This window comes from Cupressus sempervirens, chromosome 1 (genome assembly GCF_028749045.1).
Source record: "Cupressus sempervirens isolate cs-2001-9-10 chromosome 1, ASM2874904v1, whole genome shotgun sequence".
Classification (NCBI taxonomy): Eukaryota; Viridiplantae; Streptophyta; class Pinopsida; order Cupressales; family Cupressaceae; genus Cupressus; species Cupressus sempervirens.
The window spans coordinates 540,769,884-541,057,426 of NC_143118.1; the positions used below are offsets into that span (position 1 = coordinate 540,769,884).

A 287,543-nucleotide genomic window follows, 5' to 3' on the forward strand; every position below is an offset into this window, starting at 1 on the left:
AAAAATCAAAAAAAAAAAAAATTGATTAAATTATGGTGTTCATACATGAGAGGTTTTAGAAATTAGCTTAATCATCAATTAAAAAATAATTAAAAAATATTCATTAAAAAATTCAAGAAAAATATTCTCATCAATCTTTAGTGTGTCAAGTAACTTCGTTTAAAAGGATTCACAAAAATTCATTTATTTGTGTCAAATTATGGTGTCGGTACATGAGCGTGGTATGGTCCTAAAACAAACATTTTTGAAAAGTGGTTTTTAAAGATCCATACCAAAAAAAAAAATTCTATCATATGGGTATAGAAAAAAATTACATATTCAAAAAGAAGATCTCAGGCACTACAATTTTTATTTTAGAAGTTATTTATATTTAATCTTTAAATGGCTCAAATTTTGGCATCAATTGACAATATATTTCAAAAATAGGAAAAACACTTCCACTTTTTGGCCAAAAGTGAAACCCAACTTCTTGCACTAGCCCCTAACTCAAACTCTAATGTAATCCTAGAACTGAAAACTCAAAACCTAATCTAATTCAAACCCTAATTTACATGAAATCATAATCAAACCCTAATCTAATTGTATCCTTATAAATCAAACCCTAAGCAAACCCTAATCTAATTGTATCCTTATAAATCAAACCCTAAGCAAACACTAATCATACCCTAATATTTAACTCAAACCTTAATCTACATCAAACTGTAATCAAACCCTTTATCTTATCATAACTGTAAACTCACCCTAATATAACTCAAACCCTAATCTTTAAATCAAAACCTAATCATGAACCCTAATCAAATTATAACCCTAGAAATCAAACCCTAACCAAACCAGGTAATCTAACTCAAACCCTAATCTAAATCAAACCCAAGTTAAATCAAACACTAACTCAAACCTTAAGTAATGTACAACCATAACCCTAACCAAACCCTTTAATCTAGAACTCAAACCCTAATCTAAATCATTTGAACCCTAATCAAACCCTAATCTTTAACTCAAATCCTAATCTAATTGTAACCCTAATCTAACTAGATAACCCTAACCTAACCCTAGAACCATAATTAAAACCCTAATCTAACCCTTTAGAACTCAAATTGAAACCCTAATATAATCCTAACTTCAAACTCATATCCTAATCTAACTCAAACCCTAATATAATCGTAACTAAAAATTGAAACCCTAGAATCAAACTCAAAGTCTAATGTAATCCTAGAACTAAAAACTCAAAACCTAATCTATTTCAAACCCTAATTTAAATAAAATCTTAATCAAACCCTAATATAACACAAACCCTAATCTAATCATAAGGTCCTATAAATCAAACCCTCACCAAACTCTAACCTATTTATCAAACCCTAATCATACCCTAATCTTTAATTCGAACCCTAATCTAAATCTAAATGTAATCAAACCCTTAATCTAATCCTAACTAAAAACTCAAACCCTAATCTAACTCAAACTGTAATGTAATCCTAACTAAAAACTCAAACCCTTAGATCCAAAAATGAAACCCTAATCAAACCCTTTAATCTAACTCAAAATCTAATGTAATCAAGTAACTAAAAACTCAAACCCTATTCTTTAACTCAAACCCTAATCTAACTCAAACCCTAGAAATCAAACCCTAATCAAATGAGCTTTAATCTAAATCAAACCCTAATCAAACTCAAACCCTAAGTCAAACCCTAATCTAATCCTAACTAAAAACTCAAACCCTAACTCTAACTCTAACTCTCATGTATGATCATATAATTATTGATGTGTAACAGATTATCTAGACATGATGTATGTGATTACATATCTTTTAAATAAAAAAATTTGTACTAGACTAGACACATGTACATATACATTATATGTGTATTTACAATATATATTAGCTCCATCATTGTAGATATGACTTCACATGATCAACTTGATCATCATCCTGAGGGCATTGATGAGGCTCCTACTATGACTCCTCCTGTTGTGGCTCTTGAGGTAGCTCCTGATGCAGTTCCTATTGCGGCTCTTGATGTGGTTCCTACTGTAGCTCCTAGTGTAGTTCGTCTTGTTGCTCATGGTGGGCTCGTGCTGGGGATCGTGCTAGGGCTTGTGTTGTGGCTTTTCATAGGGATCATGGTGGGGCTCATGTTGTGGCTCTTGGTGTGGCTATTGGTGTGGCTCCTTGTGCAGGTGCTAGTGTGGCTCCTATTGGAGGTCTTGGTGCAGCTCCTGTTGGAGGTCCTACTGCAACTCCTACTATTTCACCTCCACACATCGATATCGATGCATTATTTTCATTTGCAGAGTAGGAGTTTGTTAGATTAGAGTATTCTATATTGTCCTCCAATGATGGTCTATATAAAGACATATGTGCGACTATATGTAGAAGTTTACAAGATCTCACTACTAGATTTAGAGCTCATCATTCATGTACCCCTAATGTATTAGCTGCCATATCTAGGGAGCTTAGAGCTAAGATTTTAGGAGATGCATCTTTTGATAATGTCAAGAGGGAAGCTCCCAAAGACATCATCAAATGAGGTCTCTTTCCATCATATGAGGGTACACAGGACAAGGTGAGAGGCTATCAAGTGAAACAATGCAAAGATCTTGTTATCGCTAGTATGATCTATCCTCATTTTTTAGCCACACATGGTCGTTATCCTAATAATGATAAGATACCTCTTTATTTTGCACAATATTTGTATGCTAAGTTTTGCATGGGGCTCAACATCAACTACTTAGACATACCAGATTATTGTAGATAGGGGCGTGGTTGAATCACAGATTGTGACCAATATCACAGTGCACAACATCTACCACCTTTAGATGTGAGACAATTTTTTGGACAGAGTATTCCTCTAGTGACTCCAACACTAGCACCTATTTCAAATAGAGCTTTCATTTCTTCCCAAAGGGGAGCAATTGATAGTATTGGACACATTGCATTTGCAGTTGCTAGTATCACATCTAACTCTCTTGGTTGTTATATTCACACTCGACAGAGTCATCTAGGTCGACCATCTTAAGAGGCATCCAGTAGCACTTTAGGAACCTCCCCTGATGAGGCATATGGAGCTACTAGACTACCAATACCAGGTAATGTTTGTGCTCTTTCAGGACAACACACACGTATGGATTTAGCTTTGTATTTTTTGGAGGATCTATTGTAGAGTATTAGTTATATTTCTAATACATAGGGGATGCCAGTTCACTTAGTGATGAATGCCATTAGACATCATTAGAGCCCCATAGTTCCACAGGCACAAACCACACTAGTGATAGTCACCACACAGCATAGCTCACAACATTCTACACCAAACTCATGACACTCTATAGATGGCTCAGGCATACGAGTTGGAGATGTTAGGATCACAGCTAAGGGCCATGATGATTTTGGTGAGCAGTTATGAGGGTTATCTGAGATTGATACTAGTCCAAGCATGGGATTTTCATCGTACATAGACATGTTATTCCAACCCAGTACTAATTCTAGACCATTACCCAGCTAGTTACACACTCCACTTCACTCAACATTACTAGCAGTTGGAGATTGTGGCATTGAGGGTGGTTCAGTAGGTGTTGGAGTTTCACAAAATGATGCTGGAGTATTAGGACATGATGTTGATAGTAGAGGTGCATCGATAGATGATATGATGGAGTCTAAGGATCATCCTCCACCTCTTGAGACCTGGGTACATATATATATATACACACATATATATATACATACATATATATATACATACATATATATATACATATACATACATATATATATATATATATACATACATATATATATATATATATATATATATATATATATATATATATATATATATATATATATATATATATATATATATATATATATATATATATATATATATATATATATATATATATATATATATATATATATATATATATATATATATATATATATATATATAATTTAAAATTTTAGTTCAAATAGATATTTAATTTAAGTTATAATAAATCATGCAAGCATAGGTCGTCGAGCATATGATTACATCTAGTGTTGGGTCAGGGCATGTACGTCAAAGAGATGATTTTATTGAGACACCCAGTAGAGCTCAACTACAAGTTTTAAATAGTTTGTAAAGTTATTTATGCTTCAAACTAGATATGCACTCATATAATTCATGTACACACACACACATGTGTGTGTGTGTGTGTGTGTGTGTGTGTGTGTGTGTGTGTGTGTGTGTGTGTGTGTGTTTAGATAGTTCTAATGTATGTATGTATATATATAGGGCTCAGTTGATGTGCCCCGGCCACGAGATGTACAACAGACTCGATCAGAGGGTCATTTTGTTCATATGCGTCTTGAGGGGTCCCTCTAGTAGTAGTAGTAGTATGTATGTATGTATATATGTATGTATGTATGTATGTATGCATTTATATATTGGAGACTTTGTATATTCTGGAGACTCCCATACACATGTATTTTAAGTACCTTAATGACATATACATTTCACTATTTATTTGACTATTTAGTACTTTATTAGTTGGATGGTCATATGTATATGAATTTTTATATTTTTCTACATGCATGTTTATTCGAGACTTATAGTTTGCATATGTATGCATTTTAGTAGAGATATTAGATGTAGATGTTTATTCTTGAGACGTATGTATGTATGTGTATTTTTTTGTATTTTAGTAGAATGTTCTTCTTGAATTAGCTTATAGATTTCAAACTTTATATTTTTTTGTGATCATTATAAAATAATCAAACTAACTTCTCTTTACCTACTTCAATAGTTAAATATTCAAAGAAGTTCCAAATTGATCTATGAACCTAATTTATAATTTTGAAAAATAATAATAATTTATAAGGTGATTGAATTGAATTAGTATAGGTGCTTAAAACTACTAAATTAAACCAAATGATTTAGATTACAAATTTAAAACATTATATTTATTTGTAATTATTATAAAATAAACAATTAGTAGGACTAACTTGTATTGCCTATTTAGATCAAGTTGTTATTATTAAATTCATCCATGGTAATTAATATTATTAATTTATATAGTACTTTAATAAACTAATGATAACCAAGAGTGTGATCGTACAATTAAAAACACATTTAATTCAAGATGAAATTCAATAATTTGAAAAGAAGATGATAAAAGAATTTAGATATAACATATTAAATTATCTTTGATACATATCTATCTCTAAATGATTGTGTAAGTTCCAACTAACTTGTATTGCCTATTTAGATCAAGTTGTTATTATTAAATTCATCTATGGTAATTAATATTATTAATTTATATAATTTTTTAATAAACTAATGATAACTAAGAGTATGATCGTACAATTGAAAACACATTTAATTCAAGGTGAAATTCAATAGTTTCAAAAGAAGTTGATAAAATAATTTAGATAACATATTACATTATCTTTGATGCATATCTATCTAATGATTGTAAGTTCCAACTAACTTGTATTGCCCATTTAGATCAAGTTGTTATTATTAAATTCATCCATGGTAATTAATATTATTAACTTATATAGTTTTTTAATAAACTAATGATAACTAAGAGTATGATCATACAATTAAAAACACATTTAATTCAACATGAAATTCAATAGTTTGAAAAGAAGTTGATAAAAGAATTCTAACATATCAAATTATCTTTGATACATATGTATGTAATGATTTTGTAAGTTCCAACTAACTTGTATTGCCTATTTAGATCAAGTTGTTATTATTAAATTCATCCGTGGTAATTAATATTATTAAAATGTGTACATATAAAAACACATTAATAAACTAATAAACTAAGAGTTATGACTCTACAATAAACTAACATTCATATATAGTTTTTAATAAACTAATGATAACATAATCTTTAGTTTAGGATGGTAATTAATATTATTAAAATGACACATTTATAAATTCTAGTTATTCATTACTAGGACTAAAGATACATATTTGTTTTATGTAAATAAAAATATGCTAGTAGGTAAGACAATACACTATTTTAAAAAAAAATTACAAAATATAATATTCTTAATAACCTTCATCCATGGTAATTAATATTATTAAAATGTATACATTTAAAGGTCCTGAAATTTGATATATCAAGGCAAACAACTTTAAATTAATTCAAATTATTATAAAATAAATCTCAAAGGTCAGTTCAACCATGATGTACACTTATAACATGTAATATCTTCTCATGATCTTCACTATCTAGTCTCCACTTGCGATGTACATGCTTAAATTTGACTGGATGTAGACAAAGCCTGGTAGCAACAACCAGGTGGTTGTATTGTAAAACTTTGTTGTCAGGTTGATAATCAACAAAGTGTATTCCATGTTGGACTATTTTGTCTTGCTTCAAATATGTTCCTTGTATCACAACAAAACCTACACCACAAATTTAAATATTTTAAAATTTTGATAGATATAAAGTTACCTAGATATATATAAATTCATATATGTACGTGCACACATGTATGTATAATACCTATTGGGGATAATATTTCATCACTTTCTTCAGGATCATATAATTTTGTCCTCTTTGCAGTACATTGCAATAAATAATAACTGACACCTTCATGATTTCTAGGCTTAGCAATCATCACAACAACATCTCCTATAAAAACAAGTATACATACATGTGTACAGTATATATAAGACAGTCTATTGATAATTAAATAACAAGTTGAGATTAACTAACAATTTGAGATTAATTTTTATGATACTTACCCACTTTTACCAATCCAAAGATATGATTATAATCATCAAAAATCAATGGAATATCATCAAAATTTTCATCATCTTTATCAAATGTATTAGTAACATCAAGTGGTACCAAAATCCATGCACCTGTATATCCACGTGTTTGATTGATGTATTCTTGATAGTCTTCATCAATGCACCTATCACAAAAACATGAGTATTCTCTTGTCTTCAATCTCCAATTGCAATTATCTATACTCATGACTGAATGTAAGGAACATATCTTTTCTATCCTCTTGCAACCATGCATTTTTTTAATGCTTGAAAGTTCATTCAATATAAAATATGGACAAATTAAATTTAAACTTCAACGAATTGAAAGATAAAACTTTAAAATAAAATTTTAAAACTTAATTGCATAAAATTTAAACAAATGTACACATCCATACCTATTATCTCCCAAAAGACTCTAGATATGGTACCTATCAACTTATTGTTGATGATGTCCTAACCTCGTCTGATGCAAAATGTGTCTTACACCATTCAACAACATCATGTACATCATTTATATGAACTCCCTGATAATTCATTTGATACTTTTGCAAAGCACGTTTGATGCAAGCTCTAGCACCATCATATTCACCTTTCCATGGCCACTCTCAAAGAAATTTCATGTGTTTTATATTCTTATTGCAATGATATCTACATAATACACAAAATGGTCTAAATGATTTGAACTGTGTAGCACATGATTTGAACTGTGTGGCACATCCATTAGACCAAACATAATGTTTATCAACATTTATGTCTCTTTCTTTCAAATAAGAAAAAAATATATTGAAGAAATGTTCTACATAGTGAATGTCATGTTCTTTATCATCACTTATATAAAAGTGATATTCATTTTTAATTACTTGTGCTTTGTCATCACTTATATAAAAGTGATATTCATTTTTAATTACTTGTGCTTGAACTATACTCTAAACATCATTGAAATCTAATTGTGAATGTCTATAACAAACATGTACCAATATAGTGACCTACTTAGAAAAGAAATAATCTGATTGAATTGCTTTCTGATGAACAAAGGAATAGTTCTCTACAAAATCAACAACTGATACAATCATTCCAAGTGGGAAATTATCTCTCAAAATTTGAAACTGTTGTGCTTTCCACTTTGCAAAAAATGTGTAACAAATATAAGGTTGAATCAAATTCTTAAATCTATCCATAAATGTTACAATAGGTAACTCCTCTTCAACATATTCCAACTTTTTTGTCTCTTTCCCCAATTTTGTTTCATTCTTCACATACTTGTAACTTTTGCAATTCAATTTTTGTGTTACATCAATATTTTCAATTTCCAAAGGAAATAAAGCCAATTCACCACATGTTTCACATAATCTTTTGATGCAATTTATTTGACTAGCCAGATCATCTATTTTGCAACATAGAATGGATGATATAAACTCACTTCTCCTACTAGGAGCAGTAGCATGAAAACCATATGTATCTTCTAAAAACTTTTAAAATACCTGATTGTGGAGATCAAACTCAATATAATGACAACAAAAACATGTTTCAAACACTTTGTTTGATCTCACAAATTATGGCTTCAATTTTTTAAACAATGCTTGCCCAACTTTTACATTAGGATGTTCACTACAAAATGACACATATAACTCATGTTGTGTTGTGTCCAACCAATGTTTTGTATGATGTTCATATTGACCATATGAAATCCTATTCCTAATAACATCTCTACTATTTGATGAAGTACAAGTGTTATCAATCCAAAATGATATGATTACATTTTTTAATCCCTCTTCAATCCTATCAGAACGAGGTGCTCTACACATGATTTCCCAATTGCCTTCCATAGTATTATCATTCAGAATTAATCTTCTCTTAACATATTCTCTCATTATTTTCCTACTAAAACCCATTTCAAATGAAATTGAAGATATTTGTCTATTTTGGGTCATTCTTATTTACAACAGACTTCAACATCACTTTTCTTGCCATGGACTTATCTTTAGTTCTAGACTATTTTCCTATGTTTCTCAAACTTTGTTTAATATTTTCAATCATATCAATTTGCATGTTAGAAAATCTTCTCTTCTTCGATGTTGTGTCTACATTTTACAATTACAATGCCTCTTGCAACTTCTTTTGTGTAAGAAAAAGTGAAAGCAATTGAGCTTGTTCAAGTGTTTCAGTGCTATCAAATTTAGTCATAATTTATCTTATCTTCTTATTCATTGACCTTTTCTTAGACAAACTTAAGGGTTGAACAGTAGCTGCAAGTCTTCTCAATTTATCCACATCCATTTTAAGTAAATGATCTAAATTTTTATGATAAATACCATTCTTTACAAATTCGGCAATATTTATGAGTTCGTCCATACTAGTTCCTACACCAAATCTCGACCTTTCTTTCACTTCTATTATTGGAATTTCTATAGGGAGTGATGTTGAGCCTTCTCCAACATTCATTATTTGAGATTCTATAGGGAAAGATTCTAACCCTTCTCTGACTTCTATTATTTGAACCTCTCTAGGGAGTGATCTTGAACCTTCTTCAACATTAATTGTTTGAGATTCCGTAGGGAGTGTTCCTAACCCTTCTCCCATATGCACTTCTACTTTTGTTAAGCCTTCTTCAACATTTACTTCACCTTTTTAATTGTCTGCAACAAAATTTATAAATAAATCAAATTAGATAAAAAAATAAGATTGAAACATAATTAAATTCAAGACCATAAAAATAAATAAATTTAATATATATAATTATAGACCTTGTTTAATTCAATGATAATGTGCCATGGTCTTCTAAAGATTTCTTTGTTCTGCTTCATCAAATCTCTTCCTTGCATATTTTTTTTCCTTTCTTTCTTGTTTCCCATCAAAAAATCATAAAAATAAAAAATTTACCCTTGCCTTAATAAATTTTCACGATAACTTTATAAAAATGTTGTAGTAACTTTAAAACATTCGACTTCACTATCAATTTTTTCTCCTATCTGTAGGTGATGTGACGATTTTTTTTTATTTGATATGTTCACGCAAACATAGATTATTTTACATGTTCACCTGAACATGTCAAATTGATGCAGGGAGTTCGGAGAGTCGTAACTTTTGACTCAAATCTAGGTTTTCTTAGATTTTTGTGGGTTTTTTTCAAAATTTATAGTTGAGGTGGATTCCAACTCAACTAGCTTTTTTGGGGCTATTTTGATTATTTTTTCAAGAGCCATAAATTCCATCTTGACCTCCGAATTTCAATTTTAAAATATCTTAGATTTTTATTTTATTTTTTTGCTTTATAATAACTTTGAAATTTCTTTCTAAATTTTAGAGATTAGTTGGCAATTCACCTTTATGGTTTAAAGGGTAGATTTAGGAAACTTTGAAATTGCTTTTGGAGGTTTTTTAGAAGTTACCAAAAATGGCATGTTCTCCTGTTGTCAAAAATTGCCAAATTTGGAAATTTCCTATTTTTTGTGGTGGTTGTTATTTAATGGAGTTAGGGATCCATGTGGAACAGTTTTTAGGAATGAAGAATTGAGAGAGTTTGACTCTATATTGTGTTTTGTTATGAATTTATTAATTTCTCTGTGAGTTGAGATTGACACCCTACTTCATTTGGTATCAGAGCCACAAGATGGCTAGGAGAGGAAGAGGAAGAGGAGGCATTGCCCAATTTCAAAGGATCATACTGGACTTGCAAAGACAAATTGAGGAGCTTAATGAAAGAGTTGATAATCAAAGAGCAATAAATGATAATGTATTGAAGGAAGAAATAGATGAAGGAGACAATGATCAAATGGAAAGAAATGTAGAAAATGAAGCTGAGGAGTTAGTAAAAATGAGCTACGAAGACAGAGTCCTAAGGGTTTTAGAAGGAAAGAATGATGGCATCAAAATTGAAGTCTCAGACTATGCTAGTAGCCTTAAAGCCAAATAATTGATAGATTGGTTAAACAAAATGAGTAAATTCTTTGACTAGAAGCCTATGACAGAGGAAAAGAAAATGAAGTTTGCATGCACAAAATTAAAAAGTCATGCCATGATCTGATAGGATCATCTCCAAAAGGAGAGGGTGAATAAAAATAAGGACAAGATCAAGACATGGAGTAAGATGGAAAAGAAATTGAGGGAAAAATTCTTGCCTATAGATTATTCTCAAACTCTCTTTTGTAGATTCCAAAATTTGAAGTAGAACTTATCTTCTATGCAAGAATACGCAAATGAATTCTATAAGCTATCCATGCATATAGAACATCAAGAAGATGATGAGAAGATGGAAACTAGGTATATAAATGGTTTAAAATTCACCATGCAAGATGAGTTGAGCATGCATTGTGTCAATAATATGGAAGAGGCCTATTAGTTGGCTCTAAAGGCTGAAGAGAAATAGAATAAATAGTATAACCAGAGGAACAGAGGAGGACGAAGAGGCACATCAAACCCTTTTCAAGGAAGTTGTAGTTATGGCCGAGGAGATTCATCCTTGGGATTTGATAAAGCAATAGATACCCGACAAGAACCTCAAAACCCAAAAAGAGGAAAGGGATTTCAAAGAGGATGAGGCTATGGTAGCGGAAGAGGATGGGAAAATCAAAGAAGGCCTTTTGTTTGCTTCAGATGCAAAGAGGAAGGACACAGGGATTTCAAATGCTCAAATTATAACTTGCTAGAAAGAATACATGATGGTGAGAAGAATACATATACATGATCCACCTCAACTATAGATTTTGAAAAAAACCTAGAAAAATCTAAGAAAACTGAAATTCGAGTCAAAAGTTATGACTCTGAACTCCCTACATCACAAATTAAGTTTCTAGTGGATTAAAAACTTAGGCACGTATGTTCGCTCGAACATACGTTCACATGAACAAGTTTTGCATGTTCGCACAAACATCATGTTCATGCGAACATGTTAATTTATAATACTTTCACCCTCTTTTCTAAGAAAAAATGAAATTGGCTCTTTTGACAACCAAAATTGAGAATGAATGATCTCCTACTATAAAATTTAAAATGCCAATTTATGCTACTCAAAGCAAGTTTTCGAATGACTATAATTGTAATACATATTATATTCATTAAGACTTTCAAATATGAGTTTAACTCATTATAGGTTCATTACCAATTCAACATCAACTAACTTCGACACTTTGGGAAAATTAGTAAATTAGGTCAAAAAAAAATTTTAAAATATCTAGGAAATAGGTTATTGAGATAGCTTTCTACTATAAAAAATTTAGATTTATGATAAATTGAGTTCAAGTTATCTGTGTCAAAATGAACATATGTCTGAATTATGATTGATGTCACTTCAAAACTTCATAAACTATACAATATTCAACCAAATTGAATCAAACCAAATGCATCCTCTAGATATTGATGTTACAAATCTAACGCCAAAAGAATTACCTCATTATCATTTTTAGAAAAAAAAAGTTGTGTGTCAAGTGGATTGTCACTCTTTAAAAATATTGATTTTTAATATGTACCACTTTTCAGAGGAGAAGAAAAAATTGACTTTAAAAAAAAAATTAAAATTAAAAAATATGGTTACAAAGTAGGAACAGAGTACTAGAAATCACTAGTTTATGTCATCTTGAAATTATTCATAGTTTTAGAGATATAGTCACTTGAAAGTAAGGTTTGTTTCAAAAATATTGATTTCAGTGTCAAAATTGGTGAAAAAGTGGAACCCACTATTGTGGGATCACCCATCAATAACAAAGGAATCACCATGTCAATCTGCTACAATAATATCTTCATCAAGCTCAAGTGGCCAAAGACATTGTTAAATTCCAACTAGCAAGGGTCCTCCATCACTCAGCTCAAACACATATACTCCCTCATAGACAAAGCATCAACATTCAGTCCAGATAAACAATAGTGCTTTATACCACTAGACTAATGCAATCTTTGCATCATCTACTCAGAAGTAGGTAGGGGCATAACCTCAAGCATACCTCTCAAATACTCCAATGCAACCTTTGAAAAAAGCTTTGTAAATATGTCTTCTATTTTTTTCTTTGTGTTGATATACTCTAGTATGATTTCTTTCTTTACAATTTTTTTTCTCAGAACATGATACTTAATAATTATGTGCTTTGTCTTAAAATGTAACACAAGATTCTTAAACATACTCATTGTACTAGTGCTATCATAATGTATGACAACAATCTTTGTAAACTCAACTCCAATGTCCTTCAACATCTTATTCATCTACATAATCTAATTGTAATTATTTGTTGCTACTACATATTGTGCTTCTGATGTGCTTTGTGAAATGTAATCTTGTTTCTTGCTTAGCCAAGATACCAATCTTCCTCCTAAGAAAAATGCTCCACCACTTGTACTCTTTATTTCATCCATACTATCTACCCAATCTACATTAATATATGCACATAAGGTAAATTCATTTGATCTTTCATACCATAATCCAAAATTAGGTCTTCCCTTCAAATATTTAAAATCCTCTTTACTACTACATAATGTAATTCTTTAGGATCTGCTTGAAATATTGCATCAATGTCAATTGCATTAGCTATATCTAGTCTTGTATGAGTCAAATATTTCAAACCTCCAATTATAGATTTGTACTTCTTTTTCTCAATAGTAGGTGTCTCATCTTTTCTAGATAACCTATGACTACTTACTATAGGTGTACCAATGGGTTTACAACTTTCCAAACCAAATCTTTTCAACAAGTCTTTCAAGTACTTAGTTTTTCATAACAAGATAGCTTCACTATTGTGCACAATCTGCAAACCCAAGAAATATGTCATCTCACCAACCATGCCCATCTCAAATTCCTTCTTCATTTCACCAGCAAATTTCTCACTTGCTTTTTCATCACCTCAAAAGATTATGTCATCCACTAATATTTTTAATAATTAGTAAACCATTTTCAATTTCCTTCAAATATAGGTTACTATCTGCAATACCTTTAGCAAATCCCAATTTTGTCAAATACGTATCCAACCTTGCATACCAAGCTCTAGGTTCTTGTTTCAATCCATAGAGTTCTTTCTTCAACTTGTAGATAGTATCTCTTTTTTTTGTCAAAGGAAAACCGTCAAGATGCTCAATGTAAACTTCTTCAAGTTCTTTATTCAAAAATTTTGACTTCACATCCATCTGATACACTTTGAGCTTCTTGTTAGCTACATATGCCAAAAACATTCCAACTGCTTCTATTCTAGCAACATGTGCAAATATTTCATCATAATCAAGACATTATTTTTGTGAATAGCCTTTATATACTAGAGTCTTGTTTTATTTATCACAACCTCACTGTGTTCATTCATTGCATTTCTGAAAACCCACTTAGTTCCTATAACATTCTTGACCTTATGTCTAGGAACCAATTCCCATGTATCATTCGGATCTAGCTCCTCTCATAGCTTGAGTCCAAAAATCATCTTTACTAGCTTCATCTATACTTTTAGGCTCTACCAAAAAAATCAATTCTTCTCTTTATACCTTGTTTCTTGTCATTACTCCTCTATCCTTGCTACCAATAATTTGATCAGCATGATTTTTCTTTATCAATTTCTTATTAGGTGTCATTGTCTCGACTCTTACTTCAGCTCTAGGTTCACTCATTGGTTCTTCTCTCTATTCTGCAATTTCTATAGCATTATGCAATTTTGCGTCAGGTTCATAAAATAGCTCAACAATTTCTCAGTTAGCCTTTAGGCTAGTCTCTTCATCAGAATCATAATCAAGTATTCTTTCTTGAATTCCAAACTTCTCATCAACTCTAACATTTGTGCTCTCAATAGTAGTATTAGTTCTTTGATTACAACATTTGTATGCTTTACTCTTTAATGAATAGAAAAGAAACATATCTTCATCACTTCTTTCATCAAACTTACCAATGTCATCTTCTCTCTTAATGTAACGCTTGCTTCCAAAAAATTTAAAATAATTAACTGAGGGTGCACGTCCAAACCAATACCTTGTTTGATCTGAACTCTATTCATTGTATATACTGTTGTGTTAACCGCTTCTCTCCAAAATACCTTTGAGACATCATTCTTGAATATCATATCTCTTGTTGCCTCTATTACTGATTTGTTTCTCCTTTCTATTATACCATTCTTCTCAAGTGTCTTTAGTGCTAAAAGCTATCTTTTAATGTCATTTACTTCATAAAAACTATTAAAATCATTCGAGGTAAATTCTCCACCTCTATCAGATCTTAAAAACTTAATCTTTAATCCATATTCATTTTCAACTCTATTCTTAAACACTTTAAACTTCTCAAATGCTTCATATTTCTCTCTAAAAAATGCTACCCACATCATCCTGGGAAAATCATCAACAAGAATCATGAAGTACCTTTCACCATAGAATGCTCATCTTGGTATGACCACTCAAGACTATGTGTACTATCTCCAACTTCGTTGATGTAGTAAACTTCTTACTTGGAAAGGACCTTTTCTTTTTCTTTTCCATAACATGTTCCTTACATACCATATCAGTAAGCTTCACTAATTTAGGAAAATCTCTAACAAGCATACTACTTACTTTCACAATGCTATCAAAATTAGTATGACAAAACCTCTTGTTCCATAACCAACTATTATCAACTTTAGCAATCAAGCATGTCATTTTTGTAGGGTTCAACTTAAAAACATTACCTCTTAAATTTGTGCATGTACCAATAAGCTTACCATTTTTATCTTTGATGATACATATCCTTTCTATGAACAGTAATGGATATCCTTTTTCAACCGACTATCCAACACTCTAAAGATTATGTTTTAGGTCATCAACAAAATAAACATCATTAGTGTTAGTTTTATCATCAAGAGTAATAGATCATAATCCTTTTATAGGACAAGTTACATTTTTTCCAACTCTGATAATTCCTCCATCATAAGTGTTAAACTCAAAAAAAATATTCATATCACTAGCCACATTATGTAAACAACCATTGTTTATGATCTGATCATATTTATTATTTTCAACTTGTGACACTAATGCCTTTTCTTCTCTAACTTCTTTTTTTTCATGACTTTCTTCCTTAATTGCAACAAATCCTAGTTCATCACTTTCATTGTCACTTTCACTCAAGAATCTTACCATACTAGCTTCTAGATCTTCGTCACTTGCATAAAGACATTCTTGAGGCCTCCTAGGCTTGAAATTCCTCTTATACATCTTTACTCTCTTAGGGAATTTAGAAGAAAATTGAACATATTCATTACAAGTCCAACATTTAAATATTTCCTTACCTTTAGGTTCTCTTTTTATAAGTAGGGAAATTCCGTCTTCAATCTTTCTGTCTTATTCAGTTCTTCCTCTACTACTGCTAGGTTAATGTCCACTAGTTCTTGCACTCCTTGTCAATATAGGTCTAACACTCAATCCATTGAATGTTGTCTCAATTCTAGGAAAATCTTCGCTTTTTCTTAGACTTATCTTTGTTACTTACAATCTTCCAAGCAAGGTCTCTCTTGCGAACTTCTCTATGTAAGGTATAACTTGTTCAATCATCTACACTATCTGCTTATATATAGGTGTCAAGGTTTTCAAGATCTTCCATTCAATTTCATCTTCATCCTTATTTCCATCATATGCTTTAATTCTTGCAAAAAAATTTGATATCCTACAAAAATAACTTCTTACAAATTTGTCTTCCTTCATTTTAGCTTCTTGAAAAAAACATATCCAATTCTGTAATCTAACTTTCTTAGCATGCTCATCACCTTCATAAGTAGATTCCAAGGGTTACCAAATTTCATTTGATAATCTACAAGATTTTACCTAACTATATTCATTTTCAAGAAGGGCTAACAAGAGTTCTTCACTGGAAAGAATATTACACATAAACAATTATGTTTGTCTTTCAATACAGTCTTCAAGATTTTCTTCTTCAATCACTTCTTTCTTACCCTTAGTAATCAACCAAGATTCTAGACCTATGCATAGAAAATGTGTCTTTGTCTTTTTTTTCAACTTTCATATTGGTTTCCATCAAACTTCAAACTATCCTTTGTGAAATGACTCGCCATAGATCTCCTTAAGCTATTAAGCTTTTTCTTCAAGGATCTAATGCTCTGATACCAATTGCTAGAAAGTAAAGTACACCAAGATAACTAAGAGGGGGGTGAATCAATTATCCAATCAAAACAAGTTTATTAACCTTATTAAATTTGAAACATGTAATCAGCAAGTTCAATAACCACAAGAAGACAACTATACACAATAACACCAGATTTGTTAACTAGGGAAACCCTTGATCAAAGAGAAAATCCCAGTGGGAATGGCACCCACAAAATGATGTACTAATATATAAGTTCCTCGCAAAAGGATGGACTCTATTAAGAGCCAATGAAATACATTCAATACATATCAGTCCCTATTAGGAGACTTTGAATCCCTATGAGGAGATTTCAACTATGTTAGGAGTTGTTGAAGGTATGAGGACCCACTATCCAAACAACTTCAAGGGTAAGACCATCAAACTCACTGTCCAATTGGCCTTTGTACTATTCCTTTCATAACAATACAAAAGATCAAGCATCCACTAGCACTCTCTTCCAAATACAATCACTTCTCTCTTTTATTGTGCCTCTACTACACCAAATACTTCTCAGATCTCAATACCATATCCATAAACTAGCATCACACAAATCCTTTAGATCACTTACTTGCATGTACTAACAATTCACTTACATTCACTTTCTTGTTTCACACATTACACACTTAATCATAAGGAAAATAAATTTCATTTATACCAAGTCCTCAAATTAATTTATTGAATTAGCCTTGAGGCTTTCTCAATTTATAATTACAATAGGACCACATTTAGATAAAACAATACATTCTACATTATATCTTTTCAAAATTATATAACATTGTTGGCTCACAGTCTTCACAAATCTTCACATGTGCAATCTCAAACTTTGTACGCTCAACCAGGTCATCAACGTGATGTCTTCTACCTCTATCTAATTGTTCTTAACCAAATTCTATTCATGTTAGGAGATATAATCCAATTACCATAAACCACTCCTCAAGAATTGTGTTTGTATATTTTCTTCTATAAATCTTGAATAACTATTATCACTCTTCGACTTTCAGCATGCGCACTTAACCATGGAATTAGGACACTCTATAGAACATGTCCCCAAATTACACTTGACCTCATCTCCAATCCTCTAACCTCACAATCTCAAACATTATTTTCTTCATTGTTAGTCTATATTGACATCAATGACAAACATTGTCATCAATGCAATATATGATGATACTAACAATCTCCCAAATGCTCCAGCAATGCTAGAATACTCCCCCATAGGAATATCATCATCATTCATGCTAACATCTTTAACTATTAAGGAAATAATAAATGTTATGCAATAAAACCATACAATATCCCACACAAAAGAATACATTAATGATAGATTTTTTTTGTGGAAACCCCTAATCTGAGGGTGAAAACCACGGTGGGAGTAATATACCTACCAGTCTTTTCTTGCAAGAAAAAAGGTGACTTGTTAAAGGCTTACATTTGTTCCTTTTGAGAATGCATCCTGTTAGGAATGTTAATGACCTATTAGAACTAAAATCATCTTTTAAGGGTACCTTGTTAGAGGATTTAGATATCTTACTGAGAGACACCTTGTTAGAGGATTTCAAAGACACTTTACAAGCATGTAATGTCAAAGTCTTACAGTAGATATTATGGTTAGAAAGCAAACAAAAGTATTAGATCTAAATATCTAGCACACCTTTCCTGGTAGATCCTCTATTATGGCTTCTTGGAGATGCTTTGATCTTACAGTCCTATTCTAGCTTGGTTGAGCTTCCTCTTCTCTCTGCTCTTCTTCTTCTCATGCACTTCATACCTATTTGGTGTCTTACACTATTCACAATTGTCCTTATTTGTTTGTAATCTTTGATCCATACAGTTGTAGTAGTAGTGATGTTCTTGGCTCTTCCTCTGAATATCAGTCTTCTATTTATTTCTTTTTGGCCAACAACTATGCTAAAATGAGTTTAAAATAATCCTTAAATCACATCCTCTATTTATGGATGGAAACCCTAAAGTTATCTCACTCAAACTGTAATTTAAATTTTGAAAATGCACAGTGAGAATAGTCACAAGACACCCATGACTACCTATTTGTAGATGTTCATGATTATAGGCCAACTTGTCCATCTGCAAGTCTACAGCTAGACCCGGGCCCTTGTGTACTTAAGTCATATTTTGCCACTTTTCTCTATCACTTGTCTTGTTGCATTCAGACCTTCTTTTGTATCATCACATCAATGGCAAGTCTACCAATGATTGCACTTGCAATACTTTATTACTTCTTGTTAACTGGTTGTCAATCAATGACAACACATCCTACCAACTCAATGCTTGATTTCTTAACTCACCACTAGCCTGGTTGATGTAACTTAGTCCAACAAATACCATGTAAATGTTACTTTGTTGCAGTAAACAATTTTTTCCTTCAATGATAAATAAACATATTAACTCTAAATGCCCACAAAGAAGAACAAAATGTACTAACAGTTTGATGGGTCATCATTTATTGATAACCCTCCTCTGAATTGAGAGGTACAACTCCCTCTTCAGATCTGCAATAAATAAAGAACTTGATATATCTTTAACCAGAAGACATTAAGGCATATTGATGTCCATCCATAAACATGGAATGAATGTGATTGATATATTTATCAACTAAATATAAAGAGAAAGATGAACAAACGGCCTCAAGATTGCCTATCCAGTCCTTTACATTATAGAGGAAATAAGAGAAGTTAAACATCTCATTCTGCAAGACATGTGTATGTGAACCACATGATTACATACAACACATGCTCAATACAATAATGGAGGAAGGTATTCAAAAGCGTAAAAAACACAATCACATGATTAATCCTAATCGAAAAATATAAATATACAAACCACGTGATATTTGACATAAACTCATCCTTCTGTCAAAAAATGACCACATGATTATTATGTGTCCTACCATTACAATCTAAATGCAGAAAACAATTTTCCCTCCTTCCCTCTATTACAATCAGAATATTCTATTCCCCCTGTAGCCACAAGACTCCCGAAAAAAGAACCCCTTCTCCTATCAGTTTACAATATGTAGTGCCTCCAAAACATTGTTTTGTTGCCCTAACTGATTCTTGGAAATTAAAATCTTTCTCCAAATTTATTAAAACTTTACCAATATTTTATAATATCTATTCATGAGAACTAAATATTATATTAGTGTCCTCAACCCCCCTTTTCAGACTTTGAATGGAATTCTATTATAATATAATTTAACAATTGTCAGGTGACATTTTTCTTCTGAAATGTCTTCTATATCTCGACCCACGTCCTTGGATTTCTATGCACACTCTTGCCTAATCTCTCAAGTTCTAGACTGATGACTTCTCATTATTCCCTGGATTCAAGCCTTCTTTTCACTACCTTATGCGGAATTAGATTGCAGGGCCTGATTGTCCCATTTTCTTGTGATCTTACTAATGCAATTAAAACTAAATTTCAACATGGTTCAATTTTTTAATGATTTGGGAACTATTACATTGCTTGAGATTATTGTTTCAAGTATTTAGTCGCACTTCTAGCCAAGGGTCACCAATATGCACATTTCTTGCCAATTTAACTACATGTCTTTTGGTGGTTTGTATGAATTGGGACCGACCTATTATCATGATCACACCCAAGTATTAGATGCTTGACGCATGGTATTGTATGATTAGGATAAGAATGCATTCAGTGGTTTTCATGACACAACAAATGGCCTTTGATGTAGATGGTAATACTTGTTGGGTAATGCGATGCGCTCCCCTGCCCACAGGTGGTTAATTACGTGGTGTTCCATGTTCACTAACAGTCATGGCTTTTGGTGCAACGGCAAATGGACCCTACAATTGGTATCAGAGCTTGGTTTTGGCCTGGTCATGGGTTCCAATCTCCCCGGTGCCTTCCCGACCCGCGTAAGCACCTGGTATGCGCGTCGAGGGGGAGATTGTTGGGTGATGCGATGCGCTCCCCTGCCCACAAGTGGTTAATTACGTGGTGTTCCATGTTCACTAACAGTCATGGCTTTTGGTGCAACGGCAAATGGACCCTACAATACTAAGATGACCTTATTAGGCTTATCGGTTTGAACTGCATGGCATAATTGTGCCTTCAAAACTTCACCAGAGCTTTAGTTTATGTGGGCTTCATCACTTTGTGCAAAACTTTTAAGTGCTTTAAGAACTTTGATTTAAGAAGATAGTTGTTTTTGTGCCAACTCGTTATTATTATTAATTCCTGCCAAGGCAAAAACTATTGCCAAGGCTTCTAGTTAAACAGTGATAAATATTATCGTCCACAGCCAATTAAAATGCTCCATTACCCTCTACCAATGTTGAATTTCAATATTTCTTCTTTTATAATTGAGCAAGATGATCGATAGTAACCCTGCCATTATGCAAAATCAATACTTTCCACATATTTCAATGCGAGAGAAGACGCAAAAATCAAGGTAAAAGTTTTGAAGTCATCGTTGTTGCAGACTGTTGGCATTCCGAAGTCTTGGGCCTCGAAGACCAGCAGCTGGCAGTTCAAGCTTATTTCCCTTCATGCAAGGGATACGTGTGGCCTGTGTGTCCACATTTTGGTCTATTTGATAATTATCATACACAACATCCCTCTTCGTTGTTCCAGAGCAACCATTATGCCCGTCTCTTTCTTTGAATTATTCAAGAAGTTGCAGGAATAGCAGGGTACTCATTTCTTTGCTCTTGTGAACGGAACCATGAACATGACCAGTATAAGATTAAACATTGCTGCTCTCTCCTGCTAACTTCGATAATATATACTTTTTCTCTTATTTCCGTGCAAGATTAAAAAAATTAGGCAATTGCAGCTGGTGCTTAATAACGTGCTACGGAGACTCGGGCGACCTTTTTGGCGCTTCAGAAATGGTACCCTAATCTGTATGTCAATGTTTTTGATCCCGTGTCAAGTAATTATTTGCATTATTTTAGGGCTAGGTTGAGCAACTCTGTACACAGCTCGATCATGAATTGAATTATGAGGTTGCTCGGGAAAAAACCTGAACCTCACCATCTTTTGCCATCTCCAAATCTGTTCATAAATGGCGGTGGGAAAAAGGAGTTAAGATTTTCGGGTATAGAGGTGAAAACAAAACATTATAATCTAGATGTGCCAGAATTTGTGGATCGTGTGAACCAATTTGTAAAAGTTGCAGGTAAGTTTGAAATTGTGTGTGCAGAAATTATTGTTTGGATGTCGTTGTGTTGTAAATTTTATTTTTGAATGTTTCATGGGAATATTGAGTTTCTTTTTATCGTGTTTATTTTCTACCTGACCTTTTTATGCAGATTCAGGCTTGAGCTATCTATACACATTTGGTTTTGTATTTTGTTATTGATTTGGCTTTATACATATTTATTTGGGTTTGCAATGATGTTTATTAATTAATTTTTCAAAATCCCATTTGGCATCACATGACTTCATAATGAATTAATCTAACAGTCTTTATATTTAAAAAAACCATTTTCATGATGGATTGTACAATGTGATTAAGAATGTTCTTTAATTTAGAAAGAGAAATCTACCGAGAAGGTATGTCATTTAAATCTCATCAACTGTTAAACCTTCACATGTATAAATATATGACACAATCCTATTATATTGATAGATAATCATTCCTTGTAGTAGGTAATCAATTAATAGGCCTGGTTTAAGTGCTCTTCTTCATCAGTCTGCTGCCAATAGATGCTTTCCTTTCACTGTCATAGTATTAAGTTGTATTATTCTTTCTACAGTTTATTGACTAACAATGCACTTATTTCATCTGTTCGACACCATTACTCTGTGAGAAATAAATCATGACTTTAAAATTTTGCTTAGCACATAAAGGTGTCAAGTGACGGTTTGTGCTCGGCTCGTGAAGGAGCCAAGTGGCAGGAGGGTGCCGAGTGAGCTCAGCACATGAAGGAGCTGAGTGAACTCAGCACTCAAAGGGAAACTCGGCAAGAGTATATGCTGAGTGAGCTCGGCAATGTGGATGCTGAGTGAGCTCGGTCACCACTGCAGGGTGATGCTCGACAGAAGTAGATGTCGAGTGAGCTTGGCAATAACTGTAGAGTTAAAACTCAAACAAAGACCAAACCGAGTGACAGACTTCCAACGTAAATAATGTTACCACCATTAAAACTAGAGAGCCAAAGCTTGAAGCTTTCAACAATGAACTTCTTAAATGCAATAAATAGAGGAAGAGCAATGGATTCAAGTATGCCTGCTTACTTACTATTCAACTTTGATAAAAAACATTACGAAATTTGGGAGCATTCGGCTACAACTAGAAAACCCTAAAATAACCTTAAAACTTCAAATAGGTAAAACTTCAAACTTTAAACTTTAAACTTGCAGCTCTAATGGCTACATACAATAATGCCTGGAGCAATCATTGCTTCACAGGACTAATCCAACAAACACAAATTTACAAAATGACCAGAAAAGAAACACGTGCAATTGCAGGCACAAAACAAGCTTCCTTCTATCCTCTGCACAATTGGATCTGCTAATCACTTTCTTTCTTCTTCCTTCTCTGCTCTTCTTTGCAATTTTCTTCTTCAACTCTCACTAGTCGAATGAATGTGAGACATTCCTTTTGTCTTACTGGCAAAATGTTTTCCCTCTCATTTTCAACTTTGAAAAACTCACCTACCACATTAAAGTTTCTAAACGTTCTGCAATCCGTGAGGTGTTAGGTGGGCATTTGGCTCCAGGGACAAACCAGCTATGCATATGCAATTAATAGTCAAGCATACTCTCATTTCTTCAATTGAACACTAAGTTGTGCTCTCATATCAATTTCAGTGGCTTAGTACTAAGCATTTTTAAGTATTGCTTTCCTTTTGGCAATCCTATGCTATGCCTCTTCTTTCCACAGTTTAGTATTGTTGGTTCTCTCCTTTTGATTCTAGTACTAAGTGATTATCATTCCTTGTTCTTGTAAGTGATTCTGTCCTTTCAGGATTCTAGTGCAGTGTTATCCCTTGAGCGGCTCAATGCTTTATTCTCCTTCAAGTTCAAGAATATTCTAAGGGAAGCTTTGGGAAGAAGAAAACTTTTAAGGAGAAAGGTGTATATAGCTCATTCTAGATTGTTCTCAAATTACACATACAATGTAGAGTATCTCATTGTTTGACAATGTCTTATCAAGATTTTTTTTTAAATTCTTTAGGTTTTGGATTGCCCATTATTATTCTAGACTTAGTGCACATTATTTCTCTGAAACTATTTAATTTTTTCCTGGCTAATGCTGATATACTATTTGAGCAATGGAGACTATCTAGCATAGTTACCAAGTTCAAAAAATTCAATGTGTTTAGAAGACCAGGCCAAAATAATGCAGAAATCCAGATTAAAATTGGTTAGATTTCTATACAAATTACAAAATCAGGATGGTGCATCAAATTTGTACCAAACCGGATTTGATAACAATTTTACTTAGCCACATGTAGCATTCCCAAGTGCAAGCTAGGGATTATTCAATTCAAGGGCAATATGGGCTCAAATAATTTCTTTTTTCTTTTCTTTTCATAGCGAAGGAGGAGATAGAATCGAAAACTCTTGTAACATCTGAGGCAACATCTCCCTTACTATCTAAAGCAAATGACTCCTCCACCATTGACGATAACTGTTGTTTCATACAAGGTCGCATTCAAGCTCTTTGGAGTCAAATAGTTGGTAATTCAAGATATGTCAACCCAAGAGTGGAATCAGAAGTGATGGATCAGCAAGTATTCTTTTGTAAAAAAATTGCAATTGTTTGTCTTTAGGAGCTAGTGATTCATTAAGCTTCTTGAGGCATATCTAACTACGTGAAGTTGGGAGCAAAAATCCTCCTACACTCGTTGAGGGTATCATCATTCTTTATCTAGCTATTTCAATTGTAAGTATTTAAAGCTATTCAGTTCTGCAAATGTTGTGCTTTCATGATAGAAATGTATACAGTCACATGCTGCTATGTTTGGTTGTTGTCGTAAAACTCTTACATATATGAGGTTTTAATATTCTTACATATATGAGGTTATTGCTCTTGTTATATAATTGTAAATTTTGATAAGAGTATTGTTCCAATTGATTGTTGTCTTATTATTTCTGCCATTAATGTTTGTATATTAACAATTGATATAGATATTGATCAGGTGCCATAGCTGACGAGGATATTTCCTAGACATCAGGCAGTATTTAACTCAATTTACTCAAAATAATTCAATCTATTCATTGAATGTTCTGACACCAGTGAGCTACTTGGGGCCAGCTAGGCTAGTTGTAAACTATATAGAAGGTACAGTAAATTTATTTTACCTGTTCTACTTAGCATTACTTAGTTGTGTTCGAGCTTAACAGTACAAAATGTTACATCATCTAATCAAAATTTGTTTTGGAGCATTCTACTTGAGCAATTACTGCTAATATCCTTTCGAGGAATTGGATTTAACAAATTTGACAACTATCCAAAGATCGCCTGAATGACTTGATCATTGAATTGCCTTGAAGGTTTTGATATTATATCAATGAGATAAAATGAAGGAAATTGTCTGAGCAGGTATGTGAGCTCCAATTCTTTGTGTATATGTGGTGGCAAATTTTTGAATAATTTTCCAGAACTATTTGGCCAATTCGGTTGTTTGGAGCTCTTGATCTTTTCAAGTTACAAGAAATTAAAAATATTGTCCTCTAGTTTTGAGCAACACTTTGGATTAAAGTGGTAAGTGGAAATTAGACCAAAACTATCTAGTATTACAGGCAATGGCCCTGCAGTAAGGCTAGACAATCGTGTTTGATCCAAAACTAATCCTAATGTTGAATGGAACATTTTTAATAGACTTTTGCCTTGGATATACAATATCTCCAAGTTCATTGAATCTATTAATTTAGATTGCTTAATAAAAATAAAATCAATATTTTTATATGATTTAGCTTCTCAGAAATAACCTAATTAGATGAGGAACATGATTTTTATAAATTTTCAATTATTGGTAATGTGTGACAAAAGTGTCCTTTCATTATGTTTTAATGGATGTCCGCGCCATTTTCATAGACTCCTAGTTTGGCACTGATTGGAAGGATGCTGGCAAATGTCATCTAACTGCAGAGATGCTGAAAAAGAGGATAATGGTTCCATTTTCTCATACTATCAAATGAACACTGTAGAAATTTAGGGAAATTATGGTCCTTCTATTACATTTTTTAAAAATGTCTCTTTTCTCTTTCTATTTGATAGTAAGAAACTTTGGTCCTTCTGTTACAGTTTTATTTTATTTTTAAAAAAATTAAAATTGTACAAAAGCTAAAAAAAAAAAAAAACCAAAATCGCAGTAATTCTAATTCTTCTAATTTTTGGTATGAACTTGGCTGCCCTATAGCTCTGGTTGAAAGTGTTTATTTTTTGTTGTCTTATGCAAGTGAAATTTGACAAACTAAACAAGTTTTGGTGAATATTGTAAGTTGTGTATTGTAGTCTTCAATAAAGTGGTTATTGTAATTTTGTAAATAATTTATTCTATTCAATTAATTGAATTTTGCATTCAATCATTGTTTGTTCTCATCATTTTTTCGCGTCTCTTCTTTTAGGCAAACGGTTTAATATTTTTTTAGCTATCAAGGATTGTGATTGATCAAATAACATCAAAAAAATCCATGTCATGCAAAAGAGTTGTAATTATATTCTCATACTTAAAAACAAAAATATAATATTCTCATACTTAAAAACAAAAATATAAATATTTACTTGCATTGCATACTAATAACCTTAAATTTATCTTGTGAATTGTATATAAATTTAAAACCCATTCCCATAAATTCAAAGGCTTTTTTTTTGTTTCCAGCTACAAAGAGCTTCCCCTTAACTTGAAGAAATGTTTTACATGCCTACCTTCTATTATCTAAAAAGAACAAAATGAAATTCCAGTTGTATAGATTATTGACTTGGACCCAAAGTGCCACTTTCTTTATTTCAAAAGTTAGCTATCCAAACACTAAATTGCACAAAACAAGTTCCCTTGCAACAAGGCTTGGAATTCCACATTCAACCTTATCTATCATGTGATTATTTTATGAATGTTTGACCATTTTGATGCTTTTCATTTTACATTCTAGAAGATAAGTATTGAGTGTAAATTTTTTTAGTTTACAAATAAATTAAAAAGCTATTTAAATTTAAAAAATTTATTAATAACTAATGTTATATACAAAAATATTACATATAATATATATTCTACTCTTTATATATATATATAAAGATACAAGACCTATAATATGCTTATATAGATTTGCAAGAGTTTCATACAAAAATTGTTAATAATTTTATATATATATATATATAAGTAAAAGATACAAGACCTATAATATGCTTATGTAGATTTGCAAGAGTTTCATACAAAAATTGTTAACTCTTGCACCCTGGTAATAATTCTTAGAACTGGCTCATATTAAACTTTAGATGACATGATATGCATAAAATAGAACCCCCATCTTCCATATGGATGAAAAATTGAGATTGAAAAGACTTCAACAAAAATGCAACCTGATAGATCATTACAAAATAGTCCTCTTTGGCCTTATATATATATATATATATATATATATATATAGAGAGAGAGAGAGAGAGAGAGAGAGAGAGAGAGATTTTACTAAACCAACATTTATACGACTACTGACTATAAACTGATCTATACTATTAATATTCAACCTTATTGTAGATAATGTGTGTATACCCTATTTTACCAAGGAATGAAGATTCAGCCAATCCATAAGAAAATCTATGATATGGAGAAGTAGAGCACCCAACCAATTTAGTTTACTTAGAAACCAACCCAAACATTCTTGGGTGAATGGACATTGGAGGAACATGTGATTTTAAGGCTTGTTACTATGACAACATAAAACACATCTAAACTTCTATGTTATTCCTAACTTCTGTACCTTGTTATGAATAACAAATCATGAAAGTGCACTTTCCTTAGGGAGAATTGCATCATGCCAACAGAAGATAAACTCTCTAGCTGAAGCCTAGGGTAGTGAGGATTTAATAAGGTTGTAGCCTTGTTGCACATTGTAGTTACCATCATTATTCTTGGTCTTAAAAAAATTGCCTTTGTTGGAATTGATGTAAATTGATCTAATTTTAAGAATACATTGAAATAAGCTTTCTTGGTTAGAAGGAAGGTCAAAATCTGGGAAATATTTCCATTCATATGTGTTTTACTTATTATTTTGGTTTATTAGTATGTACTCGCTTACTTTTGATCCCCAAGCTTGTTGAAGGGTTTGCTTAGTTTCTTGCAATTGTGAAATCCTAACCAAGGTCTCATGACCATTCTAGGAGTCTTCCCAAAACATGGACGTCTTACCATCATTGAGAATCTAGGAAAGATGGGAAACTAAAATATCCCTAGACTTAACAAAAAAGCTCCATGTCAGAGATCCCTTTTGGGGAATTTCTTAGAGTGAATATTATGTCTTGTTGGTAAGAGTCTAGATATTTGTCTTTAATAATATTAGCCCATATAGAATCAAATTTGGCATACAATTTCTAAACCAATATTGCACCTGGGCTTATGTTTCTCTCTTTTAAACTATGTGGGCATGTGTAATATCCCCACTATTAGGGTTTGTTTGGGACAAGAAATACCTATGAAATATATGTTAGAATCATAGTAATAATAAACCTAACTACACTATTCTACCCTCTATCTTAAACCCCAAGTTGAAAGGCATCTTCGGATTGGGTTTCCAAACCCTTAGTTATTCAATTGTCTTCTCTAAAGCACAACCCTTAAGATTATTCTTAAACAAGACATCCTCTCTCCAAGGTCAATCACATTTGCATATATTGACATCATCAAATATCTTGGCACATGGAAATCATCCATTAATCTTAGTCATGGTGGTCAGATCAAGACCTTAACACCTCACATACTCCATGATAGAGATTCATTTAATATCCATGGTGTCAGTGGACTAACACAATATTTTACATTTCTCATTAGCCAATCATACAAGGTTACTCATCTTGACACAATAGCCATTTATATGAGGATCACACATCATGTACTAGCCTTGTGAAAGTTTTATTCCATTACTTATATCCATAAAGAATTCTACTAATATTTTGCAACATATCAATTGATTCTTTCTATTTAACAAACTAATATCAAATTATTAAATATCATTTTGAAATGAATATATATTTGAAATACAAATATATAGATAAATAGATAGAGAGATAGATTAGTAATATAAAGTAAAGACTCTATAATAAATATCCTTACCTAAGGATAATAATAATAAGAGCTTTCCTTATTAACAAACATACTTTTTATTTACTCATCCCTATATTTTTGGGATTCTTATTTTCCTTGCTCCATATTCAATGGATCTCTTCTTATGCATGCTCTTCCTTGTAAAATTGAATTCCCCATTATATATTTGGTTGAATTCAAGACCGTTGTCGTTAGTTAGTACTTTTAACTTATAGTTATTCATTTAGTTATGGGTTTGTGTAGGGATTACTTTAGTTAGTTTATTTATATTTTTGCATTTGATTGTTTGATATTGATTATTATGTATTCTTTTATTATTTTATTGAACATTAATGTATATTAATTTAATAATTATTTATTTAATAATTATATTATTAATATATTTTTTTGATAATATATAATTGATATTTACTAATCTTGATTATATTAATTATTTATTTCATTCTATTATGACTTAGTATTAAATTTTCTTAGTAGAGGGTGATGTTACAACCTACTCCTCGCTTCTTAACACCATTTTCTTCTTCCTATCCATATTAATTTTCCACAAGAATCCCCTCATTAATCTCTTGATTATCTAATACAATAGGTAGTTCTTGAATTATAGATAGTACATAGTTCGGGATTTAACTAAGGATTGACTTAATCAACATTATTAGTGTTACAATTGATAACCATTAGGCTCTCCAAGTAGAGATTATTTCTTTAATGTAAGATATAATATCAGCTCATTATGAAATCTTATTTACTAAATTTAAGAATAGAACACCCAAATATTTGCATGGCAATTTGTTGATTGAGAAGTTGAGTAGATTATGAATGACAGAGATTATGTTCTCAGGGGTATTCAAGAAGAATATTTTGGACTTTTTTGTCTTTGGCCTAAGGCCAAGAAGTATCTATTAATAATCTAATTGATAACCTTAGCCTCTTGGATAGATGATTGACAGAAAAATAATTTATCATCTGCAAATAAGTTGTGTAGCATGTATTTTCTATTGAGCAATTGCAATGCCTTTCCATAAGCCTTGAGAATGTCTTAGACTACTTAAAGTCTATGTGAGGATAATGAAGAGAAACTGAGGTAGAGATTCACCTTGGAAAACACCTTGGTTAGAAGAGAAGAAGCCACATGTAGTACCATTAAATAATACTAAGAATTTTTCTCCCTTAATGCAAGACATGACCTGTTTGCAATATTTGTAGTTGAATGTCTAGTTTGAGGACAATGCCTAAAATTTCCTCCTCCTTAATTAAATGTAGTACCTCATGTACAATTAGGGCCATTCATACCATGTACCTACTTGGAATGAAGCCTCCCTATTGAGGTGAAATTATGTGAGGAATCAAGCAAACCAATTTAGTTGAAATGCATTAGTGAAAATCTTGTATATTGTGTTACAAAGAGAGATAGGTTTGAAATTAGAGAAGGATGAGAAATCAAGACATTAGGGATCAATGTGATGAATGTGGTATTGAATTGCTTAAGCATGACATCATTTGTATGAGATTCATCTAGATCCAGTAAGATATATGTACCAACAAATTCCCAACATTTCTGGTAAAGCATAGGAATAAAGCCATCTGGTCTTGATGACTTATCTACCGACATCAAAAATGTTGCCCTTCTAGCTTCCTCTGATAAGAAGTGGTTCATTAAGAATTCATTATCTAAGGAAGAAACCATATAGGGTATGTTGTCTAACACTTCTTTTGTGAATGCAGTATTAAGAGAGTTCTAATCAATCAAGAGGGAAGAAAAGAAATTGACTGCTTCTCCTTGGATGTCCTTTTCATTATCAAGAATATCATCTTTAGAATTTTGTTATTTGGAATATAGTGTGTCTTTATTTATTGATTTGAGTTGAGGTGTGGAAGAGCTTAGTATTCTTGTCGCCCTCTTTAAGCCATAGCTCTCTAGATCTAAGTTAATTTTGAGAATTAAAAAGATCCATCGTGAGACTCATTTAACTTATATATAGTAACTGTTGAGCGGTCATCTTGCATGATGCTTAACGACAGGAATTCTTTTGAACTTCTCTCTTGAAAATTTAATCTGACAATCAACTCCAAGGTTTTTAGTGATCTTGTGACCTACTGGAATCTGCTCAGTTGAAGATAAATGTGAATGTTCATAAGGAGGCCTTTGTTGTTTCTAATAACTTCAGATAAGATGTTGAATCTGTTCGTTGCTTCAAAATAAAACACGCAAAAGGAAACTATGTTTTTTGTATTTTTTGTTTTTATAATGAATGCAATCTAACAATGCAACTAATATGAAATCCTAATTTAAAAAAGGGGTCAGTAAAGCAAACAACAAAGATAAGGTAACGAGAAAAATAAAGCAAATAACATGGAAATAAAATCCTAATAGACATAAACTACAGAAATAACACATCTGCAAGTTAAGCCTTTGATGAAATTGATGGGTAACCAATGAAAGTAGGAGCAGTGCTTCCTTGATTCCACTGATGCAATTGTCGATGGGAATTTAGCAACCGTATGATGTTTCACTTTTCATCAAATTGTGAGGCCATAGAAAGTGCACTTAGGTGAGACAAAAAGTTATGTAGGAACAAAATGGGTGATCTCTTCTTGAATTAGGTACATCAGTAGAATTCATAAAACTATAGGAAACACCAGAATTAAAAGATCACACAACCAGAAATAATGCAATTAAATTTTGGCTCAATTACATCCCATGAACATACATTCACAAAATATAACACACTGAGGCAAGAATCACTACACTCCAAATGCGAGCACCAAAAACATATATTATTGCAAAATAACGCCGGCTTGGAATACATATTACAATCTTGTATTTATAAGAAATCATCTCCTCCATTTATGTTGAGAGTGAGAGATATCGTTATGCAAACACATGCTTCTAATTTAATAAAACAAACTAATTATATACAAACTGACTATCTAACTGGTAATTAGTAGGACTCCATCCATTTTTATATCATTAATTGGATGCATGAGCCTTTACATGTCATAAAATAAATAAATCATGAAAGAATAAAAAGAAGAGAGCCTTCAATTGATGTAGAAGTGTCTGGAAGTGTTAAAAATAGAAGTTCAACCTTCATTGGGTGTTTGTTAGAGTTAAACTACCATCAGAATGTGTTTCCAATGCATGGAAAGCTCTAATTTTTGAACTAGCAGTTAACTGTCGGTGCACCTCTGGAAAAGCACGCCTTGGAAGAAGTGCACCTATGCACCTCTAACTTCTCCAAAATTCTTCCAACACATTATTGCAAAATCACACCAGTGCATCTAACACACCAACGCAAAAACACACCTGAAGGGTCCAAAAATGCAATATTTTATTGTGTCAAAAATGAAATTTTGGCTTCTGGGTTCTGTTCCCCTTCATATGAGAGCTATGTTTGGGTGCTTGCCCTTGAATTTCTCTATTATTTTAGTGACCTTTGCCACATCTATTAAATATAAGGCATTATATTTATCTTTGACCTTCTACCTAAAATTATCTACCTCTATGCAGGTTTTAGCAAAATCTCTTAGTTTTGTATCTAGCTCCAAAAGTGCTTCTTCTGTCCTAAATGCTTGTCAAATATCTTCATCATTAAAAACTTCATCAAAAATCTTCCTGAGTCTCTGAACTACTATCTCTATAGGTATCAACTTCTCATGTGTATCGTCTTCAAAAATGTCTAGACATGCATCACTATAGTGTTTCTCAGCTTCCAAAATTTTCTCTCAGGCTTGGTCCTTGAGCTGGTGGATCTTTGCATGTAAGGATTCCATTACTTTATTTATATCCACTATCTTCTCTATCCAATCATCAATTAAATCTAACTCGTCTACAGTATATACATCCATAAGCATGTGATACCTTTGGCCTTTTATTGCCTACAATACCTATAAATCCTTTCCCCATATATGTACCTCGTCCATAAGACCAAAATCTTGATTCAAAATTGCTACCATTTTATCTACATTCTCCTACATAACATGCAGTAGCTTAAGATTCCCTTGGATGATAAGCACACCTTTCTCCTCAAAACATTCCCACCATTGCTGACAAGCATTCAAAAATGGATCCAATCTCACCGAACCCTATCTCTTCGTTCTATTGTCGAATTGAGAGTCTCTTCGGGGTTGATGTGGTCCAATGGGCCAAAAAATTCACTGAAATATCCTTTAAGGATTTCATTCTAGTGCTGAAGTGTTACCAACTTTTCCCCATCTTGTTCTAGGCTCCTGAAAACTTTCTTCATCCCTATTATGACCATCATCTTTGTTGTTTCCAAGGTGGGTTTCCTGAGCACAAATTCTCGGATCTGGTAATCTTGTGGACTTAGTTCTTCAACATTTGACTGCATAGGAGGAAGAGCTACATGAGAAAAAAGGTCCTAATTCGAATCACTCATAATGAAGGCCAATAGTTGCGCTTCTTTAGGAGGTGAATTAGGTTTCCTTAGCATTTCTATTAGTTCCATTATGTCCTCCCCTTCAGTAGTGAATTGTTGTTTCTTGCCCCTGATTACTTCTTTTCAAAGTCACCTTGGAACATGTTGAGTTAAGGACTTTCCTTTTAAGGATGAAGGAGTTTTCTCTACTAGGCTCTTGCCCTTATCACTCCTCTTTGAGGTCTTTTCCCTTTGTGATGGTTCCTCATTTGTAGTTCCTGTATCAGTGGAGCCCACAATTCTCACCTTGGTGTCCTGGGTGTAAGGAAACTCAGGTGCGGAAATAGCTTCCTAGACTAATCTCATAAGGAAACTATGGTGCAAATCCTTTTAAAATCTTCTACACTTACAGATTCAATATCATGTAAACAACATTATTGCAGCCAACCATGAATACAGAAAATAGATAGAGAAAGAAACACATAACACAAAGATTTGTTGGTGGGGAAAAACCTTTCGGTAAAATAACCCCACCCCTCCAGAACCTACACAATTTATTATCTTCAACACAAGATTACAATATACTTGCAATGCAAGTTCAACATCAACAATAGAAGACTCCAGCAGCACCTCAGTACCTGCAAACTTTCATCTATCACACTATTGCATTTCAACATGCAATACCAATTTTTATGAACATCTTAAGACCCAACAAAATGCCCATAATGGAGTTGGGCATTTTTCATGGCTCAACCACCAAGAAACATGCACAATGCCACATGTACATCCAATACCAAGAAAAGGGTGTCCATCCCTTGAATAGACGATGATAGCTTGTCATAGAATTTGCCAAAAATAGCGATCACAAGAGAAGTGTAAGGGAATCCGTCATACCAACCTATTTTTGGTATATTCTCTTACACACACCAACCACTCATTCTTGGGCGCCCAAATAGGCCTCATTTCATAAGATGCTCTTACACCTATCATAGCTCATTCCTTAAATAGCTCTTACATGTCATAGGAATCCGTCATAATCACTTCAGCCATGATCTCCTTCACACACTTCAAGATGCCAACACATGTAAGTGATCAACATGCCAACTAGACATGTACACTCACATTTACATATTATTTGCAAAAATACATTTTACAAAACAAATAATAATAAGAATAGGAATTATACAAGGTTGAGACACCTTATTCCTAACACTAGGAAGCTTGCTAAGGATATTCAACCATTTGTCTTTCTTTAGACACTTCATCGGTTGATACTTGTTGTGGCTCTTCCTCCTCTTCTTCTCGAAGTTGTTCTTTTTTCATGTTTGGTGGTAGAGGAATAGCATAACCTTTATCTACAAAGACTGTGACTTATACTGGGGATGAAGGAGTAATTTTAGGACATTGTGACTCTGGTGGCATCTTATTCCAATCCTCTTGTTGAGGTTGATTAGTTGGGGTATCTCTGATCTTATCTCCCACCAATTTAGTACCAACAAGCATGAAATCAAAATCTGTCATCTTAAAGACATCTCTCCCTTCAACATCTTGCTCATCAATCCATTTTTGCATTTCATCCTCAGATGTTGTGCATTGAATAACCCACTCAAGAATGGGTGGCCATGTGATTGTCGAACTTCTTCTTTATTCTTCTTCTATGGCTCTAGCAAGCCAAGTCCTCCTACTAAAAGGTACATCATCTTCTTCTTCATCTTCTTTAGGAATAGGTTCAGGGATTGATGGGATAGGAACTACTTTCCTTATCACCCTTTGCCTCTTTTTGACTGGAGTCTTGATCTTTCTTCCCTTTTTAGGTGCAGAAGGGGATGCTTGTTCTACTTTATGGGGAGGGGAGACCTCTTGAACCTCAACTCCTATCTCTTTCTGACTTGATGCTGCTGGTGGCACTTGAGGATCAACCTAGACTTGTGGAGTTCCACTATCTTCCAACCCTTGTACATTTCCTTCCCCTTGTTGAGGAGGTGTTGGGATCTCACCTCTTCTAGCTCAACTCTTGGAGGAGAAGTTATTTCCTCTTACCCCCTCCTCTACCCTTCTAAGCTTGATAGTATCCAACTAATTTGTTAAGTTGGTGTACTATTTTTGGTCTTACTGGTGACTGAGCTGCAAAGGTAGGGATGGTGACTTTCTTCCCTCTACCTTTGGCTAGGCAGGCTTGTGCATGAAAGATCACTATTTCAAGAATTAGATCAAGCTTAAATGGTTTCTTAATCCAATCCTATATCATTTTAATGACATACCTTGCCCTATGGTTGATATCAAAATTCTCCTCCCTATCAACTTCAACATTCACAATGGGCCTATCACCAATCTTGTCCCTATTGAACAGAGGATCAAGCAACTCCTATGAGTCTTGTTGTAATATCTTCAATGGAATATTTATTTTTAGGGCCTTCTCTACCAAGTACAAAATCATCCTACAATAATCCCTTATTTGGATATCATAGTCATTTGTTGCATTCATCCAATGATCCTCAATACCCTCTTCGTGTTGGAATGTTTTGCCAACCAAATATTGTACTCTCTCGATGTTATCAAAACATGGTCATGGAAAATTGTATTCTTCCAAGGGATATTGATCCCATTCACATTCAAAAGAGGGGATATCTTGCCTTTGATCTACCCGAAAAGGTCCTATAGTCAATGGCTAGGTCCAACATTTTTTATGTTGCCTTCTAACTCTATCATAAGCAGACAAGATTTGTCAAGAAATCTCTAGGAGAACAAGTTTGTCACAAGGATACATCAAGAGCTTTTTCGGGTTAACGGTTGTACCTGCTACCCTTAGATATGTAAATGTCATGAACTAGATATAGTGTGCTCTAAGTATTGATATATGTGCCACTACATCATCTAATAATCTCTTCGCATAATCCCCTTCTATGAATCGGATTATAGAAAATATGAAGGCATCATTAACAATTCTATATTCTTTGCTCTGCTCAAAGAGCCTTTTCTTCACCAACTGAGGATAGATGATATATGGCCATGCATTTGGATCCTACATGTTGCCCTTCCTATATAGCCTTGGATAGTCTTTCGCTCTTACAACCAGCAAGTACATACCAAATATGAAGTCATAAAATTGCATGTTGTTCTTAGCTGCTACCAACTGTCCACACAAATTTTGACTGAGAGTAGAATCCCAATCTAGTGGCATCTTTGCTTTCTTTATTGTTTCGATGAAGTACACCATGAAGATACTCAGGTGTCTAGTTGTAGGTAAACCCATGACTATACTCAAAAGTATAATGGAGTATTTGATGTCTTCTATCATATATCCTCTAGTCGTATCAACTTGCCAGTCTTCTTTCCCAAGGGAGTCTTCTCTATGAGGTAGGATGATTGAATGATCTTAGAGGCCTCCTCAATATGTTCCCTATACCACCTTTCTGTCTACTCATAGGTGAGCTTGATGAACTGATCTACCCATGGGAGATTAAATACTTTCTCAATATTCTTTGGTTGTAGACCAAGAACAATTTCTCCTATGATGCTCTTCACAACCCTCTTCTTAGGGACAAAGTGTCCTACAAGTGTCACAATGAGTTCTGAAGATTGTACTGATACTAAGTGTGAAGCTGCATTGACAAGTCCTAATCTGATGAGTGCAGAAATCATTTGTGAACTCTTAGTGGGTTTGTTACATATCTTTAGAAATTCTCCCAAATTAGTGTGTCCTAAATCTATGTCTCTAATCTTCGAGTTGTCATCTTGAAAGTGTGATTTTGTTGGAATGTCTTGGAACTTAAATACCATTAGTTTCAGTACCATTTTCTTGACCAAGGAAGATGCTGAGGATGTCATTATATTTGCACAAAAAAGGATGCCCATTAGTTCAAAATTGAAGAAAATTGGATAAAATAAACCCTAGAATTGAGTCAAACAAAAAACCAAATGTCTGATTGCTTGGAAACCCAAAAAAATATTTAAAACCCTATGAGTACAAAATCGGCGCACTAGGTGCACCTGATGCATAATTCTCTTTAGTCTTATTTATGTCTTTTAGGTGCGCAACAATGCACCTCACAAGGTGTGCTACTACACACCAAAAGAAATGAGTTTTTTAAGTTTAAGTTGCATTTTGAAGTTCATTTTGTGGATATGGGTGTGCATCAGTGCACTCAGATAGGTGTGTTGATGTGTACCCATCTTTGAAGGTGTTTTTGAATTGTTTTCTAAGAGTTTCAAGTTTTGCGTAGGAAAATTGTTCCGCATCAGCACACTTGGGGAGATGTATTGATGTGCACCATCCTTACTAATGCTTTGTGTTTTATGTGTTGCAAGCAAAGCAAGGAGGGAGTAGAGCTAACTTAGCACATAGGTGCAGACAAGGACTCAGAGATATGGTGGAAGCTAGTGTGAGGGAGACGAAGGCCAAAGCAAAAATGAAGCAAAAAGACAAGGTGAGGTGGAAGGGGACCTCCCCCCCTTTAAATAGATTTTGATGAAACTTGGCACAGTTGTGCATCAATTAATGTGCAAAATGTCTATCTCCAATTTTTTCGGCACACTAGGTGCATCAAGTAGGTGTGCCTGATGTGCAGTTTTTTGTAATTTTTGGCTTATTACTTGTTAGAACTTTGATTTCCAAACATCCATGCTTCTTAGTTGGGACTTGAACGAGACTAAGGAGATTAAGTAAGACCCTAAAATGAATCGAACCCTGGATTAGGGTCCTGAAAAGTTAAAAGATAAAGTAGGGGGTCCCCATTTTTTATTGAAATGGGGCATGCATTGTGTAACCACAACATTAATCTCTTCTAGTCTTTAAATGAGATGTCCTTTTTGAAAAAGATATTTTTTTAAAAACCCTTTTCTTCCAACTAATTATATTTTTTAATAAAAGAAATCTTGTTAGATAATGGAAGCATAGAAGTTCCTTTAACAAATGGTTCATAGTTTCACCATGAAGATTGCATATTCATAAAACTCAGATGTCTAAACCACATCCTTTCAATTTCAAACAATTATTTCTTGCACCTAAATGACCTTTTATCCTAAATTTTCGATTCACAGGCATAATGATATGACCTCGTCCAAGGCAGGATATATAATTGAAAGTAACCAATTTAAGATCAATTTTCTATTAGTTTATTTGTTTATAAAAAATAATTAAAATTAGAAATTAAATATAAATAAGTAGTTCATACAAAATTTTTAAATTTTCTAAGAAAGTTTGTAAACATATATGTTTTATTTGAAAAAGAATCTTAATCAATAATATTATATGATAAATCATATAGAAAATTTTATGATACAAAAGAATACAAAATTAGAAAATAATTATAAGCTAGTAAAATGTGCAAAAATATCAATTTAATTAAGAAAGTTTCTTAGCTTATATGTTTTATTTTTAAAAGATTCTAAATTAGTATAAATACCTTATATATATATATAATCTATGTAGTTAATATTTTATATTAGTAAAAAATATTTCTAAGATTCATATATTTTGTTTTAAGAAAATTCTAAATTAATATAATAAACAAAGTCAAAACATATTATATATGTATGTATGTATGTATGTATGTATGTGCATGTAGTATGAAATAAATTATTATATTACCTAGAATAAATTTTGATGGTTTACCAATAAATTGAAGTGTTATATTAATAGTTTATAAAAATTCAACCCACATCAATCTATACAATCTACTACATTTTCAGGCAGTCATATACGAGTCAAAAGTAGAAAATAACCAATAAAGCTACCAAATTTTAAGCATGTTTACAACTCATGTCATCCATGTTGACTTCCTTATTTTGTTGTTATATCCTACAATCACGCAATGTAATTAATAATCATGTTTGACATTTTGAATCACTTGAATATTGGTCTTCTATGAAGAACATGACACTTTTTTACTTAGATGACACTATCAATTTTTGGCTTTGGTCTTTCAGAATTGTGGGATCACAAGAAAGTTTAAAATAAAAACTATTATTTCATACGATATCATGTTTAGTGAAGTGGGAGCTACACCTATCGAGGCTCTTTTTGTAGTTTGCCTCATTAGTTATTTTAAAAGAATTGAACATATATATGCAATTGAATGGCCTAAACTAGTCTTGATGATATTTTGTGCAAACGCAAAAAAACATGGATGCAAAAAAGAAAGTAAGTTGATGAACAAATGGATGTCCATTTCAATTTGTGTCCTGTAAAAAATTAAGGAATTAATGTTTTTGTTAGAAATTCTATAAGATAAATTGAGGAAATGAGATTGGAAGGAAAAAGACTTATCACTTTAGCAAGTTCAACCCTACTATGATCAACTCAAAAAGGTGTACATAGATGCCAATATTTCTTGGAGAGCTAAAACTCATATTGAATAGCTTAGAACCAACTCTCACTAGCTATGATGTAAGATTGGGTTGTGGAAGAGGCCAACGGAGTATTGGGACAAGAGAGTTTATGTGTTTTGCAATTATGGGAAGGTGGAAATCAAGCAACGCTTTATTCTAGAATTGGGTGCATATAGAGACAACATGGTCAATTTCACAGATATTATATCTAATAGATCATGGTACAACTTATTCAACAAGAAGAACATTGAGCAGTTAGGTGGGCTTGGGTAAAAGCACAAACCTATGTCACCTTTTTTAAAGAAAAGGATCACAGAACATAAATTGTTCAACTTTAATGACATAAATATAGTATTTGTGCTTAGAATTTGAAGATGCAAACTGATGAAATGTGTGAAACTGGATGAATTTTATGCCTTTATTATTTAAATTTTTTAGAAAGAATTCTTTTTTTTTAAGTACTTTTTTAACTATGAAAAATATAGTGTAGTTCTCGTCAAAAAAGTATATGCAAATCATATTTTTTGCTCTGATTTGAAAATATGTTATAGATGACATGTATAGTTGGGGCACAAAAAAATAAATATTAGTTTTTATGTATATTTTATTTCTTATAAGTACTCAAAGTTGACCTTAACAAAAACCAACTATTTTTTTCTCCTATCAAAACTTCCCTATCAAATCCACACCTCTTTGAAAAGAAATACATATTTTTGAAGAGGACTATTGTGAAAAATTAACACTATTGTAGTCATTGATTATTAATCTCCTATGGTAAATGATTATTAAACTATTGTAAATAAATTCATAGCTAATATTGAAAAATAACGCAACTGCAAATTTGCTAATAAAATACGAAAAAAAATTCACAACACAATGAACACAATATTTTCAAATAAATTGTCTGCGGAAAAACCCCCAAGGGAAAACCAGTTCTGTAGATAGAAAATATATTAACTTCAGCAAATCAAGAGATAGAAAATTCCTTGCCTCTCACTGGCAAAATTCAGACAACCTCGTAATTTCTCTTGCTAATATTCTCCACTGCTATCCCAAACACTGTCACTATGCCCTTGCTAACACTGCAAGACTATTTGCTATCATTGCAAACTCATTTTATAACACTACAAATGCTACTACAACTCCTTGTGTTCCTCTATTATGCTATGTTCTCCAAATGCCTCCCTTGACTCCTTTTTATACTACTTAACCAAGAGGTTTCTAGTTGCTTCCTAACCAAGAAGTTTCTAGATGCTTCTCAATTAAAAAAACCTAACCAATAGGTTACTAGTAGTTTCTAGGAGTCAATTAATTAACAAATATTTGTCATAACTTTAACAATAATTATCTAATTAATCACATATAGATGAATAGTTGTCCAAGCTACCTAAAACTAACAACTCTCTCCTCTAGTGATAAATATATATTTTAAACTTTTTGATAAAATTTACTATTATTTTTCCTATTTTATGGGAGCATCTTCTCAAATGTTAATATACATAATTATAATATTTTGAATTTATAATACATTATAACTAATCAAAACACTATAAAAATGGTATAATGATGATATTGACTCTGAGATCTACAAAAGGTTATTTTTTCAGTTTGATAGAGGAATGAGATTTGACCAAAATAGGGTTAGAGGTCCTAAAAGGTTACACAAGTTTTTTCTTTTACTTGATCATCATCATCTTGCATGTGAAAGAATTGGATTACTAAAAAATATTTAGTGGGAAGGTTGTCCCATAGGCTATGTTTAGCCTCGTGGATGTTAAAATTCATCTATCTATCTAATATCCTAATCATGCAATTCACACATGTGTGGCTCATGACATCTCCTAAAAGTTGTGAACTTGGCATGCAATGGTGCAAGACTCAATCATCTACTACTAGTAATTTTCTTACAATAGTCAATTAGGCATTTAATTTAATGACACACAACTCTATCATATGCACTACTTTTTACAATTTAATTAAAGCATATAAGGTTTCTTTTAGGTTTTATTCCACTTAGTCAAATCATCTCTATTCGAGCTCTTATTTTCACCTAATTAGCATCCCAAAGAGCTCTTGACATTGGCAATAGCCATGAGACCATAAATTTAGTAAATCATATCACAAAGACAGTTTTGTTTCTAAAAAGTTGTGTCCACTTACTAGATTTATTGAATTTATGATTGCATAGAACTATTACCATTGACATTGGCCATAAGATGAAATTTATTAAATTTCAAGACTAGCCAAAAAAAAAAGCATGATGCATGACAATATGAAATAATATGATGAATAGGAAATAACAATCCTCACCACATAAAAATGTAACTCAATACAAAAAAAGATAATATGTGAAACACAACAAAATTTAGTCTTTCATAAGATAAGGACTCGATACAATGGGGTTAATATTATAAATATCAATGACATCAATGATAAATCATGTAATGCATATATAATACAAATTGGTTATGATGTACTTTTTTCATTAAAAATGGTTATGGTGCACTTTTTTTATATTATAATAAATATAATATAAGGTAGTTCAGTATTTTCTTTAAGCAATATTTATAATATGTGTATATAGATCACTATTATTCCTTAGTGTTTGAGTTGAGCTTAATTTTTGGTCTTGGGAATGAGAACATAAGAGATATTAAACTAAATATACTAGAGAGGCAACAAGTTTTCTCCTTGAATGTTTTCCCGAATTAGCCATGACAAATTTGTATTATCATGAAGATCCTTAGTTTCTATTTTAGACTTGAAAAAGGAAAGAAAAATAAAGGGATATGAAATCCCACATTTAAATTAGATGGAAGAAAGAGAATTCAAAGGGTAAAGAGTATGTAGAGAACTTTGGTAGAAGAAAAATGAAAATAAATCCGAAAGAGTTCAAGATAAAATTACAAACCAAAGGTAGCATGGTTATCGAGTGTCATTAGATTAGAAAATTTCTTACAAAAACTTGACTTCAACATATCTCTAAGAATTACAAGACTAACAAAATAATTTTAGTACAATATTCGAACTAAGGTTTTTATATTCTTCATTTTTTAGTAGTACAATTCACAAAACCTCATGACACATTTACACTTTATTTGGCTGTCCATTGCATCCATATTATCAATAGTTGTTTCTCGTACCCTTGTGTTGTGTTTGATTCCCAAACACTACCCATTTCTAGTATGCATTTCTCATGCAAGTAATTAGGATTGATTACATGCCACTTGACTAGATCAATGGTACTTTAAAGTGTTGAGTTTTTACCTTTTAGAACACTCCAAATACATACATTTGTGTACTTGGGAAATGATCAATTTGTTTGCTTCTATTACTTCAAATTTTTGTTTTTTTTTAGAAAAAAAAAGGCATTGAAAGGGACCCAAAACCCCTTACAAGACTTCCAATCATAAGATTAAACATTAACCATCCCAAGAGCTATAGGATAGCAAAAAAAAAGGCAAGCTGACAAAAAGAGCTAAAAAATAAAGCAAGTAGACAACAACATAGGCAACAATGACCTGAATAACAAGACATAAAAAAAAAAAAGAGAAACAATCTTAAGCAAGATTGTTGAGGGTATTTGTCACCTTTTATTCTATTTGGCTCATCCTTTGAGCCATCTTCATAAGGTCTTCAATGTTCGAGGGTAGAAAGACAAAAAAATTATCCATGCTAACTTTGGTGCACTTCACTGGATCTTGAACTTTAACATCTGACACATCTTTTTCCTACTCAACATTTATAGTATCCCTCTCAATGTAGTTAGACTTTATCCTAGAAACAGGAGTCCTCATGTTCTCTATAGAAGAATTCACAACCTTTAGGTTATGCTCCATGATCTTCTTGACGGTCTCCTTAGTCTGGTCCACTCTATAAAGAAGCGAAACTACTTTCTTCGTAATCATTTCTCAACCTCCACTAAGTCCAAGGTAAGATTATTCTCATCAATTGTCCATTGAGCATACTTGGAAGGATCTAGAATCTACATTCCTCTTGAGGCACCAATGTTTTATTGTATGTCTTCAAGTTTGGCTAGGAGGGCATGATACTTTAGGTTCAGACTCTTTATCTCATGTAAAGCCTTCTTTATAGCCTAAAAGAGTAGAGGGTCTAAGATTCTATAATATATAGAACATTATCGATAACTTCCCTTTTATCTTCAAAATCCTCAAATACAAAACTTGCTAGGATTATCCTAATTTGAATTATCAAACTCTTCAAACTTACTGGGAGATATAGGAACACCATTAATAATTGAGCTAGTAAAGTCCTTCAACATTGGCATCTTAGATTTTCCCTTATATTTCATCTTACTACTTTCAAAAATAGGAAGGGAGGACTTACTAGTAGAGGAAATCATGCATTGAGTAGTAGCAACTAAAGGAACCCCAATATAAATGTCTCTATGCATCATAATAGCACTTCTCTTCCTTTTTGACATGGTAGGAGAACCTAACCCCATCAACTCCTTCCCAATATTCCTAATCACCTCAAAGGATGTAGGTCTGAGAAATGTGACCTCATAAGGGGATAAAAACTTTAACTTATTGCTAGTAAGATGAGGGGAAACATCAACGTCACTATCTTCAGTTTATATCCCTTTATCCCCTTCAAAAATAATTCAATTAGGCATAGGTATTTCTTGGGGAAAACCTTAGGTTTTTTTGGAAACGGGGAATTATTATTATCATCATCATCTTTTTCCCCTCCATCTTTTTCAAACACTTGCAACTCCACTTTTTCACCATCGTCTCTACTCGAAATCTATCTCATATGGATCTTTGACACCTTGACCCTAAGATTCTCAAAGAGAAGCAAAATAAGTCCTTGGTGGAGAACTAACTTCTTAAGTTTCTACTTATGCTCAATAATTTTGGCATAAAGAGATGAGTATAGAAAAAAAAATGAAACTATGATTATTTTTTAGGATTAGTTTATAAAAACAAATTGGTAATTATGCATAGGGGTAAATCTACAATCAATGGTATTGTACTCCATAATAACCTATGATATCTTCATCCAAAATTTTCTAAGATGAGTAGGATCAAAGTAGGACTTCTTTACTTTAACTAGAACTTCTCGTTCATCCTTTACTTTGGGAAATTTCTTGATATCTTTTCCAAAAGTCTTGTAGTCATTAAAAAATTTCATTCCCTTTTAGGGTATATGAGTGACCTCTACAATGACCTTCTCATCAATGGTTAGGTCCTTGTAGAAAAAAGAAATGACACCATTATCCTAGTCTTGAACAAAAAATTGTATGAATTTCCTATCATACCCATGTAATTTCTCAAAATAAGGAGCAATGCCTCCCTTTCTGTGAGGCCTCGCCCCGACCCATCCTAGCATCGATGATACATTATTATTTTGATACTCATGACTCAATATGTCAGAACATTATTTGATGCACTGAACATTATTATGCTATTTTATGATGTGTGATGCTTTACTTCAGTTATTTGATTTCATCATTTAATGCTTTATGAACATGTATTGTGATAAAATAAATGAATGCAAAACTAACACATTGATTATGCAATTCTAAAGGTTGGAAATATGAGTAGAATTAGATAAACAAATTGATTATTAGAAAATGGGTGCCTTAATTTATATGATTTTTCTGATAAGTAATTTACATAATGCATGTGATTTCTTGATCTACTGATGTGTACAATGAGTGTGCAAGAAATTTAGCCGAAAAAGCTCAATGGAAAGACGGAACTAAACCACTTGTTAATTTTGTGCTATCTTTGTATTGTAATTCTTTAAAGGTTGTTATTTGGTCATACTATTTTCCTTAGCTTTTTTTTGTTCTTATTAAGTCTTTAAGTCTTAAAAACATCAAATTTAAGTACCCTAGGGGTAAGGGTATGGGTTGGGAGAACTTTCCAACCCCTTAATCTCCTTGGTTGACTTTTAGGGTCACTCAAAAACCCTACTTTTGGTTGATTGCAAAAATGGGTTGTCTCTTTTCTTGAGTTGGTGACTCAAACTCCATCTTGAGTTTACTTGAAGTCTAGTTGAGTTAAGGGTCATACTTAGAGGCATTTTTGGAGTAGTTTTGGTTTTTATTACCCAATCTCTAGTTTTGGAGAAGTTTGAAGATTGAAGGAAGAAAAGGGAAAAGCTCTTCTCAAACCACCATTTTCCATAACTCTTTTATGAAGGTAGGAGTTCTTCACTCCTTGAAACTATTTTTTCATGTGTTCATGTTTGAATCTTGCTTCAATCATGCATAAGGCATTGTGTAGTCTTGTATTTTTTTCTTGTGTGTTGGGGTTGATTTGGGAGGGATCTTAACTTGTCTTTCTTTTGATGTCATTCTCATGCTTGCTTTGATGTTTTTTGTTTTGAGGAGATTTCATGGGGATTGTTTTGGCATCACTCACCCTTGGATGGGGAAGAAGTGGCCATGTTTGGGGGAAGGGCCTTAGTTGGACCTCAATAGTGTAGAGTCTCCTCTCATGGTGAGAGGAGGGAAAAAGGGTAGGGTTTATGGGCCCCTACTTGTCATCCCATACCTTGTTGTTATTGAGAATTCTTGAATATGAAAAGGAATGAAAATCCTTGTGGAAATAGCCTCAAAAGGGCCTTGTAAAAGAATGGAAGTTCTTGAAGTTTTAGCCTCGAAAGGGCTATGTTATGGTATGGTGATTGGCATCTCCTATTGAGAAAATCCACCTCCCCCCTATTTTGGTTCATTGTTGAACCTATTGTGCAAAACTGAGTTGAGAATGCATGCTTGAATTGTTCATCTTATTGTGTTGTCTTACCTCCATGTTGGTTCTTGTCTCTCCCATGGTTCCCTTGTTGCATTGAAGACTTTGAAAAAATTCTCTTGTGAAAGCCTTGAAGAAAATTTAATTGAATTGTAATATTATGTAAATTGTATTTGAATTTTGATGTACTGGCAAAGACATTGAGTTTTCTTACTGGTTCTTTCCTGATGGAGCCTTGAACCAGGATGAATAATAGAGAAAGAAAAGGATTATGAAAACCTCCTTGCACTGCTTTATGTGGTTTCAAACTTTGCATACGTATGTGAGAAAACAAAATGATAGATAATGTCTTCAATTATGAATGTTCAAGTTTTCAATTATGTTAAGAGAAACTATTTGATATGTTGAAGTTTCAAGTTCGTTGTTTAAGCATTAAGATGAAATAAAATCCTTACATTGCAATCACAAAGTTATCTCTCTCATTGTTAAAATTCATAATTGACTCAATCATATTTTATTAAGAAATGTGCATCACTTGAATTCTGGATAAATGGGTCACACACCTTGTTATGATGATTAATAAAACATGAATTGTAAGATGAAGACAAAAGAAAATATAACCTTATGCACTTCCTTGGACTAGTATGCTTGCTAATGGAAATCAATGTTGTCATTGGGTTAAAAATCACTCCTTGTATAAATATGTATATAGCAATGAGAAGCATGCCAACACTTAGACAAAATTGGCTTCAAAATAAAAAAATGTACATCTCCAGGAGTGAAAAACCTCTCTAGAAAATGTATGGAAAAAAATTTTAATTCCCCTTTGGTCACAGAGAACATTCTTTGAATTATTCCTTTGGCTTTCAACTAAAAATCATTATTATATATATATGTATGTATGTATGTATGTATGTATGCATATATATATATATATATATATACACATATATATATATATATATATATATGTAAATATATATGTATATATACATATATGTATGTATATATATATATGTATGTATATATACATATATGTATGTATATACATATATGTATGTATGTATATATACATATGTATGTATATATACATATATGTATGTATGTATATATACATATATGTATGTATGTATATATAAATATATGTATGTATGTATATATAAATATATGTATGTATATGTATATATATATATATATATATGTATATATATATGTATATATATATATGTATATATATATGTATATATATATATGTATATGTATGTGTATATATATGTATATATATATGTATATATATGTGTATATATATGTATATATATGTGTATATATATGTATATGTATATATATATATGTATATGTATATATATATATGTATATGTATATGTATATATATATATATATATGTATATATATATATATATATATATATATTGAATACATTTAAAATTAACGAATTCTAATGCATGTCTTGTTAACATATTCACCCATAAAACTTTTGCATTTAATTTCCTTGTGACTAGGGAGGCAAGGTACTTGCCTAGGTTACTATACCTATACATTTAATTAATCAAGAAAATTTAAAATGCACCCACTTAATACTTTTTCTCACTTATTCTCTTACCTTGTTTTACCTTGCCAAAAAGGTAGGCGTGGATACCCATTCACTGCCAGCATGAATTCCTCATGCCACTTATGGTATGTCACGTCATTTAAAGGGAGGGGGGGCAAAGTAATGTTGTAAAGTCTAAACATACCTTTTCACCAACCCCCTTTTTCCAACCTCTTACCAAGCGCATGCCTTTGGTTGAAGGTCATGCAAGATGGAGGTGACGTGGGGAAACAAGTCTGCAATGTGCAGACTTGGGCAGCGCGCTATCCTTGAGTATGGCCCACAGTTGGGACTAGCATGGGTCTAGGTTGAGTTGAGTTGAGGGGCTTAGGTTAGTATGTTATGTTGTGTAGTGTAGGGGTAGGTATTAGATTTAGGAGGGGGGGAAGGGGGTAATTGAGTATTATAATTGTCATTTTTTTAAAAAAAAATTGTTTATGTTATGTGGTGTTAGTTGCTAGTTAGTAGGTATTAGGTTAGTAGTTTAGTAATATTCTTTTGTTAGTATAGTTAAATATATTAGTTAGTATGTGCAGTTTAATAATGTTAGTTAGAAATTATATTTATGTTTAATTGTAAATAAGAGTGGCATTATATTGTTAGTGTAGTATTTAGTTAGTGGTTTTGTTTTAGTTAATGTATTAATATTTTAAAATTAATAGATTCTTATTTTAGTTTGGTATTATGATAATCTTAAATTTAAGTTAGTTTAGATTTAGTTGAAACTTAAATTAGTATAAGATTTGTTTAATTTGAGTTATTAGAAAATTAATGTTAGATAAATTGATAATTGTTTTGAAAGCTTTCAAATTTTGAAATATAATTAGTAGTTTTAGTTTAAGTCAGTAAAGTTTTTAATAATGAAATATAGTTTAATTTTGATTTATTCAATTTTAGATATATTATGAATGTTATTGTTAATTTAAAATAAATCTTAAACCTTAGATGTATTCAGTTAGTAAGTAAAGTTAGTTTTGGTTTAGCTATGATTTATTAGTATTAAGTATGTAGTTAATTTAGAATTTAATTAAATCAATTTGAATTAAGTATAACTATGTGTATGTCTAGATTTGACATTTCGTAAAGTTGGTTCTCGATTAATAAATTTCTATTTAATTAGACTCGTACTCATTCAAAAAAAATTGTGTGTGTGTGTGTGTGTGTTTTGCCCCTTATATTTTTGGGCATGACACTTTCTCATCTTTCTCCAAAGCTCTTCATGTCTCACCCAACCCTCCTTGTTCACTAGTTCAAACCATTTCAATCCCCCCCATTCTTATCTTAACAGAGCAATGGGTTTATTGGATCAACATATAACTATCAAAAATGATGATGTTGAATAAGGAAATAGGCAAATAAAAAATACCCATAATACATGTGAGGTGTATAGCATTATTATGGAGATCAAATCTAAAGGAAAGTCACTACAAATATCACAAATTTCAAAGTCTATAATTGTCATTTCCATTTTTAAGCTCCACATTTCTAGTTCTACCATGGATACGATCACAATGAATGAGGGTTTTGATGTCATCATTAAAAGTACCTTCTCCCTTCCATGTGATAATATCATTTGAATATGCCCCAAGGTTTGTAATCCTGACTACCACCTTGTTAGACTCGCTATAGGATGATGCATCATAAGGTTTATCAAAACCCTTTATAATGTCTATTGACTCATTTATAATATGTTTTATACTCCAAGAAGTAGACACCTCCCCCCTTGAGTATCCTATCATAGTATTTGAGTTCCCTTCTATCTAAACTTTCTTGTAGTTAAGGTGTCTCACAAAAATTGGAGTTTGGTAGACACCTATGGATTTTGCAAAGTGGTTGTATTGAATTTCCAAACGAAGTGCCACCACAACCAGACCTATGTTATTTTCATCTCTAACCACTCCTCCACACCCAATCAACCTATGATTTCCCTTAATTTCCCGATCAAAGTTAATTTTAATCCATCTTAACAAAGATAACAACCAAACTAGACCTTCTCTACATTATCAACTTTTCAAAGGCTTTTAGAGATGTCTAAACCAAATTTCCACTGAAGGGAAATATTGAGATCTTTGTGATTACAGGGAATACTTAGTTTTTTCTCGATGAAGGGGTGAAGGATATTTGTATTCTCTCCCAAATCCATACAATTTTTCTCCACGAGACTATAGGAGGATGATTGCAATCCCAAAAAATAATAGTGTTCTTTTCCTTCCAAAGACCTTGAATCACATGAGGGGCTACCAAGATCAAAGACTCTTGAGAATTTGGTTTGAGATGGAAAATACCACTGAGTACATAAGTCTTTAATGGTGGTATAAAACCTTCCATCAAGCTTCCACTTGTTGAAGATAGTGGCCCAAACTTTGACATAGAAGGAGCAACACATGATTAAATGAAGAGTTAGGTCCTTTGTTAAGAATATTAACCAAGATAAACCTACAGGTCTAATAGTACAGACCATACTTCTTGTTAATAGCAATATATCTCTAATGTTGGCATTTAATGATATATATAACTTGGCACCTATATATATATATATATATATATATATATATATATATATATATATATATATATATATATATATATATATATATATATATATGTATACATATATATGTATATACATATATATGTATACATATATATGTATATACATATATATGTATATATGTATATATGTATGTGTATATATATATATATATATATGTGTATATACATATATATATGTATATACATATATATATATATGTATATACATATATATATATATATATGTATATACATATATATATGTATATACACATATATATACATATATATATACATACATATATACATATATATATATACATACATATACATATATATATACATACATATACATATATATATATACATATATATATATACATACATATACATATATATATACATATATACATATATATATATATACATACATATACATACATACATACATACATACATACATACATACATACATACATATATATATATATATATATATACACATACATACATACATACATACATACATATATACCAAGTTTGGAAGGGTTATGTCCCTTGAGGGACATACCCTTTAGAAAGGATGTATAAGTAGGTTGTAAATGCAGATTATAGGACACATAGTTACAGCAGTTTGCTCCTATAAGCATTTTATATCCTGCAATTTATATCTGAGATTCTCTATCACAATAAAAGGTTAAATATTCAGTATTGTATTTGCATTATAATAAGCACTAATTTCATCAATATTCATACTACTTAGAAGATCATTCTCAGCATATAAGAATGGATTAAAAGTTTGATTAAGAGATAAGGATTTAGTAGACAATTTACTGTTAGAGTAAATAATTAATTATTAATTATTTATTCTATTGCTTAAGCTTACTTAGGTCATGCATTTATTTAATATTTTATATTTAATGCATGTTGTGGTTAGTTGGTGACAACACGGGAGTTTGTTCCCTTCTTGTTGTCATCCTTATCTTCTACCACCTTCCAGCTTGTTCTACAAGCTTCCATGAGCTCTTTATATTCGGGCTCTCTCTCATTGTATCATATAGAACAATATCATAACAACATCATTTCTTATTGAAAATACATTTCTCATTGTGTTTGCATTTATGATGGCTCTCATGTCCGTTTAGGGTTTTTGCCCGTGCTCCATGCTCTTCCCTTCTATGGCTTCTCTTTGACAGGTTTCGCATGCAGGTGATCTTGGCGTCTTCGGAGTTGGCTTTCCTCAACTCCAACATGGTATCAGAGCCTTCCTGCTGCAGCTTCGTTGAAGAAATTTTGAAGCTGTGATTTGAAGTCACAAATCCTAGTTTGTTTGTGCAATTTTTCTTCAAATCAGGGGATCAGCGAATTTTCGGAGCATTTTCAGCCCAAACGGACATCACCAATGGATCCGAAAGGTTGTTTGCAGTCAGGATTCATATAAAACTTTTCGATTTCGGACACAGGGCAATTTTGGCAATTTTTTGAGGCCTCCAAGAGTCTGCCGTACGGTCGTACGGACGCAGCGACAGTTTTTAAAAATATATATATATATTCTCGGCAATGCCACCTGCGCGTAGCCCGCAGCGGCCGCAGCAGGCAGCGCCACCCGCGCTCCGCCGCGGCCCGGCCTCCTCCTGGCCGCCGCCCTCCATCGGCGGCTCCTCGATCTTCGCCGCCCTGCGGCCTCCTCCTCCCGGCTCCGCCGCCCTGCGGCCCCCTCCGCCCGCCAGCGCCGCTCAGACAACTCTGCAGCCTGTCAGCAATCTGTAGCCACTGCGGGGGTGACACGTGGCATGGGCGCCATGTGGCACCTTGCCACGTGGACCCGCCACGTGGCTATGCCACGTCAGCTGCCACGTGGCTATGCCACGTGGCACTCTTTTTTTTTGCTGCGACGGCTGACGAGCCGTCAATTTAAATCTCAGGGTCTGCTGACGTCAGCATGACGTCATCCCTATGTCATCATCCTTGCTTGCACCTCTCCTGATTTGGTTTTGGACCTACTTGTGGTTTTTTGGCCATAACTTTTGCATACGGAGGTATTTTTCCAATCTGAAAGAAGCACCGAAAAGCTGGTTCCGAGACAGAGATTTTGGTGCAGGTATTTTTTGGTTTTGATGCTTTTTTATTGCCTATTTTTTCTGTTGAAGTCCGAAGTCCTATTTTTGACTCCGGCATGCATATCTTTTGCGTCCCATGCCTGTTTTTTAAAAACTTTATATTTCTGGAAAGCTGGTTCTGTGTACTTTTCAGAACTGTAGTCTTTTTTCTTCTTTTTTGGCCTTTTCTCTTTCTATCATAGTTTTGGCATTTTTTCTCTATGGTGGATATTTTGAGTGTTTTAGGCCCGAGGATCATTTTCCTGGCATGATTTGCTTTCATTTTTTATCATTGTAGCTATCTTTTTGAAGCACTTTTTTGTTTCGCACTGAGATAAAGTGTCACTTTTGCATTCTAGGAGTCATGAACGTTGTTTTGAGTCAGTTGTACTTGCACTATTTCATAAAGCACCATGGGGGGGATTATTGTTTGTTGTTTTAGGCATTCTCCCTTTGTCAAGTGAGTGTCCCTTCCACGACATTAGCCCCATGCAGAGTTAGTTAGACCGTGTCTTTATCGGTGTCTGTACCTCTTTCCCTCTCTCCTCGTTCTTGGTTCGTTTGCAGGAGATTTTGGCTCACCTTCTCAGTTGCCTGTCATCACACCCCGTCTGCATTAAGGGGGGGTTATGCTGTGTTCTAATGCATCCATGGTTCGATGGTTCGATAGTGTGAACTATGTATTCAGTGGTTGATCCTATATACAAGGCGATTGTAGTGGCTGGCTACCTATGCATTTCGGTGAGATGGATCATCTACCATATAGACATGCTCAGTTCGTGCCTTCTTCTTCCATGGAGGTTTTTTCAGATCAGCAGTTTGGCAGATTTGCGGCTTCTTCATGCTTCAGTGATGCTGCTTCTTCATGATCACTCTTTGTTCCTGTTTTAGGGGACAATTTCCCTAGTTGGAGACTTCTTCAGCTAGGTTCTTACCTCTTTTTGGGGGAGGGTTTTTCCCATGTGGTTTTCTCTCTTTCCTCGCTTACAGAGGTTGCATTCTTCTTGCATTGTACTTGGGTACCTAACATGGTCTCGTTGCCGAGACCCATTATGCATTCATCTTAGTTTTGTGAGCTTAAGGCATTTCCCTAAGTTGCACTTAAGGGGGGGTGTTAGAGTAAATAATTAATTATTAATTATTTATTCTATTGCTTAAGCTTACTTAGGTCATGCATTTATTTAATATTTTATATTTAATGCATGTTGTGGTTAGTTGGTGACAACATGGGAGTTTGTTCCCTTCTTGTTGTCATCCTTATCTTCTACCACCTTCCAGCTTGTTCTACAAGCTTCCATGAGCTCTTTATATTCAGGCTCTCTCTCATTGTATCATATAGAACATCATAACAACATCATTTCTTATTGAAAATACATTTCTCATTGTGTTTGCATTTATGATGGCTCTCATGTCCGTTTAGGGTTTTTGCCCGTGCTCCATGCTCTTCCCTTCTATGGCTTCTCTTTGACAGGTTTCGCATGCAGGTGATCTTGGCGTCTTCGGAGTTGGCTTTCCTCAACTCCAACATTTACATGGTATCAAAGCTCTAGTAATCAGACCTAGGCTCTGCTAAATTTCAATAATCAGACTTTGTACACATCAAGCAACAATCTTCTATCTTCCATGGCTTACACAATCAAACCTGAGGATAGGTTTGATGGGAAAGAGCACTTTGAAGCTTGGAAGTTCAGAATCATGATGATTCTTGAAGAGAACAATGTAAAACAATTCATTGATGGAGCATCCAAACAACCCACAACTGAACCTCACAAATCTATCTGGAGTAGATGAAATAGAAAAGCTATTCAAATCATTTTGGATGGAGTTAAAAATGATATTGTACCTAAGCTTACAAAACATCAAACTACCTTTGATATGATGAATGCATTACGAAATGCCCATGAAGTAAACAATGCAACTAGGGTTCTTGCACTAAAAAGGCAACTAAATCACATTCAGATAAAGAAAGGAGAATCAATAAGTTCTTAATTCTTAAGAGTTGCTGGCATTAGAGATGAACTATCAAGCATAGGAACCATCATTAGTGACATAGAATTAACACTTATGGCTATAGATGGATTGTCAAATTCATGGGAGACATTCGCACAAGGAACAAGTGCAAGAGATTAGCTCACAGACTTTAACAGACTCAAGAATGATTGTCTTCAAGAGGAATCCAAAAAACTAAAGAAAGGAGGGAAACCAAAAGTAGAAGATGAAGAACTTCACATTCTTAATACAAACTCCTATAAAGGCAAGAAGAAGAATTTCAAGAAGAAAAAGGGAAATCAAAAGAATGGAAAGCCCAAGAAAGATCTATCTAAAATAAAGTGTTTCAAATGTGAAAAAATTGGACACTATAGATCTAATTGTCTTAAAAATTCCAACCAACAAGAAAATTGTACAAATGGCATTAGAGAAGAAGATACTTATGATCTTGAGAACCATGTTTTGTATTCCTCTCTATCAAATGAAATTTCAAATAAAGAACGAGTTATTGATAGTGGATCTTCTAGACATATAACGAGATACAAAGAAACTCTAGATTCTTTATCAGAGAAGGTTAACAATGAAGTTACCATTGGTGATAACTCAGCACACTCCATTGAAGGAATTGGAAATTATACTTTGAAACTAAAATTTGGAAATACTCTTCTTCTTAAAGGTGTACTCTATGTACCAGGGATTAAAAGAAACCTAATCTCAATTATAGCACTTGAAGATGATGGACACAATGTTGCATTTGTGGATGGCAAAGTATTAACTTGGGCTAAGAACTCTTCTATCAAGAAAACAAAGTTAATTGGTCAAAGAAAGGATATTTCTATGAATTGAATACAAAATCTAGTCAATCCATTCAAGCCCTAGTCCACAAAGCTGAAGATTCAAATGAAATATGGCACAGAAGATTAGGGCATCTAATTTTTAAACTTTATCAACTATGGAAAAGATGGTTACTGGATTACCCAAATTAAATAAAGACCACCCTAGTATTTGCAAAGGGTGTGCTATAGGTAAAAGCACCAAAAGTCCCTTGCATGATAGTACTAGGAAAAAAAATAATGTACTAGAATTAATTCATTCAAATTTATGTGGATCTATGTTTGTTCCTTCTCTTGGAGGATTCTGGTATTATATCTTGTTCAAAGATGACTTCTCTTGGAAAACGTGGATTTACTTTTTACAATGCAAGGAATCAAAAGAAATCCTACAAAGATTTAAAGAATTCAAAGCATTAACTGAAAAAAAATTAGGACATAAAATTAAAGCCCTTAAAACTGATAACAAAGGAGAATATACCTCAGACTTGTTTTAAAAATTTTGTAAAGAATCAGGGATTAAGAGGGAGTACACTATTCCTTATAACCCAAAGAAAAACGAGGTAGTAGAAAGAAAGAACAAGACAATTATAGAAGCTGCTAGGGCTATGATTTTTGATCAAAACCTAGAATATTATCTTTGGGTAGAAGCCTCTTGTACTGTTGTATATATTCAAAACAAAAGTCCTCACTCCTATCTTAAAGATAAAACACCTGAAGAAGTATTTACTAAAATAAAACCCAATATAAGTCATCTTAGAATTTTTGGATGTCCTATATATATCCATGTTCCAAAAGAAAACAGAACCAAGTTAGAACCCTCTAGGAGGAAATGTATTTTTGTAGGGTATAGTGAAACTTCTAAAGCATATAGGATTTTCATACCTAGATAGAAAACTATTGAACTTAGCAGAGATGTAATCTTTAAAGAAGATCTTGCATTCATAAGAGCCATAAGTTCTGATGAACATTCTCCTTCATCTAGTTCTAAAAGAAATAGTGAAGTTGGGTCCCAGAGGGAGAACTTAGAAGAAATCAAAGATGAAATTCAAAATATGAACCTTGAAGAAAATTCAAAGAAAACACCACTTTGGGCCATTAAAATAGTTGAGGCAACTCAAGACTTTGTTGCACCTTCTAGAACAATCAGAGAAAGCAAAAGACCTAAAAGATTCTCTGGTTATACAACTAACATAAGTGATTTATCCAAAATAGAGCCAACCAATCGCTCTGATGCTATTAAACATATACCTTGGAAAGAAGCTATGACAGAAGAATACCAATCTATCATGAAAAATGATGTTTGAAATTGTTCCAAGACCTAAAGGAAAATCTGTTGTTCTTCCAAGTGGATATTTAAAATAAAGCATGTTGTTGACGATAGTATTAAGAAGTATAAATCCAAATTTTTAGCCAGAGGATTTTCTAAGAAAAAAGGGATTGATTATGAAGAAACCTTTGCTCTTGTTGCCTGATATACCTCCATAAGAGCAGTTCTACCAATTGTCGCATCAAAGGGATGGAAGGTACATCAGATGGATGTGAACGCAACATTCCTAAATGGAAAGATTTTAAAAGAAGTATATCTAGAGCAACCTGAAGGATTTGAAACTCATGATCTTAATGCTTTTGTTTGCAGGCACAAGAAAGCTCTCTATGGGCTTAAACAAGCTCCCAGGGCCTGGTACGAAAGAGTTGATAAGTATCTCACCAGCTTAGGATTCTCCAAAAATGAAGCTAATCCAAATTTATATTATAAAAGAGATAAAGATGATATAGTAATTTTGATGATGTGTGTTGATGATCTACTAATAACAAGTGATGATCATCTCATAAATCAGTGTCAGAAAGATCTAACTAGAGAATTTGAGATGAAAGATTTGGGACTCCTTCATTAATTCCTAGGATTGGAAGGATAGCAGAGCTCTAACAATATCATACTAAATCAAGGGAAGTATACATCAGATATTTTAAAGAAATTTGGAATGTGGAATTGCAAACCTATGTCTTCTCTAGTGGAGACTAATCTACATAAACTTAAGGAAGCAGCTGCAGAATCACTATCCATAGATTCTATTCTCTACAGACAGATGATTGGGTCTCTTATGTACTTAGTAAATACAAGACCAGATATGCAGTTAATGCCTTAAGTCAGTTTATGTGTGAACCAAAGTAGATTCACCTAGTCACAGTTAAACACATTATGAGATACTTACAAGGAACTCTTAATCTTGGACTCAAATATAAGAAAGTTGCTTTAGACTTACATGGATTCACCGATTCAGATTGGGGTGGAAGTGTTAAAGATAGGAAAAGTACTTCAAGATGTTGTTTCGGTTTGGGATCAGCATTATGGCTGAGGAAGTTACTTGTGGGATTATTTGGGCAAGCTATGAATCCCACGATTATTCATTGTGATAATCAGAGCTCCATCAAACTCTCAGTGAATCTAGTTTTCCATGACAGGTCCAAGCATATTAAAATTCCTTACCATTATGTAAGAGATATGGTAGACAGGAATTTTGTAAAATTAGATTACATTTGCACTGCAGATCATACATCAGACATACTCACCAAACCTCTATCTAGAGTGAAGATAGAACACTTTAGGAGGAGACTTGGTATGGTTGAGTTGTAATCCATTTGTAATCTCTTGATTATTAATAAAATAATTTTATTTTGTCAGGCTATTGACTATTATGGGCTCCACCATTTATATTCATTTGTATTCATTATTTTAAGAGATGACGATGTCTAAAAATAATGAACACTTGTATAAAACATTATGACAGGTGATGATCTCTTAGATAATGTGGTAAATAGTAGAGTTCTACTATAAGATTTAGATGAGTTCAAGATCATATTGTGATGTTGACATTGCTATGTTCATGGGTCAAAAATTGGATAAAGGAAGAATCTTAGTATTCTTCGGGTTTATCTTGTATTTTGGTAGATCTTAAAACTCGAGACCATGTTGTGATATAGAAATACCAGTTTCTATGAAATCAGAACTTGGATAAATGAAGAGATTACTCTTCAGATTTATCTTGTATAATATCACTAGTGGCAGTGATTTGTCATATCATAGGTTTAGTAATATGACTTTGTATCATGTGTTCTATGATACCACATACTAAGAAGAGACGAATAGATATAGAGAATTAATTCTTGCTTGTTCATCTATATTGGTGTTGCTAGATATAATATCTCTTTGTAGGATTATCAGGTTAAGAGGGAGTTTTAAGAATATTAACCAAGACAAACCTATAGGTCTGATAGTACAGATCGTACTTTCTCTTAATAGTAATATATCTCTAATGTTGGCATTTAATGATATATATATCTCTCCTATAGGTGCCAAGTTAGGAAGGGTTATGTCCCTTGAGGGACATACCCTTTAGAAAGGATATATAAGTAGGTTGTAAATGCAGATTATAAGACACATAGTTACAGTAGTCTGCTCCTATAAGCATTTTATATCCTACAATTTATATCTAAGATTCTCTATCAAAATAAAAGGTTAAATATTCAGTATTGTATCTGCATTATAATAAGCACTAATTTCATCAATATTCATACTACTTAGAAGATCATTCTCAGCATATAAGAATGGATTAAAAGTTTGATTAAGAGATAAGGATTTAGCAAAAACTTTACATAGATACCATCTATTTGGAAATAAAAACCCCTTTTACATATGTTATTTGCTGTTAGGGCCTTATTTAAATGAAGATCCAATAAAAGATATTAATTTATCCTATAGGCTATTTGTGAGAACTTTGTTCATAGAAATTGAATTGTTGATGAAAAAGTTGTCTGTTGACCGAAAAAGTTGTCAATTAGCTGAAAAAGTTGTCAATTTGGCTAGAAAATTCTAAATCCTTCCCATTAATTATTTACCAGTCAGTTTTTATCTCACTCCACTTTTAACTCTTGTTTTGATATTTATTAGTTGTTATCTCCACTTTTAACTATTATTTTTCTTTTTTGTTTATTTAAAAAAATTTACTCCACATTAACTTATGTTGTGATCTCTATTTATTTTACTTTTAATTTTTAAAATTGCTTTAGATTTTAGTTTTTAATTTATTTTAATTTATTTTAATTCATTTTAATTTATTTTAATTTATTTTAATTTATTTTAATTTATTTTTTATATTACTTTAGTTTTTTCTTTAAATATTATTTTTTAGTTTCTATAATTTATTTAGTCAATGGAATATATATTTGTTAAAGACGTTGCTATTTTTTTCATATTATATTTTTGTATTTCTCTTATTGATTTTTCATAATAGATTTTTTGATGGGGCTTTTGTAAATGATTTTTTTTATAGTTTAGTTCATTCTTTAAATATTGTTTTTTAGTTTCTATAATTTATTTAGTCAATAGAATATATATTTGTTAGAGATGCTACTATTTTTTTCATATTATGTTTTTATATTTCTCTTATTGATTTTTCATAATAGATTTTTTGATGGGTTTTTATAAATGATTTTTTTTTAAATATTTGATAAATTGAATTTAAATGAATAATATTTATTGATCTATTTAAAATATTTTAGTAAATATTATGTTATTTAAATTGAAAATTATTAATAATCTATTTTGTTCACATAAGATTATATTTTAAATCTCTACTTTTAACTATTATTTTTCTTTTCTTATTTATTTAAAAAATAATTACGTGTGATCTCCACATTAGCTCATGTTGTGATCTCTATATATTTAATTTTTTATTTTTAAAATTGATTTAGATTTTAGTTTTTAAATTATTTAAATTTTTTTTATATTATGTTAGTTTTTTCTTTGAATATTTTTTATTTTCTATAATTTATTTAATCAATGTAATATTTGTTAGAGACTTTTTTTTCATATTATTTTTCTATATTTGTCTGATTAATTTTTCATAATAGATTTTTGATGGAGTTTTTTATTTTTTATTTTTCATATTTGATTAATTAAATTTAAATAAAAAGTATTTATTAATCTATTTAAAAGATTTTAGTAAATATTATGTTATTTAAATTAAAAATTATTAATAATCTAATTTATTCACATAAGACTATATTTTTAAAAATAATTTTATTATCAAGCACTTATCGACTTATCGTTGCCAAAAGCATGCAACTGCTAGTTTTAGGAATGTGAAGGATAATCCACACCTTAGACTAACAGGATCAGGCAGGCAAGGTTTTGATTAGCCAACATAGAGAAGTAGGATGATGAAATAGAATAATTGCTAGAAGGATAATTCTTCTCCTCCACACCTACCCAAAGAATTTCTTTTGAAGATAATTCTTCTTCTCCACACTTTCCCAAAAAAAGTGCTTTGAATTCTATCAAGGCTCATTTGGTTGCTAGAATATGATTTGCGAATTGGCATTCAAAATACTAAATTTGGCATTCTGGAACTTGAAATCTAGATTACGATTTTGGGGATTTCATTAGGGACTATTTAGAACAAATTGAAAAATATTTGATATTCAAAATTTATTATTCAGGACCTGTTTGGTCAAACCAAAAAATATGGCATTGCATAACAATTGAATCCTATGAAAGACTTGCAAAAATATAAACTTCAAAAATGAAATGGAGATATACATATATTTTATCCAATTTGAAGACTATCATCAAGAATGGTCATTTGGAATGGTAGAGCAGACTAACATATTGTTACTATATATTTATTCCTCAGTCTCTCATATTTCTATCATTGGAAAGTTATTAGAATCTGTAAATAAGAAAGGGGCATTGATCTGAGAATAAGTTTGCTTATGTTTGATACTGCAAAGATCTTATCATAAGCTTCATTTTTTGTTGCATATCGTAAACATGCCATCGTAGACAAAGTAAGTGTAGCAAGCCTACAAGGGAGAAGTTGGAATTTCAAACAATGTCAAGCCAATGTGGTTACACAACTAGAAGGTATGTGGGCACTGCAAAACACCACTTGAATCTCTAGTATGAGATCATGCTTGAGAGATGTGAGTGGGTATACGATGTTGTTGATCTAGGCAAGTCTTTCAAGCCACTTGAGACAACCTACTCCAAATCCATACCAAAGAGGAAAATGTCTGCTAAACAGGATTTCAACTAAACCCTTGAATGTCGGCTCTCCATAAGCTTAATGCTTTCTTTCTACATTTTCCTTATCTCATTTGATCGATACAGAGGGCGGATCATTGTGTCATCAAATGTGAAAATTGTCATGCCCCTTGTGTGATCATCCTCCATCGCCAAACTCAAAATTGAAATATAAATTTATTGTTTGGAAATCAAATTCAATTAGATTTCACTTTATTTGGAATCCACATTGGGATATAAAATGAGGTTTAAAACATGGATTCCAAATAACATGCATTTTGATGGGAGATGGAATTCTTGTTTTGGGGGTCAAATGGAGATATCGGATTCTAATTTTTCCCAATTCCAATTCCAACTGTGAGGACCCAAACAATGTATTAGAAATTTTTAGAATTTCGAATGCCAATTCCATTCTATTTCTAGCTACCAAATGGGCCCTCAATAATCTTAGCATACTTAGAGGGGATCTTGAAAAGACTGTGCACAAATTTAGGCAAAATTTGAAGGGAGACCTTCAAAAGATAAAGTTTTCTAGGTTGGCTTAATAGTGATCCCTTCTAGCCATAAATATTTTTATTAAATTTATTAACAATATAATTCCAAAAGAATCATACAGCTTTAGAAAAAGAGGAAGATCTATGTAAGTTGAAGGAAGAGTGAAAACAAAGCAACCTATGGATTTAGATATTTTTTGTTGCCTATGTTCAAGAGCATTTAAGAAATAAAGAAATCACTTATTCCAGCTAATAAGTTGGCTTGTATCCTTGTTGTAAATATCTAAATAATTCTTAATAATTCAACCCTTCTTAATTATAGAAGAACCCAACTTGATGATATCATCCACAAATTATTCTTGGGAACATGTAAGACTTCAAGAGGAAGGCCTGAGATGGTCAATTTCTCCTTGATGCACAACTTTATGAACATACCTTCTAAAAAAATAAATCATAATAGAAAAGATAATAGGATAAATGGTATCTCCTTACCTTATAACCCTAGAAAGTCTAAATAAATGTGTAGGGGATCCATTTATAATCACCATTGTAAAAGAAGTTGAAAAAGAAGTCAAAATGAGTTGATAAATAAGCTTCCAAAATCTATCCCCAAAGCCAAAAGAAAATAGAATTATATCAACAAAATACCAAACCACCCTATCATAATCTTTACAAAGATTCAATTTCAATAAAAAAACATTTTTTCTTAGCACTCTCCAAGGAGTGAATAGTTCGATACACAAAGATAATAGAATATAGAATCTATGTGCCAAGGTAAAATCCATTGTGTTGAGGAGAAATTAGAGATTGCAATAGGGAAAGGATCCTGACAATAAGAACTTTATAAATAATCTTATAGAAAGACTTACATATGATGATTGTTCTAAAGCTATCCATCAAGGAACCTCCTAGATTTTTGGCATTTAGAACAATAAAAGTGGCACCAATATCTTTGAGTAATAATTTAGTTCCAAAGAAATCCTTCAACATATTTGAAATGTCCTTTTTTTCGTAATGTGCCAAAAATTCTTTAAAAGGAAGTAGAAAACCCATTAGGTCAAAGAGCTTTCTCACCTTTGAAAGACAATATTGTATCTTTGGTTTACTTTGTAGAGGGGATAAAAGCCAAAAAAGTGTCTCAAAAATGTCCTAAAACTAAATGGATTGTTGATAACTAACTATCATAACCATCCAAACTTAATTGAGGGTCCATAATGAGAAGATAGGAGAAGAAACAGACTACTTCCTCTTGAATTTCCTCATCGTTAACCATTGTGCTCTATTATATTGAATATAAGGAATTCTAATGGCATCCTTATCCTTCATTGTAGTCATGTGGAAGAATTTAGTATGCATGCCTCTAGATCTAAGCTATGGTGCTTGAGGATGTGGATTCCCAAAAAAAAATCCTTAGCAATTTTATCATGGTATTTGACCAATATTTATTTGTCCTTTGGCATGGTTTATGGACTATACCCTTCTAATTGGATTCTCTCTTGGATATTTGTAGATCCATCTTAGTAGTATTTTTAGCTTCAAAAATATCACCAAAGACATCTTTATTCCACCTCTTAACCTTATATTTAACATGTATTATTTTTTCATCCACTTAAACATAACAAACCCCTATACATCAGTATTTCAACAACCCCTAATACACTATTCCATCTTGGTATGAACCAACCACATTTTTTTCAAATCTAAAGGGGAAATTTATTTCCCCTTTAACAACATCTACCAAAAAGAAGATATCAAAATGGTGTGATCCAATTTTAGAGGTGACATTAATAGAGTAGTGGTACTTGGTCATATAGTCATTAGATGTGATAGCCATATCCAATCTAACTTGGATAATCACCTCACCAATTGTTTTGTTGATCCATATGAAGTTAACCCCTTGATAATCCAAATTAATAAGAGTGTGTTAATTAATAAAATCCATCAATTCCAACCTACTATCTACCTAGGATTGGAATCCACCATATTTTTAAGATTCTTTCAAAGGAGTAATAAAATTCCCTTTAATTAACCAACATTCAGTGGGATGCACATAAGTATATAGTTGGTCAACCTATTCCAAAATCTACGCTTAGCATTCTTAGTATTGAGAGCATAGATATCAGAAAGGATCTAGATAAAACCATCCCTAATATTATTAAATCTAATGTTGATAATATTATCCTCAATATTCATAATTTCTCTAGTGATCTATCTAGGGTCCCAAAAAACAACAATCCTTCCTAAATCCTCATCTAAGTTATTATCAACAACATAATTATCCTTTTAAAAAAAAATTGTAACCTTCTAAGTACTCATTTTAGTTTCTATGCTCACTAGGATACCTGATTTGTTCTCCCTAATAATATTCCTAAGCACATATTCTTTGTGGTGGCCATTAAGACTCTTAATATTCTATGGTATATCTATATTTCTTGACTAGAGAACAAACAACCTTGATGGTTAACTTCTTACCATCCATAGTATTTTTGTACTCTCTTGTTCTCTTTTCATTTTCTTTGATGGCCACCCCATCAATCCCTTCATAAATACAACATCATATCTTTATTTATTTTTGGTTTCCATACCTCTTCAAGTTGAGGGGTTGGCTTATAGTGATCCCCTCCCTTAATACCTAATGATAATGTAGAGATATTACCCTTACCTACATTTTTTCCTAATGGGATAGAGGAACTTTAACTATCCTTTCTCCCTCCCCCTCATTCTTTTTTATTTCCTTCAATTCGTGTCCAAGGCCATCCTCTATTAATCTTCGAATGTGCAACTTCAAAGATTCCATTGTTATCAAGGGTACTTTCATCCCTACCTTTTCTAGGTTGGGATAGGTGGACTTGCCACACTTGACCAAATTATCAAGCAAGATAAAAGAGTTATCACCTCCTAGAACATTACAAGGTTGAGGCCCTTGAATCTAATTCAAGGGATAGTTTTTACTTTTCCCTTGGAGAGATTATGTTGTGTTGGTTCCCAAAACTATATATTAGAAATCTAAGAGTATTGTCACTTCTCTTATGGACTTCTCAATAAGCTCTAGCAAACAGACAAGAATTATTTAATTCCCCTGCACTTCAGGTTTTGCTAGACCTAGGCGGGTGAACCTTCACCCCTATCTCAATCTATCTTTTAGAAGATTTTATATAGAGAATTTAATTTTTTAGTGATGTCTTCAAGATGGTAATTATTCTCAAAGTTTGATCAATTATGAACACTTATAAAATTTAGAACTAACAAAATGGAGAATGCTTTGAAAATATTGATTTGTTGTGAATATCAATTGTGAATATGAATATAATTCTTGATTTAGATTACCTTGGAAGCACTTTTAGTCTATTACCTTAAATTAATATTAGACCAATGGCTTAATCCTTTTTAATAATATTATCAATTATCTTACAAAAACCCTATGTAGGATCCTGTAAGATAGTTTTAAGAACTCACTTTTCAAGTAAGATAATCACTTCAAAGGCTTATATGTGCATAATTATTTGAACAAATTTTTACAATTAGTCTTATGGAATTTAACTCTTCTATGAGAGGCCAATAAGAAAGAATGAAGAATTGATGACCAATCTCCAAACTAATAATCAAATTGAAACTAATAAGTGAATTGAAACTGATAATCAAATTTAAAGTAATCCAAAGCACCATAACACAAGATTGCACATTGAAGCACCTATTTGATAATATATATCACAGAGAAATAGTTGTATAAGAGAAAGATATAACATCAACAAGAATAAAGAGAAACTAAAATTATATTAAAATGAAGAGCATTGGATCAAATGAATACAAACTGACTTTAGTGTTCTTCTCCATTTGTGCATTTCCAAAAGGTCGGTCCAAAAATATGTTAGTATGATTTTCATATATCATTTTTTGTCCTAATTTCCCTTTTTAAATATTATGGAGTGTTTCACACCATTACATTTCAAAGGTCACAACCTTTGATTTATGAAAGTTAACAAAGTTAAAACCCTAATCATCAATAATCAAATGTTTTAATAATGTTTATTTTGATGCTCCACTTTTGTAATATCTTCATGCTTCTATTTGCAAATAATTAAACACTCATTTTCATTACTAGTATGATCAATAGATCCCATAATGATTCTACATCTACAAATACATACATGTATCTAAGAGCTTACCAAACACACATCAAAATAGGTTGTCAGGAGTTAGAAATGGAAGAATATATTGATCATGTGTTTTGGGCACATGATTGTATAGAGGAATTTTCTTTTGTGCATGGAATGTAGAACTCTAATTCTTACAAAATTTAGGGTTCCCACAGTGGCTCTTTATGGGGATGTATAATCCATGTGAGCATAGAAAGATTCTAGTTATCCTTGAAAAAAGAGACCATCTTGTCTTATCCAATTTGATATGAAAAATATAATTGGGTGGCCTCGAGCCCCCCAAAATTGAATACAAATTTTTCCCCTATCAACACTTGATTCTAATCATGTAATAATATAAAAAATTATAAAGATATTATCACCCTTTTCCTCAATAAATTTAAATTTTTGATCTTAATGTATATAGCACCCATTGCATGCTTTGGATTTAGGACCATTTGTAAACCTTAGTGATAGATCTAAAATTTTGGAATTGTTTATCCTAGATATGTTATTATTCTTTAGAAACCCTAACATTTCAGTGCATCTCTTCTTTTCTAAAAACTTTATGAAATTTATTTTATTCACGCATGTAGGATTTACCTTAAAAGAATTTTTATTGCTATAATTTAAATCTCTCTATTTTAATTTAAATCTCTCCCTTTGTATCTTTGAATATCCACTTTACCTTCTAAATGATTTTTTTATTTTCAACGCCAAACTCTTTTGATATTTATCTTCCTTTGGTTTTAGCAATAAATCCATTTTACCTTTGTGTAAAATAAAACTCACCTTATGAAAATATTTAGGATGCATATGTTTCTCTCTTTTTCTTTTGATTATTTCTCTTGCTCTGATACATTTTATTTTCTTGCATAGTGACTTTGGGCATATGTCATTTTCAAGGATATTTTGTCATTTAAATATATATTTAACTTTTCATATTTAATTTCATTTCTCCCATGGTTTTATTATATGATATTAATGAGATTTTTTTTAGACATACTTTCTTCTATATCCACTTCAAACAATGGATTAAAAATATAGAAATTCTCCCTTGGAAATTTTCATGTTCTTCACCACATAAGAGCTCATCTAATGTACCATATTGCATATCTTCACTAAGTGTATCCTCCCAAGAATAATAATAAATATGACCAATATCTTCATTCATGTTCTTTGCTAAAAAATAGTCTTGAACATGTATTGTAAAGAGCTCTAATTTACAAAATGGATTAAAGAATGATTTAGGAAACACATTTTCATATTCATCTAGAGTTTCATTATTAAAGAGATCTAGAAGATTTTCAAATTCGAAACCAAAAGTTATACCTTGGTGAGGCTAATTTTATATTTTATAAAATATATCTTGAATTTGCATTAATCCATTAATTTGTTTATTCTGATAGATTGAAAAAAAAAAAAATGGACCATTTTTCTACACATATTTTTTATATTCAATGTCTAATAAATTAGAAATCTCCTCTATATTGAGAATATCTCTTTCCTCATTGTTATACTCATTGACATATGTTTTGACACAAATTTCAACATATACAGACTCTTCTTCAAACTGATCCAACATCTCTTCTTCCTTTGAATCTGAAATATTATTAGGTTTTTGCTTCTCTTCTAAAAAAATGGTATTCATCATCTTCCTCCATCATTGTATTTTGTAAATATTTGAGAAAGAACTTTAGGTCATAATGACCCTAGATTCTCAACTTATGAATTTTACTTAGCACTTCATTTTTGTCGAGGCCTAATATCTAAAGTTATCTCCTAATAAATATTTAACATCCTTGAGAAAAAAATGTGATGTAGATTCTCCTTCACATCTTTTTAAATTGATAAATGCATCCAATGGATATATATATATATATATATATATATATATATATATATATATATATATATATATATATATAGAGAGAGAGAGAGAGAGAGAGAGAGAGAGAGAGAGAGAGAGAGAGAGAGAGAGAGAGAGGATTATGCTTCCATGGTGCAATATTAATCTCCTTCTTGTTCATAGCACACATTCTCCTTTTTACCTACATCATGAAACACATTTAGAAACCATTGTTCAAAATCTTTACATGATGAGATTCTCTATGCAGGTAATGAATCATATTCTTCTCTTGCATTATCGTTCAATGTCCTAACAAATAGTTTTATTACATAATCTTCTACACAAATCTCAGAATTCTCTATGAATGTATAAAATTCCTCAAGTGTTGATTCATCATATTCTCCATAAAAAGTTGTGAAAGTTTTGAGAATAGCTTACCAAGGTGCCACTAAGATCTTCTAAAACTTTAATGGTCTAGCATCATATGGAAGAAATAGTCTTCTCTAAAATAGTTGAGACATTAAAATTGTCTCCCTTTTCAAAGAGGGAAATTATCATCTCTTTTTTATTCTTCTCCCTCAGTAGAGTCATTGGTTGAAATTGTTTTCTAAATAGAACTGTCACCTTGTTTCCTTTGAGGGAATTCTTATCTATATCTTTTGGATTCTTCCTTCTACAAAGGTATATTTTTATAGAGATCCTCGGATTTATATTTTAGAAATAATTCCCAACAAAGTTGCCAAATTTTGTTGTGAATCGGATGGGTAAGTTACCTTATCGAAATATTTGTTGAATGAAGACTGAAAAATTCTAGGTAAACTTCAAAATATCATTTTGAACAACTCTTCTAGTAAATTTGCCAATCTGTTAGCTCCCAAAATCATAGATTGGAAATCCAAGAGTATTTCTACTTCTCTTATGGACTTCTCAATTGATTCTAGCCGATGAACAAAACTTATTGAATTCCCTTACTTTTCATGCTTCACTAGACCTAGGTGGGTGAATCTTCACCTCTATCTCAATCTATCTTCTAGAGATTTTTTATATAGAGAATATAACTTTTCATTGATCTCTTCAAGATAGAATTGATTCTCCGAGTTTGATCAATTATGAATAGTTGTAAAATTAATGAAATTAATACAATGGAGATTGCTTTATTGTGATTGTAAATTATGAATATGAATATAATTCTTGATTGGATTACCTTATAATAAATTTGACTCAATTACCATTAATTAATATTAGCCCAGTGCCTTAATCCTTTACAAAAACTATCAATTCTCTTTTAAAAACCCTATGTACAACCATGTAAGATAGTTTTGAGAACTCACTTTAAGTAAGACCATCACTTCAAAGTATTTTATGTGCATAATAATTGGATAATCTATTACAATTAGTCTTATGGAATTTAGCCCATTTGTGAGAGATCAATAAGATAGAATGAAGAACTAAAAATTGGTCTCCAAATTGATAATTAAATTGAAACTAATTGAAATCACCATAACACAAGATTTCACATTAAAGCATCTATTTGAGAATAGATATCACATAGAACTAATTGTATAAGAGAAAGATAGAATATCAACAGGAATAAAGAGCAACTAAAATTATATTAAAAGGAAGATCATTGGATTAACTTAATACAAAAAGACTTTATTGTTCTTCTTCCTTTGTGCATTTTTGAAAGGCAGGTCCAAAAATACATTATAAAAAAAATATGTTGTTGTAATTTTCATATATTTGTTTTGGTCTTGTTTACCCGTCTATAAAAATTATGGTGTGTTTCACATTGTTACATCATTTTAAAGGTCACAGCCTTTTATTTATGAAAGATAGCAAATTTAAAACCATAATCATCAATAAAATGTTCTTAATGTTTATTTTAATGCCCAACTTTTAAAATATCTTCATGCTCCTGACCACAAGTACTTCAATGCTCATTTCAATTAATCATTTGATAAATAGATCCTAGGATGATTCTACATCTACAAATACATACATACCTAAAACTTGACCACTTTACTCATGCATTAGAATAGGTTGTCAAGTACTGTAAATGAAGAATATATTTGATCATATGTGTTGGACATGACTATATAAAGGAAATATCTTTAGTGAATGGAATCTAGAACTCTAAATTTTGAGAAATTTAGGGTTCCAATAGGTTGTTCTTGTTCTCCTTAATTAATTTATCCATCATCAAGAACCTTAGTTTCCTAGAGTTGAGGGGAAGTTTCTTGATTAATTAAGATGGCCCTAGGAGAGATTAGGTTTTTCTTATTCCATGTTGAACCAACACCTTTATTCTTTGATCCCTTATCAAGATATTTGATATCCTAAACGTTATATTTCCTTCCTTCCTCTTCCATTTACAAAATGTGCAAATGGAAGTGTTTCAAACTCCATCAGTTGAACCCATTTGCTTAATTTGGAGATAATTTCTATTAAGGTGAGGTGATCAATATACTAACCCACACAAACAAGATCCCCACATACCCTGGTCTAAGTTCAATGGATAATAGATCCCCAAAAAAATTGGACATGCCATCTAAATATATCTTTACTCCAATATTTCATAGGCAAACTAGGAAGCCAAGCCCATAAAGAAGTAGCTACAAAAATGGGATCATTCAGCTCTAGCCTAAGTGACCATTTTTGTAAGGCCAAAGAAGATTTTTTTCTTGTGCTTAACCTTTTTTCAAACAATATTATATAAGGATGGCAATTATTATTTGACAATAGTTTAGAGACAAAAATACACAAAAAATTGATGATTTATATTTATGGAATTTGGTTTGTTATGACAATCATTTTTACACATTTGTATCATTCACATGAGGTGCATAATCAGTTTTGATAAGTCTTCAATCAATTTTTCAATGGAAATTATGTTTAAATTTTTTAATAAAGAATATTATATAAACATGATCAAAGGAAAACTATTGATGTACAAAGAAAGAGATTGGATTTATATGAAACATTCATTGTATACATAGCCTATTGTACACATTACTTTCAAAAGAAGTAACATTTTTTTGAGTAATTTGGGTTTCTTATATAATATAATGCATTGTTGATTATAGGGTGTTACATATATGTAATGATGTATTGTATTAAAATTTATGATTACTATTCTTTGAGAAAATATTTTGACTCTGTATAAAAAATCGATATTGTAAAGAGATATGGCCAGTGATGCATTGAAAAGACTATTAGTGAAATATCATAGTCAGTGATACATGTGTACAGCCAATGAGGCATTGTAATAGTAATATTTCAAATAATCCAATGAAGCAATGATATTGTACTCCATTAAGTGGTATCAGAGATAAAACATTTCTCTTAGAGTTTCCTAGTTATGGAGTACACTTTATGGTTGCTTGAAAATGTTTGACTAGTTTTAGGGCACCTTTCTTTGATGGCACTAGATATACATTTTGGAAATTAAAAATGAAACACCATTTGAAGTCTTTGGAATATAAAGTGTGGACTTCCACGTAATATTCTTACACCAATACAACACTGCCTTCTACTCCTAATAAAAATAAGGTATATTAAAGTGATGTGAACACATCAAATGCCATTTGTTATGATCTTCCTAATTATAAAGTTATTAAGGGTATGAATTGTGATAATGTTTGGTCTATTTAAGTTATGAAGAAGATGAGACACTTAAAGAAGCTAAGTTACAAGGCTATAGAGCAAGATTTTAAAGTATTTAACTGACTAAAGAAGATAAAGTCACTAACTATTTTCTCTAATATCATATATTTTAGTTTTTATACAAGGTCTTGGAGAAACCTTGGAAGAGACTATTATTGTAAAGAATGTTATAAGATCTTTAACATCCAATATAACTCAAGATAGAGGTTGTTGAGGAAAGGGACATCCATAATGTAACTCTTGACATCTTACATGGTAACTTCACTACATATGAGATGAGGATTATTACTAGTCATCCTAGAAAAAAATATTCTTTCAAATGTGCAAAAGTAGATACAAATTGAGATTTAGGTCAATCAAAAATTAATGAATTAGCATTTCTAAGGAATCTTAGAAGAGGATCTAGTAGATATAAAGGGAAAATATCTTTCAAAATTGTCATTGTGGTATAATAAGTCACTAAGCATCTTTATGTCCAAATAAGTATATTGAGAGTGATGATAATGAAAATAGTAACACGTCAAAGAACAAGAGGTTATTTAATTTAAAGAAAAATGTCTTTAAAAAGAACAAATCTTTGTATGTTGATATCACTAATAGTAATTCAGATGAACCACTTGAAGGAAATAAGGAAATGCTTTATTATATCTCCAAATATACCTCAAAAAAGTAGTATATATGATATCTCATAATGAAATATATATTAAGGGAGAATTGAAAGCATCCATTAAAGCAATAAAATAAATAAAGAAATAATCAATTTCTCAAATTAATAAAAATTAAAAATATGTAGAACTAGTCTCTACTCTAAAATTGTCGATTTAACACAATAAACTTATTTTTGAGGTTACTTAAGAAAATCTACACTGTAAAGAACATAAATGTTGATTTCTATAAGAAGTTTTTGATCTATGGAAATAACTTGTTTCTTGCCAAAAATTGTTAGATATATCTGACAAACAAAAAGTAGAATCATCTTTAAAAAGCTAAATCTAACTCTCATTTCATTGGATTCTATTTCAATTATAAACAATGAAGGCACGAGTCTAATGACACCTAAAAGAAATATAAATCTTGTAAATGGAAAACTTTTTCAATTCTTGAATAAACTTAAATGTTTAAAATATAGCAAGCTAGATCATATAGTAATGTCTTCTAAAGATGTTATTTTCTAGTATACCTGATAAAGGGTCTAAAACAAAGTCGGTTTAGAAACCAAATAAAGTTTTGATGACTATTTGAGCAGTCTAGTTTTCACAATTAGTAGATGCATGGATTTTGGATAGTGGGTGCTCTCATCACATGACAAGTCATAAGAGAAAATTCTATGGATATAAATAATTTAATTATGGAACTGTCAAATTTAGTAATAACACTTACTTTAAGATAGAAGGACCAAGAGCCATCTCTTTGGATAGACTTGCTCCTATAAAAATGTTTATTTTGTTAAGGAATGGTTCATAATCTCTTAAGTACGATAAAAATCTTGTAGTCGCCTTTAACTATTTATATTGTCAAATCTCTAACAAATTTGAAAGAGTAATTAGAACAAGTGTCAAAATAGATAAAATTATCTATACTCTTAATCATGTAATTAATAAATATGATGAAAATCATCTTCTAAATAGAAGTCTTGAGACTAGCACTAAGTCAAGAACAGTTTATGAAAGTTTCATAGATCTAAAAGAATAACTACTTTATATACTAATTGAAGTTGAAGTTCTTAGAGAACATATTAAAGATTTTAAAATTTGTTAGATAGATTATAAGGGATAATTGACTTGTGCACTAAAAAAATTAAAATCCTTAGAAAGAACATTTATAAGTTAGAAAAATGAATTGATTCAAATGTTGAAATTTATGCTTGTAAAATGGAAAATGTGGTTAAAATAGTTGTTGAGAGTTTAGAGAAAAGGAAAAAGAGTGTGAATCACTTGAAAATGTTATTTGTTGGCTAATTGAATGAGAGTTTCTTCAAATACAGTAAAAAAGGTTAAAGAACAATCTAATTTTATCTCTTTTTCAAGTTCTTACTAGGATCATTTTTTTATAAAGAGAAGAAGTATAAATCTTGTATTTCCCAAATTGATATAACAAAGATATTTCTATTTGCAAGGTAATCAAATCATGCATCCCTTGTGCAAACCAATATAATTTTGTTTTGGAAGGATCATATTCATGTGTTTAGATCGAAGAAATGTATATTAATGTTGAAATGATACCTTAATTTTCTTTTGTGATCAAATATCGTGTTGTTACCATTCTTATATATCTTAGTTCATTTAAAATTCAAGGTTATGATTGGAAAAAAAAATTATTTAAAATTTTGTTGATACTTTGATCAAACCATTTATATATAATGGCAAGATCTATTTATGTTTAAGTATAATGATAATTTTACAAAGTTTGTCTCTTCAAAAAGCAAGTCTAAATCACTTAATCCCTTAAGAAGGTGAGTCTAAATCACCTAATCCCTTAAGAAAGTGGCTCTAAATCACTTAATCCCATTTCTTGAATGTAAAGTATTGGAAATCTTCAGGGTCAATGAGTTATGTCCTTAAATCACTAAATTTCATTCTTCAAATGAAGTGGTTTTGGGTCATCTTAGTACAAAAGAATAGTAGTTGATATTTTTACTAAACCATTATCAAAATCCACATTTGAACGATTTAGAGAAAGAATAGTAGTCTTTCCTCACTTTTTTTAATATTTTTTCAAATATTGAAGTGACGAGGATTTTTTCTATGATAATGTTTACCCATCCATACAATATTAAGACTATTTAAAATAATTGCATGATACACCATATGTTGTCTTAACAATTCTTTGATTCTAAGACTCAATCAATGGTTCTTTGTCATTTTGTTTTGTGAGTACATTTCTTGATCTTTGGTTCAGTTTTGTGGCATATTCTCCTTAGATTTAAACTACAAGTTATTTATGTTTGGTTATGAGAGATCATAGGTTTTTTTTAGCATGCTCTTATTTTCATAATATTTCTTATTACTCTGACACACAGATGTGCTCAAATTTTTGTTGTAAGAACATACCATTTTATGTTTATCACAACTTGATGATCTTGGTGTTATTTGTTATATAGACATACATATTTCTTGGTATTTGAAGGTAAAAAAAGGTATTTACAAATTGAATAATGGACCAAATAGATTGTAAATGTTTTTTATTCTCTTGGTGTTGTATCTCAATTTCCAGACATTGGTGTCATAGATATATTATTTCACTTTTCACTTTTTTAGCATATGCATTCTATTTATTCCTCTTTCTTTCATTTGTCCTTGATGCAAATATGGGGAGAGGTTAGTGTGTTGGAACAATGACAAAGGAGGAATTGGTTGCTCCTACCCTTGCGTTGTCCTTGATGCACAAAAACTAACTAGTTTCACTATCCACTACTCATGCAAGTACTTAGTATTGAATATTTGATTTTTAGGACACTCCACTTACATTAATTTGAGTACTTAAGCAATGATCAGTTTGTTAGATTCTATTGTTTTAAAGTTTGTTACATATTAAATGCCAATAAGTTTGTTACGTTAGACATCTTTTGACTAGAGATTGGATTTGGGAATTGATTTGAGTGATCAATATGTTTACATAGTAATGATTAGTTTATTGATTCACAAATTGATGTATAACAATTAGCTTGTTCATATTGCAATGTACCCTTGTTTATATGGATATTGCTAGGTTGAAATTTTAGAAATTAGTTTGCATGTTCATTTTCATATCCAAGCTGAATTGCAAGTGAAACATTTCTTAGTCACTATTAGTGACTTAATGGTCATAGCATATGAAATTAGCAAGGGTAATTCTCATAGTGTCAATGGAAAGCCTTTTGGTCAATATTGCCTAGGCAATTAAATATATGTTATTTGTATTGTTGTCTTACACTATTTTACAAAATACTTAGTATTGAGGGGTACCAAGGTTGTGGTGTTAGCATTAAGGTGATTTGAAGTGTGAGTTAACATCCCATTACTTTTGGCATGTGGTGACTTGTATCTTATAACATATTTTTACTATCACTTGTTAAGCCTTAAGCTTGAATGAGTTAGGACACAACCTAAGCTAGGGAAGGGGCATCAATATAGATCATCGGTATAGTTTTGAACAAATAGGTTGATGGAGACAGACAACAAGGATATCTATAGAATTTATTTTCAATGATTTTTTTGTGTTTAAGAAAAGATTGTAAAATCTACGGAGGAGAACATCATGTGGAATTTAGAGAAGGTTGCAATATTTTGTTGTAATGGGTGTCTTCTTTTCTTATGTTCACCCTGAGCTTTCTCTAATATTTCATTACAAGATTTGAAGGGTTATGTTTGTTAAGATTTGTTTGTTTAACCATCTTTATAGTTTATCTTGTTAAAGGTTGGGGGCTTTGAAACTTGTTTATACTGTGACTATTTTTGTCGATTAGGAGATGCTTCCTAAGTCTTAACTATTAAAGTGTTTAATTATCAAATTAAAAAAAATTGTATTCTTAAATCCTTATTTAACTTGAGCATATGAATATGGGTTGAACATATCAATATGCATAGTTTTCTTGTAGATTCGCATAGTTGTTTACATATTTGTAAACCCATGTATTATGTTTTCAAAAGTAGGGTTTTCTTCTATGTGCATTTCAAACAATCCTTATGGTTCTATGGATATACTTTACTTTGAATTTTCGTAAGGCACATTGGTTGTTTAAGCTTCTTTAATGAAATTTAAGGGGTTTGTACACAAGCCCATGTTTGATATGTCATACCTAAATTGCTACTACTATATTGACATGTTGGTGTTTGTGTTTGTTTAAACATGATAAACCCTACTCTAGGGTTCTTAGGTCATGATTTTTCTTTTATATTTGTTGATTATTTTGATGTCATTTTCCTAAGATTAAGGGCATAGTTTATTGTTTCATTTGTATAAACCCTTGTGTTGGGTTCATTAAAATATAGGTTTTTCTTTTGCTCAAGATTTTGTCAATGGTATATGAGGATCACATTATTATTTGATGATAATTTGGAGACAAGCATACACAACTATTCAATTATTTATCTTTAAGGTATTTGGTTTGTTTTGACAAATGATTAGCATTTACATGAATAAGGTACATAATCTATTTTGATAATTTGTAAATTAGTTTTTCAATGGTAGACTTGTTTTAGCTTCTTAGTAAAGAACATTATATAAGCATGATTCAAGGAAGACTATTAATATACAGAGAAAGAGATTGGATTTGTATGAAACATCCATTGCATATGTAGTTTATTGTACAGATTGGTTTCAAAAGTAGTAATAATTGTTTGAAGAATGCAATTGTTTTCATTTTTTTAATACATATTTAAGTATAAGGTGTCACATATACTTGATGTATTGTATTAAGTTGTGATTAATTATTATTCTTTGTATAAACATTTTGACCTTGCATAAAAAGGAAATATTGCAAAGAGATATAGTGAGGCATTTAAAAGATTGTTAGTGAGATAGACACATGTACAACCAATAAGGCAATTCAAGTGGTTTTTATTTTGTAGAGGGTTTCCAATAGTGACAAAACGTGTGTCCTATTGTTTTTGTGTGTCTTACTTGTATTGTTATTTATTCTACCTTCATTTAACATTGCCCTAAGTGTGTCAAAGTACATTTGAAATTGAATTAGTTCTTTTCTACCAATAATTCACTCCCCCCCCCCTCCTTAGCGATATTGTACTCCAATAAGTAGTATCATGACCACGCCCTTTCTCTTCGGGTTTCCTAGTTAGGGAGTACACTTTATGGCTAGTCAAGAAAGTTCGTATAGTTTTAGGGCACCTCTATTTGATGGCACTAGACATGTTTTTTGGAGATTTAGAATGAAATGCCATTTATAGTCCTTATGATATAAAGTATGGACTTCCACAGAGAATTCCTACACTAGTACAACATTGCCTTCTACTTCTAATTAAAAGAAGGTATGTGAAAGTGATGCAAAGGCATCATATGCCATTTTTTGTGGTCTTACTAATAATATACTTGTTAAGGTTATGGATTGTGATAATGCTACTTTTATTTGGGATTAGGTGTCAAACGGTTTATGAGAGACATGAGTGTAGTGCCCCACCCAAAGATCCTTGGAAACAAGGATAAAATAAAAGCCAAGATATTTATTTTTTTTAAACAAGTATGAGTTCTCATGACAAAATCATACGTGGATCACATAGGTCACAACAGAAGACTAACTATCATCCCAGCAACCAACGAATCTCCAAACATGACTACCCGAACTGAAACACACACAACAGCAAACTGAAATCCAAAACGACAACAATACAAGGAATCCAAGATCTGTTAGAGCATGGTAATTTAAGTAAACCCAAAGGGTGCTAGATTCACCAAAATATGATCCCCAAAAACTAGTGGAGATGCCCCATGTTTTTTGTGCAAGGATCATAGACTGACAGGTTTTTGCGCGAAGATGTGCAGCATGCCCTACAAGAAAGTGCATTCTACATGAGGATGTGCACAATGCAATGCGAGGAAGTGCTTGGACAAATGGCCCAAGCACCCAACACTAGTGTTGGGTTTCGCACGAGAAAGTCAGCAACCACACAAAGAAACCCAACATGCCACATGAGATCTTGCATCCTCACGCAAGGATTCACAATTTTGCACGAACTCTCAAAATAGCAAGCTAGGAACAAAAAGATAACAAAACTAAGGGATAAAGTTTCTCCACACCGGGGAGCACCGAAGCACCGAATCCACGATTCAAGCCTTAAAAACTCAAGTACAATACTAAAATATGAAAACACAACTAACCATCTAATCAAGCAGTAAAGGAAAGGTAAGGAAGGAAACATCACAATAACAGAAAAAAACATCGCAATGAGTAGTACAACCAAACTAAGTACGCAATTCCTCCCAACAATAATAGCATCATAAGGCCATCGTGGACCCTAGCCATCCCTCGTGCGTAACATCCAAAGCTACCAATTAGATCGTTAGTACTATCATATAAGGACATCACTACTAAAACATGCTACAATCATAAGCATAAGGAAATCTAACATGCTAGAAGTAAAGCATAAGATAATCCTATAAATATGGATAACATCATCTATCATATCCTAATCACCATAATAAGGAAATACGACAGTAACTAACATCATCTAAATATGATATACAAGCATCCCAATGAAAGCATAAATCACAAGAAAGCATACTCTGGAACCCGAAATACCAAGTGAAAACATCCAACAATGGTCACGCTAGAATAATAAACCGTCTCTGTACACCAGTCCCTAGCAGTGATATGGGTAGCTATGCCTCCCAACCACGTGGCATCCATAGGTCCACTCCCGCCGTGCTGATGTAGATAATGATCCAACCACAAACACACAAAAAGAACAATGACCATGGCTAACACTCATGCCAGACAGTATGATGATTGAATCCAAGACATAGACAATGCATACACTACAGGTCCTAGTCAAACACTCAATAGGCTACTAAGTAGGGGCAGACATCATGGAGAGTCGCTTGGCATCGACAAGCCCAAGCTAGTACTGGCAACTCTCCACTTCCCAATGGAAGAAGCACATCTTGAATCATTTTCATTATCTTTAAGTTTTATTACCACCCAATGTTTAAGTTTAGTTATCACTTGTTTACAAAGCTTTTGCATGCCAACCCTCAGGAAATAGACATCGAGCTATAGAGATAGAAGCCCCCTCCATATGCTACCCTACCCTACTCATGCTCATCCAACGATGAGTGCCCATAGGCATGAAAAATCCCAACCCCACCCAAATGATCTTATTTCTAGAAGTACCACAAAATATCAGGACTTGCAAGTCACTTGATAAATGTACATGCATGTACTTGTGTGTGGCGCATCACCATCACGAAGATCATAACACAAGAACTGGATGAGAACATAATGCAGAATATCACTCAACCAAAATAGAATCAGGAGGACGGATGTGGCACGCATCCTAATGCAACATAAAAGTGCAACAGTGGTCGAACTAACATCTAAACAGATCATCCAAGTCCACGACCCACATTGTGTCAAGAAAACTCGAGAAAATTGGGTGGCACGCAAAATGAAGTAAAAACCCCAAAAACTAGAAAACTTTGAAATTAAAACCCATTTGGTCTATGGGTACAAAACCCCCCAAAAATCTAATAATATTTGAGTTCGGACACCATATGCAAAAATGACCAGCATAACAGCGCAAAACCCCAAACCCTCATTCCAAAAATCGAGAAAATGTTCATACCTAACCAATCGGACAAAACCAACAAACAGAAATGGAGGGGAACACTAGTTCTCAACCTCCAGACAAACAGATAACAAAAACAAAACCTAAAATAGAACTGAAACAAGAAAACGGGAAAGCCCTACCTGGCAGCAAAAGGGGCAGAAACTGAAACCTACACATTAAAATAAGACAACTGCCAAAGCTGTCAAAAATCACGACAAAACAAGGTCCACCTGAGCCAAATCCAACAAGATTGACCTCACAAAGATTCCATGCTCATAGCTCTCAAAACGAGCAGAAAACCAATCCTTTAGGAAGAGGATTTCAGAAAAGCTCTCAAAATTTCTATTTTCAAAAAGTGAGAAGTGAATAATAAAATCCCTTTTTCAATACTTATTCACTTTTCAAGTGAATAATCAATTAGGGCAAATAGCTAATTAGAGTAGCTAGACTCCAAAACAACCCAAATGAAAACAGGTTATTCCTCATAACGAGAATTCACCTAAGGCAAAGCTGCCAGAAATTAAATTTGAGAAGATTTAAAGCCTGAAAGCCCAAAATCACATAAATCATTAAACAACTTTCGCGATAATGCGAACCTCTAAATGCATAGACACAGTCACTAGTCTAATCACATAATGCAGATGAGTTTGGATTTAATAATCACCGAAAGGTTTTAAATCTAAACAATTAAAATGAGGATACATTGAACATACAAGAACGACATTGGTAAAATATGAATAGTTGAACCACTAACCCCATGTGCCACTGTCAGGGATATAATTCATGCACACTAAAACACATGATCAAGTGCAATTGCATATAATGTCATAGCTAAAGAAAAATGCATTAAATACCTAATTAATCCATTTACATCACTCACGTTCACATAAAGCATAAAGAGACAAGAATGACATAAATCACCATAACATAAAATCCATCACATAACATAATTGTAAAGTAGGTCCAACTACCAAATAATTAGATATCCTCATAGATCTATTGTCATCTCAAAATAGCATCAACATGTAAATTTGATAAATTGAATAGCATAGCAGTAAAGCATCTATAGTACTGAATCAAAGCATAACATTCAACCCTCGAGTCATCACAAAGTACATAAATAAGTATCAAGTATCTCTTGAATCAAAATAGACAAGGTACAGGCTGCAAACATGAGAGGCAATGAGACAGTTAAAGAAGCCAACTTACAAGCCAAAAAAGAAAGATTTGAAAGCCTTAAAATGACTAAAGAAGAGAAAAATAACTAATTATTTTCTTTGAGTTCCAAATGTTTTAAATTCGATACGAAGTCATGGAGAAACCTTAGAAGAGACTATTGTTGTAAAGAAGGTTCTAAGATCTTTGACATCCAAATAGGATTCAAAGATATCAACTTTTGAAGAAAGGGATATCAATAATGTAACTCTTGACGCTCAACATATTATATTCATTACACATGAGATAACGTCTCCTAGAAAAAAATCTTTCAAATGTGCAAAAGTAGATATAATTTCACATTCAGATCAAATAGAAATAAATGAATCTACATTTGTTCTTAATATTAGAAGGGGTCTTGTAGATATGATGCCAAATCACCTTTCAAATGCTTTGTGTGTGGAATGGTTCATTATGCACCTCAATGTCCAAATAAGTATATTGAGAGTGGTGATGATGAAAAATGGTAAACCATCAAAGAAAGAGAAACATTTTAATATGAACAGGAAAAATGGTTTTAAAAATAATAAAGAATAGAATGTTGATATCATTGATAGTAATTTAGATGAACCACTTGAAGGAAATGAGGAAATGCTTTATGTAGCTTGGCATCTCCAAATTTACCTCAAAAAAGTAGTGCATCTAAAATCTAAGAATCTGAAATTGATTTTAAGGGAGAATTGAAAGCATCCCTTAGATAAAAAACCTAAAGAAACAATCAATTGCTCAAATGAATAAAAATTACAAAGATGTAGAGCCAATTTATGCTCTAAATTTGTGATTGAACAACAAAAATGTATTCTTGAGGTTACTCAAGAAGAATTACATCATAAAGAACATAAATTTTGCTTGCTAAAAGAAGTTGTTGATTACGAAAACAACTTGTTCCTTGCAACAAACTATCAAATATAATTGACAAACAAAAAGGAGAAGTGTTTGAGGTGGTTGAACAAGGTAATCGAAGTCATTTCTTTGGATAATATTTGAATTGCAAACTATTAGGACACAAGGCTAATGAGTGCAAGATGAGACCTAGAAGAAATATAAACCTTCTAAATGAAAATCTTTTTCAATTTCTCAATAAACTTAAATGTGTCAAATGTGACAAGCTAGGTCATATAGCAATGTTTTGTAAAGAGGTTTTCTCTAGTAAAGTTGACAAAGATTTTAAGACAAAGTTAGTTTGGAAACCAAAGAAAGTTTCTCTAACCACTCAAGTTGTCCATTTCTCGCAATTAGAGGACACATTGATTCCAAATAGAGGATGCTCTCATCACATGATGGGGGATAATAGAAAATTCTATGAATATAAAGAATTTAATTCTAGAACTATCAAATTTGGTAATAATACTTGCTTTTAGATAGAAAGACCAGAAACCATCTTTTTGGACAATCTTACTCTTGTAACATATGTTTATTTTGTTAAAATAATGATTCATATTCTCTTAAGTGTGAGTCAATTGTAAGAACAATCTTGTAAACAATTTTAATGTATTACATTGTCAAATTTCTAATAAATCTAGAAGAGTAATTGCATCAGGTATCAAAAGAGATGGAAAAGTGTATACTCTTAATGGTGTAATCCATAAGTATGAAGAAACTTGTTTTATAAATACAATTGAAAGAAGCCTTGAACCTAACACTATATCAAGTGCAATTTCTAAAAGTTATGCAAATATGAAAGAAGTAGTTTGTACACTAGTTGAAGTTGATTTATCCTTGGAGAACATATTCAAAATTTTGAAAATTATCATATAGATTATGAGGGAGAATTGATTTTTGTATTAAAAGAAAGTAAAAGCCTCAGAATGCTCACTAATAAATGATAAAAATAAATCAAATAATGAAATTCATGCTTGTAAAATGGAAAAAATGAAATCAAGATAAGGGTCAAATTAATGATGTATTGTATTAAGTTTTCATTACCATTCTTCTACAAACATTTCGACTATATATAAAAATTAGGTATTCTAAAGACATAGTCAATGAGGCATTGGAAAGTCTATCATAGAGGTTGCATAGTCAGTGAGACATTTGTATGATCAATTAGACATAGTAATAAGAATATTTCACTTAAGCTAGTGAAACAATTCTAGCAATTTTATTTGTAATGTCCCCTTTTTGGGACATTGAAAATTTAAAGGCATATTCATATAATATTAAAGTTGACTATGAGAGTGAATTAAATTTATAAAAGGTCACTTTAATATTATAAAGTGGGCTAAAAGTGACAAGGATGGATAAGACAAAAAGACAGAAAGGGGGTTAAAGAGTCACAACTTTGAGGATTAAAAAAGGAGAGAGACTCATTCATTTGGACATCCTTGGTTTTTTATTCAAATTCCAGTTTCTCTCTTGAGAGAGTCATTTGGAAAGCTTCAGCTTTCATCCACCGTGAGGACATAAACCCTCATGTCGGTAGATAGTGGATGCAAACCAACTATTCGTGGAGGCGTCACATTAGGTGTCTCGTGCGTGCTTACAGGTTTTTTTTCTTATTCCAATCTGGCTATAAAACTGTATTTAAGACTAGATTTTGAATGCTAGTTATTGTATTGTTGAGGTATAATGCAATAACATATTTTAAGGTATTTTATGAGGATTTACTAGTTTATATTGTTGATTTATAATGTGTCTTCATATGTTTATGTTCTGAAAATTACATTGAGATAAAATTGGGCCTATATCCATTTGGGATATTTCAGTGGTATCGGAGTTGTGAATCGTGCCATCCTGTGATGTCATTAATTTTATCAAATCTGAAGTACTAGAGGAAATTATATTTTGTTGTGAGGTAATACTGTAGAAGCTTACAGAAATATTGGATAGGCAAGTTTTGAAACCAAAGATCAAGATCAAGTTGGATGTTGAGCTTGTTCATTTACTCAATAAAAGTCTATGATTACAAGAGAGAAAAGTTGCACACGAATACTCCCTTACTCTAGCAGCTTGTAATACAATAGTCCCTACTATAATAGAATTGTAATGAGTGAAAGGTAAAGGCTTTTGAGGGAGAGTCTCTAGATGAACAAGCTCTGGTTGCAGTAGGAGCAACTTATGGATATACTTTCATTGAGAGAACATCAGGGTATATGGTGATTAATGTATTGGGTGAAAGGAAAAGTTTGTATGTATTGAGGTTGCATGAATTTGATAGTGTATGCAAAAAAATGTTACTAATAGTGTGATGTCCAGACAATACAATAAAAGTTCTTGAAAAAGGGGTAGACATTTCAATACTTAATATTATAGCGAAAACATCTAGTGGCAGTTAATCAGCTCCCTCGAATGATTTATTTTGTGCCATAGAAGTCATTGAATGGAGAAATAAATCTGTCTGAAGGATTAGAAGTGTCATGAGAAGCAAGAGACCCTCACACAAGAAAGGAGGATTCTGAAAAGTGACAAAATAGCATTGAAGAAAAGATGGTTTCATTTTTCCAGTGATTGCATGTGGTCAAACTCGTGTTATTGTATTTTTCACCTGCAGTCAAGGCAGAGATGACTTTGGCATTAATATTGGTTTGTAAAGAGCAATGAGTTCTGGAGAAATTACGACAAATTTTGTTATGTTGGTGTTCAATAAATATTGCAAAAGAAAAAATTAATATCAAGTCTTTCCTTGAATGAGTTTTTTTTTTAAAGATTGAGGAAGTCAATGACATTGATATTGAACTTCAATCCACGAGAATCATGTTGTAAGTTAGAGCAGACACAAGAGAAAGGTTGATTCTATTTTAGACATAAAATTGTAGTAGGCAAGTTGTAGACGGTAACAGTGGCAGGATGCCTAAAAACTATAACAGTGTCTTCAATGTGCTACAGACGGTCCTCCACTTTTCCAAAAATTATCAAACCATTGTTGTGCCGGCTCCTAGAGTTACAAAATTGATCGTCAGTAGTCGTAAGAAAACCGTTACATTCCCCAATTTAATTTTCCCATAGGCATTATTCAAAACATTTGCAATCTAAAGATAATCATTTCCACAATGTCGTGAATCCAAACTATTAGCAAAGAATATAAGATAAAGCATTTTTTTTTTGGGCTCAATTTATGTACTACTGGACAACAAAATGTAACTACAATTTTGAGGATAGTCGTTTCTTGCACGTTTTACTCATAATTTTTAGAAGAAATTCTTCAATCCCCCTTCATTGGTCACAATAGACCTTACAAACATATTCAAATTAAAGCTAATTCAATGAATTTTGATTTTAAAGTTTATTGTAGACCAACTAGTGATGTGAGTGAGAATTCACAAAGAAAACAACTTCACTAAATCTGCAAAAACAATGTCACAACACCAAAAATTCCATCCAAAATGTCATTTCTCTTATCAATAATCTTCTTTATTAGAGGCCCAAACACTACTTATTGGATCATAATAAAGAAGCTCTACTCACAACTTAGGATTTCAACAAAATCCCCAACACGCGAAGATTAAAGATTCAAGTTTCTCTGAATTCACAAGTGTGAGTTTTTCGTTATCTCGTCGTCGAGAGAAGACTTTTCTTTTTGGGGGAGATGATGTCGTCAAGGAACAGTGTATCAGGATGTTCCCGACGGTGTATCAGGAGCTTCCCGACGGTGTTTCGGGATGTTCCCGACGGTGTATCAGGAGCTTCCCGATGGTGTTTCAGGATGTTCTCGACAATGTATCAGGAGCTTTCCGACGGTGTTTCGGGATGTTCTCGACGATGTATCAAGAGCTTCTTGACGATGTTTCAGGATGTTCCCAACGGTGTATTAGGAGCTTCCCAACGATGTTTCAGGATGTTCTCGACAGTGTAGCGGGAGGTTCCAGATGGTGCATCAGGAGGTTTCTGTCAATGTATCGGGATGTGTGTCGTCAGGCCGACATGTATCGAGATGTATCCAGAAGGTTCTATTATTGTAGTTGGCATGTTGTATACGGCTGATGGATACCTTCGAGAAGGTTCCTCGAACAATATTTATATTTCCCTTCGGGATCATTGTAATCATCATGATAACCTAATGTAACATCTTGGATATGCGAATAATAAGAGAAGTGCTCTGTTGTTCAAGTTCATGTTCATTATCTGTGTGCAATTCTTAATTAACTTATGCAGTAAACATTTGGCGCCGTTGCCCGATGGACCTGGAAAGTCAGGAGAATGAAGAGTAATGCCGAATCAACTGAAGAAGAATAAGAACAAGCTAAAGGACAAGGATGAAATATGCACCGCACATGGAGATTTGATTTTGGCACAGCAAGCCGAATGCAGAAAGAGATTCCAGAAGATTGTTGCTGACGAACGCAGAAGCGCGAAAGCATTGTTGGAGGAGACGCGACAGTAGGTGGAATTGGTGGAACAGGCAAGGGAGGAGTTTTTGAATTGGTGCTCGCCGAGGGAAGACAATCCAGACGGAAGAGAATCGACTCGCACGGCTCGGAGTGCCGAAGGAGCAAGAGCGTGGAGTGAACTCTTCGTCCAGGATACACTTCCAAAAGGAACAGATTCGCTTAACGAAGACCCTTCTTCACCAAACACAGCTGTCGGGATACCAAGTGTGAGCATCGGAATACCAAGCGTGAGCGTCGGGATGGCGAGACCAAAGGAGAAGTTACCTAAATTTGATGGTGATGGGGCAGCTGATCCCATCCGACATTATAAAACCTGTGAAATGATTTGGAGAGCTAATGGCATAACGGATACAAATGAATGGATGAGGCAATTTTCGGCCACCCTCCGGGGTGTTGCAATTGATTGGTTTATTGATACCGATCCACAAAAGTTAAACAGTTGGGATAACATTAAAAAGGAGTTCATCGCCGAATTTCAACTCCTGCACGATGATAATGAAATTGTAGCGAAGATATTCAATACTAAGCAGGGGAAGAATGAAATAGTCCAAGTCTTCGCAAGGAAATTGAAGGATTTGATCGATAAGATGGAGAATAAGCCAGCTGACGGGTTACAAAAACGATGGTTCATTGAAGGCCTTCACCCAAAGTTGCGGAAGAAGATGAAGATTGTGCCACCATTGACATACATTGAAGCATATAACCGGGCAATGAACTTGGAAAGTGAGCAGAAGACCAAGAAGAAGAAGAAGAATAGTTCATCCAATTCAGATGACGATGCCTCTTCAGGAGAAGATAGCAGTGATGATGAAGGTAGCAGCAAGAAGGTTCGTGCCCTTCAAAAAGACATGATTCGGATGATGAAGGAATTCAAAAACATGAACAAGGAAACTAAGGGCAATAAACTGTGGTGCACGGAGTGCAAGAAGGAAGGCCATACGAAGGGATCCTGCCCAAAAGAGCAATTTTGCGAGATCTATCAGATTATGGGACACTCGGTAAAGGAATGCCCTTTCAATCTGAAAACAAGAACACTACAGCAACTGTTCCTAACACAGGAAGCATCTGCGTCCGGAGGGAGCGGAAACAATAGTACGGAGGGTGCCACATCGGGAGGATACAGAAATAATCGGCGTGGTCAAAACAAATACAATAGTGGCAACAACAATAATGGTGGAAGAAGTCGAATACAGTATGATGCGAATGGCCGACCGATAGTTCAATGCCGCGCATGCAACCTATGGGGTCAATTCGCCTGAGAGTGTACAAGGCAAACACACCGAAGTTGCTATGCCAATGGTGTGGACTTAGCAATCATGACTATGTTAAGTGCTCGAAGTCTGGAGTAAACTTGATTATCGTCGGGACGGACGAGGAAGAAGTTCTGGCTATCACTCGGAAGCAGGCGAAGCTCTACCCTAATCTGACGGAGGAAAAGAAGAGACTGGAGGAAGCCCGTGCAGAAATCCATAAAGCAACACAAGGAGAAACAGCACACCTGAAGGACACACCTAGTACCTCTATACGAAACTGTGCAGAACAAAACATTGTAAGGCAAATATTGCAGGCCAAGGTACCCATCAGGATCAATGATTTGTTGCTCACTATGCCTCAACTCCGTGTGGCACTCACGAATATAGTCTCGATTGCTAAGTAACCAGTAGAGCGAGAAAAGGAGAAACAAGGCGATGCAAGTGCAAACGACCCGATGCTGTTAGCTCTTTCGTCCGGACGCTATCCGATGGTTGTTGAAATGGGCATCCTCGGAACTGTGTTAACAGACACGATCGTGGACGGAGGGTCTGGTGTCAATGTGCTGCCAGAGGATACCTAGAGGAAGTTGGGACAGCCAACATTGTGGCCACCTACCTTCCAGTTGTTAACAGTCGATCAACATGGAATCAAGCCATTAGGAATACTCACAGCGCAACCAGTGACAATTGGAACACAACCATTCCTATTGGACTTCGTTGTGATTCCTCTAAGACGGAAAGGGTGTGATGCTATTCTAGGTCGGGGGTGGCTAATACAAGCCAAGGCAAAGCACGATTGGAAGAAAAATACTTTATCACTCGAAAGCAAAGGCCGGAAGTATGTTATTGATCTGCACACTTTGATGGTCGGGGAAGAAGCCCTATCGTCAGACTCCGAAGGCGAAGAAGATGAAAAGGAGCAAAGTATGGAACCAGATCAAGAGGGAGTTCTACGACTGGAAGGAGATGATGATTTGGATTCAGTAAATGGTCTCTACCATTGGCAGATAGAGGATCATGAATTGTTTCAGAGCTGCAACGTATTGACAATAGAAGGATACAGTAATGATGAATTTCCAAAGGAGTTTAATGAACTGAAAGAAGGCGATGCGTCACTCAATGTGACCTCAGCACATAAGTTCGTTGAAGGGGAACCCATCAAATACAATGAAGTCACATTGCAAACCATGAATTTGGGAGACGAAGCCAAACCACGGAACATACTGGTAGGAGACAACTGGGACCCAGTACTAAAGGCAACAGCATTCAAGATATTTTTAGAATAGAAGGATGTGTTTGCATGGACATACAAAGACCTGAAAGGAGTACTGCCAGAGTTGTGTGTGCACCGCATTCAGTTGATCGAAGGAGCAATACCTGTACGGAAGCTGCCCTACAGAATGAACAAAAATTATGCAGCACAGGTTACGGAGGAAATCAATCGAATGTTAGAGGTCGGCATTATTTTCAAGGTGCAGACCAGTGAATGGGTATCCCCGATAGTGATCTCACTGAAGGACTCCTCTCAGATCCGAATATGTGTTGATTTTCGATGCCTGAATGTCGTCACCATCAAGGATCCATTTCCGATTCCATTCACAGATAGCATCCTGGAAGAGGTAGCGAGACACGAGATCTACTCATTTATGGATGGTTTTTCCGGCTACAATCAGATTTCCATCGCAGAGGAGGATAAGTTGAAGACGACATTTGTCGTAGAAGATGGGGTGTATGCCTATAATCGGATGTCGTTCGGTCTGTGCAATGCGCCTGCGACATTTTAGCAAATCATACTACACATTTTTTATAAGACATCCGTCGAAAACTTCAAAGCATTTTTGGATGATTGGTCGGTGTTCAATATAGAGGACAAACATCTGGCAGCATTGGGTGAATGTATGGAAAGGTGCTGACGTGTGTGCCTAGCCCTGAACCCAAAGAAGTGCAGATTTATGGTTCCGCAGGGAAGGTTGCTCGGACACATAATCTGTAGGGGACTGAAGACAGATCTGGACAAAGCGCAAGTCATATTGGAGATGCAGCCATCCACCAATGCAACGGAGGTAAAATCTTTCCTTGGACATATAGGCTATTATAGACGCTTCATCAAAAATTTTGCCAGGGTAGCATATCCACTAGACAGGTTGACGTGCAAGGGAGAATCATTCCGATGGGAAAAGGATCAAGATGAAGCATTTGAAGGGCTCAAAGTGAGGTTGGCTACTGCACCCATCCTGGCCTACCCGGATTGGAATAAGGAGTTTCATGTGCATGTTGATGCATCTAACTATGCAATCGAAGCAACTATCGCACAAACAGGAAGCCACGGGTTGGATCATCCGATCTACTTCGCCAGTCAGTTACTATCAAAAGCAGAACAAAATTATAGTACGACCGAACAGGAAGCATTGGGGATGGTCTATGATGTGCAGAAATTCTGACATTACTTGTTGGCTACTCTATTTGTGTTCTCTGTTGATCATCAAGCCCTGTTGTATATGATCAATAAACTAGTCATTCAAGGAAAGATCAGCCGATGATTACTCCTGTTGCAAGCGTTTACCTTCAAGATCATCATACGACCAGGAAAGAAACATGTAAGCGCCGATCAATTGTCACGTATCAAAACAGGAGAACCGGCAGACGGTGTGAATGATGACTTTCCTAATGCACAGTTGTTTCAGATTGCCGCACTACCGGAGTGGTATACAAGCATCGACGAATACTTGTCGACGGGATAGTTTCCAAATACCATGCCATCGAATGAAAGATGGAATTTGGTGATATGGAGTAGAACATTTCAGCTGATTAATGGACTGTTGTATAAAATGGGACCCGATCAAATCTTGAGGTGTTGTGTCCTAAACGAAGAAATTCCACGGGTACTAAAGGAAGCGCATGAAGGACCGGCAGGAGGACACATGGGCCCGGACACAACGGCACAAAAGATACTTCTAGCAGGATTATGGTGGCCAACGGTATACAATGACGCTAGGGAATGGGTTGTTGCATGTGATACATGTCAACGCACAGGGAAACCCTTGAAGAGAGACTTCATGCCTCTGAATCCCTCTCATGCTCAGGAGCTCTTTGAACGGTGGGGCTTGGATTTCATAGGACCCCTGAAGACGAGCAGAACCAAAAGGTGTCGTTACATTGTGGTCACCACAGAGTACTTGACTAAATGGGTGGAGGCACGTGCACTACCAGACAACTCAGCGGTAAATACAACACAGTTTATTTATGAGCAAATTATTACCAGGTACGGCATTCCATTACAATTAACAAGCGATAGAGGACATTTTGTAAACCATGTGATCTGACTGCTTACCACGGAGTTCAAAATTTATCATTCACTGTCAAGTCCGTACTACCCAAGAGCAAACGGACAGGCCGAAGCTACCAACAAAATCCTGGTATCAATTATATACAAATCCTACGCAGTCGAAGGGGAGGATTGGGAGGAGAAATTACCTTCTGCTCTGTGGGCTTACCGTATGGCGTATAAAGTTACAACAAGACACGCTGTTTCAACTGATGTTCGAACAGGAGGCTGTAGTACCAGTGGAATTCATGATACCAAGCCTGCGAATAGCACTAGAAAATAAGTTGGGCGACATGGAAAGCCTAAGGGAGTGGCTGTACAAATTGAATATGTTGGAGAAGCAATTATTAGCATAGTGGGCCACTGAAGTAACACAGAACAGGCGGAAGGCGTGGCACGATAAGCACTTGAAATTGAATAAGTTTCAGCCTGGACAGTGGGTATTGAAGTACGACGGTCGAAATGAGATCAAGTCGGGCAAGTTCAAAGTTAAGTGGGTTGGACTGTATCAAATTCGGGAAGTAGGAGACAATGGAGCAATAAAATTATGGACTTTGGATGGACAAGAAGTGCCTCAGGCGATGAATGGCTCGAAGCTAAAGGTATACCACAGCCAGAAGACTTTTGTGTCAGAGAATGACCTTTGAGCGACCCCTTCGCCATTGCAGACCGACGATGACGACGGTCAAAGGGAAAACTGATTTGCTGCTATTTGAAATTTTAAAATAGAAATAATTTTTTTTTAAAATAAAATTAAATTAAAAAAGAGAGATCGATCACCGTATGGGCCGTACAGTGGACACCGTACGACAGGCCAACCTATGTCACCATACGGTGTTATCCATGACACCGTACGGGCTTGTCTTAGGGCCTATTTTGGTTGACTCTATCCTGCGAAGGCAAATGATCTGTGGAAACAAGACGAGCGTGAGGGTCACAAGGAATGTGGGCTTCCTCTTCTTAAACTCGCAAGACAGTATGCCATAGTCAAAGAATTCCCAGCAACTGTCGACCTTGAAGCACGCTTCCAAAATGGCCTCGAGTGTGGTGGAAGAGCGAGCCCTCTGTGATTTCGAGTCTCATGTACTCCTTATTCATTCTTGATCCCGTCTTTCACCCTGGGTGATTTCAACCGGTGATCTCTTTGGACATGTCGGACTTAATCTGTAACACAAACAAGATTGTTCCTACCACGCCGTTGTTGGAGTATAGGATGGGAAGAGGCGACGCCTTGCACTGCTCTACTTCGCCTTACAGTGATTCCGTGTGACACATCGAATGGAAGATTAAGGGGTTCCTTTTTAAAGCTCGATTCTTCTCTCGCTTTGCTTACTCCAAAAGAAGTCGTAAGCAGGAAGTTAACGGTATTGATAATCAGACTCATACGCTGATTGATCAAGGCGAAGTCCCTTGGACGATTTCATCTTTCCCCTTCAAATCGTGGAACCTAGGCAGTACTTGAAAATTTTTGCAACGGTCCAAACCGATAACTCACCTGGAGGCTTTAATTTTAGCAAACTAGTATGCACTCAGTCGGTAGGACTTGGCGAAAGCAACTGGAGGTGGATTCCACCATGAATCAGGATGTGCAGGTGGGACCCTCACAAGCACGGCCACAGGGGAAGGATACAGGCAAGCATAGGGCAAAAGTACAAACTCAGCCGGATGTCTAGACAACGCCTCAAACTGTAGCTTTCGAAGGGCTGAATGGAGGGGACTGTCGAAAATGGTGGGAGGAACATCCAAATACGCACCTGGTTAAAGCAAGCATCAGAAAGGCACAAGTGGAGTGGGCTATCCGGATGCCACTTTTTTGTATTAGAGACTTTGAGGGCGTTTTGCGGCCAATGATTGAGGCTTATGAAAGGCATTCTCGAAAATGCTCAATTCCATATCTGGGGTATGACATAGTGGTATCCTTTCGGCCAACTGATTTTACGAGAGTCTTTGGTATACCAGGAGCGGGGCAAGGTGGAGCCAAGATTGATGGTAAACCCAAAAAGATGAGCAAGGAGACGAAGTTGCAGCTCATACGGATGGTATGTAACGATGAAGTACAGAAGCACATCGATACCCTCATGGACACTTCGAAGAAAAGAGGGCTGCAGAAGTCTAAGATTCGTGAAGGACATTGGAAGTGTTTGATGGATGTGGTGAAAAGCAGGCTTACAAGATCCAGCAGGGCATCTGACATTTCCTTCCCCTTGGTCAGTATGATGAATGGAATCATGAACAGCAAGGTTTATGACTGGGCTTCATTGTTAGCCACGCGCATTGAGGAGTTCATGACCCTACAACACAAGACGTTCTATATGCCGCACTACGCCATCGGACTCTTTTTGGATGCCACGGCCAGGACGATACCCCATGAGCAGCTAGAAGTTAAGCCATCTCCGGCAGTACCTGGCGAGCCTCCGGTAATGCAATGGAAGCACTTGGATACACCTATAGGTCATAAGAGCGAGGGCTAGAAGAGGACACGACAGGAGATAGAGGAATTGGGTAACACCGATAGTGGCCATCAGGACACATCTTGCGACGAGGATGACGACTCTGAAGGTATGGAGGTAGAACAAGAGGAGGAAGAAGATAAGGAAGGTAGCATAGTCTCAGTAGTCCCACTTCGCTTTCCGCGACCAGCTGCACCTGTGACTACCACTTCAGCTCCGATAATTTCGGCACCCCACATACACACCATGGCAGATGTTTGCATCCCAAGGTTTGGTCAGTTTCGATGTCCAGTGGTAATGACCCTAGTTACTCTACATCCTGCATCACGAACAGCAGTAGCACCTGTGCAACCAACAGCTCGCCAGCGGACAGCAGCACCTGTAGCCACAAGTACGCAACTAGCAGTTCACGAACCAACTCTCATACCTATACTAGAGAGTTTGCCTCAGCCACTTCTTGTGGTGTAGCCTATGACAAAGGAAGGAGTCAGTGAGAGGTACACAGGAGCAGGTTCAGCTGGAAGTGATTGGGTCAGATGTGGTAGTCACTGTAGCAGACACTCTGCTAAGTGAGGATCAAAGTGCTCACTCCAGTATTCCTGAAGCGGCATCCTAGGCCCCAGCAACAAGTGTAGCAAGTCAGGCGAGTGAGTACCTGAGGCGCCGACTACTTGCCCCTATCACCAGAAGTCATTCGATTCAATCTCCCATGAGAGAGCACACACCCTTGGAGGCCAATTGGTCCAACAGTGAGATAGTCGAGACACCGGCATCACCTAAGGGGGAGGATCAGAGTGCAGCGGTAGCCAAGAAAGTGGCCACGGGAGTGTGAGCGTCAAATCCTCTACCAGCAGAGACGGAGGACATGGATATTCATTCTCGCCTGGCTGTCATTGCTGAGCAGAGCAAGTCCATAGCGGAAATGGTGCTGACAGAGCAAAGAAGGGCAAAGGCTAGGCAAAAGGCTCTGGAGACAGCAGAAAAGGCTCGGGAGGAGATGGCCGACCAACTTACCATCCAGCACCTTGCATGGGAAGCGGAACGGACAGCCCTGTTAGCACAGCTCGAAGAGAGTACGCGAGGGAAACAGTAGGCAGAACAGCAATTAACCACAGTGGAGCAACAACTAGCCGCAGCCGAGCAACTGTTGACAACAGCACGTCAGGAGGACTCAGCACAACAAGCTCACGATCAGAAGGAAGCTAAGTGTCAGAAGGTTGCTTTGATGCTGAAAGAAATGGTGGAGGAGACCTCACAAATTAGAGCTGATTTGCAAATACGGACAGATCAGGTGTATCAGCTTCGACGCAGCCGGTCGTCGCAGTCCGAGACTCGGCCTTCGAGTTGATGATGTTTACGTCCATGTTGTTTTTGCTTTATGAATAATGTAGATAGTGTGATTTTTTGTTATCTCATCGTCAGGAGACGACTTTTCTTTTTGGGGGAGATGATGTCATCAGGAAACAGTGTATCGAGATGTTCCCGACGGTGTATCAGGAGCTTCTCGACGGTGTATCAGGAACTTCCCGACAGTGTATTGGGATGTTCCCGACGATGTATCAAGAGCTTCTCGACGGTGTTTCGAGATGTTCCCGACGGTGTATCAGGAGCTTCCCAACAGTGTTTCGAGATGTTCCCAACAGTGTATCAAGAGCTTCCCAACGGTGTTTCAAGATGTGCTCGACAGTGTATCGGGAGGTTCCTGACGGTGTATCAAGATGTTCCCGACGGTGCATCGAGAGGTTTCTGTCAGTGTATCGAGATGTGTGCCGTCAGGCCGACATGTATCGAGATGTATCCAAAAGGTTCTATTATTGTAGTTGGCATGTTGTATATGGCTGACAGATACCTTCGAGAAGGTTCCTCGGACAGTATTTATATTTCCCTTCGGGATCATTGTAATCATCATGATAACCTAATGTAACATCTTGGATATGCGAATAATAAGAGAAGTGCTCTGTTGTTCAAGTTCATGTTCATTATCTGTGTGCGATTCTTAATTAACTTATGCGGTAAACAACAAGCACTAAAATAGTTACTCAAACAATGTTTCATTTTTAGCTTACTATCAAATTTGGACAGCCAACTCAATGTATGGCTCTTGAACCTTCTAATGTTCATTACATATTCACATGAAATTAAACTCGATAATATTCTTACCGCGTAAAACTCCCGTCCTACAACTCACATGAACTGCACTCTGTATTTTCTCAAGCTGTTCTCCATAAAGCTCTTGCAACACTTAGTTATTTGCAATATCGTGATACTAATAGCCTACCAAATTCCAATTCCATCAATATTGTGCATTTCAAAAAGAGAGCCCGATACCATCACTTCCCAAACCATTATCACTTTCCAACAATGAGAAGAGTTGACTCTTTGAAATCGGCTTCATTCTACCCAATTTCTTCATCCAAATCGATGGAAATGCAATGCCAACAAGCTATACTGATTTCTAATTTACTTCAACACTCAGACCAATTCATAATGAACGAATAGCACTTCGAATAAATAAAGCTAGTGATTAAACTTAGTGCACTTTCACAGCCAATGAAAACCTGTATTGTATAATCTAAAAGGGAATGAATTTTACAGACCCATATCATGGAATTTGTTTTAGTTTTGTTTAGAACTGATTCTTATAACCAAAGCAACAACTTTGAGAAACCAGAAATATCTAATAACATGCAAAAACATGCAGTGTAAAGACTAGCAGAACAAAAGACACGAGATGTAAAGAGTTGACAAACATGCCAAGCTCATTCGCTGCTGCCACAATAACGGTTGATAGACAAGAATTTGTCAAAAGAACGTTGCACATGACACACAAAAGATGTAGAAAGCATGCCCCTCTGCAGCGAAACTCAATGCTCTTTAGTGCTTAAGTGGCCCTTCAAAGCGAGAGGGGATCAAACCCTCGGGGAATGAAACTCCACAGAACTAGTTTCCTTCTCTTAGATTCCGGCTGGAAGAAGCCAGTGTTTGATGATTGCACCAGATTTAATTATATTCACTTCTGCATAGCGCAGAGATGAAGCTCCGCTGGCTGATTAATTTCACACTTTGGAATGACTTCCTTGACAAAATAATTATGACCTCTCCCCTTAGGCACTGCCGTACTTCCTAAAACAAACCCCTCTATTTTTCCACAAACAAAAGTCTGCTTGATTCGGAAGTGATCCATCCACAACGCAATGGAAATGAAACCCTTGGAGGGGTAACATGGCTGGTCTGACGGGAGTGATGTTTAAGTGCACATCTGCTGAATCTATGTTTAGGCATGTAATTCCACCTGCACCGATCTAATGCCATCAATGGCTTCTCCATCTCTTGATGCTTTCACACCCTTAGAAGTTTTCTGAGATTCTCTGCTTCTTGTCTTCATCTTTTCATCAATTTTAGCAACTAGGTCTTCACTTTCCCTCACAGTTCCATCATTTCTAAAGCATTTACTCATAATGATGTTTCTCGGGAAAGCTGGTAGACTGCGGGCATTGTTTCTGACTTGGGAAAAATCTATAAATTCTATTCCTTAGTTGTTGTTTTTTTGGGCTTTCTACTCTCAAAGCTTTCAGCTTCTTGTTTCATCTATCTTGGATTTGAATGTTGCTCAACTTTTATGCTGTTACCAGCAAAAGCAACTTAAAACGGTTAGGAAATGAACGAACTCATGATTCAGTAACTGTTTCACTCCATAATTAGGATTCAAGAAAAATGGGCATGACATGCCAGTTATGAAATTTAGTTATTGCGCATGGTTAAACATTATTTCATATTTGTTAATGGTTTCCACTAACTCGTTTTTTTCTTTTTTCTTTTTTCTTTTTTGTTTGAGATCAAATTACACGTGGCAATAAGATTACCTATTTAATTGGTACATAAGGAAACAGGTTGTAAAAGGGTTCATAAAAGATTCAGTTGGTATCTAATCATAGTGAAGACTGTTCAAAAACAATGTACGCCTATCTAATGAGGCTAGCTGAAGGCCATGCTCAAAAATGCTGAAGGATCACATATCCACAACATTTGTTATCATTACTAATCATTATTTATGATCAGTACCCTTGAAAGTCTCGAGAAGACAATAAACTAGTAACCTCTTAATTAAAATTGTACAGATAGAAATGTGGCGTCTCAACGTAGCAATTTGTTCATATTGGATTTTCTCCAAGGTGAATCCTTTGACTCATCTATAAGGATTGTTAGCCTTGCTTTCTCTCTTTTACCCTCTGCAATCACTACGCTATCTCAAACATTCATCAAAGGATCTAACTGTTATATTCCACTGACTACTGCCATAGCACTATCTCACTACAACTGATAGGTGTCAAATACAATCTAAGTATTGATATTTTCTGGATTTCATCATTGGTCTTGTGGAACAAGAAGATACACCACACATTGGTGGCAGGATAGATTTGATATGGACTAGGAAGCATATGATGTAAATGATAGCCACAGAACTGTAGAAATAACGTTGCTGCAGTTTTGGAATGCTGTTTCAATAGCACAGAATACTGGAACAGAATATAAAGAATGTTGTATCAGTATTGATGAGTCATAAAATGGTATATCCATATGCCAGTTATGGAACATTATGCAAACATGATTTCTTAACCAGATTTTAAAGCTCCGTTGGAATCAGATTTGACTAAGAACAAGGTTCATCGTGACTAAAGAACAAATATTTCAAGCATAGTTCAGTTTTACAAGCATCATGGGACTAAAAGGAAACAAATGGGATTAAGAGCCAAAGAAAAAGAAAATTGAGTCAATATTCAACTACTAAATTGTCATAGGTGCTATTTCACATCTTTATGTTTCATAGTAGAAGCAAATTATAGCTACTAGCTCACGAAGATCCTTGATTACAAATGTGAATGAAACGAATACTCATTTCCATGCAAGGTTAATCTTATTTTCTATGAAGTCGGTCTGTTGTAATTAGTAAATTCTAGGAACCTGCAATCTATAATACTGCTGAACAAAACACTTGCTGATAGAACTGTGCATTAAAACGAAGTGTAGCCATATTTTTGTGAGATCAAAAGTGCAAGTATGAGTAAAATAAAGAAAAATGGAGAAAGATGAAAAAAAGAAAAAACAGAAGATCCTGAGCATAGAAGATCAGGAGGATAATCTTTGACCACTGGGAGAACCTGGTTACTGGCCATATGTGATTTCTGTTCCTTGTTCAGTTTATGCTGCTTGTGTTATTTCTCAATTTTTCTTTGCTTGTATTCTGTTTTTCTCTAGGTGGGTATTTCTGTCTGATACCTCTTTTTAGGTTGTATATGCTGTCTCTAATGTTGAAATGGACTTTTATGCAATGTAAGGGACTAGAACCCTTTCCCAACTTATATAATATGGATAAAACGTCTTTGTAAAATATAGTGTGAAATTTTAAATTTTAAATCATATAATGGAATCTGCATGGGATTCAGAATTTATCAGTAGTCAGTTATGTAAATCTGGGTATGAAAATGAGATATGTAATTAAAAAGTTAAAAGAATTATCATCTAGATCTGAAATGCAACTTCAAAGTCAACTATAGTCATTTACTCTGTTCAAAAAAACTCAAAATTTTGTGTTGCAAGTCAGTGGCTTAATGACCAAGTCCAAATGAACCACTGCCTCTACATTAAAGGCTTCTCAAATAAAGTTAGCATTTTGAGTTGAGAAATATGCAAATGTTTGCAAAGTGGTGATATACACATAATAACATCAGATACAAAAAGGATTGGCATTTAATCACACTGGAAGATGAGAAAACTGTATTTGGCTGCCAAATACATGCATAAATGCCATCAACGTGCTTTAATGATTCGACCAATGGGAAGCAGGATCCGTTAACCCTTCAAGATGATTCAGTACCCCCCTCAAGAAAATGCAGAAATTGGAAGTTGTTAAATGTGATGCAGCACGCATGAACAGCCTTTTGCTTCGAGGTTAAGTAACTTCACTTGAAAGTTCAGTCAGTATTTTTAAAATATTTTTAAAAACAGCAATGAGAACTCTTGATAATAATTTACATTTGTACATCTAGAAGAACTGCTGAAGCCAGGGATTATTAACTGCATCTTCCTCCAAGCCAGATTTCAATTTTTGCACTTCTTGCAAAGCTTGTTCATAGTCCATTTTATCAAGTGGCAGTGATGCAAACTCCTGCAAAAACTTCTTTGCTAGGGATGCACCTCTAACCATGTCATCCGGTCCACATACACGTTTCCGTTTGGCCCTTACCTGCTGAAAACCAGGATAAGTAATCATATTTGAAGAAAATTAACACAACTAAATCTTTCAAGGCTCCAAAGGTACATTAGTAATGTCTTGAAAGAAAACTGCCTTCTAAGTTAGAAACCAATTACTGATTGCCAGTAGTGTCCATTCTGTCATCTCATAGACATTGTTGATGGAAGATTCAGGATTTCCAGCAAAAAAACAAGAAAAATCGACTGCAACCTACTGGTTTATGAACTGTAACCTCAAACCAAGTTTTCTGCATGAAGTTGTAGTTTACTACATGTGGCTTATAGGATAAGTTTGAGTTTTATCAGGGCCCTGATGAAAATGGACTAGTTTCTACTTTATCAATTTATATGCTTAAACTCAATAGAGAAGTTGTGATGTATAGCTAGGTCGGATCCCTTCTAGGGTCGGCCTAGTACACCTAATGGCTAATTAGCTTGTCAGCCTTACCCATGTTGCTGATGAACTTTGACATTTCAATCCTTAATTGCATCTGGCCCTATTTGGGTGATTCATGTAACTTGCAATTATGTAATTGGGCAAGGCCTATATGAATGTAACTTGTAATTAATAGGTCTGATTCTATTCTTAGCGCCAAAAATAGTGGAGGTCTATTAGGAGGCATCGATTCATATATATGCAAGGTCATTCTTGCATCAATAGTAATAATTCTGCAATCTACAGAATATGTAGTGTGCTCGGGGTGACGATAAGAGCTTATCATTTATGGTTGGGAAGGCAACAGATTGGTGGTTTGCCTGCAGTTAACGAGCACTACCATAAAATTAACATTGTATCAAAGCGGATCTAATAAAGATCCTCAATTGGAATAAGAAAATTGGAATTTAAGAGATGCAAGAAATGAGGGATTCTTGTAAGAACATGTAGCTGAAGAGCCTTGGAGGATGTGTTGGTGTTCGAATTTTTCACTTTCTCCCTACACTATAATTTTGTGATGGCAAAATATCTTTGGTGTATTGTGAAAAAAATTAGGCTATAAAGAGATAAGTATTTTATGACTAAGTATTGATCATGAATTTTATATAGTTAATATTAATTCATGTTATAGCAATGGGAATAGTGTTTGCTCTTAGCATTGATCTGTATATTTCTCTTTGTGAATAGTTTAATTCTATAAACTCTTACTAATTTCTCTAAAAATGGTTCCAATATGGATCTAAAAGCAAGGGGGGGTGACGAGAGATTACAAGAAAAGTCATGGAAGCTATAGAAATCAACATGGGGACGTTGCTTGCAGCCATGGGACTGAATTGGTGGCACATAACTTCATTAAAGAGAACAAACCTATACAGATTGTCATTGTGACTTGTTGCTTCAAAGAGGAAGAAATGTCATTTAGAGAGAGACTATTGAGCTGCAGAAATCAGACTCAGAGGGAGCTTGATTGGCAGATGTAGAATGGCAAGTCCTTTGCAGAGGATCAACAAGCTTGTGTAGTAGTGTAACTGCAAAAGCTCATTGTTGGGCAAACATTGAAGCCAATTTCCCGGTATTGTGTTAATCAAAGCTATGAGAATGATGCCATGTTGAGAGGCAGTCTCGGCTTTCAAATGATCTTTTATGTGTTAATAATTTCTTCTCCATTAGGGTGAGTTAGAGGTGCAATCCCTTGTTAATGAGTTCTTCTTTGTGAGGGAGAAGTTCGAGATGCAATCCCTTGTTAATGAGCTCTTCTTCGTGAGGGAGAAGTTCGAAGTGCAATCCCTTGTTAATGAGCTCTTCTCCAAGAGGGAGAAATTTGAGGTGCAATCCCTTGTTAATGAGCTCTTCTCCAAGAGGGAGAAATTCAAGGTGCAATCCCTTGTTAATACATTCTTCTCTCGGAGAAGTTTGATGTGAAAGCCCTCGTTCCACATGTTCGTTCCCAAAACCACAGATTGGAAATCCAAGAGCTTGCCAATTCTCCAACATGATTCCACAATCAGTTCTGGCCAAGGAATCGGAATACTTCCCTTGCACCTCAGGCTTTGCTACACCTAGGCGGGTGAACCTTTACTTCAAACCTGATCACCTGGTTCAAAGCTCTTCTATAGCGAATTTAGCTTTATGAATTCTTAGGCTAGTAAGGTCCTCAAACTCGATCAATATGAATTAATGTGCTTGCTTGAAATGGTTAAATGTTTATAAAAGGTTGTCAACAATTGATTATATGCTTGCAAGAAGTATATAGACTTCTAACTTCAATTAATAACTCCAATAATTATATTCCAATGATTTTAAAATACCAATGCCTTAGTTTATTCGGGCAACAGAGTCAACAATTATGAAGATTATTTTTATTGGTCGGTAATGATTATGAAGATTATTACGTACAACTCTATGAGACAATATTTCATCAAAAATATCATCAATTACTCTTGAGCTCTGCAACAAATACTTTTTATATGCAATTCTATGCTAGCCAAAAGGAATTAACTTCTTACGTAGGAAGTCCAATTAGCCAGAGATGCAAAAACTTTATATGTTTCACACTATTCCTTCTTCTTGAACACAAAATGCGGAAAATACCCAATGCAAAAAATAAAGCCTTGTCGAAAAAATCCAATAATTTCTTTATTGATCATAAAGAACAAATCATATTTTAGTTGGATCTCTTTGCCTCAAAAATAAACAAAAAGAGCTTTTATTTATTATTGAACTATAATATAAAAATTTATATTTACAAAGTCATTTGCTTTAATAATTATAACTTTCTCCTTACAAATAAAATATATCTCTTAAAATTGCTTCTCCCAATATCTCTTTGTATGTTATGTGTCTTCTCCCCATTTTATATTTTAAATACAAAGGGATGTGACCTTTTACATTCAAAAATCATCTCTTCAAAAATAAATTGCATCTCTCCTTTAAACACAACCGCACCAAATTATTATTTTACCAACAACTTTTAGTCGATTTAGCACACTATGCTTCTTATACAAATTGTGTAAAAGATTCCAGGTGTCACCTCTTCTATCCTCTGTTTATTCATATATGAAATTTTAATTGTTTCCAGTTGTTTGTTTTTATCACCGCCTAAGCATTTGTCATAGGCATTTGTTATATATTCAACGCTTTATATCCATCATTCAAATTGTGTATATAGGATGAGTATTTTATTTGCGTACACTAAGTTTGATGTTTACATACGTCTGTTGTTGCTGGGAATGTAGATATACTTCATTTTGTCTTCATCATGCTTCCTGGATCTTTGCCTGTATGAATAAAGGTTTGATATTAATTACAAATGATGGTTGTTACATAGTGTTGAGTTAATAAGATTGTTTTCTGCAAATGTAATTGCGCTGCCATTGTAATTGGTGTTTTTCCAATTGTAGATTTGAATGTTATATAAATAATCATAGAAGAGACATGTCTTGTGAAGAAACATGCCTCTTTGATAATTTATAAATTGATCATAAATTAAACTATATATATATATATATATATATATATATATATATATATATATATATATATATATATATTTATATTTATTTATTTATTTATATTATAGTAGATATATATTAGTGCTTGTCTTATTTATGATTAACCAATGACCATAGAGAGATTATCTCTAGGTCAATTTAATCCGATAGAAGTTACAACCTTAACACTCCCTCTTAGCTAGGGATGATTGCTATAGAACACATTATGGTCTCAAGCATATAGAGAGATATCATTTCAATAAGATATTCTTAAAATGACATATTTAATGATATCAACATATATCCATCAACTTGGATGTTATCTTTTAATATCATCCGAAGTATGATTCAACAAGAAATATTAATCATATGATATCATACTTATATTCTTTTGGTATGTGCACTCGCATCAAAAATCCTTGATGCCTACCAAAAGAATATGTTATATCCTAGAAGGATATGAATTACCTGATTTCTGGCACTCTGGGACAACAACTTAATGAAGTCAATCAGATAACTAGTAATCAACATGTCATGAATTCTATCATGACAAGTATCATGATCTCCAGCACTCCGGGACAGCAAGTTAATGTAATCTGGTCATGATACGTTTGTTATCATGACTATCGGCACTTTGGGACAACAACTAAATGTTGTCTTGTCATGATAACAAGTCCAGCTAATGACAAGATCGTCACCTTTCACTATGTAAATTTTCTTCAAATTTTGTGTGATTAGACTAAGATAATAACTTCTATAATGCTTACTGAAGATGATCTTTGTGATTCAGACTTGTATGAAGTAATGTCAATAATATAAATGTTATTCTGAAATGTTTTTGTCTCTACAAGTATTCGTATAAGGCAGAATTGCTTAAAGGAGCAGACTGTATATAATTTGTGTGTCCTTTAACTACAACCACGCCCTATATAAATACCGTAACCAAAGGGCATGTCCCTTGAAGGGACATGACCCTATCTAGGTCGGCCCACAACTGCATTCTCATAATCAGTGCTCAAAGGAGGTTTGGTTAGTAAACAGATTTAACTAAGATCAGTTAAGGTTAATACTAAAACACAATCATCTCAAGAAGTCGCCGATCATGCCTAGACAAGGAGCAATATACATATAAGCCTTCATAAGGTATTACATGAAAGATCAAATCTGTGCGATCTGCACAGTAAGATTAGTATGGCGATCAAAGAGTTTTAACAATCCCTCTTAACTTGATAATCATACTAAAAGATAACATATCTAGCATCATCAATTACAATGAATAAGCATAGATTGATACTCTATATCTATCTGAATCCTCTAAGCATGTGGTATCATTGAACACATGATACTAAGTCATATTACTAAACTTGTGATATGACTTATCACTCATACTAGTGATAATAATTTTGCATGGGATGCAGGATAAAATTGGAAAATTCTTCCTTTATCCAAGTTGTGACTCATAGGTACTGGCAGACCTATATCACAATATGATCCTGAGTTATGATCCACCAGAACACAGGATAAACTCTGGAGAATAATTAAATTCTTCATTTATCCAAGTTGTGACTCATAGGCATAGAGATGTCTACATCATAATGTGATCTTGAACTCATCTAGATCTTGACAATAGATCTCTACTGTTCAACACATTATCTAAGAGATCGTCATCTCTCATAATGTCTTTTATACAAGTGTTCATTATCTCAGAGATTGTCACCTCTTAAATAATGAAATACAAATCATGAAGCCCATAACAGTCAATAGCCTGACAATAAAATTTATTTTATTAATAATTTAAAAAATACAAATGTTTTATAATTCAACCATATCAAGTCTTTTCCTGAAGTGATCTATCTTCACTCGAGAGAGGTTTGGTAAGAATATCTGTTATCTAATCTGCAGTGCAAATGTACTCTAATTTTACACTATTCTTGTATACCATATCTCGTACATAATGGTAAGGAATTTCTATATGCTTGGACCTGTCATGAAAAATTGGATTCATAGAAAGCTTGATGGAACTCTGATTATCACAATGAATAATCATAGGATTCATGGCTTGGCCAAATAATCCCACAAATAACTTTCTAAGACAAACTGCTTCCCAAGAGGTTATTGTTGCAGCAATGTATTTAACTTCTGTGGAACTTTGAGCTATTGATGACTACTTTCTGCATATCCATGATATCATCGTTGATCCTAAACTGAAACATCCTAAAGTTCTTTTTCTATCATTAAAACTTCCACCCCAATCTGAGTCTGTGAATCCATGCAAGTCCAAGTCAACTTTCTCATATTTGAGCCCAAGGTTAAGAGTGTGTTGTAAGTTTCATAATGTGTTTAACTGCAACTAGGTGAATCTCTTTTGGCTCACACATAAACTGATTTAAGGCATTAACAGCATAGCAAATATTAGGTCTTGTATTTACCAAGTACATAAGAGACCCAATCATCTCTCTGTAAAAAGTAGAATCTATGGAAGGTGATTCTACTATTGCTTCCTTAAGTTTATGTAGATTAGTCTCCATTGGAGAAGACATGGGCCTGTAGTTTCGCATTCCAAATCTCTTCAAGATGTCTAAAGTATACTTTCCTTGATTATACTGTCAGAATTATATCATACTTCTAGTCCTAGAAAGTAGTGAAGGAGTCCTAAATCTTTCATCTCAAATTCTCTGATTAGATCTTTCTTGCATTGATCTATAAGATGATCATCGCCTATTATTAATAAATCATCAACATACAGTATCAAAATTACCATATCATCTTTATCTATTTTATTATATAGATTGGGATAAACTTCATTCTTGGAAAATCCTAAGCTGGAGAGATACTTATCAATTCTTTCATACCAAGCCCTTGGAGCCTATTTAAGTACATAGAGAGCTTTCTTGAGCCTGTAAACAAAAACCTTAGGGTTATGAGTTTCAAATCCTTCAGGTTGCTCCAAATATACCTCTTATGTAATCTTTCCATTGAGAAATGCAGTTTTTACATCCATCTGATGTACTTTCCATCCCTTCGATGCTGCAATAGCTAGGACTGCTCTTACAGAGGTGTATCTGGCAGCAGGAGCAAAGGTTTCTTTATAATCAATTCCCTCTTTCTGAGAGAATCCGCCGGCTATAATTTGGCTCTATATTTGTCAATGCTACCGTCAGCAACATGCTTGATTTTAAATATCCATTTAGAAGAAACAACAAATTTTCCTTCAGGCCTTGAAGCAATTTTTGAAACATCATTCTTAATAATGAATTGGTATTCTTTCGTCATAGCATCCTTCCAAGTTGTAATTTAATTGCATCTGAAACATTGGTAGGTTCTAATTTAGATAAATCACTCATGTTTGCTACATAACTAGAAAATCTTTTGGGACTTTTGCTTTCTCTGAAGGTTCCAGATGGTGCAACGAAATCTTGTGCTTCCTCTATAGTCTTAATGGCCCAAAGTGGTCTTTTCTTAGAATTTTGAGTTTCCTCAAGATTAAGTTTTTGCATTTCATCTTCAATTTCTTCAATGTTCTCCCTCTGAAACTCATTTTCAAGATTTTCTTCAAAACTAGGTAAGAGAGAGGGATCTTCAGAACTCAGGGCTCTTTTGAATGTGAAATCTTCTTCAAATATCACATCCCTACTAAGTTAAATATTTTTCTAACCAGGTAAGAAAATCCTATACACTTTAGAGGTTTCACTATACCCATCAAAAATACCTTTCTTCCTGGAGGGTTCTAACTTAGTTCTCTTTTCCTTTAGAACATGTATATATATTGGGCATCCAAATATCCTAAGATGACTTAAATTAAGTTTAGCGTTAGTAAAGACTTCTTCAAGAGTTTTATCTTTAAGGTAGGAATGAGGACTCCTGTTTTGACTATAGACTGCAGTACAAAAGGCTTCTGCCCAAAGATAATATTCTAAATTTTGATTAAATATCATAGCTCTTGCTGCTTCTATAATTGTTCTATTTTCCTTTTTTGCTACCCTGTTTTGTTGCAGGTTGTAAAGAACAGTATATTCCCTCTTAATTCCTACATCTTTACAAAACTCTTTAAACAAATCTAAAGTATATTCCCCTCCATTATCAAACCTAAGCGTTTTAATTTTGTGTCCTGATAAGTTTTCAGTTAAGCTTTTGAATTCTTTAAATCTCTTAAGGATTTCTTCTAATTCATTACATTTTAAGAAGTAAATCCAAATTTTGCTACAAAAGTCATCTACAAAAAGTATATAGTACCAGAATCCTCCAAGAGAAGGAACGGGCATAGGTCCACGTAAACTTGAGTCGACTAATTCCAAAACATTGTTAGCTTTCTAGTGCTATCATGAAATGGACTTTTGGTCTTCGTACCCAGAGCGCATCTTTTGCATATACTTGAATGATCTTTATTTGGCTTAGGTAAACTAGTAACCATCTTCTCCATAGTCTATAAGGTTTTGAAATTTAGATGTCCTAACCTTCTATGCCATATTTCGTTTATTTCCTTTTCTTTGACCAATCAATTTTAATTTCTTAAATGAGGAGTTTTTGGACCAGGTCATTACTTTACCGTCCATGAATGTAACATTATGTCCATCATCTTCAAGTGTTGTAACAGAGATTAGATTCATTTTTATTCCTGGTACATAGAGTAGTCCTTTCAGTTGTAGAGCACTACCCAACTTTAGTTTCAAGGTGCAATTCCCAATTCCTTTGACAGAATGAGCTGAATTATCACCAATGGTAACTTCGCCATCAACTTCTTCTGATATAGAGTCTAGTGCTTCTTTTTATCCTATAATGTGTCAAGATGATCCACTATCAATCACCCATGCTTTGCTAGATACTTCATTTGATAGTGCAGAACACAATACACGATTCTCCAAATCATAGTTATCGTCTTTCCTAGTAATGTTTGTACAGTTTACTTGTTGCTTTCTATTCTCAGGGCGATTGGATCTGTAGTGTCCAAATTTTTCACATTTGAAGCATTTTATTTTGAATAGATCTTTCTTAGGTTTGTCATTCTTTTGATTACCCTCCTTCTTCTTGAAGTGCTTCTTCTTAACTTATAGGAATTTGTGTTGAGAACATGAAGTTCTTCATATTCAGTTTTCAACTTTCCTCCTTTCTCAAGTTTTCTAGATTCCTCTTGAAGGCAATCTCTCTTAAGTCTATTGAAGTCAAGAATATTGTATCTAGCACTTACTCCTTGTGCAAATGTTTCTCATGAATCTGGTAACCCATCTATAGCCATAAGTGTTAGTTCCTTGTCTTTAATTATGGTCCCTATACTTGCAAGATCATCTCTTAGACTAGAAACCCTTAGGAAGTATGAATTCATAGATTCTCCTTTCTTTATTTGTATATGATTAAGCTACCTTTTTAGTGCAAGGGTTCTAGTTGCATTGTTAACCTCGTATGCATTTAATAATGAATCATCATATCAAATGTTGTTTGATGTTTCATTAGCATAGGTACTATTTCATTTTTCACACCATCTAATATGATCTGCATGGCTTTTCTATTTCCTTTAATCCAGATAGTTCTATTAGGTTCAACAACAGGTTGCTTGGATGTCGAGTCAATGAACTGTTTCACATCATTGCCATCGAGAATCATCATGATTCTAAATTTCCAAGCAACAAAATGTTCTTTCGCATCAAACTTGTCCTCAGGTCTAATTGTGCTTGCCATTGAAGATAGAAGGAAGTTACTAAATATTCAAAGTCTGATTGTCAATTTGTAGAGCCTAGGTTCAACAACCTAGTTCTGATACCACGTAAATTTTCTACAAAATCTGTATGATTAGACTTAGATAATAACTTCTACGATGCTCGTTGAAGATTATCTTTGTGATTCAGACTTGCATGAAGTAATGTCAATAATATAAATATTATTCTGAAATGTTTTTGTCTCTGCAAGTATTCGTATAAGGCAAAATTGCTTAAAGGAGCACACTGTATATAATTTGTGTGTCTTTTAACTACAACCACACCCTATATAAATACCATAACCAAAGGGCATGTCCCTTGAAGGGACATGACCCTATCTAGGTTGGCCCACAACTACATTCTCATAATCGGCACTCAAAGGAGGTATTGGTTAGTAAACGAATTTACCTAAGATTGGTTAAGGTTAATACTAAAACACAATCATCTCAAGAAGTCACTGATCATGCCTAGACAAGGAGCAATATATATATATATATATATATATATATATATAAGCCTTCATAAGGTATTACATGAAAGATAAGATCTGTGCGATCTGCACAGTCAGATCAATATGGTGATCAAAGTTAGAGTTTTAACACAATAGCTATCCTCTAAACATATGTATCAATGAAAGATCATCGCCTTTCATGACACAATCGACATATGCAAAATAGCAACCACCATGAACCAAATCAGAGGGTGGAACAAGGGCTTTCACCTCAACTTCTTTCTCACAAAGAATAATGCATTACAAGGAAATTCACTTAGAAATTCCCCCTCGTAGAGAGGATATCATTCACAAGGAATTGCACCTTTAAATTCTCCCTCTAAACAATGGTCCTAGGAAGTCTTGTCCTATAGTTATTCCCTTAGAGGCTCTCTTCACCCAAGGATGCCTGTCGAACTCCCTCTGAATCTAATATCGATCTTCCGACTTTCTAGTGATAAGTCGTTACTTCCTCATGATGTACACAGGAGTAGGCCCATCAAAATCATGCAGTCACACACATGTATTTATAGACTCCCTCTAAATATCAATTTTCTTAGCTCCTCGTATGAGGTTGTCTTTGATGAAGTATCAAACTCTCTCTTTATGTTTAAGGATACTCATAATCTCTATCATCGAAGATATTTGCTTCAAGAACCTCACTTTGTCTAAACTGATCATCAGATGACTGGTGAATTCTAGATCACAGGTTCTTTGGAGCTACTATCATAAGATTGAGTCTGCATAATATTTGGTAGCTTGTGTAAAGTACCAACTTTCTTTTCCTACAAGAACGTCTCCAAACGTAAAGGAAAAGATCAAGGCAAATAACTCTTATAGTATGTATAGGATTACAAATAAGAAAGAGACAAACAATGAGTAGATAAATGTAAAAGATAGGAATACTTATGTGCGCATAAGGGTCCATAAGCATTGTAGAATGGAACATCTCCTCTCTAATTTGGAGCTTTAATGGTGTCCCTTCTCTGACATCTTCCCTTTAAAGATGGTTCAAGTGGGAATGAAACATTGATTAATATTCCCCCCACAATGTAAAATTCCCACTCTTATATCGTTGACCGATAAAATCCACTTTAGACTTGTGTCTCATCTTAAGTAGAATTATGATGATGGTTATCATACAACTTCAACTTTCCTTCCTTAATACTTGCAAATCATCTCCTGTAACTTTGTGCCAAGAAAGTATGTATCTCCAATATCCATATAAAATGCATCATCTTTTTATTTTCTCATAAATTATTACACGAATGATTACATTTTCTCACACTTAATTTGTTCTAAACTTCCCTATTGTGCTATAATTTTTATTATTTTCAAGCTAAGTTCCTTGTATATGTTATTGGACTAAGCACATTCCTAGTTGCTTGCATCCAAATGTTGTATTCACTGTTGTCGATAAAGTTATAAAATAGCCGACAGGTAGATTAGCATGTAGTCGGTAATTATTATATAGCCGATGAGTAGAATTAATTATATCCGAATGGGCGCGACAGTTGAGTCACCCCTTCGGAATAGTATATGTACACCGTCCGGAATGGACTTTGGATCATTGTTGTACTCATCATTGGAAACACTATGTAATCTCTTCGGCACATATGTGAATAATAAAAGGAGTATTGTTGTGTTACATGTTCTTGTCTATTGTTTGTATGCATTAATAAACCGTTTACCCCGTACGGTATACATTTGGCACCTTTGCCCCATGGACCTGGAACGAAGGCAAAGGAATGAAAACTAATGCCGAATCAGCTTAACAAGGATAGAAATAAGATAAAAAGAAAAGATGGAATACGCACTGCACAAGAAAATTTAATTTTCGCACAACAAACCGAGCGTAGACGACAGTTTCAGCAAATTACCAACGGACACCAAAGCACTAAGGAATTGTTGGAAGAGACTCAACAACGGTTGGATTTGGTGGAAGAAGCAAGGGAGGAATTTCTGAACTTGTATACACCAAGGGAAGAGAATCCAGACAGAATGGAATTAACTCGCACGGCTCGGAGTACTGAGGGAGCACGAGCGTGGAGTGAACTCTTCGTCCGCAATACACTTTCGAAACGGACAACTTCGCTTGAGGAAAACCCTTTTTCATCAAGTAACGCAGATGTTGGAAATAAGACGATTGTCCAAAACAATGCGAGTGTGCAAAACAATGCGAGTGTGTAGAACAGCACGAGTGTGCAAAACAGCACAGGTACACAAGTACCTCCAACTCGAATAGTAATGGTTGGACCAAAGGAAAAATTGCCAAAATTTGATGGTAATGGAACGACCGATCCAATCAGACACTGTAAGACATGCGAAACAATTTGGAGAGCGAATGGCGTAACCGACACAAATGAATGGGTCCAACAATTTTCAGCAACCCTAAAGGGTGTAGCAATTGATTGGTTTGCCGATGCCGATCCCCAAAAATTAACTTCTTAGGCAACAGTTAAAAAAGAGTTTATCACCAAGTTTCGATTGCTGCGAGACGACATTGAGATCGTAGCAAAAATCTACAGCACAAAGCAAAAGAAAAATGAAACAGTCCATGTATATGCCAAAAAACTAAAAGAATTAATAAATAAAATGGAAAGTAAGCCGGCAGATGGGCTGAAAAAGAGATGGTTCATTGAAGGACTACGCTCGAAGTTAAGGAAGAAAATGAAGATTGTGCCACCATCATCATACACCGAAGCATAAAATCAGGCAATGAACTTAGAAAGTGAACAAAAAACAAAAAAAGAAAAAAAATAGCTCATCTGACTCAAATGACTCATCTTCGGAAGGAGATAGAGATGAAAAGGACAGTAAGAAGGTCCAAGCCCTCTAGAAGGATATGATCAGAATGATGAAGAAATTTAAAAATATGCAAAAAGAGATGAAGGGAAATGAGCTATGGTGCACAGAATGCAAGACAGAAGGTCACACGAAGGGATCCTATCCGAAGAACCAGTTCTGTGAGATCTACCAAATTATGGGACATTCCACAAAAGAATGCCCCTTCAATATGAAAACAAGAGGACATCAACAAGTGCTCCTGACACAGGAGGCTTCCGCTTCAGGAGGAAGCGGAAACACCACCAATGATGGTGCCACTTCAAGTGGGTACAGAAATAATAGAAGAGGGCAAAACAACAATACCAACAACAATAACAATACCAACAATAATAATGGGGGCCACAGCCGAATTCAGTACAATGTGAACGGTTGCCCAATGGTTCAATGTCGAGCATGCAATTTGTGGGGCCACTTTGCACGAAACTGTACATTAGTGAATATACCAAAGTTGATATGCTAATGGTGCGGTCTTGGAGATCATAAAGATGCCAAGTGCCCGAAATCAGAAGTGAATTTGATCAGCATTGGCGCGGACAAAGAAGTCTTAGCAATCACCCGTAAACAAGCAAAATTGTACCCCGATCCAACAGAAAAAAAGAAGAGATTGGAAGAAGCGCAGGCAAAAATTGAGAAAGCAACACAGGCAGATAAATCACAATTGAAGGACACTACCGGTACCTCAACGAGAAACCGCGTAGAACAAAATATCATACGGCAAATATTACAAATTGAAATACCAGTCAAGTTAAATGATTTGATCCTCACAATGCCTCAACTACGAACAACACTCACAAACATAGCCCTGATTGCTAAACTACCAGGAAAACATGGAAGGGAAAAGGAAAGCGGAGCAAGTGCAGCGGACCCAATGCTGTTAGCCCTCACATCCGGATGGCATCCGACGGTCGTAGAAATGGGTATATTAGGAACGGTCCTTTCAAACACATTTGTGGACAGAAGTTCAGGGGTAAACGTCCTACCAGAAGAGACCTGGAAGAAGTTGGGACAGCCGACGTTGTGGCCACCTACATTCTAGTTGCTGACGGCAGACCAGCACAGGATCAAACCGTTGGGAATCCTAATGGCATAACTAGTGACTATCGGAACACAGCCGTTCCTACTCGATTTCATCGCCATCCTGCTGAAGAGGAGAGGATATGATGCCATTTTGGGCCGGGGATGGATTGTACAAACAAAGGTTAAGCATGACTATAAGAAGAATACACTATCAATGGAAAGCACGGGACAACGATTCATTATTGATTTACACACAATTGGTGGGCGAAGAAGCCGTATCATCGAATTCCGAAGAAGAGGATGAAAAAAAGCAACGATTGGAACCCAATGAGGAAGGAGTCTTATGGTTGGAAGGTGAATCGACGGGCGATGATTTGGATTCGGTGAATGGCCTTTTCCACTGGCAGATGGAGGATTACGAGCTCTTTTTGAGTTGTACTATGTTAAGGGTCGACGAAGGTGAGAAAGAAGAGGGAAATGAATGTCCGAAGGAATACAGAGAAGCGGAAAAAAAAAAGGTAGTTACAAAAAAAGCTGAAGGGAAGAACATACAGTACGAACGTAAAAAAAGGAAAGATTCCACCGTACGGTACACAATAAACGGACCTCGTAAAAAGAAAATGTTACGTCGAACCACGGATATAGTAGAAAAGTGTTGGCAGCAAGAAAAACACATCATATAGTCTGCACAGGAAACAAAGAGGAAGGGTTTAATAAAAACTTCAACAATACGGAGTGAAGGCTCTAAAATCAAGAATACAATTATCGACGACAAGGAATGGCAGCCGACGGAATTCATGGTACCAAGTTTCGAGAACAAACTAGGCGATATGGAAAACCTGAGGGAGGGAGGGTATAATTTAAATAAACTAAATGAGCGATGACTGCAAGCACAATGGGCCACAGAAGTTACACAAAACAAGCGAAAGCTATGGCATAAGAAGCATTTGAAATTGAATAAATTTCAACTGAGCCAGTTGGTATTAAAGTATAGCGGACGGAACGAAATCAAACCAAGAAAGTTTAAAGTGAAATGGGTCGAACCATACCAAATCCGAAAAGTGGGCAACAACAAAGCAATAAAGCTATGGACATTGGACGGGCAAGAAGTACCAGAAGCCGTAAATGGTTTCAAGTTAAAAATATGCCGCTCAAGAACTGCTTCCCCATCGATGAATAATGGTAACTCATAATAGCTTCTTCTTTTTTTAATTTGAAAAAAAAAATTGAAAAAAAAAAAAAACAAAGTTATGAAGTCACCGTACGATCACAGCAACTTCAGCAAAGCTGAAAGCCACCGTACAGCCAGGCAGAACAATTAAAACTTGTGGATCATACAACGTACAAAGTCAAGAAGGAGAAAAGATGTTACATCCCAATTTTTGACCTAGCTTGAAATATAGCTGTTGAGGTTCACATGAAGTCGGTAGTTTAATTTGTTACAATCTGGCAAAATGGTAAGATAGTTAGTCGTTATGATTTCAAGTGAAGATGACATGTTAGTTGATCGCTAATCGCAAATTCATAAAATTGAGATGAAGGTTAATTGTTATTTATGATTAAATAATTTATAATTTAATTACAAAGAAATTCCTTGCAAGGAGCATGTCGAAGGGATAGAAGCATTGTCGGAAAAAAATTACGCAGGGTTTCTCCATCACTGGGCAAACAAGTAGAGGACCTAAGGATTTGAAACAGGATACATCTGTGGAACTACATGAGTTATTTAAATAAATAATTTAAATTAATATAATTGAGTTAAAATATAAAATGTATCTTAAAGGATTTTTAATATATCTTTCATCATATTATTTTACTTAATATTTATAAACGTGCATATAATATATAAATGATTTGGCACGATTATAATTTAATAAAATGATGTTCATATGAACCTATAAGATTATAATAATGTTCATAATTTAATAACGTTTGGATTATAACTCTATTTTATTATTCCTTGCTTTAAGCCAATTAGTACTTGGTTTGGAATCAATTTAATATTTGGCATTTGGAGCTATTTTATAATCTTTTTCCTTTTTAATCATTTCCTCTTCTCTTTTATGTTTTTAATCGATTTATTACTTGGGGATCTAAGTCGAATTTATGGTTGGAATTCAAAAGGTTTATTGAAATGGATGGAAGCCATAGAGTCGGGCTCTTATTATTTATTAGTTAAGTGATGTTGCTTATTAGATTTTAATAATTATAAACTTTTAAAATCTTTTTATCTTCTTTCTTTCTTTTCCTTCTCCTTCTTTTTATTCTCTTATTCGATTTGTGCAAGTTTCGAATATTATTTTTGTAACTGCTAGGTAGCTATAAGGTCAGTTCAAGTTTATATTAGGAACCATTTCACGTATCTTGGCACCCACCTTGCCTACGGCTTCCTTTCATTAATCCTTGAGTTTCGAATACTGAAAGACAATGTTTATTGAGCCAACAGAACTCGGTTCTGAATTTCTTTGAAACGTTTCAAGCCTTTGCCATATTCTGTGGATCTCAGTTGTGGATATCAGAGCAAGGAAGGCGGACTCATTCAAGCATCGGCCTCTTCTCGGATTGCAGTGACAGAGTCTCGTAAGATTCTGGTTATATTACTTCCCAATTTCCAATATGTTGCTGAGTCAGTCATAGGATCTAAAACAATGCAATTATATATATAATCATTGATTATTGTCATTTGCAAAGTATATCATTAGAGAATACAAGCTGTGAATAAAGCCCTACATTTTTCCATTTTCAATCTGATTCTTATTTATTAGCGATGAAAGTAAATGGTTGAAGCCAGCTACCGTCCCTTCCAAGCTCATTATACTCTTTCAAGATCATCTGAATGCCATAGTATTGTTCCAATTTAAATCTGTTCATCATTATAACATCCGAATGTGCTATTCAATAAATCTTCCTTGGAAGGCTTTTTCTTCTCTAATCAAATTTATTATACAAATTGAAATAATGTTTATAACTGAGATAAGTTAATACCAATGTTAAGGATGTTAGGAAAGGATAAATGTGTTTTCACCATTTGTACTTTGTTTTTACTCATTTGAGAACCATGCTGTAAACTCAGATAACTGTATTTAAATCCAAATACATCCAAATTGATATGACATTGAAATTATAAAGTCTGTTCTCTTATTCTTCCTTTTATGTGTGTGTGTGTGTGTGTGTGTGTGTGTGTGTGTGTGTGTGTGTGTGTGTGTGTCCGAATATGTAGAGCTACTTGAATTATCTTTGGATCCATGATAAGAAAGTATATCAATCCAATTTAGAATCAGATACATCCTGAAATATATTTAACTGAGAAAGAGGTGTTGAAACCAAAACACCAAGGAATTCACCAGGCGAAGATGCCAATATGTGGTGAAGAAGTTTTAAAATATCATCGTAATCTTAAATCTGATAACACCTAGGAATCATCAGCTTGGAGGCTTGAATAGGGTGAGGAGGTGAAGAGAACCAGCAAAATGAGGTTGACTTCAATATTCATAAAAATAATACATAAAACATTTCTATAGCTTATGCATGTTTCACTCAGGAAGAATGTTGTCAATTTTATGATATTTAAAGAATATAATCATAGAATGTGAAATGATGATTGTATGTAATCTTTTTGAATAATTGTTAGAGCCGTCTACTCTAAGAATTCTGGATGCCTGTATCTCACCCGGCTATGTAGCCAAGAAGATGGGTGATGAGGTGTGAGAAAGGAATCATCAATAATATGATCCAGTATCAGTTATGACATTTCAATATTTATCATTTAATATGAATAATTTAATAGCTCATGCATATCCCTGTTATGGTGATCTCCTGCTGCCAAGTCGTATGGCGTGTTATATATCATGATGCCCAGTGGATGGAATGATGTTCCTTGTCAATTCCAAGTAGGGAGGGCCTTTCTCGTTAGAGATCGTGTGCAGATATATTGTGGTCCAAGGTTGGGTAATTAAGCCCCTGACAATGTTTCACCTCTCTCAAGATATCAGATATGCGTCAAACAGAGATAAGCCATACATTCAATTGTTTATCGGAAACAAGTATTATCATTTTTATTTATGAGGTAAGATTAAATTGAAGTATTTCATTGTTATCATCACTTTACTTTCATATATATGAATAACGAATATAAGTATATTTTCTAATCTTGAGATATTGTCACAGTTAAGTAATCAGAGGAAAAGGAATCTGAAGCCCTAATTGATTTGAGAGATGACAGGAAACCCTAAAAGATACAGTGGTATCGGAACCCTAATTGAATCCTTGGTATTGGAAGCCCTATTTGAATCAGTGGTATCGGAAGCCCTAATTGAATCTGTATTATCGGAAGCCCTAGATGAATCCGTGGTAGCGAAAGCCCTAAGTGAGATAGCAGTATCAAAAGCCCTAAATGGACCAAAGGTAAACAATGCCCTAATTGATAGGGTGGTTTGTGATACCCTAAGTTTAGTTATAGTGGTATTTATTTAAAATTATCATTTGATTTTAAGATAGCGATTTGTAGATGATAGTCATCATATGAAATTGTTATAGTGTATTTGTGGACTAACCCGGGTGGTTGCAAAAGCATCCCTAGCTTGATTCGAACTCAATTTTCCGAAGTATGTGGTTTTCAATTTCTGTAGTAATTTCATTTAATGGTAATTCAAGTTTTTAGTTAAGAAATTTTGTATAACTGTTTTTAACGATAAATCTTATTCACATGAACATGAATGATATAACTGTCTTCCTATGAAACGAGGTAGTAACTGTATTCTTTGAGTATGGTATTTGTTAATTTAGACCCAAGAAAATGGGATGTACAAAAGAAAATAAAGTCGTACAGTACACAGTAGCAAGCCAACGTAAACTTATTAAGGTTAGCCCATACAGTAGTAAGTTTAGACCGTACGGTAGAAAAGAAGAGGGCAAGTAAATAGCAAAGACCATACGGTGAAGAAGAAACAGAAGGAAACCAGGGAAAAGCACAACGAAAAGAGCAAGTGGAGGTTAAAATAAGGACTGTACGGTGTACGATAAAGGAAGGAAAGTCTGAGGTGAGATAAAGCAAGGGCCATACGACGTAAGGTGTACTGAGAATGAGATTATGCGCACGTTTTAGTAAAGAGGAGACTGGTGTACAACTGTTGGTTGTTCGTACGACTGACCTAGGAGAGAGTGAAAGGTGCACCGTACGGACGGCTTGGGAAAGGGAGGACACGACATACGACTGTGAATAAACACCATATGGCCAATGCAGATGCAGTACCGTACGACCAAGGCAACTGTAGTACCATGCGGCCATAAAGAAAGAAATAGTATTAAAAAAAAAAGACAACAAATCAAAAATGTTCAAAATGAATAACGCATGATGCCCAAGGGAAGGGAAAGACATAAACAAGTAGTAAAACATAAGCAGTTGCCAGAAAGAGTGTGAGATTGGAAGAATATCACAAAAAAGGTGTGTTCCATGGAGTTTTGTGTGGATTTGAGAGTGTTAATTCGATCTTGGTGGCGGGGGCGCTGCCCCTCGACCCAGCTGGGGGCGTTGCCCACTAGACCCCTAGTCACTTCAGTTATCAATCGTGGGAAGTATGACCAGTTGATGAGACCTAGAGCTATTGCAAGCATGGAGTGTCTGTGTACCGGAGGTAGAGAGAGAACTAGAGCAAGCCTTTCAAGAAGGGTGATACGCTTTGAGGCACTTGGAGTAGGTGTTGGACGTGAAGCTGTCTTGGTGGATGCATAGAGAGCTCGAGAGGAGTTGATCATCCAGTTGAAGGAATTACAGCGACACTTGACTCATGTACCTAGGAGTTGGAAGCATAGAAAGTAGCATGGGTGGATATTTTGTAACTGTCGTCCGAAGACGACTTTTCTTTTTGGGGGGGATGATGTTGTCGGTAAAGTTATAAAATAGTCGACGGGTAGATTAGCATGTAGTTGGTAATTATTATGTAGCCGACAACTAGAATTAATTATATCCAAATGGGCGTGACAGTTGAGTCACCCCTTCGGAATGGTATATGTACACCATCCGGAATGGACTTTGGATCATTGTTGTACTCATCATTGGAAGTACTATGTAATCTCTTTAGCATACATGTGAATAATAAAAGGAGTACTGTTGTATTACATGTTTTTGTCTATTGTCTGTATGCATTAATAAACCGTTTACCCCGTACGGTAAATATTTACTATCCTCCCTAATGTGTTGAATCTACATTCTCCTCCTTTACTTATTGACTGGGTTCAATAATCCCCCTAGTCTCTAAATTATAATTGACATTTCCTCTTACTAGATGGGATAACCTTAATTGTCCTTCATCAATGATATTCATATTCCAATCCTCCTTACGATATGTTGATGCCACCCCTACCTTAGCTGATGTAATAATAAACTGCTTCCCTCCTTATATGTGCTTCCTTATGACGATGATGTATCTCTTTCCTATTGAAGAGTCAAAGCTTTTGGTTGCACCTCTCAAATTAATTATCAATTTAGATAACTATTCAATTATTGCTTTTAATGTGTCTTTTATTAAATACTGGTCACTCTGAATCTTTATCATTTTATCCCTTCATCTAATACATCTACTCACATGAATATTCCCTCTATGAACTGATCATAGTGTATTATTGCCCTACTGATTGTGGATGCTATGAGGTCGTTGATTATTATTAGATTGACTTGTTATTCACCCTCTTCCAATGTGACAGTAATTTGTGTTGAGACGTGCTCTTTTGTTATTTCCATTCGCAGCAGTAATGGAGTTGCTGCCTATTATGTGGAGTCTAGTCACCAATCCAATAATGAATTCATAGTTTTGTACGAACGTTTTTCTCTACGTGGTTACTGAGATGTAATGAAAATTGGTTGAACATTTCGTCCCCCAATACGTACAAGTCCAGACTACAAAGGTGACCGGCTATGAATTAATATATAGAAAGAATTGTTTCCCGGTAGTAAGAAATTTAGTTCCTTATATTTTATTGGTTTCCTTTGACGATTCATAGCTCCTCCATCCCGGTTGATTTGCTTGATTGATATTTTGCTTCCATGTTCTCTACACCAAATCTCTTGTTCACACTTTTTCTTTGTTGCTGAAAGATTCTTAGCAGGTCCATTTTATGATGCTTAAAGAGTATTAAAGAAGTCGAGTAATATGATATCAATGCAAATATCGTGTCTAGAGGTTTCGTGCCAATGATCAATGAGAGGAACCAATTATTTGGCATTTTCCTTCCTCTGCTTATATTTCTTATGATAACTATGGGAGTGTATTTTTCTTGCACTAAAGGGCTTTATTGAATGCTTCCAAAGATAAATATGCCACGATCATGTGTTGAAAGGTGATTAACCATAATTGCTTCTTACCACTGGGAGGGAATGAAATATAGGTGAATACCAATTGACAGAGTTCAATTTTCATTTCGATGATACCATTCTTCAACATATTATATAAAGCTCCTTCTCTGGGATCAATTCCTCACTTACACTAATACAAAACCTTAATAGATATTATTGTCACCATTTCATTGAGTATCAAGTTGCTCGCTTTTTCGTTCGTTTCCTTGTTTCCGTACCAAGTATCTGCAGACAGTAATGTGTTGTTTCATTCTATTTTCTGAGAGTATCTAACATGTTGATGTCTTCTTCCATGGTTCATTGAATATCCTAGACATTTGTTTGCTCAAAGTTATCGTTCGCTGTTGGGTGGAGTCACTTCCAAACTGATACGAATGCCTTATTGTGTCATTGGCAATATTATTGAATCCAGCATTCAATTCCTTACTGACTCTATCCTCTATGTAGACAACGATTCCATTTAGTCTTCTTTGCTTAACTTGAAATAGCAACTTATGTTTGGTTGTTAAGTTCCAAACGAACTAGGCAACGAATAGACCAAAAACACCTGTATGGTTTCGTTGTTTGAATTTTCCGCTTCATTTACTTTCGTCTTATATATGTCATTAAAGAATCACATAATCAAAATCGCCGAAATCATTCTTAAATCATACTTCGTTTTTATTGATACCTATCCTTCATAATCTTTCCTTGTATACATCTTTTGTTGTGGATATAATACTCTATAGATTTCACCTCATGTCTGTTCGTATTCATGATAGTACTTGTAGCAACCACAAAATCCGTTCTCAAATTACAAAGATATTGAGCAATTCTCAAAACTTACACAAAGTCAACATAGCCTACTCCAAGCCTCTATTGATCAAAACTTATTGACAGTTCCAATTATCCATATTTATTTATGAATTTGCAAATGCTCAGTCCATCCCTCACAAACGTCTATGATATAAGGAGATACATGATATTTTTAATTGTAATGAAAAGTTCATGTATAACAAGTTGCTTCCTTACATTTGCAGTTTGGCTCTGATATCATGTTGAGTTTATAATTTCTGCAAATGTAATTACGCTGCCATTGTCATTGGTATTTTTCCAATTGCAGATTTGAATGTTAAACAAATATTCATAGAAGAGACACGGCTCGTGAAGGAACATGTCTCTTTGATAATTTATAAATTAATCATAAATTAAACAATATTAATATAACATATATATAGCATATAATATGTATAATATACATAAATATATATATTAGTGCTTGTCTTATTTATGATTAACCAATGACCATAGAGAGATTATCTCTAGATCAATTGAATCCGACACAAGCTACAACCTTAACACGGAGCGCTCCTTGCCCATGGTTTCTCCTGCATCGATTCCAACATGCTTTAGATTCATACTACGGGTGAATCAGCTTTGGTGGTCAAAATTATGATGATGCATTTAGGTTATCAGGAAGCTCAGGGCTACTATAGAATTGTTGATGTTTTATTTTGCCATAAAAACTCCAAATCATGACTCAACAAGGTTGGCGAAGTTATTCGACCTCACAGTCTGCACTTCCATCGTTTATTTACTGACTCATTATAAGAAGTTTGCCATCTACTGGCATCACATATATCGCTGTTGCTTGGAGAATTCAATCTCACAATGATTGTCTATGCCTTTATATTGGTGCAGAGTACATCTGTTTTCTTAGGTGTTGTTATTGTTTAAGCCTTGAGAATAGAGTGGAGTCCTGAGATTGTTATGTCATTTCCATAAGCTTTTCTTGCCCAGATGATATCCATTGCTGCTATACTCCTTACTATCCATATGCTTGACTCCTCTTGTTACAATGTATTTCAAATTGTGTAGTCAAATTGTCTTGTTACGCTGCTTCAGATCATTATTGCTCCTCATGCATCAGAAATGTTGACTATCTTATCCAGCCTGTTCACTGTGTACTCTCTAAAAAAATTTACAGATGAATTGTAATCACTGTGGTTACATTTTATGCTTGTATCCTGTTTATCTTTATCTATTATATATCAGAGCACTCGTTTCTAATTTTCTGTTTAGATGTCTAAAGGTTCGGCCTGAGTTCCCTTTATTTTCTTTATCAGAATTAGTTCTTCCATTCGCTAAATGAATTCTCTATTGATGCATCCTCAAAATCATACTTGATCTTCTTACACCACTAGTCTCAAAGTTATGAATTGAACACTAGAAGTCTCGTGTTCAAGTTCCTCTTGTTTAAACGCATCAACACCATGTATGTAATTTCCTTTTTCCAGATCTTTAGAGGATACAGTGTAAGGACAATCTCCAAATGTTCCAGATACACTGGACTCACTAGATTGAAGGCTATCATTACAGATATCAGTTATAGCATTAGAACACTCTAGTTTAGCGTCTTTTATAGGCTCAAAAATATCACTGCTTTCTGCAATTTTCTTCTCCATTATGTTGAGACTCTTTGGAGTAACAACCATCAAGGCCAACTAAATCTGCATTGGGTTCTCGCTCTATTGGTTTACACTCATCAAGGCTGACTTTGGAAGTTTCTGAACGTGAATATTCTAACATCATTTCATAAATGGAGGTCGTAATTTTCGTGAAAATTAGGGCTCCGTCACCACCCTCTGCGAGTAGGTATGGTGGATCCACCATCTACGAGTACACATGGTGGAGATGCATTCTTCTCTAGGAGAAGCTTGAAGTGAAAGCCCTTGCTCAACCATCTGCAAGTAGCTATGGTGGATCCAACCTCTGTGAGTAGGCATGGTGGAGATGCATTCTTCTCTAGGAGAAGTTTGAGGTGAAAACCCTTGTTCCATCCTTTGCAAGTAGGTATGGTGGATCCACCCTCTGCAAGTAGGCATGGTGGATGTCATGGAAGAAATCCATGATGTAGCATTTTTGTTTATTCACCCTCTAAGTGTAGCCATGGTGAACATCATCACATTTTTGTAATGAGCCACTCATGTTTCCATTCATGGAAGAGCCATGATGGATCCACCCTCTGGGAGTAGCCAAGATGGTTCACTATGTAACTCGGATATTGAAGGAATTCTCCCTAGCTAAGACGGAGCATTGATTTATAGCTAGGTTGGATCCCTTCTAGGGCAAACCTAGCACACCTAATGGTTAATTAGCCTATCGGCCTTAGCCATGTTGCTAATGAACTTTGTCATTTCAATCCTTAATTGGGTATGGTGAATCCAACCTCTATGAGTAGGCATGGTGGAGATGCATTCTTCTCTAGGAGAAGTCTGAAGTGAAATCCCTTGCTCCATCCTTTGTGAGTAGGCATGGTGAATCCACCCTTTGCGAGTGGGCATGGTGGATGTCATGGAAGAAATTCCACAATGTAGCACTTTTGTTTATTCGTCCTCTAGGAGTAGCCATGGGGAATGTCATCACATTTTTGTGATGAGCCACTTGTGTTTCCATTCATGGAAGGACCATGATGGTTCCACCCTCCGGGAGTACCCATGATGGTTATCACTATGTAACTTGGATATTGAAGAAATCCTCCCTAGCTAAGAGTGAGTGTTGATGTATAGCTAGGTCAGATCCCTTCTAGGCCCGACCTAGTACACCTAATGGCTAATTAGCTGGTCTGCCTTAGCCATGTTGCTAATGAACTCTGTCATTTCAATCCTTAATTAGGTTTGGCCCTATTTGAGCGATTCATGTAACTTGTAAATATGTAAGTGGGCAAGACCTATTATATTGGCCAAGACCTATATGAATATAACTTGTAACTAATATGTTTGATCCTATTCTAGGTACAAAAACTATAAGGCTGACTGGAGGTCTTTAGGAGGTGTTGACTCAGATATATGCAATGTCATTCTTGCATCAATAGTAATGAATTTTGCAATGCACAAAATATGTAGTGTACACGAGGGTGATGATAAGAGCTTATCATCTATGGTTGTGAAGACAAAAGATATGATGGTTTACCTATGGTTAATGAGCACTACCACAAATTTAACATAAGTTACAAAACTGATGTGCGTACTGATGGTTCTTCCAGAGGAAATCTCAGGCATGCTGGAGTTGGAGGAGTTGGCAGGAATAGTGCAGGCAATATAATTTTCCTCTTTTTCACGTATATGGGTCAGCATTCTAATAATTATATGGAAGCATGGCTGTTCTGTCTGCATTAGAAAGAGGTTGCATTCTTGGATGGCAGAAGACTATCTGAGTCTGATTCCCAAGTGGTTGTTGACATGCTGAATTGGCAGAGAATGGATGAGGCTGATTGGCATTTGACTGCTGTGGCCAGGCAGATCCTTTGGTTGAGAGACTCCTTGGAGTTAGTCTCTTTCTGTTATGCCCCTCAGGAATTGAAAAAGGTTGCTGATTGTTTGGCAAGTGGGCTTCTAAGAGATTGAATGGTTGGAAGGTGTGCAACTGGTGGCAATTACCAACAGATTATTTCAAACTTTGGAGGAGATTGTTAGGGAAGACATGAGGTGTTAATTGATCTTTTTTGGGCCAGCCCCTTTTTAGACTTCTTGTTCTGTTCTGTGATGTTATTGCAGTTTCAATAACTAAATTACCCCTCTTTTCAAAAAAAATTACAAACTATGGTATAAATTAATTTCATTTTTACCTTTTCGTTCTAAGGTAACTACTAAATTCTTGTAGAAAGCATTTGATTCTGAGATAGTAGGACTTCTTGATGTCATATAACGCAGTATATTTCTACTGGCTAAGTCTCAAGATTGGTGTAGAAGTTTATATATGAGCATGTATTGCTTGTCAGACATACCTGCAAATGAAAAAAGGGGCTCACATGTACTCTTCCTGTTCAGGAAGATTCTTAAGAATTAGTTTCAATGCACTGCCCAGCATGATTAACAGTTACAAAGCAGGCGTGGCAGTCTGCTGCAAGGGTGCACCCATATTCCATGATGGCAATTGGCAACATTACCCCTTGTGATCAGACAGATTCAATGTGAGATATTGCTGATCTTTGGTGGGTATTTCAGTTTTCCAACATCTGGTGACCTTAAAGTAGGATTTCTTGATTATTTCATCCAACCTTGCCACATTGGCATGATTGACAACCACAAAGCAGGCGTGGCAGTCTGTTGCAAGGGTGCACCCATATTCCATGATGTCAATTGGCAACATTACCCCTTGTGATCAGACAGATTCAATGTAAGATATTGCTGATCTCCTTTTGTGGGTATTTCAGTTTTCCAACATCTGGTGACCTTAAAGTAGGATTTCTTGATTATTTCATCCAACCTTGCCACATTGCAGGGTGTTAGATACCCAGTTGGACGGGTATAAGGCATTTATCCAGTAAAAGAATTGTTAGGAGAGTACCAAACTACAATTTTTATTTTATTTTTGAGCATATACATGGGAAATCAAAATGTCTAGAAGATATCATGAAAGAGCACTCGCTGAGGGAAGGCCAATCTCTCCTAACTTTTCTTTCCTCTTGTTTCCTTGATATCATCCAATGAAATCATTATGCAAAAATGTCTATTATTTAATAAATTAATATTACCCATAGAGAATGGCAATGCTCGAATGCATTTACATTTAAGAATATGTTCTCCATTGTTACTTCAGGGAATAGACCATAAAACCAAAGTATTCAAACAGGGGGAAAACAAATACCTGACACACACCATTCTGACAGTTTTTTCTAAACCTTAAAGATGCAATAATTCCTTCAAACATATGTGAAATATATTGTGCAGGCAGAAAGCACAAGAAACATGGGCAAACAACCTAGAACAACAATCAGATGAAGAATAGGTTCACTAAATTATTTTTCTTAGCACAAATATAAATATAAAACGAACATTATATGATTAATCTTGTCATCTCAACAAGAAACATGACATTACACAACACCCCAAAGTTTGCAGGGTTTCATTATACAACATTAACCATCATGCAAAGGATGATAGTGCCTATTTCCGTGAACCCAACAATAAAAACTAATTATTCTGGATTCCATTTACAGGAAAAAAGAAGATCATTTTGGCTTTTCACTTACAAATATAAAGCATCCACTAAATATCTCACACAAAAGTTTCAAAAACAAAATCAAGTTTTATCCTCATACATATTGATGGTTCTAGGTGATAATGAAATGCATGGACACAATTATGGGGACTACCAAAACATTCAAGGTTGAAATGGCAAAACACATGCATTCACAAAACTAAAGAAAATTTCATCCCAAAATATTATATGGAAATGTTTAATATCAAAGTTTTATTCAGCAATTCAGAATACCTCTTCTTTTAGATCATCCATATTTCCAGAAACGGGAGAAAAATCTTCTAGCTCAGCAGCTTTCTCCCGAGCAAGAGCAACAACACTTTCAGGAAACTTGGCAAATTCGGCAACATGAATCCCAAAACTCTGGTCACATGGTCCTTCCTCTACCTATAAGAAAACATGGTAAAAAGAGCTAGAACAAATTTACAACTGCCAATGTTACATAACCAAATTTAATTTTTTTACAGAAAATGCACATGAATATCTAGTGCCTTGAGTTGACGACATTTAATATTTACAAGATACATAAAACCTATTATTCCACCATTTCATTCATTCTAAATTTTCCTAATTGAACTTCGATTTAAGAAAATTTAATTAATTTTGTCACAAGTCAAGGGCATGTGAAGAATCATGGTTATTGAAGGTACTATATATAAGAGATACCAATCAAGGAGAATAAACCACCATAAGAAGAATACATATTTTAATATATGATTATTACTCCTTTGGAGCACAGAACAGTAATTCATGTAACTGAAGGATGAAACCCCTTGTGCTAAAATCTGAAGGACACAAGAGTGATTTCACATGGAAATCACCATTGTGTTACATTGATTGATCTTCGACTGGACATAATTAAAGTTCAGTAACATTCCTTGTTTATGCACAAATATGATTGCCACCTTTAAAATGAATTTGATTAATTATCAAAAATATCAATTGGAAAAAGCATAGCTTCCAGTGTATAGATTATTGTGTAGAACTTCAAGGAATTAGACTTGGCTAGATATTACAAAATGTTCCATACATCACAATAAGAATTCAAATCAAACAAATGGTAAAAAGAGCTAGAACAAATTTAAAACTGCCAATGTTACATAACCAAATTTAATTTTTTTACAGAAAATGCACATGAATATCTAGTGCCTTGAGTTGAGGACATTTAATATTTAAAAATATATAAAACCCACTCTTCCACCATTTCATTCATTCTAAATTTTGCTAATTGAACTTTGATTTAAGAAAATTTAATTAATTTTGTCACAAGTCAAGGGCAAGTGAAAAATCATGACCGTTGAAGGTAATATATATAATAAACCACCATACGAAGAATACATATTTTAATATTATTTCTCCTTTGGAACACACAACAGTAATTCATTTAACTTAAGGATGAAACCCTTGTGCCAAAATCTGATGGACATGAGTGATTTCACATAAAAATCACCATTGTGTTACGTTGATTGATCTTCTACTGGATATTATTGAAGTTCACTAACATTCCTTGTTTATCCACAAATATAATTACTATCTTTAAAATGAATTTGATTAACTATCAAAAATATCAATTGGAAAAAGCATACCTTCCAATGTATAAATTATTGTATAGAACTTCAAAAATTAAAATTTACCTAGATATTACAAAATGTTCCCTACGGCACAATAAGAATTCAAATCAAACAATACAGTTCTGCCCCTCAACTACATCCAATATCATGATAGGATAGGCACAAAGGGCACCACACTCAACCCAACTAATATCTCTGCTCCCAAACCCTTCACAAGGGATTCTGCCACGAGAGTGTTCCTGATGCAAGAGCATCCTGGGTTGACATGTTATCCTGCTCATTTATGTTCATTCTGCCAGTTGTTGCCGAGTTTCAGTCATTACCGAGTTGCAGCAATTGTCGAGTGCCAATAATTTTGTAGTTTAAGCCGAGTTGAGGTTATCCCATGTCATGTTAACACTCAGGTTTGCATGTTATCCCATCTCACTCCGCAAGGTTTGCATGTTATTTCATCTCACTCTGCAATGTGTGCGGAGTTCCACAATGTGTGTCGCACTCTTCTCCATGTGCCAAGCTACCTAGTGCATGCCGAGTTACTCTTCATATGCCGAGTTTTCCTGTTTATGCCGAGCGTTAGCATTTTGGACGTGATTTCTGCTATGAGCCAACTTGCGGGATTTATTTCGATCGTGACATTTATGATAAGATCTCTTCTTGGGATGTGTCCAGATTGTTGTTGGGTTGGCCTCTCTATTATGTAATGATCTAAACTGTTCAGTAAGCCATTTTGGCAAGTATAAATAGAGTGTTTGGGCTTAGAGTTAGGGCTGTTTTGGTAGAGTTTTTAGAGATTTTTGATAGATCGATTTGGAGCAAAGCTGGAAAGTGCGAATTTGAAGCTAGATCTTAGATCTTGAATGTATTGTGTCTGGCCATAATCCAGAAGGCCTTACAGCTGGGCATGTATGTTGTTCATTGGATGAATCAATAAAGAATATTGTTCTCTCTCTCTTTGTGGTGTTGTTCTCTTTGTGTGTTTGCTTTCGTTGTGTTGACTTTGCAAGGTTGGTTTGGATTGTTGGGTGTGCCTTTGGCCCTAGTTATTCCTTGCCCTCCTTGCGTCAGGTGGTATCAGAGCGCAGTTGTTCCTGAGTGTGCAAGCAGATCGCCGAAGTGTGAGGCAGTTTGTTCCAGGACTTCGGATTGTGTAGAACCCTGTTTCAGATTTGGTTGAAGGGTTACAGATCTGCAGAGTTGACCTATAACTTGGAGAGGGTTACGATCTTGCAAGAACCTGATTTGTTCATGGCAGAGGAAATGTCGATAATGTCGTGTTAGATGCATTGAGACAAATTACAGCCAAATTAGATGTTGTGGAGATAGCCCAAAGGAGAGGAGCGCATCTTGAGGATGTGAGTGATGATGAAGTGGTAGCACCAAACCCTAATTTGGAACCGAAAGAAGATCAAGATGAGGAAAGATTGCTAAGAGTATTATCCAAGGCACATTCAAAGCTTGTTGTAGAAGTTGTTCCTTATGATGGAAAGTTAGACACCAATGTTGTGTTGGATTAAATCTCTGATATGGATAAGTTCTTTAAGTATGAAAAAGCTCGTGATAATAGGAAGGTGAAGATTGCAGTTACTAGATTGAAAGGTCATGCTTCACTATGGTGGGAGCATTTGCAAACTGATAGACAAAAAGGAGAGGAAAGGAAAAGATCAAAACTTGGCCGAAAATGGTAAACAAGGTAAAGAACAAATTCCTTCCTGCTGATTACCAAGTTAGCTTGTTGAGAAAGATGCAAAATTTGAGACAAAAGGACATGACTGTGAAAGGGTATACTAAGGAATTCTACAGATTGGACATCAGATCTAGACATGTGGATGATAATGTTGAAAAAATTGCAAGATACATAAATGAATTGAGCTCTGGAATTCAAGATGAAATAAGTTTTGTGAAATTGGAAAGTGTGGAAGAAACATATCAATATGCCTTGAAAGTTGAGGAGATCTTGACAAAGAAGCATGAACAAACACAAAGAGGTAGAGGTGGTAGATTCTAAAGAGGCAAAGGTGGATCTTATGGTGAAGGTGGAAGATCTGACAGTTTTGTGCAAGATAAAGGCAAATCTGAATAGAAGAATGATGACAAAGACAAGACCGAGTGGAAAGGTGGTACTTCATACCGAAGAGCTACTGGTTCTTACCAAGGAAGAGGTAATTCTTACTCTAGAGGTGGTTTTCGTGGTAATTGTTTCAGATGTGGTAAAGAAGGGCATAGATCTTTTGAATATAGATCCTCTAAAAGTGGGCAAGGTAATAGAAATGTTGTGACTCAAGGAGACGTTGAGAGTTCACCTAGTGGACTTGAGGCTGGAGAAAATCTGATGGTGAGAAGAACCTTATGTAATAAGGGAAGTGATGAGGAACATGTCCTTAGAAGAAGTCTTTTCAAGACCAGACGAAAAATGGCTGGAAAATGCTGCAAGGTGATCATTGATAGTGGAAGTTCTACAAATTTGCCATCAGAAGAGCTGGTTACAAAGTTGCAGTTGCAAAGGCTAAAGCATCCCAAACCCTATCATGTTTCATGGATCAAAGATGAGCATAAGATATTGGTAAGTGAACAATGTGTTGTGAAGTTCAAGATTGAAAATTATTTTGATGATATTCTGTGTGATATTATGCCTATAGATTGTTGTCATATTTTGTTGGGTATACCTTGGCAATATGATAGATATATTGTACATGATGGAAAATTGAATCAATATGCTCTTTGGGTGAATGGGAAGAAGCAAATATTGTTGCCTTTGATTGAAAGTCCAAATGAGGTTAATTGTACTGCAATAAAAGTTTGCATGGTTAATAGAAAGCAATTTGAAAAGGAAGTAAAGAAGAATCAAGTTGCTATAGATCCTAGAGGACCGCGTGTTGGTAGTAATGACCGAGCAACAGAAGCTAGTAATGACCAAGTAACAGCAGATAGTGGTAGCCGAGTACCAGTAGAAATTACAAAATTGTTGAACGAGTATAAGGATATTGTTGTTGAGGATATTCCTGATGGTTTACAGCCAATAAGAATTATAAGTCATTGTATGGATCCGATTCCTGGAGCTAGTTTGCCGAACAAAGCACCCTATAGGTTGACATCTACAGGGAATGAAGAACTTATTAGACAAGTGCATGAATTGCTACAGAAGGGTTTAATCAAAGAAAGTTTGAGTCCATGTGTTGTACCTGTTGTATTAGCGCCTAAAAAAGATGGAGAATGGAGAATGTGTATTGATTCCAGAGCTATTAACAAGATCACAGTGAAATATAGGTTTCTTATGCTGAGGATGGATGACATAATGGACTAGTTGAGTGGAGCAACATATTTTACCAAGACGGATTTGAAGAGTGGCTATCATCATATCAAAATCACAGAAGGTGATGAATGGAAGACTGCTTTCAAGACAAAAGATGGTTTGCATGAATGGTTGGTAATGCCTTTTGGTTTGACTAATGCACCTAGTACTTTCATGAGGTTGACGAATGAAGTTCTGAAAAAAAAATTGGGTAAGTTTGTGATTGTTTATTTGGATGATACTCTAATATTCAGCAAGACTAAGGAAGAACATCTTGAGCATGTTAGACAAGTATTGCAGAGATTGAAAGAGAAAAAGTTGATGATTAATCTGAAAAAGTGTTTTTTTTATGCAAAAAGAGATTGTGTATTTGGGATTTGTGATTTCAGCTGATGGTTTGAGAATGGATCCTGAGAAGGTTAAAGCAATCTTGGAATGGCCTACACCTGAGAATGTGGGTGAGGTAAGATCATTTCATGGTTTGGCTAGTTTTTACAGAAAGTTTATAAAGAATTTCAGTGTTGTTTGTAATGCTATGACTGAGACAATGAGAGGAGATAAAAAAGAATTCAAGTGGACACATGGAGCTAATAAGAGTTTTGAGACTTTGAAACAAAAAGGTTGTTGAGTTACCTGTATTGGCTTTGCCTGACTTCAATAAGGTATTTCAAGTTGAATGTGATGCAAGTGGTAGTGCAATAGGAGTTGTATTAAGTCAAGAAGGTAAACCTATTGCTTTCTTTAGTGAGAAGTTGAATGATGCTAAAAGGAAGTATTCTATGTATGCTCAAGAGTTTTATATTATTGTTCAAGCATTGAAGAAGTGGAGACACTATTTGATTCCTAAGGAGTTGTTGTATACTAATCATAAAGCTTTACAGTACTTGGGAAGTCAACATAAATTGAATCAAAGACATATGAAATGGATTGAGTATTTACAAAGTTTTACATTTGTGATTAAGCATAAAAGTGGAGTTACTAACAGAGTTGCTGACACATTGAGTAGAAAACGTTCTTTGTCGACTGAAATGAAGGTTGAAGTTCTTGGTTTTAATGAAATGAAAAAGTTGTTGTATGATGTTGATCCTAATTTTTCTGAGGCGTGGAGAGAGTGCAGAGCACCAAATCTAACAAATCACATCAGTAAGTATGATGAATATTTCATTCATGAAGGTATGTTATTCAAAGGTATTTAGTTGTCTATTCCTAGAAGTTCTATGAGGTTGAATCTGATTAAGGAAAAGCACAATGGTGGATTGCGTGGACATTTTGGATTTGATAAGACATTGAGTTTGCTGAAAGAGAAGTATTATTGGCCACAGATGTATAATGATGTTCAGAAATTTGGAAGAGTTGTGGAGTTTGTCAAATTGCAAAAGGAGTAACTTAGAATACTGGATTGTATACACCTATTTTTATTACTAAGAAACCTTGAAGTGACATTAGTATGGATTTTGTTCTTGAATTGCCTAAAACAGCAAAGGGGTATGATTCTATATTTGTTGTTGTGGATAGATTTTCTAAAATGGCTCATTTTATACCATGTCTTCTGATGCTGAGCATGTTGCTGAACTTTTTCTTCAAAGAGATTGTTAGATTGCATGGATTACCAAAAAGTATTATTTCTGACAGATACTGTAAGTTTGTTGGATATTTTTTGGAGAACTTTGTGGAAGAAGATGGGTACTGAGTTGAAATTTAGTTCTACATTACATCCGCAGACTAATGGACAGACACAGGTTGTGAATAGAAGCTTGGGTAATTTTGTTGAGATGCTTAGTTGGAGACGAGACACATAATTGGGAGATGGTATTGGCACAAGCTGAGTTTGCATATAATAATTCTATGAATAAGAGTACAGGGAAGACACCTTTTGAAATTGTTATTAGAATGAACCCTAGAGGAGTATCAAATTTGAGGGATGTTGCTGGTGAAGAGAAGAGAAGTACCATAGGAGAAGAATTTGCTGATTTTATGGAGTCTTTGCATAAGGAAGTGAAGCTGAAGTTGGAACAATGTAATCAAAAGTACAAGGAGAATGCTGCTAAGTCTAGAAGACATCATATTTTTGAAGTTGGCGATGAGGTGATGATTCATTTGAAGAAAGGAAGATTTCCTACTGGAACATACAATAAGCTGAAGATGAAGAAGTTTGGACCTTGTAAGATCTTGAAGAAGTTTGACAGTGAAAATGTTTATGAAGTTGAGTTACCTGATGACATGAATATATCTCCTATATTCAATGTTGCTGATCTGTATAAGTATCATGAGTCAGATGATAAAGTTGTTGTACCTAATGATTATCCTAAGAAGCAGATTGAAGAGGTTGAACAAATATTGGATCAAAGTGTTGGTAAAAGCACAAGAGGAAAAGACTACTGTGAATATTTGGTGAAGTGGAAGAACAAACTAGTTGAAGATGCTACATGGATTCTTAGTCTAAGTTGGATTCAGCTCAAGTTGTGACACTTGCATGATTCAGGAGAATCATTTCTTACTACCCTGGTTGTCTGATGCAGGAGCATCCTAGGTTGATGTGTTATCCTGCTCATTTATGTTCATTCTGCCAGTTGTTTGCGAGTTTCAATCATTGCAGAGTTGCAGCAATTGTCAAGTGCCAGTAATTTTGCAGTTTAAGTCGAGTTGAGGTTATCCCACGTCATGTTAACACTCTAGTTCACGTGTTATCCCATCTCACTCTATAGTGTGTGCCGAGCTCTTCTTCATGTGCCAAGTTACCTAGTGTATGCCAAGTGACTCTTCATGTGACGAGTTTTCCTATTTATGCCAAGCGTCAACATTTTGGACATGATTTCTGCATTTTTAATGCGAGCCAACTTACGGGATTTATTTCGATCGTGACATTTATAATAAGATCTTTTCTTGGGATGTGTCCAGACTGTTGTTGGGTCGGCCTCTTTATTATGTAATGATTTAGAATGTTTTGTAAGCCGTTTTGGCAAGTATAAATAGAGTGTTTGGGCTTAGAGTTAGGACAATTTTTGGTAGAGTTTTTAGAAAATTTTAGTAGATCAATTTGGAGCAGAACTGGAAAGTGTGAATTTGAAGCTGGATCTTAGATCTTGAATGTATTGTGTCTAGCCGTAACCGAGAAGGCCTTATAGCTAGGCATGTATGTTGCTCATTAGATGAATCAATAAAGAATATTGTTCTCTCTCTCTATGGTGTTGTTCTCTTTATGTTTGCTTCCATTGTGTTGACTCTGCAAGGTTGGTTTGGAGTGTTGGGTGTGCCTTCGACCCTTGTTAATTTTCTTGCCCTCCTTACGTCAGTTCCCACCCTCAACCCCACCATGAGGACTCCCACTCTACTTTTACAAATAAAATAAAAAAGGTTTTTGGCTCACGTTTTCCATAAGTAAAATCTGTAAAATATTAGTACAAATATGGTACTTATAATCATGTGACATACTCATGAGAATTGAATTCACCTTGATCTGTAAAATAAGTTTACAAATTAATGTTTTCTAACTGTTCAAGAATTTTTTAGAGTTTTTACCAAGTGCCAATTTTTGAAAAAAATTGGCTCTGCTAAGCTTTTGCAAAGTTCAAGTTTTCCAATTATGCTTTCAAGTCATATTAACCTTGTTTTGTCATTTGTGTACACTAATAGACTTCTTTTAATTTTTATGAATGCTTGCTAGTATATGATGATGCAAGTGTCTTGCTTTCGCCCTGAGAGCGTTAAGTTTTTATGCAAGTTCTAACGTACGACAACCCAATAACTTCTCTTTTTTGTATTGTCTTATTACCATTACCCATGTATTTGTCTTGTAAAAATTAAGTATTCTCACACCTATGCGAGAAGTAGCCCCGGAAGGAGATCCTATAGGCAAGCAGACACAAGAGGAGAGTCACTCGACAAAAATCAATTGAATACCACACTTGTCCACAGATAGCACTATCGAGCAGATGGTAGAAGCAATGAAGAAGGCTATGGTTACCCAACAGTCTACACTAGGCCGAGAGACATCGATGGGAGAGGATATGGAGACATTTCTCGCTAATGTAGTGACTCGGGCTCATCGAGTGGTGATCTCTTTGCAGACACATGCGTTGGATTTAGTGGTAAAGGAGTTGGAGCACGTCATGTCCTTCATGAGAGTAGGGTGCTCGGCTACCTTTTCAACCTATTTTGAGGAGCGCAAATGGTCTAGAGTAGAGACTTCAAAGATGCGCCAAGATTGGACCACTACCAAAGAGTCGAGTACGGAGAGTCGCATAGAGGCTCTAACTCAAGAGATAGTTCGAACATATCGAGATGCTTATTATGCCCTTTGGAGGAGCCAGGCAGACCAGGTAGCGGTGGAGAAGGCTCGAGAGGAGTCAACTACCAGGTTAGCAGTAGTAAAGGCGGATCTAGTTGCAAAGAAGGTAGCTCGGGAGTCGAAGAGAGCAACCTAGAAATCCAAGAGGACAACATTTATGGCTTAGTAGGATGAGGCAAGGCAAGAGAAGAGTCAACTACAACAGGAGGCAGCAGAGAACGAAACAGAGCTTGAAGAGATTGCCAAGATGATGCAAACAGCCTTGGAAATTCAGATGGAGGCCGAAGCAAATTTGGAGACTCAGATCAAGCAAGTGCATGAGCTACGAGGAGAACTGAATGAGCTTAGAGCACAAACATCTACCACACCAAGGACGCATCCTTCTTAGTTGTGAACTTTGATGTAATTAGTGGATTAGTTGTTTGAGTCATTTTTTTTGAGTTGTAATGTATAAGTTGTCTCTATTTTTGTCGTCTAGAAACAACTTTACTTTTTGGGGGGGATGATGTTGTCGATAAAAAGTATTATAGCCGACAAGTAGAATTGGTATCCGAAAGGGCACTTGACGATTGAGTAACCCCTTCGGAAAAGTATATGTACATCGTCCGAATAGACTATTGGATCACCATTGTAATTGGAGTTGCATATGTACTTATATGAATGAAGTATTTTTTCTATGTTACATTCTAATCTATTAATGCGATAAGTATTCGTTTACCCTATACGGTAAACAGGGCCTTTAACCCTTTTTGAGTCATCAAACTCTAAACTTGAACCTTAAAGTTCAAGGTTCAAAGTTCAAAATCATTTCAAACACCGAGTCGATCTTGTCATTATCTTTTATCACGTTGCGTTTGTATTGAGTCCTAGTCTTTGAACTTGAACCATCGAACCTAAAAATTCAAGGTTCAAAGTTCACAATTCCATGTTCGCAGCATTATAACCCATCTCACCATGTGTAAACTCTTCCTTTTGTTTTTGGTCACGAATGCTTTCTTCAATGCAATTGAACCATTGAACTTTATTTGTAGCACTTTGAAGTTCAAAGTTTATTAAGTCTAGCGAGTCATTAATGTTGGATGTTGTATATTTGAGTCTTATAGTCTTCAAGGCAAATGAACTTGAACCTTCAAAGCTCTCTTTTCATGATTCACGGTTCAAAGTTCGCAAGTAAAGAGATGACTATTAGAAAACTATAATGTTCCTTTAATGGTCATCTTAGTTAATCTTTAGTTTATTAGCTAGTTTCTATTTCCATCTTTATTTCGCAATTGTTTCTTTTAGAAACATCATCTTTGTAAATCTCCTTTGTTTAATACAAGTACAACAACATTGATTTACCATAACATGGTATCAAAGCAGGTCGATGGGATTTCATAAAATTCAGCAGATATTTTATGGAAAATTCAAGCCTCTTCTAATCTGGATTTGTTTCCAGAAATTTGATTTTCCAATTTTGAGAAATAAAAATCGTTAGAGGTATTTTATGACACTTTTGTGGTTTTCGCTAGAAATCACAAGCTTGATTAAGGGTTTTGATCCTATGATTTCTTGATTGCAACAAAAGTCTCTATTTTTTAGGGTTGCATGTACTTGCATGTTTGTTGCATGTACTTGTGTGTGCTTGCATGTTCTGGTTTACCATGCAAAGTCTCATGTTTTGCCACCCTTAAAAATTCTAGTGGGTTTTCATAATTTTTTTCCTTAAAAAAAATTTTGATAGATTTCCATATTTTTCCCTTAAAAAAATTTTGATTCTATAATTCGCAAAGTTGCATGGGATTCCTTTGTGGGTTTATAATTTTTTCCTCAAAAATTATCTGGTAGGTTTATAATTTTTTCCCTCAAAAATTATCTGGTGCGCTTTAGCGTTTTTCCTAAAAAACAACGCTTTGTATTGTCCAGTTTTGATTATTTTTCACCTCCATTCTGATTGATTTTTTATCTCAAAAATTGTGTTTGGTCTTTCCAATTTTTCTACTAAAAAATCACGCCTTTTGCAGTCTATTTTGGGGCATCATGCTCACTTGCAAAGTTTGGAGGGTTTGTCAATTTTTCCTCAAAATCGTGCTATTTGTTCTCAATGTTTATCTTTGTCTCTAGGGAAGAGAAGCTCGGCTATCCAACATCAGGTTTGATATTTTACAATGATTTTTGGTCAAATGTTTTGCTGATTCTATGAGGGTTAGTGGCAGAGTCAGTGGTAGGCTCTTCTCTCTTGTTGCAAAGCATTCTGAAGAAGGGGCACCCTTCTCTATTCTTTTATGGGCAAATTTTGGCTTCTTGGTCATTAATATCTTGCAGATCCAGGGAGGGTCTCAGCAGGAGCAAAATGCTCTAAAGAATCTGTGACCAGAAGATATCAATTACACAATGACCATTAAGGGAGAGTAATAGAATATTATAATATTTCTTTAATGGTCATCTTAGTCTTTAGTTTATTGGGTAGTTTCTATTTCTAGCTTTAGTTCACGATTATTTCTTTTAGAAACATCGCCTTTGTAAATCTATATAAGGAGCTTTCATCTCCTTTGTCAAAATATAACTACAACAACATTGGTTTACCATAACAATGACCGCCTACAAACACGTGGAGGCTAGTCATCATTATTCAATACACGAAGCGTGAAAAGACATGCATTTAATGATTTTTGAAAATGGTGACACTAGAATAAAATTGTGCATGCAATAAGTGAATTACATTTAAAAATGGCGACATGTTGTCTAATTAGTGTGGTTGTTATTATTTGATTAAGCATGTCACACAAGTGAAGCTTTATAACAAATTCCCATTCTTCCATGATCATTTGTGCTGCATAATTATTCTGCTATTGCTTGAAAGCGACGAAGTGAAGGCAAGGTAACTTCTTCTCAGAGAATTGGAGTTCAATTTACGGATTCGAAGAATCCTTTCCTACATTTTATTGTTTCAAGTAGTTAAGGGTTTTCTGGTTTCTCCCTTTTCATCTTTTGTGACTTTCAAAGTACTCTGCTATTAAGTGCCCCAAATGCCTTCATCTAGACCTAAGATTCCCAAATAGAAGACCACTTGTTTAACCAATTTTCTCCCGAAGTTAGGTGATACAACACTAATTAATAAAAATATAGAATGGGTAGTAGATAGGTTCAAGAATACAGAGAACCTAAGTCTATGTAAGTCAAAGTGGCCAAGAGTGGCCTAATCCAAGCTACAAGGTTCCCTGAGGCAAAGCCATGTCCGGAGCTAGTGCTCGAGTGCAGAAATAGGTACGATGTAACTGTTACATCCCAAATTTTGACCCAATTTTAAATTTATTTATAGTCATTAGATTTAATGGATTTTCTTTCATAATCATGTGAAGAGGGTAGTTAAATATATCCGTTGTATTCATTATGTTAACTGTTTAATGAAGATGGTCGTTATCCACTATTTGTCATGTGATGATTAATTGTGGTTAATAATTAAATTCTTTATCTATATTAAATGTTATTATGGAATTATTATGGAACTTGTTATTATCGTGGAAATATTGCACGGGTGATTGCAGAAGAAGATAAAGGGGAGAAGCATTGCTAAATAGGCTCAACAGAATGGGATACTAACTTAGTCCAATTATCGGGTTGACAGGTATGACCTTTAATTGCCTTGGTAAGGACCTAGCAACTTGAACATCAAGATACAATCGATAGACCCACATGCGCTATTAAATAAACATTTAAAACATTTATTATTTTTAAAATAATGCATACCTCAAATGGTTTTTGATTGATTTCTCCACCACATTATTATAGTGTATACCAATGTACGTGCACATAGATATAGGAATAAAAGTGACACCATAATATTATTTTTATAAATAAAATGATGCCACCTCATAAGTACATCTACATGCAAGTAGATAGATATAAATTATAATTATCCTCGATTTATAACCTTCAAATTTTTTTTCCAAATTTATTCATTTTTCTTGCTAAAAACCGAAATGAACATTTGGCATATTTTATTGGCGATCAAGAGCCAAGTCTCTTCTATATGAGTTACGGCTTCTTGGAAGCCAAAGAGACTTTGATACCTTCTTATATTCTAAAGTTGAGAAAGACAAAGAGCATGAACATATCACCTGGTTTCTTTTTCATATCACCTGACTTCTTTTCCATATCACTCGATACCTCTGCAGATATCACACGATATCTCTACAATATACCACTTGATAATTGTTGTCAATCAGGATTGAGCCTATAGCGAGATGCAAAATCTAGCCATCCTACTGAAACATGGAAACTCTCTCGGGTGGTGGTTTGTCCTAAAACGAGAGATGAATCTCCGGAAGCTAGGCCGGTTCCTAAATTGTGATCACCTAATCCTAAATTATACACGAGATAAGGGTTAAGAAGTGAATAATGAATAATGAATACTAACCTAAATGAGGTGATACACCGATGGTTTTTTTAATGTAACTCTAATCAAATCAACAGGAATTATGAAAGACAAAATTGATTCACAATACTCGGACAAACATGCAACCACAAAAGTGTTTCTATGCAAGGATTGGGATCTTCTGCTTTGAAAGGGAGACCTAGGTTTTACCAATTTTCTGCAAAAGAACAATGATCACAAACAAAGACCTATAATCACACGTATCAAGATTCAAATCTGCAATAAGGAATGTAACTTAAATGAAGGCGACCACAATATTAAAGTAAAGAATTCACAAAATTGCACAAGAATCAATGAGAAGGAACCACTGAATCTCTATAACCAATGCTGAAAAAATCTCTGCTACAAATGTGCTCTTACAATCAACTCAAAATCTGCAATGCGCAAAAATCTGAATCTGAAAGAAGATCCCTCATAATGAGATGAATGTACAATATATAGAAATCATAACCCTAATTCGGATTCCAAGATCATGCTTAGGAAAAATCAGTTAAAAATGATGAAAACTATGAAGTCGTCTCTGAAAACTGCTCTCAACCACCTGCCCAATTGATAGATAGCTCGAAAATTGTCTCTAGCTCCTCAAAATTGTGTATAAAAACCCAAACTCGGATCCCTCAAACAACCCAAAAATATAGCATGTAAAACTTCTCATAATTATGCAATATATGCATAAAATAGGTTCTCAATATGAACTACATGCATAACTGCCCTTAACTAATCCATAAATCACCAAAAATAGCACTAATCTGCTCCATCATCGCATGAGAATCTCAAACTGCCCTTAGCCTCCTAAAATAGCTCCATACTCAAGTCTTCGTAAAAGCATTAACTGAATGTCCTTTTAAGAGTTCAACAATAAACACTCAGCTTCTCCTCCTTGCATTTAGGCATTAAAGTATTTGAAACTCCTCTTGATTCCCTTTATTTAATTAATAAAATCAATGGTCTTATAATTACAACCACTTGATATATTAATTTTACAATCAAAGTTCTTTTTATTATATTTATTAATATTAACATGTTTATCATTATTTTTTATCAAATTTATACACGTTAATATTAATAAGTATAATAAAGGGAATATATTTATTAATTCTTTTATTTTTTATTAATATTAATATGTAAAAAAATTAACATTATTTTTGTTAATTTTAAAACACATTAGTATTAATGAAATATAAAAAGAAACTATAATATATCCCCCTTTAAACAAAACTTATCTGAACTACTAGTGTCACTTTTTATTGTTGGACAAGATTACTTGTTGCAACATCATTTTGCCACTCTTCTTTGGCTTCTACCACCCAATTTTTTTGTAATATTGAAAGAGCACACAATAAGACTTCATCTTTTTCATCCTTCCTAGAAAGTGCATCGGCCACAGTATTTTCCTTCCCTTTCTTGTATACAATTTCAAAGTCATACCCCAACATCTTAGTGATCCATTGTTGTTGCTCTTCTGACAATAGTCTTTATTCCAAAAAGTATTTTAGGCTATCATGACCTATCTTAACCTTGAAGTGTCGACCCATTAAATAAGGCTTCCATTTTTTAACAGCATAAAGGATTGCTAGCATTTCCTTCTCGTAAATAGGTTTGAGTTTATTTTTACCTTTTAATTAACGGCTCTGAAAAGCAATTGATCGATCTTCTTGCATGAGAACTGCTCCTACCCATTTCTAGAAGCATCAAGTTCCACAATGAATTCCTTGGTGAAGTCTGGAGTGGCAAGCACTAGAGTTGTACACATAGCCTTCTTCAATTCCAATGAAAATGATCCTTCTTCAATAGAGTGGTAAGGGGTGTTGCTATACGACCATAATTCTTCACAAATCTTCTGTAATATCCTATCAATCCCAAGAAACCCCTCAGCTTCTTAATAGTTTTTGGAATAGGCCATTCCATGATAGCCTTAATTTTGTTAGGGTCCAACTTTACTCCTCCATGTGAAATTATGTGTCCCAAATACTCCATCTCCTTGAGACCAAAAGCACACTTGGATGGCTTAGCATAGAGTTGATGATCTTGGATTAGTTATAATGCTTGATCTACATGCTGCAAATGTTCTTCCCAAGTCTTGCTATAAATTAATATATCATCAAAAACACTAACACTAACTTTCTCAAGAACTTTAAAATGGAATTCATCAAACTTTGGAATGTAGATGGTGCATTGGTAATATCGAATAGCATCACCAAAAATTAATAATGACCCTCATGAGTTCGAAATGTTGTCTCACAAATATCTTCCTCCTTAATCCGAATTTGGTGATAACCTGATCTAAGATCTAACTTGGTAAAATACATAGCTCCATTTAATTCATCTAGAAGATCATCGATGACTAGAATAGGAAACTTATCTTTAATGGTGTACTTGTTGAGCACTCTATAATCTAGACACATGCGCAAAGTTTCATCCTTCTTACGCACCATCACAACAGGTGAGGAGTAAGCACTTTGGCTATGCCTGATAATTCCTACCTCTAGCATTTCCTCAACAATTTTTTCTCTCACTTTTTTGTATGTGTGAGTACCTATAAGGTCTGATGTTTGGTGGTTGGCTTCCTGGAACTAGTTGTATGGCATGGTCGTGATCCTTCTTAGGAGGAAGTCCTTTAGGCATATCTCCAAGAATCACTGAGTGACGATCAATTATTGCTTGTAAATCTGGATGAGTAAGAGCATTAGATTGAGAGACTTCTAATGAACATAGCTAAGCCACAAATCCATCTGCACCTTTCTTAAGAAACTTTTGCATTTGATGAGAGCTTACCATCTGTGGGGATTTTGCCTTCAATCCCCTTAGCTACACTACCTTTCCTTTTGATTGAAATCGCATGAATAGTTCTTGGAAGTTCATCTCAATTGTTCCCAATGTAGTAAGCCATTGTACTCCCAAAACAATCTCTGTTGCACCCATGGATATCGCATACATTGGGATATCAAGTTGATAATCTCCCATGGCTAATTTGATGCTATGACACTTCCCTAAACAACTAGTTGTGCCCCCATCTGCAATCAAAACCTGAAATTCTGGGGTTGGATATATAAAACAATTTAGAAGAGTTGCCAACTTTTTGTTGATGAAATTATGAGTACTATCTGAGTCGATCAACACTGTTACTTTCTGCTTCTTTAAGAAACCAACTACCTTGAGAGTTTGTGGTGCACTAAAACCTAAAAGTGCATGACAAGAAATGATTGGTTGAGAATCACGTGATTCCTCACCTAACTCCCTATCATCCTCCGATATGGGCTCATCCTCTTCTTCCTCACTTGGACCTTCAATATAGAACAATTTCTTTTCACTACATTTATGTCCTCGATTATATTTGCTATCACAATTGAAACACAACCCTTTTGCCCTTTTCTCCTCAATTTGTTGTGGAGACAACCTAGTAGGTTGAGAAAGAGAAGGTGTCAAATATCCTTTTTTTCGTCACATTAGCCCCTTGCTTTCTAGGAATCAAGAACTTCTCTTCTACCCCGTGTGCCAATATAAAAGACTCATTTACTAAGCTAGGACAAAACATGCGTACCTCATGTTGAATGTGATCCTTGAGACCACCCAAGAATAAATCATTCAAGTTCTCCTCTATAATTGTATCCAATCTTAAGGATAGATTTTGGAATTTTTGAACATAATCCTTAACTGATCCTGTTTGTTGAAGCTTAGCAAGTTGGCTAAAGAAGTTTTCTATCACACTATTGCTATATTGTGCTTGGAGTTCTTCTGTAAAAATTGACCATGATACAGTGAGACCCTTTTTCCTCCTATCAGTACAAAGCCAACGATACCAAATGAATTGATCTAGTTCTAGATAGAAGGAAGCCATCATGACCTTTTGTCCATATGGAATTTGATGCACTTCAAAAAAGTTCTCCATTTGATTTATCCATGTTAGAGGACCCTTGCCATCAAATTTGCACATATCCACCTTTGGAAAAAAATTCCTAGATCCCGTAGGATTAATAATATTTGTATTATTATTAGTCAACTTGAAGGTTTCACATTGATTGCTTGAGAGCTCCTTCCTTGTTTCATTCATATAGGTGCTTAACATGCTTTGTATATCTTATATATCTCCTCGTAGGTTACACATATCCCTCTTAACCTCTTCCTTGAACTTACTAAGTTCCTCATTGGGATTACTATCCTTTGTTGCTTCCCAATCTTGATCAGAGGATTTCCCCGGTGTGGTAGCATTCTTTTTGCCTCTTGTTGAAGGCCCCATCATGATGGAAACCAATATTTTTGAAATAAATCACACAAATGAAATGCAAATTCTCTTATTTATTTATTTATTTTTTACTGTAACTTACTAGGGCCAAGATACCCTTACTTAGAAAAAATCCCAAAAAATTAACAAATTTGCTACCTTGAGAGAGAATTTTCCTAATTTTGCCAAGCTTTGAAATTTAGGCTCCTCCACTATGTATTCAAAAACCCAATATAAGTTATACTCCAATTCGATAGAATGTGAGAGATATGAAGATCTCAATAAATTGTATAGAAATAGTAATTCTACAATAATTTTCTCAAATTTGCTCCAATTCCTCTAAATTTTGGACTATAGCTTCTTTAATATGGTCTTCAAAAACCCTTTAAAAATCTTTGAAAAATTCGCTAAAATCTAAAAGTTATGCTCTTCCCAAAATCGCCCCAATGTTGAAAAAAAATCTTGCCTCTATGGTGCCAAGATCATGCTCTAATACCACTTGTAATGAAATAACTTGCACAATAGAAGAAATAATATGAAATATTATATAAATACTTGATAATAACTGAGAGTAATAAGCCACTTCAAGGGGGCAACCTCCAAATATCTCCAATGAGAACACACTTCACAATATGATGTTGAAATAAGACTCACAACCACCTATATATACCTGATTATGCTTAGGTTGAATAGACACAACCCTACATAACACCTAGACCAACCTCCCTACCTATATAATAATATAATAATGATAACATGACTTAATTAAGGATTAAGATAGCCACAAGTTGACTATTCATAACCCTATATACACCAATATTAAGGGCATAGCAATCATAGTTTATGACAGTTACTTCATTCAATTCTTAAGATTCACATACTTAAGGGTAGGAGGATTTGAAGGAGAGCCCTTCAAACTGCCCAAGTATTTTTTAGAAAAATATGCGTTAATCGAAGTTTTCAGGCAGGGTGTCCAAGTAGATAAAAAGTTCAAATCTAAAAAGGGTTTTGGTTTTGTATTCCCTATTGAACTCAGTCATTATCACTGTAAATCAGTCCAAGACACTCTGAACCTTGCCTCTAAGTTGGAACTCGTGAACTCGAAGCCCTACCAAGCCAGATTCAAGTTCGACAGCAAAGGTTTTGCGAAGACTCATTTTGAGGTAAACTTTGGATTTATGCATCTCAATTAGAAGGTTTTTGGGCGGATTGCTCAAAAGAATTTGAGGTAAGAAGAAGATTCTGATCAAGATTTAATCAAAGGCAGATTGTCATGCTCAGGCTGCAAATGAACATTGAAGGAGTTGTGGAAGCAGAAAATGAAAAGGTAGATCCTACACATACCTAGAGCAGGTTGAAGGTCTTCCCATACCTAAAATAGACTGGAGTAAGAAAGAAGACAATTTACAGCTCAGAACCTTTAATGTGATCAGGGGGACTGAAAATGGCTAAGGGAAAAGAAAGCAAAGAGATTGAATGAAGCTGAAATAATGCCTCTGGGAGAAGTGACAGCCTAAAGTTCTGAACCTTCACTAGTTTTTACTGATGAAGTTGTTCAATGTCCTTCGGTAGGTTAGCCTAAACTAGAGTTGAACCCCCTGCACAGGAGCAAGCTCCAGTCCAAGTTCAGGCCACAGCCCAGCTTACCTATTCTAGGAGTTGAAAGAAGAATAAACGGGCAAAGGACACCTCAATCGTGGTAGACCTAGACTTTGTGGAAGATACCGACAAACCTGTGAAAGACCCAATATATGGAAGGTTCAATTGAAGCAATGGAAGGAGATAAACAAACAAGGCCGGACTCCAACATTCTTGATTCACCAGCATTGGGATACCCTGTTAGTTTCCACACTCCCTAGAGCAAAGGCCCTTTGGCACACCCAAATGGTTTGAGCTCTCTTTCAGTAAAAAGTGCAGTATATTCCCCGTTACAATACAAGTTGAAGCTATGGTAAGTGTACGGGGAAAATGCCCAAAAGAAAATAGCCTAAAGTTTAAGCTATGACGGAGGTCAATGAGGAAACTGGGCATTGGGTGACAGACATATTCAAGCCCACCAGTGATGAGGGTCGTGATGAGGCATCTTTGCAACATTTTAAAATTGAAAAAGCAGATTTGGGCCTACCCGCAAGAGTAGCTGATATGAAAGTCTTTGACTACAACAACAAAAGAATATCCCATAGAATTTGGAAGGATTGGAAAGACAAGAGGGAGTTGAAGCAATCCTTGAAGTTAATGAAGGAATATATCCACGCCATGTAATATCCAGATCCCTTGTCCCTAACGAAAGTCCCTACATGTATAGACGTCAAATCCCCTACAAACCAAAAACTGTTGGATCAAATTCAGAGGGATAGGGTTGTATCCAAAACATTCAATGACTGGATAGATAGCGTCACCAATGAAGGGACAAGTTAATTGTTAATCTTGTTGAGACTTGCCAACATGTTGACACAGTTACTATGAGTTAGAAGCAGAATTTACGGCCTGGGATAAGGAGAAAATGAAATGGGACAGTGAAATTGCATGTATGGAAGAAGTTCGAGTCTATGGCATAATGAAGTTCTTGACAGAAAGGTCAGTGCCAGGACTTGATGACGATCTATATGTTGCAACAGCCAATGTTGAGTGCAGAAATGTTGTCATAGAACAGGGGATAGAAGAATCAGTAGAACTCCTCAAGGAGTTGGACTGTATCAAAGATATCATGACCAATGACATCAGGCGTATTCACATCAAGTTAATGGAAAATGAAGAACGGTGCAGCCAGAAAGTAGAGCACATAATTGAGTCTTTCAAAGAAAAGATGAATATTATGAAAGCAATAAAGACATCACAATAAAAGACTTTTCAAGGATATCTAGAGTGTATGCAATGTTTATTATCTGCAGGCTTCACCTTGAAACGCATGAAAAGAAAGTAGAGCATATCCGCAAGGACAGAGAAATATGGAGGCAGCACATTGAGCATACTGGAGTGCCAAATCGGCAGGTACTGGCGGAATTGGTGGCAGCCTACAAGGAATGGAAGGAAGCACGTGGACCTGTAACCGTTCAGGACCTCCTACAGAATCCTCTACTCCCGATGTCAACTAAATCACAGCCCCGGAAATGCATTAGCCAATAAAGGCTAATTTTGATATAGTTTTTGCTTAGTTATGTTTAAAGACTTTTCTTTTGATAAGGACTCCAGCGTGAGTCAGTATTACAAACTTAATGAGCCCTGGGGGGCTATATATGTTAATTATAAGATTATGTGAGGGTCGGTACTTTGGTTTCAGAAAAGGCCATATTTTAGGTTACTTACAATATTGTTTTTATCACTGTTTAAGACTTAATGGCATAAATTTGGAATCAGTTGGTTTCGTATATCAAATTATTGTGGTTCTTGAATCAGCTGGTTTTTGAATGCATGTGTTTGGTTTCAGTTGGAATTGAACTTCATGCGACAGTAATCTGGTTCTGCTATCAATATTTTCGGTAAGAACTATACTTAGAAAGATCTTGGTGGTCAATCAAATTATTATACTTTATCAGTATTAAGTCGGTTGGCTTATTATTGATGCAATCAACTTATATTTGTGGCATTTCTTTTCATGTTTATGAAGTGTTGCTACTTTTGGTACTTTTTGGTAAAAAGTATTAAATAATTTTATTTTTTTATAATAAAAGTTGAATGAATAATCATTTTTTAGGTTGCTGCACCCTTGAATGCAGAGCACTTAGTTGTAAGAAATTAGCTCAACAGTTGGTGATTTATTTTCTTGTGTCAAGTGCGCATACGGTCCAGTTATAATCAATTATTTACAATAAGAAAAATCTGTTTACTAACACTACCCATCATATGTCAAGTAAAGTCTCTTACACAATTCATGTCAGTATAAGTGGCATGTATTCAGGATAGTTTGGTATTTGTCTATTAGCACGATTGCTAAGATTGGTGTGGCAATGAAGACCTTTTCTACAAGATTAATATCAAATTTGAGATTGGAATGATGTGTACTGATTCCCATCTTTGTAAAAATGGGCATGTGGAGGCTGACTATGCATTGAATATATTAAAAAATCACTTTTCAAAGATTGAAGCTACTCAGCCAGTTCCAATATGATAAACTTGATCTATATTCAAGCCTGAAAAACATATCTAGTTGTGAGATAATCCTAAACCAAAAGCATTTTGCAGAATATATATCTGCCCTATTGAACACAAGAATCTGAATATTATTCCCAGTAAATTCATATTTTGCAATACAAGTTATGAGAAAATTATGAAACGAAGAGAAATAGCAATTGTAATTCTAAAACACAATAAGATTAAATAAGCACCTTGTAGAGCATGGTCAACTTCTGCGTACTTTCATCAATATGTGCACTGACATGATAATTTGCTATTCCCACAGGTGGGCCCTTAGGAGGCCCATGAACAGGTGCTCCTTCTGAATGAGCTAGGGCTGTAAGCTCATGAAAGTGAGTTGCAAAGAGTGTAGGAGCTCGTGTCACTTCTACTAAGTATTCACAGATTGCCCAAGCCAAGCCTGAAATGCAAAAATAATACCTAAATTATTGTACGATCAAATAAAAATATATGATAATCTTTGATAGTCAAATATAGGATTATGACATCGTACAGAATTTAATGAAAATAATTTCTCAACTCCATAGTTGATGAATTCAAGAACTCAGCACCCTTAATAAATACTTCCCAACAGGCATAATCAACCAACAAATGACATTACCTTCACCCTCTCCCATTTGACACTATTTTACTTTACTTCTATGATAGCAACAATGGTGCTTTCCTGGACTCAACTTCAGGATGATATGGAGTATTTTTAATCGTAGTAAATATAGCACAGCATCAGTTTTCAATCTTTTCCATGATTGTACAAGTTGATTACTATTGCTTCTATCTTACCTAGTAATATGCATATTTAATATAATTTCAAATTCTCATTTTCCTTTACTTCTATGATAGCAACAATGGTGCTTACCTGGACTCAACTTCAGGATGATATGGAGTATTTTTAATCGTAGTAAATATAGCACAGCATCAGTTTTCAATCTTTTCCATGATTGTACAAGTTGATTACTATTGCTTCTATCTTACCTAGTAATACGCATATTTAATATAATTTCAAATTCTCAAAAAGTACATCATTACATAACCAGCAATCTCAAAATATAAGCACACTTGAACAACTCAAGCTTGGACTTGATGACTTAAACAGAATCTGCTTGCGAAAAAAAAAAATAGTAATACACAAATACATGTCTTAATAAAAGCTTCACACAAAACCAGCTTATCAAATTTCTAGCATCAAACAACTGATTTTTGCAATTAATCAACGAAGTCTTCTAAAAATTTGAAAAGAAAACCATATACTCATTATAAGAATGTGCTCAGAAATCATGTTTATAAATAGCAGATAATGGTTCTCAATATTGGGTAAATTAATAAATATTATAAAACAAAAATTAAAAAACATGCAGTTAAGGAGCCTTACCCAAAGAATTATGATGTGTCAGTAACGAAGGGCATTCACAAATGTGTTGCCATGTTTCAATACCCTTCAATGCAATAAGGCATAACACTAGGAAACATGTCATGAGATTGTGGTGTAACAAATAAGTGTGACCAAAACATTGAATGTGACCAAGGTATAAAGGGGTACATTTAAGTGGCATTCAAGTTACCCATCCCACCCCTAAAAAAGAAAGCACTCCAAGGTACCTTACACCACATTACAGGTGATCTATAACCTCCTTAAGATTTAGCAGAAAAACTAGATGCTGTAAAGCTTGTTCATTTGGAAAATTCCAACAGAACTTCTGTAGCATCATGATGTAACAGGATGTAGGGATTTTGTATGTCACATCGTCTAAATTGTCTTATTTTAACAATCTAATCATAATTGTGCCACAGATGGTTTCTGGTTTCAATTGAAGAATGGTTTTGTGTAATTGCGCCGTATATGGTTTCTGGTTTCCATTGAACAGAGATTTGAATTATATTATGTTAAATGATAATTGTTTATTTTCTATTTAAAAGAGCATTGGATTTTATTGGTAAATATTGATTTGTGTAAGCAATTGCATCTGGATATGATGTAAATGTTTATCTTACACTAAGTATATTTGATGATGTTAAGATGCCATGATATCAGACTAACTACCTTGTTTTGGCAAGTCTATGCAAGATCAACTTGGCCTCCGAGCAAAGAGGAGAAAAGATATCACCAGAAAAGGGGTAAAATGATATGGTTAAGGATGGACTGGATTGCAGAGCACTGGTAAGCACTGATTACAACCTGTTGTCCTGCATTTTGTTACCACAAAATGTTGGTAATAGAACGAAACTTTTCCAAGCTAGTTTCGCATTTCTCTAAGCTTGAATTTGATATTCAATTGCTTAATATTGATCGATTGATCTATTTCAATTCGTATATGAAATCATTTTACTAAAGGCCTTCGTCAAGTCTTTTTCGTTTTGCTTTCTTTCGAGCCTTTGCTTGATTTTTGAAGCCTTCATCGTCCTTTCTTTGCTTTTGAGTTTGCGTTTGTTGGTTTTTAGTCCTTTGGTTTTGCTCATGTTATGCCTTTCATGTTTCCCTTCGATTCGGTCTAATGTCATGAGATATGCCCGTTTTAGTGCCTCAAAAGTGAACCTTTTCGATGCAACAGCACGAATTAAAAATATGATGTTATATTTTTAATTTGACTTTCACTCTTTGATAAATATAACTTATATTCACTTTTTGTTAAATTACTTTAACTTTAAATTTTTAACTTAAAGTGACTATAGTGCACTTTATGTTATAATTTCAGCTTGAGTTACTTTTTGATTTTTCACTTAAAGTAACTATATAACTTATTTAAATGTTAACTTTTAAATGTTGTTAATATGTTATATTTTTAAATATGATAGTTAAATATTGTTTATGGCTCATTTAGTAACATCTTTATAAATTTAAGTAAATTAAATGACTTAAAGTCATCAAAAGTGGAAATTTTATATGCAATCACATGTAAAATCTATCAAAAGTGGACATTTTACATGTCACTGGATATAAAATTCATTTTGATAGACCTTTTTGATGTCATTACATCAAAACTCTATCATAAGAGAACCTTTTTGATACTACTGCATCAAAAGTGAAGTATTTATGTCTTTACATCTAAAAAGTGAGATGTATTTTAAAACATGCATCATTCTCCAAAAGGTCCGATTTCACTTGTATGCATATTTTAAAACATGCATCCTCCTCCAAACAGTGTGATTTTACTTGTATGCACATTTTAAAACATGCTCTTGACCCCAAAAGGTCCGATTTTATACTAAGACATGTTTTAATATATGCTATGGCCTTCAAAAAGTCTGATTTTGAAGAACTCCATGTTTTTGGCCTCCAAGAACCTGACTTTGATCATAAGTTGAGATTTTCTTGATGGATTTACATGAAATCTTTTCCATTTGAGGCATTTTTGGTGGGCAATGAGTTTCCTTTCATTCAATTTGGATTCAATAAGCTAAAAAACGCTTTTGGAAGCTCCAAACTAGGGCACATTTTTGGAGATATCAGCAAATAACTTCATTTTTGGTCCATGTTTTTGCTCCATTCCAATCAATTTGGCTTTATTTGGTGTTTGCATGGCATCTTGGTGCATATTTTGGTGTTTAAACACCAAATCAATTTGATCTTGCTTTATGGTGATAAACGTTTTTTACCAAAAACGTCCCAAGCATGAGCATCTCAAAAAACGTTGGATTTTGGAACAATCTTAGGGCATGTTTTGGCATCTTTCAACAACTTTTCCTTGTTTGCTGCCCTCTTCAATTTGAATTTGTAAAAGGTTGAAAGATTCAAACGTTTTTGGAGAATTTTTCAACTTTGGACCATCTTTCTCCTTCATTTTTGGCACTTAATCTTCATGTAAGTGGACTCTTTCTTTTTTGCTATTTAATTCATGTTTATCTTGCTGATTTTATGCACGTAATTGTTTGATGATTGCCACTTGTTGAAATCTTTGTCATGGAAAGTGCATTTTTCCTTTAAAAATGAAAAATTTGTTCATTTTCATGTTTTTGTTTCTTTCCCAATTCCCAATTTCGAATTTGAGCGTTGAAGGTATTGCATATTCGCATGTTTGAGTCACTTTCCAAAGGTACGTTTTTCTGTGTTTTTGTGTTTTGTGTTTGCTAGCCGATTTCTCCACTTTGGAGAAGTCACAAGTTCTTCCCCAAGAACTTCTTATTGCTTCACTTCATGCGAAAGCATTATCACGTTCCACATTCCGTTTCCATCTCACTTTTTGCATCCATTCGCACGACACAATTACACGAAATGCCTTACATGTAATTGCATCCAAAAGGTCCGATTTTGATTAAAAGCCACTTTTTGAAAAGTCAAAAAGATGTCATTTTCATCTCCCATGCACTTTGACTTCCCCTTTTCAACAAAAGTGATTATAAAACTCATTATCCCACTTCCATTTTCCATTTTCGTCCCTCCATATGCATTTGTGCCTTCGTAAGCAAATACATGTTTCTGCATCTTTCCATGCTTTTCATCTCATCCTCCATTCACACTTACATGTGAAGTGCATCCTCCTTCCACATTTGCATGTCATCTCACTTTTCATTCTCATTACATATTGCATTTACATATAATCCATTTTCCGTGCAATGACATCTTGAAAGCCCAAGTCACTGTGTAAAAGTCAAAAATCTTCATTTGCACTCATTCCCATGCGTTCCACTTTCATGTTTCAAAGCATTTCCATGCGCCAAGCACTTTACTTCAAAAAAAAAAAGGCTAAAGGTGCTGATGGAAAGTTGCTCTGAGTTTACATCCAAAAATCGTCAAGAACGTTTTCAAAGCGTCAGAGATTCCAACATGTGTCAATCTACAAAGGAGAATTCATGACAACTTGAGCAAGGAAAGCTTGAACATTTCAAAGTTTTTAAATGACAACGAACAATTCATCAAAGAGAGTTAGAGGTTATCAAAAGACGCAAAACCATGGTTATCAAGGTGAATGCAGCGGGACAAAGTACAAGAACTTCCGATCTTGTGATCATCCGAGATTGCATCGTCAAGAACAAAGCCCTTTGGAACAATCCCTAAGAGCTTCCTTCTCTTTTGTCTTCTTTCTTCTTCTTTCATGTTTGTAATTGAAAAGGATGTATTACATGAAGATGTGTAATTACATGTAATGCGAGTTGCATGTGCAATTGCATGTAACCCTATATTTCCTCTTTTTGTTAGACTAGGTCAAAGTTGGTTGAGTTGCTCCCACTTTTTCCTCCACCTTTTTCTCAACTTTTGTGCCTATATAAAGGAGTGCCCCGTCATTGTAAAAATCATCTTTTGTTGTATGCAAGAAAGCTCTACCACATTTGTGCAAGCATAACTTTGATTGTGTAGTACAAATTTGGGAGGAAAGTGAATAAAAGAAGCAATTGGATTCGAAGTTTTGACTGGAAGCAATTGTGATAGAGAAAATTAGAAGCTTTGACAGTAATTTGTGCCTATTTTCTTGATTCATGTTATTATTGTGTGTTCATGTGCCTATATAAAGGAGTGCCCCGTCATTGTAAAAATCATCTTTTGTTGTATGCAAGAAAGCTCTACCACATTTGTGCAAGCATAACTTTGATTGTGTAGTACAAATTTGGGAGGAAAGTGAATAAAAGAAGCAATTGGATTCGAAGTTTTGACTGGAAGCAATTGTGATAGAGAAAATTAGAAGCTTTGACAGTAATTTGTGCCTATTTTCTTGATTCATGTTATTATTGTGTGTTCAATAAAAGAGCATAGTGATTTAAGAAGCAATCGGAGCCAAAGCTTTGACTGGGAGCGGTTGTGGAAATATATAGCTAGAAGCTTTGTCTGTAGCTTATACTTCTTTCTTAATTTGCAAAATAGTTAAGTTATTTTTACTTTTAGGAGTCTTTGTGCCCTAATTGTAAAGCTTTTCCATGTAGAAGTACGACCGGACTTAGAGCCAAATCGGTATATTTTCAGCTAGCCTTTGAGTTAGCGAAAGTTTATCGGTATCACTATTTCCAACTCTTGATAGAAGTGTAGTTAGAGATTCACCCTACCCATTACGCACTTTACAAGTAAGTGAATTCTTTCTTGAAATATAAGAAAGGATATTGGTAACATCCATTTTATAAAATCTCTCGACTGCTTGCTTACCTTGAGTTAATCCAAGGAATGGTGAGAAGGGGGAGCCTTCCCTTGAAGGTAAGAGAGACTTTGTCTCACATGCTGTGGTTGGTCATCCTATTTTGCCACTGGATTTTTACCCAATACTGTTAGTTGCAAAATATCCACCTAACACAACCAACTAGTGTTACCTTGTCGCCCTAGGTCCCTAGTAGGATTTGGGAAAGGGATTGTTCACTTACACCTTAAATCAATTTGGCAACAACCATGGAGTCATTTGATGACAACACCACCTTCTTGCACCACATAGTATTGTGTTAACCACGGCACCTTTGTTGATATCTTCATGTCGACGCTTTCTTTTAATACTTTAATTTATATCCTAGTAAGTGATGATGTAAATATATGTATGTATAGTCATGGTATAGATATCTAATTGCATTCGTGTAAATAAACACATTGAATATTTAAGTTGTATTATCGACAAGTATGTATATATGTAGGTTAAATATTACAACTATATTTACCCAAGTATCTATATATCATTACCTTATACGAAATCAGATATCATTACTTCTAAGCATTTGATATTTAAAATAAAATATATTTAATCAAATTTTATTAACGTTGGAGTTGGTTGCTATTGAAACATTTAGACAATCATATTAATATAAAACATTTTGATATTAACTATCAAATTAAAATCTGAGACTACCACCTACCTTAACTCATTGATTGAACATATTATTCATAAGACAGAGAACTTTTGAAATTATTCAATTGCTTCAACATTGTAAACACTGACTGGTGAACTTCCCACAGTGCAGAAACATTGTGATACTTTGGCAAGGAAACATTAATAAATTTATATAATCCTTTGTGGCAATAAAACCATGTGGATATGTTGAAGATCCATTTTCTCATCAACCACAATGTATGAGTTGCAAGAACGTAAAGCCAACTCATCGAAATCATCTAGGAGAATGTCTCTGAGATATATATTGAAGAACGGTTCATGAAGGGGATTCTTCTTTCTTTTTCTTAGGTTACAATAGAATGAAATTCAAGGACATTCTTAGCAGCGGTCATTCTGGAACTACAACAGCAATGAAAGTTTAGGAAGGATTAAACAGAGGAATTTCTTAACTCACGCACTAGAGAGGAAGTTGTAGCTGGTTCAGCCTAAGGACTTCCAGCCAGCATAGCACAAACAGGACGACCATTTAATTTTTAAGCAGAATTCATAATAGTTGAAGTACAATCCCACTCAAGTTGCCACCTGTAGCTTCTTTTTACAGGCATGTGCAATCCCACTTACACCACTTCTTTTCTTTTGGGTTTGCAAGTCTGCAAATAAGCTCATGTACAGTAGAATGGTAATTTCAGGAATTACTTAAGTCTAAATGATAATTTCAGATGAATAAATTTTGCTACAGGCACATAAGTCTGAAAGTACAAGGCTGGAGTAATTAGTTGTAATTGGGAAAGACTCTCTAACGTCTATTTAGCATTTTTTAAATAGACCTCAAATACTTTTTGCCTATGTTTTTTTACAGACAAGGTATCTCTGCTGAGTCAAGTCTTGTAAGCAAGAACCATATATTTATTGTTTATAGAGAATTTATTAAACTAGAAAACTAGGTGCTTTAATTTCATTGAATAGGAATACATTCAGAAAATTATACTGTCCATTTCTGGGCCAAAAAAAATAGGTTACAGCTATAACTGAAGTTAGAGGAAAGGATTTACGTGAAAAGGGATTCTTAATCAAACCTAAGATAATCCTTAAGTCTATCTTTGATAGTTTTGAAACATTAAGCTTAGTATAAGTCATTGTAGAAACACTCTACTCATACCATGGGTACAAACCAACCTCTAAAGGACTAAGTTAGCTGGAAAGATAATCTTATAAGAATGCTGATTGAGACTATTTAGTCCGAATTCTGAATCTGCATGTGTAAATATTTGAGTGATTAGAGGTTAGTGTAACCGGTACAGTCAATCAATGTTGTAATGCAAAAAGGTTGAGATGTCTATAGTGGGCAGATTAGAGCACACTTGGAATATAAGTTGAACTGGGTTACAAATACTATATGACTCAAATAGATAACTAAAATATGACATCATGTCAAAAGAATCTGAAACATAGTTACTCAACTAAGCAATACATAATAACAACCAAAATGAATGAGGATAGTAACAGAGTAGTTTGGTAGAGAAAGCTCAATTTAGTGACAGATATGTCATCAGTCTAGTAACCCAACAAGATCCTCCTCCTGATTACTTCTCTCAACCAAGTATTTTGTGTTTTCAAGTAACCTGTTTCATTCAATAGGGTGCAAGTCGGATAGGGTGTGAATAGACAACATGATCATCATGTACAGTGAATCCTTGGCCAAGGTGCACTATTCTTGTGTAATGCTTGTCAGTTCTTAAGTTCACGGATACAAACTTAGTCAGGAGTTACACCAGATTAGCAGTGGCTATAGGGTGTAGCAGACTAAGGTTGTAGGGCCTTACACCAGTTCCAGATGATTTGACCTAACGATAAACCTTTCCCTTGTGCAGGGCTGGGCCAACTCCAGTAAGAAGTGAGAGATGGAGGGATCGAGTTATGATTCATGGTTGGGTGGATAAATGCCCCAGTGATACATTTTCCCCCTTAATGTAGAAAGAGATTAAGGATGCTCCAATGACTGTCAATTGATGAAAAGTAAGATTTTTTCCATTCTTTGTACTTTGATTATGAAGCAAAAGAAATGTAAATTTAGAATAGAATCTACTCAAAGTTATTTCATGCCATGTTGCAGTAACGGTTTGTCTTATTAATTAGCATGTTGGATAGGTTTGTTTCCTGTTTATTTAAATTCAGAACATCAGTAATTCTTAAACTACTTGTTTCTTTTGTTCTAAGTAAAATGTTTGTTACACTGTGTGTAGTATATAATATAAGAGTTCAATGATACAATAAGATATGCATACTTATTACCTTGGCAAAAAACTGAAACAGATTTTGGAAAGTGAGCTCCAAAGAAGGCCACTTGAATCCACACAAAAAAATGAAATACTCAAAGCAAATCCCAAACAACATAATCAATCATGAATTGAAGCCCCCGTGCAATCTCAAAATAGAAGAGAAAGTAAAATTCTAAAGCATAAGGAAGCTAAGTAAGAAGCGAAGATTTCAAAAAGGGACAAGAAAGATACAATAGCAACAATTCTCCTTGGAATCCACTCCAAACATCTAATTATGGCCTTATACCAAGATATATAAAGTAGCATGATAACAGATGCTTTCCATTAAAAAAACATTCAATCTTTACCAAATCCGTCGTATGTTGATGTACCACGTCCAAGTTCATCAATTATTATCAAAGACTTATGAGTTGCACCCTTTAAAATGGCTGCAGTCTCCAACATCTCTGACATGAATGTAGACACACCTCGAAGCTGCAAAATGTGTACTCAAAACTTATTTATGGATTTCAAACACATAAAATTGCAGAATGGTTAATTAAGTTGAAATAAATAAAATAAACCAAGAGTGCTGAATATGTTGAAGGAAAACAGCTTAATCCAAACAGACTATCCCAAAAATAAAATTCTCAAAATGAAGCATTTATTCTCTATCAAAATTCATGCCTGACAGATCTTTTTTTTTAGTAGATTACATGAAGGAGAAGGGGCAGAATAAAAGCAAATGATGGTAGACTTGAAGCAGTTTTTTCTGTTACATGGCTAGATATATGGAAAACAAAAAATAGCTTTATCCAAGCTAATCCGGCCAACACAAAAAATTCTAAACTGAAGTCTATATGCTCTATCAAAGTTGAAGCCTGATACATCTTTATTTTGAGCAGATTTCAAACAGGAGTAGAACAAAAGCAAATAACAGTAGGCATGACAAACTTTAAAAGAATGCCCACTAAAACTTAGACCTTCTGTTAAGCCACTTGGTATCTTAGCTTTGCCCACTATAAGAATGAAATTTTAAATTTTAACTATAAATTTCAACACTGCGTGAAGTACAAAAGATGCAAACAGGGAAAATAAAAAAGCTAGTCCATACGTAATATAAATCAAGCTTGAAATAAAAAATAATGCTTTAACGCTCTTGGTAAGTTCCTGAACATTAATAGCAACATATGTCTGAGAACACCCACGGCCATAGTGCCCAGAAAGTATAAAACTATATGGTAATAAGACAGATCACTGATTCGTATAAGCAGAAATCAACAATTTATGTTGAAGAAATTTTCAAATACCTTATCCAATTACAATATACGAGTTAAAATGTTTGTCGACATGAGCAAAACAATTTGATGACCAAGAAAAATGTAAACATACTCAGTTACTCTTCATGGTCCATTACAGGCCTTATAGCCTTTAGTGTCACGAGTTCAGATAATAAGAACAAAAAAAAACATCAAACAGAACACCAATTACAACAAGACAGACATTTTCCTTGCATGCTATTCTTTTTCAAGTAAAAAAAATCATTGCAAAAGTACTAAAACTAAGCAAAAGTTATTTATAAGTTCTCAACAACAAGGCAATCTAGCAGCTGACATAACATCAATAACTGATAAGCATAGTAGTAATAAAAGAACTATTTGTAGTGGCAGTTGCAAAAATAGAAATAACATAACAGATGGTATTAACTATAATACTTATATTAATATAATCACATACCTCACCATATCTCTTTTCCACAAACAACTAGATAATTCTTTATATCAAAACATAAAATAATTTAGCATCTTATTGGCATGCTATACAAAAGTTCAGTTATCCACATGCAATACAAAAGAAACTATTGTGAATGCCAATTTAGAACACAATAGTTAAATCAGTTTAAATATAATGATTAGAAATGAACTACCAAAACCTTTTCTACTCACTTGACAATCGCCTGCTCCAACGCGAGCAAATATACAATCACGAATACTTATTGCCGCTTGATCACAAGGAACAAAACAGCCAACCTGTGCCATGAGCACATTAACACCGACCTGTCACAATACAATCAAACAGAACTTAGAACTTAACGTAAGCTAGTAACCCATCCATACCAAGGAACAATAGAACAAATAAGTGACTGAAATCAATTACAGTCAAGTAAAACATCCTTTGGAAAACTAGCCTTAGATAACATTTGTGAAGTAGATTGTTGTTTAAGAGAGTAATAAACTTTAACTCTTTTCATTTGTAATTTTCTCAGTCCAGAAAATAATAAAAACAAGAGTTTGCCCTATATGTAAAAATCTGAAAGTGTCTAAGCATTATGCAATATCTGATAGATGTACACAAATTCTGAATCAAATGTGTTAAATGGAGACGAAGTATTGGTCTAATGTTGACATGAGACAACTATGAAAAAAGATCTTGTATCAGGGCTCTACTCAAACAATCTACTGCTAGATTAGCAATTCTTTTCGTATTTGACTTTCAGATGAAACTGCTAAATGTATGAAGACTATTTTTAATTCAGCATTGCTGCTTCTTGTTCTACATCTACAAAAGTACAAGGGTTCGCGATCAATGTGGATGATGTTCTCCATTCCCATATATTAGGGTTTTCAATTGCTTATATGCAATGGTCCAGAGCATTTCCAGGATGGGGACAGTAGCAACATGGCAATGTGTGTGTGTCTGTATGCATGCGTGTGTGTATGAGTGAGTGAGTGACTGAGAGAGAGAGAGAGAGAGAGAGAGAGAGAGAGAGAGAGAGATTAATTTCTAAAAGCTAATGGGCAAGAGATGTCAGATGATGTGCAAAAGGATATATATATATATATATATATAAAGAGCAGAAGAGAAAGATACACAAATTTCTAGAAGTTAACAGACAACAGTATAACAGAAGCAGTATAAAATGACACTGTTAAAGTGATGTTGGATGATTTCTGCAAAGGGCTGTATGCCAGCCACATTACAAAAAGACATTGTTTGTCTGTGCTTCTCACATGATACAACACTGTAACAGACCACGGCTAATGTACCTCTAATTTCTTTTGCTAACACCGTATTGAAAAAAAAATTATGTTTAAGACCTTTTTGAACAATGAAATTAGAAATACAGATTACTGTCATTAGTGTTGGCTGTTATACAACCTCTATAATTAGCATTGAATCTGAGTCATGATTTACCTACTGCTTTTATAACATTGTTGCTCTTGTCACTGCTGTTATACTGCTATCATGATTTACTCATTGCTGCTCTTATAATACCATATGTTATGCTGCTGCCAAAATGCTATCATGATATATTTAAGTCAATTTTTAATGTTACTACCATTGATTTTCTCAGCACTATAGATATCTGCCTTGCCATCAGGGATGTCTGGCCATCCCTGAGGCATATCAGACATCCCCAACCATTGTGGGGACGACCAAACATCACTACAGTGTTTCCTATTTCTCCAATATATTGCAAATATTTGAAGCTTTTGGAAGGCATCCTTGGCTATCCCCAATATCCCAAGCACCAGTGAAGAAAAGGACAGGGTCGGGGTTTTGAGAGCCAGGGGCATGCCCCTGCAGAACACAACTTATATGCCTGGAGACTAGACAAAGTCATTGGTCACAAGTTCAATATCCTCCCACATAAACAATAAATGCATTAGTGGTAAGTAACTGCATGTCTAAATTGAGTGATGGGTGCTCCAAGCATATTCTCAACTGTGTAAGTCTCAATGGTCATTGAAAACTGAGGAATACAAGCAATGGTACGGATAGAATATACATCTTAATTCCACTGTCAATTCATTTCTGTGAGCAAGAATCAAGGTTTAATTCCACCGTCAATTCATTTCTGTGAGAAACAAGAATCAAGAAAGTCCAATTATTTGTAGGTATTGTAGCTTCATTCGAAGAGGAGAAGTGGACATGAGACTATCTCTTGTCCATTTTAAATGAATCAGTTAACGAATTGATAAGTAAATGTTGTAAAATCATGTTGTTGAAAACCATGTAATGCAAGCAACGGCATGGAACAAAATCTGCATTTCAATTCCATTGTCAATTCATTTCTGTGGAGACTTGACTAATCTCTAGGGCCACCACATTCATTCCAACAAGGTTTAGTGAGCATGCCTCAAAAATCATAAGATAGAGACTATATCCAGTTCATTGCAAAGTAAATCCTTTCTATAGGCCCTACTCTCTACTTTTGTGCCACTATAGCAGGGCAGATGAGCCTGTAAAATTACCCTGCAATTATGTAGATGTACCTAGTTTATGCTAGCTAATTGGGCCTCTTCTTGTCTGTCTTTGTTTTGTATGTAGGGCCATTTGGATTGCAAATTGTATTGCATGGTTAGTCTGAAGCTCATTTTGGCATAGTTTTGATTGTGGGTGTCATTTAGATTCCACCAGTATTGTGTAGTTGGATAGATTACTTACAATATGAGAATCCTTCACTACCTTAGAAGATTGCACTCTTTCTATGGCATAGTTAACTATCTTTGATCAGGAAGATAATAGTTGCATAAAAAATTTGTCTATCCGAGCATCATTCATTGTTATCTTCGTCCTTGGGATTATATCAAATTTCTCTAAAACCCTTGTACTTTGTCTTTTCTTTAATGTTCAAGTCAATTAGTTCAAGTTCCAGCTGCTTCAAGGGAAGACAGCCGACAAATCTGGAAAGAATTTTTGATATTTTTAATAGGTGCAAGAGATATCATTCTCACCTTTCCTCTTAACAATCACTGTCCAGTTGACACAATGTGCGTCTTCTCATTTAATGGTCGAGCGGGTCTCTTGTGATCAGTTTTTCTTCTTATATTATTCTCACCACCTTCCACTGTGAAGTTATGCTGACTTGGCACCACAACTATGATGACTTGGCATGATGAATTCACTGGATGTTTAACTTTGTCGGTTCATGGAGGTCGTCAATTTATGTCATTAATCATCGTAATTGCTATGGAAATATTGTCGGTGATTGTAACTGTTGTCACTTGTCATTCCTCATGTGCCTATTCAGCTACCAGGTGGACTCTTCAGTTATTTGCAAGAAAACAAGGAGAACGATATATGTGATATGGTTGTTCGGTATTTTTCTGAGAGGTTAATGTATGCATCACTAGCTGACTCATTTCACATGTCTGAGAAATATCAGGCTGACAGAGAATTGCACAGTTGGTTATTTTCTCAGAATATATATCTCGTGTCTGGAGAACAAGTCTATCTTATGTATTAAGTGTGTTCTATGATATAGCATCATTATGTATGTGATCTGTGAACAGTAGACTTTTGCATATTAGTCATTCTCATTATCGTTTTGTATCTGTGAGATACTTGAAGAATTCTTATATTCTGTATCTGCATAGTTAAAGTGATTGAACTATGAGGAAGGATTATTGATTGACTGTTGAGAGTCATCAATCATAAGCACAAGAAATATTGTAATTAAGTTGAGCATGTATTTTTTGAGTGTGGCTGGGTTTTCCCCTCGAGTAGGAGGGCTTTCCTAGGGTAAAGAATGGTGTCATCTGTTATGCGTTAATGGTTTTCTGTATACTGTATCAGAGTGGGTTTAAGGAAATGATCCAAATCAGAATAGAACAATTGAATTTTAGAAGAATCGTGATGTCTAATGGGTGTCGAATATACAATTTGAAAGAGGAATTCTTCTGAGATCCTGTAGCTGAATAAGTCTTGGAGGCAGATGTGCTAATGTTCGATTTATTTTTTAAATCTCTGCCTGCACTATAATTTTGTGATGGCAAAAGATCTTTGCTGGATTGTGAGGAAATCTAGACAATAAAGAGATAAGTATTTTATGATTATATCTTTGAATATGGATCATGAATTTTATATAGTTAATATTAATTCATGTTATTTCACTGAGAATAGTGTATGCTTTTAGCATTGATCTAGATATTTCTTTTCAAGACAGGTTGTTTCTATAAATTATTATTAATCTCTCTTGGTCGCAAGTTGGATCGAGAAGCAACAAGATAATGAGAGATTTCATGCAAAGTCATGCAAGCTAAAGAAATGATAAAACATGAGGACTTCATTTGCAGTCATGGGACTGGGTTGATGGCACATAACTTCATTAAATAGGGAGAGCCTATATAGATTGTATTTGCATTCAGAGGAAGAAATAAGATTCAAAAGAACTTTTTGGCAGAGGGAGAGTGTCAAGTCCGTTGCAGAGGATCAGCAAGCTCATGCAGCAGGGTGACTGCAAAAGCTCCTTGCTGGTCAGACATTGAAGTCAATTAGTTCATTGTGATAATCAAAGTTTTGAGTGTGTTGTCCCTTTCGAGAGGGAGTCTCAGCATTTAGATGGATCTTTTATGTGATTTAATGAGTTCTTCTCTGCAAGAGAAGTTCGAGGTGAAATCCCTTGTTAATGAGTTCTTCTCTACAAGAGAAGTATGAAGTGATATACCTTGTTAATAAGTTCTTCTCTACCAGAGAAGTTGGAGGTGAAATCCCTTGTTAATAAGTTCTTCTCTACCAGAGAAGTTCGAGGTGAAATCCCTTGTTAATGAGTTCTTCTCTACAAGAGAAGTATGAAGTGATATGCCTTGTTAATGAGTTCTTCTCTACCAGAGAAGTTTGAGGTGAAATCTCTTAATAAGTTCTTCTATACTAGAGAAGTTCGAGGTGAAATCCCTTTTAAATAAGTTCCTCTTTGCCAAAGAAGTGAGAGATGAAATCTCTTGTTAATAAGTTCTTCTCTAACAAAGAAGTTCAAGATGAAATCTCTTGTTAATAAGTTCTTCTCTACCAAAGAAGTTCAAGATGAAATCTCTTGTTAATGCATTCTTCTCTACAAGAGAAGTTTAAAGTGAAAGCCCTTGTTCCACACTTTGGGTGTAGCCATGGTGGAAGTCATGTGTGAGAATCCGTGACATATTTTTCTATTTCACCCTCTAGGAGTGGCTATGGTGAATATTGCTATTCTGAGATAACAATTTTATATTAAGAAAATCTGTGATGAGATTTTGATATTGACACTTTTTGGTTGCAGTTCCATTTTGCTTGTCAGGTTAAGAGACATTATGACATTTAAATGATCTCTCTCTTGCTAAGAGGGAGTGTGTTATTAATGTAGCTGCAAGAGATATCATTCTCATCTCTACTCTTAAACATCACCATAGCTATGTTAACCAATGTTTCCAGGACACTGGCATGGGGAAACGGGTTTCCAAGACGGATTTTTTTACTTGGAGCAGGAGATAGCAGTGAGAACAGCTGTATAAAAAATAGAGAATTTTTTTTAAAATGGGGAAATATTAAATATTCGGATATAAGCGTGAATAAAGCATGCTTATATAAATTATAGAACCTTAACATATAATGTTTGTGTTAGATAATTAAACTTTAAAGTTCACATGAGAGTGAAAATCAAACGAATTATCAATTCTAAAAAATTAATTTTATGGGACAAACAAGGGAAAGGTTTTCAGAAGTTTTTGTGTTTTCGAGACATCCCGAATACGAGGACAGGTCAAATATTGCCAAAAATGCATCCCCAGGTAACACAACTATCAAGCCGAGATGACGAGTGTCTTCTCATTTCATGGTTGAGCTGGTCTTTCATGATTGATTTTTCTTCTTATATTATTCTCCCCGTCTTCTACCATGGAGTTGTGATGACTTGGCACCACAAATGTGATGACTAGGCATGATGAATTTGCTGCATGTTTAACTTTGTCAGTTCATGGAGGTCATTAGTTTATGTTATTAATCATCGTTATTGCTATGGGAATGTTGTTAGTGATTGTAACTGTCATCACTTGGCATTCCTCGAAGCGCCTCTTCAACAACTGAGTGGACTCTTTGGTTCTTTGCAAGAAAACAAGGGGTTATATATGTGATATGGTTGTTTGGTATTTTTTTGAGAGGTTAATGTATGCATCGCTAGCTGATTCTTTTCACATGTCTAAGAAATATCATGTTGACATAGCATGGTGTGGCTGATTATTTTTTCAAAATAGATATTCCCATGTCTAGAGAATAAACCAATGTTACACGAGGACTCACACCCCTCTCCCAAACCTCAGAGTACCCATCCCTGAGACGTCCCAACACCAAGTACTCACGTACCCAAGTACCCCCACCTCCGCCATTCCGCAACTATGCTGCCGCTATAATGGGTACTTGGATTTCTATTTGACTTTTGTTTTTTGAATGTTATGATTGGATATGTAATATGTTACTATGTTGAATGTTCAATGGTTCTAGTTCATGTTGCAATTTGGCTATGTTCAAGTATTTTAATTTGGTATGTTCTACTGAAACATCATTTCATAACAAGCATTTCAAGTTCTATATGTATACTATACAACACTCCTCCCTGCCCTGTCCTCCCCTTGCTACCGTCCCCTAACTGTCCCCTTGTCATCCCAAAAATGAGACCCATTTCCCTCCGTCCCGAAAACTCGTTTCGACGTCCCGACATACCCCAATACTGGGGTAACACTGGAATAAACCTATCTTCTACATTGAGTGTGCTACGTCATATAGCATCATTATAGGTGATTTGTGAACAATAGACTTGTGCATATGAGCCATTCTCATTATCACTTTGTATCTACAAGTTACTTGAAGAATTCTTATATTCTATACCTGCATACTTAAAGTGATTGAACTATGAAGAAGTCTTATTGATTTACTATTAAAGTTATCAATCATAAGTGTTAGAAACATTGTAATTATGTTGAACATGTAAAAGAAGAATCTATTTTTTTGGGTGTGGTTTGTTTTCCCCTCGAGTAGGAGATTTTTCCAGGGCAAATAGTGGTGTCATTCGTTCGTATGGTTTTATTGCACTCATTATTTTGTTAACGAGAATGGGGAAAGTCCCTTTGTGTGTTCGAACAAGATCACGACATATTCACTGAGTGATATCCAACACAAAGTCACATATTTGTAATGTAAACCTTGGTGTTGCCTAATTTTATCACACAGTTTCACATTGTTTAGCATTTAAGGTTTCCTTGTTCTAGAGAGGATAAAATACTTGGTACTTTATTTTGTGTTGTCGACTGTCACAAAACACCCATCACCAAAGTGCACCAAGATTTCAAGTTTCTTAATGTGATTTCATAGAAATGTGGAAGGACCACAGTTCATATTTATATATTTCTTATATCTTGTACAGACTTTTGTAATTTATCTCCTCCTTTTTTATTTGGAGAAATTAGGTTCCCCACTAGTTGTGGGCTGAACAGCTGGTTATAGTCACATGTTCATGGGTTGAAGCCTTATGTACTATTTGTAATTTATGTTTATAATATTATGGGAGCAGCCCACAAGGTCACATTTCATGAATCAAAAAATAAAAGATATACTAAACACAGCAATATTGAATCCAGAGGAAACGGCTAACTAAAGAACTCAAACCAGCAACTTAAGTTCTGAAGGGCCAGTTAAAGGGCACAACTGGGTGGATTTAGTATCTTCTATATCTAAAGAAGTGAGTAGGGAAAGACCGGCTGAGGGATGGATTAAAGTAGATTTTAACAGGGCTGCTAAAGGCAACCCGTGACCATCTGGTATAGGTGTTACTGTCCGTCATTGAAATGGAAACATTGCGGCCTTTGGACTATAAGATTGATCAAAGGAATAAACAATACAACAGAAGTTAAAGCAGCTTTGTTAGCTGTAAAGATAGGAAAGATGTTGAAGGTAAAGAAGTAACATTTCGAAGGTGACTCCCTAATAAACATGCAGGCTATAATGAATGGTATTTCAGTAGCTTTGCATCTGCAGAATTCTATTCCAACAATTGTGGAAGAACTGAATAAGTTGGAGGACTTTAAGGTAAGCCACACGAGAAGATCAGATAACAAGGAAGTAGATTCCTTATCAAAGTGGGCCTTATATTTTGAAATGCTTAATGCATTCAGATTCGAAGATCTTCGTGCTCTTTCTATGGATGGAGCTACACCTGAATGAGAATAAACATTGGAGTTGGTATAATTGAAACTTTAGCATTTTGGACAGGAAGATGTATGTGTTATCAAGGTAGGTTAAAGTTTAAGTGAGGATTTGTTTGTGTGAGCTATGCCACACAACAATAGAAATGAGTATAAATTGCTTTTAAAGGGAAGTGCTCGTAACGACATGGCATTGAAAGTACATTACTGATGTCGACTAGGTAAGAAGCACAATTGACAAGATTGCCTCAATCCCCTAGAGATTGCAGTTTGTCCTTCAAATACAACGATGGGTGATGCATTCAGGAATTGAATGATTTTTTTACTGAGAATGACAAGTTGGCATCATTCCCTTTACATGGGCAGAAAAAAATTAATTACAAAGCATAATTACATTCGGACCAGAGGCTTGGGATGTTTTTTTGCATATGCTTCCTATGTCCCATTAATGTTTTGTGACTATTATTTTTCTGTGTGAAATGAAGAGTTTTACTGTTTTGTAATTGACAAATCCAGATGTGTAATTGAGGTCACCTGAGGGTCTGATTTTCATTGATAAGTTCAGATGTTGGTGTGTCTGATGAGTTTGGATTGTTCTTGGTGTCTTGGGATTTTTTTTTCTATTAGAGATAGTTTATGAAATGGTTTAAAGGAGCAAAACCATATACATCTCAAAAGATGTCAAACAGTTCAGTCTGGGATTAGCATCAGACTGGAAGTAAAATAGTTACAAGTATATCAAATTTACAATATTCACTTATAAACAAAAAAGATAGTAACTTGAGACACAAAAACTAGTTCCAGACATCATGGTAGTTGCTCCTGATTATGGGGATATCCCAACCATCTCCATAGAAAGAATCTTCTTCTTGGGCACTGCTGGTGTCAGTGCCTTGAGTGTCCCTGATCAGATTTGGAGTAGTAATTTGAGTGTTCTGTATATTAATATCACCATCCACATTGTTTGGAATTGGTTCCTGTTGAGCATCATCGTTGAGGGATTTGGTATCAGAATCTGCTGCCACAAAATTGGAGAGCTGAATGTCCTCTTTGAATATTAACATGTTGTATCTTGGGATTTTTGCATTCTGGTTTTTTATTTATTACCTTCTGGTGTGTGTGTGTGTGAGAGTTGATATCCTCATTGCCTAATTAAAAACTGTAAATATTATTGAAATTCTAATATTATGTATTTACAATTAAAATAATATTATAAGACATTATTGATTAAGAACAAGGCATATTCTGTGATAACCCAAAACACCATTATCGAAAATTGATGTTCAAATACAATTATTATTATTAATATCTAGCTATTTTACAGTGGGTGTTGATTATTATTAATACAATATTAATGGTGTTTTAAAAGAATACAATAATTGCTTGATCCCATAATCTAGATAATTTTAGTTATCAATAATTTATAATTCTTGATTATTCAGTTACATGATATTAAGGTTTCATTTGTAATAAATGATAATTGATAAACATATATATATATATATATATATATAATTTTAGGACTGTCATTATTGTTATGATGGAAAACAATTACTAATTTTTCCTTTTGAGATTATTGGTGCATGGCCTTTGGAAGTCTCATTAATTGTTTCTCCTTGAACACTTATTTTCTAATTTTGGAGAATTTTTCCCAACTTAGCACATTACAGTCTACGGCTTGAGTGTTAATTCTGCTTGAATCATTAAGTTTCCTTATAACTGTCATCCGTTAGTCTACTCATGAAAAAGAACCATTTTCATATAGTTAGTGATGGATATTCTTCTTTCCTTTGGGGGAGGCTATTGATTGTTGGGAGCTTCACCACTACCACCAATATCTATTGATCTTCCATTAGATTTGTAAATGGTGCTCTTTCGTTTCTCAACACTCTTTCTGCTATCTTTGGACCATGAATATAGTGGGGAAATGCTAGTTGTCCAAAGGGGTCATTTTATCGCCTATATTGGTTTCATGTATTATGGGGGGGCGGGGGGGCTTCATATACTCCCAGCTGTCATGTGTTGGCTTTCTTCCTTGGAGAATGTTCTTTATATACAAATCAAAAATAGATCAGCAGAAGGGGTTGCATCAATCCATTTTGCACTTGAGAATTGAAATCAATAAAGTGTGGAAGATGTAGTTACAATGTCTACCTTCTTGGATCCCTATTTCCACAATTGACCTTTTATCTTCCTTATTTTGTGTCAAGTAAGCATTTTTCCTTCACCTCATTGCTCACTGGGAATTCTGTTTGTTGCGTTTAAGGAAGTTTCTGTGCCAATATTTTTAGTGTGTGGTTTATGCATCTGTTTGACGATTCAATTCTCTCTTTCCTCTTATCTTAGCTAGAATCAGGATGAATTGACCAATTCAATTTCCTCAAAGTTGGCTTTTGCCCCCCTCTAGGATGTGTTTCATAGTTTATACTTGCTCATTTAATTTAATGGCCCAAGTTCACCTGCTACCCAGTAGCAATCTGATCAGCACATGATAAAACCTTCATTAGCATTCATTGGGACCATCCTGCAATCATTTTTTTCTATGAGACGATACACATCTTGGAAACTTTTTGTCATTTAGTTCACATGCCATGTTTTTACTTTCAAATTTTGTATGCATACCAACCATAGTATTTGAAAAAACTGCACCTTCACTATGTTTTGATGGAAGTCCATGACATGCTCCAAATCCCATTTACTCACCGTAGGGACGAAGCTGGCAAAGGTCAATGAATCTGGCTTTATGCATGTCAATTGCAATTACTTGAAGCTTTGGTTTGAAGGTTCTTTTAATCAGTTGGATCCTTTCTAATTTCTATTAATAATGCCTATTTTCATTCTTTCAAACGTATTTCCAGCACCCCATTATGTTCTCCTGAAGCATTATTTATTTACTCTCATATCACGTACTGCAGGCCGTTAGGTAATGTGTCCCCGAATGAACGTTTTCAAGCTTCTTCTATGTTTGCAGTGTACACTCATAATTCTTCCTTTAAACCATTTCATATAGCTATCCATCAGTTACGTGCATGCCTCTCATTTTGGTCTTTTGCCCAACTCTATCATCTGTCTGGTTGCTTAATGAATGTTAAGTCTTTCCCTTGAGAATCGCTGTTTTGAAAAGAGCGATACACTTTATTATTTTCAGCCTAAATAATTCAAAAAATAAATTTGGCTTACTTGTTTCTTGTTCAAAGATATGCATTGACTTATCAATTTCAATAAAGGTTTTCCATTTGGAATTAGGATTAGGCACAGAGAGAGATTTGGTAACTTAGTTAGGCATGAAGGAATATATTACTCTTTTCTTTTAAAGAATCTATCTTGGTCATGATTATTTCTAGTTTCTAAATTTGAGAATTAGTTCTAATTTTGGAAATATGTCAAAATTATGTTTAGAATACAGAAATTCATAATTTCAGATTTAGTTTTTCTTGTGGGTAATATAAACAAGATTTATGATAAAAAGTCACTTTAGATTGATTTAGTTATTTTTTTTATTCTTAAATGGGTTTTAGAATATGAGAATGGATTTTAATAGTTGCAGGTTTAATTGAGATTTGAATTATGAATGACTTTAAGATAGTTTATATTTATTTGTTTATCTATTATTAAATCCTTCGGAGGTTTAGTCTGCTAGAATCTATTTAAGTTAGTTAGTTATATTATACTGAAGTTGGGTTATTATAAAGTTGATTTTATTAATTTAGATGCATGATAGTCTCTAGAAGTTTAATTATGTTGAACTAAATTTATCTAGATGCAATTACGTCACTTTGATAGGCTTATTATTGTTAAGTCTTTTGATGAGATAAGTACCATTGTATAAAATTAAAATAATTAGTATTAACATTTATAGTATTTAATTAGTATGCTATTTTAGTTGCATAAGCAATTTATTTCATTCTATGGTGCCTAGATCCAATGAGTGCTAAGCGTTCCATTTATTCTCATGAGAGATGGATTCGTGTGAATCACTATTCATGAAACATGGGTCAATGAGTTTGACTCAAAAACTACACAGCTAAATCCTGATAGCAATATCACAATATGACTTGCTGTGGAAAATATCTCCTGCTTATCATTCAATGGTGACAATTGCTAGGTATTACATTTGAGATTTATTTTCTTATAAGATAGAAATAGATTATACTCATACATATGTTGGTTTTATTAGTCTAGTAAGTCTTTGTAAATAATTTTAAAGAATGATTTTGATTTGACTCAACATTTAACTAGAAGAGGATACTTATATATAGTTTAGGAGTCTTTATGTGAGAACTTACGAAATAAAATGAATTTGTAAATTGGGACATTTTTTGTGTTTTGCAATGATTAATAGTGTAGTATGTGTTTTCTACTTATTGGGTATTGTTATTTAGTTTTCAAATTTATGATTGTTCTCTGTGATGTGAATATGTTGTTGGCATGAATCAAGTCCTAAACTGGGATGAGCAAAATTCATTCTGGTATTAATTCTTACTTGGGAATCTATGTATTACATTGGAATGGTGTTAGTATGTATCTTGTCTTGGCTATGTATTGCTAGTGATCTGTATGGAGTTATGAGTTAAATAGTTGAGTTGTGTTGTGACGTATTGTCTTGATGATTGTAAGGGGGGGATTCGCTTCCTTTGGTCTATTTTAGTTGTGATGTTTCCTTGATGTTTTGGTAGAAGTGTGAGGGTTGATGGTAGAGTCCCTTACGTGTATCAAAGGCTTAAGGTGTCATTTTGCATATTTTTCCTCTGTTCCATTGATGTTTTATGATAATTATTTTTCTGTGTGAAATGAAGAGTTTTATTGTTTTCTGATTATTGGATCCAGATGTGTAATTGAGGTCGCTAGAGGCTCTGATTTTCATTGATGAGTTCAAACATCAATTTGATGATTTCTTGTGAAACTTTCTCATATGTATGTTTTGGACCTAATTTTTGCAATTGAGGCTGCATGATGGACCTGGTGATGTTCTTGGCATCTTATTGTTGATTCAGTTTAATTTTGCCTTGTTGGCAAATGTCATGCTTTAGATCTACATGTTATTTAGTGACCATGTTTTATTGTATAATAATCTATTGGTCTTCTTGGAGCTTGGTTATGCATTTGATGGATCAAGGAGATCTTATGTATCCAATTTGTTGGTACGTATCCAAAAAGAGGACTTCTTCATGTGCAATGTATCTGGAATTATGAAAATGTTGTATAACCTAGAGAGTTCCTAAGTGGTTCTCATTATTGATGTTTATAGCATTTAGATATCCTATTCATTATGCTGACAATATGGATCCTATTGATGATTTCGAGTCTAATTAGCTTTATTTACCACATAGATTAATTAAGAAATGCACACAAACAAAGAATACGAACATGAACAGCAACCAGCAAAACTCTTATTATTATTCGCATATGCCCACAGTACATTATGCTTCGATGGTAAGATATGATGATAAGATGAATACAATGCTTCCCGAAGAGGTTATAAATACTTTCCAAAGAACCTTCCCAAAGGTATCCATCGGTCAGATACATTATGTCCGTTACATAACAAAAACCTTTCCGAAGGGACCCGTTGACTGATACACAATTTCCTTTCCGAAGGGACCTGTCGGCTGATACACAATTTCTACCAACGACATCATCCCCCCCAAAAAGAAAAGTCGTCTCCTGACGACAACAGAACAAAACTCAAACAACAAATACAACAATATTGATTTGCCACATCACTTTCACATTCATCCCGTTGCAGCTATAGCCTTTGCTAACACAATACTGACTCCTCAAGCTGACCTTGATAGCCACCTGTGCTGCTTTCTCTGCTTCCAACTCCTCGGTACCCTAAGCCAAGTGTCGCTACACTGCCTCCAACTGGATGATCAGCTCCTCTCGAGCTCTCTACGCATCCACCAAGACAGCCTCACGACCAACACCTACTCTCAGTGCTTCTGGTACACAAACACTTCATGCCTACAGCAACTCTAAGTCTGCTCAACTGGTCAGACTCCCACTACTGATATCCGCAACGACTGGGGGTCCAAGGGGCAACGCCCGGTGGGGTCGAGGGGCAGCACCCCTGCGGGGTCCTGGGGCAGCGCCCTGGGTGCCAGGGCGAGGTTGAGGGGTAGCGCCCGTCGTCACCAAGACCAAACTAGCACTCTGAAACCCACACAAAACTGCATGGAACACACCATTTCTGTCATTTTCTACCAATTCTACACTCTTTCTGGCAATCGTTGGTTCTTCCTCTACCCTATGGCATCATCTGATACTCATTCTGAGCATTCTTGATTTGTCGACGTTTTTTTTTTTTTTTTTTTTAGAAAACCTCCTATCACCCTTCTGTGCTACCAAATAGCAAGTAGAAGCCGTGCGCAAAAACCCCACAGAATTTGTAATCTTGCAATCCAAATCCGTACACATGATATGCTTGAAAAATCCGTACAATTACCTAACATTCCAAATTGTAATTTCCGTATGCTATCCTTACTTCCAAATTCTGTACGCTACCCTTCTCTATTAAAATCCGTATGGTGGTCCCAGTGTTACAATATGCAACTCTTAAAAAAATCGTACACTGCAAGAAGAAAAGTCGTACTACAACAAAACTGTACACCAACCTTCAAAATGGAAGCCGTATGGTATTCTTCCCTTCGAGTATGAAATCCGTACGGCACTGTTTTCTTCAATATGGAAACCGTACAGCACTTTTCTTCGGCTATGAATTCCGTACTGTACTGTTTTCTTCAATATGGAAACTGTACGGTACTTTCCTGAAAACCGTACTACACCTATTAAATTATCTAGAAAACCGTACACCATCCTTCAAACATTGAAAACCGTACGGTAGTCCCTTACTGTGAAATCCATACGGTGGTGCTCCTTCCTTCATATACTAATTACCGTACGGTACTTTTCCCTAAAAACTATACGGTGCTCTTTTCTCTGAAAATCGTACGAAAGAGTCCATCCTCTGAGAAATCTGTACAGTGTTAGTGGAAACCGTACAGTGCACCTTTACTGCGAAATTCGTACGGTAGCAATGAAATCTGTACGGTGGCAATGAAATCCGTACGGTACCCTCTCTCTCTCTCTCTCTCTCTCTCTCTCTCTCTCTCTCTCTCTCTCTCTCTCTCTCTCTCTCTCTCTCTCTCTCTTTTTAATAAGACAGAATAGCAAAGTCAGTTTACCCTTCGACCATCATCACTGTCAATCTGCAATGACAAAGGGGTCTCCCGAAGGCCATTCTTTGACTTTCGGCCGTGGTATACCTTCAGCTTCGAGCCATTCACCACCTGAGGGATTTCCTGTCCATCCAAAATCCATAATTTTATTGCTCCATTGTCCCCTACTTCTCGGATCTGATACAGCCCGACCCACTTAACTTTGAACTTGCCTGGTTTGATCTCATTCCGGTCGTCGTACTTCAACACCCACTGTCTGAGTTGAAACCTGCTACGTCTGTTTTGTGTCATCTCCATATTGCCCAGTTTGTTCCCGAAGCTCGCTACCATGGACTCCATCAGCTGCCCCTTCTGTCCGTCAATAACACTTTCACTCTGTACTGCTACAATTTTTATTGAACCCTTCCTCTTTGTTGCCTGTGCAGACCGTATCGTGTGTCTTCCTTGCTGCTGGTACCTTTCTACTATATTTGTGGTTCGACATAATACTTTCTTCCAACACAGTCATACAGTAGAATCTTTCCTTCTTTTGGGTTTGTACTGTATGGTCTGTCCTTCAGCTTCAGTCATATTCGCGTTTTCTTCTTCGGCTTCTCTGTGTTGCTTCGAACATTCATTTCTTCCTTCGGCTTCTCCATGTTCCTTCAGACATTCATTTCCTTCGTCGGCTTCTCTATGTTCCTTCGAACATTCATTTCCTCCTTTGGCTTCTCTGTGTTCCTTCGGACATTCATTTCCTCCTTTGGCTTCTCTGTGTTCCTTCGGACATTCATTTCTTTCTTCTTTCTTACCTTCATTGATCCTTAGCATATTACAACTTGGAAAGAGCTCGTAATCCTCTATCTGCCAGTGGTAAAGACCATTTATTGAATCCAAATCATCATCTCCTTCTAGTCGTAGAACTCCCTCCTGATCCGGTTCCATAGTTTGCCCCTTTTCATCCTCTTCTCCCTCAAAATCTGACGATAAGGTTTCTTCCCCGACCATCTGAGTGTGCAGATCGATGACATACTTCCGTCCTTTGCTTTCGAGTGATAAAGTATTTTTCTTCCAATCATGCTTTGCTTTTGCTTGTATCAGCCACCCCCGACCCAGAATAGCATCGTACCCCTTCCGCCTGAGAGGAATCACAACGAAGTCCAACAGGAATGGTTGTGTTCCGATTGTCACTGGTTGCGTTGTGAGTATTCCCAATGGCTTGATTCCGTGTTGATCGGTTGTTAACAGCTGGAAGGTAGGTGGCCATAATGTCGGCTGTCCCAACTTTTTCCAAGTGTCTTCAGGCAACACATTGACACCGGACCCTCTGTCCACAATCGTTTTCGTCAATACAGTCCCGAGAATTCCCATTTCAACGACTACCAGATGGCGTCCAGATGAGAGGGCTAACAACATCGGATCTTCTACACTTGTGCCACTTTCCTTCTCCTTTTTGTCCATTGTACTTGCTCCACTTTCCTACTCCCTTCCATGTTCTCGTGGGAGTTTAGCAGCAGGAACAATATTTGTGAGTGCTGATCGGAGCTGAGGCATAGTGAGCAACAGATCACTTATCCTGACAGGTATCTCGGCTTGCAATATTTACCGTACAATGTTATGTTCTGCGCAGTTCCATACGGAGGTACTTGGCAGGTCCTTCAGGTGTGCCGTTTCTGCCTGTGCTGCTTTCTGGATCTCTACCCGTGCTTCCTCCAGTCTCTTCTTTTCTTCCGCTGGGTCAGGGTATAGTTTTGCCTGCTTCCAAGTGATTGCCAGAACTTCTTCCTCGTCTGTCCCAACGGTAATCAAGTTTACTCTAGACTTCGGGCACTTAGTATCATCATGATCGCCAGGTCCACACCATCGGCATAGCAACTTCGGTGTGTTCGTCGTTGTGCACTCTCGGGCGAAGTGACCCCACAGATTGCATGCACGGCATTGAACAATCAGTCGACCATTCGCATCATACTGAATTCGACTCCTTCCGCCTGTATTGTTGTTGCTGCTATTGTTGTTATTTTGACCGTGCCAGTTGTTTCTGTATCTGCCCGATGTGGCTCCTTCCGTACTAGTGTTCCCGTTCCCTCCTGACGGGGATGCCTCCTATGACAGGAACACTTGCTGCGGTGTTCTTGTTTTTAAATTGAAAAGGGCATTCCTTTAATGAGTGTCCCAGGATTTGGCAGATTTCACAAAATTGATCTTTCGGGCAGGATCCCTTCGTATGGCCTTCTTTCTTACACTTCATGCACCATAGGTCATTGCCCTTAGTCTCCTTGTTCATGTTTTTGAATTCCTTCATCATCCGCATCATGTCCTTCTGGAGGGCCCGGACCTTCTTATTGCTTTCTTCGTCATCGCTGCTACCTTCTCCTGAAGATGAATCATCTTCTGAATCGGACGAGCTGTTTTTCTTCTTCTTCTTTGTCTTCTGGTCACTTTCGAGGTTCATTGCCCGATCGTATGCTTCAATGTATGTTGATGGTGGCACGATCTTCATCTTTTTCCGCAGTTTCGAGTGAAGGCCTTCAATGAACCATCTTTTCTGGAGCCCATCTGCCGGCTTATTCTCCATTTACTGATTAAGTCCTTCAATCTCCTAGCAAAGACCCATACTGTTTCATTCTTCTTTTGCTTGGTATTGAATATCTCCGCTACAATTTCATTATCATCACGCAAAAGTTGAAATTCTGCGATGAACTCCTCCTTAATGTTATCCCAACTATTTAATTTTTGTGGATCAGCATCAGTAAACCAATCAATCGCAACACCCCGTAGGGTAGCAGGAAATTGTCGGATCCATTCGTTTATATCTGTTGTGCCATTTGCCCTCCAGATCGTTTCACATGTTTTACAATGTCGAATGGGATCAGCTGCTTCATCACCATCAAATTTAGGCAATTTTTCCTTCGGACCTGCCATTATCACTGTATGTCGAGGGTTTTGTTGTGTACCTGCGTTGTTTTGCATTCCCACGCTGTTTTGAGCACCCGCGCTGTTCTGAGCTCCCGCACTATTCTGCACACCCGCGCTGTTCTGGACACCCGCGCTGTTGTGCACACCCGCACTGTTTTCTGCTTCCACGCTGTTTTCAACACCCGCGTTGTTTTGGACTTCCGCGCTGTTTGGTGAAGAAGAGGGTTCGTCAACCGAAGCTATTCGTTCCGAAAGTATATCTCGGACGAAGAGGTCACTCCACGCTTGTGCTCCTTCGGCACTCCGAGCTGTGCGAGTCGATCTCCTTCCGTCAGGATTCTCTTCCCGTGGCGTATGCAGGTTCAAAAATTCCTCCCTCGTTTCTTCCACCAACTCAAGCCGTTGTCGAGTCTCCTTCAACAATCCTTCCGCGCTCTTGTTTCCATCGGCAATCTTCTGAAATCTCCTTCGACGCTCTATCTGCTGAGCCAGAATTAAATTTTCCTGCGCAACACGTATGTCATCTTTTTCCTTCAGCTTATTCTTATCTTTGTTCAACTGATTCGGCATTTAATTCATATCCACCTGCGTGCGTACCAGGTCCATCGGGCAACGGCACCAAATGTTTACCGCATAGATTAATTAAGAAACGCACACAGACAAAGAATACGAACATGAACAACAACCAGCAAAACTCTTATTATTATTCGCATATGCCCACAGTACATTATGCTTCGATGGTAAGATATGATGATAAGATGAATACAATGCTTCCCGAAGGGGTTATAAATACTTTCCGAAGAACCTTCCCGAAGGTATCCGTCAGCCAGATACATTATGTCCGTTACATAACAAAAACCTTTCCGAAGGGACCCGTCGACTGATACACAATTTCTTTTCCGAAGGGACCCATCGGCTGATACACAATTTCTACCGACGACAAGCTTCTTATAATATGAGGAGATTCCATTTGAGATTAATTGATTTGTTTATTCTTTTGATTTTAGTTTGGAGCATAGGAGGGCTTTCTAGGAGCATGGGATGGACAGTGGCTCCCAATGAGGGTCAAGACCAAAAGCGGTTGTTCCAAGGCAACCCATTGTGGAGTTTTAATCAAGTGCAAACCTAATAAATAACTAAGTTGGGAATTCACATTAATTTTAAAAGATAATTGCCTCACCCATGCCTTAAAGATCGCATGCATATATGAGGATGGGCTGGAGAAGATTTGGTTATCTGTGGGATGTAAATCTGGCAGTATGACACCTCATTTACAAAAGAGGTGGTCGGTTCCCCATGAGCTCCACCAAGGTATCACGTCCAGATAGACTGTCAAGGTGACTCTAGGATGAAATGCAACCCTTAAGCATGTGACCTAGGACTCCCTCGTGTTTGTTTTAGATTGGCCAATGGTATAGGATGTTCCTTTGTGATTATCTTTCATTACCTTGTTGTATACCCTTGTGGACTCCTATGTTTGTAATGTCCAGAAGAATTCAATAAATATCTCATAATATTAAGCTGTTAAAAATCAAATACGAGATAATGATTACATAAGTGGTTAATGATCCATAATAATTATATAATATGATTAATATCTACAATCAGATAATTTCAAATTTATCTATTGACCAACGTAATTAATACTTAAAATATTAAAATAGTAATATGAAAATATTAAATAAAGAAATAAAAAAAAATTATTTTTTATGATTTCACCATATTATTAATCTAATAATAATGAAAGAATCTAATTAATAAATATTGTAATATTATAATATAATATATTACTCAATATAGCTATTATAATATAAAACAAACTAATCGTTGATAAAAAAATAATAATAAACTCCCAGTAAACAATGCTTTATTAACATGAACAATGATTAGATACAGTTAAATATGATGAGGCGTCTCTTGAGAGACATCGCATCAATCTGCAAAGTATAGACTCCCTCAATTAGGGAAGAGATGTGTAGATCATTTTTGGAAGTGGGGGAAAGCAAACATCTGACTCAACAGGAGGAAACAGTGTCAGCACTTAGTGGCAATACAATGTCGTGAAGATAGAAGAAGGAAGTAGTAATAAGCATACCTAAGGATACAGCTCGACATTAGATGGAATAGAGGCTTTAAAACGGTCATATGGCATCACTGTAATAAATATTCAGAGGCATCACAGGATATAACCAACAGTAAGGGAGTGGAGAAAGCTGGAAATAATACAGTAATGTTCATAACAAAACAGTGAAATAAAATAAAAGAATATCAAGCCAAAATAGGGACGAATGATTGCTCATTTATGTGTAGGAATCAACTAGTCAGCACCAAATGACATCATCGAGCAACACTTCCTTGGCTCGTTACTCCAGCTTATGATTAGATAGCAACTCAATGAACAGAAATTGGTCAAGACAATTAATGCAAGCACGATTTAACTGGAAGACCATGGAAAAATTAGACGGATGAAAAGAGAGATACAGGGAACACAAAAGAATGATACACTCATTAATTTATAGTGACTCGGCACATTAACATTTGACTCAGCAAAAGAATGACCAAGAAGAATAGCAGTCATCGAAGGTACCAATCTACGGAGATCAACTTGTATAGTTGGTGGTCCAGCCACATAAGATATATACGCACACACTGACGATTACATATCTAACAGACTCGGACATATATCGCCATGCATAGCCATAAGGAAACGAAGAAAGCCCAAAGCCTCCATAATTTTGTTAAATCCTTCACGTGGTTGCTGCTCCTCAGCATGTTATCACAAGGGATGGAAACAAATTCATTGAATTGCTAGCATACATTTAATATCACACATTGATGCGTGTGTTGCCCAGTAACCATAGATCATTACAAGATGAGACTTTACTTGTGACTACGTCATGAGATTTGTGGTAATGCAAAGAAGAAGACCAATATATTGTTATTTTTAATTGTTCAAAGAATCATTATATATCATATGGATTTGGAAGCAGGAACACATCATTCAAGGTAGAAAATGTGTTTAAAGCATTTTAAACTTACAGTTGATCAAGTGTGGACAACAATAGAATTGTGGAGTCGAGTACAAAATAAATTTCAGATACAATGGAAGTCATATCATATTATCGTGAGCCTTAGAATTATATTGCATTACCAATACGATCCTTCAACATGTTAGTAAATATGGAATCGATTTCGCTTTTTCCAAGACTTAATAGGAAGAAGCCTATTACAATTGACGTGATCATGAATAGTCTTGACTCTTGGGAGATCCAAGCGAGGACATTACAATATTACTCCTTGGATTGGATGTTTCTGTGTTGATGCCTTGCTTGTAACTTTTGCATGGTATGGAGCCTTGTGTTATCTCCTAACTCAGGGAAGTGGTCCTCATGGTCCCACATGGTTGGGGGGAAAAACTTTTTATCAATCAAATATTTTTCCCAAGTGTGATCAAAAGCTAGGGTGGACTTGCTTTCTTCTCTACAGCTATTGTTCATGCAGCCAGATGATTTCTATGTTTCATTGTATCTCATTATGTAGCTTCATGTTGATGTATTGGTGTACCATTGTCTATAACATCATATTGATGCATGGTTGTAGTATTGTAGTCTCCTTGAGGAGATCAATGTAAAATGAATATGTGAATGTATGTCAGTGATTACTTACACTTTGTAAACGTAACATGTATCTCTGATTACTTGTGATGTAAGGAAGAAGTGGATAAGGATGTTTATCCTTGATTTGATCATATGACATTATGTTATCTGATTGTAATATTGAATTACTTCATTTGTGTGGTAAGATTTTTCATAGTTGATGGTATCAGTCTTGTTCACTATGCATTGCTGGTAGCGACGTTGGAAGACCGAAGAGGACCTAGCTATGTCATTAATGTTTAGCATTCATGTTTGCAATAAATGTATTGGATCACTGATGAGTTAAAGTTATCTATACTCGGAATAGTGATGATAGTTGTATTAGTTATAACTTTCTTTTTTTTAAATCTACTACTTTTCTTCTAGATTTTGTCTTGTCCTCTCATGTTCTCTCGTGAGGCATTACAAATCCTCTCTATCAGGTCCAATCCTCTCTATGGATATGTTAAGTCAGATAGATATATTACATTTTTGTAAATGAATATACATAGTTTGGCAGCGTTGCTAAAGATTAATTAATAATTTAATTGGAATATTTTAAAACTACAGACACTGTTTTGACTCTTACAGGATAGAATGAAGATTGCTTGCCCTCTAATAATGTTATAAAATTCTCACATGTCTGCAGACGGCATTAATTGCCTCTGTGGACTTTCTACCAATTCAAGCCATTATCTGGATAGCATTTTAAACAGCAAGCAAAATGAACGTGGAGCATCCATCCAATATGCTAGATTGGTGATATTTCTATCATTCAAAAAGACAAGAAATATCATCATCACTGGGTGATCTCACTGAGGAATCATTTGCACCCATCACTGGGGTATTTATTTCAAGTCTCATTGATCTGTTATGCTTATGTCTAGACATTAACCAAAACCAGAAACTTCTAGATTTCTTTATAGCAAACAAGAGTAGAATCACTGAGATGCAACTACAGTTTAAGGCTAAAGCAACAATAATCCTTAATTGTTCACATAAAGATACTATCAACTTTGGCAATTCTTAGTGTCTGGGCCCTACAGTGCTAGATCAAACAATATCCAGACCAAAACAAAATCACAGAATTTTAAAATATCTAGTTTAATTTTAAAATAAAATATATAAATTGAAAACATACTAAGTAGGGTGATGTAAAGGAAAATAAACAATCTGCAGTGCCATACTCGAAATAAAACACCATACCTGCCTAATAAAAGTTGATTTACCTCCCATGTTTGGTCCAGTGATGATTTGGAACCAGCTTTTACCCCTCACCTAGAAAACAGCCATATGATTAACATTCTTACAAAGATGTTAATAATATTATTGTAATATAATGAAGGAAAGTAAAGATGAAAAAGTAGGCATTCATCTGAATCCTGTTTACACAACTCACAAGACAGCAATCATTTGGTATGAAATTTACACCATCTTGAGCTTCAACACAAGGATGCCTGCTCCCCTTAAGTATAATGTCCCCTTCCTCCTAATAACTCGACGACATGGAAAACATATATTTTATTTAACAAGGCACAGCCAACATAATTTTAGAGACAATTCAAATAAGAAACATAAAATTGAAAACATGTTCTTTGGAAAAGAATTTACCGGTGAAGTGATATCTGGCCTCACATACGGTGTCGGACAGCTCACAGCAAGATCAGAAAAACTGAGCAAAACATCCAGTTCAGAAAGTATACTGGCAATCACTTCAAAAACCTGCATGAAGCATAACAGATTAATCATATAAAACTAGAATTCTGAATTAATATTGATGAAGAAATCTCTGGAACACTTCCAATATTCATAAAGGAAGTGATAAGTAACATCAACAATATTGCTGATATATACAGAACATATTACAAGCATTATTAATGTAGCACTTCAAGATTCAAAAAACCAACTGTCAACTTCAAAATCAATTTTGTTTACACCTGATATGATACAATGGGTTCTCAAGCTCTACTTAAGAGTAGAGCATCTCCATTAATATACACAATACGAAAAATGGTCTAAACAAACTGGAAGGAGCAGTGAAAAACCAAAATGAAGCATGACAATTGGAAATGGGGCATGACAATTGGAAATGGGGCCAGAACTTAAGGTCACCCTGCCATCTTATACTAAGTCATCCTTAAAGGTGAGCTTAGATTTCCCGAGACATATTGCTCTATAACAACATATAGTCTACATGTACGCTTATGGACTTAGCTCAAATAAAATTACCCCATTTCCAATGATGAATAGTATCACAAATGGTCCTTTAGTAAGATGCCATAAAGGGGTAAAGGAGCTATCTTAAATCAAACAAAAACATAACCCCACTTTCAGGTCATTGCTGGAAAAAATATTACCATGAGGAACCCTCACCTTTCCATTACTTATACAATCTTGAGAAATTCCTAAAGAAATATGAAGCATAGAGTTAACTACTTAATTGTTAACATAGACTGTCATTGTATGCTATCAAAGGCCTATGAGTTCAAAAACCAATTCATTCAAAACTTGTCTTACAGCATTACTTGATATCCATACAAAATCATCCAACCGGCATTAAGAAAATTTCAAATTAATCATCACCTACAAAATATTTAGTTTTCCTGCAATAATACATTCTTTTTGGAAGATTCAATAAGCATGCAAAAGGAATAGCTTAATCTAGTCATTATTATTTGAAGTAATCATATAAGCACTGAGGACTTTAAATAAAAATAGTCAGGACTCAACAACAAGTGACGGCATATGAGTTAAAGCTATAAATATATTAGAAAAAAACACACAATATCAGAGAAAATTTTATTAAGACTATGTACAGAATTATTTCTCACAAAGATTAAATAGTAAATAAGGTAAAAAAACAGACTAAAAAACTTACCTCGGTAAATGTTGCTGCTGTCTGTACCACACGGGTAACAAGTTGCCTTTGACTACTTGAATATTCATCTGATAACTTAATATATTGCTCCCCAAGTCGCTTAAGTTTTGCATTTGTGAACTTGACTCCATCCTTCCGTGTTTCTAAGACTATATACTGTGTATTCAACTTCTTCCGTACTTTTGGTTCCTCTTTCTTTGTAATCCTAAATACATGTCCAAATTGCGTGCCTTTGTCCAGTTTTAAAGCCTTGTCAACAGGAAGATCCAGATCATCTGCTGCTTTATGATGTACTTTTTGAATTTGTTCTTCCACTTCATCTCGATCACTCTTGAGTGTCATCAGACTAGGATCGTAACCAGCTGAGATCATGTACTCTCCATTGTCAAGTTGATCAAGATCAACAGCAGCCTCCACAAGTGCTGCAAACTTTGTCAAATGCTCTTCATCTGTCCAAAGTTCAAAGGCATCCAAATATCTTTCCCTGATCAATAAAGAAAAGTCCCCTTGATATCGTTCGAGTGAACTTTTGATTACAGGAAGTCGTATGCTTGTCTGTCACATGTACAATAACTATAGTGAACAAAAACAATTCAAAAATAGATTAAGTGCTTGAAAACCATAATTCTCATCTTGTAAAAGATGCAATATCTGCTAACTGCAAGCTTAGCATGATAGCTAAGAACAATCATAGACGACGAAATACACCATTTAATCAGTAAGTGCAATTGCACAGCACACAAATAAATTTAGATACAAAGCAATGATCAACATTCATTCAGAAGCATGATGTCATTGTTGTGAAAGAAACACATAAAATTCAGTGCAAAAGTATCCATGTGATCATAGAAGAGAAAAAACATAAAGCACGTTTATTGCAAATGCATAGTATAAAAAATCAAATACATTAAAACTTAAAGGTCCTTGCCTGATAGAGCTTTACAATATCTTGTAGATTGGCCCTACCCTTCTCCAGTTTCCGCACAAGTCGGTCAATATCTGCAATTCTTTTTAGATGAAGTCTTAAATCTTGGCGTAATGCTGCATCCTCAACAAACGCCTGCACCATATCCAGTCTACACTTGATCTCTTCTACATCTAAGAGAGGTTGCTTGAGCCACCTATTCAACAGCCTCTTCCCCATGCCAGCAGTACATGTCCTGTTCATCAATCCAAATAAACTAAAGTTCTTGTTCGCATCTGTTTTACTTTCAAGAACATTCAATGCTCGTAAAGCTGCAGCATCCAGCCGCATAAAACTGCCTATGTGATAATGCTGAATGGTAAACTTTCCATAATTGCTGTCATCTGCAAGCAAATCTGTGTAAGAGAGGAGGGCCCCCAGAGCTCCAGCAGCAGACTCTGAACTTGCAACTATGTCCTTCAATGACTCAACTGAACCTTTTACAAGGCGACGAAGATCTTGATCAACATCCCTAGACTTGAAATCAGATTTCTTCTTTTCAGTTAAGAGAACATTACAACTTGCCAATACATCATGCAGGCGTTTATTATCAGTGGACTTTCCACTGCCTAGAGGTAACAAGCATTCCCTACAACCAAGAGCTATCATAGCAGATTCCAGGTTTGAGTATTGGCTGTCATCAAGAAACTCGGTGATGCCTAAAGTTCTCTTTGTCAGGTCAACAAAGGCCATACCCACAAGGTAATCATTCTCATGAATAACATATTGAAGAGCGATTATCACTGGTGTATCTTGCATGTCATTGCTAGCAAAGAGAATGTCCTCAAAACTGCCAAGCTTGCCAGGGGTTCCAGTTTTTGCCAACCTCCAATTTGATCCACTTCCCTCAAAAAGCTCCACAGTATGATCAGTCCTCTCTAACAACAAGTTTCTGATAATCGTTTCAAACATATTCCTGCTAATGCTCACACTTGAGAGAGCATCATGTCCGTTACCCAACTGACGAAGAGCAGTTGTGGTGTGGTAGTAAGTTTTTGCAATGAAGAGTGCATCATCCCCATGAGCAGTATAGTAATCCTGATATCATTAAATCTTTAGTCAGTTCTATGATCATCTTATCATATGTCAACTTGAATAACTCAGTTCAAAATATATCTGCAGAAATCATGCTGAAGTTATACCTCTTAAATATTATTGTCTCACAAACATCAATATAAGCTACAAATCAGTAAAAAATGGAAAGCAGCAAACTATAGCATTGAATTATAATTTTTCCTGTATGAAAGAAATTAAAATACTAAACACTGTTCGTGTAGTGTTTAAACTTTAAAGACGTGATTCAAAAACCAAATAAATTATTTTCTCCAAACAGGTGCAGATTATTCAAACCATATTAAGAAGATATATTGGCATGAATATAGCATTTACTTTGGAGTTATGAGGTTAAAGATGGAACATACCAGTACCTATTACTGGACATCCTTTCAAGGTGACACCTCAAAATTTCAGTTCTATCTTACACATTATTCAATCCTAAACTAAAGCAACACACCAGTGTTTATACATTTCAACACACACTTCACTGATTATAAAATGCAAAAGTCAGGAAAGATGCATGAATTAAAATAAGGATAAAAATGTTTTAAAAAAATTGAAATAGATTTTTTCTTTAAATAGAAAAAACAAAGCAACACCATTGTTACAGATACTTAACATTCACATTATTTATGAATCTTCTGTACCTCAAGACATATCCATCCTTTTAATATTCAGATAAATTAATACTGCATTAAGCTTTAAGACAACTGCAGGAAAAAGGACAATTAATTTAATTGCTATAAAGACATTTCCATATTCTTGAAAGGGACAGAAAGATCACTGAAAGCACTATTTATAGAACCCTAGATGGGTCACAAGGAGAATGGTGTAACTATTATTGGAGGAAAAGTCAAATATACCACTTGAAGGCAAACTATAAACTTTTTGAAATAGAGTATGGTTAAGGTCAAATCCAATCCTAAAGTGTTTGAGGTTCATTAGAGTTGACAACGGTAGGTTGGAAGATTGGTGAACCTATCATAGGTCATTGAGGTTAACATTCTCATTCTTCAGGGATCCCAACATCTTGATTGGAATTCATGATTATCGTGCATACAAGATTTGTTGAAAATCTGATTTGAACTTAGGCTTGGAACTTCCACAGTTGGAAGGCAATGAGTTCTCAGATTATCTGCATGTAACTGTACCGTACTAAGAAAGAACACTATAATATGTCACACTCCAGGCCTGTGTTATGCCCTGTTGTAAACTACGAAGTTTTCTAAGGGTCCACAATATGGCATCCCCTACAAGTCAAATGTTTTTGAAAGGGAAAATCAAAAGATGTTTTTCCAATGGGAAAACATTAAATGTTCTTGAAATAGGACAGCTTCAAGAAACGCTTAACTCAAAAATATAGAAATTGGAACCATTATTCAATCAATTAGCCTATGATCTCTACCTATTATTCAACTCCCATGATGTGATGGAAAAGTGAGAGACAGGCCAAAACATTTCATAAATACTATACAGATGTGCAAATATTATATGACACAACAACAACATTAAATGATAAAAATAAGAGAATTGATGTTGAAAATATATTGATGATGAGGAAATAAGGTGGATTGGCAAAGTTGGGTTTACTCTCAAACTTAATCATGAGTTTACATCCTAGGAGAGGAAGAGTATACAATATGAAAAATTATGAGATAAATGGAAAAATATAAATTCATTTGAACTCCCATGGAAGAACACTTGTAAGCCAAATAGCATTTTGCTTGGAGGTGACCTACAAATCCACCTTTAGCTTCAGCTAGAAATTTAAAAACATTAATAAACAAAAATAGCTTTCATCTTGCCTCCAGCGACTGAAAAGCTCAAATAATACTAAGAGATGGTGATGCTTAGGTAAACTTATAACTCAGCCAAGCTACATATTTTTCTTGCAATACGGGAAGAGATGGAAAAGATACAAGCGAGACCTTTGAGGATTTCACAAATGGGTGAGTAACTTGTTTATTGTTCCACTCTAAGTACTTTGAAGGTTTTTCTCATCATTACTTTTATTGATTTAGGGAGATAATACTTGCTAGGGATGGGGATAACAAGAAAAGCTCTAGTGAAGGAGACAAAAGGCCATCCACTGCTTCCTTCCTTCCTACTCCTTTGTCCTCTTTATTCCATTCACTTTGTGCTTTTGTGTATGATTATTTGTTGCCTGATGTATTGGTCCATTGTGTTGTTTTCTGTGTTATTTTCACAAAACTTGATTGAGTAGTGTCATAAACTGTCCCTTTACAATTTCACACTTAGTTTAGGCTCACTTTAGTGGTTGTGCCTAATTTTACACACTTTTGGGACCATTTGCATAGTCTTGGTGCATTCTGCTATTTCCACTTTCTAAAATAGGTTTTAATAATAAACAAATAAAATTTAAATATAAAAATTAATAAATAATAAAATATAAAATAAAATAATTACATGTTAATTAAGTTAAATGAAAGGTCAAGAGATGCGAAATGAAGAAATGTGACTCCCTCAGCATTAGATATAGATGGGAGGAGAGTTCGTTTGAAAGGACAAGAGAGAGGAAGGAAGAAAGAGGAAGGAATGAAGAAGAAAGGAACGTAAATAAATAAATTAGGGAAGTGACTCTTTCAAAGGGTTGTAACTCTTCATGAGGGTTGTGACTCTTTTAAAGGGCAGAAATGTTTAAGGGTTGTGACTCTTTTGAAGGGTGGAAATTGTGACAGGTTGTAACCGTTGCAAAGGGACAGACATGATGAAGAGGTGTGACTTTCCCCCACATTGGAAGATATAAAGGGTAGAAGATTTCATTGAAAAAGAACATCCAACTGAGATCACTTTGAGGAATAATATATTATTCTCGAAGGCAACAATGGAAAGTGGTGACTCGATCCTTATGAAAGGTGGTAACTCTTCCAACAATAAAGTAAAAAGGAGGATCAACTCCAAGCATTGAAATGAATACATTGTGTTCTGAATCAAGGGATAAATAATCAGTACAGTACTCATTAAAGAGTGGATCAGAGTGGAAGGCATAAGCAGATCGTCCAACAATTAATACATTCAGCAGTTCCTTGCATCAGAAAATATAAACATCCTGGGAACAATTGAAGAATATATCCTAAGGAATCATTGAGGAAGAATCAGACACAACAACAAGTCAGAAGCAGTTACAGGAATTAAACAATAAGATAAAATCGAGATTAGGCATAAGAAAGCAACAGACCCCTGGGTATTTCACAACTGTTATTACCAGCATCTTGTAATCTAGCAATTGCTTTTGTGGTATTTATCATTGCCTATGTGTTATTTGTCAATCAATTAGCTTTATAATGATTTGATATAGAATGCATATTCAATAATCTGTTTGTGAACTTTCATCATTATAGAAGGATGTGTAAGAGAACGGGGAATCATGAGGAATGCCATCTAGGTAGGGACCCCGGGTGGATGACCATGTTGCTAGCCACCTGGGCCAAGAGGGCCAAAGCTCCACTCTTGAGCATAGATAGAACAATCAAGGTGTTGAAGATTGGTAGCTGCAGGAGCTATCTGCTATACCTGTGATAATTATTGAAATTGAAATTGTCATCTTCACAAGCATTTGGTCGCTGGCTGAAAGGCATTCATAAATGAGCTTGGCCATGTTATGACCACTTTGTTCTTGTGTAAAGTTAGTCATCAAAGAGCCATACGGGCATGTGGCTGTTGATCATTGAAGAGTTTGTTCTTGCATGGCTGGTAGGTAAAAAAAAAAGTCAAGACATTGAAGAGTCAAGACAATGAAAAGTCAAGACAACAAAGGGGTCTTCACTTAGTAACAGCAAGAAAATGAAAAGGGTCAAGGCAATTTCATACATTTCCTTAGGAAGAATTCATATGTGATTGATATTGATATCATGTGTTTCTGAATATCACTTCAGTTTAAGCCTTGTGTTTAGGCATATTGTATCTCAGACTTCTCTTATGCATCAATAAAGTGGTATATTTGTGGCTGTTTTTTTCTCCCTCGAGTTGGAGGGTTTTCCCAGGATAAATTGTCGTTGTGCTAGTATTCAATTTTTGTTTTTGTTGTTTATTTTTAATTCTGGTATGGAACATCAACAAAAGGAACCTCCACCATGATCTCCTCTCCAACACTATAACGATGGCTATTAAATCTTATGAGATGAAGCCTAGATATGGAAAGCAGGTACAAGCACCCCACTAGGTAGGGACCGTGGATGGATGTTCATGTTGCCTGCCATTGAGGCCAAGAGGGGCAAAGCTCCACTCTCGGGCTTAGTGTGGAATGGCTTCAAGTGGACCTATTGTGCTTCTCCTCTTATGCATTAAATGATGCTATAAATATATTATGAATATCATGTGTTATAGACTAACTCTAATAATGGATATATATAAATAAGAGCATATATTTCTTATATTATGATTACAGGATTCAAGTCGAGGAACACTAATTGAAGAGATATTTTACTCAATAAGATGTGACCGTAACCCTAATTTGTTGCAATTGTTTATTCTAAAGCAGATTTGAGGGCAAATTAGGAAGGGGACATCACACATTCTCCTTTTCACAATCTTTTTCATAGCTCAAACTACTAGAACTAGTGCTTTGGGTTCCCCTAAGCGGGTAGTTTGGCCCCAAATTTTGCAATATGAATGATGCCTTTACAAATAGTAAGAATTTGCCCATCCAATTTGGCCTTCACCAAAAATTAAATTCAGAAAGGCATAAGCTACATATAAATACAACTCCCTCTCTCATTTGAAACTCCTACCTACACAATTCAAAATATAGATGATTTTAAAGACCTTAAATATGTAATTTTGATGTATCTTGTACATAGCTACTTTATGTATTGGATGTCACTTTAGTGCTTATTGTATTCTTTGTCATGTATGAAGGTTATAGTACTTGACCTCATATATCATTTATCATGTAATGATGGAATCTTCCTTGTTAGTATTTGATATGTTTTTGCAACTTTTATTGTAATGAGATAAAAATACTGATTCTCATGGTTAATGACATACATAGTATGGGATATGTATAGTAGCATTATTGGATCAAGCAAAAAATTCTAGTTGCTTTTTTGATGTGTTACATTCTATTGATCTACATAGTGATGATCAACATGGTGCTCTCACCAAGATGATATCTAGCCAATCCAAAAACGAATGAGAACTTGGCTAGCAATACTTCTTCCTTTGCTAGTTTCCCAAACAAAATAATTGAGGATATGATTGGATGTTGTTAGAACACTATTAGTAAAAAAGGTTGGGCTACTCAAATGGCCCTCAACTCATAACTACCCCTTCCTAGGTTGTTTGTCCTTCCACTTTGATCCAATTTACTAGTGCTACAAGTCTTGAGAATTTTGAGGTCCCTGATGTTGCGAGAGTTCCCACATTTGTTAAAGGGAAAAAATTGATTTTGAAATGAAAATTTAAAGTTAATTGAGAAAAATCTAGCAACAAACAACCTTGTTTGGAATTGGACTCCTATTGCCAAAGTGGTAAGGGCAAGGAATTCAAAACCTCTGTCCCCCCCTGCTAATCTCTCTCTCTCTCTCTCTCTCTCTCTCTCTCTCTCTCTCTCTCTCTCTCTCTCTCCAAAACTCATAATGAGTGCAAACAAAAGCCAATGGCAAAAAGTTGTTTGCGAGGATCTATTGTAATTCCATGCAAATCTAGGATCTATTGTTCCTCCAACATGTTAATGTTAAATATGTTTAGGTTGAAGGCTGTGCGCAAATACATTTAACCAAGTACTAGGTTTTTCTCTGCCAATCATTACAAAAGAAAAGGTGGCTCCTCCTATCTTTGCCAACCCTAAATGGGCCAACTATGTTTATAATTTTGGTCGTTCTTCTTGCAAGAAGGTGATTAGGATCTGTGTATCTATTGATGGAAAAGAATTGTGTATCTATGATTATATTCTATCTATGCAAAAAAATGATAGAGATGGATCTAACTTCTGTTATTGGCTGCCTATTAGTTTACCTTATATCCTTGGATCTTTGGGAGTGATTTGATTATGATAGGGCATAAATATGAGAAACAAGATGTGCATTGTCAAATTAAAAGGTAATGAAATTACCTCTAATCTGAATTTATAATAAAAAATGTATTGTGGACTCTCTCTGTGGTGGAAATCACATGGTAAAATTTTGTGGTATACTTTACACAATTTTCAATAACATTTTTTCTAGGCTTGGAATGTTTTATGTGGATAACAGCTTATTGAATGCTTCTCATAAGAATAACAATAATTTAGTTCAAGTCTTACCATACTTGTTACATTATCACCAACACATTACCCTGAACCCCACCAAATCTTTAAAAGGCTCTTTAAGATGAATGCCACTCATTTGAATGATCAATCCTACAACAATGGCATCTCATAACATTTGGAATTTTTCAGCCAGCATATAAGGGTTTGGTTCAAGAATTAACTGTTGAGATGAAGTGGTTTATGTTATTTGAGAAGTTATGAAGCTTTGTGGTAAAAAGAAAGCTAGGATTAAATCCCAAAAGATTTGATATATTCAAGAAAACTTGGCTTTTCCCCTATATGATGAAAACTTGCATAAAATCATAATGAAAAATAAGCATCAGCTTAAGTATGATTTGAACCACAAAAGTAGAGGAGTTAGACTCAAATCTAGACACGAGTGGATTAAATTTGGAAAGGACACCAACTACATTTTCAAAATTTTCAAATTTAAGTACGTTACAGAAGAAATTGCTGCTTTTAAGGTTGATGGAACTCTTATGTAAAAAAAAGTTTTGATGAGATCTACATTTCAAGACTTCTATAGCAAGCTCCTCTCTTTTGATGAGCAAGGGCTAGATGGTAGGAGGGCTAGATATGTCATTTCTAAAATTGTTCCTAGTAAATTGGACGAGAAGCTTTCCAACCACCTTAAAAATAACATTTATGTTAATGAGATCTTTAAGGTTATTTTTTCCCCAAAAAATGAAAAAGCTCAAAAGTTTGATGGATTACCTATTGAATTCTATAAAAGGAACCAGCATTGGTTTAGCCTTATTCTTTTGGGTTTTTATAGAGAAATAATTTATGTTGAGTTTCTCGGATCATTGCAAATGTAGTTGTATTGCCTTTCAAGTATATGCTTTCCAAATGGCAGCCATCTCTCTTATATTAAATGAATAAGGATAGGCATGCCCCTTCATTAGTATTTAATATAATACTTTTTAATTTAACACACATATATTTGTATATTTATAAAAAACACATATATAATATATATAATATAATACGTATATGTAATATATCTCATATATCTAATTATATATATTTGTATGTATGTATGTATATTAGGGAGGATAAACACAAGACCATATATTACCTCAATGTAATATAAAAAAATCTTTGATAATAAGATATTCAACATTTTGATATCAGATTTAATATCATGAGTATTGTCCTCCAAAATATCAATAAATGATATTCACCAAATACTCTGAGTAATAATATTGGGAGTAATGGCCTTGTGAATGTCATCTCATATGACATTCACAATGTAGTCTTCGAGCAATGGCCTCCTGAATGTTGAGTTGCAAGATATTCACCAAGTACTGTAAGTAATGGCCCCTTGGAATGTCATCTCATATGATATTCACCAAGTACTCTGTGTAATGGCCTCTTGAACATCAATTTACATAACATTCACCCTGTACTCAATATGTTCATAAGGTATGTGCAAATGCATTCTCATAATGCTTACCATATGAACATCCACCGTGCAAAGTATAATCTATCATAATCTACATATAGACATCATAAGATATCCATCATCATAAAAAATTAAGTTATCGTAAGATTGCCACATTTCAATAACTTCTGCAAATACAAGTGATAATCATTTGGAAGTCGTCACTTCCTCATGATGTACAAAGGGGGTAGGCCCATTAAATCATCTAGTCACACACAAGGACTTTTGAACTCCCTTTGAATATCAATTATCTGAACTCCTTATTCAAAGTTGCCTTTGAAGAAGTGTGAAACTCCCTCTAAGTTTGATATCAATCTCTCTTTTCCTGCAATAACATTCTTAGAGGAAAAGATCAAGGCAAATAGCTCTAATAGTGCATATTAAAATATAAACCGAAGATTAACCACAAAAGGAAAGCAACACTTCGAAATTATACTAAAAGAATAATTATCTCATGTAGTTAAAGAATAATTTCCTGAAAATGACTTCCTCATCCATTATTAATTATTTTCCTTGTTTATAATTACATTTCATATTCCATTCTTAATGATCTCATAGATTAATAACCTTTTATCCTCCGCTATATTCAATGAATGGAAGTTTTAATATTTTAATCTTCTTCTTATTAGGGTCTTTGCTACAATAGATTTGACTCCTCGAAAGTGAATACAATGGCACCTACCAAACCCTATGCTATGTCGCTTGTGCAGGGTATGTTGATCCATTATTCCTCCTACTCAAATTTACAAATCATGTCGGTACGGGTGGACATGACTCATTTTCATGGGTCGCATTGATCATTCATTGTCAAACTATAATAGCTCTTTCTTTAAATGCCTCGTGTGCACCAATCAAGGGGATATTCGTTGGTTAATTCCCTATCATCCTAACGTCGTGTCAGATCATGTAATTTTGTAATACTTTGATGTGTCTATTGCACCATCACACGGATGGTGATTTTGTCAATCTTTCCCAATTCGGGGTTCATAGAAGTTAATATCCAAGATGAGGCATTATGTGTTTATACATGGAATGGGGCATGGAGGTGTTGGTATAAAGTGGTTGCCTTGCTTCAGAGACAAAGGGCACCGAACAAGAGTTTTGGATCTTACTTCCAAGACCCCCGCTCATCAACTTCATTCCCTTAACCAATACTTCCACCCTCTTCTTCAATATCTCGGCACCATACCCACTTCTAACAAGGTAACTATGCTTTTGCCATCTGTGAAGATATATATCAAATGCTTCCATATCTAGTCCTATCATGTTGAGTATTCTCTACCCTATTAAGACTCTTTTGATGTCATTTATTTCACATTATGTAATAATATTGTGTGCTTGTAGGTGGATAACGAATAGCCAATGAATCATTGTTTTATATGGAGCTTGGATATTAGTGAATTTAATGCCTCCAAACCACTGACTTTGAATTTGTTCCTTATATGTATCCTATATTTTTCATTTTATTTTCTACATTTGCAGTCTGGTGCTCTGATACCATGTTAAGTTTCTCGAATCATTGCAAATATAGTTGTATTGTCTTTTAGATATATGCTTTCCGAATAGCAGCCATCTCTCTTATATTAGATGAAATAAGGATAGACATGTCCCTTACGAGATATGTCTATTCATTAGTATTTAATATAATAGTTTTTTATTTAACATATATATATATATATATATATATATATATATATATATATATATATATATATATATATATATATATATATATATATATAGTGAGTTTTATCTGACTGAAACTACACTAACATTAACAAATAAAGACAATTGGGGGACAAATTTGTTAATAAGAAAGATGAAATTAAGATTTGAAGTCCAATTAGATTGTTGAATGTATCCTGTAAGATAAATTTAGCCCTTTTGGGACCCAATTTGACAATGAAAAAAATTGGATCCTGAACCCCTTTGTGCATTAGGTATCACTTTGCCCATGACATTAAAACCCAATTTGAGAAAACTCCAAATGGATCCCCCTTAGTCAAAATGCCCTCTATGTTGTTCCTCTTCATCCCCCACATTCTTATCGGATATTGACTTTGCCACAATCAAAAAAACTAAGCCTAAGATAAGATAAGATAAGATAAAATTATTAATGTCCAATAAAAACCACAAATGGTCTATAGAACTAAGATTTTCAAATAGACAGCTGACAACAGTAAGAGCACCAAACAGTGTCCGAAAAAAGCAAACAACAAAAAGCAAGAAGAGAGAGGCAAAGGAAGGACTAAGAGTCCTTTCTAGGTAAAAAGAAATCAATTGCAGAAGGATAAGACTGTGAGCAAAGAGGAGCCCTAAACTGTCTCTGAGTACTCGTGGAAGAGTGTCGCTGACGCAAAAAACCTCTACAGGGTCTAACAAATCTAGAATGGCTTGTAGAACTGGTACAACTAGATGGCCTTTTCACACCCCGTAAAGGAGATAAGGGTGTGAAAAAGGCAGTAATAAGCTAATCAGAGGTATGTCGGTGAGGAAGTTGTGACTGTAAAGTGCTATCACGGAGGAAAGTGGCCTCCTCAAAATAAAGCGTTAGTCACCACTGGTCACAATAACTAAAGAAGGCTGAAAGAGAAGAGCAATCTCGGAACAAACAATAGAATCTCCCTCTAATCTCATAAAAGATAGGGCAACGGAAAATAAAATGAATCTTTGTCTCGATCTCAACTAGATTACACAACTTGTAGATATGTTTACCTCTATCAATATGATGATTGATCTAAGCACGAAGACGGTGAGAACCAACTTTGAAAGACCCCAGAGAGATACGCAGGGCATGACACCACTGTCGAGAAAGGTAACTAGGACAAAAAATAATCCCATCACTGATCTCCAAAAAGTGCTCCACATAGAAGGCCATCCTCGACAACAAGCCACCAAGAGGATTAGTCCATGTAGTGGTAATATATTGTTTGTAGATATCAAGTCTGACATGTTCATTTAACTCCTACCGAGAGGGGAGGAGATGAGGAGGTGCATTCAGCGAGAACTGATAAGGAGGGAGACAATCGATATCAATCCCAATCGAGCTTAGTATAAAATATGCCTGGGCATACTAGCAAAGAGCATGAGAGCTAGTATTGAAATTCGCAATAGCAATAGAAGAACAATATGCCAGGTAGGAGTATTATCACGTTCACCAACCAAATCCACAAAACCACACAAGTGATGAAGGAACCAAATCAAATCAAATATGGTCGCAAGACTGAAGGGATGAGCACCAAACTCAGCAAAAATGATACTATGAGGAGTGAAACTATGACATATAATAATGCAAAGTAAGAGTAATGTCTAAACTCACTCAATCGAGGCCCAGTCAGATGCAAGGAGAGAAAGCCCCCAAACCACTGAGCCATAGAGAACAGTCAGCCGAACAAGAGAGTCTAGGAAGGATAACTTGGACCAGGTATCCTGAAAATGGTATCTGAAACATTGTTTCTCGAGCATAGCAAGAGAACCCATACCCTTACTAATTTTGGACTATATCGCTGATCTCATACTAAAGCGAGGCCCAAAAAACTTCACTCCCAGATACATATAAAAAGAAGTGATCTCAATCTCCTGTCTCTGAAAAAAGAAGTGAAGATGAGAAGTCTTTAAGCAATTAAAGATCATAACTCGGGCCTTACCCAGGTTAACTGCAAGTTGTCTCTGAACACAAAAGGAAGTCAAACCATCCAGAAGCCTCTGTAAACTCTCTGGAAAAGAAGCAAGAAGAACCACATCATCCACAAAAAGAAGAATAGAGATAAAAACCAGGTGTAAGTAACAACCATCTCCCGAGAGCAAAGACTTCAAAAGGAAGTTCTCAAGCTAATCAATATATAAACTGAACAAAGTGGGGGAGAGAGGACATCCTTGTTTAACCCCAATGGTGCTATGGATTGGAATAGAGAAACCATCAAGAGTTCTGAATCTACCCACCACAGTTTCGTATAATCTCATGATAGCAGCAAGTAACATCTCAGAAATCTCAATCTCTTGAAGCGTCTAAAATAAAGCCATCCTAGGAACAAAATCAAAAGCCTTGCAAAAATCAACAAAGCAGCTGTAAACTTTCTCCGATCTATCTAGCCTCCTCAATAATAGCCCGTAAAGTGAAATGTGATCCATGGTCTAATAGTTAGCTCGGAAACCAGAGTATCCTCTAGCTCTACAACCTTTTTAGTCAAACTCTCTAGATAAAATAGCATTGAGGGTTGTAGAATACAGTTTGGCAAATGTGTGTCTGATCATAATAGTTCTATAATTCCCAGGGTCAAAGGCTGGACCAGTCTTGTGGATTGGGTAAATCAAATGTCTGGACCAAGAAAACAGAAACCTAGTACACACCACCTTATTAAAGAGTACAGAGAGATAGGGGCCTAGAGTGCAAGCACCAAACTTGAAGAGTTCAGCTTGGAACCCCTCCTCATCCGCCACTCTACTGCATATCATGGATCCGATGGCCTCGTAAATGTAAGAGGGGGTGAACATGTGAGAAAAAGGAGTTGAGATGGGATGAATAGAAGGCTGCCCAAGGATGTCATAAAGAGTCGTGGTGTGAGTGGTAAGAGAGCAAAAGTCAAGGATGGAAGATTGAGGAGTATAGTGAGGGAAAAGGGTGCGCCAAAACAACTGGGGATTGTGGATCGACATGGAGCAAAGGAATTTACATTGGGAAGCAGTAAAGGATCGTTTCTTGTTGCGAAGAAAACTAAGGTAAGACAACCTAAGGCGAGCGAAATTAGGGAAGTGAGCCTCAAAAGTGGAACACACTGAGCAATGAAAAGATTTGCAGTCAACATCGAACCATTGGTTCATAGGGCATGTTTTATGGTGCTTGCAACGAAGGGAAAGTGAAGGATTGTGAGGTATGGAAAGGATGGTGGACGTTTTCCTTAGCTTGCACAAAGTTGAAGAGTTTTAGTGGACTATCAAATTTATTCTGGTTGCAATATCTATCAGCTTATTCGTTCCTTTTTTATCCTCTAATTTGTTTTTGTGGGTTCTTGATGGGTGACTGAAATTTTATCTCTATCTTGACATTTCATCCTTTTCTACATCCTTGCATTCTCTTATTCTCATATTTGTGTTACCTTCTCTATGCTTTGTAGACTTGTGAAGTTCTATAATACATTGTACTTATCACTCTCATCCCAACCTGTCATCCTCTTTTGCCTCTTTTGCATCCCCACATTCTTTTGTCCTATCACCCCTTTATATCTTTTCTTTTTGTGAATTAATGAAGTTTATCCAAACTTTCCCCACTCTATTCTTCCTCTCAATTTTCAATTCCTTCCCCACTCTCCATTCCCACAACCCTCCCTTTCTTCATTGTTTCCATCCCAAAAACTTGTGGTGACATCCATACTTCTTCCAATCTTTTTCCAGCACCGAACATCCAAACCCCTACTTCCCTAGTCCTTCCTCATGTCCCCACAATCTTCCATTCCTTAAACCATTGTGGACTTGCAAGTTTCTAACAAACTCCTTTTGTTTCGCTTCCATCTCATCCATTACGCTCGTCCAGTTCCATATGTTTTTCCCAAATCCTTTCCAATCCATCTTGTCAAATTTTTTTCCACCTCTAAACATCTAAACCCTTGATTCCAAATCCTGTCCTACATTTCTTCTATTCCCCTTTTTGCAATATCCTAGTGAAATCTGAACTTCATCTACTTCAATTTTCCACTCCCACATCAAATTCCCACAAGGAGCTCTAATGCTTTTGCCATTCATTTCCTCCTACAAAACGTTCAAGCTAACTTCTAGACTTCCAATATTCCATCAATGGATTTTCAGACTTCCAATCTCGTTTCCAATTTCATTCTTCAATTCCTACATGAAACCCCACATCTCTTGTACTAACCTTCTATCACATATCAAACTTGTGTGCTTCCTCTAAATTGCCTCCACCACTCATTGGATCTTCCCAAAGAACCATTACTGACCAAGCTAGACTTGTATAACTACTCCAAGAAAATTTTCCCACGTAGACATCATTGTCCATTAAAATGGAGGATCACGTGGAGTATGCAAGAATCTTGAAGGACAGATTTAGATGACAGAAGCATGGTTGCAAGAATCGAGAGAAGGAACATTGTGATGAACTCAAAAAGGGATTGTCATGATCTTATATATTATGCTGTAAAATGTGGTCTAAAATGTTAAAGCCACTCAATCAATGTAATGTGTTGTATATATGAAAGCCATGTAAAGGGAGAATGTAGGATTGTGGTGAATATTGTATCTGTAGATGAGGAGCCTTGTCCCTCATTGTAATTGACCTGCAAACAGATGTAGAATGTGTATATATTTATGGACAAGACTTTCCCATTCCGAGTGACACCGAAGGTTTTTCTTTCCTTCAATCTTTTCATGTCAGTGCTTGCATTGAACGGAGGTGCAAAATATTATGTTATTAATAAAAATAATAAAAAGGGCATTGGCAGATTACTTATCAAAGAAAAAATACACCACAAGTTGTATACAGAACATTTGTGACTTCTCAATCAATTAGTGCCTTACCATTCCTCTTAAGTTATTCAAATTATCTCCTTGTGTTGATAAATCATTGTTGATTCAATCAGTGGTAACTTAAAACAACAGCATCCAAAAAACATATAACAAGATAACTAATAGAGTACTTAAGACTGCTTAGAGTTGCATAGTTACAAACCCTATCAATCTCTAATAGCAATCCTCAAGAATGGTGTATAGCACTTATACTTTGATGTTGATTTATAAGAGAACATTTCATATAATTTGGTGATGGAGAGGCAGAGAAATTGAAACAAAAATAGAACGTGTAAAACAAACCCATAGAGAAAAAGTAATAACAGAGAAAAGATCCATTGCTGTTATAAACAATTTATATAAACATATATTAAAACATACAGATATAATTTGCTAAACAGAGTTGTTGCTCTTTCATTCAACATAGAAAAACTTTAAAACCTTTGTTTTCAACTTTGTTCTCTATTTCTCTCTTACAAAGAGTTTGCCATGTTTTTGCGACTGTTTTTTACAATGGTAGTGCTCTTTTCATATCTCAATTTTCTTTAAAATGTTAACTTCTCACATATATGCCCAGCAAAAGGAAAAGGTCAAAAACATAACTTAAATACATTTGATATTTTGTTTCAAATCCACCATACATGTTTCTAGAAAAAAGTACATAATAATGTTATTTCAGTACAAAATTCGTCCTGCCAAAATGAACAAGAAATAGAAAGGAGAGCAAACAACGGGAAGAAAAGAGATCTATAGAGAAGTAGTTGGGGCAAGTGGTGATTAATTTCAACACTCCCCCTTAATCATAATTGTAGTCTATGATACCCAATTGATCTCTTTGGTGCACAAAACTTTCTTTTGCTAGTGGTTTGGTGAAGATGTCTACAAATTGTTCTTCTAACTACAATGTTCTAAGTAGATTTCTCCATTGTTGATCAGCTCCCTAATGAAATGATACCTTGTATCAATGTGTTTGCTCCTTTTGGGAAAAACTAGATTCTTTGATAATGTTGTGGCTGAATTGTTGCCAATTATCCTTGTTGCATCCTCTTGTTATTGTTTCAACTTTTTTAACACTCTTCTCTTCCAAATTGCTTGACATGTAGCATATGGCCGCTACACACTCTGCTTCAATTGATGAAAGAGTGACAATAGGTTGTTTCTTTGAAGCTCATGATACTACACCTAATCCAGCATGAAAAACATAACCGGAAGTGCTCTTCCTATCATCAATGCATCTTGCCTAATCACTATCAGTGCATCCTATCAGCGTGAAATTATTTGATCTTGAGTACAGTATTCCATAATTTCTTGTTCCACTAATATATCTCAAAATTCTTTTGCCTACTTGCTAGCGAGAAATTTTTGGAGACTCCATGAACCTTGAAATGAGGCTAATTGCAAACATTATATCCGGTCTTGTGGTTGTTAAATACATGAAACCCCCAACAAGTTTCCTATACAAAGTTGGATTACATTGGGTCCCTTGTCATTTTTGCTTAGCTTCAAACCTATGACAATTGGTGTTGGTGTTGATTTGCATTTGAACATATTAAACCTTTTCAATACATCAATAGCATACTTTGCTTGAGAGAAGAATATACCATTTTCATTTTGATTCAACTCAATGTCAAGAAAGCATTTCATGGGCCAAAATCATTCATCTCAAATTCCTTTTTCATAGCTGACTTAAGCATGTCAATTAATAAATCACCTATGAAAATCAAGTCATCAACATATAAACAAACAATTAAAATCTCACCTTGCTCATTCAACTTAGTATAGGGTAGGCTCACTGAAGCACCTATTGAAGCCATTTTGTAAAAGATGGCCATCAACTCTACTATACCATGCTCTTGGAGCTTGTTTGAGTCCATACAGTGCCATTTTGAGCTTATAATCCTTGTTTTCATGGTCCAAAATCTCATGCCTAGATGGCTTCTCCACATAAACCTCTTCTTCCATGAAGCAATTGAGAAATGTCGATTTGATGTCCATTTGATACATTGCCCACTTGTTTTGAGTTGTTGTGGCTAATTGTAATGATCCCTTCTATTGCATCAATTTAAAATGATCCTAGAAAGAATGTGAGATTCTCTAGAAGTCAAATCTCGATACAATTAATCATATTTAAACCAACTTGCAAATGTCAACACTAAACTCTATTAGTAATTCCAAATAATATCCATATTCCCCCATGTACAAGATTACGTAATGGATGGCAGATTTATAGCTGCTCGAGTTTGGACACGATTTATATGGAGTTCTCTTGCCCCAACATGAGCAATTTACTCCTCCCCTTGTGCACACTCCCTATCCGCTACTCAACTAATACATGGAGTCTTATGGCCTTATCAACAAATAATTAGTGACATTAATTATTATATTAGTCTCTTTACAAAAGATCAAATTGTAGTCACATTAGAAGGTGACCCTATTAATAATTATTAGCAATAGTATCAGAGGGTTAAGTGTTATCCCTAATAATAAAAAGGGTAACTTCATTCTTAGTATAACTTGATCATCATTATATATTTGAACTTGTCTTTACTCTTGTAGTAAATGTAACAACCATGTTTCAAATAACATTATAATTATAATATATAATGCTTTAGTAGCTTTATTATTATTCTCATTGTTCACTAATCAAAGATGTAAATGTCATTGATTTGATAACATACTTTGCTTGAGTAGTGGGCCACCATTTGTATGTGGCACATGAGACATGATTTGAAATTGTCTTACCCGATATGACTGCCCCAACCCTTACTTGATCTTATGTTGAACCATCGAGTAGCGACTAATGTGGATAATTTGCAAACAAGGGTGATGTTGGACAGTTTGTTATGGAGTTGCCATTCCAATCCTTTCCACTTTCACTAGTACCAACCTTCTTTTCGATTTGTCTGATAACCAATGCAAATTGGGATGCTTTGCATTAATACCTTCTTTTTCTCCATTTGAAATCCTACGTGGACTACCAAGTCAGATTGGCACGCTACCATAGTTACGATATTCTTTTGTTACATGCTAAGTCGAATCGGTCTTCCTTCAAGCGGAGCTCATAGACCAATATTGTTTGAATCGTCTTTAATGCTTGTCTTTGTTTTCTTCGCAATGTACGGTGCCCAATAATAGACCCTTCATTTATTTATTTTGCTTCTTACTTGTTTATTTCTTATTCCATATCTGCATCGGGTATTCCACTGACATCATTTGTCACCCACTGCACATCCCTCCACAAGGTCCCTATCTCCATGTGGTGGCATGTGGAATCTTCACGGTAACCTCCTCTAATTTCATTCTAACTCCTTTATGCCTCTCGCGGTCCCCTATATGTCATCTCTTTTCTTCCCTTATCTCTCCATGCTTTTTCCAACCCATTTTCTCCACATTTATATGTGGTGTTGACCATGTCAAGTAATGTGTCCCTTTGTTCGAGCTAACTTGTCGGCTTAATGTGTTCAGGAAATATGTTAGTGAGCTTTAGGAGTCATTAACCCATATTTCTTCATGTTGTTTAGTGGTAGGTTTATAATAGTTTTATTATGTTTAGTTATTAGCATGATTAGTAATAACATATTTAATATTCAAACCAATGCTTGGCATTTGGAAATGATTATTAATCAAATTGTGGAAGATTTAATTTACTTTGAAAATTTCAAAATAACGCATATCAAAAGAGAAGGAAATTCAAAAGCAGAGTTCTTGTCAAAATGAGCTTTATCTTTAAGTGATGAAGCAATTCAAGTTAAGCATTCAAATAGAGAAAAAAATATAAATTTTAACCATAATGATGAGGTAATGTAAATAACCTCCAAACAAGCCTATGCAAGGATGGGGCAGTCAGTAAGATAGATTTGGAAAGATTTATTAGAGATTTTAAATCTATAGAAGTGTGTGAGCTAATTATATTCATGCGGCAAGAGGACTGAATGTAAAAAGGTTGTTGATAACAATAACATAGTGACAAAGCAGACATCAGCAAGAGCGTGGGAGACTCTTTTAAATAAGGAAGCATTACTTCAATCCATAAGTTTGCATATTGACGACATTCGAGTGCAGCTCTAATGGAGCCGACCTTCACTTTTAAAACTACGAAGCAACAAAAAGCGTTGTTTGGGAGTGTGGCAGATCACCAATTGAAAAAAATGGTAAAATGTCCTTCGGAGGCAGTGATTCAAACTATGCAGGAGACATTAGGGTCGTTTTTCCATGAAGCTGACCACCGTTGGAAGGTTCAGGTGGATATAGCAGCAATGATAATTGTGTGGGGTTTGCATGTTGGGGAGCATGGGCAAATTGTGACATGGGTAATGAGCGAGCTTTTTGAGAAAACTCTAATTCCTAATCTGGATGCGTTACTGGAATAGGCACATCCAGGATGAGCGTTTGATTTTAGTGAAAGATATGCAAATGAAGAAGAAGGTGTTGAAAAAGGGATTCCTCCCTTTGTAAACTGGCCGCATGAGCAGATAGATAAAGAAGCTTACACAAAAGAGTGTCGCCATGCATGGAATGTGCTCAAATGTGCAATCTTGGCCCACGAGGAACAAAAGGAGGAGGTCACCATTCCACAAAATTTCCCTAAAGGAAAACGATCAGCAAGGAATGTCCGTCGTGCTTGAAGAGTAGAAGGGTGATGTTAATTTTGAAAGGGCAATGACACCCGGGGTTTTGATGGAAGACATTGGAAGAAAACAGCAGAACGTTGCGGGTTTAAATCGACAGCGATATGATGTTTTTGGCGAGTAGGAGGCCTGAAGAAAGGAAATTTTTGCAACATAGGCCGGTTTGGCTCTGAAAGGCAATTTTGAAGATGAACATGTTACTACAGAACAAGGATGTTGTAGCAGAACGAATCAATGATTGTGTTTTTTGGGAGTCTCGAGGATTATTCGAACAATGACTTAGGAGAGGTCTTTTTTAGAAAGGAGTGATGGCTTTCAAAAAAATCAGCCTAGCAAAGGCTTTTTGTATTTAGAATGCATAGGTGATATATCTTTTTGTAAAGGATGGTCCCTTAGAAAGAATTAAGGGCCTTATAATCATGATGTAATTATTATTATAATATTAATAAAATCAAACCTATTACCAATCAAAAAAAATAAACATGTTTAACATTAATTATATTTCATGTCATAATATCATAAACTATATCATATTATTGATAATAATATATTTCTAAAATAGATTCTTGAGCAAGTACATTGTCTTCCAATATTATGATATTTCATTGTTATTTAGAATAGACTTGTTAAGAGATATTATTAGAATAAATTAACTGAACAAGTGAATTCATCATTTGAGAAGTAGATAAACAATGGGTGTCCCTAACAATATGGTCATTTTCTTTTATCTATTATTAGGGCTCATGACACTAATATATTCCTCACAGTGTCTAAATGAACCAATGGTGCAAATGTCTCATTGTAGTCTACCCTAGGTTGTAAATAATCTTTTGCTACAAGCCTTGCTTTAAGCTTTTGCACATCACCATTTGCATTCAACTTGGTTTCGTAAACCCACTTAACTCCTATAACATATTTTCCTTTTGCAAGGGTCACTAACTCCTATGTTTGATTCTTTTCAGTTGCATCAATTTCTTCATCCATTGCAATTACCTAATTTTCTTCTTTAAATGCTTCTTCAAAGTGAATTGGGTCATCTGCATGTGAATATAGGCAAAAAGAGAAGTCTGATCTCCACTTCTTTCACTATCTTCTTGCTCATAAATGTCTCTTAAACTTCTGATTTTTTGTCTTCTTAAGCTTGCAACTGTGGGTTTTGACATGCACTTGAATTTGTAGATAGTAGACTTGATGGACCAGCCCTAAGAATCTCAATTGAAGATGGTGTTTGTTGCACATTTGATTGGTGTATTTTCTTGTGTATAGGGTTGTCCTTATGCTTGATGATGGTGTCCTCTAACCACTTTGTTGAGCTTGAATGGGTGTAGGAGTCACATTTGAAGGAGTGCATGCTGGTGCAAAATCTTCATTTTCTTCTATTGGTAAGTTGGCTGCTATGCTAATTGTCTTATCCAACGTTCCATCTCATACTTCATCTTCTACAAATTGCACATCTCTATTGATTATAACATTTTTGTTGATTGGATTTTATAGTTTGTAAGCTTTTGATTCATCACTATAACCAACAAATATACACCTTTCTTCTTTGTTGTCCAATTTTCTTCTCAACTCATCTGGCACATGTGCATATGCCACACATCCAAACACTCTCATATGAGAAACACTATGTTTTCTTCCAATCCATGCTTCTTTAAGAATCATAATTTTCACACTCTTGGTTGGACTTCTATTCATTATATAGGCTGCACATGACACAGCTTCAGCCCAATACTCATTTGACAAATGTTATGCTTTCATCATACTTCTAACCATTTCCAATATTGTTGTATTTTTCTATCAACTACCCCATTTTGTTAAGGTGTATATCTAGTTGTGAATTGCTTGTGAATTTCATGTTCCTTTAACAAAAAAGAATTTCATTTGAAATGTTTTCATCACCTCTATATGTTCTCAATGCTTTGATGTAATGACCACTTTGCTTTTCAATAAAAGCCTTGAATTGACGGAAATAATCAAACATGTCATCCTCATGTTTTAGAAAGTAGACCCATGTTTTCCTTGAGTAATCATCAATGAATGTCAAGAAGTAGTTGCTTCCACTAACGAAGGGTGTTTGCATTGGTCGACACAAATCTAAATGGATGATCTCTAAAGGTGCCTTAGCTCTCATTGGCATACTTGCTGGAAATGATTCTCTTTGTTGCTTTCCTAAAATGCAACATTTGCATACCCTTTGTGGTTTCTCTAATAGGGGCAATCCCTTGACCATGTTTTTCTTATGAAGCAAATTAAAGGCTGCAAAGTTTAAATGCCTGAACCTTAAATGCCAAAGTCAATTTTCATCTTTTATTTCTACTTGAAAGATTCTTTACCATCATGTGTATTTATTGTAGGTCATGCTTGAGCATATTCCAAATTCAAAACCGACTTAATCTTAAGAAAACATTCTATTGTTTGTTATTTAAACTTTGGCAATGAACTGACTCCTTCAAAATTTGTCCAAAATTGTGCACTCTCCATTTTTAAAAGATAGTCTATACCCCTTTTGAACAAGCTTCCCAATACTTATTAAATTATGTTTGAAACTAAGAACAAAATAAACATCAGTTATATGTTTCTCCTTCCCCTTCTTGATTAGAATGTTGATGTTCCCTTTTCCTTTGACTTCTACTTAATTGTCATTGCCCAATGTAACATCAAATTTTACACTCTCATCCAAACTAGAAAACGTTTCTAAATTTCCAGGCATATGATTGTTGCAATCTAAATCTAAAAACCATACATATTTTTGACTTTCTTGTGCACCATTGCAAGCTAAGAACATGTTGTCTTAATTTTGGTTTTCTTTGGTAAAATTTGCACTTTGTTGTCTAGAATCATATTGCTTTTTTCTACATTCATTTAGATAATAACGAAATTTCTTGCAATAATGACACTGGATTGAGGATTTGTCATAACTTTGGCCTTGAGACTGATTTTGAGCTAAGTTTTGATGATTTTCTCTTCCACGTGAATTTTCACTTGAGCTTGATGGATTGCTTCTTCCACCCTCTATATGACTTTCTTCCTCTACCTCTGAAATTTGATCTACCTCTACCTCTATCATGGTTGATTGAGACTTGCGACTTGCATGAATGCTCCAATGAGGTGTTTGCTGACTTGTTTAATCTACGTTTATGTGAAATGAGAGATGCATGGAGCTCATCAACTAAAAACTGTGAGAGATTTTTTGTCTCTTTTATGGCCACCACAATAGTGTCAAATCTAGGAGGCAAACATCCTAAAATCCTTTCAACTACATCTTCCTCAAGTGTCTCACCATGAGATCTGATTTGGTTTACTAATCCAAGAAGTTGACTGAAGAATGACTCTATTGTATCTAATTCCTTCATGTGAATGGTCTCAAAATCCCTTCTTAGTATTTGTAGTTTAGTTGTGTTCACTTTTGTCATTCCTTGGTAGGTTATGTAAAGAATATCTCATGTTTGGTTAAACTCCGTTGCTCCTACAATCCTTGGAAATAAGTTCTCATATTATGTAAAGAATATCTCATGTTTGCTTGGACTTTGTTGCTGCTACAATCCTTAGAAATAAGCTCTCATACACCCCTTGAGAGATTAAAAACAAAGCTTTTGAACCCTTCTTTCTATTATCTTCCAATAAGTCTTTATCTACTTTATCTTTCAATTAGTTTTTATCTGCTTGAGAGAGTGCATTGTATCTGCTGCATTTGCTGGTTTTGGGTATCCGTTTTCAACAAGATCCCATAAATCTTGTGAAGAAAATACTGCCTTCATTGTGACTGCCCAAAATTCATAATTTTTCCCATTGAGCTGTGGGATTTGTGGGTTTGTCAAGCTTGTGCTTGGAGCTAACATGGTTGACTATGAAAAAACTCTTCAAATCTTTTGAAAAAACTTTTGAAAGCCTTCACCACAAATGACCTTAGGCTCAGATACCACTGATGGAGAGGCAGAGAAATTAAAACTAAAAATTAAAACAGAGTGAAAAAAGAAACAGACAGAGATAAAAGTAATAATAGAGAAAAGATCCCTTGCTAATATAAACAATTTATATATTCATATATTATAACATACAGATATGATTTGCTAAATAGAGGTGTTGCTCTTTCATTCAACTTATAAAAACTTTAAAACCCTTTTCTCTTCTCTGTTGTCTGTTTCTCTCTTACAAAGAGTTTGCCCTGTTTTAGTGACTGTTATTACAACAGTAATGGTCTTTTCATATCTCATATTTCTTCAGATGTTCCTCTCTCGCATATCTGTTCTCAGAACTCACGTATATGCCCAGCAAAAGGAAAAAGTCAAAAACATAACTTAGAAACATTTGATATTTGGTTTCAAATCCACCATAGATGTTTCTAGAAATACTCCTGCAATAATATTTTTTTAATACGAAATTCGTCCTGCAGATATGAATGAGAAATAGATGGGACAGCAAAAGGTGGGAAGAAAAGAAGCCTACGGAGAAGAAGCTGGGGCAGGTGGTGATTAATGTCAACAATTGGGTGACAAAACTTCCGAGCAATTTTCCCTCCATTCCAAGTAGAATGCGTTAAACTGAGACCAAAATCAAGTGACATAAAAAAACTGTTGCAGTGGGAATGAATGGCAATCTAAAAGCATCATTGCAATTGAAATATGTTCCACCGCAGCAAATTGATCCAATACTATAATGAACAAGCAATACCAATTGCTTGATTTTATGTCTAAAATAATAGAACCCCAGCTTACCACACAAAAATGAATTCCAAAAGAATTGTACCCAAGCTTACCCCAATGAGAATGTAGTTCTGCCACACCACACTCCACCTTAAACTCAACGCGCAATCTTAACAAAAATTCACAAAGTCAAGATGATATTAGAACTTAACTTTCACCGAGTTACTTTTATTTTCATTGTTGTCTAAAGCATAGTCATACGTCCCAACTACTCTTGAGTTTCGTAGAGTACATTCTGCATCTATCAATCTATGCCATACCAAGAAAATGAAATCAATTCAAACTAAGAAATTTAAAAACAACTGTTAATATGTTATCAGTGTCTACAAGTTCGAGTGTGAGCCCAAATCGGTTCACCAAGTTTTCAACAAGTCCAAGTCTTGTGGCTATGGTTTGAAGCGTCTAATCAAAGTATGTTAAAAATTAGAAATACCCCTGAGTATGTGTGGTCTTGTAGCAAGTCACGGGTTATGGACTTTTGTAAGCATAAGACGTAGACTCAAACCCCGAGCAAATGCAAGTGAGGACAACTGAAGGGCCTGAGCAAGTAGAAGGAATAGATAAGTCCCTCGAAGTAGCTAAGCTGAAGGATAGCTCCAAAAGGTGCTGCAAGCCATTTGCAGAGAAAGGCATGTTCCCAGCCTTTTTTAACGAGGAGAGAAACAAAAACTACAAACTTCCAACTCACGCCCTACGGAGTACAGAATGCAGAAGCAGCAGCATATGATATTGTTTGAAGCGTTCAAGAACCTACCCGTCGGTCGAAGAAGCGAACAGCCTGAGTAGTCTGCAAAATGTACCACAAAAACACATTAAATAAAATGAGATTAGACACAAGTTTCATTATCAAGAGAAAAGACTGTGGCGACTCACTTGAGGTAGCCTTCGGTAGAAAGCTATAAATCCTTGTGCCTGCTTTGCGTCTGGAACAACAAAATAACCCAAAAAAATTAAATTAGTTAGACCGTTGGCATAGATATGATCAGGAAGAAGATGAAAACATGTAAACCTAATTTAAGGTCGGGAAGCTTGGAATCGTCCTTGTCCATTGCCGCTACTGATTTGTTCCTTCAGTCAGTCCCCTCAGACCAGGAGAACGATGAAAAGTGTGATTTTTATTACTGAGGCTAGCATTGATTATAATATATTATGGCGGGAAAGAACTCCATTGTTGTTAAGAAGAGAATAAAATACAATAAAATGAATAGGTTTTTACTGTTAGAAGGTCGAATAGAGAATCAGAAATAGGGAAAGAGATTTAGCATTTAGGGGAGGGGCTTCAACATTGAGCAGATTTATTTAAATGTTTGTCATGATAGTCGTCAATTTTATATTTTTATTTTTATTTTTTTTATTTAGTATCTAATATTTTTGATGAAGTTGTATATATAGTTGTGATTTTATAAAGTTGTTTTTGGTGATGATATTTATTAGTGTTTGAATGAAATGTTCTTTTTAGCTTGTGATGTCACATTAGTTGTACAAGTATGGGGGTTCCTAATGGACTACAATTGGTCTCACTTTTATTTGGAAGCTTTAGATACCTTGGCATTAACAATGTTGATATAGCACCATATTGATTGTGTGACCCTAAAACCTTCATGTAAGCATAAGACTTGCCAAGTAAATTTCCATATAAAGAAATGGGAGTGATTTGAAATTTCCATGTGTAATTTTGATAAATGAGAAGTTTGTATGCTTAACTACTAGGTACTCTCATATCTGGTGATATGTAATTTAAAAGTTTTAGTTATTGTTTCTTTTTTTTGGTAGTTAGAAAGGAATATTGGGGGATTTATAATGATTACAAAGGTTTTTAAAAATGTCATTTAAAAGTGAGAAGCGATTAACAATTTATTTAGTACATATTTCTTTAATAAATATTTTGACCGATCCATGTGTGCAAATATCCTAGTAATTGTGTATTGGCTACCCAAAATATTTAACAATCATCTAATTAAATATTTAAATTTTACATATTAAGTGCATAAATGAATAACTATGATATGTGTGGAATATTCTAGTAGACTTGTAATTATCATGTATTGGTTTTTTTAATGGTTAGGTGTGAACAATTATTGGAACATGACCACTATGATATATGTTTCCCTAGTTGAAGAGCTATTTTTTATTTTTTTAGTAGTGTTCCTTCCTTATTTATTGTGATAACGAACTTTATTATGTTTGTACATTCTTTTATTTGTATATACCTTATAAAAATGTTGTTAAAGTTTGTATATAGTTAGTTTAAATCTCTATGTAAGATTTGTACTCTAAAGATTTGGGTTTACAAATTTTGTGTTCCATGAAGTTCTAACTGCATCTACAATACTGACTACTCTGCGGTCAATATCGAAGTGAGTGACTGTTAGAATGGGAAGAGCAGCTAGGTCATGGACAGGAAGAGAATTTCAAAATTACAAGTTTGTAGAGAAACTCTAAATTGGTTGGCATGGAAGCTCTAGCAAACCAACAATGGACACATAACAATTTGCCAACATCTTTTTCAAAAAAGTAATGGTTCAACCAGCCAAGCCCTTTCTCCTCAACCCCGGATTCCATATTGCTAGTTGTCCAAAAAGAAAGAAACAACCACTATTTGACATTTGCGAACCTCTTTTGTTGGGTAAGTCTTCTTTGCTTGCAGTTGTCAACCTGTAGCCACTAGTAAATAGAGAGTATGTATCTAGCAGTGTCCATCCTTTGAGAAAGGAGAAAGCTCTACAGCGGGTGCCAAGCGGGTGAACTCAACAATATTAAAACCCTAGAGGGATAAACCTCCCTCAAACTCCCTCAAGAAGAAATCCCCACCAAACCACCTCAACATGGGTAGTAGCATGGAGAAATCAATGGCTCTCTCTTTGAAACAAACAAGGAGGGTCTAGAGGGGGAAAAAAATAAGAATGTTGTCACCCCTCATTAGATGGGGAAGAGGCCTTTCACGACAGATCCTCAACCAGAGGAAACCACGCAACACCTTGGCCATTTTAAGGTTACTCTTCCTAAAAACATGATTTCACCTCATATTTCCTTCCTTAGGAAGAATTCTCTCCTTTGCAAAATCTCATAAAACTATCTCAAACTAGAGGACATCATGGACCAAGTCCTTCACAACTGGGAAGGTTCAAAAGAGGTAATATTTTGTGAGATGGATTCTCGAATTTTTACAATCTTTTTTTCGTTATGGCCCTTTTAGAGATTCGATCCACAAATTCAAAGGTTGGTTCTCTTTAGGTTTTGATATTGTTACCCTAGCTTACATCACTAACTTTAAACGAAACACCAATACATATGGTTTAATGTCACATTGGTTACCTTTGCCTGGTCTCCCTTTGGAGTATAGAGACCCTGAAATCATTGAGACCTTGGCTAATAAGATGGGCATATTTATTAAACATGATCTTATCCCTTTTGAAAATGTCCAATTGCCAATCATGGTGTCTCTATTGATTAAGGCATTGCAGCCAACCCATACTGAACTTACAATTTGATCTCACTGGGGCTCATTGGTTCAGCAAGTCATTGTTTAAGATGCTCAGACTATCCATTCTCATTTCTCCTCCTTAGGGCATTATAACATTGATTATAAGGGTTTTCCACAAGACTCCCTTATGGTTTGTGAGGACCATTCCTCACATCCTTCTAAGTGCTCTCTTAAATCTCAAAATATGTATTTAGAAGCAAGGGCATATCTTTTTCTCTCTAGAGTGGATGAGGATCTCCACAAGGAAAAAATGCCTCAACAATTGCCGCATTACGTATGTCAAGACCAATCTTACCAAGATGTAAATAGGGCATCTTCAATTGAAATATACCAAGGTGCTCAAACGGTTGCTCAAATTTTTGTATCCTCAGAGCCACTAGTTGTTCATACTTTTGCTTCCCCAGAGGTTATTGGACAATAGGCGATCACGCAAACTAATTGTAATGTAGAGGCTCCTCATAGAGATTAGAGATTAGTTCACTTTATCAGTCAACCCCTTAACATGTTCTAGACTGGTTATAGATTTAATCGTTCTTTAATCCCATGCAAGAGAAGAGGAAGTGGAAGCTCTTAACATAGCACTTGTTAAGTCATTTGTATCTATCGATCTTGGGTCACAAATATTGGAATTTTTTGAGCCAAACAATGAAACCCAACACAGCTCTATGCCTTCCCATGGATCACATTGTTGTGAGGAAACCTTTGGGTCCAAAAAGCATTTCCCTGATTATTTCAAGCCTTCCCTTTAGTTTCAAGGAATAATTCTATCTCATGGCATTTATTGACTTAGCCTTCAACATTAGGGTTTCATCCAAGATTTGGTCCAATAATCCGCTAAGGGGGAGATGGGTCTCATTTCTCTTATTAGCCCAAGGATTTCTAGGACAAGATTATCCATCGCATCGTGTTTTATGATGACTCATCTAAGGGCATATCCTTAGAGGCTTCAAACTCAATAAGTGATATCACTGTGGGTTCCAAGTCAGACCAAGAATTAATTCGTTGGCTAATGCTCTACTTGTGCACGTGGCCTTAGAGCAGTATGATATCATTACCCAAGAAGAAATGTTTGAAGAGGCAACTTTTCTCACATCCCCCATTAACTAGTGTGTGAGTTGTTCTAGAGCATCTAAGCAATTAGACCTCAAAAGTATAAAGGGAAATTCAGCCTTCAAGGATAATCTATATCAAGCGGATCTTGCCATCTTCAATTCAGCTTTATGCAGGAGGATCCACAACTTGAAAGTTCCCACCAAATGCCTTTAGTGGATGGGGTAACCCAAGAATCATCTTTCGACTTCTCCTAAACATAATATTTCCATCAATCCCCTATACATGTCGAATCTCAAGTCTCTTCCCCCATGACCAAAGGTAGGAAGTTTAAAAGTACAAAAGCTAAAGAGGAAATTGTAATAGGTGTTCAGTCTACCCTAGAAGATAAATTAAAAAATACAAAGGGCCCTATGTAGTCTCAATTAGAAGTGGTGATAAATGGTCATTCCAACTTGGCCAAAAAATCTACCCCCATTAAAAGAGTCTCGACAAGAACAAAGTGTTCTCTTCGAAGGATATGAAGTTCATAACATGGAATGTGAGAGTAATAATGCCTCTAAAATGAGAGGGAGGTTCAAGAGTCTTTGTGACAAATCTCATGGCAATATTGTTCTACTTCATCAATAAAGTTATCTGAGGCTTCCTACCAGAAATCAATGGCAAAATGGCCTAAGTGGCACTCATCTCATCTCTAAAGTTCGGGTGCCTCAAGAGGCTACACTACTCCATGGAATCCCAAGTCAATTGTGGGCAATTTGGTTAACCAAGGTTTGGGTTGGAAGTTTCTTAACTTTAATGATTGTGATATTTCATTCTTGCTTATTAACATTTATGGTCCATCTTCCACATTAGATAAGAAGAAACTTTGGGACAACTTATCCTTAATCATTTGGTCCAGGCCTGACCAACATTTTATCATTGAAGGGTCTTTCATGCTATTAGAAATGATATTGAAAAAAAAGGAGGAATAATACATCCTACAAAATTTATGGAAGAATTTGACTCATTTATTCAGGCAAACAACCTTCTCGATCCCTCCCCCTCAAATGACATTTTCACTTGGAACAACAAGCACATCCCATCTCAGATTTTGGAAAGGTTGGATAGGTTCCTTGTCTATTGAAGCTAGAAATTGTAGAAATTAATAGTCATCTCTTCAATCTTGACATTCTCGAGCTCAAATCATTTCTCGGTCTAGTTAGATTTAACTAAAATTGTCTCCCCAGACCTTTTGGCATGCAAACCCTCTTTAAAATTTGAAAGTAGTGATTTAGGCATCCACACTTATTGTCTCTCCTTAGGGAATGGTGGGTAAGCACTCCTCTTATTGATGGGACAAGAATATTCTAATTCCACAAAAAATTTCAATACGTCAAAAAGAAAATTAAAATTTCGAATATCAAAGTGTTCAAGAATATTGTTGTTCAAAAAGAGTTGGTGAAAAAGAACCTTGAAGATATCAACAAGTACATCACTAGGCATGGGTTAGACACCCACACATTTACAAGGCAAAAGATGAAGAGTGAAGTGAATTAAGTTGCAAAGAAGAGGAATATTGGAAACATAAATTTTGTGAGTTATGGCTCAAAGATGGGGCAGAAACACAAATTTCTTACATGCTTTAGCTAAGCATTATAGATCAACCAACATTGTTTTTAGCATTAAAGATGTTGATCTAGGAACTAACATTTTGGATCCTATGGGCATTCATAATGAAGGAATCAAATTCTTTCAAAATCTCCTAGATCCTCCTCTGTGTCCCTTTCAAGATGAGAACAAGTTATCAGATCTGATAGATGTTATCCCAACACTTGTCTCTCAACAAGACAATGATTCTTTATTGGCCCCGTTCTCATGGAGGAAATACATGGGGTGTTTTCCTCTCTCCCTCCAGATAAGACCCCTAGCCCAAATGGATTTAGTGCTCTCTCTTTTTTTCAAAAATGTTGGGACGTCATTAGCTAGGACCTATTGGTAGCTGTGGAGGAGGCTAAAATAAATGTTGCCATGCTAAAACACTTCAATACCACTAATATTACAATCATCTCGAAGACTTCAAAGCCTCAGTCTTTTGTTGATTTCAAACCCATTTCTCTTTGCATCACCATATACAAGATTTTTAATAAATCTATCTATTAAAGGTTGCAACCTATTTTGAAGCCAATTATCTCCCTTGAGCAGGGTAGTTTTGTTCCTAGTAAAGAAACTATGTAAGGTGCACTTCTTGCCTATTGGGCTCTACATTTCATTAATGAAAATAAAACTCATGCTTTTGTGATCAAATTAGACATGATGAAGGCATATAATAGAATGAATTGGTCATGCTTCTTGAAAGTCTTAAGGAAATTTGGGTTTGTAGAAAAATGGTGCAGATGGATTAAGGCTTGTATATGATGTTGGTGTGATTTTTCATAGTATAGGAAATTTTTCTGATATTTGGGTGAAAAATCAGTTATGTCTTTGTTTTGTGGTGCCCTCGTTTTCAATTTTTTTAAAAAGGTATCTTCTTCAATTATTCTAGTGGGCTTTTTTATCCTAATATTTTATTTACGTCAGAATGCCTTTTGAAAACCCTTTGTGTACCTTTAATTGCGATATTCTGTTTGAAAGGACGCCAAGTTGAAGTGTTTTTCAATCACCATTGATCTATCAGAGATCAAGGGTCAGCGCATCCCCGCATAATAGAGTTGTAGGTTTTTAAGTAATGCGGGGAAGCGCGATGATGACACATAGCCCCTGATGTTTTATGAGATCCAGTACACCGCAAAAGCTCCTGTATGTCAGATTTTTTAGTACTTTGCACACGTTTTGTTTTTTCGCGATATCATTGGTGGATTCATTGGCAGAGCTATGAAGATTACTTACCAAGCAGTATCACCGTTGATCTTGTCTTGATCAACAGTTGACGCATCCCCACATAATAAAGATGCAGGTTTTTAAGTAATGCGGGGAAGCGTAGTGGTGACGCGTGGCAAAGTGGGGTCAGGTATTTGTATTTCAGTATGCTACACTGCAAACGACTGATGACGTGTAATGCTAGGTATGCACAGAAGGGTTTTTGGTTGCTTAATGAATGAGAAGCAGTATCACCCTTGATCTTGTCTTGATCAACGGTTGACGCATCCCCGCATAATAAAGATGCAGGTTTTTAAGTAATGCGGGGAAGCACAGTGGTTACACGTGTCTGTGATGACGTCAAACACTTGCTTGCTCGAAAGAAGATACGGTATCCGCTGGCGTAAAGTGTTGTCAGATAGTATGAGCTAATATGGCAGTTTCCTATTGGTCAGTACAACTAGCTGGTCGTTAATACGAAATGGATTATTTCGATCGTCGATCTTGTCTTGATCAACGGTTGACGGATCCCCGCATAATAAAGATGCAGGTTTTTAAGTAATGCGGGGAAGCGCAGTGGTGACATGTAGCATTTTTCAAAAAAGACTGTAAAGCCTTGTTATTTTTAAATCAGGACTGTGCGATCTGATAAAATCTACGGATGGGATTCAAATTTGAGTGCAACTTGCAGGCAACAGTTACTGAGAGTAAATGTGATCCAGACCTGGTGTGTGCGATTTTAATTCATAAAAAGAACCCACGATTTCACCATTAATGAATCACCAAAGCACACAAAGAAAAGGGCATTCAAGATTTCAGAGCTAAGGCACGAAATTTCTCGGTTAATACTCCAATAAAATTGCAGAAGACATCATATAGTGCAGAAGTGCGATTTCTGGCGGGTAAGTGCTCTGTGACTTTCTGAGTAAAATTTGAAGCATCTGTTGTTGTGAATTTTCCCAAGTTTCATTAAAAATGCCGCCTCGAAAAGAGTTTACTCGACAAAAAGATTATCTAAAACGTTCAGTAAATGATGATTTTCTCGAACAATTCCCCTTATCAGTGCATGAAATAACTAAGGGAAGGGAGCTCATTCCAAAAAACCTAGATTGGTTGTGGCAGAAGGATTTTATGACAAAGCTAATTGGATAAGGGATGCCCAGGTTTCCATGGGAGGTTTGGAGTTGTTTAAGAAATGGTTTTCAGAGCGAAAACTAGACACTCCTATGAGCAATGTATGGGAATTTGACATTGGAAAATTAGTAGTCCCCAGTGTCTTCTTTGATAGTGATTTATTGATGGACCTGGCAAAGAGGTATGATCCTATCACAGGGTGGGTAAAAAATCATTTAGGGGTCAACCTTTTTAGGGTTTGCCCTAAATTGTTCAGTGAGGTTTTCAACCTAAAACCTAACCACGTTGTGCATGAAATCATTGATCTGGATGATTTGCAAGCTAGATATGATGCACAACGAGTGTACTTGAGAACAGGGCCACTACAGGAGCATGCTGCTAGGGTTGGAAATTTGACTGTGATCACAGCTAGTACTCCAGAGCCATTGTTAAGAAGACATTTCAATCTGAGAGCTCAAGCACTATATTTTTCTCTTTGCAAGATCTTGGGGATAGATGAGGGTGATCAAATTCCAGGTTCTGTGGTCCTTATAATTACTCAAACCCTTCAATTTGGAATGAGTACCATTCTGGATTTTGCCACTTTCCTAGCAAAAGAGATTCACAACGGTCTAGTTGGAATAGCAAAGGGGAAAGTAAACAAACCATTCTGTTGGTATTCATTGATGATGCATGCATGTTTATACAAAGGATATACTTTTTTCTCCAAAGGTATGGAGTTAGAAACCACAAAGGATGGAGAAAGGAATCCAGTGTAATTATGGAGTGTGGATATGACTTTAGAGGCCACTGATGCTAGTTATGTAAGATTTGACAGGTATTTTGCATCAAAGCTTAGACTGCTTTTAAGAGGAGATAGCCCTAGAATCTCACAAGTATTATTAGAATTGGTCAGACCCAAGGACCATGCTAAAGGGCTACTTGTCAGTCACAACTGGGGGGATATAATTCCCTACAATGTTTCAACAGTAATAAGAGTTTATGGTTTCTTAGGAAAACCTCATGTGTTACCTTTTCATGTACCTTTGAAGATAGGGATAGCCGACCTCTTATGGCAGATAGATACTATAGATGAGAGGGAATTGGTCAAGAAGGGCACTTTCTTTCCAATGGTTACTGTAGTGCATGATTTTGTTTTTGTTAAAAAGGGGTGGAAGCATTTAAATTTATTTTTGAATAAATATAACATGGCAGAATCTCACGCCAGATTTATTGACCCTGAAGGATTCTATGATCTATTAAGAGAAAGGGTGAGAGCTTCCCATATGGTACATCGAGTTTACTATCCGAAAGATATAATCAGAAATATTTTCACATTGCAGGAGCAAGAATTAAGGAAAGAGAAATGGATAGTTTTTAGTAAAAACCTGGAATTCATTAATGCTTTTGACCCCCAGTATGACCCATTGAAAGATAAGAAATATTGGGGAGATAAAATACAGGCATTAATGAATAATTTTGCTATAATAATTCAGGCTATGAATGAAAAGAAAGATATATTTATTAAGGCACACCCAGACAAGGCAGCAGAAATACAAAGAAGAATGAGTGGTAGAAATGTAGTAACTCCTGGCCAATATACATTGCAGAAAAGGCCAGGTTATGTCATGATTCAGAGTGTGCAACAGGTACCCACTCATGAGAAGCCAAGGCCAAGAAGTCCATCTGCAGCCAGCTCTCCAAAAAGACAAAAATTGGAGCAGGGGTCTTCTTCTTCTCAAAAAGAACAATACTCCCCAAGCCAGTCTCCAATCCAAATAGATGATGAGGCATCTCTAAAGGAACAACTTAGACAAATGGGAGGAGATGGGGATGTGATTGTCACTTCTACAGACCTGGATGTTGGAGAGCCACAAGAACCTCCTACACCTTCCTTGGACCTGACCATTGCTGATTACCAAGGTAAGGAAATTGACCCAATTGTTGCCCAGGCTTCTGAAAGATTTATTAATGATGAATTTTTTTTAAGATCTAGGGCTTTTGCTCAGTTTTTATGGAGATTAAATATAAAGAATTTTGAGAAAGCCTGTGAGAAGATCAAGGCTGAGCAACCAAATAAATCTGACCCGGTTATCAAGGAAGAGGTAAAATCAAAGTTTTTGAGTGATTTTGCCCGGTTCACTCCTGAAGCTGGAAGGCAAATAGTTAGACAATCAGGAGTCCTCCTTCTGCCAGAATGGAATATAGCAAATGCTATTGTTTTTTATTCAGTAAGGAAGCAGAAGGATGTTCAACTGAAAACTGTTGAAGAAGTCTTACAGGCTCATAGAGGGATCAAATTTAGTGATGACCACCAAGCCCTTGTTTTGTGGTGCATAGATAAGAGAGAAAGTACCAGGATGCATGAGTTTCCCACTGCAGAACATACTAGTACATTGACAATATACACGGCTGGTGAGGTAAGTAGTAAACAAGTAATGGGAATGGCTTCAGAAATGCTAAAATTGGGTGGTGTTGTATCTAGACAAGAAGAAGATAAGTTTGCCCAACTCAATGCTAGGTTTGAAGAAGTTTTGAAGGCATATGAGGAAAGGGGTATATGGATACAATCATTGGAAAACAAAATGTCTCAAATGGAGAGGATACTGGGGAAAAGAAAAATGGGAGAATCCAGTGCACCTACAATTGCATACCCTTCATAGCCATTGGTTGGATCTGGATCAACCCCTATTATTGAAATACCTGACACCCCTGAAAGGCCCCAATTCTATACTGCAGAGGAATTTGAAGAAGAAAAAACAAAATTGCATGAGTTGCAGATAGAATTGAGAAATCAATATGAAGAAAAATTAAAGCAGGGTGTAATATATCTGAGGGATAAAATACAATGGTCAACTTTTTTTGATCAGTTGACAAGAATTGCAGCCCTCATGGATGAGTTGAACAGGGATAAGGATAAACTGACTCTTCTTGCACAGAAATGGAGGGAGAGAAATAATGATATTACAATCATATGTATATTGCAGTCCAAATGCCTTATCATCAAGTTGAGAAGATTTTTGATTTATTAAATAAGCTAGAGAATTTTGATGATGAAAGAGATTCTTTACAGAGAAGATTAACACTCTGTTTTTCCCAATATATTGCTGAAAAATTCACCCTATTTCCTTGTGCTTTAGAATCTGTTGATACAATAAAAGAAAAAGAAAAGTGGAAAAGGGAGATGGATGAGTTATTCAATGAAAGAATAATAAACATCATGAGTGAAACTAGCCACTGGTTCTGGGCAAAGACAAATGAAGAGCTAGTAAAAATACAGTTATTTTATACTGCTATGAGGAAAGAATTTGATGATTTAGAAGAAAATGCAAATTCTTTAATAATGATACAAAGAGAAGCTCTAAGCTTTGATTGGCCAGATGATGATGCTTTTAATAAATCGAAAGATCAGTTTCTAGAACAAATGTCAGAAGATGATGAGGAGGAAAATGTAAAAGTAAAAGTCACCCTCGTAGTTAATAATGAGGACACGGAAAATCCCCAGGTTGAAGTAAATTTACAGGTAACTGAAGATGATACATCACTTTCAAACCTCATGGCTATTTACTCTGAGGATGAAGAATAATTGGAGAATCAGATCCTATCTTCTTGTTAAAACAAATAAGAAGTATAACAGAAAGGGACCCACCCAGGATGGTTTGATGTGTTAGCTTTTCTGTTATTTGTTTTTTGTCTTTTACTATAGACATTCGTCAGTATCTTTTAGGGGACACATGTCACTCTCTTTAGCCCGAAGCTTGTTGCATCTCACACTATTTAAGTGAGATTCCAAGGCTAAAGAATGGCCCGAATTCTATTTCTTCTAAGTATTGTGCTTAGTCTGGTTTTTGGTCCAAATTTTGAAAGCAAGTTTGTAATGTATTTTTCTGCAAACTCTCTGAGAATACATGAATATTGAATGAGCTGTGTTTCTTTCTGAAGGCCATTCTGAGTCTATTGTAAAGGATATACCATTTTCAAAGGAAATGAATACAACTTATGTCCCCATATCAGTTCTTGTTGAATTTTGTCTCCTTTTAAATACTTAGCTATCTTGATGTGGTATGAGTAAAAGCTTGTGCAATTGAATGCAATCTAGTTGGGTTGTATATCCATTTATCATTGCTATTAATTCAATGGATTAAATAAAGGCTTTGATGAATGTGATAAGATTCCTTAAGTATTGAAAAGGATTTTTGAATGATAAGTTCTGATAAGAATTGCTGATAGAATTTGTTGTAAGGCAACAAAATAGATCTAAGAATTTGCTATAGACTCTAAACCCCAATGGATTAGGCACTGATCAAGTTATTTCAGCTAAAGGAGAAATATCTTACAAATGGTTTTTCAAATGCATCATCAAATCAAATTTTACTTTTATTTCCTGTAGATCTTCAAATTTGGCCAGCACTTGTCTGCATGGAATGTTTTAGCTTCAGTTAGCCATTGTTGTTGAAAACATCTACAGATCTATAGAAGACTTCTTGGCCATATCTGTTATGGGATGTGTTTATCAAGTTAGTAAGAATTATATATATGTTTCAGGATCTTGAAATGAGAATCAGAATGAAACTAAGAATAATCCTCATACAGTTGTTTTAGTTTTGAACCATCCCTGGGTACACCCACCCTGATTTTGCAGAGCCAAAAGAGTAGAAAACCATTTGTGGTTTTGTTGAAGTTGGGTCCAAATACCTTACATATGCCATTGTTAATAAGAAGAGGCTGGTCTTTAGATTGTGTATGTACTGTCATTTTGGTATTAAGCATTTTGTCGCTTAGTAGTTTTAGCACTTTTTAAAACACCAACATATGAGATGGCCTTTTCTCAGTGATTATCAATGGATCACCTATTGGTTTCTTTAAATCATCCCAAGGAGTCAAACAAGGTGACCCACTCTCTCTAGTATTATTTATTCTTGTGGGTGAGGCTCTTAGTAGAATCATCATTGCCCAACACTCTCAAGACCTCTAGATTGGTTTCAAAATTGAGAATACAAACCTATCAATCACCCATTCACTATTTACAGATGTTACTCTTCTATTTGGTTATGTTGGCATCTCATAAGCAAGGAAAATTAAATCTATTTTGAACACCTACACGACACTTTCAGTGAAAAAAATTAATACTCCAAAATCTAAGATATTCTTCTTTGGTGTGAGTAATGAAATTGGCAAAAGAATTTGCAAAATACTAAACTTTTCAAGAGATACTCTTCCTTCTACATACATTGGCATTGTCTTCTTCATGGGTCCTAGCAAATCCACGTGCTGGAAGTCGGTTATTGACCAAACCAGGCAACGTACACTTGACTAGAAAGTACATTGGTTGTCACTCTCCAAGAATATGCTACTTATAAAATATGTCCTCTCTTCCATCCTAAATTATTACTTCTTTGTACTCTAAGCCCTATCTGGCATCATCTCTCAAATTGAGAAAATTATACAAAAATTTTTATGGACCAACAACATGAATGGTGAATCCAAGATTCCTCTTATCTCCTTATAGGAAATGACATATGATAAACATGAAGGTGGGGCTGGTCTTCAAAATCTATCCAAACTAAGCATAGGATTCAAAGATTAGTATGGTAGCTATATGAACATCCTCATAGTAGATGGTGTCAAATTATCCAACAAAAGTATCTTGACTCACACAATCGCTCAAGGATATTTACTTCCTTAGACCCCCCAAAGGGATAAGAAATTTGAAATTTTATGATTGCTTTGAGAGGAATGGTAACAAAATACATCACATGGAAAGTTAATCATGGTGAAAAAACATTGTGTTAATAGGACTCCTAGAATGATTTCCCTTTAATTTCCTCATCCTCCCCTCTAGATGTGGAATGAATTAAGATCTTCCAATCCCACTAGGGGAAAATTTTGGGAGAATACGTTAATCAAGTGGACATATACACTAGGAAAACTATTTGGAGAGATCCTTGTCTTCTCCCAATACTTGAAGAAAGTAAAGATTCTTACCAGTTCCTAGTTAAGGATAGGTTAGTTTACATGTCAAATCAACATGATTCTGTCATTTGGGCTCCTACCAGAGATGGGAGATACTCAATCAAAATGGGATACAATGTTGCCATGAAATGGAAAGATGCTAGGCCCTAGTACAAAGCATTTAAATTTTGTTGGGATGTATTTGTTCTACCAAAAACTATATATTTTTCTTGATTAGCATTGAAACGAAGAATTCTCACAAGTGACAAACTTGCCAAATTGAACATAGTGCATCCTTTCCAATGTGTTCTATGCAACTCAACATTGGAAATTATTGATCATCTTCTATTGTAGTGTGAGTTTTCTCAACAATGTTGGCTTCATACATTGTAGAAAATCAACATCTACATGCCTTTACCTGCTACATTATGGGAGATTTTCCAAGGATGGTTGATACCTTCCCCTCATTATTCCTATTCTTGTATTTGGATTTTGACTCCAACCAAAATTGTTTGGGCTATTTGGTGGGAAAGAAACCAACACATATTCAAGAAAGTCTCATCACCAATTAAAGTGGTTTTGAAATCTATAGAATCTTAAATTGTTGAGGTTTTTGCTTCTCATGCTAGAAATACTACAAAACACCTTGTTATATATACGTATGGGACATTAATCTCGCTAATAGGTGGGATGGCCTTCCCTCTCCTTCAAATCTTCTCAAGGGATCTATCTTCCAGTCAGACAAGTATTAGAAAGGGCATGAAATGGTCCCCTATGGTTGAAAATATCATTAAACTAAACTTTGATGGATGCTCTTGTGGTAACCCTGATACAACTGGAATCAAGGTTTGCTTGAGAGATCACAATGGGGAGCTAATTCCAATCATGGATCAATCAATCCCACCTAATACAAATAACATAGCGGAAGCTTAGGCCTTTCTCCAAGGTTTGTCCTTGGTGAAGAAGTTGAAGAATGCATACATCCTCCACCGAGCTTGGGCCTTGATTGATTCATTTGCCTTAGTCTTGTTTTCTCATACACTTCATGAATGAAATGGTCTGACTAATGCTCTTGCAAACATCAGTTGCAACAACATTATCTTAGACTCATCAACTTTAAGTGTGACATGTGTTAACTATCCTTTCCTTCAAGAAACTATTAACTTGGATAGATTGGGACTTGCTTGATCTAGTTTTGGTTGTTTTCTTGGTTTCTCTAGGTCCATTTGTTTTCTTGTTTGATCAAGAATCAATTATTTGCTTGTTTGATCAGGTATTGGTTGTTTGTCAGTCAACCAACTAATTGATCACATATGTGAGAGCTGGGACTGGTCATCTCAATCTGTGCTCAGTTGTACTCCAATTTCAAAGCCTAAGACTAGTTGTATATGTCCAACCACCTTTGACTAGTATAGACTTTCAGACTGGCAACCAATTATTCCCCCCTTTAATAGTTTGTGACTAATTCATTGATTTCTTTCATACTTTTGGGCATTTATTGAACTTAATTAGTTCTCATACATACAATTTATCTACCATATGTTTTGATGCAAGTACAATGGTATTTTGTGGCATTGGTAACTCTGATTAGATTAACTTGATTATTCTTCCATAAATGTGTAGCTTTTCGTATATGCAAGGTATAATTAATCTCATTAATTCTCTATATCTACATAAATGCAATGATGGTTGGCATGTGGGTAAAGGCTTTCCAATTTAGCATGGTACTTTGTTCATTCATATACATTCCTAACATGTCACACTACATCTCTCATCATCATTCCGTGCAAATTTCATAAATTCATTTCTGCAAGGTAACATTCACATTCACCTATCCTTTTCCCCTCTCTAGAAATGGAATACTATCAAAGGAATTATAGAATTTAGCTCCAATTTTCTACGTGGGAAAGGTCCTTTTCTAACCCCATTGTGGACATCCAACTTGCTCACGTATTCTTATGCTTGCGTCCATTCTACTCCAATGCCATAAAATGCATTATTAAGGTGGAAGTGCTTGCTCCATCTGAAAAAATATTTATTTTTCCATAATAATTGGCCTCAATTTTTCTTTCGATATCATGAAATTTTTTTAGTGTTGGGAGGATCTTGAAGATACCATCAACTCTACAATGTATCCTCAAATAAGGTTTAACATTGACTAGTTGGAGCTTATCAAATGGTATGATCGTTAGTGTGGATGTGAGTTGGTAACCATCACTTTTTTTGCGGGACCCCCTAAAAGATAGATGGAAGTACAAGCTTATCATGGATAGCTTGGAAAATTTCACCCAAATTCATCACACTCATTTGGTAAAGCATACTTTGTAGAAGGTGGGCAAGGTACTCTCCATCAAAATGAATCTTGCTACTTTCTCTAAACTTAGGGCCACCATTATGATCATCCTCAATGACAAATTTCATCTGAGGCAGTTTGCTTGGTTAAGAGTTGTTTCATGTGATTCTTGTGTTCTAGACAATGACCTTCACCTTCATGTAGCAGTTGCACCTCCTATGTTTGTCCACCAAATTGAAGATCTTGTTGGTGGGTTGGTTCTTCATAGTAATGATAATTTTGATTTGTCTAAGGATTTTTCCAACTTAAAACTAGTTGATGATTTGGAAGAGTTCTATGTGGCTGCCATGAAAGAATTGGCTAGTCCTTGAGACAATTTTGTCGATATGACTGGTTTCTTTCTTGCCTCTTGTAGCCTTCATTTTTTTTACTATAGGTTGATCCTCGCTTGCCAGTTGAAGGGCATCATGAGTGTGTACAATCAACTTTTGGGCTACATGGGGTTTGGCTGAAATGTTATCTTTTGTTCATATCCATCAAACTTTGGGATGTGTGGCTCTGTTATCCAATTTTTTGCTATGGCTTTCGAAGGCAACCTCTTCTCCTTTTGATATCGATATGGTCTTTTTATTCACTCCTTTATAGGATTTTGACTATACCTTCCAGTCCAAGCTTGTTTTTGTTGGTTGAGATGTCTAATGGTTTTGCAGTTGGTTAGTGGACTGTGTTCTTTCACTGGTTCAAAGTTCAATTGAACTATTATTTGTTTTACTATTTTTCAGTTTGAACATGGGTCAACCTGCACTTGCTCCATTCCATAATGTTTTTGAAAAAGGTCTTTTGAGAAGTACTTATCTCAGGTCCTCACTAATTAGATTTTTGGATGGGTTGGTAGCTGGAGTTTGGCAACATGAATTGTAGCTCATTTATAAGGGCATTTTTTAATGATATATGTCTGATATATGGTTCCAATATTTTGCTACCTATTGTAATGATTTCATTTATGAGTCTCAAACTTTGTAACTTCTTGTATTCACTAAGGATCGAGGGTTTTCTTGCTGGTTCTTTCCCTCATGAACTTTGAATCAATGTTATTTATTGATATATCTATGGCTTGCCACTCTTGACAAAAACAAAAAAGATTTGTACACTAAAATGAAGTGTTTCTTTGATTTAGTTAGACTTGATATACAAAAGATAAATATCTACTTTTGTTCTTTTTTTTGTACCTTCAGTCTAGTTATTTTAATCTTCAAATAGGCTATCAACATGTTTTTTCTCTACATAATGTTTGTCCCTATGTATGTCCATGATGATCATGTACAGGGTTAAATTCATCAAGATATTTTATTTTTTCTAATAAATACATTTTCTCACATAGACTTACAAAATGTATCTTTAACAAATGTGTTTATTGTTTATCGTTTGAGATGCTCATTTGAGTCAATGTTTCATTTGTTAATGCATTTTCCATTTTGTCTCATTCGGGTCTTCTTTCTCCATTCAAATACCATTTCATGATAACTTTTGGCCATATATTTACCTATGATTTTACTCTTTTTTTTCATTACCTTATAAGATAAATGATGGCATTTGTCTTCGTAGCCAAGGCATTTATTTTTCTAAAAGATCCTCACGAGGAATCAAAGGTTTTTTTCTTCACTTGTCATCAATTTTTTTTTATACTCTCAATTTATCACCATTTTTTTCTTATGTATTGATACACATTAATTGTTTCTCATAAAGTAACTCTTTAAGGAAATAGTTATGTGATAAATTAAAATTATATATTAATAGTGATACTAAAGAAACTATGACTATTGAAGCCTTGTCACGAGAGGTGAGAAACTATAGAAGGACAATAAGAATGCCAAGATGGAGTTATAAGCTCCTTCCATTAAGATTGGTTGGGAAATGGAAGCTAGGAAAGTTGCTATGGAAGTAATAAATACTATTGAAGGTTCCCTCAAACCTAAGGATCGTGCCTTAAAGGATCTTCAAGTTTGAATAAGAAGTTTATACCTTAAATGCACACTCTCATTTGAGTAATAAGGAAATGCAATATCTAAGAGGTGAGCTCAACAATCTGATGATGAGTAGTGGAAGTGTGGGTAGAGAGAATGAAAGATTGCAAAATGAATTGGATGTTGCAAACAAGTTATTAAAGAAATTGAATGAAAGTTCTCCAAAGTTGGATGAGAAACTTGACAACCAAATGATGCATGGTGAAGCTCATGCTCCAGGTTATACTAGTTTTGAAGTCAGAGAACCGTCTAGATCCAAGATAACAAGTCTCCACCCAAGATGAACATGAAAAGTCTTGGTAAGAAAGCCTACCATTTTTTAAAACTATAATAAGGTGGAACCTACTGCAAATACGTGCAAGAATGGGTCTAGTACTCCTACATGCTCAAATTTTCATGAGTTAGGTCATACTGCTAGAGTTTGCATAGATAGGCAAAATGTGTTCAGTGGTCATTTCTATAATTGCAACAAGTTTGTTCATAATGTTAATAAAGTAGGAAAAATATTGAACAATCAAACGACATTTATGAATTGAGAGAGTCCTTATTAAAATGAGAATAGGTGGGATGTTACTTTCTTGCATTATCGTAATCATGGACATATGGTAATCAATTGTATATTGAGAAACAACAAAGATAATATTGAATCTTAGAGATACAGCAGGATGGCATGCTTTCATAGTCACGAGATTAGACATACAACAAAGTTCTATAGGATAAAGAACAAAGGAAAGCAACTAGTAAATTGGGAAAATAACAAGAAGAGAAAGCATATTGCTATGGTTGAGGAGAAAAAGAATCAAATGAATAAGATATGGGTCAAGAATGATTAGAACAAATCATTAGAAGGGTCTACATCTCCGCCAAGTGTAGAGAATTCATCTACTGACTTATCTTACATTAGCTCGAGGGAGCTTCATTGCTAAATCCATTTATGAACCCCTTGGATGCATGTGTTGTACATTTTTTCTACATGATTGGATTCATAATGATGTGTTAATATATGGCTTGAAGTTTTGTTGTATGATAATATGATTTTCCCTAAAAGGAATGAGTTCCTTTTAGTGAAGTAGTGTTGGGTTTACCCAACTAGAAAAACATTTATTATTGAAGTACACAAATTTATAAAAAGGCATTTTGACTTCATTTGTCACTCATGAATTTAGAGAACAAGCAAAGAAGAAATAAAATTGATTTCTAGAGTTATTGAAGCGATCTAAGATACTATACAAAGGTTTTACTGGAAGTATGCAAGTTGTGTTCAAGTGCTCTCGAAGAAACCCTAGTTTTGTAGTCTTAAAAGGTATTTATTAAATAATAAGCTTGAATCAAATACTAAGATCATGGTCACTCTAGTAGTAATTAATGTTACCAAAAGACCTCACCCTAAATTTGAGAAGCGCCCTTTCAAATCTATTGAGTTTGATTTGATGGGTGCCCTATCTAGTGTGACATATTATGTATTGCATGTCAAGGATATAAGAGCCTACATACATTGGAAAATTGAAGGCCGAAGTTCTTCTACTATCTTTGACTAGTATAAGAAGAAAAGTTATGATAATATACTATTAAAGAATGAGTATAGGGTTTTAAAGAATAAGGTTTTGACCAACAATGTTCAGTTCTTAAGAAATTTTGAAGGGGAGAAAGTTAGATATGTGTTGAGTCAAGTCCATGACCAGTTCATGTAGTTGGAAACGCCACATAAGATCACAAAAGAAGCAATCCAAGCAATTACTAATTATTACGCTATTAATGAAGTTCCTATTATCAAAATGACACGACAAGATGAGGCCACCTGATTGATCAAGTCCAGATGAGATAAGAGAACTATGACTATAAATGAAATCATGAGCCTGGAAATCAGATTTTCATCAATAGTTATTGGGCACAAATAATTCCAATCTAGTAGGATGAATAGTATACTAGCAAGTTTTATTCTATTTGCATGTAGAATGGTCAAGGAGAATGTTGATGTTGACCTATATGAAGCAGTGCGAATGAATTTAAGTTAGAATTTGGAGAAGATTAAAGTAAACAAAAGAAAAAATTTCAAGTATGATCAAGTTTTGATGGTGTTTTTTGTAACTATTATAACTTTTTTACTAGAATTAGATATATTAAATGGTCTACATATACAGTAGTAGTTGTACAAATAAAAAATTGCATTAAAGTTCTAGTAAACAACTATAGTAATCTAGTTTGGGGATAGTTCAAATATTTATAGTAGAAGATGCATCAAAGAGAGAGGATTTCATTTTTTGTGGTGGAAAAGTACAAGAATTCTATTTGTTTTATGTGGACATTGATACATGTTTGATGAAAGAAGTGGAACCAAGTACATCATTGGTGATGCCCATGGGATATGAAGTAGAATAAGATGTATTGATAGGATACGTGTCTATGTATTATCACAATCAAAAGATCTAAACACCCCTAGGTTTGTAACCTACAAAGAAAATAATATGGAGGTACATAGGAAGCTCAATATGTTAGAATTATTAGAATAACTAAAGGTGGGGGGGGGGGGGAATCAATTATTCTCAGGTTTAAATGTACCAATTAAAATTTTAATAACTTCAATCAACTTTATAAAAATCATAAATCCACTTATCCAAAATAACATTTCATCTGTAATCCAACTTATCATATTATCGCTTAGCTCTCTATTTAGTATATGTCAAATAATAGAAATATATAATAGTAAATAGCATGAAACATGAAAACAACACTCACACATGTATGACACTAGGATGTAACGTGGAAACCAAATTTGGGAAAAACCACCAAGTAACATGCTACCACTTTTCACTCTTTCGTAGTGAGCTTGGTTAAGAGCCAACACTATTAAAGGTTACAAAACACACTATTAGATGTAACCTTGTTAAAGGATTCAATCACCCTATTAGGAGTGACCTTGTTAGATGAATTTTGAAAATTCCATCTTGATTAAAGGATTTACAATATGATTGTTAGTTCAATCCTGATTAAGGTTTTTTACCACCACAATGGTTAGAAAGTAACAACTAGGTCAATTTGATAAAACACAACTCACTTTACAAGTTCATATCTCCATTCAACTCATTCTTAGTTCATTGACTGGACTTCATTATATTCTTCATCTTTGATCTCTGATCTCTGATCTGCTTGGCAACTCTTCAAGCAAATACTCTTTCACCAACTTTTCACTTTTCCTCTACAACTCTATTCTTCACAATTTTTCTAGCCATTAACCTTGTAAATCATTTCTTATGTCTCATTTAATAAATAGGTTTAATTTTTTGTCACTTAAACATAATTGTAGATCTTAGGGTTTGATCAGATTTATTGAATATGTTCATCATTTTGTCCTTCTTCTTCTTCTCTTGAAACTTTTGGAAAATCCTCATTGAATCCTCACCTTAGATCACTTAAAAAACTCAATTCATCCATTAAATACTCTATCACATGAATCCTTATCTTTTATGCATTTTGACTCATCTGTAAATTCAATTGTGTCAGCCTCAAATCTTGATTCTTTCACAAACTGTCAAATGGTGACACTTAGTCATCACTATGTTCTTTAGCTAGGTCATCACTAGGTGGCTCAGTCACAGTTGATCTATATCACTCAACTTACATTGGTTTGATTAACTAATAATATGCACAATCATTACCAACACTTGGCTAATATTTTTTTGCTCGACTATAACTTAAGTTAATCTTCTACTCGATAACACATAACTTCTTCATTGACCTAGTAACCTATCACTCAGTCAAACTCATGTTTTACCCAACTTATTGACTTCTATTAATCATCTCCTATATACTTCAACTCATAATTCTTCTTTACTTAATACAATTATTAAACAACATGTTATCTTGTCAAATACTAACTAATCAAGCGCCCTTTGTAGTTCCATCATACTTACTCCTATTTACTCAAAAACTCTACTAGTTCATCTTGTTATTTGTCTTTTAAAATTTTCTTCATCAATAAAATAATATGTTGCTCTCCACTATTAGCAAATGTCTCACCAGTAAGGTTTTAGATTAATGACAACATAACATTTGTCCAATTGTAGTTTCTAAAAATCTCCCTCTTTGGCATTGATGGCAACTGTTGAGCTGCCATGTAATGGCTAAAGTATTCACTTGACTTCCATTTTCAACTCCCTCTGTGTTCTATATCATATCTTCATTAATATCCTTAGTTTCATTCTGATTTACATCCATACAATTTCTAATATGCTCCATCTTTGCACTTCTTTGTCTATGATACCAATTGAGATTCTTCATTGCAATACCAACTATATTAGCTCCCTCTTTAATATTGGATGGTAACTTGGCATTCATCTTCTCCCTCTTTAACAACAATGCTAGAGACATCATCCTCTGTACACATTTCCCTCTTTATCACTTTCTGTACTAACTAATCTTTAAATTATTTCTCCTTCTTTCATATTTATTTACCTCTAAATGTACCACCACGGGCCTGCTTGCAACTTCATCAACTCATACATATGTCCTTCTTTTCATAGCTTTAGGTAGCTCCTAAAGTGTGATCTCCTGCACCAATATGTAAGATATTATGATCATAATAATTGATGCAATGCTACATATCTTCTTAGTTTTCTTTAGATGGAGGAATGAACCCTAACTTACCTCTTAGATACACAAATGAATCCTTAGGTATTTCCTTTGTGAATATATCAACTATATTTTCCTTTGTATTCACATATTTGAGTCTTACACTAACTCCCTTAAGTAATGATACTTAATTGCAATTTTCTTGGTATTTGTGTGCATCGTAGGATTCTTAGATATGTTTATAGCACTTGTGTTATCACAATATATCAGCACAGGTTCAATAATTGTTTCCTTCACACCTTCTAATAATTCCTTGATCCACACTATGTTTGAGCAATTAACTGCTCCTACAATATATTCATCTTTTTCTATGGATTGTGAAATAAAATTTTGCTTCTTATTTGTCCATGAAATCAATCTCTTTCGTAGAAAGAAAGATCCTCCGCTTATACTTTTTCTATCATCAATGTTTCCATCCCAATCAACATCTTTTTATACTTTCAGCTCAAACTTATATTTCTTCTTATACCATAAACCATAATCTTCTATTCCTTTAAGATATTATCAATATCTTTTTCATTGTCACCATGTGATTCTCCTTAGGAATGGTAGAATTTTTTTAATAATACCAACAACTAATGCAATCTCAGGTTAGTTATGAACAATATATTACAATTTACTAGTCATTGACCTATACAATGTCTAATTTACTTTAGTAGAATCATCATTTTTTGAAATTTTATGTCTAGTAGCCATAGGTGTTCCACTTGATATTAAATCTTCCATTCCAAAGGTTTTTAGTATCTTCTTGATATACTTTGATTGTGCAATGTATATTCCTCCTTTCAATAGACTTGTAAACCAACACAAAATTTTACCTCTCCAAACATTGACATCTCAAATTTTTTCTTCATCTTATTAGCAAATGATTTGCACAATAAATAATGTTGTCCAAATATTCTATTATCAAAAATTATTTCAGCTAACAATATCCTTTCCTTAGATTCACTCTTCAAATACACATTGCTATTATCAATAGTTCTTGCAAAACCAATTTTCACCAAATATCTATGTAACATTTCATACTATGCTCTAGGAGCTTGTTTCAAACCATGCAATGCTTTGTGCAACTTACATACCATGTTCTTCTTACTAGGTTCAACAAATCCTTTAGGTTGTTCAAAGTAGACTTCTTCCTCCAAGATTCCATTAAAAAATGTAGATTTGACATCCATTTGGTATACCTTGAAACCTTTGTAAGCAACATATGCATGCAAGTTATGTTCTTACTCCTTCCAACCTTGCTACTAGGGAAAATGTCTCTCCATATTCAATTCCTTCCTCTCGTGCATATCCCTTACAAACCAATCTCGCTTTGTTCCTTGTGACTTCACCTTTCCAATTCAACTTGTTTCTGAATACCCACTTCGTTCCAATCACATTCTTATCCTTTGGCCTTGGAACCAATGTCCATGTTTTGTTCTTCTCAATTTTATCAATCTCCTTGTTAATTTCTCTAATCAAATCTTCATTCTCCAATGCATCTTTAATTGTTCTTGGTTCAAACTCACATAGTAAACATGTATAATTCTTCAATTTGTTTCGTGTCATGACTCATGAATCATTGTCTCTAATGATTTGATCTAGTGTATGGTGTCTTCTTACATACTTTGCTAAGACGGATTCATCTCTTCTTTCTCCTTGTTGTAGTTCACTTGGTTCATATTGCTCATCTACTCCAAGTGTTTCATATTGTAACTTGCCTTCCTCTATTTGGTGTTTGGTCTCCTCTCTTTGTGGCTCAACTCCTATAGTCTGATGCTCAATAGCTTGTTGACCATTGGCAGAGCTTCTCTATTGTTGGTTGGTAGTGCATGTCTATTGATGCTTGATAGTCTCCTTCTCTTGTTTAGGTAAGGTACTTGGTTCTCCTTCATGGATGTATACAAAGTTTTTATAATATTCATGTTCCTTCTTGGATTCTTCATTATTTTCTACAAATTCATCAACTCTAACATTTGTAATTTCCACAATTTTGTTAGTGTTAGTATTCAAACACTTGTATGCTTTGCTTTTAGTGGAATATCCTAAGAATATACCTTTATCACTCTTTGCACCAAGTTTTCCTTTCCTTGAATCTTTCATTATATAACACTTGCATCTAAAAAAATTGAAATATTTGACAAAAGGTGCATAGTCATACCACAGTTTAAAAGGGGTTTTGTTTGTACCTTTCTTGACTTGAACTCAGTTTAGTGTATAACCAACGACACATACAACTTATCACCAATACTTCTGTGAAACATTATTTTCTATCATCAATGTTCTTTCATGGTCCATGATTGATTCATTTCTTCTTTTAGCTATCCAATTTTGTGGTGGAGTCCTTGGTGCTAACATTTGTCTTTTGATTCCTCTATCGCTGCAGAATGTATTGAAATCCTCATATATGAATTCACCTCCTCTATCTGATCTCAAGAATTTTAGACTTTTACCTATTTCCTTTTCAAATATATCCAAATACCATTTAAACATTTTTAAAAGCATAAGATTTTTCTTAAAGAAACATCATAGTCATGATGCTAGAGAAAGCATCAATAAATAAGATAAAGTAATTGTCATCGTAATAACTTTCCACTCTAATAGGACCACACAAATCAGTATGAACCAACTCCAAAATATCATCAGAAGAATAGATTTTTCTCTTGAAACTAGACTTTATCATCTTTCCTATTTGACATTATTTGCACATCACTTTATCAGGTTTTCTCAATCTTGGAAATCCCCTTACTCTTTCCATATTACTAATGCTTACCAAGTTATCAAAGATCACATGACATAGCCTCTTATACCATAATCAAACATCTTCAAATTGTGCAAATAAACATGTATTTTTAGATAGGTCTAGATAGAACAAGTTACCTCTTGTTTGCTCTCCACTTCCAATTAGTTCACCAGTAGCCTTATAGATTTTTTCCTTCTTGTTTTGAAATTCAACTCGATAGACTAAACTATTCAGCTATACCACACTAAACAAATTATATTTCAATCCATTAACCCAATATGCATTGTCACATTTAATCTTTTCATTCAATATAATAGATCCTTTACTTTTCACATAACATGGTGTATCATTTCCAAGCTTAGCACAACTTCCATTACAATGTTTTAGATTTTCAAAATTACATGTATCACTAGTCAGATGATGTGAGAAACCACTGTCAATTATCCATTTATCATTCTTACTCACATGTGAACTAAGCATAATTTTATCAAACTTTTCATCTTCATCAGATTCATCTTTCATTGCAAGGTAAACAACTTCTTCATCATGTTCATCAAAATCACTTTTAGAACCATCTTCTTTAGCATTGTAATAAGATTTCTTATCTTTTCCCTTGTAGTCTTTGTTACCTCGGCTATCTTTTTTGTCTCTCTTTCCTCGGTATCAGTTGTCTTTCCTTTCCTCCTTTTTGTCTCTATTAGGACATCTTGTGGAAATATGACCAACTTTATTGCATGTAAAACAAATTATAGGAAGTTTACCTTTGTATTTTCATTTTGCTCCCAGTAGCCTTCTTGCCAATAATGCTTATGGATCATCAAGATCATTTATCTGATTCACTATCACTATCCACAGGCTTACTTTTTGAACTTTTCTTTATTTTAGATTCATCAATGTTTAGTTGAGAGAAAGCACATTCAACACTAGAAAGTGTATAATTATCAAAATTTGACAATTCAAATGCAGTAAGTCTACCAATTAGACAATCTAGGGTCAAATCATTACCAAGTGTACATCTCAATTGTTGTATTGCCGATACTCTAATGGCATAAATAGGAAGTAAAGTCCTCAATACCTTTCTTATTGCGCTCTCTTCAAATATGTCTTCTCTAACACCTCTAATTGTATTCACTACTTCTCATATTTGGCTACAATATTGTGCAACAATTTCTCCTTCTATCATTATCATGAATTCAAACTTGCCTCTCAAACTTACAACTTTATCCCTTAACATATATTTGTCTCCTCCATGAATTTGTGCCAACTTATCCCACATTTTCTTTGCAATAGTACAATACTTCACATCATAAAATTCAACATAACTGAGGGAAGATTCCATATCTATCATCATTTGATTATGTTCCTACTTCTCTATGATTTTCTCAATTCTCATGGGTATCAAAACTCCTATGTATTCATTATCCAAGTGATATAGTGAACAATCTCCATCTGTAGATAGATGCAATCTCATAAGATGTTTCCATGCTGGGATGTTCTCTTTGTTCATCTTGGGTACCTCTCTCTTGTAAATCTTGATCTTTAGCTATAAATCCCTTCAAAATTTACTTACAAGCACTAAAAGCTCTTTTATTGACTGCTAGAATGATTATAATAACAAGGGGGTGAAACAATTATTCTTAGGTCCAAATGTACCAGCTCAACTTTTAAAAACTTAATCAAACTCATAAATCGACTTGATCAAAATAGAAATTCACCAGTAATCCAACTTATCATATTACCACTTAGCTCTGTGCTTAGTATATGTCGAATAACAAAAACATATAATAATAAATAACATGAAACATGAAAAAAACATTCACACGTGTATGACACCGAGAGTTAACATGGAAACCCAATTTGTGAAAAAACTACCAAGTAACATGCTACCTCTTTTTACTCTTTTGAAGTGAGCTTGATTAAGAGCCAACCATGTTAAAGGTTACAAAACACACTTTTAGGTGTGACCCTGTTAGAGGACTTTAGAACATTCCATCATAATGTCACTTTGATTGAAGGATTTACAATATGACTATTAGGTCAACCTTAACTAGAGGATATTTACTTCCATAATGGTTAGAAAGTAATAGCTAGGTTGATCTGATGAAATAAAACTCACTTTCCAAGTTTAGATTTCCATTCAGCTCATTCCTAATTCATTGGCTAGAGTTCATCACATTCTCCATCTCTGATCTTTGGTATCTTATCTTCTTGGCAACTCTTCAAGGAATCAGTCTTTCACCAACTTCTCACTTTTCCTCTACAACTCTATTCTTCACAAATTCTCTAGCCAACAACCTTATACATCATCTCTTATGTCTCCTTAAATATATAGGTTTAATCTTTTTCTTCTTAAACATATCCATAGATCTTAGGATTTGATCAGATTCATTGAATCTGGTCATCATTTTTTTTTCTTCTTCTTCTCTTAAAACTTATGGAAATCTCATTGAATCCTCTCCCTAGACCACTTAACAAACTCAATTCAAGCATTAAATAATCTAGCTCATCAATCTTTATCTTTTACGCATTTTGACTCATTTGTAAATTCAAATATGTCAGTCTCAAATCTTGATTCTTTCGCAAACATCCAAAATGCTAACACTTGGTCATCACTATGTTCTTTGACTGAATCATCACTGGGTAGCTCAGTCACTTTTAAGCTGTCTCACTCAACTTAGATTGGCTTGCTCAACTAATACCATGCTCGGTCATTACCAAGACTCAACTAATATTGTTTTTCTTGGCTATAACTTAAGTTCTTTATTCTTCTGCTCGGTAATGCATAACTTCTTCATTAACCTAGTAACCTGTCACTCAATCAAACTCATGTTTTACTCAACTTCCTGACTTATATTACTCATCTCTTTTATACTTCAACTCATCTTTCTTCATCACTTAATACAATGATCAAACAACACATTATCTTTTCAAATATTAACTGATCAAGTTCCCTTTGTAGTTTCATCATCCTCACTCCTCTTTACTCAACAACTTTACTAGTTTATATTGTTATATCTCTTTACAAATCCTCTTCATCAATCAAATAATATGGTTCTCTATACTGTTAGAAAATGCCTTACTAATAAGGTTTGATATTAATGATAATATAACAATTGTCCCAATTGTAGTTTCTAACACAATCAACCAGTGATTGAGAAGACAATAATAAAAGAAGTTGAATAAATTGCTATTAAGAATAACTTTAGAAAAGAGAAAATTGCTCAAATAAGAGCCAAGTATGTAGCTAAATAAGCAAGAACATTTGGTACTACAAGATATGAAGAAGTGGATGCCATTTCGTCTACTACAAAAGCCACAATCAATAGATAGACCAGGAGTGAAACATTGAAGAAAGAGAAAAACACTCCAATAGTGAAAGTATATATAAAGAGAAAAAGTAAAGTTACTAAGGCTGATAAGCCTAAGCCCACAAGGAAAAGGAAGTTGAACTAGTTAAGACCACTAGAAGGAGAAATAAAGAAGGCACAAGGTAAAAAGGTGGATGAACTTGAAGAATATGAAGGAACAAAATTAGAAGAAAGTCAACAAAGAGAGCAAGTTCTAAGAAGTCTAAAGTGGTTGGAGCCCCCATAATAAATACTATATGGTTAGAGATAAGTAAGTATCACTGGTTAGACAAAATTGTAGACCAAGTAGAAACATGGGGTATAATGGCTAATGTAAAATGATATTATGATAATTTTAAGGAAGATAAACATAAATAAATTGAAATTTCTATTTAGTATGAACAAGATTAGTAAAGCATTGATAAAATTTAAAGACTAATTTCTAACATCATTGTATGATAAATTAGGGGCTAGATGAAACTTTGCATTAACTAAAGACAAGAAGTTAATATGATATGTCTTAGTGCAACTCCAACCAGAGTGAGCACTAGAATAAATCAAGGAGATTCTTGATAAAATAAGACAATATTTCAAGACATAGAAGAGATTAACTAGATTACTTTGCGATGAATATCAATTAGTTTAGGAGGAGATTGAGGAAATATTAAAGATTGATGGAAAGAAGGAAGAATAAGAGATTCAATTAATTGACGAAAAACCAAAGAAAGAAGAATGCAAACATTTAGATCCAAAGAAAAATCACATTGACATTAGATGGGATGTTGGAGGAGTCCAAGTAATAGTTGATAATATTGATGCCTCGAATGATCAATAAAAGCCAATGGAAGTATTGTACATGGAAAGGATAGAACAAGTAATGAAAGATTTAGTTGATGATATCACTATCAATAATAAGTTACTAGGGAGCAATTGTAGGATAAATAAAAAGAGGTCATCAGTAAAGAAGGGAACAAGGATGATTAATCACAATCAAAGAGTGTTCAAACTAGGGAGGGATAAGAGAAGCCAATATAAGTAGAGCATGATACTAGTAACATAGGTAAAGAGACTATATATTTCATTGAAAGACTATCTACATTGAAGACAAATACTACTAACGTGGATAATAACCTACCACTTGTTAAAGGTACAATTCATCTAAGCACTATGAGCCTTGAAGAGATGATGAATGTTGTAATGGAAATCAAATAAAAGGTAAAAAGAGATCAGGAGGAGGAAAAACTTATTAAATATGTCAGGGATGTTCTATCAATTTTGGTTTGGAAGTATAATGTAATGATAAGGCCACACCAATTGAGAAATTAGGCTAGTCAGTGATAGCTCTAGTGAATAAATGAAAAATCTAGAAGAGACTTTAATACAAAGTGTGGAAAGACATTATGAGAATAAAAAATATCATAAATTGGCACAAAAGAGAGTACTAGATTAGGGAGAAATTGTTGTGGGATTCAATCATTTTAAGGAAGAATTCAAAGTGGGTGGTAAGATAATTAGTACCATATTTTATTATGCAAATTTTATCAAGGATAGTTATACGAAGAGGTTTAAAGCTCAACATGAGATTAGGTTGTCAATTTCCAATTTTGACCCTATCAATCAATCAGTTACAAGTTTTGGAGCATCGATGGATGTTGTCAATAACAACTTCAAAACTCATAGTAGTGAAAAAGAGAAGATGATTAGTAATTTGATCAATTTGTAGAGTCAAGTAATTCCAAAATTGGACATTTTTCAAAAAGGAATCAAGAAAGAAGAGGTTGCCTTATCCCCACCTTATAGGAGTACTATGGATGCCTTAGAAGAATTTGCACATTAGTTATGCAGTCATATTGTAGCAATTAAAAGTATAAGGAAATCACGGGAGACAAACTTGCAAGTATTGAAGACCATTTTTGAGGAAGTGTTTGAGAGGATTTGAGCCTAATAGTATGTTATCCCTAACTGATATTGTAATAGATGATGATGATATTGTTATGTGATGATGTTATGAATGTATGTAAAAGACTCATATTAGTTGTTTTATTGTCATTAATTTCAAAGTCTTCATTTTCTAGACATTATGCTAACTTAGGAAAGTACCATATCATTTGATTGAAGAAGAGGATTTGAAGAAAGTGTGATGAAGTCAGAGTTGATATGTAAGGTATTCAATGGGTACTTGAATGAGCTAGACAATGATTATGTACTATTGGTTTTGATTGTTTTATAATCATGTATTGTTGAGAAGTACTGAAGATCACAAACTTAATAGAGTCACAAGGTTAATGATGGGAGACTATATTTGTCAAGTGACTACATTATTTCCTTAGCGATAGCAAAGAGGATGATGTAATGAAATAACTTGCAAAATAAAATAAATAATATGAAATATTATATAAATGCTTGATAATAGATAAGATTAATAGGTCACTTTGAGGGGGCAACCTCCAAATATCTCCAATGAGAACACACTTCACAATATGATGTTGAAATAAGACTCACAACCTTCTATATATACCTATTTATGCTTAGGTTGAATCTACACAACCCTACATCACACCTAGGTTGACCTACCTACCTAAATAATAATATAATAATGATAACATGAATTAATTAAGGATTAAGATAGCAACAAGTTGACTATTCATAACCCTATATACATCAATATTAAGGGCGTAGCATGCCCCCTCTCTTGAAAGAAGAATTGTCCTTAATGCTAATCAAGTGTGAATTATTTTGAATGAATTCCTCATTCTCCGATGTGGCATCTTCAACTGGTAAGTTCTTCCATTGGATGAGATACCGAGTCAGGGTTCTGTTCTTCAGCTTCTCCATGCATGTTTGAAGAATGCACTCTGGTTCCAAAATTATTCTTCCTTCTTCATCAAGTTCTGGTAGTACTGTTTGAATAGGAATATTCTGCCCAATTACCTTCTTCAAACAAGAAACATGAAAAACTGGATGTATCTTTGCTATTGGTGGCAACTCAAGCTTGTAGGCAACACTACCAATCTTTTGCATGATTCAATATGGTCCATAATATCTTAGAGACAACTTATTATTCTTTTTGTTGTTGTTTCATTGAGATTTGTTTATAAGGTTGCAATCTCAAGAAGACGCGGACCCCAACTTCAAAATTTATTTCACTACGATGTTGGTTCACTTTTTGTTTCATTCGATTTTGTGCCATAGCTAAATTCTCCTTGAGTCCTGAAAGTATTTGTTGTTGATGAAGCAAGTCATCCTCTATTAACTGAACTCTTGGTGACACCTTTAATGATGATGTGATGGAAGAAGGATGATATCCATAAAGTGCCAAAAATGGAGACATTTTTTATGAGCTATGAAAAGAAAAATGGTACCACCATTCTGCAAGAGGTAGCGAATCTACCCATTGAGATTGTTTTTCTAAAGTGAAACAACGTAGATATCCTTCTAAAAATTTATTAACAACCTTAGTTTGCCCATTTGATTGAGGATGATATGAAGAACTATGAGCCAATTGAGTACCCAAACATGTAAATAAATCTTTCCAAAAGTGACTAGTAAAGATAGGATCATGATCACTAACAATAACCTTAGGTGTACCATGTAGCTTTTGGATATTCTCCAAGAAAACTTTTGCCACTATACTTGCTGTAAAAGGATGTGATAATGCAATGAAATGTGCATATTTAGTGAGTCGATCAACTACTACCATGACGACATTATGACCTTTAGATTTGGGAAGCCCTGTGATGAAGTCCATGGATACCTCTTCCCAACATTGGCTAGGAATAGATAAAGGCTGCAAGAGACCTAGTGTCTTAATTCTTTCCCCCTTATTTCTTTGACAAACAAAACATTCAACCACAAATTTTTGAACATCACCTTTTAGCCCTTCCCAAAAAAAATCTTGCTTGACCCGATGATATGTCTTCAAAAATCTCAAATGACCACCAATTGGGCACTCATGTAGTTCTTTGAGAATCTTGTGTTTAAGAGTGGAATTCTCGTAGAGATACAAGCACTCTTTATACAAAAGAATATCCCCCTTGAAATAAAACTTATCTGAACTACTAGGGTCACTTTTTATTTGATGGCTGAGATTACTTATTGCAACATCATTTTGCCACTCTTCTTTGGCTTCTACCACCCAATTTTCCTGTAATATTGAAAGGTCACAAAATAAGGCTTCATCTTTTTCATCCTTCCTAGAAAGTGCATTGGCCACAATATTTTCCTTCCCTTTCTTGTATACAATTTCAAAGTCATATCCCAATATCTTAGTGACCCATTTTTGTTGCTCTTCTAATGATAGCCTTTGTTCCAAAAAATATTTTAGGCTATCATGATCTGTCTTAACCTTGAAGTGTCGACCCATTAAATAAGGCCTCCATTTTTTAACTGCATAAAGGATTGCTAGTATTTCCTTATCGTAAATAGGTTTAAGTTTATTTTTACCTTTTTATCGATGACTGTCAAAAGCAATTGGTCGACCTTCTTACATGAGAACTTCCCCTATCCCATTTCCAGAAGCATCACATTCCACAATGAGTTCCTTGGTGAAGTCGGGAGTGGCAAGCACTGGAGTTGTACACATAGCCTTCTTCAATTTCTCAAATGACACATTAGTAGATTCATTCCAATGAAAAGAATCCTTCTTCAATAGAGTGGTAAGGGGTGCTGCTATATGACCATAATTCTTCACAAATCTTCTATAGTATCATGTCAATCCCAAGAAACCCCTTAACTTCTTAATAGTTTTTGGAATAGGCCATTCCATGATAGCCTTAATTTTGTTAGGCTCCACCTTTACTCCATGTGAAATTATGTGTCCTAAATACTCCACCTTCTTAAGACCAAAAACACACTTGGATGGCTTGACATAGAGTTGATGATCTTCAAGTAATTATAATGCTTGATCTACATGCTTCAAATGTTCTTCCCAAGTCTTGCTATAAATTAATATACCATCAAAAAACACTAACACAAACTTTCTCAAGAACTTCTTAAAAATGGAATTCATCAAACTTTGGAATGTAGACGATGATTGGTAAGACGAAATGGCATCACCAAAAAATTCATAATGAGCCTCATGAGTTTGAAATGTTGTCTTACAAATATCTTCCCCCTTAATCCAAATTCGGTGATAACCTGATCTAAGATCTAACTTGGTAAGATACATAGCTCGACTTAATTCACCTAGAAGATCATCAATGATTAGAATAGGAAACTCATCTTTAATAGTGTACTTGTTGAACACTCTATAATCTGGACACATGTGCCAAGTTTCATCCTTCTTATGCACCATCACAACAGGTGAGGAGTAAGCACTTTGACTATGCCTGATGATTCTTGCCTCTAGCATTTCATCGACAATTTTTTCTATCTCAGTTTTTTGTATGTGTGGGTACGTACAAGGCTTGATGTTTGGTGGTTGGCTCCCTAGAACTAGTTGTATGGCATGGTCATGATCCCTCTTAGGAGGAATTCCTTTAGGCATATCTCCAAGAATCATTGAGTGATGATCAATTATTGCTTGTAAATATGGATGAGTAAGAGCATTATATTGAGAGACTTCTAATGAAAATAGTTGGGTCACAAATCCATCCATACCTTTCTTAAGAAGCTTTTGCATTTGATGAGAGCTTACTATTTGTGGGGATTTTGCCTTCAATCCCCTTAGCTCCACTACCTTTCATTTTGATTGAAATCACATGAATAGTTCTTGGAAGTTCATCTCAATTATTCCCAGTGTAGTAAGCCATTGTACTCCCAAAAAAGATCCACTGCACCCATGGATATTGCATACATTGGGGTATCAAGCTAATAATCTCCCATGGATAATTTGATGATATGACACTTCCCCAAACAACTAACTGTGCTCCCATTTGCAATCAAAACTTAAAACTCTAGGGCTAAATATATAAAATAATTTAGAAGATTTTCCAACTTTTTGTTGATGAAATTATGAGTACTGCCTGATTCAATCAACACTATTACTTTGTGCTTCTTTAAGAAACCCACTACCTTGAGAGTTTGTGGTACATTGAAACTTGAAAGTGCATGACAATAAATAATTGGTTGAGAATCATGTGATTCCTCACTTGACTCCCTATCCTCCTCTAATATGGGCTCATCCTCTTCTTCCTCACTTGGACCTTCAATGTGGAACAATTTCTTTTCACTACGTTTATGTTCTCAACTATATTTGCTATCACAATTGAAACACAACCCTTTTGCTCTTTTCTCCTCAATTTTTTGTGGAGTCAACCTAGTAGGTTGAGGAAGAGAAGGTGTTGAATATCCTTTTTCTCTTGTCACATTAACATATTGCTTTCTAGATATCAAAAACTTGTCCTCTACCCTGTGTGCCAATATAAAGACTCATTTACTGAGTTGGGAAAAAACATGTATACCTCATATTAAATGTGATCCTTGAGACCAACCAAGAATAAATCATTCAATTTCTCCTCTGTAATTGTATCCACTCTTAAAGATAGATTTTGTAATTTTTGAATATAACCCTTAACTGATCCTATTTGTTGAAGCTTAGCAAGTTGGCTAAAGAAGTTTTCTATCACACTATTTCTATATTGTGCTTGGAGTTCTTCTATAAAAATTGACCATGATACAGTGAGACCCTTTTTCCTCCTATGAGGACAAAGCTAACGATACCAAATGAATTGATCTGGTTCTAGACATAAGGAAGCCATCATTATCTTTTGTCTATATGGGATTGATGTACTTCAAAAAAATTCTCCATTTGATTTATCCATGTTAGAGGATCCTTGCCGTCAAATTTGTGCATATCCACCTTTGGAAAAAAATTCCTAGATCCTATAGGATTAATAAAATTTGTGTCATTATTAGTTGACTTGAAGGTTTCACCTTTATTTCTTGAGAGCCCGTTCCTTATTTCATTCATATAGGTGCTTAACATGCTTCGTATATTTGATATATCTCCTCATAGGTCACACATATCCCTCTTAACCTCTTCCTTGAACTTACTAAGTTTCTCATTGGAATTACTATCCTTTGTTGCTTCCCAATCTTGATCAGAGGATTTCCCCAGTGTGGTAGCATTCTTTTTGCCTCCTGTTGAAGGCCCAGTCATGATGGAAACCAATATTTTTGAAATAGATCACACAAATGAAATTTAAATTCTCTAATTTATATATTTATTTTTTTACTGCAACTTACTAGGGCCAAGATACCCTTACTCGGAAAAAATCCCAAAAAAATTAGCAAATTTGCTGTCTTGAAGGAGAATTTTTCTAATTTTGTAATATCTTGCTTTTTTTTTCTTTCAATTTCTCCAAGCTTTGAAATTTATGCTCCTCTACTATGTATTCAAAAACCCTGCAAAAGTTAGACTCCAATTCGACAGGATGTGAGAGATATGAAGATCTCAATAAATTGTGTAGAAATAGTAATTCTACAATAATTTACTCAAATTTGCTCCAATTCCTCTAAAATTTGGACTATAGATTCTTTACAAAAACCCTTTAATAATCTTTGAAAATTTCACAAAAATCTAAAATTTATGCTCTTCCCAAAATCGCCCCAATGTTGAGAAGAAATCTTGCCTCTATGGTGCCAAGATCATGCTCTGATACCACTTGTAATAAGTACCTTACACAATAGAAGAAATAATATGAAATATTATATAAATACTTGATAGTAAGTAAGATTCATAGGCCACTTCAAGGGGGAAACTTCCAAATATCTCCAATGAGAACAAACTTCACAATATGATGTTGAAATAAGACTCACAACCTCCTATATATATATCTAATTATGCTTAGGTTAAATAGACACAAGCCTACATAACACCTAGGCTGACCTACCTACCTAAATAATAATATAATAATGATAACATGACTTAATTAAGGATTAATAAAGCCACAAGTTGACTATTCATAACCTTATATACACCAATATTAAGGGTGTAACATATGAAGAACACAGTGTTGCCCGAGCGGGTTAGTATTAACTGAGTTATATGTTGCCTGAGTAACATAATGTTTACCAAGTGACAACCAGATGAACAAGTTTGGGAAATTAAAATTTGAGACTAACTTTTAATGGAAAATTAGAAAGTTTGAGAAGGTCGATTGGGAAGAGTCATGTTTTGTTGCAAGATCAATGATGGAGAAAAATCAAGAAAGATCCGATGAAGGAAATTGAAGAGGGATAAAGATTGACACAAAATTCTATGTAAATTTATGTTTTTGATGTATCTAAATTTATTGTATGAAGGAATTTAGTTGTAAACCTAAGATCAATGATTTTGTTTAAGCGTCAAAAGATAGAAAGCATTGAGAAATCTATTTAAGGAGAAGGAAAAAATAATTTTAGGCTGCTAGTTCAAAGTGGTTGATGATTTCATTGTGATGTTATGTAAGAGTTGATGAAGCTAAGAGACATGTGATTGAATGATGATGTAAAGAGCAAAGTTGTTGAAGGAGAAACCATAAGTATTGAACCAACTAAAATGAGTAGAGTAAAGAGGATAGAAGAGAATAATTTTTTGGAAGATAGAATCAATCGAGTGAGTAAAAGATAGAGAGAGAGAAAGAATTGAGATCTAAACAAGCAAAGGTATTTGTTATTCTTAACATATCACTATACACTATTACTGGTTAACCATTATAGAAAAAACTTGGAAGCACCAAGTGGACCTAACAATTCTGTGAAATCCTATATGGCAACATTGATTAGTGGTGTTTGTAAGTCCTTTAAATCAAGCCAATATTTTTAGTCCTGGAAAGGGAGTAATAAGGTCTAGATGATGTTTTGGTGAAATCCTCTAACAAGGTCATTTTTAACAAAGTGTTTGTAACCTTTAACAATGTAGTCTCCTAATAGAGATCACTTCAAAAGAGTGAAATTTTTGGGTTATTGGTCCTGGGTGGTTTTTCCCTTAATAGGGTTTGCACATTTAATATTGGTGTCAAAATTATGTGAATGTTATTTGTGTTCAAAGTTAAATTACATGTTTTTACAATTTACTACAACCTGGTAACAACTAGATATCACTAGGTAATTACTAAAAATTTACTAACAATTGATAATGCAAGGAATAATTTGATAATAGTTTGGAAAGAAGTTGATAGATGAGTAATGTTTTATGTTGGAAATGCCTACCAAGTGTGATTGGATGGATTGAAGTTATTGTTGTTAATGTTGTCTTTCTTTAATGATAATGAAATGTTTAAAGGAGCTATGAGATAAGTGGACATAACTAATTCATCCCCCCTGTTAGTTGTCTAACAATTTGTTATTAGAGCTCTAAGTGCTTGAAGGAAGAAGTTTAAATGAACTTAAGCTAAAGATCAATATGTATAAGAGAGAGCCATCAAAGATAAACAAGGAGAACTTTTCCTCATGGCAAGACAAAATAAAGCTACATCTTTTAGGTATTGGAGATAATGTTAGACACTGGTTGGATAATGAATATGTCACACATGTTGGTCCTCTAACTATGGATCAAATAAATGAAAATAGGAATCACAATAATATGATGATTAACATTGCATCTGCTCTCACTGATGTTGAATCCGATGATGTTAATAATTGTGCCAATGCAAAGAAAATGTGGGATAAACTGAAGCTTGTTCATGGAGGAGATGACAATGTAAGAAGAGCTAAAGATGAAATCTTTAGAGATATGTATGATGGCATGAGAATAAAAGAAGGTGAAAATGTTGCATAATTTGTGAACCAAATCAAAGAAGTTGTGAGTGTAGTAAGACCTGTTGGAGGTGTCATTCAGGATTTTGAAATTGTAAGTAGAGTCTTGAAAACTCTTTTACATGTTTATGCTAATTCAAAGTTTCTAATATTCAATAAGTAAGAGTTGTGCATGGAAATGATTTGACACTTGATGATCTAGTTGTTTGATTGATCGCAATTGAGTTGAGAAATTATGATAGTAGTATGGTTACAATTGAAAATGCCTTTAAGTTTTCACTAACCATCATCAATCAAAAAAGAGAGAAGAAAACAATAGAAGAAAGTGAATATGAAAATGAAAATGATTTGGATGAGATTGAAGCATTGCTTACTATAATGTTATCAATAGTTAAAGGTAAACTACCCTTGATTTATTTCAAATGTAATGAGGTTGGTCACTTTTCTACTAAATGTCCTTGTTGCCCTACTTTTTGTTTTCTAACCAGTTGGAAAAAATGAGTATTGTTTAGTTAGAGAAGTTATTGAAATACTCAACCGTGTCTAAGTCTAGGTCTAAGTCCCTAAGGTTAGGTGATCTCTATTTGATTTTCCCTTTTTTACCTTCTCTTTCCCTCTTGCTAGGTGGGTGTTTATTTTACCGTGTACTAGTTAGGTAAGTTAGTACCTAGTTTGATAGAGATTCAAGTTTCTCATTTAATGATCAATCATGCTCCATATTCACTCACAATGTACCATTCCTTAATAAGCAAGTGTTGGCAAAAATTTGAAAATCATCTTCTCCTCGGGTGGGTTCCATACCCATGAAGGTGATTTCCTATAAATTACCATTTGAAGATACATATGGAGTAAAAATGTGCAAAAGGTGAAGGTTTCTAAGATAAAAAATGTTTGAATCCAAGTTAAGATCTCCAAGCATTGTTTAGATTTTTTGTTACTCAAATATTTAAGCCTTTGTGGAAAAATCAAAGTTGTCTTCTCCTCGGTAGGTTTTCAACCCATGAAGACAATTTTCTGCAAAATGGCTTGAGGTGAAAAATAAGATGTTTAATGACTCTCAAATAGGTCCTCACACCTTAACTAAGCATTCAAAGCTTCTAGAAGTGTTGTTGTTGAATATTTGAGTTGGTAGGAAGCAACAACAAAAAAATGGAAAATGTCTTCTCCTCGGCGGGTTTCCAACCCATGAAGATAGTTTTCTGATTTTTCAAGAAAATCAAGTTAATGGTTAATTTTGACCCCCATACTAGATACAAAGTGTGTTAGATCGATATAGATGTCTTTTGAACTCTCATATTTACTATCCAATAGGTATCTCCTTAAATTCATTCTTGTGGCATGAATTTTGAAGATCAACAAATGAATTAAAGCTCTCATATAAAGATGGACAAGCAGTTGAATTGAATATTACTTTTTCTTTGATTTTCCACTCTATCAATACAATTAGCTTTTAAAAAACCTATTACTATTTCTTTTGTTGTCTCATTCACTTTCTTGAGTCAAAATCTTGTTCATGAACTCATGGCAACCAAGTTAGTAGGTTTTGATGGGTTAATTGCTATCAAGTCCGCATTGCAGAACTTCATAGATACTTCTCTGCACTTCTTTGACATGGCAGACTTCTAGAAAAGATTGAGATCTGAACAAATTCATCCCATCATTGAGAATCTCTAAGGATGTGGTTTAGTTGAAGCAACTAATTTTACAGTTGCGATCCAAGCCCCTGAGTTGATTTATGAATGCATATATCACTACAACCCAGAAACCAAGGAAATTGTGCTACATGATGATATAGTGCTAATTTTAATTGATAAGAAAATAGTGGTGAACTACCTTCATGTGCCAAAGTGGGAGGAGCTCTTTGATTTAGGCATTGGTGTAGTTGTCTCAGAATTCTCCGTAAAGAAGATGATTTGGAGGAAATAAATCATGAGGACATGGTTCTAGAAACCACAGAGTGATAAGAGTAAAGTTCCCAAAACATTGTTTGGGACCAACCTTAAGCTTGAAATCATTGACATTTTGGTTCTCCTACACAGGTTGAAAGGTGAGGTAGAAGCTTTAAATTTTATCAAGCAATATTTCTTCTTCGTTCAGGTAATTTGCTCAGATACCCAATACATTGATTGGGCACAAGAGGTAAGTGAAAGTCTTTCCAATGCTCTCTAGGAAACTAAGTTCTATAATACATTCTACATGTACCCCTTCTTGATTTACATGTTGGCCTTATTGCAATTGTGCCCCGGCCTCCCAATATTAGAGAATTTCCCAGATTGATGTTAAATCTTATGAATTTTATCCATGTCTACAATTACAGAATAGTTATGTGAATTATGTTAAGGTAAATGATTTGTTCACTATGAAGATTTGCAGTGAGCTACAAGGATGCTCAGAAAGGAGATTTAGCCTATAAGCCATGGCCTCCATTAGTCAATTTGGATGTCACTTCATTCAATTCTCGTCATTTTCTTATTTGTGTCTTGTAGCATTCGACAGATTTCCCTTAAAGATACCAAGGCATCTAAGTGACATGATCGTGTTAATCAAGATCATACGAAAAGCCCTACAAGTGAATATACTACATGGGAGCCTAAAGAAGAAAGAGTATGAAGTTCCCATGAAAATCAGAGCCTTTAGTTGCAACACTCGATCCGATGCCAAAAACATGATGAAGGTGTTCGAGAAGAAATATAAGTTGGACATGTATGAAGTCCTGAGGCCCATGTTTGACCTGAATGGGTATGCCAAAGATGTTTTACAGATAGGGAGCATGATAAAGCACATCACTACCATTGAGGACTATTGGATCAATTGTAAAGATGAGTTTGAGAGTCGTGATCAAGCCTTTGCTAGACTGATGGTTGACCAAGTGAAGATGTATAAGATCAACATTGATGTAGAAGGACTTGAAGATGATGGTCAGAATATGTATAGCAATACTTGCTTGATCAAGCTGAGGAATACTCCCATAAATTTAGAACATTATGAAGAATTTGTGGAAGACCTGGACATGATGATGGCTAGAATCTACAAGAGAACTAGAAAATAGGTCGAGTGGACCACTACAGGGTGAAGTAGGAGCAAAGGCAGGATCGCCCAAGCATCTCCAAGTGTATTGGCAACCTCATCTTCTCAAAGTGGTGCCTTAGGCACAATCTTGACCATCAATCAAGGGCCTAATCAACTGGTTGGTGGAGGTAACCAACCTCCTGAAAATATTATCACCCTTGATAAGCCTTTTCAAGATGGTTTAGTATTGGTGATCAAAACTGCAATGGAGATCAAGAAGAAGAAGGAAAGAAGAAGTGAAGGACAATGCAGTCACAGTGGCTTTCTCACCCCACAACAATCCAATTCCATTTATAAATGTTGCATTGCTCCTACCAAGTAGCCCCAAAATACAAGTGGTGGACCTTGGAGATGGTGGAAGTAGCAAGAGCAAGTCTACTAAGTTTGATGAAACTATAAAGAAGACTACATAAATAGAAAAAAGTTTCAAAACTTGTTTTCCAGGCTCCAAAGAATCTTTTCTCTTCAACTACAAAGCTAATAACTCTAGCCAAGAGGAAAATTTTCAATGTAAACACACTCAGGACTGCATCTAAGGTGATCGACACAAAATCATGGCTGGAAGACACTATGGACAAGGGAAGGGGATAGTTGGAGTCATTGTCATGCAAAATAATTTCTCTAATTATCTGAATAGCTTAACAAAGAAACCTTCTGATCATTAGAACAAAGTCTCAAAGCTCCAAAGGCTTGGTGGGTGTGTACATGTGGCTATGGAGGAAATGCATGAGTGGTTGAATACCATCAAAGAGCTAGCTAGAGAACATTCTAAGTGGCTCCTACGATACACTAACATTCATGTTCATAGATAGGAGGAGTTGATCCCAATCATTATTACTACCAAAGCCTATAAAGAAAAGTCAGAAAAAGGAAAGAAGACGAAGTGATTCTTATCTCGCCCTTTCATATTTTGATGTAAATATTGTAATTGACATTTGCCTCCTTGCCATTTGTCAATTTTGAGGAGATGAACCAATTTGAGTTTCATTTTGTAACGATTATCTCAAAATCCTATATGTACCTAATTGAAAGATTAATAAAAGGTCAACTAATTTTTGGTGTGAAATACTTCAGATTGCAGAGATAAGTTGAATTATTTTGTGTCAATCATTTTGTGTTCCATTGTTTTGTGATAGTTTTAGATGTCTCTTTTAGTTCAATTGAGTTATGGAATAAACAAAGTTTTGTTTCCCTATTAAATACATCAAGATGAAGATGATAAGTAGTGTTATTGAAAGTTAAAATATATTTCATTTTGTGTTTTTCTTTAAGTTAGTTTCTTTTTAATAAGAGTTAAAAGATTTCAGTTAAGTAGTTAGTTCACAGATAGAATCCATTAACATTTCATCAAATTCTACGGGTTCACAAGAGGTGTGGGTTCATAGATTTGGTTGGTTTTAAGACTCAAATAATTTATTAAGTTAGTTCCTATTTAGGCCTAACTTGGTTCACCTTACTTGTTCTTTGGTCAAGAACACACCCTAGTTAGAATTAGGAATAAACAAGATTCATTGCAAATCACAAATCTGAGGGAGCTGTACCTAAGAATTCAAAGAGAAGTCAATTACTTAGCTATGATTTCCCAACTATTATAACTAGATATTGTTCACAAATATTGGGCATTCAAAGAGTAAAATAAAAGAACAATCTCTTTACCAACAAAATTTTGGAAACTTTGCTAGGGATTCTAACATTTCACTAGACCAATAGACCCATAATATGAAGAAATATGGTATTACCTCATGAGAACTTTGTTGGAATTACTTTAGAATAACTAAGAGGGAGGTGAATCAGTTATTCAAGGTCCAAATGTATAAATAAAACTTTTTCACAATTTAGTGAACCCATAAAACACTCATACCCATGCATGCATTCATTATGTATTTACTAAAACTTGTATGTCATTGTCAAATCAATTTGCAGAAATGTAAAGCATGAAACACCACATATTCATCAGCACACTTGGCATAATGATTTACGTGGAAACCCAATTTAGGAAAAACCACCAATAACATGCTACTCCTTTTTCACTCTTATGAAGTGATGCCCTATGAAAGGCCAACCATGTTAAAGGTTACAATACACACTGTTAAATGTGACCTAGTTAAGGGATTTCAATCACCATATTAAAAGTGAGCCTTGTTAGAGGACTTTAGGCTATTCACTTGGAATGCCACCCTATTAAAGGATTTTCCAATGACTTTTAGGTCAACTTTAATCCAAAGGATTTGCCCTAGACTGATACAATTGTTAGAGAGTAACAATCGAGCTTTGATCTAACACAACTTACAACTTCACTTGCAAATTATAGATCTCTGTTCAGTCCTCAATTCTACTTGGCTTTCATGCTTTGCAGCTTTGACAACTTGTTCACCCTTCAAGAATTCATCTCCTTAAGCCTTCTTGCTTAATATGCCATTGCATACTCTTCTCTTGGATCACTTGATGAAACAAAACCCTCAATTCCTTTTCCTCCTTAGGTTCTCGTACATGACACCAACCTCTCCAACCACTTTGCTTCATGACCAGACATTCCTATATAAGGGAAATTAGAATATTTTTCCTACTCATTATCCATCATTCAAATTAGGGTTTTGGATGGATTGGATAGGATACAATGTATCTACCCCATATCTTGTCTATTCTAGAAACTTCTCTCAGAATCCATTTGAATTTTCCTAAAAATCGTTTACATCAAATTTTGTGCCACTAGCTCATCAATCTTATCTTCCTCCTAGTTCACAAGTTCCAAGAAAACAAACTTGTTGGCTTAGATTCGATGAATCTTTGATCTTTATCATAATGCAACAGCTCAACATTATCAACCTTTTGATGCTCAACACATATTGTGTTGCTCACCATCAACTATAAAATCATTCAACATCAACTAACATTTATTGGTTCTCGACATCAACTAAAATTTACTCGACATCAACTATCTTGCTTGGCATCCACTAGAATTTGCTTTCACTTGGCTCTAACTAACTTTTTGCTCAGTTTGCACTAACTTTTCTCAACACCTACTATCCACTCGGTCAAGCTTGGCAGACGAACTTTGTTTAAATTATTCTTCTAAACTTTCTAAGTGTAGCCAACTATTTTCTAACCTTAAGTAGATCATCAATTCATCATGTCATCACTATCTTAACTGATCCTTGCACTTCATTTCATAATCATAACCCAACCTTTCCTCTAGGTGCTTTTGTTATATCTTGTTGATCAAATCCTCATCATCAATCAACTAAGTGATAGGACTCAAATCTTATAACCAATTTTCTCACCAAAAAATAGTAGGTTTGACATCAGTGACAAAACAATGATTGAAACACACAGTCTTCTTCAACAATCTCTCTCTTTTTCAATCAAATTTCAACAATCTTCAAATCCTCCTCATTAATCAACTAAGTAATAGTACTTGAATCTTATAAGTAGTTGTCTCACTAGAAAATAACAGGTTTGACATTAGTGACAAAATAATGACTGAAACACATAGTCTTCTTCAACAATCTCCCTCTTTTTCAATCAGATTTCAACCATCTCCCTCTTTGGCATTAATGGCAAACCAAACTGATCAACCAAGTTAATCAAATGATGAACATCTTGTTTAACCAATCTGACTAGGTTAAGATAGTAAGACAATACCAAAGAAAGAACTTGTATTCCTCCCTATCAACAACTTCCATCTTTTGATTAGGTTACAAAAACTTCTCTTTCTTCAAACTCTCTCTGAGTTTCTTCTTGTATCTCCCTCTTGCTAGGTAGATCAAGATTTCTCCCTCTTTCTTTCTGGCTCTCTGATCAATGTCTCCCTCTTAGTTCTAATTTGATTCTTGATACCTTTCTCCCTCTCTAATCAATAGATCATTTTAGGAATTTCTCCCATTTATCTCTTGCACTTGATCAGTAAAACTCTTATGATGATGATGATCGGTTTAATGTACTTTCTCCCTCTTTGATAACAATGCCAAAGGCCTATACCAAAAACTTGTCATCCTTAAAATATGTAGATCTAAGCTTTGCATATTCCTCATTTTCTCCCTTTGTCACCTTGCTTGTGACTGATTTGAAGTTTCAGCTTTGTGAATTTGTATTGTATGAACATTAGCTTGTTTGATGCAGAGAATTCCTTCTATTTCTTACATAGCTTTGGATAGGGTATCACCCCTAGTTTACCTCTTAGATACTCATGAGAATCATTAGGTAATGGTTTTGTGAAGATATCAACAATTTTCTCCTTTTAGTTAACGTATTCCATCTTCACCTCCTTGTCTTGAACTAATTCTCTTACTAGTGATACTTGATTGCAATGTGCTTTGTCTTTGTGTGCATCACTAGGTTCTTTGATATATTGATGGCACTTCTATTATCACAATGAAGTATCACTAGTTCTATGATTTCTCCCTTCATTTTTTTGAGTACTGTTTGATCCATACAATGTTTGTGCAGTTTACAGCAGCAACAACATATTCTGCTTCAACAGTAGATTATGAAGTACAACTCTATTTCTTGCTTTTCCATGTAACTGGTTTCTTGCCTAAGAAAAATGCTCCTCCACTGGTGCTCTTTTTGTCATCAATGTTTCCAGCATAGTCAGAACGTAGGCTATCAAGTCAAAACTTTCATTCTTCTTGTAATATAGACCAAACTTTTATGTTCCTTTCAAGTATCTCATTATCCTTTTCATAGCCATTAAATGATTCTCCCTTGGATTAGTAGATAATCTTGCAACTATCCCTATGGATAATGTAATATCAGGTCTGCTATGTACTACATATTACAATTTTCCAATCATAGACCTATACAATGTTTAATTCACCTCAACTGAATCATCATTCTTTGACAGCTTGTGTCCTATCACCATAAGTGTAGTTACTGGTTTGGAGTCCTCTAGTCCAAATGTCTTCAATATCTCCTTGATATACTTTTACTGAGTGATGTATATACCATACTTCATCTGATATACTTGTAATTCCACAAAAAAAATGATTTCTCCAAACATAGACATTTCAAATTCTTGCTTCATTTGATTTACAAAGTCCTTACATAAGGCATCTTGTCCTCCAAATATGATATCATCAACAAATATTTCAGATAGCAAAATACCTTTGTCTTTTTATATCTTTATGCATAGATTGATGTTATCATCAGTCATTTTAAATCTGATCTTCATAAGATAAGTATGAAGTCTCTCATACCATGCTCTTGGTGCTTGCTCAATCCATATAGGGCTTTGTGCAATCTACATACCATGTTTTTATTGTTATCATCAACAAATCCTTCTAGTTGTTCTATGTAGACTTCCTCTTCTAGCATGCCATTCAAAAATGCAGATTTAACATCCATCTGATAAACTTTGAAACCTTTGTAAGTAGCATAAGCAAGTAGAGTTCTTACTCCTTCCATTATTGCAATAGGAGCAAATGTCTTCCCATAGTCAATTCCTTCTTCTTGTGCATATCCCTTACGACTAATCTTGCTTTGTTTCTTTTCACTTCATCATTCTCATCTAGCTTGTTTCTAAATACCCATTTGGTGCCAATCACATTCTTGTCTCTGGTCTAGGAACTAGACTCCATGTTTTGTTCTTTGCTATTTGTTGAATCTCTTCTTCCATGGCCTTGTACCTGTCATCATCTTCCAATGCTTCTTTCTCTATTTTGGGCTCCTTCATGCTTAACATACATGATTCACATCTCAATCTATTTCTTGTCATTGGTATAGCATCTTTGTTTCCAATGATTTGATCAACAAGATGATGTCTTTTGACATATTTGGACAATCTTGGTTAAGCTCTTGTTTCTACACTTTGTCTTTCAACTTCAGAGTCACTGTGTACATCTCTGTCAGGTATCTTAGTATCTGTTTCATGTGTACTAATCTCAAAATTAGAATGTGCATTTTTTTCACCCTACATCTTGGCATCTGAATGTAGCTCGGTTCCTAAGTGCAACTTGACATTCATAGGATGTGACTCAACAGTTACTGAAACTTGCTGTTGATTTGTTACTTGATTTTCAACATCTTCTTCAAAAGGAATTCCTTCATAAAAGTATACAAATGATTTGTATTCTTTTGATTCTTTCATAGGCTCAGCCTCATGTACTTCTATAGATTCATCAAAATTCACATTTGCACTTTCCATAATTTTGTTAGTGTTAGTATTTAAACACTTATAAGCTTTGCTTCTTGTAGAGTATCCAAGGAATATACCTTCTTCACTTTTTGTATCAAACTTTCCATTCCTAACATCTTTAAGAATATAACACTCACTTCCAAATACCTTAAAGTATTTTACATTAGGTGGATATCCATACCATAGTTCAAAAGGTGTTGAATGAGTACCTTTCTTGATTTGCACATGGTTCAAGGTATACACAACAATACTTACAACTCCTCTCCAATATTTTTGAGCAACATTCTTCTCCATCATAAGTGTTTTGGCATAGTCCATTATAGACCTGTTTCTCCTTTCAGCAATTCCATTTTGTGGAGGGGTCCTAGGGGTAGATGTTTTTCTTTTGATTCCTCTATCATTGTGGAACATCTCAAACTCATTTGAAGTGAATTCTCCTCCCTTGTCTAATCTTAAACATTTCAGACTCTTACTTGTTTCTTTCTCAACTCTTGCCAAAAACCACTTAAGCATTTGAAAAGCATTAGATTTCTATTTCAAAAATATGACTGTCATCATCCTAGAGTAATCATCAACAAGTGGCATTATGTACTTATCTCCTCTGTAGCTTTGCACTTCAATTGGTCCACATAAGTTAGTATGAACAATCTCTAATATCTCTTTAGAGGTATAAGCTTTACTCTTAAAGCTTGATTTTGACATTTTGCCTAGCTGACATTGTTTGCACACTATATTATTAGGTTTCCTCAACTTAGGCAGTCCTCTAACTCTCTTCATGTTACTGCTACTAACCAAGTTATCAAAATTAACATGACATAATCTCTTGTGCCAAAGCCATATATCATCAATTTTTGTAACAAGACAAGTAGCATCCTCTATATCTAGATAGAATAGATTACTTCTAGTTTGATCACCTTTTCCAATTAGTTTCCCATTTGTGTCATATATATTGGTAGTTTTGTTTTCAAATTCAACCTTGCATCCCAAATTATTCAATTGTGACACACTTAACAAGTTATAACTTAGTCCTTCAACATAGTAAGCATTGTCACATGAAATCTTGTCTGTGAGTTTGATAGAGCCCTTTCCTTTTATCAAACATGGTGCATCATTAGCAAATCTAACACTATTTCCATCATAACAAGTTAAGGTAATGAACTTACTTTTGTCTCTAGTCATGTGATGTGATCATCCACTGTCAATGATCCATCTATCATTCTTGTTCACACAAGTCACAAGTACAGTTGCCTCATCTTCATCAAATTTGTCCTTTATTGCAACATACACCACTTCATCGTCATGTTCATCAGAGTCATGTTCATTAGCAATGTAGCACGACTTCTTGTCTTTGTCTTTGTAATCTCTAATGTCATCTTCTCTTATATTTTTGTACTTGTTTCCTTCTCTGTAGTTCTTCTTCTGTGTACATCTTGCAACAATATGTCCAACTTCATTGCAATTGAAACAAATGATGGGTAACTTACCTTTGAAATTGCCTTTACTACTATGAAATCTTCTTGCCAATAGTGCTTTCAATTGTTCAATATCTTCCTCATCTATATCACTGTCACTGGATGCATGCTTTATCTTTCTTTTCTTCTTCTTCTTCTGCTTCACCTCATCAGAATCCTTCAATAACAATTTAGCTTTGAAAGCGAACTCAAGACTCTCTAGTTTGTAATTGTCAAAATTATATAGCTCAAAAGTAGTGAGTCTACCTACTAGACCTTCAAGAGTTAGATTATTTCCTAGAATACATCTCAATTCTTGGATTGCCAAAACTCTAATTGCATAAATAGGCAGTAATGTTCTCAAGAATTTACTTAACACAATATCATCATCTATATGGCCAATAGCTCCTCTTATTACACTAACAACTTCTTTTATCCTAGCAATATATTGAACAATATTTTCACCTTCTTCCATTCTCATATCATCAAACTTACCTTTGAGGCTCTAAGATTTAGCTCTTTGAACATTTTTGTCTCCTCTATAGATTGTGTTTAGGGCATCCCACATTTTATTTGCAGTGTCATAGCCTTTGATGTCATCAAATTCAGCATAGCTTAGGGTAGAGGCAATCTCTGACATTGCCTGATTGTGTTCCTTCTTCTTCTTCATACCTTCAGTAGTTAGGGCTCCTGCTAGATTAACATGTTCCACTATGATGGTAGATTGTACATGATCTCCAAGTCCTCCAAGGTGTAGCTTCATCAAACTTTTCCATGTAGGAAAGTTATCTCTATTGAGCTTGGGTACTTCTCTTTTAGACATCTTGATTTTTGTGCTTCTAGTATCTTAAAACTAGTCCTTTTAAGCATATGACTCTAATACTAATTGTTGGAATTACTTTAGAATAACTAGGGGGGGTGGTGTGAATCAGTTATTCAAGGTCCAAATGTATAAATAAAACTTTTTCACAATTTAGTGAACCAATAAAACATTCATACCCATGCATGCATTCATTGTGTATTTACTAAAACTTATATGTTACTGTCAAATCAATTTGCAGAAATGTAAAGCATGAAACACAACACATTCATTAGCACACTTGACACAATGATTTATGTGGAAACCCAATTTGGGAAAAACCACTAGTAACATGCTACTCCTTTTTCACTCTTATAAAGTGATGCCTTGTGAAAGGCCAACCCTGTTAAAGATTACAATACACACTGTTAAATGTGACCCGGTTAAGGGATTTCAATAACCCTATTAAAAGTGAGCCTTGTTAGAGGACTTTAGGCCATTCACTTGGAATACCACCCTAGTAAAGCATTTTCCAATGACTGTTAGGTCAACCTTAATCTAAAGGATTTTCCCTAGACTGATATAATTGTTAGAAGTAATAGTAGAGCTTTGATCTGACACAACTTACAACTCCACCTGTAGATTATAGATATCTGTTTAGTCCTCAATTCTGCTTGGCTTTCATACTTTGTAGCTCTAACAGCTTGTTCACCCTTCAAGCATTCATCTCCTTAAGCCTTCTTTCTTAACATGCCATTGCAGACTCTTCTCTTGGGTCACTTAATGAAGCAAAACCTCCTTAGGTTCTCGCACATGACATCAACCTCTCCAATCACTTTGCTTCATGACCAAACATTCCTATATAAGGGAAATTAGAATATTTTTCTTGCTCATTATCCATCATTCAAATTAGGATTTTGGATGGATTAGGTAGGATACAATGTATGTACCCCATATCTTGTAGCCAAAGCTCTAGGCCTCACTCTTACTAATGTGCATGATAGATGTTATTCTATGGATGCCAAATAGGTCCCCCTACTTGAGCAAATCAAGGATGCTCAAGTAGAACTGGCCTCCAATCCAGAAAATAAATTGCTACTGACTATTCTAGTCGTAGATATTCCACCCAACAATGGATTGCTTCTAAGCATAAGTTTCTGCAAGGACCTAAGAGGAGAAATAAAACTAGATTGGTCTCAGGCGGTCATACCTATAGGAAGAAAGAAAGTAAAGTTAGAATCTAAGGAGAGAAAGCCAAGTTTACAATTTTGAAGTCAAATGATCCCAAAGCTGAAATTCTCTACTAGGAGCTGGAATTTGGTAACTATATGTTGTTCACTGAAGATGTCTCAAGTGACCAAAAAGTCAAAGAGTGAGAAGATCAAATTCTCAAAGAAGAATCATCATCGGTATGGACACTAGAATTTGATGGAAGCTGTTCCTCACCTGGTTCTAGAGAAACTAAATCCATGGCATTCAAGTTAGAATTTGGGAGCACGAACAACATAGTAGAATATGAAGCCTTGTTACTTGGAATAATAGCTGCGAAGGAAAAAAGGTATAAAAATACTAAAAGCTCAGGGTGATGTAGAGCTTGCTGTTTGAAAAATCAAGGGGCAGTACTCTGTGAAGAATCATAAATTGAAAAATTATAGAAACAGGGTCTAGGATGAAATCAAAGGGCTCAACACATTCTCAATTGAATTATTCCTGAGAGAGATGAACTCTAAGGCAGATTCACTGGCCGTTTCTACCTCCCTACTACTTCCTCATCTAAAATTCAAGAACAAAATGTATCAAGTAGAGATTGTGTACAAACCTTCCATCCTTGACAATGTAGAAGCCTGACAAGTGTTCGAAGATGACAAAAGTTTGTAGTTTTTTTTAGAAGATGCCAGAACTATCTGAGAAAGTCATCCTAGTAAAATTAACCAAGAAGAGCCTGATGTAATACAACTACAAGGTAACATCATTCCTGCATACTTTGTGTCATTGGAAAAGTTGTTTAATAGATATGATACTTGCATTAAAGAAAAGAGGATACAAAAGGGCCTACTACTGGTGAATATGAGGTGGTGAACATTGGAGACATGCAAAGTCCTAAAATGGTCAATATAGGAAAATGTTGCTCACTTGATGAAAAGGAAGTTGCCCAACAACTTTTTGTAGAATATCAAGATGTATTTGCTTGGAGTTATGAGGATTTGAAAAGCTACAAAGGTGGGAAAATGAAATGCTAGGTCCCCTTGAAACCTAATGCAACTACTTTCCAACAAAAGCAGAGAAAATATAACCCGAAGGTAGCTGACACCATATTTTCAGAGGTTAACAAGACGCTGAAGGCCAGAATAATTTACCCTATCCATCATTCTACATGGATAGGAAATATAGTACCAGTTAGAAAGAAGAATAGAGAGATAAAGATCTACGTGGATTTTAGAAATCTAAACTAGGCATATTTGAAAGACAATTACACCCTTCCTTGCACGGATTATCTACTACAAACAATAGCTAGAGCTGAAATGATGTCACTTGATGGCTTCTTAAGATACAATCAGATAGAAGTGGAAGAGAAAGATCAACATAAGACAACTTTTTACCACTCCTTACGGTATGTTCGCATACCATAGAATGCCATTCGGTCTTATGAACGTCAGTGCCACTTTTTAGAGGCGTATGAATAAATATTTTCCTAGCTTAAAGGATAGAATCATCATTATATACATGAATGACCTTACTGTATTCTTGAAGAAGAGAAAAAATCACATAGAAGATTCGAAGGTGTTGCAAAGGTGTCGAGAACACAGAATCTCTCTGAATCTTAAGAAGTTCATTTTCTACGTGATAGAAGGAAAATTACTCGATCATATGGTATCTCAAGATGTTATTAGAATTAACCCTAAAATAATTGAGGCCATCTGAAGATTAAGTCTACTTATGAGAAAAATGGGAGTTAAGTCATTTTTTGGACAAGTAAATATCCTTTGAAGGTTCGTGCCTGATTTTGCCGAAACCACTAAGTTTGTTGTAGATATGATGAAAGGAATTTGTGAGGCCTCACCCCAACCAGTCATAGGATAGATATTTTAATTGTATTTTGATACCTAGGATTTGGATATTTTGACGTTTATTCAAGACTTAGATGGGCACTGGCTTATATTATCTATTAATTTTGGTATTTACATTAGTGATTTCCATCTATGATATGTATTAAGAACCAATTTTTTTGTATGGGATGATCAAACAAATATGGATGCAACTTTACACATGGTAGGATAGAAATTAGATTATGATGTGATGCAAAATGTTAATTCAATCATGTTGATTTAAGATTGAATGTGATATGTAGATTTTGATATTTTAATGTTTTGAATGTTTTATTTGAAATGATTAAGAAAGGAAATTTAATTGAATTATGTTAATATAGATTATGTAACATTGGAATTTGTATGCATTTATGATATGTATTTTATGTGACTTCCCTTTGGACTACTGATACTTGAGTTTAGTGCGCAGGAAGTGGGACCATGGAAATTTATCGAGGAAACAAGGTCCAAACTCATGCGAACATGGTTTAGCTAGGGAAAATATTTTGAAAGTTCAAAAAGTCTCGTTGTGACATATTTTATTTTGTAAATATAATCTTGCATGTGTGTGAAAATTTTAATCTCAAAGATGCATTAGGGACATGTCATGATGATGTATAATGTGCTTTAATGTGTCACTTGACACTTGTAGATTATTGTGTATTAATGACATGTCACCTAGGGTTTTGGTCATGGTAGCATTTAACCTTTAGAATAATTACCTTTTTAAAGATTAAGTAAACCCACTTGACAAGGGATAGGATGAGTCACTATTAAAGGGAAATTCGAATTTAGACTTGACTAGGATTTTAAAGGGTCATTATGTGGTCCCAAATTGTCCTTTTTGTGAAAATAAGCCACCCATATGTTAGTATAGCATGTTAGGGGCCTAAATTTGACCATGTTAATGCTTAGCTAGCCTATGGGGGGCCCTTTACCAGTGCATTCTTCCACCAATTCGAAAATTGAGTTGTCACATGAGTTCTTTCCCATGTTTCCACTAAGTCAAAAATAACGAACTTGGTGGGGGGGGTGGGGGTGGGGGTGGGGGAACAAGATTGTAAGAGGTAGTGGCTTGATGTTTTTGCCAAAATAGATAGTGGGAGAGCCTTTTTAGGGAGACTTGGACAAACTAGTGGGGTGTTCACCCACTCTCTAAGTTTAGAGACAGTTAGGGTTTTGGAAAGGAGGCTAAGGAGAAGGAAGCTCTTCATCAACTATCATTGCCTTTAGCTTGGACCCAAGTTGGTGCTCAAACCATGACCATCTTTTGAATTTTCATAATGATGCTAAAAACATGTATTGTTGTTGTGGGTTCATGTATTGTCATTATGAATCCTTGTATTGTGTTGTGATGGTGTGATTGTGATTTGTGTTACATGTATTTTCTTGGTTTTCCTTCTTGATCTCTTTGTTTTGTTTTTGGGATGTTGAATTGTTAATGGGTGTAAAGGCTTCACTCACCCTTAAGAGGGAAGAGTAGCCTTAGATGAAGGGGTTACTTGGGCTCAACATTGTAGTTGAGAAAATTTTCCTTGTGATGAGGAGTTTTTCTTTCTTTCATGGAGTATGGGCTCCATTGAAGCCATATGCCTTTTGTGTTTGGGAGGTATAAGGGATTGTGTAAGAAGGCAGAGATTTTATGATAGCCTTGAGAGGCAAAAATGCAATTATGGTTAAATATTTTTATTATGGATATGGCATTCTCCTCTTTGAAGAGTCCACCTTCACCCAATGTATTCATGATTTCCAATGGTAAATCAATGTGCAAGCCATGGGAGGGATTGTTATGTGTTGTGTTGTGTGGTTGTATGCATTAGTAGATGTTGTGTGTGTATCCCATTTGGGTTTTGTTTCCCTAGCTTGGTGGGTGGCCTCTTGGGAGGCCTAGGATGGGAGGTGAGCCTCCATGGTTCCTAGTTTTGTGTTGTTTGTGCAAGTTTGTGGAAATGGACCCATGAAGGAGTTAGGGTTTTCCCTTGATATTGTTGAAGAATCAAGTGTTGTAAAAAATTCATCCTTTTCATGTCATTTTGTTATGGCTTATGATGATATAATCCCCACTTTTATGTTCTCTAAAATGTGAGGGGAATTTAAACCTAGGGTATACCATTGTGAATATGTAAAATGTGATCTATGTTATGCATATAGTTGGCATTATGGAAGGAAGAATGTAATATCTCCATTTTTATATAAGAAGGAAAGGAATAGTTCATGAAAGAAATATACATCATTTTGGAAATTCAATGTTTTAGATAACTCTTGTACATAAGTAGATTTATGTATTCAACCCAAAGTAAAGCTTGTGGAATTTTCATGTGTGAGAGAGTCAATGTAATATTTGTTAAGGTAAGATGAGTGAGATTATTGTAAAGTTCTCTGTTATGAATTTTGATGTAAAGGAAATAAAAGCTCTTGTAATACAATAGTTCTTATGTATGCTTGGAAATGATTCATTATGTCTTCAGTAAGAATCAATTCCATAAATATTTCTATTCATCCTTTATAAATAATTAAGTTTGTTCTTGTACATTAGAGTGTTGAATTTCGAGTTATCCTACACCATTAAATTTTTAGATTGTGTAAATAAAAATGATAACATTAGCTTATCATCCAGCTAATCCTCTTAACTTCATAGTAGGAATAGAAGAAAATAACCTCAATACAAAACATAATCTAATATCCATATGAGAAAATAGGCTATAGGTGCACATTTTCCTTCTCTGGAATTTGCATGGGAATGTGAAAATTTACCTCTGCCTATTAAAAACTAATAAAATATTTAATGGAATATACTTTAGCACCTTTTTACCTAGTCTTATCAATTAAAAATAGAACCTTGGATATCCCCACACCATACGGTAGCCCCTAGGAAACAATATGTATATGTATATATATACTAAATAAAATAAAATAGAATTTGGCCTATGAAAACTCTTCAAGAGTCATGTGTTGGCACTAAAATGGGTGCTTAAAAAAAAAACAACAAATTAAATTAGATTGTTGGGGGGGGGGGGGGGAACCCTTTTGGGTTGGCGGTCCCCACACCACTCTTCATTCACTCCTCCTCCATGTGCACCTAGGCTACAGATTTCCTTGGATGAAGGGGAGTCACAAGACTCCCACCTTCCCCATCCTCTTGTACCACTTCCAAGAACTTTCCAAGGGCTTCTAGGATTGGGTGCATCTACCTAGGGCACCTCCCACTTGCACACCAAAAGATGGGGGAGATTTTCGCATGATAAGGGGGAAGGGTTAGTGATTTAGCACTTGGAGTGTTTTGTTTTTTATTTATTAGTCTTGGAAAGTGGTAAGGTAGGAAGTAGGGGAGAGAATTATGGTGTGTAGTAATTAGATTTGTAGTTAGGAAATTTAGATTGTTTAGTAGTAATAAAGATTCATACTATTGTTAAGATGAGTGGGAAGTCGGTTAGTGGGGGTAATTATAGATTAGTTAGTAGTTTAATTAGTTGTAAGTAGGTAATGATCTTTAGTTAGTATATAAATTTAGTCAAATTTTTTTTGTACTAGAATTTATCCAATTTAAATGTTAATCAATGTTATTTAGTTGATAGCTAATAATATATTGTAGTAGTTTTGGAAACTTGAAATAATTAATATAGGAATTCAATAATGTAGTTAGTAGTGCATAGTTAGATTGTTAGTAGGTAATAATAAGATTGTGTTGGAATTACAATAGGAAAAGTAAACTAATGAAGGGCAGGGGGGGGGGGGTGTTAATCAATAGTTTAAACTTTGACCAATAAAACTTTCATCACACATCCATCTCATACATTCACTAAGTAAACTGAAATAACATGTAAAGCATATACATCTAAATCATGTAAACATATAAGCATTAACACATGTATGACACCAGATATGATTACCCAAAAAACCTCCAATGAGAACGTAAAAATGGGGTGGGGATGATAATCACACATCTTCACTACTGTAGTAATAAAGTGTATCTAATGAAGGTTAGAATGTTTTGATCATAAGACATGATCTACCCTGTGAAAGGTCTGCCCTGTTAAAGGCTTACAAAGACTATTAGGTCTCACCCTGTTAAAGGATTTCAACACCCTGTTAGAAGTGTGCCTTGCTAAAGGACTTTAACTCACAATTAAGTAAGCATCTTGTTAGAGGATTTCAATATAGCCTGTTAGGACTACTCTGTTAAGAGATTTGACTAATTTATCTACTAGAATGATTTAGCAATGATCCTCCAGTTAGCACTTCCTTACCTGACGATAGATCGCCTCTAAACTGATGTATTTGCAATCCTTCTTGATCAGATGTCTCTTTGATGTATGCTCTTCTCTTCATCTGTTCTCCTTTAACTGATTTTGTAATGCAATCTTAGACCATAACTCCTTAGTCACCATGAATGCTCTATTTGTGCATGCAAACTTCTCTTTTTGCTCCTTCATACACCTTCTTCATGCTTAGAGACTTTAGGGTTTGTCTTCCTTAAGAAGACTTAGGTGACTTAGGGTTAGGTATGAATCAATGGCTGTGATTCATCCATTTTGCCACTTAAACCTTCCATTTTTCTGATTGGCTGCATGTAATTACATTGGGAATCCAACTTAAGATTTGTCCTTGTCTCTAAAATATCATAATTCATCTTTAAGTTGGCTCAAAAATGGTTTACATAGTAATTTGTGCCATTACAAACAACTATGTCAAAACTGTCTCACTCGACATCTAAAGTGTCTGATGCTTGGCATATACCGATTTCTATACTGAGACTCGACATTTGTATCACTCAACATGCACTACTTGCTTGGCTTCTAAATCACTTGGCATATGGTGTATGCTCGACACTTGAGTGACTTAGCACATTTTTGGCTCGACACTCACTATGGACTCAACATGCTCTATTAGATACATGTTGTGCTTGGCATGTACTACTTGTTTGGCATGAACTAAGTAAACAACTTAAGTGTGTAGACACTCGTTGGTCAAAACCAATGTGAGATCAACAAATTGTAGTAGTATTAGAATTAAAATAAATAGTATATGTTTTCAATAATCAAATTAATGGTACATGGTTAGGTTAATAAAATTAGAGTTTAATGGAATGATAAGATGTAAGATTTCATTAAAATATGCATACCTATATAAAAATAAACTAAAATGGAATAGAATTGGCATGGCAATGTAATGAATTAGGGTTACTTTATAAATGCTATGAAAAATATATTATAAGATGATTTGTAACTAGAATATTTAGAATAATCATGCATACCTACAATTCTTGATTGTTAAGTTCTTGAAATTATATTGATAAAGAATAGGTGCTTCACATTTATATACACAACATCTAATTACAAGGTTAGGATGTGGAATCAAAATGATAGCATCATCTAGTTCTTATGTTATAGCTTAAAATTTTAACAAATGCAAGTATTATGAAATCTTATTGGTCTCCCTTGGATTTCAGGGACTAGAGTTCCAAATGAAATGAATTCCCCTACATTGTCAAATTATATAATTCCCCAACTATATCTCAGAATACTATAATTCTACCCATGATACCTAAGACCTGGTTGAAATGCTATTGTTTCCTATATATTTTTAAACGATACCTTCAACCAAATGATCGTAGTATGTATTACCTTAATGTACTTAATTGTATCTCAAAAAACATGAGTTGTGATATTTCAAACACCTTATAGTTTGATAGAGTACTCATAGTATATGTGTGTGTGTGTGTGTGCGCACTTTTCTATACTTCACCTTTCAAAAACAATTGGTTGTGTTTTTGTCTTGTAAAATTTGGGCATGAAAGAATTCAATCTTTATATGGAACGATGCCAGAAAATAAGCTTTCCAGAATATAAAGATTGTTATTGCTAATGCTCCAGTCCTATGTCATCCTGACTACAAACTAGACTTCATGATCTTTTGATATGCTTCTGAACACACCTTGTTAGCTATCCTTATGCAAGATAATAAAGAAGGAATACAAGCTCCTATTGCCTTCATGAGTATACCCTTGAAGAATCACAAGTTGAAATATTCTCAAATTAAAAAACATGCTTTCGCCATGGTCAAAGCATTGAAATTTTTTAGATTTTATATCCTACACCCCCATTCCATGGTTCATGTACCTGATGTAGTAGTAAAATGTGTGTTGACTCAACAAGATGTAGGGTGAAATGCCAGAGGGACCTGGATGGCTAAAACATAGGAGCATGACATCAAGATTAAGCCTAACAAGTTAGTGAGAGGTAACACCTTATGCAAGGCTATAGCAGAGAATGGAAATGTTAAAGAAGAGGATGGGAAACAATTGGTTTTGGCGGCGAGTCTACAAGACCCTTCATTCAAAAATATTACATACCTCCTAACATATGGTGAGTGTCATAAGGGATTGACAACAAAGCAAAGAAGAGACCTCAAATTAAAATTCACTGAGTACATGATTTGGGATGATAAAATTTTCAAAATATCCTTAGATGGAACTTTCCTCAGGTGGGTAGATAAACAACAACAAGAAAGATTGTTGAAAACATTTCACGATGAAGCATGCGACATGCATTTCTCATCCTTAGTTACTACTTTTAAGATATTGTGACAGTGCTATTATTGGCCTGGAATGTTTAAAGATGCCTATTACTAGGTGCCAAATGCAAGAAATGTAAAATGTTCAAAGGTAGGCCCCAGTTAACCGCACTACCTCTTAGACCTATGGTAATTGAAGGTCCTTTCCAACAATGGGGTCTTGACTTCATTGGCCCTATTAATCCAACATCTAGCACCAACCACACCTATATCATCACTGCAACTGACTACTTCACAAAATGGGTGGTAGTGAAAGCCACAAAGAGGACCACTTTTGAAGTAGTCTGTGAATTCATAAAAGAAAATATACTAGTCAGGTTTGGTGTACCCTAACAGCTCCTATTTTCACTGAGTGCAATTTTCAAAATTATGGTGAAAATATTGAATTGATTGTTAGGGTTGCATATTTCTTGTTTTCATTTGCAGAGGAAACCCTAGCATGTTTGTCTTGATTGAATTATTTTTATTCTTGTCCCAAGTGCGAAGCTTAGTGCCCTAGGGTTGTAGTTTCATCCCACATTGAAAAATCTTCATGAAATTGGTCTAGGCCCTAACCCTCGGTTTTATAATTGAGCAGGTTTTTCCCTTACACATTGTCTTCTCGATGTGATGAGAAGTGGGTTAGTAGAGCATCGTAACAAAGTGTTTTCAATGTCCTATTCATAAGATAAATGTGTTGTCATCATATCATGAATGGTAATGTTTGTTTTTCTGATCTTACAATTGCTTTTGTGTCGTAAGATCCTATTACAGTTTAAATGGTTTACTTTTTGGTTATCTCTAATCTTATGACAAGGGAGGTCATCATGGCATCGGGAACAATGAAAAGGGGTGCTACAATATTACGAAGCAACGAATATCATAAGATCATGAAAGGAATAATGGAATGCTACAATGTTATGAGGTATCTAAGGTCTCTACGATCATAAGATTATAAGGATATTAAAGGCAAGCAATGTTGATGGTGCACTATCAGACAGGTGTCCAATTTTTGACTAGCTAAAATAAAGGTACGAATGCCAAATGTGTGCTTAGTCAGGATCAGTGGGACCAAAAGGGAATTTTATATTATTATTATGTGGCATGTGGTGTCTCTGACCTTATGATAAATGGTTCATCGCAAGATCTCAAGGTACTAAAAGATGTGTTCCAATGTTACCCCAAAGCCGTGGTCATAAGATTCCACATGAAAATTGTAAAGTTTGCGATGCTATGGTATAAGGGGTTAGTTGTTTGTTGTGATATCATCGAAGTTTGAAAGATCATTGGAGATGTTATGAAATGATAAATATAACTGTGATCATAAGATCATATGAGGAAAAAGGCCAAGCTATGATGCTATGAAGTTGTTTGCCGAGAGATCATAGAGGAAGATAAGGTTAGTGTTGATGCCATGACAACAAATGAGTCTTAAGATCATAAAAGGGTTTTGCTACTATTTTCGACTAGTCAACAAGGGTTTTTGTAACATTGGGAGACTAATTTTTTAGTTTTAAGATAATACGAGAGGTCTTTTCATTAGTTATGATCATAGCATCATAGGCCTTATTTTGACATTAAAATGATAAGTCACTTTTCTGAGCTAGAAATGGCAATGAAGTTCCTGACCAATAAGAATTAGTATAGTACAAAAAGTGCATTGCTAGATAGTAATGGTGGCACTCCACTGAGTTGACAGAATGAGTTGATATCGTGTTTCAAGAATGTTAAAAATCAATGCAAAGTGAATGTTGATTTACGTAAATTAATTTGTAAAGATTTTCCTACTTTACAATTATAGTTCCCCATTTGTAGAGAAAAAGAATTTGAGCAATTTTAGAGCTTCCAGTGCATTTCATATTGTTATTTTCAGAGCTTCTGAGAATATAGTAGTTTCCATATCCTATATTTACTAGCCTAGTGTCAAGATGTCAGAAAAAGAAGTGGAAGAAATTAAAGCATCAAAGATGGTAGATGTAGAGCCTTCAACCTCCAAGGAAGGGAAAACCAAATAGAAGAAACCAAATAGATTCACTGAAGAATGGATGAAGATTTTTCTTGATTCTTCCAATGCCAATGCTATAGATGATCAAGCTTTCATTGATCCATATGCCCTCTGTAGAGATGTTATATCCTTTGGTGTTATGGGTTTGGAGCTCTTTAAATATTTCTATTATAATAGGGAGAATAAAACTCCTATGTGCAACCCATAGAAGAAGAATCTTGCTAAACTAATATTTCTCGAAGTCTTTGTAGATATAGACTTGATGAAGGATTTATTTTGATGCTATAATCTAGCCACAAAATCCTTCCATAGGAAAGATGGAACCATCCTTTGCACCCTAGACTGAGAATCATTCATTGAGACCTTTGGACTGGATGGAGCTATGGGCCAACCTATAGATTTAAAGGATTTATAGAGGAAATTTGAAGCAAACCCCAGGCATATACTGGGAGATCTATGCTACAACATATTCCCATGGACTTGAAGGAAGTGGGTGATTACCCTAAGAAGGTGGATAAAATGATGCCACTAGACAAATTTAAGAATTATTTTGTAAAGACTATAAATAGTGTCCACAAGGTGGTTGGAAAAGATGGAACTGATATGGTCTATGGAGAAGAATTCATAATTTCAAGAGGTGTACATGACTCCTACCATGGTGGGGAGTATGATTATGTCAACTATATTTTAGAGGTGATGAAAGAAAATATTGCCAAGGCTTAGAGTGGAGAGTCAAAAAACTTCACCTTCCATCATTATTCACTACTGATGCACCTGATTCTTTATAAGAATGTAGGATACATAAGCTCTGATTTTATTGATCACACTTCTAATGCAAATGGAGACCTACCAATGCAACTATGGACATGGGTATGGGACAAAAATTACCATTTTTCTGATTCTGTCTCATTTTTCAATAATTTTAGTGCTATAATTATGAGAATGTTAGATCCAGGATACTTTAGGGCTCCTGATATTCTAAAAGGCCTTTTGAGACCAGCCCTACTTCCTAAGGGAAAGAGACTTGACCATAATTAGGGAGACATTTTCTTATTTCCCACCTTTTCTTTAATGAGAGTCTATGGTTGTCCTTAACCACCCCATATACTGCCAAAATTTATCCCTCCTAGGTTAGGTATAATTGAATTTATCTAGAAATTATTTATGGTCAATAGGGAATATCTAGGACCCAAAGTGTATAGCGGAACATTTTTGTGTAGATTTTTTAGGGTTGGTAACTTTACAATTGGAAAATAGGCCTTGGACTAGATCCACTCTTATCTCCACCGCTATAATTTGTCCACTGGCCCTATAAAATGTATGACCCTGATAACTAGATGAGGGTCACCCTTAAAGAAATGAGAAACTATGTACTACCTAGCACCAAGGAATTTCCCCATGAGGATGTCATTCCAAATATAGTTGTAGAGGGTGAGGCAACTGACAAGCTAGCTAAGCTAGATGATGCTCTAAGGGTGGAGAGAGAATTGAAAAGAATAGATCCCCAATTCTTGGGATTCTATATGGATATGACTTATCCTCAAAGGATTACGAAGATGGTCATTGACCACGCTAAAATCATGGTTAAGATGCCAGACCAACCATTAGGAGAAGAACATAGGGTGTGCCCTGAGAGCCTTGAGCCTGATGTAACCCTTGAAGTAGAAGAAGATGATGTCCTTGAGGCATCATGGGTGACAAAGGGAAATAAAAGATAGAAGATTGTCCACATCCCTGCTCAGGTGAAATAGAGAAAACTATAAATACTACCTAGGAATAGTCAATATTTTGCTAACTTGAGACAAAACTACCTCCAAAATAGAGAAAATGCAGCTAAAATACCCTCATAGACTTGGAGTTGGCAGCAACAAGGCTAGATGATAGGATCAACCAAGCCCAATAGTTCCTTGAGAATGATGAATTCATCAATTCCACTGAATTCAAAAGCTTCTTATACAAGATAAAACAAAGTGAACTAGTGCTAAAAATGAAAACAGGGGAGTCTGATCAGTAGAAGATGGAACTAGTAGAGAAGCTATAGGCCTATGATCCTGAGAGTGAAGTAATCACTGTAGAGTAGGCTAGAGGGATCTAGTATAGAGGAGTGACATGATGTTGGTTCCTAGATAAGACTTGGAACAAGCATTTATGCTTGATCAAATAAGGAGGTAGGAGAATGCCATTTCATATGAGGCATTTGGTTTAGGTGGATTACAGAGAGGAACTAGTTTCAACATTAACACCAAGTCTCTTACAGTTTGGAGTATGGCTCCTTCCTCCAATAAGCCAAAATTAATGGATATACAGAGTACTGATCAAGGTAACATGATTGTATGGACTCTATAGGGCACCTCTGGCATAGAGATTTCCAAGGCATTAAAATATTTTTCATTTATGAATGAAACCAAGGTAGAGAAGATTGAGACAAGATTGCCAAAATCCATACATAATTACATAGATGTGAGGAAGCTCTATGAAGATGAGCTTAGAAGAAGCCATGTTTATAAAGAGAGGATTGTGGAGCTTGAGGTCAAAATCCAAGCATTGGAGAATGAAATTGCATCTCTCAAAGAGCAACTTACATAGGTAGAGCAGATAGTTGCTGCTAAACAGAGGGAGGAACTTGAAAGTCAACAACAACCAGCTAGTGATTCAATTGAGGCTCTAGTACAAATAGAGGATTTGGGAGAAAAGGAGGCATCAAAACCAAGAAGAATGAGCTTTGATGCTCCATCTACTCAGTAGGGAAGTGATATAAAGATAGTTGTTAGTTCTCCTTAAGAATATGATGAGCCACAGGATTGAAGTGCTAAAAAACATGTCATAGTAGGCTCATAATTTTTATGTTGCTTTACAAAGTGCTAAGCAATTTCGCAATGAGGCACTTTCATGGCTATCACCCACTTTTAAACTTTGGGGGCCATATATTCAATTTCTAGAGAGGCTAATTGTACTAATGGCTAAAAAGCCAGATCTGCCTGATAAAACAATTACAGTGAAGGAAAGCCTAGAACTAGTGAAAGAATTGATGGGTTTCTTCACTGGAAAATTACAAACTATACAAGGGAAGTTGAAGGTTTTATCTTAGGGAATATAACCCTACATACCATCAATTTTGGATGCTACTAGCACAGTGATAGACTGGCAAGAGTGGTCTACTTCTTTTGATAATATTTTGACTCGAGAGGCTACAATGTCAATTTTTGAAGACATTTCTGATATCCCATATAATAAATTAATTGATTCCATATCTAAGGTACAAATAAATTTAAATAAATTTATTGTTGAATCAAAAGCAGTCATGGATGCTAGGTGGACCAAGGCCACTCAGGATTTGCAATAAGTAAAAACTATAGAGTGGTCCACCAAAAGGGAAATTTATGTATGGGAAGCAGTAGGAGAAATTAAAGCTCTACTGGTAGGAAGTAGTTGAGATATTTTGCATATAGGTTAGTGAAGGACGAGGAAGAGAAAAATCAAAGCCCCGGTATAAATGTTCTCTTACTGCCTCAACTACTTATGTTTTTCTAGTCGATATTTTGGAAGAATGTTCTGTATACCTTTTTGTTCTCTTCTTCCAAAGTTTTGTATCCATTAACAATTTGACATGTGTCCTCTCATCTGTAGCTTGTTGCAATCCTATATATGGATTTCCAAGATGAAGAGTAGTGGTGGATGGTTTGTATACTTTTCTCAAGTGTCATGTATTATTTTCCAGTCTGTCCATTTGTTTTATAATTATATGAATGAGTTCAGTTATTTACATACTTGAATACAAAAAGGTGAACATTTGGTACCTATGTTTTGTCTCTATGTTATATCATGAGTTTTTATTAGTAGTATTAAGATCTAAATAAGAAGGTTTTTCCTCAATTATCATTATCTTTGAGTTTTGTCTCATTTCTCATACATCCATAATCTTGGGATTGAATGAACAAGTTTCATTCAGTTTAATGCAATTTAAATAGTTGTATATCTCTTATTGATTGCTGCTGATTTAAAGAATTAGGTAATTGCTTTCTATAAGTGATAAGGTTTAGGGTTTGTGAAAAAGGATGAGAATCATAATGAAACTTAAAGTTTAGTGTTGACAATTTTAATCACAAGTTGATTAAAAAGGTCCAAATCTACTAATCTTTGAGTCTATATCCCATTAGATAAGACACTGGTCCATTTAAAAGTTCAAGAATACACTGATGATTCACTTAATTGCAGAACATTCACAACAAAAAAATAATTTAATATTTAATGTATCAAGAACTTAAGTGCTGGTCATCACTTATTTGCATCTACTTTTTGGTTGTAGTTAGCTACTATGCTTAGAGAGTTTATTAGCAAATTAAAAAAGAATATTGACCATTTCTGCTATAGGGAATAATCTTGAAAGAGAAAGTATCAAGTTAACTAGATTAATTCCTTAGGTTTTCTTGTCTTGGCCTTGCAAAGCCTAAAGTGAAGTGAGTCCTTATGACTCTATTAATGTTGGCCCAGAACTAAGATTTAGCCTTGCTGATTATAGGATTTAGCTCATCCTTAGGCTTGTCCTTGTCTTTGTTTCCTGGTATTAGGTTTAAATTCACTTGATATTTTCCTTACTAGAAAGAACTCCAACATACCCATTAAACTAGTAATGGATAATGCTGCGTATTTCTCATCGACTGAAATCACTAAGTTTTATTTTGAGTATGGCATAACAGTTAGTCATGTGTCTAAGTATTTTCCACAAGGGAATGGTCAAATTGAATCTAGCAACAAGAACTTGGTGAAAATTGTGAAAAAGCTGGTATTAGATAATTAGAGGTCTTGGCACAAGAAGATTCATGAGGTACTTTGGACGGATAGAGTAACCCCAAAGAGGGCAATTGGAATTTCCCCTTTTGAACTAGTCTACCGAATGGAGGCTAGTCTTCCCTTACCTCTGGAATTGGCTACAAGAAAATTAAGGAAAATAATTGAAGATGACATCTATAAAGATGGATTGGAGAAGAGGATCCTATATTTGAGCAAGCTCAAAGAAGAAGGAGATGAAATTTTGGATCACATTACACAATATCAATGCATGTGAAAAACCTATTTGATAAGAAGACTAGACCGCGAAAGTTCATGATAGGAGATATTGTATGGCTATAGGATAAATGAAGGGCACCAAAGGGCATGCATGGAAAGTTTGATACTCTATGAAAAGGACCATTCACCATTCATTAGGCTTTTGAAAACAACTCATTTAAATTGGCATATCTAGATGGTGAAGTACTTCCCCTAACCTACAATGCTCAAGACTTGAAGCTCTATCAAGTTCCAAATCAAAAATAGGTAATCCCTGTATTGTATCATAGTTACATTTAGTTCCCATTTTAGTTTTCCCTAGTTTAGTTTCCCTCAGTTTTTCCTGCTTTAGTTTTTTTGTGTAGCCACCTTGTCATTTTTACGAAACCAGAGATCTTGGATTCCTTTCTTGGACATGGATTGCTCAAGTCCCTAGATAGAGCCAATTGTTGCCCCACATTTTGTTTTCTAACCTATTGGTAAAAGTGAGTATTTTTTAGTTAGAGAAGTGATTGAATTCCTTGGTCATGTTAGAGTCTAGGTCTAAGTCCCTAAGGTTAGGTGATCTCTATCAGATTTTCCATTTTTAACCTTCTCTTTCCCTCTTATTGGGTGGGTGTTTATTTTACCATGTACTAGTCAGGTAAGTTAGTACCTAGTTTGATAGAGATTGAAGTTGCTCATTTAATAATTAATCATGCTCCATATTCACTCACTATGTATCATTCCTTAATAAGTAGGTGTTGTAGAAATTTGAAATTCATCTTGTCCTCGACGAGTTGTAGACCCATGAAGGTGATTTCCTGTAAATTACCATTTGAAAACACATATGGAGTAAAAATGTGCAAAAGGTGAAGGTTTCTAAGATAAAAAATGTTTGAATCCAAGTTAAGATCTCCAAGCATTGTTTAGATTTTTTGTTACTCAAATATTAAAGCCTTGTCAGAAAACCCAAAGTTGTCTTCTCCTTGGTGGGTTTTCCACCCATGAAGACAATTTTCTACAAAATGGCTTGAGGTGAAAAATAAGATGTTTAATGACTCTCAAATAGGTCCTCACACCTTAAACAAGTATTCCAAGCTTCCAAAAGTGTTGTTGTCAAATAATTGAGTTGGAAGGAGGCAACGATGAAAAAATGGAAAGTGTCTTCTCCTCGGTGGGTTTCTAACCCATGAAGACAATTTTTTATTTTTTCAAGAAAATCAAGTTACTAGTTAAGTTCAACCCCTATACTGGATCTAGAGTGTGTTAGAGTGATATTGGAATTGATTGAATCATTAAGGAAGAAGAAATATAGTAAGAATCTCATTTAGTGGACTTTCCTCAATAGGGTACCCTAATGGTAACTTTTCAAAACTTAAAGGAAAATGGAAAAGTAAGTAGTGGAAATATAGAAAGTTACCATTGAGTTCAATGGAATAGTGAAAAGACCTCTATATGTCCTTTGAACTCACACATTTAATATCCAATGGGTATTTCCTTAAATTCATTCATGTAATGCAAATTCTAAAGATCAATGGATGAATTGAGGCTCTCATATAAAGATGGACAAGTAATTGAATCGATTACCACTTTTTCTACTCTATCAATACAATTAGCTTTTGAAAATCCTATGACTATTGCATTCATTGTCCAATTCACTTTCTCAAATCAATATCCTGTTCAAAAACTCATGGTAACCAAGTTTGTGGGCTTTGATGGGTTAATTGGTATCAAGTCCATATTGCTAAACTTCACAGATACTTCTCTTCACTTCTTTGATATGGAAAACTTCCAGAGTAGATTGAGAGTTGAAAGAATTCATCCCATCATTGAGAAGCTTTGGCGATGTAGTTTAGTTGAACTAGCTAGTTTCCCATTCATGGTCCAAGCCCCTAAGTTGATTTATGAATGCATTCATCACTATAACCTAGAAACCAAGCAAATTGTGCTACTTGATGATATAGTGCTAATCTTAATTGATAGAAAAATAGTGGTTAAGTACCTTCATGTGCCAGAGTGGTAGGATTTCTTTGATTTAGGCATTGGCAGAGCTATCTCAGAATTCTTCACAAAGAAGATGATCTAGAGGAAAGAAATCATGAGGACATGGTTCTAGAAACCACAGAGCAATAAGAGTAAATTTCCCAAAACATTGTTTGGGACCAAACTTAAACCAAAAATCATTTTCATTTTGGTTCTCTTGTATAGGTTGAAAGGTAAGGTAGAAGCTTTAAATTTCATTGTGCAATATTTCTTCTTAGTTCAGGTAATTTTCTTAGATACCCAATACATTGATTGGGTGCAAGAGGTAAGCCAAATTCTTTCCAATGCTCTCCAAGTAGCCAAGTTATATAATACATTCTACATGCCCTCCTTCTAGATTTACATGTTGGCCTCATTACAATTGTGGCCCGGCCTCCAAAGATTAGAGATTTCCCAGATGATGTTAAATCTTATGAATTTTATCCATGTCTACAATTACTGAATAGTTATGCAGATTATGTTAAGGTGAATGATGTGTTTACTATAAGGATTTGCAGGGAGCTACAGGGATGCCTAGAAAGGAGATTTAGCCTAGAAGCCATGACTACCATTAGTCAATTTGGATGTCACTTTATTCAATTCTCATCATTTTCTTATTTGTGTCTTGTAGTGTTTGATGGATTTCTCTTAAAGTTACCAAGGTATCCAAGTGACATGATTGTGTTGATTGTGATAATATGACAAGCACTATAAATGAATATACTAAGTGGGAGCCTGAAGAGGAAAGGATATGAACTCCCCATGAAAGTTAGAGCCTTCAGCTGCGACACATGATTTGATGCTAAAAACATGATGAAGGTGTTCAAGAAGAAATATAAGCTGGACATGTATGAAGTCCCGAGGCCCATGTTGGACCCAAATGAGTATGCCAAAGATTTTTTTTAGATAGGGAGCATGATAAAGCACATCACTACCATTGAGGACTACTGGGCTGATTGCAAAGATGAGTTGAAGAGCTGTTATCGAGCCTTTGCTAGACTGATAGTTGACCAAGTGAAGATGTATAAGATCAACATTGATGTAGAAGGATTTGAAGACAATGGTCAGAATATGTATAGAAATACTTACTTGACCAAGCTGATGAATACTCCCATAAGTGTAGAACCTTATGAAGAAGCTATGGAAGACCTAGACATGATGATGGCTAGAATCTACAAGATAACTAAAAGATGGGTTGAGTAGACCATTACATGGTGACAAAAGAGCAAAGGCACGACCACCCAAGCATGTCCAAGTGTAGTGGCATCCTCATATTCTCAAAGTAGTACCTCAAGAAGCAATCTTGGTCATCACTCAAGGGCCTACTCAACTGGCTAGTGGAGGTGACCAACCTCTTGACAAAAATATTCCCCTCAATAGGACTTGTTAGGATGATTTAGTATCAGTGATCAAAACTTGTTATGGTGAGAAGAAGGTGCAAGAGTTGAAGGATAGTATAGTCATGGTGGCTCTCTCACCCTATAGCAGTCCAATTGCATTTATAAATGTTGCATTGCTCCTACCAAGTAGCTACAAGTGGTGGACCTTGGAGATGATGGAAGTAGCGAGAGCAAGTTTATTGAGTCTAATGAAGCTATAAAGAAGACTACAAAAATAGAGAAGGGTCCTAGAGTTTCAAAACTTGTTTCCCAGGCTCCAAAGAACCCTTTCTCTTTAACCATGAAGACAATAACTCCAGTCAAGAGGAAAATGTTCAGTGTAGACACACTCAAGACTACATCTAAGGTTATCGACACAAAATCATGGATGGAAGACATCATAAACAAGGGAAGGGGATAGTTGGAGTCACTCTCATGCAAAAGACTTTCTCTAATCATATGGATAGCTTAACAGAGAAATCTTCTGATCATCAGAACAAAGTTTCAGAACTCCAAAGACTTGGTGGGTGTGTACACGTGGCTATGGAGGAAATGCAATAGTGGTTGAATGCCATCAAAGATCTAGCCAAAGAACATTCCAAGTGGCTCCTAAGATACACTAACCTTCATGTTCATAGACATGAGAATTTTATCCCAATCATTGTTGTTGCCAAAGCCTATAAAGTGAAGTCATAAAAAGGAAAGAAGGTGAAGTGATTCTTATCTTGCCTTTTCATTTTTTGATGTAAAGATTTTAATTGACAATTGGCTCCTTGCCATTTGTCAATTTTGAGGAGATGAATTGATTTGAGTTTCATTTTATAACAGTCATCTAAAAATCCTGTACGTACCTAATTGAAAGATTTGAGCAAGCCTTTGGTCACTAAGTACTTCCATACAAGCTGAGTTTAGTGAATTTTGAGAAGACAATGCACATAGATGCCAAGCTATATAGAAGGATTCAAGTTAGTTAAGGCCAAGAAATAATAGGAAGAATATTTAGAACTAACATTACAGAAAATATGTGCCGAGTAACACACAGTGAACAAAAATGTCTGAAATGGTACAAACTTTGAGGTAAACCATTTCAAGATGACATGTACATGACATTTAATGATCGTAGAGTTTTTTACAATGGTTGTTATGTGTTTTGACGTAGATCATCGATCCATATGAAGGGAGGACAACAATTAGATAAAGAGACAAATAGGGGAACATCTAGATTGCTGATCTTATTCTGGAAGAATCTACATAAGTCTTTAAATAGCTAGATCCAAACCCTATTTTGATATGATGAGAGACAAGACAAAGGAAGTGAAGTATTATGCAAAGGAATTAAGTTTTGGAGGCTACATGCAAAATTTGTAAAGGAATAGAGTTAGAGACCTAATGAAGTTGTTAAGGATAGAGTAAAGATGTATTAGACAAGAGATCAGATCAAAGATTGGAAGGAGGAGATTTGTAATCAATAATTGTAAGTGCAAACTAAAGGATCAAGTACTAAATCATTTTTGATAGATTGAATCAAGGTAAATCTCTTCACAGAGTGGTTTTAACATACCTTTCTAAATCTCTTAATAGAGTCCTTACTTCATTGTAAGTGTTAAATCCTTTAATCAAGGTAGACCTAACAGTCTTATAAAGCTTTTAACAAAGAAAAACCCTCATAGGGTAGATCATCATAAGTGATCAAATTTGTAGTCTTAACAAGCTAACTTTGTTACTACAACAATGAAGATTTTTGGGTGTCATTCCCACCCCAGTTTCGCCTTCATCTTGGAGGGTTTCTAGGTTATCAAAATATCTTGTGTTATGTGTTTACATTTCATGGATGTGATACATAGTTAGATTTATTTCAGCATTTGATATTTCAAGTTATGTAATGGATAGACTAGATAATCAAATTGGTTTGAAGGATAAAAGTTTAATTGATCTTGATATAACCCCCTCTCAGTATCTTAGTTTCCAAATAAACTTCCAACAATTAGTATTAGAGCTTAGTTCTCTTGAAAGAAGTTTAAAAGCTTAAGAGTTTAGATCTTGAAGATGAAGGCTTATAAATTTGGAAAGATGATTGACAACCAAATGATTGACATCCAACTCATACTGTAGTAGCTCGAAGCAACAAGAGAGGAACTAAGGAAATCCCTAAGAAAGAGAAAATACATACTTTATCAAGAAGTTGATACTCAAGGACTACTTCATGATGGAAATTCTAGTGAAAGTGATGCATCCACTGTAGATTTATTAGAGAAGAACAATATTTTGACTGAAGAAGTCTAAGGATTGAAAAGAGAACATGAAATCTATTCAGTTAGGCTAAGTGAAGTGATAGAACAAAATAAGAAAGATGAAGAAGACAAAGTGCTGGCCAAAGAAGACAAAAGACAAATGACTATTAGACTTCAAGAAAGGTCATCTGATGTACAAAAGCTTACAAACACTTAGCTAGACATGATGAATCAATTGATACTTGCAAATCATAAACTGAACATAAAAGCCATGGAGATAGAAAATCTGAGATCACATCATGACCTACTAAGAAATGAGTTATGATGTAAGAAAGAAATTTTGGAAATAATGAAAAAATCTAATGAAGCAATAATATATTTTGAAGAACTGATGAGATCATGTAGGTCATCTGGAAACACTTTTGGACTAGGACATATAAAGAAACATTCATTTACTAAAAAAGGAGAATCATCTAAGAGTGGAGAGCTAAGAAATGCAAAATCAAAAGGCAAACCTACGTGCTATCATTTTGGTAAACTTGGACATACTACAAACATTTGTAGAGGCAAGAATGGTATGTAAAACCCTAAACCTAAGTTTATTGGTAACTATTTTTATTGCAAGAAGCAAGGACATCAAATACACGAGTGTAGATCAAAGATGAAAAATACACCTATTGCACCTAGATTTGAGGGATATTATTACAAATTTCAAAAGTTTGGACATAGAGCATATGAATGTAGATCACAGTCAAAACCTAACTAAACAACCAGAAGGCAGGTCAATGCACCTAAGAAAGTTTTCTCTAATTGTCACAAGGTTGGACATGTGAGCAAGAATTGTAGGACCAAGCACCAGTACAAAACAATGAACACATCAAAGGTAAAGGCAAAGTGGATGTTGAAAAAAAGAAGGAGATGAATCAAACATAGAAGAAAAAGGTGGAAGCTGGAAGCAGTGGAATAAATTAAGACGAGATCACCCAATCCAATGGAGAAGGTGATCACACCACCTCAAACTGATCAAGACAGGTATGTAAGGAACTATGTACTTAATAACTTATCTTACATCAGTTCCTAACATAAATGTGCAAAAGTTCATATCTACATGAGATAAGATGCATTAGAATAGATTTATGAAAAAAATAGTGCAATAGAATCATTTGCATTTTGGGTGTTGAGCATCAGTAATATTGTCTATATTGATCGAGTACCCCCAACAACCAAATTGATGTATAGACCGAGTTAGATGGAATTGACTGAGTTGTATAATATAGACCAAGTTTAAAAGGTTAATGGTAACTGAGACAACTGGATTCCACCTAACAGAGGACACAACATTTATGAGATCCCTAATTTGAATGAATACAGGTATATATTGAAAATTTGAAGGAATTTTACACACCTTGCATTCAGATTACGAGAGTATAGAGCAATTTGTGAAGAAATTTTAAGGCAATTTAAAGCAGATTTATTGTTGAAGTGTGATCAAGTATTGATCTTAAGTCATGTCGAGTTGTTCAGAGAGGAAAGCTTCAAAACCCTAAATACAAAAATGGGATCATCATCACTAGTGACAAAGAATCAAGAAAAAGAGGTAAGAAATGTTCAATTGGTGAAGAGTGACACTTGTCCTCCACCTAAATATCACGTTATTCTTGAAATTGCTATGAAAGGAGATTTGATGGGTGCATTATCATTGATACTAGCTAAGGTTATAATGATTCATGATGTAAGGAGTTGTTCTTCTAAGAGAAAGGCTTACAAATGTTTGAACAAGGCTACTAATAAGATGATTGAAAGTGCAAATGTGAGATTTGATGAGTTTGCAGAGAAGAATGATCTGGAAAACAAGAAAGAACCTGAATATTACAACAAGTTTGTCTATGTCTGTGAAGATGCAGAAGAGGTTCTGCCCAAGTTATAGTATAGGACTATCGAGCATTAAATAGTAGCACTTGAGTATTAGATAGTTACACCCAATAGTACCCAAATCTTAGGTAGTTATGCCCAAGCACCATATAAAACAACCTAAACAAGGAAATGAACTCTCGCTGAGTGAAGAAAATATTGTGAAATAGAGAATTGAACTTGTAGTGGCCAAATATGTGAGAAAAAACTATTCACTTGAACAAATAATTGGAGATAGAAATGCTAGAGTACAAACAAGTAGCAAATTAAGAGAAGGTATATGTTTAATAACTAATTTTGAGCCTAGATCAATTAAAGTTGCATTGAATGATGAATGCTAAATTAATGCTATAAATGGGGAGATTAAATCAAATTGAGAAGAATGACATATGGACACTTCTACCGAGACTTGATAAGAAGAATGTGATTTGAACAAAGTGGATTTTCATAAACAAGTTGAATGAGAATGGAGAACTGGGAATAAAAACGACTAGATTGGTTTGCAAAAGTTATGCCCAAGAAGAAGGAATTGACTGGTGATACTTTTGTACTTTTTGTGAGATTTGAAGGAGTAAGGACTCTATTGGTTTATGCTACATATAGGGAATTCAAGGTATATCAAATGGATGTTAAATCTACATTTTAAAATGGAATACTTGAAGAGGAAGTCTACATTGAACAACATGAAGGATTTGTTTAACTTGAAAAGAAGGATATGGTATACACATTAAACAAATAACTTTATGGATTGAAACAAGCCTTGAGAGCATGTTATGAAATGTTACACTCTTATATGACTAAGATAGGATTTTCTAGAATAAGTGGAAACACTAATATGTATTTGAAGAATGAAGCACATGATATGGTTTTAATTTCTAAAATATTTGTCGATGATATAATATTTGGAGGAAATGGTATGTTGAGTAAGTCATTTTTGATCAAATGAGTACAAAATTTGAAATGTCAATGTTTGGAGAGATAAAGTTTTTCATTGGATAACAATTTTGTCAAACACCAAAAGGCATCTATGTTACTCAATCCAAGTATGTAAAGGAAATATTGAAAACATTTGGGATGTATGAATCTAAACCATTTGGTACACTTATCGTGACTATAGTGAAATTGTCAAAGGAAGACACTACTAATGAGGTTGATTAAACTCAATAAAGATCTATGATTCGAAAGCTACAACATGTTGTACATAGTAGACCATATATTGACCTAGTTATTGGAATTGTTGCAAGCTTATCATCTAATCCAAGGGAAACACACTTGACTATTGTGAAAAGGATATTTAGATATATCAAAGGAACTAAAGATTATGGACTATGGTATAAACAAGAGGATGACTTTAATCTTAGAGTCTACAAAAATTTTGATTGGGTTGGAAATGTTGATGATAGAAAAATCACAGATGGAGGAACACATTTTTTAGGAGAAAAGTTGATTACAAAGATAAGCAAGAAACAAAGTTGTATTTCATAATCTACTACTAAAGCTGAATAAGTATTTTCTACAATCAATTATTCAAATATTGTTTGGATCAAACAACTTTTGGAAGGAATGCACGAGGAAGTAATTGAGCCTGTCACTATTTACTATGATAACACAATTGTTATAAATATATCCAAAAAATTGGTGATGCATGCAAAGACAAAGCATATTTCAATCAAGTATCATTACTTCAGGGAGCACATACAAGAAAAAGAAGTAAGGCTTGAGTATGCAAATTCTAAGAAAAAAATTGTTGACATGTTTACCAAGCCATTTCCTAAGGATGCTTTTGAGTATCTAAGAGGTAAACTAGGGTCTTGTCCCTATCTAAATTCACTAGGTGAAACTACATGCTACATCAATTCATGAATGAATTGAAATATCTTATGGAGTTTATGTAGAAGTGTTCACACTAGGACTATTTCTCAAGGTGTGAAGTTATTTGTGATGAATGTGATATAATCTGTACATGCAAGGTACGAGGGTAACTACAAGGTTTTATAGGTTTCACATTGAATTTATAATGAACTTTGGCATTGTTGTGAAAAGGGGAGAATATACTATAAGGGGAAGAATGTACTGAAAGAAAAGGGGAGAATATACTAACTTGAAGAATAACTAGATGAAGAATTATTATGTCAAAGGTAGAGAATCAATGAAGAGTGTTACAAAGATGAAGATGATAGAAGGGTAAACCTAAAACAAGAGATCATAATCAAAGGGGGAGTAATGTTGAAAGGAGTTGAAGTTTTGTTGTTGTTGATGATACAAATTGAGTATCAGTTTGAAGAACTAGAATTGAAAAGTTGTATTTTTGACAATGCATATATTTGACCATCTTATTTAATGTTTTGTAATGTAAAATCTTATGCTGTGTGTCACCATCAATGCCAAAGGGGGAGATTGTTAACCCCAACTGGTATTGCAATAGATCATGAGGATATGGTTAGGTAATTATGTTATGAATGTATGTAAAAGATTCATATCAATTATTAAATTGTCATTGATGTCAAAGTCTTAATTGGCTAGACATTATGCTATCTCAGGAAAGTACCATATCATTTGATTGATGAAGAGGATCTAAAGAAAGTATGATGAAGTCAGAGTTGATATGTAGGGTATTCAATGTGTATTTGAATGAGATGGACAATGATATTTATGTAATATTGATTTGATTGTTTTACAATCATATATTTTTGAGAAGTATTAAAGATCACAAGCTTAACTGAGTCACAAGGTTAATAATGATGGTAGTCTGTATTCACCAAATGACTACAGTATTGCCTTAGCAATAGCAAAGAGGATGAAGAACACGATTTTTCTTGAGTGAGTCAATAACAACTAAGTTATATGTTTCCTGAGTAATGTAATGTTTACCAAGTGACAACCAGATAAACAAGTTTGAGAAATTGGAACCTAAGACCAAATTTTGATGGAAAATTAGAAAGTTCAAGGTCTATTATGAAGAGTCAAAATTTGTTTCAATATCAACGACGGAGAAAAATCAAGAA

The 287,543-nt window shown here is 34.7% G+C and overlaps 1 protein-coding gene across 3 annotated transcripts; it reads right to left on the minus strand.

Annotated features, from left to right (window-relative positions):
- Positions 1-99,149: 99,149 nt before the first annotated feature.
- MSH2 (MUTS homolog 2) lies at positions 99,150-211,013 on the minus strand. Of its 3 annotated transcripts, none has more exons than XM_089830103.1 (13): positions 210,749-211,013; positions 210,613-210,662; positions 210,494-210,526; positions 185,089-186,162; positions 184,161-184,715; positions 182,894-183,004; positions 182,682-182,771; positions 182,489-182,560; positions 159,571-159,681; positions 157,993-158,119; positions 148,824-149,032; positions 126,946-127,098; positions 99,150-99,861 (listed from the first exon to the last, which is right to left on the minus strand). In XM_089830103.1, the coding sequence occupies exons 1-13, from the start codon at positions 210,786-210,788 to the stop codon at positions 99,661-99,663; spliced, it is 2,826 nt and encodes a 941-aa protein (XP_089686229.1). In that variant the 5' UTR covers positions 210,789-211,013; the 3' UTR covers positions 99,150-99,660. The 3 variants fall into 3 exon arrangements, with proteins under 3 accessions (XP_089686229.1, XP_089686226.1, XP_089686234.1); XM_089830100.1 differs by having other exon boundaries at positions 99,150-99,864; positions 210,749-211,012; XM_089830108.1 differs by lacking the exon at positions 210,749-211,013 and adding an exon at positions 209,483-209,577 and having other exon boundaries at positions 99,150-99,864; positions 210,613-210,668.
- Between the last annotated feature and the right edge of the window lie 76,530 nt (positions 211,014-287,543).

Coding starts and splice junctions, on each gene's coding strand:
- MSH2 (XM_089830100.1), bottom strand. CDS start 210,788: ATGGACAAGGACGATTCCAAGCTTCCCGACCTTAAATTAG. Junction 183,005..184,160: donor CAGCAGCAACATTTACCGAG/GTAAGTTTTTTA, acceptor TGCTTCATGCAG/GTTTTTGAAGTGATTGCCAG. Junction 149,033..157,992: donor ATCAACATACGACGGATTTG/GTAAAGATTGAA, acceptor TTTGCATTTCAG/GCTTGGCTTGGGCAATCTGT.